General features: G+C 42.1%; 1 protein-coding gene across 3 annotated transcripts; it reads right to left on the reverse strand.

Moving 5' to 3' along the window:
• Positions 1 to 2600: 2600 nt before the first annotated feature.
• On the reverse strand, positions 2601 to 165445 carry ptprsa (protein tyrosine phosphatase receptor type Sa). 3 transcript variants are annotated; one of them, XM_084548606.1, is made up of 33 exons: positions 165075 to 165445; positions 124231 to 124453; positions 110479 to 110624; positions 107547 to 107688; positions 89518 to 89706; positions 75523 to 75633; positions 65254 to 65523; positions 64466 to 65047; positions 62643 to 62779; positions 62404 to 62548; positions 55742 to 56062; positions 52742 to 52935; positions 50342 to 50459; positions 43901 to 44494; positions 42813 to 42907; positions 42337 to 42587; positions 42075 to 42162; positions 41058 to 41270; positions 40630 to 40793; positions 38669 to 38784; positions 34417 to 34464; positions 30396 to 30493; positions 27699 to 27822; positions 24853 to 25028; positions 22926 to 23045; positions 20670 to 20824; positions 19554 to 19839; positions 15013 to 15191; positions 14591 to 14717; positions 14362 to 14487; positions 10745 to 10899; positions 7759 to 7894; positions 2601 to 7536 (listed from the first exon to the last, which is right to left on the reverse strand). In XM_084548606.1, the coding sequence occupies exons 2-33, from the start codon at positions 124325 to 124327 to the stop codon at positions 7468 to 7470; spliced, it is 5772 nt and encodes a 1923-aa protein (XP_084404732.1). In that variant the 5' UTR covers positions 124328 to 124453; positions 165075 to 165445; the 3' UTR covers positions 2601 to 7467. The 3 variants fall into 3 exon arrangements, with proteins under 3 accessions (XP_084404732.1, XP_084404730.1, XP_084404731.1); XM_084548604.1 differs by lacking the exon at positions 165075 to 165445 and having other exon boundaries at positions 124231 to 124928; XM_084548605.1 differs by lacking the exons at positions 34417 to 34464; positions 165075 to 165445 and having other exon boundaries at positions 124231 to 124928.
• Positions 165446 to 288358: the final 122913 nt, after the last annotated feature.

A 288358-nucleotide genomic window follows, 5' to 3' on the forward strand; every position in this document is an offset into this window, starting at 1 on the left:
CATTTTAGCCGCATGCGACCCATCTCTCATCTCATAATGGTCTATTTAGCATACAGAAAGGAAAAGCCCCAGGAGAAGACATGCATTTCAATACATCATCTGTGTTAATCTCTGATTTAATCGAATGGAAATTGCTCCTCAGTGTTATCACTCTGATGAAATACCACGTAATATGCTGCAGATGGCAGCAAAGTATTTTGACAAAGGTGCTCTCATATATTTATATATATTTTTTTTTCCATGGGGCTATTTTAAGTGTAATGTTTTCACATCTTTTCCCAAAATTCTTTACCAGCTGTACATCTATCTGATCATCTTTGTCCATCAATGTCATAACACTGTTTCTTCTTGCTGTTCTCCAGCCATGATGGTGACATTCAGTGATAATGATTTGACAGTTTGATAGATCAGATCTATCGCTGTGCCTCGAAATACAAGCGATGATACCGAGGTAAGAAAAGATCCCGCTGCTGTCTGTACACGTTATTTATTGGTTGCTCATTTGCATCATCAAACTCTCGCAGAGGGGCTGCTTTCTCCTTGGTGAATTAGTAGGCATGTGGCACGGCAGCCCTCTGACACCTTTACTATTCTGGCTGCAGTTCAAATGTCAGTAAATCTCTTCTTCCAAGGTGGTCATAAACACCTAATGGTCTGTCATGAATATTTTAGAGCTCCCGAATATCATACAGGAATGACCTCAGGACAACTACAACCTTAAACAAGACACAGCTCTCAGGCGGCTAACCCTCCGCGGCCGTTGCAATGCAAGAACTCTTTTTCTGATTCTTTGGCTTTTTTTTTTTTTGTGGCATGATTGGATTGATTTGTCATTTGCAACAGAAAGAGCTTGGCCACGGGGCTGTGGATAATCCAATTTATCGCTTTGCCATTTATTACAAATTTCTGTGGCTTTTGGGTCCACTGTCACATCGATTCGTTGATTGCTTGCTTAGCTGGGTCCTAATGAGCTGCTGTCTGAATCACTGCATAATCGCCACCCTAATTCACTTCTTCCCCTACCCTCACACTCGGTCTGCTGGCTCGCCGCTGTTAGGAGAGAACGGCGTGGGGTTCTTGTCATCCTTCGCACAGTACCCCCCTTTTAATAAATGTGACTGTTGGAGGTGGTGAAGCAGTTTGCAGAGACACATCATCATCCGATCTATGTGTGAATCACACTGGCATTAACAATGAGAGCTGGGATATCACGCCACTGCCTTTTGAATTCTATACCATGCACTGAATGGCTACATCATATCCTTTCAAAAGGGAAACTTTAGCTTACAACATATACGCTATAATAATTGTGAGAAAGCACATTCACGGTAAGCCAGAACAATTTATTATACACTTAGCTGTACATGGCAATAATATAGTGCTCAATGTTTTGTCCTCAACTTCTGCTTATCTAAATATGGGATGTATTCTGAACAACAGTTTAATTTAATGTTCTCTCTGAATTGGGTGTTTAGCATTAAACCTGTTGTTTATCTGAGGAAGTGCAAGATGTTTCAACTGTCATTACTCACCTCTGGCACTACCCATGTGAGGTGCTGTTATTGAAAACCTGAAAAAATTGCATTTTAATATGAACACAGAGGATATTCGATAGAAAGCGTGGGTATTTATTTACTTTTTCTGCAGTGGAGAGAGGCAGAGGCTGCAGCTGCATTAGCCTAGCAAGCAGATGCAGCCATCGGGGACTGTCCAGAAACGGAGCTGCCAAAGAGCCAGTAAGTTGCTCATTTGCTCAAATTGTTCTCAGATGCCAACAACAACAACAACAACAAAAAAATGTTTTTGTTAGATGCAGACGTTAGCCCCAAGGGAGCCTGTGTCTGTTTGCCTCGCTATGCACAAACCTTTTACTGCACAACCGAACAGAGGAACACTGGTTCATGGAACGATAATTTGCTTCAGCTTGGATTTTTAATCTCTGCGTTCATCTTCAGTGTCCCAAAGACAAATTGGAAGTGACAGCCAAGACAAGCAGGACCGATAGGGCAGATGACCATTGCATGAGTAATGCCATTTTTTGTCATGTAACGCTATGTTTGGTCAACAAAGTGATAGCTAAAGGCGAGGTTGGCATGCCTTGAGCAAGTGCTTTTCTCAAAACATCTGAATCATTCACATGGCTTTTTGTTACCCAGATGTAGTGTTATTCAAATTGCAGTATTGGTGTGTTTACTAGTCAACCAGTTGGGGTGATGCTATTCCAGATGCCTTTAATTTTTGTACACAGGGCGAGCAGGCACACGATATTTGAAAAGACAACCTCCACGGGCTGGATGGGTTGCTTGCACAGAACACATCCTGGTACATGTAGGCAGTGCAATCACTGCAGTGAGATTAGGACTACTCTCAGTTAAACACACAAAAGGAATCTAGTTCTTCAACAGCCTATATTTAGCAGTAACAGTGATTGGGAATCCACATGGAAATACTGCCTTTGTCTTCACTGTCTAGGCATATTTAATAGCATTTTTCTGGGACCCTTCATATACCAAATAATCACGATATGATATGCAGGGTGTAGTCTAAACCAATAACAAAGTTAATGCAAGGCAGCAAGGTTTGGCCCCAATACATCCCTTTCATTTGCAGACATTTTACTTAGAGGTTAGCGGATATCTGAAGAGCTCCACTTGTGTACAGATGAGAGAGCAAATACCACCAGGTGAGGGCTTGCCTCTGCGCCAATAACAGCCTGTCTGGGGTGGCATTTATCAGGCTTCAAGAGGGGCTTAAGAACACATCGGGATATGTTTGTGAAGAGGCCGGCGGATAAATATAGGAGGAAGCTAATCAAGCCCTCTATCAACAAAAGAAGTGCACCATCTGTGTACTTTACCGCTTCTCCCGTTGGACAGACTTTTCAGTGGTGCAGGTTCCACTTTAATGAAAGACGTACAAAGTAAATGCTGATGCAACTGAAGTTCATAGCTAAAAAAAAACAAAAAAACAAACAAAAAAAACTCTCTCACCGTTAACTCGCATATTGACAGATGGGGATACTGTAGGTAGACAGACGAACATATCAGCAGAAAAACAAATCACATGCCAAATGGTTTTCAGACAACATTTCTTTAATACAAAGTCAACATATCTACATACACAGTGGCTTTAAACCAATTATTGTTTCAGTTAGAAGTAACAGTTTGAAAGTGATAGCACTTGGCCCTCATACAAAGGAAAAACTATTTTGCTGTGTTTGGGTTCTTTTTTCATTTTGTCCGTTGGTACTGTATATGTTCTATTCTTTTCGTTTTTTTTGTTACTGTTGTTCTCTTGTTAATCCCTCCCCCTCCCCCGCTCCCCCAGGATATTCAGCAACACAAATTTGACGACTGTTTTCAAAAGTCTAGCATCTTTACATGATGTCAAAAGAGTTAACACATTTTCACAAGCTTCGAAAGACTTCCACGGTTTCAGTTTTGGCATGGGCCCCTTCAACAGTCTTTTTTTTATTTTTTTTTATTTTTTTTTAAATTCCAAAGTCCTTAATTTCAGGCTTTTGGTTCCTTACGAAACATCTCAAGGTTCCCAACGTTTGGAAACGACATGCTGGAAATGTGAATTTGCAGCAATTTGTTTTTGGTTGTCTTGATCTCTCCTTGGTTGCATCGCACTGCTATGTTTCACTGAGTCCTGATTTCTCGCTGCATCCCATAATGAAGCATGGTCGAACGGAAAACACAGTACAGAGTATGGTTCTATACAAGGCTTAAAAAATGAACTAGGGGAGAAAAGAAATGTCATGTTGCAGCCGAACCATGTATGGCCTTTAGCATAGCTGTTTCGTCCATCAGCTAATGATACATTTATAGATTAACACCTTGGCATTTTAGTAGACGGAGGTCTTTAGGGGGTTGGTTGGATACTGTTAAGGAATGAGGAACACCTCTAGGTTTTAGGGTTCCTTGCAGTAGTGGACACATTAAGAATATATAACTTTTAAATTCTTGTTGTACCTTAGAGGTCTTAATGAATTTAAGGGAATTTTAAAACACCGTAGAGTTGTTTTAGCCTTTCGGCTAAAACACTGCCAGGTCTTTGACTTAACGATTGATTAACAATTCAAATGGTTAGCTGGTAGAGAGGACTAACCTCCCACCATTGGCTGAATTGCACCAGCAGGTCAATGATGCTTATTTCGTGCCCCAATTGAGGTTATAGGCATGTGTCCCAGTTTAACTGCTAGCAAGGGAAATTGAAGGCAGAACGTGAGTGGTAATTAAAGACCAGGGAGCAGGGCTGGAGAAAAAAGGTTTCAGAAAACAAGCTTCACAAACACCAGGGAGTTGGACATGAGCAGAACCTTGATCTGTGTATTTCTGTCCCCCCACATAAAGTATGAGATCTCAAGGGTCAAATGATACAAATACATATAATCTATATATTTGTTTATTTACAGGTATACTCTAGATCATAGTGGATATCTAACAAAATGAATGGCCACATTATGTCAGAAAATAAAAAAAGTAAAAGTAAAAAAAAGAGAGCTTAGAGGATTTTCTTAAAACTGTGAGGGTCATAGTCTGTACATGATCATACAAGATACAGTACGTCAAGATGGTCTGGTGTTGTTAACAAAAAGAAAAGTCAGTTATGGAATTTGTGATTGATAATTTGTTGAACAAAAGAGAGATCTAATGCTTAAAAGTTAATGACGATTAAGAATCTCAACAAGATTTTTAAAAATGGCATCTCCTCATCGGCACAGGTTCTACCCAGGGGTAGAAGTTTTCAACATTGGTGAGCGGAGGCAGGGGACTCAGGCACAATGCTGACATCCCCGCGGATTTCCTTAAGAAACACACAAGGTCTCTAAGATTATATATATATATATTTAAAAAAAAAAATGCATGAACAAAAAAAATAAAAATAATAAAACACCCGTGCCATTTTCAAACATGAAAACTGATAGGTGTAAAAGAAAGATGACGAGGAAAAGATTTTAATTCATAGTAGGTGTCTGGATATATCTTCATATTCTGCATTTAAATATATATGCATGTGTGAGTGTGCAGTAATATATACGTACGTACATATATGCACACGTACACACAGACATGTTATACTTAATTTTTCTACAGTGAAAAAATAGAATGTCTTTTAACATAATATGAACAGATAAGCATTTCTCTTTTTCTGCTAAGTTTAAAAAATGCGATACAACGTCTCTGTTAAAAAACTAAACCGAAAAAAAAAGGAAAAGGAGAAAAAGAAAATAAAAAGTCAACTATGTAATGTAAAATAAGTCGTCATAATACAACATTAATGCTTTCATACAATAACAATAAGGCTTTTTTGGAAATAAGAAAAGATTACACACAGTTCTGTCCATCGCTCTGGTTTTTGTGCACACCCCCCACTGGAAACCTTTGCAGAATCCGTTACGCTCGTGTATACCAAAGCGCTGATCTTGAAATGAAAACCTGGTGATCTCAAAAGCTGGATTTTTCTCTTCATTTTTTTTTTCTTTTAAATCAGACACATATTTATGTATATAGTGTGTCAACCTGCAGTTGTGTCGGGGGGTATTCGTTTCAAGTTTATTCTCCATGTTGTCTTAGGGATGTGCAAGTAACTTGTATTAAAGAATTTCATTAACACATCATGGCGTTGAGATCCAACATGGCTGCTTGGTCTGGCTGTGTCGCCCACACAGACATCATCTAGAAAACGGAGGGCAAATACCAAAGCATCTACTTTGTTTTTCCACCAAAACACACATAAGAGTGGAACTGAAGTCCAATTTTTCAACCACATTAATGTACAGCCTCGTAACTGCAAAAGGCTTCTGCCACTCTTGAGCGTCTTAAACGATGATGATTACAGAGGATGCTGGAAAGAAAAAGAAAAAAAAGGGGGAGCTGATGACGTCGTGTGGATGCGCTTTCAGTCATGCCCGGCTGGGCGCGAGTAGTTAGCAGAGCTGGCATCTTTTGTTCAGTTTTTGTCTGTTTTTTTTTTTTTTTTCTCCCTCAGGAGTCCCACGTACAGCATACACAAGATAAGCAGCATGTTTGGTTTTGACAGAAAATTGAAGAAAAAAAAAGAAAAGAAAAAAAGTATAATTCCTCATAAGACAAAAAAGTTCTTAACGATGATGATGAGCGTTGGTCACTGTACACAAAGAAAGCCTCGGCAATCCTTGTTTGGTTGTTTCATTTGTTCCAAAGCGTCTTGCCCACCAGATTTTTTTTTTCTCTTGTTCAAAATGGTGGATGTTAACACCGCAGCCCCATGTTGCAATGGTTCCAAAGAGAGGGGTGATTGTAAAAAATCATGGAACACGCTTGCCTTCTCTCTCACTTTGTCCATCTGCAAGATGACCCAGCCGGAAGCTTCTCGCAAAGAGGCGATGTTTCCCTCCCTCCTGATTTCTCTGGTGACTGAGACGTGAGCCTCCATTTTGTGAGCATTTTCACTCTAAATACGCTGTGGTACTCTTCAAGATCATTGTGGTTATACCTGGCTTAGGATACAGATTTTTGCACAATTCATAGAACTAACAGATTTTAAGATATGTGTTGCCGTTTGTTTTTTTTTTTTGTTTTTTTCCTGACAACCGCCGATAGTGTGTCCTCTAAGCTCCTGGTGCTTGAGAACAGGCAGTTATGTGATGGATTCTTTAATAGCTGAGTGTACGTTCACACAAATTATGCATATTACTAGTGGAACAATGTAAAAACTCAAGTTTTAACTAATGCCAAATGGAATTACTCTCGTGCCGTTCTGTTTCTTTTTTTTTTGTTCGTTTGTTTCAATGACAATAGCTTGAAAAAAAACAACCCCAAAACATTTCTGTTTACACTTGCATCCACAGTTTGGTAATTCCTCTTGATATCCCGCACAGAATGTGTTGGTAGAAATACTTGAACCCTTTGACACCCACGCATATCAAAAAAAAAACAAAACAAAACAAGAAAGTCACCCAGTCTTGGCTACATCCATCTGCTTCTCATTGATTTCCGCTTTCCTTTTCCTTCACTGTCTGTCTCTTGTTACTGTTGTCTCACAAAGGTATTTTTGAGAAATGTCCACGAATGTTTACAATGTCCTCCATATTGAAACACTTGAGGTAAGGTAAGCAGTCTGACACTTTGATCGATACCCCGCCCCACAGCCCGAGCCACAGGTTCGGATTCCTCCCCTGCTGAGGATGTTCTTTTTCTCAAAATGATGGGCAATTTTCTTCTGATTCAGCCGCGACGCATTTCAAAGTCGAATTGGAATTATTAGAAACCGGTTGGTTAGGGCGCTGTATTCTTAAAAAAACAAACAAACAAACAAAAAAAAACTACAGGATCCTGGAACCCTGTTTGGTTTGTCTGAATTACGGTGGTTGTATCGTCGTCTGCTGTCGTCGCTTTTAAAATTTTCAAAGTTTCTATGGCTCAGGAGACTGTTGAGGTGGGAGGGGGGGCAGGATTGTGGAGGGGAAGAGATGGCTTTTTACGTTGCATAGTGATCAAAGCTTCCTAAGTACTCCAGAGCTGCGTGATAGCAGAATTGATACTCATCCTGCAGAGAAGAAAAAAAAGCATCAGCAAAAAAACTCACCATTATATTTTGCTCTGCTAAGACGTCAGATAACTTCAAATTAAAACAAATTGCAATAATTGCTTAGGCAGAGTATCATAGTCTATAAGAGTATAAGACTCTGCAGTCTACACACAGAGACCACAAAATATATACAGATCTTTAAGAATTCCCCAAATAAAGGAGCAATGTAAGTTTTCTGACCTCAGTCTGGACCATGGCTGGCCTCTGTGTCCGGAGCATCTTCACTGTCTGGAAGATGTCAACCACACCTTCATAACGCATTCTTTCCAGGACGATGCTGAGGGTGATGAAGACTCCAGTCCTGCCCACGCCAGCACTAGAAATACATGAGCGGAAATTGAATTAGTGAAGACGTAACACATGTATCAAACACACAAAGTGACTAAATGGTGAATCTTTATTTGGACCGAGACCATTTGTGCCTTTCTCTTGGATTTTCGTGTCACATTAGCCTAACCAAGATGTGACCAAGGCTGATGAATGCATACTTTATTTGAACACTGGCAGCTCTGAATAACACAAAATTCGATTCTGCCGCAGGGTAGCACAACAATGGCGACGGCAGGGATGCAATTTGCATGCGAGAACCTCATGAATCTTCTTACACGTGTGCCCCCGTTCTCGTCTAACGCAAAATGAGCCCTCGAGGACACGTGGACGCTCTCCAAATCGCACACGCAAACAACCGAGCAAACATTTTGTCTCGTTAAGCCCCTCCCCCACGTGTGTCGAGAAAACTCGGCCTACTGCCGCTCTCCAGAAATACAGTCTGAGCCTTAACTCGGATCCTGAAATACTTGAGAGCTGCCTCTCTAAGCTGCTTTGCTGTGAAATGACTTCCACTTCACCAATGGAACAATAATTGATATGACAACAGATTTATTTGGCCTTCTCCCAGCCCCTGATGCCATTTGGTTGAAGGAAGAGTGGAAGTGATGGCTGCTGGTCGACACTCGCCTGGCTTGTGTCTGTGTGTTTGTGTTGGGGGACAAAGACAGACTCAGCATTTAAGGTGGCTCGTATCAGTTGACAAAATTAAATGATAACAAACAGCGGTCTAATCATGCAGAACATACTACCCGTCACCCATGCTGAAATATCTCTCAGCCCACCCAAAGCCTCTTCCTGGGAGTCAGTCACAGCTTGTCACATGGTCTCTTAAACTCACTAAGAGCTCCTCTCTCTCTCTGTCTCTCTCTCCCCCTGTCTCTCAGTCTCTCCCTCTCTCGCTCGCTCTCCAGGAAGATCGACTCTCCAAATCTGAAAGCTCGCAGAGCCGCTGCAGACTGAGAGGATTTGGTGTCCCCATTCACGGGAAGTAATCAGGCAATTAATGACAAAAAGCATGTGGGTCTATTAGATAGAAGCTCGGCTAGGGAAAGGAGGAGGGGCAAGAAGAAAAAGAAGACGAAGAAGAAAAAAGGGTGGGAGTGAAAGAGAAGAGGTTCAGGAGAACGGATGGTTGGAGAGGAAAAAGGGAGTGCGAGGATTAGGAAATAGACGGGCGGATGACAGACGGAGAAGGACGGTGACAGAGGAAGAAAGTGTAAGAGAAAGGGAAGGCATAAGCTCCCCCTCTTCTGAGGAGGAAGGAGGTGGCGACGGATAAATCAAGCAGCATCACGACTCAAGAGAAATGTCTTCCCAACAATTGATATCTGCCTTTTTACACCTGCTAATAACACAGAATTCTAATGGTTTACAACACCCTGGCTGCTTCGCTGTGCTAATCCTCTTACGCTTCGACAAAATCAAACTTGAGGCAGCTGAACACACAGTGGCCACGTGAGTCTTGCGGTCCGTTTTAATAGGAGCGGGGCCTTCCGTCCATTACTCCAGTCCTGCAATAACTGAGCCTTTCGCTTTGAGACAGCTCTCGCCACCCTCGAGTGAGGGCTTCGTAGAGGGGTAGAATAACTCAGTCTTATTGGAGCTTCCCTGACACATATTACAGCTCCCAGAGGGCCACTTGGAGGCTGGTGACATCATTGCTTTTTAACACAACCAGGAGGTGATGTTATGTTTCATGATGTCATGGCGCCCGTGCGACAGAAACGCGGAGAAAATGTGACACCTGGTCTGTTCCTAAAGTAAAATATTTTCACGAGACAGCCAGGATATTATTCTCCGTGTTAACACCTTTGTTAACACTTTCTCAGCTGTCTCTGAATGCCAGTCTGTTACACCCCTGTGCATCTCCACTGGCCTTGCAGTGGTGAGTGCTTGCGCTTAATTGCCTTAACCAACCACGCCTGAGAAGATGTGAATACAGGGCTTCGTTGAAGAGGCCTAGGACAACCCATTTTTCAGCTGCAGAAGCTCTCACCTGTTGCCTTTGTGTTTTCCTTTTAGTTTAGTTAGTGTTTTTAGTTATTAAGTTATTTACATAACTCCGTCATGTATCTCCACTTTATGTCACGGCCCTCGAGTCGGGTCGTAACACAAACCGTGAAAACACGTCACACCCAGCTATATTTGTTGTATTTCTCTTTTTCTTTCCTAGTCTTGCAGCGCATAGAACGGCAGTACGGCAGAACCCTGAACGCTGTCCATTGTTTGGCAGCAGAAAGGAACAAGTCATTCATATGCATCCAGCTCAAGGTCTATCAGTGAATCAGAATAATCTGAGGTCTTGGCACTGACCACTACCAAATATCAGTTTCTGCCTGGGTCCAGCATGTCACGTTAATGATGAAAGTTACCTTGGAAGCTACACTCGAGGTGATAAAAACACATCACGGAGCGATCATAAAAAACAAAAAAGAATGGCCGTATCATTTCATATGTCTCCTCTTTGCAAATGCCAAGCCACATCTGAGCCTTATCAATTATGGAGGAGGAGGGCCTGTGGAGGTGCAGAGGCAGTGTACTGCGAGGAGGAAGAGGAGGAGGACGGATCATATCGGATGATGATGTTATAGCTGCACCTCAGGAGGAGCTGAGCTGCAAAACAATAACCACCTTGAAATGTGATTTAATCTTGCCTTGATACCTAAAGCTTCACATCTCTACCAAGAAGGAAAACTTGTCCTTAGAGTCCAGTTTGAGGCAAAATAGACTCCACGAAAACATCACACCACTCGCTTCTTTTCAGCAAAGCGTGACACATTTTGTCTCTTTAAGGCAGTGCAAAGAATATACATTAAGGTGCAAGATGACACCTTACCTGCAGTGAACAGAGATAGGTCCGTCCTGTCCAAACTGCTCCTTGGTTTTATGCACCTGGCCTATGAAATCAATGAATCCCTCCCCAGATTTGGGCACGCCTTGTTCTGGCCAGTCCGTAAACTGGAACTGTCTTACTGTCCTGGACTGACCATCCTGCAAAGGCAGAGAAAAAGATGTGATTAGCATGAATGAAAATCCAGTGGGACTCCAATTTTTACTCATCAAATATTACTTGTATTTTTCATGTACAATACAGAATCTGCGGATACAGTGACAAACTCGTCTCGCAGCAGAGGGACAGCGTGTCCTCTCCTTTCCCGCTTCGCTCCTCCACCTCCAACCGTTTCTTTTTTTCTCTCCCCTATTGTGTTTTTGCGTGCGTGTGTGTGTCACAAGAAAGTCCTAGTTAAAGCTAATCAATAGTGTATCTGCCATGACAAGCGTCTTCTCTCAGACACCATGTTGAATAGGATAATCCTGCGATGCGATCAATAAGGCGACCTGATGGATGAGCAGAGCGAGGATGGTAAGAAGCAAGAACGGAGCTGGAGATGGGGGTGGACAGTGAAAATTGCAAACACAAACCCTGACACGCGTGCTATAAAAAAACGTCCGATTCAACAACTTAATCTCATATTGATTCTTATAATCTTGGGGAGGCAATTGCAGTTTGCTTTCTATGCAAACAAACAAAAAAAAACAAAAAACATATAAATACAATTTTACAATGAGGCGGCATCGTGCTACGACAAGGGTAGCTTCATTTTGAGGGAGGTAATTATCCGGTCTGAGAATGCCCAGTCAATACTTTTGTCCTTGTAAAGAAAGTTCCCTTCAAGTTGTCTCCGAGAGAACAAATTTCTCAAGACAGTCAGCAGAGGCGAGCATTTACGTAGAGGCATGCTCTCCGCTTGATGCCACCAGTAATTAAGACAACCAGGTGTTCATTTCTCCAGTTAGTTCTCACTTCCCCGTGCAACAGACTTCGGTTTTGACACGATGTGTCATTCTCACGCGTTCTCTTCCCATTTATTCACACAGAGCACAGGCACAATTGCCTAAATACACAGCTGGCAAGTAAACTGGGTTGTGTTTTTGTCTCTTAAGAGATTCTGCTTGAAGCTGGGTGAGATTTTATAGATTCAAATATGTGGTATGTAATGATCAAGAACTTGAACCTACACTGAGAAAGACACATTTTCACGTCTGATCATTTGTTGGGAAACACATTACAACGTTTTTAGTTGTTTTTAGCCGCCCCCTCCCCCAGCAGATTGATTAAGCAGGAAAGTAACAGCATCTTGTGTACCTAAGTAGCTCCAATATTAGTTAGAAACAGTGCTGTTTGTTAAAATCATAACTGCATGCAACTTTAATGCTTGGCAGGTCAGAATAGCATGTGCTAAAATTACATGTAATTGTCATGGGTGATGGCTGTGGCTGCCCTACATTCTTATTCATTTATTCAGATTTTTGCCTCGAGCTACCAATCCTTCTCTACTGCTAGCAGGCACAATGCAGATGGTGAATTTTAAGCTACTGTATGTCAAAGGATGTACATAATCTGTCTATTGAAACCCAGTGCCTCTGCCAGTATTTGCATGCTGTGTTAGTACGTTAGCCGTTGATGTGTTTCTGCATCGCCACCGCCAAGATGTATACTTTTATTGTACTTGACAAATACAGTGATCTGGATTCTAATAAGTTAAGCTCCACATGCCGGCTCTTTTTGTACAGCATCTCGTTTCTCTTTCCCTGTTTTATGACACATCGCATGTTTCCTTTCTTTCGCTGCCTTTGTTTTCAACTCAAAAACATTTAGCCTCTGCAGGGGGATTAAAAATGAAAGAGGGGCAAAGACAACAACACAATAAACCGAGCACACCGAAGAAAGACAGGAGGGGGGGAAAAAAAGAGGAAAATTTAACACACAACCTGAGGGCCCACGCGGCGTGTCAAATTGTGTGATTAAATACGTGACTGGCTCGCTAGATGTGAGTGTTGAGGCGTGGAGCCATGCTATTACTGTGCAGAGACATGCAACGTACGCGCCAACACACACAAGAACACACTCTCGGCTGTACATATGCAAAAACATGTACATCTTCTCCGTCGTATGTGGTGTTAAGCCTAGGCTACATGCATACAAACCACACACTGTATACGCTGTTATCGTATCCATCTATCTGCTTTGTTGTCTTAAATGTGAAGATAAGCTTTGACTGTTGCGCTTTCATGAGTCAGTCCCCTTTGAAGATCTTCTGAGAGAAACCAGCACTGACCAACCCTCGGCACAATATATTTACATGTGTGCCACAGCAATCACATACATGCTTACATACAGTATGATTCTAATGTATGAGTCTTAGAGACACACACACATATGTATAAATGTGTGTGAATTTGTGCTGAGAATAGCAAATCGGTGTGGTGATGGTTATGTGGGAGAAAGTGTGCACTTTTGTATGTGTTTGTTATGAGAGGAATTTTAAACTCTGCATGGGGTTATGCATTTATAAAATAGTGTCTCTGTGTGTGTGCGTTTTAGAGGTCCTCTATAGGTGGAAATGGTTAGGGCTGCCTGTGCCCTGTTGGCTTTAAAAAAATAATTAAAATGAAAAAAATGTTAATTTTTAGTTATATTATGAAAATAGGGTTCAAATGAATATTGTCTGTGTACTTTATGTTTCTTCAAAATAACCAGAAATACCAGTCCACTTTTGGTGGATTTTAAACAATGGTCCACTCTTAGTCAAGTAAGTGTGTATGTGTGTGTGAGGAGATGGAATACCAGCTTAAACAGAATTTATGTCTGATGTCCTCACTTACTCCTTACTAAGTATGTGTGTGCATGTGAGGAGACTTAATGTCTTATTATTATTTTTTACGCTGAAAGGATGAATGCTAACTAGCTGCCACAACACCTGGGAAATCATTGGATATGTCAGCCGATTTGGCTTTTTCCTTTCTCTGCTACATTTTCTGCTGCTGCTGCTGCTTCAAACTGTCTGGCCTAATTGGACCAAAAAAATAAAAAATAAATAATAATTCTGAGGTTTGGAAATAACTAGGTTTCAAATAGTTCAGAGCAAGAAAAGTCAGTTTGGCCATGAACCTTCATTAATAAAACTAATCAAGTCATCATTATATATTGATTCCTGTGGAAAACTACCAGGGAAAATTACAATCACAAAGTCATTTTCGGTACTTCCGGGGAATAAAGTAATTTTTCCGTGTTTATGTGACCTAGTTTTCTTTAACCCGCTTAATCTTTGACATTTCTCACCCTTCAGAGAAGTGTTGTTGGTGCAGCTGTGAAAATCTGTTATTGCACTGCATTTTGGGCTTAATTGCTGCTGCAGGCAAATGGATGCCACATCACCACCAACAACAACAAAAAAATAATTCAACGATACATTGTGAAAAAAAAGGCTAAAATGCATCACTGATGAATGTTTCTCAATGTTGAGTTGCAGGGACCATGAACATGCAGTATAAAACGGGGAATTATAGTGTGTGATGAGCTTATCTCTTTTTATTTCCATAGTTTCACAGCTTATTTTTGTATCTTGCAACCTATTCAACCCCCCCAAAACCCCCCCAGGTAAGTCTTACCCTGGCATCTGTGACCTTGAACTCTCGGAGGATGTATTGAGGCATGTTATACTCTGCCATGGGATCCACCACAAAGTACTGATACCTGGCAGAGCGCTCTGCCGGCCAGTACTGGTGACACTTTTCCTGTAAGCAAAAAGATTTAACATTTTTAATTTTTGTTTTGTTTTTATTCTGTGGTAATAAAGGTTTACAAAAAATGCCAAAAAAAAAAACAAAGTCGTCCTACCCGTCCCATCTCTCTGAGTTTGGTCAACATTACTACAATAGTTGAGTTGTTCTCCCAGAGCATTCTCCAGAAGTCTTCTGTAGTCTCTGCCAGAGGACCTTGTGTGGCGATGTAGGCCTTCTGTTGCCTTTTTATAGAGTAAAACCATATATACATATGTTAAAAACAATTGTATTCAGCTTTTAAACACCACTGACTCAGATTCGTGATTCAAAAACTTCACAACTGAAACCTTTTTGGTGATATTTAGAAAAATCTTGAGTAAACTGCTGTTATTGTTCGCCAAGAGAAAACATTGCATGCAGGAATTAGCTAAATCTAATCTAATCTAATCTTCTTAATTATGTTTTGTTTTCTGCATTATGAAATATAATTCCTGGTCCTCCACATGCTGTCCTGTATTATCTTAGCCCTTTTACTACCTGTAGCCATCAATGAAGCTGGAATTGATGTAGTCAGATCCTTCCAGGCCTCTGATTGGCTGCAGGCAGACACGTGTGGTCTCGTAGGGCATGATGTTCACCAGCCGATTCTTGAACTTGTTGCAAGGAAGGTTGGCACTGATGAAACGCGACGTGTGGGCTTTGGAGTTGGCCAGACGCTGGTGGGGAGATATGGAGGGACAGTTTAATATATTGGAGGAAAAAAGGCATAGTAAGAGTAAAAAGTGCAACACTGAAATCCAGAGAGATATGAATGGAAAGAATGATACGGATGAGGAGAAAGAAGATGAAAAGAATTTATAGTGGTTAGAGAACGAGGGAAGGAACTGGCAAAAGCCATGATATTAACAAAGCGGAAAGATGAAATGTGAAACGAGACTAGAGGAAGGAACAGCAGGAGAGGATGATAAAAGGGCAGAGAGGTAAAGAGGGAGTGGAAGACAGGTGTGAGACAGATAAGAAGTGGAGAATATCAATGGCAGAATGTAATAAAGCGGACCCAATCACACCTGATCTGATCCATGCTTTACTGATGATCGCCTAAAAGGGACTTTTTTCATCAGGAACAAATTTATCGGTGAGTCATCCAAAAAACCTTATACCAGTTTGCAACAGCAGGTCTAGATGCAGCGATGGAAAATATGCCACACACCCAGACTAACAAGCTTCTGGATCAGGCCTGTATGAAAACCCAAAACTTGCCAAAAAGTGGGTCACTACCCCCTTTGATAACAGCAGCACGATATGTGTGCATAAAACACAGACTCACACAGCGATGTTCTGAGAAACAAACAAACACACACACACACACACACACACACACTGCATAATGACCAAAATGAAAAGCTGTAGCGCTACATCAACATCGTCCTAAGGACCTCGGTGGGAGTTTGTGCGTCCTATGATCGCCTCCCTTTTTGGCTTCAATGCCTCAAAGAACGTATGTGTGTGTGTTTGTGTGCATGCTTGTTAGCCTGCAAATAGAAGACACCCTTGTCAAAAAGCATAGTGCACTGAAGACGCTAGTTGCACTGCAAAAGCAAGAGAGAGAGATGACCAACTGACTACACTAAGAAAGTAGGCGGGATTGTAGATTCATTTCCTGGACTCCTTGTCTCTTAAGGGCTGTCAAAATACAAACATTAAAAACGTTCCGCCTTGAATGTGTGCATACTTTACCACTTTCTCTTGTCCCCAGAGTTTTCTACTCTATTTTCCCTCTTCAGTTTCCCTATAGTAACAGTACGTCTGTGTCAGTGGCCACTTGGAATCCGTCCAGCGTTTTCTCTACTTCATCTCTTGCTACTGTCCTCCTTTTGATCTGTTGTTCACAAAGGAACCTGGAAAGGCTTGAGGTGCTCTGGCAATGCTAACAAAGCCTCAGCTACACCACAGAACACCTCAGAGAGTGTAGGGAACTGCGCCAAATCTGGCAACATGTCAGCCAACAGGGAAGGGACGCGCATAGTGTACCTTTGGTCAGGGATGCCAGCTCCCTTCCATTTATAGTACAGCACATCTGGCCAGCTGCATTACTTACATTATGTATGTTACACCACAACAAGAATAATCCTATGTGGTTATACACCGATCAGGCCTAACATTAAAACCACTGACAGGTGAAGTAAATAATGTTGACCCACTTGTAACAATTCAATGTTCTGCTGGTGTTACTTAGACATGTAGCACCCACCTAAACCAGTCCCCTCAACCCATAGGACCCAAAGACCCCCACTAACAACAGTCTGTTGCTAGACACCACAGGACACCCTCAGAAGGCCCATGTCCATTCTCTGGTTTTGGAGGAGCAACACAATCTTAGGATAATCTTAGCATCTTGATCATAATGTTATGCTTGATCGGTGTATATCAGAAACCAGGGCTTACTGAGCAAACACAGTTCCCACCAGCTCTCCTCCCCTCCTCAATAAATAAACCTAATTGAAATGGGTAGGCATTTGGTCCCGGCATTTTGATTCTATACCTAAACTAAAACATCCTAAATCTCAATGTGTTACATTTATTATTTATTAAATCATGATTTTAAGTTGCGACTAACCCTTTATTATCTTTCAGTCTAGTACAATCAGTCTGTCTGGTAAATTGCCCCCTTCAACTTCCTTTGTTATCTAATTTAAAATGGACTTCCTGCAGGCGAGCTATGTGCACGAGGCTTTCCCTGAACGTGCTCTTTATTTATGCATATATGCACAAAAAAGTGCTTGTCTGACAACTTCATGACACCTTCTTCTGGAAATCACTCTCTCTGCCTTAACTCCTACAAATTGCAACAGCTCACGGCTTAACTCTGCATGGGGCCGTGTCCCACCTGAGAATAACAACGCCCTCTCACCCGTCCCTACAGTGCAGTATTCTGTCCAATCACTTCCTTAGTGCCAAGTTAGCATACAGTCGTCCCTTTGTTCATTAGCCAAACGTTCCTCCCTCCACTTGCCCTGCCATCCACCTCCATTTGTCATCATCAAGTATTAATTACTTAGCTCCCCTACCCCTCTTCACGCACACCTCCCTCCTCGGTCCTAAATGTAGTGTGGACGTTATTAATCCCAGTTCGACTCCCGATGCCAGCTCAGCATTATCCCTGTTACAGATGGCGATGGAGATTCCATCACCGTTGTGTGCCAGTGGAAGGAAAAAAAAAAAAAAAACGTTCAAACACACCGGCACTATTATTGTTTCCTGGCAATGGGCCTTGTTGATGAATGGCATTGGGAAGATGACAGATGATTTGAGAGCAAGTGCGATTCAAGGTCAGCAGATACTGCCTGGAGCACAGCAGCTGAGGTGTGTTTATGAGTTGATGATTATTAAGATATTTACTGGATGTCTGCGTAAACACGGTGCCAGGCTGTCTATCCTCACCTACTGGTTTGTCATGAATTTCTCTGTGAAAGCATATACTATTTCTTTCTGGGGTGGAAACTCAAATCTGTGCTGCTTTCAGCCAAAAATCCTTTGTCTTCCGCCTGCGAGATTAAACATAATTTCTTTTCTTAAGCATATTATTCCAAATCCTCCAAAATGAACACTGTGGCCAAACAGCGAAGGGCTTTGACATTTCCATTTTCCTAGCTTGAAACAAAGCCCAGTAATAATTCACATAGTGTGTATCGAAGTGATTAAATTATTGAAGTGCGGCTCAAGAAAGTAAAGGAGATTTGCTTTCTAGTCCATCTGTGATCATTTTACTTGGACAGCACAAATAGCTTTCATGTAAATAAGGCAGGTTTAATTTATATTCTATTTACCTGGAGCTGTATAACATCTTCAAGAGAAGCCTTTACATAAAACTCTTTAAGCTTACACTGTGTTCATTCAGTGTTGCCTTTACGTCTTTATGAGCAGCAAGTTAAAGGAGGGCATATTCAGCCTTTTTGAGACACTGAATGAGGTTGTTGTGAATAGCATCCTCTGTTCACTGAAAAATGTTCTCTCAGTTTCCCTAGTCAGCGACAGTGACCATTCATTGTGTGATATAGTTTCACAAGAAATACACTTTCTGGTTCCAAACCACTGACTTTTGCTAAATTATCAAAATGCAGAGACGTGCACTAAGCAAAGAGCAATGGCTGCAATCAGTAATTAAGCGCACCGCAAATAATGATGAAAAGCAGAAAATATGAAAGGCAAATAACGATTTGCATCCTAAATAACTTCCAGGAAGACAAAGCTGGCAGCGAGGCTCATTTAAAAGGCTTACAGTAGCTTAAAAACAAGGTGACAGAAAAACAAAGCAGGGCTGTCTTCATTATTTAGTTATGATGAAAACTAAAGAGTGGAAAGTTAATACATGCATTGATCTAACGAGCCTACATGTTGTTTGTCACTCTCTTAACTAAACTACTAGCAGGCTGTTTCGTAATTTCCATGCCAGACTCCAGATACAGCTTAAATGAGTACAAAATTGTTTGTGATATGCACTTTATTAGTGAAAATACACTGATCTGGCATAACATTATGACCTTCCTAATATTGTGTAGGTCTCTCTTGTGCCTCCAAAACAGTTGTGACTCATCAGAGAATGGACATGGGCCTTCTAAAGGTGTCCTGTGGTGTCTGGCAACAGAATATTGTTAGTGGGGGCCTTTGGGTCCTATGGATTGAGTGGAGGAGCCTCTGTGAATCATCCCACAGATACTTGATCAGTTTGGGATCTAGTGAATTTGGAGGCCAGGTCAACACCTTGTGCTGTTCTTCATGCTTTTTTGAGTTGTTCCAAAACCATTTTTGTGTGTGTGTCTGTGTCAGGCTGCATCCTGCTGGGGATGGCTGCTGACATCAAGGAGTGTCATTGCTATGGGGTGGGGGTGCCTGGTCTGGTCTAGGTGGGTGGTACATGTCTAAGTAACATCCACAATAATACCAGGTTCAACAGTTCCCCACAAGAACATTGAATTGTCAAAAGATGGTCAATATTATTTACTTCACTTGTTTTAATGTTTTAGCTCATTGGTGTAAGAGACAGGGGTCATTAATGTAATTTGGTCAATTTGCTGTACCTTAAACTCTAGCTCCATCCCAGTGACGTGCTCGCCACTCTCCACCTGGGCCAGCTTCTGGATGTAGGAATACAGGCTCCGGGCAGCCACCTCAGTGTTTCCACAGGCTACAGCCTCCAGCAGTGCATCGTGAATGAAGCTGTACTGGTCCTCTGTCTGCACCATGTAGTTCCGCTGTGAGCGCATCAGCGTCACATGGCCGTAAATGTCGACCGTCTTCTCGTGCTTAATGCGCTCAAGCATGGCGTCGATGACGATGAAGCAGCCTGTCCGGCCAACACCCGCACTAAAGGAATAAGAAGAAAGAGGGAGTGTGTAAAATAGAAATTAGCTTCTCACTCGTTGTTGTTTCTGTCTTTTACTTTGTGTGTGTCATGATATGTAACAGTAATTTACTTCTATTCACACCTGAAAAATTAAAATATTAAGTGATAATGTAAAATATGTAATGTTTGTTGTGGTGTAGTAGTTTAAATAACAGAGTCGGAGAGGAACACAAGAGAGCAACTGCAATTGATAGAGAGGCAATACAGAAATAATGGAAAATGACAAACAGAACAACAAGAGCAGAGTGTGATGGAGCCTCAGAAAAGCAAGCTGTCAAATTTCAGTTTTATTGTGTAGTGCTTTGGACTCACTGAAGTCTTCTTATCTTGACAAAAGGGAAGGTTTCAATTTGAATAAGCCTTTTGAGAAATATCGCTTGTAAAGGGAAGAGGAGCTAAGGAGCGAAAAGGGAGAAGCGGGAAAGATGGGAAGGGATTACTGCGAGGCTTTTGACAGAGAAAGGAAAAAAAAGGTGGAGAGAATGGCAGCAGGGAAAAAGGACGCTTTAAAGAGGACGATGATGTGACCAGCAGAGAAGAGAACAGAGGCCACACGAGAAAGAGTGCCCGTGTTTGTATAATGCACGTTATGTAACGTGCAATAGAAAAAGCGCAGGGAGGAGCTCCGCCATTCTGTTTGCTCACGGAGACATAATAATGTGTAATAGTGGCATGAGTGAAACAGGCGTCCATGTCTCCTTCCATATGTTGACTTCCCCTCCATCTCCCCCTTTGGAGATGACTTAAAAATGATGGATTATCATTGATAACCACGTCAACATAAACTAACCTGCAGTGGGCGATGATGGGACCGGCATCAGGCGGGTTGCAGGTCTTCACCCTACGGAGGAAGGCCAGGAAAGGGGTTGGGTACTCCGGTACACCGTGGTCTGGCCATGCCGTGAACTGGAACTGGCGAACCTCCCGCTTCTCACTAGAGCCATTCTGGAAAGAGCAGAGAGAGAGAGAGAGAGAAAGAGAGGCATGGTTATGGCGGTGGAAGAAGTTGTATTAAAACTGATGGACATGAGGATTTTACTGGTGAAAAGAAAAATAAAGGAAAAAGTGTCCGGATTTGTGATAGACACATGTTGTCCTGTTAAAATGTTGTACAAGCAGCGTTTCACTGATTGCCATTAGCCTTCAACTGACCTAATCTACCAGATGCCATCTTGGACTGGGGTAGTCTGAAGCAGCCCAAAGTTTCAGGCCAACAGAACAACTACTATGCCCCCAAAACAAATCCCTCTTTGAGCCTTAATACTTGCAAAGTAACCCTAGAGAGATTTTCCCAGCGGATGCATATGCTCTCTACAAAGGTTTACTGTGAAAAAGATCACTCAGTAATTTAGATTTAGATGAGTAAAAGCTGACCGGCTCACTGATGAAAAACAGCTACCTTAGAGGGATCTGTGTGTCGTATTTAAAATAGATATTTGGACCTAAACTGCTTATGATGTTATAATTTGCATTTGATAAACACTTTCCAGCCAATACAACTGATCGGGTGGGTGGACCCAGCTGTTTCTAAACTGAACAGCAACACCGATGCTGATAACTCACCATGTCCTCGTGATGCTGCTGAGAACACACATCAACAGACAGATGCGGCAACCGCATTACGCTTCAACTCGTCCATTGGGGCGTCTAAATTACAAGTTGGGATCCCAAGGAAGATTTTTGGGAAGAAATAAAAAACTCCTTTGCATCTGTCTGTCCTCTTCTCCCCTCTTTCCTCTCAGAAGTTCCTCTAATGGAGGTCCTGTTTGCATTTTTGCATTTCATCGCAGTGCTTTCTGCTACCCTGACATAGGGAGATTTTTCCTTGCTGAATAAATGAATAAATAAGTGGTGGTAATTAAAAGCAAACTGACCTAGTTCTTATTTTCCTTTCTTTTTGGACATTCCCCATTTCTTCAGTTGAGGCTGACTGCATTAATGTGTCTGGTGCTTGGCTGCAGGTCTTTTTTTTTTTTTTTTTTTAGAAAAAGGATTTATCAGCCGACACAATTCTGCCTCACTGCAGGACACGCATACATATAGATATGTTGCACAGCAGCTGCTTTGTTGTTGTGTGTGTGTATACCGTCGGCCTCTGCTACCTAATACTGCACACAAATCCAACGGGGTGAAAAACAGCTCAGGGAAAAATCACAGCAATGGCTCCGGTTATAAGGAGGAGGAAGAGGGCAGATAGAAGAAGAAGCGATGGAATCGATGGGTCTGATAGAGGCTGAGAGCGGCAGAATGTAAATGCCCCTTAATGTCAACCAGCCAGCTGCAGATATCTCGCTATCTTCACCGTCACTGGTTTGCCTCGTGAGTCACTGAGCCGCTTACGATCCAACTAGAAAGTAAACGGCTACTTTAGTCTTGTTAAGTAGAAAATTCCTTCCGGTGGCAGGTTTTTCTGCTAAGGCTTTCCATTTTTTTTTTCTCTGTCTATGCCACCCGAAGGCGTGCTGTTCATTTCTGTGGGTGTAGATCTCTGTGTGGCATCATAAGCGTGCAACTTTTTCTTTTCTTTTAGTACAAGCATAAATTTGAGCTTGCACGTGTAAAAACTTCATCTTGAGAATGGGCTCGTCTGAGCGGAGACGCTGCGTGCGCCGCGTTTGGGAGTGTGTGCGCGTACAGAGGAGCATGAGAGCAGTCTGCCAATTATGTATATTGAGTTTCTATTCTGCTCACTTTACCTAAGTGCTCCAATTTGGCAGATGCACATAAACAGATGATCTATTGAGGAGAGAGAGCGAGCGGGCTGAACAAGGTAAAAGGGGTGGACTTGAAGGACAATGGAGACAAAGGGTAATGCTGGTATATAATTTTGCATCAAATGGCAAAACAGCTCAGGGTTTAAGCTATTATTCTGTCCCCTTGTGTAAAATGTGTGTCAGATTTTTGCACAGACATTGCATAAAAACAGTGTCATCCGTGCATTTTATTGACTTACACACGCAATGTCTACTTTGACAATTATCTGTATATCCTGAAAATGTAAAGATGTGACGTGCGAGTGGGAATAGAAGGAGAGAAATCATCCTACCTTGTGCAAGGAGAAAGTGCGGACGCAGAAGGTCGCCAGCTCTATGGTGTCCAGCAGCGTCACTTGCGTCATACCGTAGGTTTCCGTGCCACGGCTGGGCCAGTACTGGTCACATTTAATCTGGGACAGAGGAAGTGAGAGAAGTTGAGACAGGTGAACGGGTAGAGCTATTAGCCCGCAAATGCCGCCTGCGCCAATAAACAACAACGCTGCAGCATGTGCACTCATACGGCGCTCATAAAGCAAGCCCTCCCGTGGACCGCAACACCAGGCAGTGTTGACGGAAACACCAGGGAGGCTTCCCTCGAACTCACATCTGAGAAACAACACTGTTCACGTGGAACAGATGTGACTGTCAGAGCAACTCCACTCTTACAACTTCACCAACCTCGCATGAATCCTGCCCGCGCCCTTCCTTAAATCCTTCCCTGGTAATATAAAGCATATGGTGTGTATTTGAAATGTAGGGAACATAATCGCTTGTGTCATCATGTCAGATCCTCATAAAGAGGACCCACTTTGAGTTTAATTAGCCTAAACTGCTCTTTAGCACAAATCCTGGGCTCATTTCTTATTGCGGCTGTTGGCGTACAGCATATCTGAAAACGCGACACCTGGTTCCCCCAGCCGCCCCTTCAGCCAACCTAATAGAGATTCATTCAATATGGGGTGTGATGTGCAAGTGGACAACTGATCAGATGTGACAGCCAGAGAGGCAGATGCGCCGCTCTCCGGCTTTCTTTCTCTCCCATTTCCGGCTCGAGCTGACACTCAAACTCTGCCGCCCGATAATCCTGATCACGTTTGACAGGAGTGGAATGCGCATGTCAGGATGGGGGAGAGGTAAACAATTGGAAAGGGATAGAAGGAGGGAAGATGAGCGGAGACACCTGGGGTGAGCGAGCCTGATGTTGACACAGGTTCGAGTTGACAGGATGAAACATCACGGTTGGCTTTTTGACATTTAGACAAGTCTGCGCATTGATAAACCACAATATTATCGCAGCCGATTCAGTCATGGATGAAGCATCAATCATAGCTGGTGAATACACTCCGCAAAGGTAGGGAAAATATCAGCAGCAAAATGTATTTGTAGAACAAAAATAAATGCATTTGTTATGCAGCAGGATTATTCTGACGGTGCTACACCAGCCATACTTTAACTACTTTGTAAACAGATGGATATTTTGATCTATGATACTTTACACAGTGATGTTCAACACCAAACTTTAATTTTAAAAACAACTATAGAGTTAGTTGAAAGTCTTCCAAAGAATACACCTTCCTTACATCCACTGAAATTTAAATATAAGTGAACTAGTGTGATCACACTCCGACTCTCTGGGCACTTTCCCTCCAACTCTCACTATCAACAGATGGCTGTGGGAGGCACTGATCACAGATACAACCAAGACCCTATAGCTTAAATTTTTAGTTCCCTGCACTGTGAAGTGTTGCTGCAGCAACTTGCTTTGTTCTCAACACTGTAGGGAACATGCTTGCAGTTTCCACTGCACATATGAAGACAAAACAGGGCTAAGTCTGTGAAGATGCTCCTGGTGGATATGCAGCCTAACTTATCAGATGTGCGCAGGTAGACAGTCTTTGAGTTAAGTCTGCTTTATCACCCCTCCCTTGTTGCGTTAAACACCCCACTCAAATTTCCCCAGTTCTGTGAAAGCCCTCCATCTCAAGAAAATGAAGTCTGATTGCCTACCAGTGGCGTTCAGGTGCACAACTGGGAAATCAATGTAAAGCTGTGCTATTTCCAGCAGCTGGTTGTTGTACTTAGAGTTGTGAATCAGCAGTGATTTGATTTTTTTTTTTAAACCAAACAAAACAACAACACAAAACACGTTTCGAAGTCAATTCAAATGCTCACGGCACTGCTCAGCACCAGTCCAGAAGGCAGGCTGCGCGGACTTACCCGTGACTTCTCTTCCAGCCTGGTCATCATGACAACAGTGGCTGCTCTCTGCTCCCACACCATCCTCCAGAAGTCCCCGAACGTCTCGGGTAATGGACCCTGAGTGGCGATGTAGGCATTCTGCTTCCTGTAGCCGTCGATGTAGTTGGCGTTTATGTAGTCGCTACCTGTTATACCTGGGGGCAGGCACAGGATAAAGAGATGAATAGTTGTAATATATTACTTTTAATGGCTTTTTTCCATTTTCTTTTATTTTAAATTCCCTTTATTGATTAAAATGTTTTGATTATTTTACTACACTCTGCTACACTGGCTCAGTTTATTTTATTTTTATTTATTGGTTTATTTGGTGAGGACTGCAAATTAATGAACAATTGGTGCAAATACATGACATTGTGTAAATATGCCAGACTTAGCTACAAGCTAATTTCCAACCGTAGTCCTCAGACATAACATAAACATACAGACAGAGCAGCATATACAACACTATATAAAAGCAACAAATAACATTTCAGTACAATAAATAAAAGACTGCTTAAAAGTGGGCTATAGAGTATAAAAGTGCTGATCAGATTTTACACGTTTTCAGGTTTGATTTGTTTTTAGTAATTTTTTGAGCTGTTTTTTAAAAGCAGTGAACGACAAACTTTCTCGAATAGTAGTTTGGAGACTATTCCAACTCAGACATCCTTTGACAGACATGGTACTTTGACCTGTGGAGTTTTTGAACCTGTCCATGAGGCCCACCCTGGCAGCAATTGTTTATTTTGTCAACAAGAATTTAAAGATGATGTCCGTCTTCACAGTCGCTCTGACACGCTTCTACCGTAGAGCTACAGGAAACCACCGCTATTTTTTCCATTTATTCTCTCATATTTCCTTTTTTTTTTCTGCACGGGGTCCCGCCTAGGTTTCTGCAGATATGGTGCAGCAGCATACATCTGATTTACCACCTCCGTGGATGGAGTGTGCTTGGAGATGGAGGATAGAGAAGAGTAAATCAGCCAACACAGCTGGGAGGTAGATCTAGCTACCATCACTCTCAGCCTGCCACCACGCTCTGTTAAACACCAGTCCCACTAAATCTAGCCATAAGGAGCCCCTCTGCATTGCAGTGTCAAAGGATGTGTAACCTTTTAAAGCTCAGGCTGGTGTGTATAGCACTTGTGTGCTCTACAAGCATAATCCTGCATCCATGGGGTTTAATTCAAACCTCTAGCTTTCCTAGCAAAATGGTTTGAGGCAAAAAAGTGCGTAGGACACCGAGCATCTGACAGTGACAAGACAGATCATCACAGATCTTCATTTAACCACCTTCTACACCCTTTGTGTTTGAAGAGAGACTCCACTGTGACAGCATCTGTTATGGAGAGTCACGTCTCTTTGACTGACGTCTCTTCGCTCAAGCGACAAACAACGAAACACTCGACTGAGCTAATTTAAGAGCGGGGGATCAGTGAGGACAACAACCAGTGTGGAGGGGAAGAATAAGATAAAGCAAGAGGGAGAGACAGCGTGAGAGAGAGAGAGAGAGAGAGAGAGAGAGAGAGAGAGAGAGAGAGAGAGAGAGAGAGAGAGAGAGAGAGAGAGAGAGAGAGAGAGAGAGAGAGAGAGAGAGAGAGAGAGGTGAAGGTAAATAGAAGAAAAGAGAATAAAGAATGGAAATAAGGGAGAAAAAAGAATGGCAAATGTCATTAAAACGGATGCCACGTCGCGCAATTTGACTCCGGTGCCTTGGCTTTAGTCATAGCTAAGTGAACAGAGAATGGCTGTGTGCATGAATTGTTCTACTGCTGCGACTAATAGCAAAATCACTGCAGTGTAAAATAGAAATTTCAAACTTGATTAATTTATGTATTTATGGACGAGGCGTTCTTTTTTTTTAATTTATTTATTTTTTTCTCCTCTCTTCCCTGGGATAATTTTGTTATGCACGTTGTGGCACTCTCAAATTGGCCTGACTATTGCGAGATGTCGAAATCAAGTCTGAGCAGTTAGCTCGCACAAAAGGAGAGCGCTCTGGAGCGGGGAGTTTGGCATCGCTGTGAGGAGTCGGAGGAGCTCTTCTGGTGGTGCAAATACAGAACAATGTCAGCGGTGAAGGGTGACTACCTCTGACAATGTCCCTTGAGATTTAGGAGTCAGAGGCAAGAGTTTTCCTGGCTCCGGGATTCTTAGTGCTGTGTCTATGGGCAGTTAGAGAGAAGTCAAAAGGCAAGAGGTGGATGCGATGAGACAAATGGGACGCAGAAAACACTGGTTAAAGTCCTGGTCTGAGTGTGAGATCTGAGAGTCCTCACATCATTCAGCTGCATAAAGTGCTTAGCTGCTCAGATCCAAGTCCTCATCTCACAAAATGGGACTTTTCTTCAATAAATTTACTGCTGAACTAAATCTGAACTTCACATACTATAAATTATTACCTTCATTTTTTTTTTATTCCTTTTTATTCTTTATTCTGTTTTATTCTCTTTCGCTGCCTGACGCACAACAACTCCTGTATAATGCAGATCAGCGGTGTAGTTCTTTCTTTTTGTTTTTTGCTATCCTTTGTTCTGTTCTTTCACGGTTATGTAAAATTCAGCAACAGCAGAGTTATCCATTTCAGTCCAACATCAGTCTCGGCGGTTTCTAATTTATTTTATTCAGCAGTACAACATTAGACAGGTTTGTGTTGTATTGAGCGGGTTTCAGGTATTCTGTTTTGAATTGCTCTAATTTGTCCTTCACTTCCCCCTGTCTAGTTATGTCTGCATGTTCAATACAAAGTTCGGGTTAGCTAAATGGATGCTGTATGAGGATTCACCAAATAATAAAACTAATCGGAGTGAGAGGACGAGCCTTACCCTCGATGGGAGCCAGGATGACGCGGGAGTGGTCGTAGGCGATGACGTTGGCGTAACGATTTTTGGGCTTGTTCACCTCCAGGTTGGAGTGTTCCCAGGTGAACTGCTGGCCTGGATCAATAGACTGACAAGGGGCAGAGACAGGCAGAACATGCACACACAGAGAAGCAATCAGAGGGAGCCGTGAGAGGAGCTGAGCAATAACAATACAACCTCAATGTTATCATAGAAAGAGGGCGGGATGGGGGGGGAGACAGAGAGAGATTGAGAGGGTGATTTCGCCGAAAGAACAAAAAGGCTGGCTGGTTTAAATACAGCAGCTGCACGCGGCGCTTTATCAAGATCATTAATGTAGTCGGTGCGTAATGACAAATCACAATATTGATGAAGAAGGCGGCTCTGCTCCCCTGACAGGAGGGGCGTGGAACAAAGTCTGACAGTGGAGCGGAAGACAAATTCAGCCGCCGCTTTAAAATACGAGAATTCTAGACAAATATTCGGTTCCCGGCCCTGTCAGGATAATTAAGTATTCCATTACGAGTCATTGTTTGCTCACAGGCGTCTGGCGCTCTGTTGGTGCAGGGTCGGAGGCTCGAGCGATATTTGCACTCGCGGCTGGAGAGGGAGTCTGAGTCCACTTGAAAACCTGATCTAACATGCAATCTGCATACGATCATTACAACGGTGAGAGATTCCCTCGCTTTCGGCCTCATTTTTTTCGTGCCTTCTACGTTCCCTATTCTTCTCTTTGTCCCCGTTTTCCTTATCAGCATCTCTCCATGTTCAAAGTCATTTTTCCCCACTCCTCTTTATCTTCTTCTTTATCCACCGCCTCCAATCTAATGTTTACTCCCCCTTTTTACTCAACAGTCCTCCACCTACTCCACTGCTGTTTTCCTCTTCTCCAACAACTGTGTGTTTGCATATAGAAATTGGGGTCGCTTTCCTCAAGTTTAAGGCCACATCTGTGTAGTCCAAACTGATAGTTTTTTTTTTTTTTTTTCACAAATTACATTCTAGGAAGCATGTATGGAAAGCTGGATAAAAATCCTTTTCCTCACCCTTTATGATCAGTGGCCCTGAAGATGAACGACAGCTCTGGTCAAGAGGACACAGCTCTTAACTGCCTGATGGTAGATTGATAAACCGCGCAGCTACGGCATCGTCAGGTGAAACCATGGCTGCCTTTCTGCCGCCGTTTGTAACTCAGATTATCTCCCCTTCATCTCCGCTCCCCAGCTGTGCTCTCTCTCCCTCCCTCTCTCTCTCTCCCTTCACTGAATCCTCATCATTAACCAAGCTTCTCCTCCTCATCCCTCTCTTCTCTCCCCTCTTCCCCTCCACCCCACCCCCCACTCACTCTCTCACATCCCGCCTGGCTAAAAACCAATCAGACAAAGCCCCGTAGAGCCGCGCTTGGCAAGCCGGGGCACCGGGACGAGCAGCCATTCATCAAGAAAATAACAAAATTAAAATTACACTTCTCTATTTAATTTGGTCATTCATTTTTCCTAGAGGGTGGTTGTGTGAAGGGGCGGGCGGACAGCGAGAGAAAGAGTAGAATAAAAAAAAAAAAAAAGAGACAGAGAAGAGCTGATGGTTTAAGGCTGTCTCAAAGCCAAGTAATTAGAAGTTGTAGTTGTAGCAAAGCATCAACTTTGGCCTCTCGTCTCTCTTCCCCAACGAACGGAACAAGCTTGTCCATTTGGTATACAGCCCGGATGTGGATTTATGAATAATAGATACCCAAGAAATACTGGATTGCTATGAGAAGTCATTATCCAGCAACATCCCCCAGCAGGCATGATGACGGCAATCTATGCTGGTGTACCCGCTTCCTACCTTAGCGTGCCGTGCAGCGAGGCGACAGGCGCGGTGATTTAGGGATGGCGAGAAGGGGATATTGCTTGTATGCAAACGAGAGCTGATTCAGCGCTCCTGATTTCTAATCAACTCTGGTGTCATTTATAACCGCCGCGGCCTCAGAGCTCAGACAGCTCAGTTACCCCCTTTACACACACACACACACACACTCACACACCCCTACACGTTCTATGTAAAAGCCTGGCTGCCAGCGTGCTTTCGCCTGAAAGCACATTAGTGGAGTTCTGCATCTATATTGCAAACGAAGGAAACGCTTTCATATAAGTTCACGTATTTATTGAGCTATTTATTAAATTTTCTTAAGTAGATGTTTAAGAAAAATAAGGTAGAAAACCGTCTTCAATCCCATATCTGCTTCAAGAGTATTTCTATTTTCCTCAGGTGAATGCTGTTACGCAAATTTGGAGGTAAGAGAAACATTTTTCATATCCTAGAAGGACATATTTCTTCTCTGAGAAGAATTATTCAACATCTCACAAGATGTTTTACGGCAGAGTGATTCCTTTATTTATTTAGCAAAGAACGCAAGGAAATTGCATTTGGGAGTTGAGGAGTTACAACAACCCACCAATGGGAAAATGACAATTCTTGTTTAGCCATGCTGAGGCTACAAATATATGTAAGGAAATGTGCAGCTGAGAGCTACTGATACGTCCACCAGATGCAGCACCGACAACAGGCAGAAGTAAAAGAAGAAACAGAGCGCTACAACACCGCAGAAGGGACTCCCTTGTCATTTTCCGGTGAAAACACAAGCTGACAGAAATCAATACTCTGAAGTAACTTTGACCTTTGAACCTCTGGCCCACTCACCTCATATTCCTGGGAGAGTTTCAGGTTGTCATTGGCCTTGAGAAGTTCTGTGTGTTCAGCCAGCTCCGAGATGGGAATGGGAGGATGATTCATCATACCTGCTCGCCAAAAAACACAGAGAGAGAAGCAAAATTCCACATGGGAGAGAAGGAGAAGGAAGCTCATTAGTGCAGTAGACGGGCTACGGGTTCAAAACATGAACATCACACAACACACCATTTATGGGTGAGGATTTCTTGCTTACAAAACAATGGAAGTTGGGGTTTAGTGATGAGGAAGCTTGAGCGGGACACGGTGAATATCACACACAGCGAAAAAGTAACGACTGGTGACGTTATTGACTCTTGATTTGACCAGGCCAGAGCTCAGAAACAGCCACGTTTGTAGAGCGGGGCTGATTGATGACTCGTGAAAGGAGCCAGCATCACGCACGCCGGAGAGACCAAATTGTACGAATTCCCACTATGATCCTGATGCCGATGGATAGATACGACAACAGAAGCGAAAGTTGCTGAGTGCAGCCAATTACGGCTCAAACTTTCAGAGGCATCAATAATTTGAACAGCTTGGGAAATTAGTTTATAATGCCACAAGATGAAAACTATAGGGTTTTGATGGCGAAATCAAAGGAGAGAACCACCACAGACCCGCACAATCAATTGGAATGCTCGTGCTGACAAAAATCCCCTGTACTCCTCTTTGAAGATAATCAAAAGTAACATTTGCTTTCAGAATGACTGCTATCAAAACAAAAAAGCAAGGGGAATTCAATACTGGGTCAGTAGCTGGGAGTAAAAACAATTTAATGATAGAAATAAGTCTTGGATCGTTTTTACTTAAAGAAGAGCTTACAAATTCAAGCTGATGTATCTTTATCTATACATAAATACTACTACAAACAGCACAGTGGTATTATTTTTGCTTTATAGAAGTGAAGAAACAGCATCCTGATTGTGATTAAATGCCACAGGCTCGCTCGCCTCTACCGAATCCTTAATCTGTAATGCTCTCGACGTGAGGCGTTTTTAGCATGGTGACCAGTTTGTAACGTTGCCTCCATAAAAAGCAGCTTATTCCAGAATCGAGCCCTGACCTGGGGGCTTATGGGAAGGGAGGTGAGTGGGTAGGTGAGTGGGTGGGTGGTGGTGGGGGAGGGATAAGGAGGTTTAGGGAGGGTGAGTGATGCTGAGTGACACGGTGAGCTGCTCCATTCCAGCCAGCTGGTGCAAAGCAAGCAAGATACCATTTCCATCATCTGCTGGTTCCCTCAACCCAGTGAGCACCAGCTAAAAGATAAACACCCTTTACCTTTTCAATATCACACATAGGAATTCTCTGCTGCATGTCCCATACACACTCCTCCCAAATCCTTCTGCCATTTATCCCGAGGTTTTCACTGAAAGAATGAGCTTTTCACTAGGGTTGGGAAATGCTAGGGTTCTTTTTTTTTTTTTTTTTGGCTCGCTTCAATATCCACTGAATATTGTGTTGCGGCTGCTATAATATTATCAGCACTGCTGTGCACTCCAGTCGCTAATCCATTTAGGCGCATAATGCTGAGGCCATGTAATGGAATATGGAGCAGCCATAGATTGTGGCTCTGTCCCTACATGCGGCCTTGTAAAACGCTTTCATATTTTTTTTTTTTTAGTAAGACCCTTCATTTCCTGTCGAGTTTGGAAGTCAAAAGTCGTCACAGTGTCTCTCGCTGACATCTCTTCACATATAAATAAAAGTTACCCGGACTTAATTGGGCATGCTAATCAGCGTAATCACATTAAGCACCCTTAATGTTTCCTTTCTGACAACGCTTAATATCCCCCCAGTGTCACGGGGGTCACCCATGTTTCGGCTGCTTTTGTTGCGCTTAAGAGAGGGCGGCCCAGCTCTCTGTGCTGACAGTCTTCATTAGTAATGGTAATTTATTTTACACAGAGGGAACAAAGCGGCAGGCTTAATTACATGAAGATTACAGAGCATATATGAGACAAATGGAGATGACACTGGATGACGTCCTCTGGACATGAATGGACATACTGCATTAACAGGCTGCTTGACAACAAACACCCATGCCTTCCTTCACGGATCATCAAAACGATGAATGCCCATGCGGATTATCTGTTTCAGTTAGATACCTTAATACAAACTCCTTGGAGGGTTATTTAAGATTTTAATTTACATTAACTTCTTCAGACAAAAGTGTGTGTGTGTGTTTTTTTTTCTCAGTGAGCTAGCAAAGCATGCAGATCATGGCGGAACTACTTGGGAATGAGTTATTAATCACTTCTGGTGTCGGAATTCGTTATGATGGGCATCATGAAGAAAAAAAAAAAAAAAAAAGAGGAAACATTTCAAATTTAATTTACTAGCCCAGAATTCAAAGGGAAAAGGTATCAGGCGCTATGAGTGAAATAAGTAAATGCAAATGAGGGGCCCCTCACTTCTCCTTGAGAGAACAAGCGCGGGTGGTTTGAGGCGAGATCAAAGAATGTTTGTGTTGAGTTTGTGCGCGTGCGGTCGTGCAGTTTACTCTGAGCGGGTGCGTGTGAGCTGCAGACATACTCAAACTCCATCCGTTTCTTTCGGGTTTGTGTTTGCTGCCCACGTTACTGTCTGCATGTATAAGAGCCTGCCGTGGTTGGAGAGATACATCAGGCCAAGTGTTTACATATTCAAATCAACCATGATGCACTGCCTGTTATAGGTTCTGCTGTTTGTTTATTCCCTTAAACTTTGGAAGAATGCTTTTGGAAACTAATACGAAAAAGCTATTATTTTTCCCTTAGCCTATTTGTTCATTTACAATAAAATGATATGACTATAAATTGTCATGTTTACACACAGCTAAATCTATTTCTCTCTCAGTGTACTTTTCTGAAATCACTCATTTGTTTTGTTCTCAAGACAAACGAGTCGGCCGGCACCTGATTTGTTCTATTATTCATTTTCTCGTTTATACTCTGAAGGCACATTGCAGTGTTTATGCAAGATTTAGTTTCTAAACTAGATTCGCTGTGACCCGTAGCCGAGCAAAGTCAACCAAGGACACATCGTTGTTATTCCCTACCCTAACTCTCTTCAACGCAACCCCCTCGCCTACAGCTTTTTGCTATCCATGCACAGACTAAAACATTTCTTTTTCTTCACCGCAATCGTGAGCTTGATCAGTGAACACAAGAAACCCCCCTAGAAAAATAGCATCTAATTACACATTTCCAATCTCCCAATCCGCATCCAATGCACCCAAGAAATGTAATGATACTTTTTGATAAGTCAAACCAGGCGCTTTCCAAAAGCTTATTTGTGATGTTGCATATTTCCATATAAAAGGGAAGATCTCTGTCTGTGGGAAGAAAAAAAAGGGGGAAACGGGGGAAAGAGGAAAGCCTGAACCTCTGCTTTTCTCTCGGATGATTCTTTTGCAGTGCGCGGGGAGGGGTGGGGGGGTGATCAAAATGTCGAGCCATTGTTTGCCACTGCTTTAATTAATTCTGCTCGTTATCTCCGAGCACAGAAAAGACCCTGTTGGTTCGGAATGGATATGGAGCAGTGGTGGTGGTGAAGGAAGAGGAGGTAGGAGATGGGAAGAACAACAACAGGGAGGAGGTGAATAAAGGGACAGAGAGAAAGAGGAATAACACAAGACTGTTCCTAAAAAATAATAATAATAAGAAAAACAATAAGAAAAACTCTCAACCATCTATACATCAGCAGAAGTGATCGCACAGGTTATTTATGCATGGTGGATTAATGCACAGCCAACAGCCCAAGTGAATATCACGACTGACATCCAATTAAAGAAAAAAAATAAAATAAATAAAAAATAGCCCAGTGTACCAATAGAAACAAACAGAAAATTAATTAGTGCTTAGATTTTGCTGCATCATGTCAAAAAACCAAATGCAAATTATGTGTTGTAAATTGAGGCAAGCAGTGCTAAAAAAAACAAGACAAAAAAAAAATATATATAAATAAATAAAAGAAAGCTTGGTACGCAAATTCTAAAAGCATAGAGACTAACTTTCATAGTCAAAATCTGCGTCACTCTGAGGACTGCTTAGACCAGAATCTGTAAAGAACAGTAGACAATAAGGGAAATGGTTTCAAAAAGGCTGCAATGCAACAGAAAAGGCAATGTAAAACAGAAAACAGAAAAATGTGCAAAAAAGATAAAAGGCCACGTGAAACATAAAGGCATTATCACTATTTTTTTTTGTTTTTACCAACAGTTTACCCTCAGTAAACTCAGGTCTTCCTCAGGTTGGCCTGAATGAAGTTGGCTTTCAGGCCTGACTGCCACACAGACATGGAAAAAGCATTTTCAGATCTGACCAGACCTTCCCTTCCACCACCAAATACCAAATCAATGCCACAGTCCTCCTCAGCAACAGACTGGCTGTTGGCCATGGGTGCCACAGTCCTCTGCTGCCCCTGCTGAGAAACACCTTCCACCAAAGCCCCTTTTCAACATCTGTAGAGTTCGGGGATGGGAAACTGATTTGCTATCTCTAGGCTTTCATAAACATCAGCTAGAAGGGTCCGCTGAGAGGACTGAGAAAAATGACAGAGAAGGGAAAAATCAGCTTAGGTTTACTGGTGAAAAGTAACTCTGAAAGGTCCCTTTGTCTGTAGTTTGATCCTGAGGCACTGGGAGCGAAAGGTGTGGAAAAGTGTCCGCATTCTTGGCTGACAGCTGTGGAGCCGGAGCTGATGGGAGCCAGAGCGCCGAGGAGTGTGATGATGGCTCAAAATCTTATCTGCTCCGGAAGAGAAGCCCTCTGAGGCCACAGCCAGCCGATGTTATGTCCGGGTAGAATCAGGTCTCCCCAACTGCTCAAGCAGAAAGCAGCCATCTGCGACAACATTAACTGGACATGTGGCATAGAGATGCGGCCTGATGAGATGTGGCCAACCTGCCCATCAAGTGGAGGCAAATAGATTTTGCAAAATGGTAAAAGCTGAAATTAGATCAACGGGGTTGCTTGGCGATAAGAAACGATTGCGTTATCCGAAGATGGCGAGTCTGAACCACTGAAATCAGATAATTTGTTCCAGTCAATGTGTAAAAAAGTGAGAGGAATAAAAAGGCGGAATGGAAAAATCATTTGAGAGCAAAATGCCATCTCCAAACATCCGGTTCCATCTTTGTGATAAACTTGAACAACTGATCGGTCATTACCCACAGTCAGATATAAACTGTTCTTTTTATTTAAAACAGCATGAAAACAGTGCTCAGAGCAATTCTGCAGAAGTTGCTGAAATTAATTTTTGGTGGGTATACCTTTCACCGACGTTTTTAGCGAGAGCACGTCACCCCGGCGGCGCCAGATGAGCGCAGAGACATAAAGACATTAAACCCCCCCACCCCAGCCCCCCCTTTTCTCTAATTGATTTGTGACAATGACTAATTAAACCTAGCGGGTGGTGCTCTGATCCACTGTCTCCAAACGTCATTCATCACAGCAGGAAGGAGGTGCAGGCATGTCTGATTATGTTTATGTGTAAGCTGGTGACGCTGGTGTGTGTGCGCGTGTTTCGACAGAACGGTAAGGAGGAGGAGGAGGAGGGGGGCACGGTTGTTACAGTCGTCGCTGTGATCCGGAGAAACCAGTAGGTTGCTGATACATGAGAGCGACCGGCAGATGTCCGTGGGATTTGTAAGTGCGCGATGCTTTTCTGTAGGAATATGTTTGATTTGTACATGCTGAGATGTGGAAGCACTTCTTATGACAGAAATGCGGGGAAGCGAAGTGCTATATGTCGGTGGGCGAAGATAAACTTAGATGGAGATAGACTAAACACTATTTTGTGTTGAAAAGTGATTATAGGCATTCATACTACAATAGGGAATATCAAACCGGACATTTATAATTATTTATTGCTGGATGGATTCCATCCTACTGTTAGATAGATTATATATAATGCATATAAAAAAATTAAGATAAAATTAAATGACAGAGGAAAACAAACTACTAATAAGCAATGATAAAGGGCTTGATTGGGGATAGACAGTAGATAGCCGTGAAGTTGTGCTGCCTCATTACTTTGGCCCCATTTGCCAATTAAACCCCGGACAAAACAAAGCTCTCCGAGCCCCAAGGAGTTATGGGATGTCATTGTGAGACTGTCACCTAGAGGCTGTAAAGCACAAACGCACATGATGTACACACACTCTCTCAGAAACACGCTGATTATTAGAAAAACATATTTTACGTTTCTCAGCACTAGGGGTCACTGAGCACGCATTGCCGATGCTGCATATGCTCCGTTGGATTGGGGAGGCCTCGGATAACTGCGCAGGGAGTATGCTCATTTGAACAATGGTCTCTATTAGCTGATGGGGATGTTCACAAATGCTCACCGGCCCACTTAATTGGGCTAAAATGTCTATTCAAATTAAATTTCCCCGGGCGCGGCGATAACGACAGCACCCCATTCTCTGGAACAAGGAATGAGAATGCTTGTCATATATAAAGAGATGTCTCAGCATGTATTGGTGAAAAAAAAAAGAGGGAGATATTGCAACAAGAGTTTCTATTATTTAAGAAAGGGAGAAGGACAACCGAGGGCATGGTGGAAAGCACTGGAAGTAAGAGAGACAAACCGTAGAATGACCATTAGAACATTGTCATTATAGAATCACTGATGGGGCTCTGAATACCATGCAGGATAAAGATGAGAACTTCCACATATCTGCGCAGAAGTGGGTTGTGAGCATCTTCTTTCCTTCCAGTGTCTCTTCTTTGATGTAAAAAAAAAAAAAGTCTGTCTTTTTCACGAAACTCAAGGCAGCATGCCTGGGCTCCCGAAGAAGCTGAAGAGAAATGCTCTATTTTGAAATCCGAGCCTTTTGATGGAGGAGAGCCTGGCCGTGGATGACAGATGGATGACTGAAAGACAACTCGGCTCGGAGACAGAAAGGCGGGAGGCGAAAAGATAGCAAAAGAAAAGAACAAAGACGTGGCTGGGTGTGTTTATTCCACCTCTGGAGAATTTCCTCAATTTCTGCAGTTTGCTTGGGCAGGGAAGAACAATGGCATTTGAACTAGAGCACAAGTACTTCAGAATACAGGTCTGTGTCCTGTGTCAAATGAGCTGCTGCAAGAGAGAGAATACAATCTCTACAATGAACCGCCTACAGGAAAACTGTAAGGTTCCTCATATGATTTATAGGGATGTTTTTAGTTGAATGCTACACCAGATAGTATACAATATATTCATGACATGAAGCTAGAGGTAACCACAGAGGCTGCCAATAGATCAGATCAGGATTACAAGTTTCCAAAAGCTGACCAAATGACACGCCACTTGCAAATATGTGTTTACACACCATGGCTTGTAACTGGGCAGTGCACACTTAGCTGAACCGAGGGCTGTACGAGAAACCCAAAAAGGCAAAATGGATTCCACTGTGGCTCAGAACAAAGACAACAAACTGTAGATGCCATCGCAGCCAAATCGCAGGACGTTTGAGAACAGAAAGACAGGCCGATAGGAAATCGGTCTGGAAGGGAGGCCGGAGGAAGATGTCAAACAAACTTTACCCAGAGGTCTTAGAGAATGAGTGTAGGATCAGATGCGCTCTGCTGCTACCGCCAGACTCTAGCTCAGACAAATATCAGAAGAAAAAAATAAGAAAGAAGTGGAAAGAAACCCAAGAAAACAAAAAAAAGTCCAACAACAGATGCTGTTTCTAACTATTTGTTATTCGTCAATGGTTAATTGTTACATGGGGACATGGTAAACACATAAATATGGCCTGCAGGAAGTTATGAAGGCGCATAATGTCAAACAAAATGATATGGGGGAACTTCATGAACATCACATGTGCTGCTGCACTAAAGTTCATCTCTGTAGCTGTGTGCATTTGTGTGGCATTGTATGAATTACACATACAAATTACATGAAAATACATGTTCTTTCTTACAGAACTGAAAGGTTTTAATCTGTAAAGTTTTGATTTGGTGTCAAGAAGGGAGGTCTTACGTTAGTGTGTGTAGCCAATAAGTCACATTAATGTTAATGTTAAATTTACATTTTTTTGCCACTTTTCTGAGTGGAATTTGCTCTTCAGTCCAGTAGCTTCCAAAAATCAAAAAGATTTTGAAGCTCCTGCAAAAGCTTTTGAAATATCATATAGTCTACAAAACACTGAAACAGCAACCTTCATTATAATAATAATATAACTTTTTAAAATACTTTCTTCCACAACTTTTTTCTCTTTCCCAATAAAACATTTGCAAGCGTATATAAAGTAGGCATCGCTTCTTTACCTGGAGTTTGGAAGTTGATGCGTCTCATCTCCACAGGGTCTGTGGGGTGGTGAGGTGTGATGTCTGCGTTGTTCAGCAGGCATTTCGTGCGTGGCTCTGACTCTTTTCTTTTGCGGCTGGAGAGCGAGACAAACAGAGAGTAGAAAGAGGGGAAGACATGCAACAAAGATGACAGAATAACTTTTAGTGAGCACTTGATCCAACCAAATAATAACTCTACAACTCCAAACAACTTGCAGCTCAGCGGGCCAAAACAGTTAAACAGTTAAAAGCGAATCCAAAGCCAGAACCGTGAAGCCGAGAACATGTACCAAGTATAAAATATTCCCCTCCACCCTTCAATAATTAAAGCCTTTTTTTATTTTTTTATTTTTGCTGAAGCAGGCAATTTTGTCGTCTTGAAATAGTCGATCTAAGTAAGACTAAGCCTTACCTGTCGGGTTTGCTGTTTCCAAGAAAGCAATGGGAGTCAAATAAATATATAAAGATGGCAAAAACACAACACACAAGGAGAAAGGGAGAGGGGGAGGCGAGAAGAGAGATAAATCAATAGAGAGCAGTTTAAAATTCACAGGGGTCGCTGCTGGGCTCGCAAAAAGCGAGATAAAGCTCATCAGCATTTGAAGGAGGTGTGTACATGTGTGCATGGGTGAGTATGACCGCGTATGCAATGAAATGTGAAAGTAAGTGCATGCATTTCTTACTCTGTATCTGCGTGTCTATGTGTGTGTGTGTGTGTGTGTGTGTGTGTGTGTGTGTGTGTGTGTGTGTGTGTGTGCATGTGCGTGTGCTTGTGTGTGTGCACAAGGGTGCAGGTACAGATGGGAAAGGGGAACGTCAGGGCCAAGGGCAGACCCGGGAAACACTATTCACCAGGGAGAGACAGGAGAGTGAGGTGGAGAGGAAGAGAAGAGAGAAAAAAGAAAGAGATCCAAGGAGAGATGTTACTCTCCCAAACCACCAAGATGGAGGTAGGGCAAGGTCAGACAGTCAGGGATCGCCTGACAATAGCAAGCTGTACACAACAGCCCTGGTTCCTTTTGTTCAGGGATCTTTTCTGGGATGTAGGGTGACCTCTGACACCAGTGTTCCACTTCGACTTGCAGTAACCAAGGCTACACCTGACTGTAAGGATGAACTTTGACTGTATTGAGCGTATCTGCACATACAGTATGTTCCATAATAAATAAATTCAGACTTGTGACAGAAAGACCTGCTCACGAGACAGACATGCTTGATGTCCACTACTATCGAATAGGTTTACCCACTACTGCAAAGTGATCAAACTAGTAATGATAAAAGTGATTAGCAATTCACTTGGACAATATCAAAATAATATCTTTAATTGATTTCCGTCTTATTTCAACCTCTGTTGTGTCTTAATTGGGCAGATTGTACCACTAGTCCAGTTACGGAGCGCCATCTCGAAGAATCTCCTCCTCTCTCTTCTTTCTCAGACCAATTCACTTCCCACAACCATCTTTTTTCCACGCACAAGAAAGCCTATTTTATATTCACATGCAACAATGTTGTTGTATTGTGCTGCTATGAACACAACCCCCCCCAACATGCTTCCTAACACGCAATTATTTCCCAATAGCCCATTTCCCCATTTACCCTACAAACAACTGGTTCAACATCAAATGACTAGACAATCACCACTGTGTGTTGCTTACATCAGAAAAAAATTGTTTTACAGCACATTTACCCTAACTCATAAAACACATGCAAAAATATGAGTTTAATTCTCTTTTTATCCTAATAAGGTATTGGTAAAATATCTGCTGTTGCAATATATCTTTGGAGAATAAAGCTTTTCACACTGGCCAATTATAGAAAATATCAGTGCTGTAAAATATCTACTGGTTCAAACTATTTTTCTATCACTTGAGGTTGAACTTTGTTCCTTTTACAGTTTAAAATCATTCGCCACAAAAACAGCAATTTCCAAGCCAACTCACTTTTTGTACAGGAGAATGGCGATGACGATGCAGATGATGAAGACCACAGCGAGGACCGGGCCCACCACCCATATGAGTCCATCGCCAGTCTCTACTGGCAAAGGGTCCATCACCAGCTCGGGAGTCATCACTGTGTCGGTGTAGGGGCTGGTTGCAAACATTTTCTGAACCGAGAAATCAGCAACAAGTTGAGACTGAGACACAGTCCGAATTATAGCAAGAGGCGAATATGGTTCAGTGAACTGGGTTTAGATACAGATGAACAATCTAAACTAACCAGCAACACTGGACACAAATGTACATTCTTACTGGATCTCATTAAAATAAAGTGGACCGCATTAGATTTAGTAAAAGGGAACCACATTTTTAACAAGTAATGAATCCAAGTCAGCCGAACTGTGCTAAACGGAGCTGAACAAGTTACTCACTCCGGCAGTGGCATTGAGTTCAGCCAGCAGGAAGAAGACATACTCCTGGCCTGGTTCAAGAGGCTTGTTCTCGCAGCTGCTCTGGCGGTGATCAGATCCCACCGTGAAGCTGGAGGGCAGCTGTCTGAAGCAGGCTGTGATGTAGGGCTTTCTCTGGTCCAGCTGAGCTAGCTGACGGCGCGAACGGCGCTTTGGGATCACCTCCCGCAGAAGCTGATTGATGGAAAAAAGGGTATTCATTTATTGGGTATTAGGTTTTTTATGTGTTCATTTTTGCATCCATGTTGGGTTTTTAGCAATTTCAAGGACATCGTTCTCAAATAAACTGACTGATGTTTTGTTACAACTCTAGAATAAAAAATTAAATGGGGCAGATGCACAACATAATTATTAAATGAGATGAAAGCAAAGTAACTCTCCAGTTTTCAGTATAAGAATATGGTGTGGTCAATAAAATGAGTGGATTGATAGAAATTGTCAATTCTAAGTGTTTAGATTTTCCAATGTGTAATGTTTTGGGGTCTACAGTAAATGCAGTAAGTACAAGGACTTGTACTCTTTTAGTGAACTGCATGAGACTTCGATTCTAAATGTAACCAGGCTCGAAATGCACTGAGTTCAAACTGCAGACAGAGGCGGGCACTAAGCACAGGAAATGTGTGTAATCCCAAATCCAATAGGGATGGCTGCTGTTGATCTGGCATACAAGGTGACCCCGAGCTATGGGAAGAGTGGGAGAAAGCTGTGCAGTTCTCTCGTCTGCATGCTTGTGGGGGGTGGGGGGCAAATTAGCATAACTGAGACGTACTTATGTGTGTAATCATTTCTAGTACGTGGTGCGTGCAATACTGCTACCACATGTAACCACAAGAATGTTTGTTTGTGCAATTCCTCCCTGTTTTACTACAAAGAAGAGCTTTGAATTGCTTTATTGTTACTACATTCGCTCCATTTGCTTCATTCTGTTTGATCCCGTTCTCTGGATAAACCTCATCACCTTGCTTTCAAAGATCTTACCTCTTCCATGTCCATCTCATCAGGATTTTTCAGATTTTTAACCGTTCCTGAGGTCCTCTTAAGTGGCACCACTACTACATAGAAGTTCCTGGAAACACAGCAGCATCGTTATTATAAACCCACCCCAAAAAAGTGAAAACGGCTGACAGTTAAGTAATTCAGCATGTGCAAATGGTCTAGTATTAATCAGAATGTCTCAATGGCACATAGATAAAAACCCATGTATCATCTCAAACTTCTCAACCCTTCTATTTGTACTCACTTGATATCCTTGCCATCGACTGGTGGGAAGGACATGGTGAGCATGTTGTCCGGCTCAGAGTAAATGTCCAACTTGGGTTTCTTGACCAGGATGAGTGGTGCAGTCCTGGCCACCACGTGGTGTCGTTGCCCACCGTCCATGCTTTCTTGGCAAGCAACCCTGAACTCATAGGTGGTGTTGTGCCTCAGCCCAGTGACAAGTACCCTTAGCTGCCTGGCATCCACGTCCAGCCTCTGACGGTTATACTCAATCTAGAGTTGTGAATAAAAAGTTTAGAAATTGGTAGTTAATCAGGAGTCTAGTGATTAAATAGACGGGGCAGGCAAGAATGATTTTGTATTCTGTGGATGATTGGGATGCGAATTAATTCAATGTCCGAAAATGTCAATTACGTTAGAAAAGGCACTAGCGTAGGATCAAGCCATTTTCTATTTCAAAATAAACAGAACTATTTTTTTTTTCAATACTGAACTCACCGTGCATTTGTACGGAGACCTGCTTTCAGAAAACTTCCATGCAATGACCACTGTGGTCTTGGTGGCCCACTTGACAGTAAAATTCTTTGGAACATCTGTGGAGTGGACAAATTCAAGAAAAGGAAAAAGGGCACTGTCAGTAAACGACAGAGAAAATAATGAAGAACCTTTGGTTTGGTTTAAGAAAAAAAGCTGTTCTTCCCCTGCAACGTTCCTCTGGGTTGGAAAGTGAGTGTAACTGTGAACTGTGATTGGCTGTGAGAAGGGCAACGCTATTGGTTAAGACATACAGCACATAAGACTCATGGATGACAAACCCATGAAGAACAAGGGTGTGCCCACTGGCCAGCTATCGTGGATAGTGCCAACCCATCTCACCACTGTCTTTGAACCATGACTACTTGATGATTAACTACTGACCCACGTAGTCCCAATGCCAAGTGTTCCTATACGTCTACAGAGTCTGGGTTGGCACTGCCTACGTGCTGCCATGAGGGCATAGAGACAGACCCAAAACACAGCATGCCAACAGTCTTCAGCAGTGCATCTGTGGGATGCCATGCCACAAGCTGTCCTGTTAAGGGACAGGGGAAGGGGGGAAGGAGGCTTTAGGAAAGGAAGGGAGTTAGCGGGAGGGGGAATCTCTCAAAACAAATCCCAAAACTAAAATAAAGAACCAAAATCGGATTTCTGTAATCTCATAATAATCTGAGTTCTGAGTGACTGAGGTCCTACCTTGTTTGAAAACTGGGAATGTGAGATGGCATTAGCTGCGTGAATGTGCTTGGCAAAGGGCTGCAACGATGACTGACAGCAGTGTCTGACCAAACAGCACTTACCTTGAAATTCTAGGCTGCTCTCCTCTTTTTCATAATGACTGACTATAACTTACTGACTTGGCTTTTACCTGGTTTGGGTTAGTGAAGTGAGTATCCCATGGCAAGCAATTTAAATATCAACCTTTCCTCTTTCTTGAGGAGAGGTAGAAGTGGTTGAAGGAGAGGGTGGGCAGTTTTCATTTTTGAGTGTTAATAGTCAATTTCCAACCCCCTGCCAAGTGGGTTGGAGAAGAAACAGAGAAGCCCTACCTGCTGCATCAAAGGCCACCGTCCGATACTGGATAGGCGGGCTGTAGGGCCCTGGACCTACACTGGTGTGTGCACGTATTTTCACATCATATGCCGAGTTTGGTTTGAGGCTGTTGAGCACATAGCTGGACTGGCTGGGGGGCAAGTGGAGTTCCTGTGGTGCTTCTCCGGTGCCGGCTTCTTTATAGGCCAATGTGTACTCTGTTATTACCCCATTCCTCTCTGCCAGCACTGGTGGGGACCAGGACAGCTGCACTGAGCAACATGTCACATTGGAGCCCTCGTTAATTTGAGGGTATCCCCCTGGCGTATTCTCAGGCACATTGAGTTCCACCACAGCCTCTTCCCCAAAGCCCCCCCTGCTCTTGGCTGAGATTTTAAAGAGATAAGTGGCTCCCCGGTGAATGTTCCCCACAGAGTACTGCCGTTCTTGGGGAGCAAATTCCAGTGTGGCCAAAGGTAAGACATCTTTTCGGCCAAACTGGAGCCTGTAACCCTGCAAGTCCATGCCTTTGGTCAGGTCTGGAGGATCCCACTGAGCCATAGCTGATGTCTCTGAGTCCTGAGCCACTGACAGATAGGGCTGACCAGGCACTGTGCAGATGAAGAAGAAGAAAAAAAACACATTAGTTTCTGTGCTTTTTCAATTACACTTGAATGTGATAAGCTTTAATATCACACACAACTTCTGCACAAACCGAAGAAACATACAGATAAAGTTATACATTTCAGGGTTTCTTGCTAACAATTTGCAATGTCACCAAAGTCATTCATGATTTATATCCATCGAAAGGCTAGGTTGTCATGAATTCTCATCCATTTTCATCCATGTGTTACTGGGAAACAAAGTTTGCATCACAATTAAGGTGATGCACATGTCAGTGATCATTAGTTGAGCTATTGAGCACCTTAACCCCATCGCTGCTGTAAATGGCATCAATATTACAGAAGATGTAGTATAGTTAATTGGCCAGTCAAACAAATACCTGCAGCAGATATTTCAGATTATACTACAAGATAATGTTGTATGGTACAATAAAAGAGTGGAATTTAGTTCAAGAATTCTCTGTTGCGATAACAAAACTACCCTCAGAAAACTACTCCATAAAACATAGTCAGGTTGTGTTAAATGGCGATGTGGAAGATCCTCAGAGCCTTCAAATTCTTGAGTGATCGCTGTACCCATTACCATTTCATGACACACGAGGGCTCTAGCCAAAATCATTTCAGTATCACAAAGCATCACTAAAACTTTAAGCAAAGAACAGTGCCTCTTTTTTCAGCTGGAGTCATCTCTTGTTGTAAAATGGATGATCTACACTTGGGGTCTAGACGCTATTCTTCAGAGCGGCCCAGTTTTGCTGCTCTTATGGATGACACATGTCTCATCTTAACCCTCCTTTTAAAGGCCCCATCACTAAGATTGAGGCAGCAGTAGTTATGGGAAGCCTTCTATTCTCTAGCTGCCGTCAAAGCTTCCTGAGAGATGAGTGTGGCTCTGATCTGTACTTGAGCCACATTTCTCTCGATTCAGTCATCTACGCCCCTGTGTTCTTAAAATGCAATGTAGTGCCGGGACAAATAATCGACAAATATTAGGGAAGTTGCGATTGCAAACATGCATATTGTTGGTAAAGGTCCTCACCAGCGAACATGTCATTTTTGTATAATGAGAGGCCGATACAACAAAAGAAAGCAGTTGAAGAAACACACTGTTGTTCATTTACAACTATGAATTTAATTTAGTGCATCTACGTGAGACTGGTGAGAATATTGACAATCTCTGTATTTGTGGTTCAAATAGCTTGCCAACTTTGTCTGCAAACTGGCTCTACAGCAAATTGGTTAAACTTAGCAGTGAGAGCTATCTCAGCATAAATGATGAATGCTGAATAAGCTGAATACAAACTGTGAACTCTAGTTGAATGTGGAACATGCATTTCATTGTTTTCTTAAGCAGCCACAATGATGGAAATATTTAACTTCTTCATCAGTGTAAGTACAAAGTTACAATCTATACATTGAAATTTTAGCGTCCATTTAACTTTTTTTTTTTTTTTTTTGAATTTGCATCTTAATTACATTTGCACATGCAGGGTACGTCTTCACGAATGTGCCAAGATATAGGCCCTGGTTTGCAGTCAGCTTCATCTCCTATATCACTATCCCAGCTGCACACCTAGCTATTTGGCTTTTCGCCCAGTATGGACTTAAAGTAATTTGGAGAAGCGAACATTCGTCTACAGGCAACAGTACTCGCTCTCAGTGGAATAGTATCCAGTATTGTACCAGTGTGTCTGTGTATATGTCTACAATATAGTATTTTGTGCCAAGATGTAAGTCCTAATGTGAATCTAGTGAAACAAAAAACACACAGCAATCCACTCTATACATACCTTTTCTCATATTCCTATATTTCTCTTTGCAAATGTCGTCATTTTGAAGACTGTTGCTAGAGGAAGGTGGGGGATGGTGGGTAGATGGTGGCTACTCAGCTGAGCTTTTGCCGGTAATGGAAAGGCGGGGGCGAGGTGTTAGGTGAGACGAATGCTCCTAATACTCCTTGGCTACATTCTATAGCTCAGCTTGCTGTCATTTGAAAGCCCTCTCTGCACTCATGCTCTCATGCCCACTGCTAATCAAGGACACCGAATTGGAGATAATCATCCTGCGATGACTCCCTGTCTTTGCTTTTCTTTCTATATATCTGTGCTTCACTCCTAAAGTCAACAGGTTGCCATATGTTTCCGTTACAGCCTTTGTGGCCCCAAAAGATTTGTAATTTGTACATCTAAAACTGTGGCTGATTGCATACTAGGGAAAGGGATCACGGATACTGGGCCAGCAGATTGGTGTTGGGAGAGGAGGGTGCACGGGGCGATTGTTCACGGTGTGTGACTGTGGTGTTACAGGGTGATGATAAAGAGGATGAGGGCATGGTAAGGGGGTGAAAAATGAGTGAATAAGTGATGATGAAGGTGACTGGGGACAAGGAGCAATCAGCAGCAAAGAGGGCCCAACAGGGATATGAGGATTCAGAGGTTTGTGTGTGTGGGTGTGTGTGTGTGTGGGTGTGTGTGTATACATGAGTGGTTCTGGGGTTTCTGGACACCGTGATTGTCCCTCTTCACCTCTTTTCTGTGCCCCCCTCCCTTATTCTTTCCTCATTTCTTCACTTCTCCTCTTGCACAGAGGCCAATTCTCACTTTTCATTTCCTGGCATCCTCCCATTCCTTTCTATACGTCCATTTCAGGGTCGACCTGGGTTCAATCCCCCCTCGTGGGCCTCCCGGCACGTTTCCCATCAGGCCACGGTATTAAAAGCAGGCCGTTGACACTCACGCAGCCTGACCGAGGAGGGGGCAATCAGGTTTCCCTCTCATTTCCTCCCTCTCTCATATCAGCATATACATAGCAACACACCATCTCTGTGCTTGCTCACTATTCACATAGACGCACTTTTAAACGCCCGTCACCGAGGTTCACTGCTTTATTTTGCTTTTTTTTTTTTTTTTTAAATGGAATAAAATCTCCCACTAATCAAGTTGTAATTACAGCATCCGCATGTTGACTTTAATATCTAAGAGCATAGGTGGGGGGGTAGGGGGATGTCTTTTGTAACCTCAAAGGTCATGACAAATCCTTCTGTCTCTCACACCTTCATTTTTCCTTTACTTCTGTTTGTGTAGTCTACTTACTGTAGGAGTAAATGTGTGTCTGTGTGCCAGGGGTTCACAGAGGGTAGTAATTGGTATGGAAGGGGAAATGTCATGGAGACAAATTTGCAATACAATTCACATGGCCCATTTGGAGAGCAAGAAGCAAGAACAAAGAGAGTGACAGGAAGAGAGAAAGGAAGAGGGCCATAACAATGATGTTTCCTCACCCGACCAAAATAACAATTAGGAAATTACTAATTATGCACTCATGGACTCAGGATGATATTTCATGCCAGTTGTCTGCAATCAGCACTGGAATACTTGTAACCTTTTGAACCTGCACATAAGCATCGAAGGACGCAGCAAGTACTACGAGTTTACACGTGAGAGCGTATCCAGTCAAAGTGTTAGCGCAGAATACCCAGCTAATGTCTTCACTACCTGTCTAACAATGTGAGTGCATTCAGTTGAATCTATTTCTAATATCACTCTACCTTGGAATGCAGTATCTGAATAATGCAGCTCACCAAGCATAATTACACACTGTTCAGTAATTACATTTATCCATTCATTATTTCTTTCTCCAGGCTCAGATGATTTTTTTTTACTTGACTTGACTCTGAAAGGAGCACAGACTATATATCAGTCAGATTTAAACAAGAAAAAAAAAAGGGAGGTCAATGGTTCCTGCTCTTTTCAACCAAATCTGGTGCTCGAATGGTTCTAGCAAAACACCTTTAGACGCAAACATGCAAAAAACACAGTTTCAGTTCACTCCTTAAAAGGAAGAGTTTGGCAAGCACAATGTTTTAAAAAAAAGCCACGTTTCAAACCTGGCTTTCATGCAGCAAACAAAGGCAGTTCCAACCACAGAATAAAAACATTTTTTATATTCTTTTGGATACTTTCCTATATACCAAAATACCAGAAACGCTTGATGGAATGTCTGGACGATGAAAAGGCTCGGCCATTGATGTGAATCGACTATTTAGTGGCACAAAAGCATACTCTCTTTGTCATGATGTGATGTATTGATGTCGTCTATCGGGCCTTTCAAGACCAAGGCTATGACGTCGAGACTTTCTAAGGCAATTGTTCTCCTTGAGTGCATGCTTGTCTGCTAAAATATTTTTTAAAAAAGTTTTAAAAGGGCATACATGATGGTGAACTGCTTGAAAGAGTGATATAATTATAGTGGATATAATTATAGTGGACCATTATAGATAACTCAGTTTATGATTTTACGTTTGTTGATCCAATTTTATTATATTAGATACAGTGTCAGATTTAAATTTTTGTACATACTTTCAAATTGACACTTTCTTTTTATGAATTCATCTACCAGATCTTAAGAGTGAATTAATACGAGCAAGCAAGAAGAAGGGCTTGTTGATTAGTGTCTAATAAGAAGCTGGCCTTTGTAATTAAATGGATTGATACTGTGGAACTGATGTATAATTTGATTTTGTCACAGTTGCTCATGTCGTTTGATCTCCTGTTTTTATCACTCGGTAAAAACTCAGTCCCCAGAGAACATTTGAAGTCTCTTGTGTTTACTGCGTGATACAGATCTCTAAGAAGCTTCCATGTTGTTTCAGAAATTTCATGAGGTCATCCCAACCTTCCTATAAAAAAAGGACAGCTACTTTACCTTCAAGAAAATCAGTTTCTCCCCCCCCACCCCCCTTCCATCTTGCACCTCTTCCACCTGTTCCATTTATCCCGGCCTCTGACATAAACCATCTTTAGAATTCAATAATAGCAATAAAGAAAGGGCTTTCCCTGTGAGGGACAAACAGAATGCTTTAGACCGGCATATCACTCAGCCGGCCCTGACAGAAGGATCGAGAGTGACAGCACTCACTTGGGACCCATTTGGCAGCATTTGGGCTCCTTGACACCTGTAACACATACACCTGCCAGAATCTGGGAAATTAGCCTATGTTTGTGTGTACGGGGTGTTGGGTTGTGAGAATGTACCATAGTATAGGTTCGCATATGATATGATTCACTAGGTGGGAGCGCAGGCATGTGTGCAGTTGTGTACATATAGGCTCTCTGAAGCCTCTAAAAGCCAGCTGGCACGGATTCTCACACAAAAGGGGCGCTCCTATCTTGGTATGATGCTTTATTTTCTTTCAAGGATGGCTTTAACACTCCGAGGCACCAGCCTTGCAGGTTTAGATCATGTTCATGGTACCTGAGCTCCTAGCTCCCGGAAAAGGGTGTTCTCACGAGGGAAAAAAATGGAAGACAAGGCTTTGTAGAGTGCAAGCACTGGCATCCAATATTTTATCCTTGCAGCTGAAACCAAAGGAGCAACAGGGGGTTTCATGTTGTCCTAATCCGTCTGAAAAATCTCCCAGCGACTTAAACCATGTCCTTGATCTCCCAAAAAATTCTACAGATAGTTTTCTGAACCTGACTCAAATGATAAGTACACCACTGCTAGAAGTAAAGACCAACTTAGTCTGAGTCTGAGATGTATCTCAAATACAATTTGGTCGTTAAATAGACTCTTATTTCAATGTCATGTATTTTAAAAGGAAAAGTCCTAACACGAGGACCCCTTACACACTCTACTTCTACTTATTTTAAGTTCAAATCAGTTCAGTTCAGTTCTCTAAATGAGGGTGCCCAGCATTGAAACCTGCATGGAAATAATGAGGAACCATTGAGCAAAGTACCCTTCACTAAGAAGAAAGAACATGCGACCTTTGTTGCTAAATCAACAAAGGTTCTATGACCCAACCAATGAATAAATGATTATCTTGCTACTGACCTGCCCCTTTGGTCACCACCAGTTTGGGTTTACTCCGAGCTCCGTCCCCTTTGGTGGTGTATGCTGCCACCGTGATGGAGTAAGTGGTGTCCGGCTTGAGTCCTCCAATGACCATTTCCTACGGGAGACATGGAAGAGACGGGAAAGGGAAAATGTCAAAATGCGTTCTGAATATTTCATGATTTGACCCCATTGTGAAGCTCAAACTGCCTTACGCAGAATGTTAATCTGAGTCAAGTGTCCTGATCCTCTTTATTAATTTCCACGGGGCACGCATTTAGCGCAACGTCTCCACCTGTTTAACATGAGGCTATTCCATTACGTAAATCCTAAGAGCTGTCAAGGTGGAGGAGGGACATTATATGTATGTAAATGGAAAGTAGCCCCATGGATTCCTTTAGCAACCTCACAATCAACAACCTAACTTTGATAAATGCATGCTGAATACATACTAGCCATTCACCAGCAGTTTTTACCTAAGCCATTAAGTTTCCTCTTCAAAGAGAGGCTTCCGATCAATTCTAATGAATCTTTCAAGGGAGCAGGTTTGAACGAATGCAGAATGAGGTTTTTAACAGGCTGCTTGGCAGAGGGATGGGAGAAGTCAATAAAGGTAAATGAGCTATAAGTACTGTCTTGCACTTGACATGGTAATCGTGTAACGCAGGTGGACTGGGGTTTCAAATCTGGGTTCAAAACAAGGGCTACAATTTAATTTAAAAGAGCTGATGAGGATTTTGATTTGGCTTCAAGGGTGACACAGAGACATTCTGTAAACTACTATATCAATAAATTCAACTTAAAGCAGGACAATAACTCCAATGCAACACGTTTAAAAAACAAAATTAGATTAAAAATCACAAACACACGCACAGAAAAAAGAATAAAACACACACGCCACCAGAGCACAAGACAAAACACACTACATCAGCACTCACAATGAAGTAGCATTAGCATTCCAAGCACAGAGGACAGTGGATAATGCATCTGCCGTCATTTTGTACAGGTTATCTGGAAACACAACTTTGCCCCTTCTTTTTCTTTCTTCGCATCAAATTAAGATAACAAAAGTGCGGAGAAGCCTCAGAGCCCCAAACTCAATTGGAGGGGTTCAAGTAAACTGTGAATCCGACCAGGTTGATGCAATACCCACTGTTTATAACCTGTCACAGACACAAAGCACTCAGGCGAAACTTCGTACTCACATATTCGGCTGTATCGTCCGTTTCCCACTAACCCCCCCGCCATAGAGGAGAGTGCAGGAGAGAGAGAAAGCAATTTTTTTTTTTTTTTTTAAAGAAAGGGAAAAAGAGAAATAGGATTGTGAGAGACGGGGGCATTAGGGGGTCGGGAGAAGAGGATGGGTATCAGAAACAGGTCACTAGTTTTGTGAGATCAGGAGAGAGACAAGATGTTTGAAGCACATGTTGTAAGGGACAAATGGAATAAGGTCTTTTATTACGTTACCTCAATGTTAAAAGAATTGCTTACTACAGCCAATAATGACTTTAAGATGTTACTTTCAGGGGTTGAATAATGACTGCTTAGTCTATGCATTGCTTCGGACTGTATTATTTGTACTCTTGAATTCAAGAGTGAACTAAATGCCAAAAAAAACACAGTGATGCTGGTGGAATTTGGCCTGAGTGGACCCTTAATTTATGTGCAATGAATAGTTTTTGATTCATTCATCCTCAAACTACGTACCATTGCAAACATGGCATTCAGCTATTTTTTCCTGTGTTGTTTACCTTTTTTAAGGCTATAATTTCCATTTGGATGATTGCTACTGTGCAGAAAAGGCTCACTTTGTAAGGATTTCCCAAGAATTGTCTGGACAGAAGTTTTGTAAAAAGAAAAACAAAAAAAATGGGGGAGGGGGATCACTACTATTCTGTCAAACAAGGCCGACTTTTGTCCAAATGTTTTCATGCCAATTTCAACCCTACCCCTCTACCCGGCACAAAATACCGTAATCAGCATTTTAGGTGAGTCTTTGCCTTTGATACAAGCACAAAGTCAGATATTCTTATGGAGGATGTTTCTATAAATAAGGGTCCAGACATTACTAATATAAGCCATGGAGGCAGAAGAGGGAGGACAAGATGAGTGAAGCTTTGATTATACTTCTTGTTGTGGGCTGAGGGGGAAAGAATTTTACAGCAATAAGAAATGAAATCCAAGAAGGAAGAGCACCCATACAGCGCCTCACTCTGCAGCAATATTTGCACAGCCACAACAGCATGATTTAACACACAACTTACAGTTTCTATCAGGAAAAAGTCCATACATTTGCAATTTTACTGCAAAGACTGTATTGATGCACAGTAGTATAAGCACGTCTATCTGGCTGAATTTATATTTGTCTGATTACGTAGGGAAGCTGAGAGATGGTCATACCTGGGCGTCAGCCAGCATGACATCTTTGATGAGGGGCTGCCCGCGTGATTCGCCATTTTCCACGCGCACATAGTGAACCTGGTAGCCACGGATCTGACCGTTCTGCTTGCCCGGGATCAGGGAACGCCACATCACCTTAAGTGCGGTGGAGTTGAGGACCTCCACCTCCACCCGCCTTGGAGGAGCCCCAGGAACTATGAGGAAAAAAAATTGTCAACTCAGAGTGTATTCCTAAAGAATCAGGATTCTGATCAACCATGTTTAGATGTTGGTGCTTAATTCAGTAAGTGCAATAAACATTAAAATAAAAGGCTTCATATACATTAAAATAAAAGGCAACATTATGACCACATTCCCAATATTGTGTAGGTCTCCCCTAGGTCTCCCTTGTGCCTCCAAAACAGTTGTGACTCATCAGAGAATGGACATGGGCCTTGGGCCTAACAGTTGTTAGTGGGGGCCTTTGGGTCCTATGGGTTGAGGAGAGGGGCCTCTGTGGATCATCCCACACATACTTGACCAGTTTGGGATCTAGTGAATTTGGAGGCCAGGTCAAAAACTTGTGTCGTTTTTCATGTTTTTTTGTTTTTTTTTATTTGTTCCTAAATCGTTTTTGTGTGTGTGTCTGTGTCAGGCTGCATCCTGCTGGGGATGGCTGCTGCCATCAAGGAGTGTCATTGCTATGGGGTGGGGGTGCCTGGTCTGGTTTAGGTGGGTGCTACATGTCTAAGTAACATCCACATGAATGCCAGGTCCAAAAGTTTCCCAGCAGAAGACCGAATTGCCATAAGATGATGTTATTTACGTCTCCTGACAGTGGTTTTAATGTTGTGGCTGTTTGGTGCATATTTCCACACTATTTATAAGAGAAATACAAGACAAGAGATGTACGTGACACTGATATCATCATGACATTAATAAATCCATGACGCACACACACATGCACACAATATCCTTGTAATGTACCGACAACAGGCAAGAATGATAGACAGACATTAAAAAGCAACACACACACTTCCAACAACACCATATCTTCCATCAAACAGACACACACCATTTCCACTTTCTCCTGTCCCTCCCACCTCTTTCAGAAAGTGCCTGCCTGTAGGAAGCCTTGTCTCTCAGTCATAATGAAAAACCTTTATGGCAAGCCTTGCGTCCAGACCTTACCGTGAGCCATGATCTGTCCCTTGCCGTGATGGATGTGCCATTAATATAATTCTTCACCTCAAACAGCTTCCATTTGCTCCTACACAAACACTTTGGGTCCCTTTCTTCCACCCCCTAAATCACAGCCCCCATTTGCCCCATCTTCTTCAGGAACGTGCACCGGCCTTGTTTATTACCCGAATCTTTTCTACCTTTTAGCCCTGGCTCTTATTTCTCTACCTGGCACTTCTCTGTCACACATTATTATAATCGTAACGACACCAGAAAATTTGTTGCAGCTATCGTCAGAGAATTGTGGCTTTCGCTTCTGCAATCTCTGACCGGTGTCTTTTTAAAACAGGCAAGGCTTTAAGCTCGTCCGTTCTGTCGGGCCTGCTGTACATCAGTGTCAGAAAAAAATGCTTGAAATGCTTTGGTAATGGATGTGAAATGGATCGTGGAGAATAGAAGCCAATGTCTGCCATCCGTCAATGATTCAGATGTGCTCTGACATGCTCAAATCTGCACTTCTCAGTACATGTATTTTACTGTTCTACTTCTCTCCGCCTTTGTCATTTAGCTTCTGCTATCCAACTCCGAGCTGTGTCATATTTATTTTTTGTTCTGTCTAGGTGGAGATGTTTTTGCAAGCATCACGTTTTTTTACAGGAACTGTATTTGCTGCGGAAATCTAGTACGGAATGTTTTTTTTATTTTTTTCTTCTTCCATCAAATGACCATAAGGGAATAGAATAAAAAATCTGTTCATGCGTTCAGCATTTCACTTTTCAACAGAGGTGGTCAATTGAGCATATTTTCAACAGTTTAACAACAGCTTGGTTTACTGTTTGAGTCAAGACTCCAGTGCAATGCTCAAGGGCACTGCAACAGTGGTTACCAAGCGCAGGGAGAGTTTTATTCATTCCGTTTCATGAGCCAGATTTCCATGAGAATTTCTGTTGCCACCTTAGATGTACACATGCCTTTAACATCTAACTGTCAGCCCCATAAATGCTCAGAGAGTCATAGCCTTACAGGGTACTTCACTCATAAGCGCTAATGGCTCACAGATGAGCAATAGAATAATGTTAAAAGCCCTGAGACATTAAAACCACCTTCCTAATATTGTGTAGGTCTCCCTTGTGCCTTTGAAACAATTGTGACTCATCAGAGAATGGACATGGACCTTCTGAGGGTGTCCTGTGGTGTCTGGCAACAGGACGTTAGCATTGGAAGTCTTTGGGTCATACAGATCGAGGGGGAGGGGCCTCTGTGGATCAGGGTTATTTAAACACATCCTGCAGATGCTCAATCCGTTTGGCAATGTCTCAACGTTGGACTTTTTATTTTTATATTGTTGTGCAAGCTGCATTGTCCTGCTGGATAAGGTTGTGGCCATCAGGAGTAGTTGTTGCCACGGGGTGGGTGTGTGACAACATTTAGGTGTGTCGTATGTGTCTAAATACATCGACATGAATGCCAGGATCAGAGGTTTCCCAGGAGAATGATCAATGTTATTCACTTCCCCTGTCAGTGGTTTTAAAGCTGTGGCTGATCTGTGTATTTTGTTTCAAGAGGAAAATGCTTGATTTCCCCAAGTGTGATATTTATTGTTAATGATTTCTTTCATGGGGTTTACACAACACTATATCATTCTGATATTTAAGGACTATTTGATATGTATTTGAAACCATGCAACTAAAACTGAACAGCTATGCAGAAAACCAGTCACTCACGCACATACAAAGACAAAAACAGCCATAACCAAAGACACATGCACCATCAAACTCACATACAACGCTTTAATCTCTTGATAAAGTCTGATCTCTACACAATAGGGATTCACTGTACCGTCTTCATCTGTCCGACAGATTAAAGGCTCGCTCTCAGGGCCCGACCCAATCACAGTGGAAGCGGACACAGTGATGCGGTACTGGGTCCACTTTTCCAGTCGCTGCAGCAACACCTGCTCTTCAGTGGCAGACACAGCCGCCTCCTCGACTGGTTCACCGTCGTCACTGGCCCCCTCTGACAGGCCCACCACCTGGTAGCGCACCCCATACCCCGCCAGGGCACCATTCTGACTCTTCAGAGGCGGGGGGCGCCAACTTACCAACAAGGTGGTGGAGCTGGCGCTTCTGCACTTAATGTCTTGAGGGGGAGCTGAGGGCTCTGGTGAGGTGGAAAGGACAGGAAGCAAGGAAGGGGGTCGAGGACGAGGAGGATGGGAAGGAGGGGGGAAGGGGGGAGTGAAAAACAAAAAAATAAAAAAGATGGGAGAGATAAAGAAAATGAAAAAAAAGGAAAATTCAAGAACTCAAATAAAAAGCAATACGAATAATTCAAACCAAATTGCAAAAGAAAGACGAAGGCAAAATGTTTAAAACAAAACTAAAAATCATCAAGCAAATGTCAAACAGAAGAGGCATAAATGGACAACGGCACAAGCTTGTAATAATGAATCAAGATGGCTGACCTGGAGAGACACCTGAGGATAAGATGCTAGATATGCTTTATGGTAGTTTTATTAGCAATAGGAGGTATTAAAGCTCCATACTGCCGTGTGTTACTGCTACTAAAGCACTGAGCAAAGGCTTTAATCCTTACCAACTCAATATCCGCATATAAGGCAGCCATGAGCACCAAATTTTTTAATTCTGGGTGTCTGCAGTTTTAGCTATCACTAAGCCCTTTGGCTGGCAAAACAAACTCCAATAGCTTAATATCATGTTTGGAAAGCCAGCAAGAAATTAAAGGATAAAATTAATATACAGTTCAAATATGCACCAGGACTTTATGGCTAATAAATATAACCAAGTAATTAAAATTTTAACAGCATTAAAACATTCTAACATGGCGGCTGTTATCTGTGTTGGAATTCTTTGAAAGCAAATTGAGACCTACACATCTGTGAACTTTCTAAATCAAACTCCTTTTGCGCCTTTTGTTTCTCATCTGTGCCGAGCTCTTAGACAGCCTTTGCTTGTCCTGCGAGTGTGCTGCGCAGGCTGCGATAAAATGTTTCCCTTCTCATCCAGAATTTGGTATTACGCAGATAGGAAGGCAAAAAAAATATTTCATATGATGCTTTTATGTGAGGATGTATTGCTTCCATCTTGGGGTGACAAACCCAGTTCATTATTACATTTGTTTTTTGTTTTTTTTTGTCTGATATGTAGGTAGATATGGCTCATAAATCAGAACCAAAATGAAATATCATCTGGAATAAAGGCATTCCACGGGCATCAAGTTAAGAAACAAAATGAAATAAAAACAAATGGAAACGAACAGCATGTTTTCATTCCAAAATAAAGGCTGAAGAAATAAATCATGAACTGAAGGAGGGTACTGGGAAATGAATTTCTCTGTAACCCAGGTGACTCGAAAGAAAGAACCACAACAACAGTTAAGGTTCAAAATGACAACTCATGAGAAAACATGAAAAAAACAACAACAACAGGATACTCAGCATAAAAGGAAAATAAGAACATTTAACTTTAAAGAAAAATATATAAAAAATTAAAATAAATCACAAACATTGCCTGTATCATACGTACCTGACTCCCAAATATACACAATTTTAAAGACTTTCTTACCGCCAGCACCTGACTACAGAGCGCGCTTACTCTAGAGTCAAGGACCGGCAACTCTTTCTCTCCCAGGAAGCTTCCCAGAAATTTGGAGATGGATTCACATGTTTGAATCTATAAAGGTCTTTAATTTGGATCCATTGAGAGTCAGCTTTGGACGCATTTTGGGGTAACTGGGAGGGAGAGTGTTGGCTCCGGTGCTGTAGCCAGGGCTGTTTAATACTGTATGGTTGGGCCAGAGGGTCCACAAGGCTGTGAGAGGGGAAGGCATCGGGGCAAAACTCACTCCCGAGATATTCTGTTCTCGTGCATTTGGCCAAGCAACGTCCTTCCTTGTTAACAATTTGTCCAAATAAATCCCATTTCATAGCCCCATGCCTGTGTATCTGCTTACTGACATTTTGAGAGAATGCCACGACACAAGAATAGAGGAAGTGAAAGAATTCATAAAGGTTTAATGATAGTGTTCTGACTATACTGTTACTTTGGTTAAAAAAGCTTTTTTTTTTAAAATGAATATAAAAATGGGAGTTTCGACTACAAGACAGACCGTCTCCCATTTAAAACAGAATGTTCCAGCACACAACAAATAAAACAGGACTCCCGCCACAGTTCCCAAACCCTTCCCTGTGTCCAATGGGCTTATTTACTTAAGGTCTTACTGGATTTTGAGCCTTTCAGCGTCTTCCCTTCGCTCATATTGTATTTGCAAACTCTCCACGTCAAGAATGATTGCTCAGTTCTCAATCTTTGCGGTACGGGAAAAGGCTGTGAATCTGACAGGGACCATGCTATCACAGTGCACAGGCATCCTCATGCCTGATAACAGTTTAAGACTGGCTGGGGCACAGCTTTAATAAAGTACATATCCCATGAAGGCCAGTGGCAGGATTATGGATACTAGAACTATACAACCACAAAAGAGGAAACTCAGCTAATGCTCCACTTGAGGTTCTTTTGAAGCTTTCCTGAAAGAGTTTCCTAAATGCTTTTTGACAAATAATTAGTCATGTCTGCATTCATATCCTTCTCTTTGACTTTTAAGTTTGCTGTGATGTGACCGCGAGCTCTGGGTATAAAGTTTGCAATGTGATCTAACAGTGGCATACCTAATCATTATGACTACCTTGCACACACTAATGCTAACAGTTTAGCAACAATGGCTATTACCCAAGTGTGTTGTCAGCTCCTAAAATGACAGACTTCCAGTCGTTTTGCTATTGCAGTTTAAGAACACGCCTGCATTTGAACTGTACTTTCATCAGAAGCCTTGAATGACAGGATGTTCGTATTTGTAGATCATTATGGAATTAATCCCCCCGATGCCAAATGGCCATGCTGTGGCTCGCACAAATATTCCAATATATCTAAAAACCCACAGCAATTACACTAAGTGGGGGGGCTAAACTGCTTGTTTGGTTAAATACAGAGGATTTAGAATCTGCCACTTTAATTTGAGAGATAGCACTTGACTGGCTACTGGCAGGTTCTAGGTATAATCTAAATGTGTAACAAAGCCTGACAATCCAGGACCTTGGCTCATAGCTCATCGCAAGGCATGAAATTAATTCTGACGCTATGAAATGGGATTCCTATCTGCCACTCTGGAGCCCTGCAGTCCCCTAACACCCACCCCCGTGGTCTATCTCAGGTCCTGTTACCATGCCTTGCAATTGGGTAACAGCTAGAGGAATGCTGGAAGCCCTCCCAACTCTCGGGTTGCGGGCCCCCCTCCGGCCACGTCTGAATGGTCTCACAAAAAATGGTCTCAACCTGGTCTGACTGAGGCAGAATACCCACTGAGGCCTTGTTTCTAAATGAGGGCCACTGTTGCCAGAAACATCTTCTGTATTTATTTCATCCTGCTATAATACAGGCCAAGAGAAAAGAATAACCCAATTAAACAAATTTTTGTGTTTTTTAGATAATTTGGAATCAATCCCAATGGAGCAAATAAAGAGAATTCCAATTCAGTTACAGTATTTCTTTTTTTGACTTTTCACAAGTCCTTGACAGAGTGGTCCCCATGACAAGAACCTCTGGTAATGCCACTTGAACTGAGCACAAACTTCAACAATCTGAATATTTTTTACCACACATAGTAATAATAAGACAACAAAGCATACTGGAAAAATCATGTTGTCTGTCTTTCTTTACACTTTGTGGCAAAGTGTTTCAGTCTGCCAGACATCAGGCAAGATGGATTCAAATGTGAATAAAAGTTGAGTTGCACAAATTCCACGCAGCCATTGCATTGTAATGTGTTTTGAATAGAATGGCCATAACTAAATAACTTTTTTTTTAATGCACTAAGATGTCTTTTCTTTTGTGAGTATGTGGCACTTCTTTGTAGTAATATAATGGTGGTATAGTACTTGGGAATCTGGCACTAATTGGATATTTTGTGTGTGAGACGACCCCAATCACTGCAATAGGTAGCTGTCCAATATGTTAAACTTTAAACTTGTGGCCATTGTTTTTGATTAATTAGATGAATGTGGATGTCCCTGACGAGTCTGAGAAATGTCATGGCAGACTGAATCCCCAAACCACACATTCACTTACCTCAGAGCATCCAAAAGGTCAAGTTATTTATTATGTTGTGTTGGAATATATTTTGCTTTGTCTGACTTGTCTGGGATTTTTCAGACCTCTGCAGTGAGAAATCAGTGGATGCACCTCACACCTGCGTGTGCAGGGACTTTTCAATGCATGAAGTAAATAAAAAATAATAATAAAAAAAAACTTGTCTGAGAAAGGCCGGAACCTATGGAGCCAGAAGGTGAAGATGGCTGTAAATATTTGATAATATTGTCGTGGAAAGTAGAACTTATGTGGGGCACAAAAGCTTTGCAAGATGATGGTATTAACCCTCTATTGTGTGCACACAGATAATGCTACCAATGAAAAGTAATCCTTTCTGTTCCTTATTTTCGTATATGATAATGCAAATGAAAGGAAGAGTACCAACCAAACAGAGTTAGACTTATTCTCTCCCGTATTTGCTCAAAATGCTATCACTATGTAAATTTGGTAGTATGTGCAGTTCAGTTTACTGTGTTGTAATTGCTTGTGTCTGTGGTTGATTTGAGTTCATACAAAAACCTGAAGGTACCGATAAATAAAATATCTAACTTTGACGAAAGGAGTCAACACAAAAGGAAGAGGACACAAAGTGAGCAAGGTGATGTTAAGCCATTCCAAGGAGAGCTTTTGTTCCAGCGCAAAGGGGGAACAAGTGGCGAAGAGAAACGGAGCTGGAATAGGGTGATGTAAGAGGAAGAGAGGGGAGTATCCGGTTCAATCAGCTTGCGGTATACCAGTCAATAACAAATGCAAAAACGGAGGCGAGGAAATCACAAACACACACTGAGAGGTGAAGATGTGCACAGACACTCGAGAGACGCCAAGACAAAAAAATGGGGCTGGATGAACATCAAGTATTTTCATGCCTGGACTGATCAAAGATCAATGGTGCAGTGATACGTTCTCAACAGCACCCAAGAGGACAGGAGTGAGTGTAGCATGCAACTGGCGAACTTCTCAGTGACTCTGCACTGTCTGTGTAGCTCGGCTGCCTTGCAGTAACAAAAAGGACAGTGAAGTGGTTGTTCCAAAGCCCCCACGCCCAGATGTGGGGGAACAGCCAACAAGTTGCACTAGCAGAAACAGAAAATGTGTTAAAAGAAGTCTACTCCCACCGCCATGGCTCTCCTATGTTCTCTGGTTTGAATCTTACAAAGCAGTCAGTTTATATAGGTAAAAGTAGCCACTCCAACAACACAGTGCACGTGTCTTTGATTTGATCTAGATTATGTTACATCAAGAGCCACTAGTGACGAGCTCGGATCCACTAGTAATCCCATAAATCCTGCTACATTGTAAAGGTTCGTTACCATTAATGTATGTCAATACACAAGCACCGTTGTTAATCTGTGAGTGCAGTGTAAACCCAAAAGAATCAAACATAATACATTGTCATCCCTGGATATTTGATTGTGTGGGCTTTTGTTTCTCTACAGCCAGAACCACTGTGCACTATGATCGCTGCAGTTATTTTTAGCCGGCTCGTTTAAATAATTCAGTTGTGCTCCTGCTATCTGTTAACTACAGTAATCAGTGCGGAACTGATTTACTGCAGCGTGAGTGTATAAGGACTTTCAGCGGCTGCTTGCCTTTGTTTTTCTTTGATGACAAAACTCAGTCCCATTCCACATCGCCAATATACATACAGTTCATATGAGAGCCTTGGCGGTCATAGAGGAGAACGGACATTTTTTGTGTCTTTTTCATGTGTAAGTGCACTTGCTGTTGACAAAGGAAAAGCAAATATGAACAAAAGTGAAAAGGGAAATAAGGAAACTGCCAAAATTGTCAGTCCACATAGACTTGATTTGTTTGACAGTGCTAAGTACGCCTATAACATAATTCTAAAATTTTAAAGAAAAGGTTGTATAACAGTCTAAAAAGGGCTTTTAGCGGTTTGTGGCTTACTTTCAACCATAATTCCCCACAAAACAAATGTCTTAGTCTAAATGCCACCATACATTAGGTAGATAATACCACAGTCGTAAGAATAAAAGGTCAAATACGAAAATGTTAAACCCCATGTTTAGGCAAAAACACAAAAAAAACACAAGGGTTAAATCTGTTTGTCACGTGGTCTCAGTCAGCCTTGAACTGTGATTTTGTCTGAGAAAATCCCAGCCATAATTCAAAGGTTATGATGCAGCTGATATCAGAGAGAAGTTTACAAGCTCTAGTCAAAAGGAGAAAACACATGACCTCATTAGAATTCGCTTAAGTAAAGGTCCACAGAGGCACAAGAATCATTATCTTTTAATGATTTACCAGAGAAAATATCCCTTCGTTTGCCCACCCGCAAAGAAAACAGGAGAGAAGATTGAAAAAAGGGCTACATACTGGCTTGTAAGGTCTTCTGCGAAATGTCATTTGTGAAGGCTCCGATGCCTTTGTTAGAGACGGCTGCCAGGGAGAAGTGATACTCAGTGTTTGGGGTTAGACCTTCCACAACATAGGAAGTTGTGGGTCCAAATGTCTTCTTCATCTGTTGATCGAGACATAGGTTACCGACCAGTCTGACTGACTGTGATGTTAGATCACGGAGAGGTTTTCTACACCAAAAGGCAGAAAGCTCTTACCTGGGTGCCAAAACTACCCTCCGAGAAGCGAAGTTCATAATTTATGATTCCTTCCTTCTCATAGGCAGGTTCCCAGGTCAGTTCAATGCTGGTGTCAGACACAGCCCCAACCTGGAATTTGGATGGCTGACCTGGAACTGAAGAACAGAGCAGAAGACACTGTAACGGGAAGGAAGTTATATTTCACATGCAAGGGGGTCCCATTCATTTGCCACTGGAAAAGTCATGAGCTTGCCCTAGCATGGATGGAGTGATCTCGCTCAGTTTTCCAGCTGAAACAGAAATTTTGAAGAACAGACATTGTCAACACATGCGTACGATGCATGCCTACAGTCTACAGTCCCTCAGTCAATGAGAAAAAGCAACACTAGTGGTTGTCTGTCTTTGTCCTTACCATTGATCATTTCCTTCTAGAGTGTCATCCTTTGATGTACACTATATTACCAAAAGTATTCGCTCACCTGCCTTTACTCATTCTATGAACTGAAGTGCCATCCCATTCCTAACTCATAGAATTCAATATGATGTCGGTCCACCTTTTGCAGCTATTACAGCTTCAACTCTTCTGGGAAGACTGTCCACAAGGTTGAGGAGAGTGTTTATAGGAATTTTTGACCATTCTTCCAAAAGCGCATTGGTGAGGTCACACACTGATGTTGGTCGAGAAGGCCTGGCTCTCAGTCTCTGCTCTAATTCATCCCAAAGGTGTTCTATCGGGTTCAGGTCAGGACTCTGTGCAGGCCAGTCAAGTTCATCCACACCAGACTCTGTCATCCACGTCTTTATGGACCTTGCTTTGTGCACTGGTGCACAGTCATGTTGGAAGAGGAAGGGGCCCGCTCCAAACTGTTCCCACAAGGTTGGGAGCATGGAATTGTCCAAAATGTTTTGGTATCCTGAAGCATTCAATGTTCCTTTCACTGGAACTAAGGGGCCAAGCCCAGCTCCTGAAAAACAACCCCATACCATAATTCCTCCTCCACCAAATTTCACAGTTGGCACAATGCAATCTGAAATGTACCGTTCTCCTGGCAACCTCCAAACCCAGACTCGTCCATCAGATTGCCAGATGGTAAAGCGTGATTCATCACTCCAGAGAACGCGTCTCCACTGCTCTAGAGGCCAGTGGCGGCGTGCTTTACACCATTGCATCCGACGCCTTGCATTGCACTTGGTGATGTGTGGCTTGGCTGCAGCTGCTCGGCCATGGAAACCCATTCCATGAAGCTCTCTGCGTACTGTACTTGGGCTAATCTGAAGGTCACATGAAGTTTGTAGCTCTGTAGCAATTGACTGTGCAGAAAGTCGGCGACCTCTTTGCACTATGCGCTTCAGCATCCGCTGACCCCTCTCCGTCACTTTACGTGGCCTACCACTTCGTGGCTGAGTTGCTGTTTTTCCCAAACGCTTCCATTTTGTTATAATAGAGCTGACAGTTGACTGTGGAATATTTAGGAGCGAGGAAATTTCACGACTGGATTTGTTGCACAAGTGGCATCCTATGACAGTTCCACGCTGGAATTCACTGAGCTCCTGAGAGCGGCCCATTCTTTCACAAATGTCTTGTTTCACAGTCTGCATGCCTGAGTGCTTGAATTTATACACCTAGGGCCAGGCCAAGTGATTAGAACACCTGATTCTGATCATTTGAATGGGTGAGCGAATACTTTTGGTAATATAGTGTATGTTCACTTTATGTCTAACATCAAAAATTGATGTAACATTCACAAACATTCACAGAATTTCTATCTAACATATTCTTTCAACACAGACATTGCACACGGTTTCAACACCAGAAACTGGACATGGTTTCATGTGCTCACCTCCTTGCAGTACTTTTACATGAATGGGCTCCGAAAAAGGTCCATCACCTACAGAGGTGAATGCCAGGACTTTGATTGTGTAGGTCTCTTGAGGAACTAGACCCTGGATAGTGGTGATGATGCTGTCCTGGACATTATGGATTTGCCAGTTGGTCATGGGCAGGGAGTCATCCATGGTGTAATAGACGCGGTAGCCCTTGATCTGCCCATTGGGCTCCTCTGGCTCTTCCCATTGCACCATCATGGTGTTTTGGCGAAGGATCTGGGCTTTGATGTTTCGTGGCGGACTGGCGGGGGCTTGTTCACCAGTCCGAGTTTCTACTGGCTCACTGGGAGGACCCTGGCCAATTGTGTTGACAGCCGAGACACGGATTTCATATTCTGTGTTGGGGTAGAGGCCACCGATGCTGTAGCGTGTAGTGGTGATGTCATCCACTGTCTCATACTTGCTGTCTGGTGACTTGGCCCTATACTGGATAATGTAGTACGTCACTGGATCTGGGTTTCCTGAGTCCCAGGTGATGGTCACGCTGGTAGCAGTGGTTTCAGTTACCACAGGGGTGCCTGGAGGCTTGGGTAGAGCTGTTGTGGTGACAAAACAGGAAGGAAAAAGGATGTAGTCATTTATCATGTTAAGGGAACTCTGTAGGAAAGACGCATAGCTTGGAAATTACTCCATAATGATCCAAGAATGTCACAAGGGTTAGACTGGGATTTTCTGTATATTTCAATCTAATCTGAAGTTAATCTTCTCCATTAAATATCCTTGACGCACGGTTATCTCTTACATTTGACAGTGATCTGTGCCACAGCTTCGATGATGCCAAGGCTGCTCATGGCCACACAGGTGTAGTTGGCTGACTCACGGACGCTGCTCAGTTCAAGAACGTTCCTGCCCACTGGCATCTCATCCTCCGGGGTCAAGTCCTCTGAATTCAGCATCCACTTGACATAAGGCATGGGCGACCCCACTGCCACACATGTAATGTTCACACTGCCACCTGGCATAATTTCCTGACTCGTCGGTGGAATGGAGAAGCGAGGAGGCACCCGCCGGACTGGGAGAAGGCATGAGTAAGGGGAGAGGATGACAAAAGAGGGCAAGGGAGTCAAAAAAAAAAGAGAAAGAGAAAGGTAACAAGAGAGGCCGATGAAAATAGACCCTTCTCAAGAAAATACTTAACACAGAAGGTTTCAACATGGTAAATGTGAACTGAAACACAAAATAAAACTAGACTTTTTCAAAAACATAAAAAATATACAAATAATGAGAAGGAACTAAACTAACAGAACTGCTTCAACAACAATATAGATTAACAATTAAGCAACGATTCATAGCAACAAGGTTCCATTGACCAATATTTGACCCATCACAGCACAATTAAAGACACAAAAATCTATTACGAGTTTCTCATCTTTGGGACTGAACTGCTGACATACGTACAACTACGGCATACACTGATCATAGAGTATGAAGGTGTGTAGTATAGGCCATGTGATAATGCTATCACATGAGGCCAGCATGGCAACCTGGAACTTCCTGTCCTATCAGGCACTCATGCCACACAGGAAGTAGGCCATAACAGGCTCCTCCCACAGCACAGGAAGTGTAGGGTTACTGGACAACTGACCATCTCTATGAGGTCTCTAAACACACTCTAGCATATGTTTGCACTTGACACCTGTCTCTACTTCCTAGTTATCTTAAAGATGAGAAACTTTAATCAGATTTTTGTGGTTTAGGGTAGATCCACTGGACAAAGCCTTATTAAGATCTGACACGGTTCCATTGATAGATGCAGCTATCAGTTTCACAGACAGCATGCATAAATAGATCGAGGTAAATTAAGAAGTAAATGATAACAAAATCAGATATAAAAATTGAGATAAAATGCATAGAGGAATATAACTGAAGGGTCGCTAGCATGCCCAGACAAAAGACGATTGGAGAGGAAAGTAGAAGTACAAGATAGAGGATATAACATCCGAGGATAGGAGAGAGAGAGAAAGGGAACAGAATTTAGCAAAGAGTGACAGAGGAAGAAAAAGAGAGGGGGAGGTTGGAGGAGGGTAAAGGGGGGGAAACCCGCTTCAGTGCTGAGTAAACTTTGTTTTTCTTCAGCTAATGTGACAAAATGTGATGGTGGCACATTGTCACATCGCAGTCCCAGTTAACACAAAATAAGTACTGAGGAACAAGGTGTGTGCCTAGAAATACACAGAAAAAGAATTATAGCAATTGTAGCTAGAGAGAGCCTAAAATCACAGAGTGTTGGAGTAAAGAAAACTGGATCAACAGGGAGTAGAAATCCAGAGAATAAGAAAGAGCGAGAGGAGGAAAGGGCAAGAGAGAAGCAGCTGAATTCGTGTAGAATGACAGCTAAGAGCGTGGGACAGGGAGAACCGCCAAAAACTCATGGATAGGACTGGAAAGCTGAATGGGAGGAGGTTGATAATGTGCCTGAGATGCGGAGGAAGGATATGAAAGGTACTGTGAATTTGCATGTGTGTGTGCATGTGTCTATCTATCTATCTGTATATATATAAATGTCTATATATATGGATAGATAGATAGATTAGTTATTTTCCTGTGTTGGAATACGGAAGAGTGTTCATGTGTGCCGTATGCAAGTGTTAGGATGTAAAAGAGTATGATTTAGCCAAAACACTGTGGACATGAGAGGCATCCCAGCAAGCACTTGACAGATAGCTAAATAGAATTTTGGAAAACTTTAATGCGCAAAGAGTTTTCATAAGATTATTTAATAAAGGTTTCGCTTGCCAGTGCTAATCTTAGATGTGGGACACTGGTATTTGTTTTGAAAAACGAAGCCAAGTTAAATTTCCTGAAAAAATACTCCTTATTACATTCCTGATGATCCGGGGCCACAATGTGTTGAATCAAGCAAAATCCAGTTTTGACAAAATCCAAAATGTTTTCAGTCCGCAAAAATCTATCTACGCAAGGTCTATGCGTCAGCAAACCACAGTAAGTGCATCTATTTAATGTCAAAATGTTCGTTGGGATGCAAAGATTAAAAGGAGAGAAGGAAAGTAGTAAAGATGTAGAAGTAAAAAAAATAAAAAATCATGAACTAAATGGAAGAGATGACTCTAGAGACAGACAAGACAGGAAAGACAGGGACGAGAGACAAGACACGAGGCAGAACAAAACAGACTCGAGCAGCAAGACAGCAGACAAGACAGACAGAGGGAGACGGGCAGACAGACAGTGACGGATGGGCACGCAGACGTACTATACGATACGCAAAGGGAAGGGGGAGGGTTGTCGGAGAAAGGGGTAGAGGAGGAGGAGGATATAAGTGGGGGATAGAATAGGGGAACTGTGATTCTAAATAAAAAATAAAATAAAATAAAATAAAGATCATGGCTCAAAGTGGGTTTGGAGTTCTCACACACTGGGGCTTAAAATCAAGAATAGACTACATGTCTCCCTCCTCCCCGCATTAAACATTGCACAATGATGCAAATGTAACTTGGGAAGTCCTGGGATGGGTGGATGTGTCTTGTGTGTGGAGGATAAGTCGGCACTGAGGGGAAGATTTAGGGGGAGACTGAGAGGGGCACAAAGGATAGGTAGCATTCCAAAATACACCGTGTCGATCCAAATGGGATTCATATGATCGTTGCGTGGGACAGCTGAACTTTTCCACAGAACTAAGGCACAAATATCACCTACACATACTCAGAGGGGATTTATCTATCTGAGAACTGACGTGAAATAAAAGCTGACATTATGTGGTATCTCCAAGCAGTGAAAATGCCTCTACTGTTATTGGCATTTAACAGCCAGTTCATATATTTACTCATGGAAAGCAGCGTGTTCCGCTTTACATGTAAAAAGGTTAAAAACACAAGGTTTTCTGCAGCCCTTGTTTGATCTACTCTTTATCATACTCTCAGCATAGTCACTGTTTATGTCAATTACTTTAGCCACCCTGGGCAAGACATGACCTGACCTTGAGGGCAAAAAAAATATATATATATCTTCAAAGCCGACCTTTGCGGGACACGAAGATACACACTGAGAGAGCGTGCCAAGAAAAATGGTCAACAGTAATGCTGAAGAGCATTCTGTCCTTAAAAAATGTGAAATCCCCAAAGATTATAATTTCTCAAAATCTCAATTAGAATAAACAGGGCTCTTTGAAAAAAACTAAAATTCTGTTGTAATTCATCTAAAAGAACAGTAACTCAATCTATCCTGAAATTAATGTAATAATAAATAATAATAATAATAAAAAACAAGACTTTTTGGATATAATTTGTCTCATTGTGACATAACTGTGGGAGATACTCTAAAAACATGTAAAATTGGAGAATAGGCAAAAAAAAAAAAAAAAATTGCCATCATATAGGGACAGAAAATATATCTCTGCATTTTTATTTTGTCAAAAAAATGCCCAACTAAACAACAAAGGTGAAAGGGCAGCCCATTCCTTACACGGACATGCATGGGTGTGGCTATGGTATGAGTGACATATACAGGTGCGCCCCCATCCACTTGGGCAGACACCGGAGAACCAGTAACAATCCAATCCAAAAAAAATGTCACCCAAGCCCATCCAAGCATGCCACTCATTCCCGAAAATATAGCATTGTTCCAGACACACACGCACAAAATCAAACGAAAGGAAACAAATGAAACGGAACAGATCCACAAAAAGAACTACGTCCGAACAGCATAGACAGTACCAGAGTGCAGCTGTGTTCAACAAAGAAGTATGCATCAATGCTATTAGATGTTTTTTTTTGTTGTTTTTTTCTCAGCTATGATTTGTCTCTTAAAATTTTGCCTGCAATCAAATAGAATTGAGAAAACTGAATAGGACAAAGAGGGTCTAATTTATTTATGTATTTTTTTTTTTTTAGGGGAAACATCTAATCAAAGTTAAAGGTGTCTAAGGGGTGCTCTTCTCTCCCTGGGGCTCAGGTCAGCCAATGGACCGGGAGCTGTAGTGGCTGAGTGAATGAGGTTTCCCCACAGGAAGGTGTCTTTAAGTAATAAGGAACTTAAGTTTCGAAATATACAATTCACTGAGCCAATACACAAAAACGTTCTTGTTTCAACATAGTCCTGGTACTGCGGGGCCTGGTAATTAAACTGCAACTTGGAAAACTGGCCAAAAAAAAACAACCGAACGCTCCGAAAGTATACCTGTCACCATCGTACACCAACACGTGTCTAACAACTAGTAATCTGATCTGTGGTTAGAAAAGAAGATCGATTGAGAAGACTGACACTTTGGGGAACAACGTTAACGGCGCATCTAAAACTCAGTGCTGCATGCAATTGTCTTCACTGACTAGATCATTGACTGGACAAGGGGCCTGCATGATATGACTGAATGCTCATGAATTGTCATGTCGGTGGTCTGGTAAGCATGGACGAACTGTAAATGCATGTGTGGCACCCTCCGCTATCCTACTAAGTGTATTGACAGTGAAACAAAGGAAACAAAAGAATCCCAATTGAATGGACAGGCTCCTCATTCACAGAGACCAGGAGCCCAGCCCGGCCCATTTGGAATTGAGCGAAAACAAAACAAATGTATACCTTTCATTTCATCGTATTATCTTGTTTCAAGCCCCAATGTGGAGAGAAAGACAAGAAAGCCTCACAACTGGACGGGGTGAAAAGCGGTCGAGAGAGAATGCCAGAGTACTGCGCTAGGTCTAGTCGTGGGGAGTGTTGTGGAGGGATTTGTGCCAAAAAACAGAGGTCAGAAGGTGGACATTATCGGCCATTTTGGTGAGGCAGGTTTTGATGCCCCAAAATGAAGGGGGAAGCCAAAATAATGTGCAGCCTTTAGTGTCACCTTGAAGCTGAGATTACACCCTCTTGCTGCCTGAGGACACAGGCGCAGTATGGAGATCCTTTAGTCACACTTGCCGGGTGAGGCCTACGGCATTTACATATAAGCCGCAGGGGTTGGCCTGTATTAACATACCTTGGCTGCGCCGATGCTAAACAGTCACTATGGGTGGCTCATCAAAATGGAAATTATTACCTAAAGGAAAGTGACAGGAATCATGGCCGGGGTATCTAATAATAGCAGGCAGTGGATTGAGGGGATTTCAGAGTGTATCACTTCTTTTCAATTGTCTTACAGGTAGATGACAAATAGCCAAATGATACTGCAAGTATGTCCCCTCTCTGTGGTTATCCCTTCAGTGAATATGATCAGTCAGATTGGGCAAGGGAGTATAGTCGTACATTTGCATTAGAATAGGAGCTGATGAAACATTTGTTTGGTGTGAAAAATAAAAACTCATTTCCGATCCCAACAGATTGGTTTGAAGGGTGGCTATTAACTTCAGGACTCCTTGAGACAAACATCTAATAGAGATGGCAGGATTTATTTATTTTTTGCTTTGGCCAGTGAGAACATAAGGTGTAATCTAGCTTTCTTTCCCAACATTACACACAAATGCATAGCAGGACATGCAAGCACATTCAAAAACAAGCAGATACCATTGTAGGAGGGTAAACATGCGCATGCCTTACGTAACAGCCCAGTCTTTCTGCATCAGAGTTGTTTCAATGACTCGGAACTAGATTTAGGGAGCCAATGCGGACATTGCCGGATTTTCATTTGGTTTCTTTCAGTAGGATTTGTGTCATGATTTGTGGACATTATATGGAGGGCAGCATTATATATGTATGTGGTAGTCTGAAGGCGAAGGCATATCAGGTAAAATCAGGTAAAATCATGTAAAATCAGGTATTTGAAATTTTAGTTCGTGGCTCTTCTGATATTCTGACAAGCAAATATGACCAGCAGTTAATTGTACATGTATAAAAACCTTAAGTAAAACATGCCTGGGCTCTAAGGTTGGGTTAAAATGGGTAGTTAGATCGATTTGCAGCCAGGTATTGAGATAAATTAGAAAAATGTATCCACTCCTATGCTACAAAAACAACAATTGCTGATTAGTTTGCTGCTGGAGCAGGAGTATTTTCCTGTATGACTTTCAGATACTTTACAGAGATCAGTTTAATCCCCCGGAGATCAGCACACTTTGACAGCCTCCCATACAAACACTGACACTCTCGGAGGAGAACGATAGCAAGGAAGTGTGTTATCTCTTCTTCCTGAAAGAATGATATGCCTGACCTACCCAGACTCGCTGAGCTACATGTAATACCCGTAGCCAAAAGCCGTGATTCCCTTTTGAAAATATGTATTTTGTGTATTCATGAGACTAGTGGAGCTGTAGAATTTACAAGCAAGCTCACTACAGCAGGTGACATGAGATCCAACGTGGATGTGCTTAAGCTGCAAAGCCAATTGCAACGTAAAGCAGTCCAGACTTGTTTGCTTCAATTTATTTAGCGTTTTCTTCTCATTATTGTTCCACGGCTACGAGATGAATGCTTACAAAACATTGCGTGCTTTCTTGCACTTTGAGAATCCTCATTATTTTAGTCACAATAAATCTGAAAATCAATTCTGCTCCATAAGTGTGTGTGTGTGCGTGTACAAAGAGCGGAGGGCTTTTTGAATAATAGATTATAATTTGATTGAGTGTCATGACTGCAAAGGAAAACAAACAGCAGTCATTCAAATAAACCAATCATATCTAGCTGCCGCCGTTTGAAAATAAAAGTATTTTCGAGCACCCGCTAAGCAACAGCAAATGTGCTGTCGAAGTCATTATATTCTTATTGATCCACACGACACTGTAAATGGCGTCCCTTAATGGCTGCCTGAAATCACCATGGAACCCAATCAGGCCCAATCAGGTCTAATTTCTTCAGTAATGGAACGCTACAAACAAGATGACAGGAACACTGGCTGCACACACACTTATTATTTCCTTCGGCACTTGCATTTTCACTTTCGAGACTCAAGAAGCAGAGCAGCACAAATTCGTAAAAGAAACACAAATCTCACGAACAAATGAACCCCGAAAAGACAAACATGTTCAACTGAAAGGTAAGGTAAGGAACAGAACTGAAGCTAAAAGGAAAACACACGAACACAATGCCGTAACCACAACACAAAGAACTAAGAAAGGAAAATAACCTAGGTAAAGGTAAGCCAAAAGAGGGGTGTATCAGGGGAAAATACTTGTAGGAAAACCAAAGAAAGAGAAGAAAAACAACTGAACAAAACACAGGGAATGCAGAAAGAAAAGAAAAAAGACCATCGCGGCCAAAGGGGTTTTGTACAGGCATGCAAGCACAGTTACATTCTCCCATCATGCAACAGGTCCTGTTGATTCCACGTGCGTGGGTTTCCATGACAACACGTGCAAGAAAGCCTTTAGGTGCAGAAGCAATACCAAAGGATGCAAAACGAGAAAAGGCCCCACAATGCAAACATAAAAGTAAATTAACAAGACCCGAGCTAATCGGGTTTGCTTTCATCATTTCTTCCTTGGAAATAAATAAAAAATTCCTTAATAATCATTTAGCAGTTTGGATTAACTGATTAGTATTTCTTCAAATTAGTAATTAATCGAGCTCTGCAATAGGCAAATACAGCTAAAATTTTCCAACATGTTGAATTTATTATTTGTTTATTTGTTTCTTTTTCTTTCAAATGTGGGTTAAAAAAAGTAAAAAAGAAAAAACACACCAACCTTCTCGAAGCTCTGAGGGATGTAAAGGGGTTGATGCAGAACACAATGACATGAGGAGAAGAGAAAAATAGGGGAAACACAGAGAGAGTAAAAAAAGCCACCTCAAGGTGTTTAGCTGCAGCTACATTTCCCTTTTCTTGAATCTTTTCTCTTTTTTTTTTCCCTCCTTTTCCCTCGTCCCTGCTATCAGTGACACCCGTCTTGAAAGTACACTTGCCTGCCCACCCCCTTAAATCAACTTTGAACCAAAACAATCAGATTCACCCCAGTGGTCGCACAGGTCGCCAGGTAAGAAAAAAAGAAAAAACAAAAAGAAGTATTAAGGCGCCACTGGGGTCAAATCAAGCGTACCATACTCATAATTCAAAATTTCACAAGCTCCTTTTTAGCCACAAGGAGAGGCTCCTGTGGTGGCTGTATTTGCTTTGTCAGAGAAGGAAACCAAATAAAGAGAAAATAAATAAAAAATAAATAAAAAAACTAATGAGAGATAGGAAATAAAAATAGACACAGTTTGGGATGAAATTAGCAGCTGCAGTTCAAGACTGTTAGAGTTAGAAGCCAATCAGCATCACTGTCACTATACGTTCTGTTTGGTGATCTCATTTGCCCCAGTGGAGTGTGTCCCACATACAATTTAAGTTTTTTTTTTCTCCCCTTAAAACTGATCCCTACCACAGCTGCTAATCTCAAGTGCATTTTGCTTTGTGAACAAAACATAGTCAACATCAAGTATCAGAATTGATCGACAAAAGTTAACTGAAAACAGACAAAGGTTGACACCATCAAAGCATAACAAACGTGTTACATAGTGTGAAAGTACTCGAGTTACGTATGACCCTGGTGCCCTCTTTTTTTTTTTTTTTTTTTTTAAATGCATGCTGATGGAGCCAGTGTTCATGGAGATTGCATGAATTGTTGGAAATGATATCAGGGTATAGCTTCTTTTTTTTTGCAACTGCTAAACATCCTACTGCTGTGTCAACAAAGTGTTCCCATCATTGCTATTTAATCATTTCTGCAGAGCTCTTGACTACAATATCTAATGAACCTTTGAACATCTACCGTGCCGTACGTGAGTAAGACAGATAGCTACTTGACATTGTCACTGCATCGTGGCGGAGACGGCATTGAACCCCCAGGATGAATGCTGGCAAGAAGAGACACTAATCTTGATGAACCCCCTTTTTTTTTTTTTTTACCTTCAGCTCCTCACAGTTGAATTTTTCTTCCCTGTGCTGCTACTTCACAGGGTATGATAATAGCAATAATAATGAAAAAGCGGCTCCCTGACCCATTTTATAATGTCAGACTAGTGAATTATTTATTGGGAACAAAGTTATTTGGTACACAGCAGAGGGAACAAACTGAGTAGATACCGAGGCATCTTTATTTAATATGCACAATATAAATAATACATGTCGAAAATGCATCTGCTTCAATTTATTAAAGCTCCCTCAACAGGGAATCATTGTCATTTAGCATTAGTGGTGGAGGGTAGGCTTTTGTCTTCATTGTCTGTTTCCTATGAAACTCTCCGTTCCCTATGACTGATTGTTTTTTATATCTTCGCTTTGCTAGAGCATGCCAGACGAAATTAGTACTGACTGTAAAAGGCTTTAAAGATAATACACCAAAGCAGAAACTGGGGAATACTATGGATTTATGCTCCAGATCAGCATGAAGAAGAAGAAGAAGAAGAAGAAGTAGAGGAAGTTTGCTATTTATAATTTAAGCGACACAGAATTATTTTTGTTTGTGTATAATACAGAGCAGCTGTCTGTGTCGTCACTGTGTCTCTCTGTTAGTTGTCCTCCCCCAAATCTGGAGTAGGCTAAAAGGGGTTCGGGATTTTGATCGGTGGCCAATAACACCCTGCCACTCAATCAAAATCTACACTTACCGTTGTGCTCCTTTACCTGTAAAAAAAACAACTAATCAAAAAAGAAGTCCCCCCAGACTCTTTTTGGGCTCCAACTTTGACAGAGGCAGGGGAGGGGGGACATTTGATCGGGCACACAGTTAGTGTCTTACAACCGAGAGAGTAAAGACATACGGCTTGTTGTGCTACACATTTCCTTCCGAGTGAGTAGGGGAGGGCATTGGAAGACAAAATGGAGCATAACATCATAACAGAGAAGAACATTAGTTGGTCAATTATAGTTTTACATCTGGAAGTTTCAGCGCATATGAAATTACATTTATGGGCAGGCAATGTTATCAATGCTAAAAGATTTATATTACCCGGGTAATACTATTTTGCAAAATACATTTTGTGCAAATACAGCTAGGCTAGAATGGAAGCAGTTATCATTTGTTAAGCTCAACAGTAATGCCACTTAAAGCTGAGCGGTTCAGTGAAACATTTTAGTTAGAATGGGTAGACGTTTTTATTTTTTATTTTATTTTATTTTTTGGCCTGGCTCTTGGGCCGGATTTCTCCCTACCTCGCACATAAAGGTTAGCAGGGGACGAGTAGCGCACGCCTTCCACGTTAGACGCCACGCACTCGTACTTCCCCTGGTCTGTCTCCTCGCTGTTCTCGATCTGCAAGGCACCTGGGAAATGACAACACCCGACAAAGACAAGAAGGGAGATGGGGGAAGAGAGAGAGAGAGAGAAAGAGGAAGAAAAAAAAAAGCAGGGAGGAAATGATTAGTCAATCTGTCTGTGACGGTACATGAAGCAGTCTGACAGTCTTCTTAATGGTGGGTATCTCGAATTTCTCAGGATCATTTCGTAAAAAAAAGAAAAGAAAAAAGAACGGTTTCTCTCTGCAGTGCTTATGCAGATTGGAATGCAAAACTGGGTTCCACTCCAGCCTCAGCCATCCGCAGATAAGAAGGCGGGTGGGGAAATTAAATAAATAAAAATCTGGACTGAATCAGTCACACTATATTTGGAGCTGTGCTGGTATATGCAACTCATGTGAGATAGCTCATGTAAAAAAGAAAACGCAACGAAGTAAGGATGTAAGGGCAGTGAAAGGTAATGGAGAAACGGTGCTGAGTTGGTCTTGTAAACTCAGTCGGATTAGCAAATCATACACAGACATGTCCAAACGAACACTGGCAAGGGGCATAATGCAGCAGTGCGGCCCCTCTGCAATTGTGTGATAACTACTCTTGAGAATAATGGCACTAATTCTGTAATTCATGCATCACAACTTGACTGTAAATAAAAATAAATCAGCGGCCACCACCGTCATTGGGTCGTTTTACTCCCCTTCACTTATTTGTGTGTTTTAATTTCTCTTTTGTGCTTAATCAAAAACACATCTGCTATTGACTTCCATTCTTCTGAGTCCGCGTTGTCATTATCGCACTTCATATGAACACTGTAGGTGTTATCCGTTTTGAGATTTTATTGCTTCTGTGCACAAATAAACTCATTCTCAGTTCTTAGCGGCAACACTGGAGAAAGGGTGTGGGGGTGCGGGGGGGACAAAGGAGGGAGGTGAAACAACGGGCGTCAGATCATTCCTCGTTAGTGCGCAGTTGACGGCACTTCCTGATGATATCATTAGGGCTTCTGGCTGGCTCAGCAGACAGATTGCAGCCCAGGCCTGCCTGACAAACACAGCACCATTGCTCGTTAACGTTTAGCCAGGAAGCATCAATATGCCAGCAGCTGCCCTGGATGCTTTGTAATATACCATAACCTACTCCATCACACGGGCAAGTAGAGTGAACACAATGTTGTACAAGGCCACTATTCTGGAACATTGGTCTAATAACGTGTTTCAGCTGTGCCACAAATGAGACCATCGATCCTGCCTAATTATAAAGATTAGTCACGCTTCCACCTTGTCCGTGGCCAGATAGTCTAAGAGCATTTTACTCCTCGGGGTCAGGACAAATACATCCAAAAAAAAAAAAGACCTGAAGCTATAACAATCTATAGTGCTCTATTTTTTTTACCTCCTCTGTCTCCTCATTTCCCACTACAGCTCAGATCATCCTCATCCCACAGCGGGGACCGCTTCCTGGCACACGGCTCATGAACCAAATGAATACGTCTACCTGCAGAGCGCAGGTGGTACAGTGTTCGCTGTGGGTTTTATGCAAGCATCTGATTTGGATCCTTTTGATGTGCGCTTGGAACAGCAAATGCCAGCCTGGTGGCAGGTGGGTTGGAATGTGCTCAGAAGCCTAGCGCCTCAACACTGGGGACACCACAATGTAAGGACTGTGTGAAGTTCAGCTCCAGGTGGACTGTTCCAGAAAGCTCTGCCAGCGGCTTGTCAAACTTGCTCCCTGTGCTGAATTATAAAATCATTTTTTTTGGTTAACAGCCCCTCAGCGGTGGAATCACAAGCAATCTATGTCTTACATGAAATGAAGTCATCCCACATCTGCTTCCAACCAATACAAATGTCTCTATCTAAAATTCTATTCAACAAATGTCACTTATGTACGAACATGCTGATCAGTGACACATTAAGATCCAACATTAATTATTTAAACGCCTATTATAATCAGCATTGGCTGTTGTGAAGGAGAGGAATCAAGATAAAACACATAAAAGTCTTCGAGGGGACAGAGGGAGTTCCATCCCTCCCTCGCCATCTTTGGTGGAGGCTCATCGGTAGGTGGTATTATCTATTGTTCCCAAGCCCCTACTGGCTTCATTGCATATTCTGGGTATTATTTGAAAGTGGGGCTGTGAAGCGCACATAAAGAGTCCTTCCCCTCGCAGAACATAGAGAGAGAGAGGAAGCAGTAAGTAAAAAAGGCACAAAGGAGAAGCGAGACATAGGAGGGAAGAGACAACAAATGCAAAGGAACAATGAGAAAGAAGAAAGAACGGAGAATTATTCTTATTCGTATATTATATTTTCTGCCACCAGCCGGTCTATTATTATTCTGTCTAAAAATTCCAGAAAAGAAGATTCTAAAATCGCGTTTGAAACATTTAACATCTTTGTGAAAATCTAGGCAAGTTATCAGGAAGTCCATTTTGGTAAGTTCGAGGAGTCCTAATATTTGCACTTCTAACAGATTCAAACATATCCCCTTTGAAATCCTATCTCCAGCAGCAGCATGCATGTGCGCACACAAAACAAACTCCACCCATGTGTCACTTTCCTACCATTTCCTTTTGTCTTTTTTTTTTTTTTTTAAATGACTGCACTCTCTGTGTTTTGCATAATTATGTTCCTTCTACTCTGCCAGCCCCAGGCTCACCAGAGCGCAAGTGGCCAGTGGCCATGCTCCCAGTCTGTTTTCACACTGGGTGTTTGCTGATAAAGGCTCGCCTGGTGACGAGCAGCAATTTCAGTCCTGTGAGGGCGGGGCGGGTGGGGGGGGGGGGGGGGGGGCCTAATGGCACATCTTCTTCCTCGTCTCCAGCTATTAAGCCTTATCACAACAACTGCAATAACTATCTCAGAGCAGCTTCTTCTGTTTGACTTCATTAGCGAACATGAAAAACCGTGCATGGCGGTTTTGCTTGCCAAGCGATGCTGATGAACGATACCAACGGCTAGCTTTACTTTATATGAACGCCAGCACAGTTTGACTGCATTGTCTGATTGTTACAGACAGCAAACAAACTAAATATTACCCTAGCTGCGAATATCGTATAACCTTGCAGACACAGAAGCAGAAGCAGTTAAGATAATTCTTTTAAATATTCTGTCATATGAATTATTTCACTTTACGACCAGATTTTACATTCCATGGTAAGTATTTAACTTCTGCTGTACTGCTGCGTGGCAATTTGTGAATATTAATCCACTTGCTACATTATCTCACTCAAGGACACTTTTAAAGGACACATAAATCTTGACTGTGAGCTGCTGTGGGAAATGATCGGGCAGTGTCTTGGACCAGGACCGACTCTCAACGCGCTAACCGACTACAATGACCATCAGTAAACTGCAGGACAGGAAGATGGCCCCTGCTGAGTTATAATTCATGTTTCACTGTGTCAGGGGAGAAAAGATTGCACCATCTTTTTTTTCTGCTTTTGCATGATGAATAAATTAAGAAAAAACACTGAAATCGCTGTTAATAATGACATTACTTCCGTCTCAGTCAGGGTAACCACCAACACTTATGATTTCCAGCCTCCACTGCGACCCAGTCCAGACTGTCTTGCAGCATGTTCACTGCCATCGTCTATTCAATAAAGATGGCTGTGATGTGCAAGCGGGTCTGGAACATTTGTCCCAGCCATGACAGCTGCCCTGGTTAACAGCGCTGCATGCCACAGGCTCATCTGATGAGGAGCGCGGAGGTGCCAAGGTGTAATAACAAAGAAGACTGCCTGGCCAAAGTTCAGCAAATACATGTTTTGGATTCTGGCAGACGTTCTTAAAAGCTCACTTAGTGGAAGTTTCAGCATTTCTATAAGAAATATTTGGACAGAGATGCTTGAAAACATGTAAAACATTTCCTTGAAAGATCCGAAGAAAATATCACACCAGACATTGCGAAATTCCAAAACTGAGATGTGAAAAAAAAGAAGAAGAAAGGCTGGTGGGAAGACAGTCTCATTTATAAGAGGTGCAGTGTACAAAAGAGAGACGGAGAGAAAGCGCACAACAATCAGACAGAAGTGGGAGGAAGGACTGAAGAGACAGACAAGCACAGAAAAACACAAGGACAGATGAGGGGATAAAAGAATAGCGAGGAGGGGCCGGCATGGATGATTAATTTCAGAAAGTGCCTGAAGCTGTGGTCGGCCCACCCCGGTCGCTGCTTTGTAGCAGCTTTGCCATGTGTACCCCCCTCAAGTCCCATTTGTGTAATTCAATTAGTGTGCTCCAGCGGGCCTTGATTGATTTGTTTAGGCGATCAACAAAATGGCTGGCCAAGTCTCACTCTTTCTTTCCCTCCCTCTTTGCTTCCTCTGTATCCCACTCAGGCCTGCGGTGGCACACTGCTCTTTTCATCATTTTATCACTCTTTTTCAGTTCACAGCTCTCATTAGTCCCTCATTTCTCTTCCCATCTCCTCTCCTGTCATTTCCCCCCTCAAAGCAACACGGCTCAGACTCTGCTATGGCGCAATTAAAGTCCCAGATTAGCACCTTACTAGTGGATACACACAAATAATAAACGCATTTAGGAGCACTTTAACGGATTTAAGAGTGCAGATTACAAAACCTTGAGGAGAACATAAAGCGACCTGCTTACAGTGAAAATAGTGTACCTGTTCTTTCATACATTACATGAATGTACCCTGCTGCACTGGTTGGTTCATTTCCAACTTTTGCAACAGCTGGTTAAAAAAAATCCCTGCAGAGTTGATGGATTATTCAACATCGTTCAAATACCTCAGAGACTAGGAAGTCTACGTCATGCTACAGATTTCAGCTGTGAGCCCACAGTTAGTGGACAAATGAAGACAGCCAGTGTCACTACATGGCAGCCAAGCCTGTCTCTCCCCTTCGTCTGCGTCCTGGCTGTCACTCGGGCACGCTCTGCCACCGCTCCAAGGTCATTACCCTGTGATCGCGCCAGCATGGGGCTCCACGTGTGATGCCATTGTTGTCAGAGCCCATCTGGTGGTTTGTAACGCTCCCATGAAATCAGTAATGAAGGAGGTAGGGAGCCGAGCTACCTTCGTACCTATTGTTTACCTCAAGGCCAGCACCTGCAATGACTGTGCATGGAAGGCAATTACATTCCATATTTAGGTTTTGAGAACCAGCTCTTACACGGAGTGCAGTAAAGTGACTCAGCAGTAGGACAATCTTCAAAAACTCTTCCTGGAGTAGAAGAGTCGGCCTTGAGCACATGATACATTTTCATCTACGTCCAACTCCCACGCAGCTAGTTTACTCCTTACATACGCGTCATGTATTTTCTGAAGGGAAGCCAGCGTCGACATTCAGTAAAACGTGGTGGAAAGAACCCATCTTTTTCAGGCCGCTTATCTCATTATGCAAATGCGGAGTTTATAAGTCACACTTGCTTTTGTTCACTGCAGTATGATTTATGATCCCTTTTTAATCCAAACAAAGGACACGTGGCTATGTTGGTCAAGGATTTTAAAAGGGTCTAAAAACTCGCAATATTCGTGAACATGTCTGACAACACGGTACCGTTTACAGATTTATGTCATGTATCGTTTGAATGAGCGGGTTCCGGATGAAAGACCTTAACTTCACTGCGGGAGCCTTATTGTCAAAAAAAGAATCACCTCCCTTTGCTGCTTTGTTTCAGTCCGGAAGAATATAAACCTAAGATAAATCACTTACCTGCTCAGTCTGAGGAACAAAAAGCATGTTACTACAAACACTGAATCAAAACGAATCAACTGATAAGTAATTACAAGCGAAAGTTAAACTGTCCAGGGAAATGAGAAAAAAAAAAAAACAGGAAAGAGGAATAATTATTTGAGCAAAGCTTTTGTATAATTTGCAGATGTCCTGCTTTGTGTCAGCGTCATTCCATTCCTACCTTGATATCCTTCTATTCATCCTCTTATTTAAAAAAAATAAATGTTTTTTTCTTTTTTTTTGTACGGCAGAAGGGCGTACGTGTTGCCATTTTTGAAGAGGCAGCCATTTCACCCAGCCAGCAGACTCCAGAGACTTGCCTGTATAAGTTAATGTGCTGCTGAGTAACAGGAAGGGAATTAAATCAAACGTAATTTATGCCGTCTATTCCCCCCCGACATACCATGAGTGTCTCCGGCTACGAGGGAGGTGCATTAACATACATAGTGCACGGGCGGTGAACGTAAAGAGGACGAGGATATCAAAGTGGGGATGGAAGAAGGTAGAAAGGGGTTTGGTTAAAACTGTGTTGAACATTTTAGAAAATTCAATATGCCTGGTCTTCCCAAGAGTTACAGCCCGTCATATCTGTGCTCAAAAACCTTAAATGTCAGAGGCAAAAGACAACCAAACAACGCTTAAAAAAAAAACAAAAAACAAAAAAACCTCACCATCCCTCCCTCTGCTTTTAACCTTTCCAAACCAGCTGGCGACAATTTGAATTCATCAGTAGTTTCGCTACACTCATGATGAGGAGGAGATAGTAGGAAGGAAGGCAACGAACACAGAATACAGGAACAGGAACAGTATGAGAACAAAGCAGAACGGACGCATGAATCACATATGACCACTCTCACAAACGGTGTACGCGTCACACAAAATACAAACACAGATGATGAATTAGTGGGGAAAAAAAAATATGTTTATGATATATATTTCTTTGTTTTTAACAGGAAAGCCCTCTTGTTTTTTTCCCATATTTAGTCACTTTGGTGGAATTAGGAGTGGTTATGTCTGGTTATGTTTCAGTTAGAGTCGTTTTTTCACGTATTTTTTTTAATTTATTTTTTTTACGATGATGGTTAAACTTCTTACCTCGAATCGGGGTACCCTCTGGAGGAGACACAGAAACGAAGACACAACATCAGTTTAGTTCAAGGTTAATGTTAGTAATAGTTAGGGGAGGTGTTTGGGTTGGAAGGTTCACTGGAATTAGGTCATCAAACCACTGTAACGTCTCACAGAGAGGTTTCATTTCCGTTGCTGGTATCACAAACATAATTGGAAGGTTTATGTGGTTGACATGCTCCATTAGCTTATCGTTCTGCTTTCCCCCCTCTTAGCCTTAAATATTGCGCGATGCTTCGTCGACAGAGCAGAAGAAGCCTGAGGTCTCGGCACGCATTTTATCACGGCTGCAACTTAAGAGTGATAAACAACAGCATGAGAGCGGTGGTTTTCTTACTGCTGACATGGAATGCTCCAGTGGCATAAGCCTTTTCCCAGCCAATTGACCTTGAATAAGAGGTAAGTAAAACAGTTAAAGGCACCACTGTTCTATACCGGGCATCCACACTGGCACTAAATAAACTTATTGAGGCAGGAACGGAATCTCCACCGAACTCAGACCTTCGGGCAACCTCAAGTTAAACAGGCTGGAGTTCTTATTTATCCTACAAGTCATAAACCTGTTTAACTGTGACAGATAGACTCTTTACCTCAAGCCTTATCCCTTCTCCCCAGTCATTCAATCTTCAGGCTCTTTTAATAGTTCCATTGCATCATGGCACTGTGTTTCTCTGTTCTTGTTTATTGTTGAGTCCGTATTGTGTTACATGGCTGACTGCAAGCCAAATGTCCCATTAGGGACAATAAAATATTGAGCTTATCCAGTCACTGCCTGGTGGGCTTTTTTAGTCCAAACTGTTGCAATGTAAATTTTGTTCCTTATAGGCATGGATGTGTGTAGGGGCTTATCTTCAACCCCCTTCAAATTCAAATTAAACTGTCCTTCCACTCTTGGCTCTTTTCCCATGATTCCTTTTTCCATTCTTACTCAAGCCATTCTTCCATCCATTTTCTCTGTTTTTTGTGGTTGAGTTTTTGTGTATATTCCATAGCTACTCCCTCTTGCATTCCTTTTACCCCGCATTTGTAAATCTGACAATGACTCAAGACAACCATGTGCACATGGTCATCTCTAGACAGTGAGACAGTGGAGTGGTGATGTGGCCACCCAGGAGAGGAGCCCTACTTGGCATGGGCCTGCACGTCTAGGGCCAAGGTTACACAATGTCAATTGAGCATAAGGCTTAAAGGCTATTTTTTTAAGCTTAATTTAGTCTTTTATTTATGTTGCAGTCCTTCTTTAGCTTTTACTGGTGAAGTGGCCTAATTTGCAAATGATTGTGAGGATTTAAATATCACAGGGATGATGATTTAAGGATAGGTTTGATAAATGAGTGGTGCGGACACTGGAAATAGCCATAGCCGGGTGTAAAATTTGTGCTTAAAGTTAGGTGTTCTGCTGTTGGAGATTATTCTCTTGCGACAGACAAACTGCACTTCTTTATTGTCATAATCACTGACAAGTCTAATGAGCAGTGGAACGGGCACACGTCTTGCATGCAAATGGACATCCACTTCTAAGTCTATATATAGGAGTGGAGTCGAGGCTCATGCCTCAGTGCATGACTGAGACTGATAAAACAGAACCAGCAGTATGCACGACTTTTTAGATCTGACCAAAAAGAAAGAAAAAAAAGTGCATTTCTGTGTGTGCACTTGTGATTCTGCACATTGTTTTATTCATCTGGCCCCTGGTGTTTAACGTGTGAAGTGGTGAATGTAATTTCCACATTCTATCTATACGGTGCATAAAGTGATGTGGGTGGCGAGGTAGTGGGGTGGAAATTTTCAGTACCTTCTGGTCTGATTGTTATTATATTTCTCCATACAGATTCGTCCTTTGTGATACCAGCAATCAGGATTCAGTCACTGAGTTCTGCCTGGTTTGCAATGTATGTAAGTGGATTAGTTCCCCCTTTTTTTTTAGACATGATGTAGTTGATTGTAGATATGGTATAATTACAAAAATAAGCCAAGAGGTCTGTGTTTATATCAATTGTAAGTGTAATACGTTTATGACATTTATTCTAGTTTGAAATCACAAGCATTTAATGTATTACTACAGTTTCTCCCATTGTGTGATTAAAGAGGAAAATCAGAGTTTGGATCATGTGTGCTAAACATGTTCTTAATTTTCTTTTCAAAATTTTATCATCATTTAATAACCACGAAGGCTGCTGTGTGTGTGTAGATAGATTTGACACAGCTGAAGCTTAGAGTCATTGTAAAACCAGGCAAAACCAAAGTGACATTTTAATAATTTGTGTAATGATTCTGGAGACCACATAATCATAGGTAATCACAAGACAAAGGACAACAGGGTTCTGGGAAGGTTACATCGTTACAGAGTTAGAGATTGATTAGAGGCTGCAGGAAGCTGGTTTACGTTGCTTTAGCTGCGATGAGTTTTAGTCGGGAGTTAAGAGGTTTCTAGTTAAAGGTTAGAGGTTAAGGTTAATGTTAGGTTAAGGTTAGAGTAAGGTTAATGTTAATAAAGCAGGTTTGTTATGGGGAGGGCTATCACAGAGACCGTATAAGGAAGTGAGTGGCGAAAGAGAAACTGAAAAGGAAAGGAACGCAACAGGAAGGATGAGGGACGGAAAAGGGAGTTCGCTTCAAAGGTTCAACAGAAATATGTAAAAAGGAGGAAGGAAATGGGCATTGTAGCTTCTAATTTTCGATAATGAATTTGAAATAATGAGGCAGCCTGAGAAGATAAAATTAAAAACTTAGCCAAGGATGACCAGGCGAGCCGGGTCTGCAGAGGCTAGCCAGTATTCAATTACAATGGCAAATCCACCTGTATTACGGGCATGCAACCTAATGGCCATAAGCTTCCCATCTAAGCTTTGGTCAGCCAGAGGTTTATCAGATTAGGGAGACAATGACCTAAATATATCTCAACATGCTGCTGTTCTCCCCATATTATCAAATGTGGCATTATTATTATTATAATTTTTTTTTTTTTTTTACCACAGAACACCCCAGCTGTTTTGTTAAACAGCCCTCTGAATATATTAAAATATCATTGAAGGCTATAGCTTGGCCGGAGGCAATCTGGCCAGAGATGTTGCCCATCTGTGTGTGTGAGGCGAAATGGGGTTGCATCACTGGCTGAGTGTCAAAAGACTGACCACCCTCCAGAGGACGTCTGGATGACCTTCTCGTCACCACGGACACCTGTCTGGGAGCCTGGTTTTGTCTCGGTGAAAACCAGATCTGCAGCTGACCTAGCTGCTACAACGGGAGCAGCCTTATTGCCACCAGTAAGTTTTCATGGCTCACACATGTGTATTAATCCGTGTGTGTAAAGGAGGCTTGTAATCCCAGGCAAGATTTTGAGGCCTTTCATTAGAAAAGACCTTGATCTTTTTGGACACTCCTCCCCAACATCTCACTGTCACTCTTAACCTATGCCTATGACAGAGGACCCACCAGTGTCAAAGTTGCACCCCGAAGCTTGAGAATCTGCCTAATCCTTAAGAGTCAACAGCTAGGCCCCAAAAACTGTCAACGGCAATCAGATCAACAGAATACCAATTCTGAGGCTGCCACAGGAACGTTGACCCTTTAGTGTTTTGGGGTTTTCTTAAGTGCATTTATCATTAAAAAGAGTAGGCATTAAATACTAAAATCTCGAACCCAAGATGGCTACTAGAAGTGCTGTGGAGATGAGGAAATGGCAGCCTCAGGGGCTTGCGCATGCAGGCCTTTTTCTCATCAGCATAAATCCTGCCTGGCTGCTGAGCTTTCCAGAATAAGGGCTAAAGAAAAAAAGGCGAGTCCGCAAAGCTAACATTACCTTTCGAGAGCCAGGGTATTAAAACAAGGGAAAGCAATTTCCTTTTTTTCCCCTCCTCCTGCATACATATTTAGTTTGAAATTTAAGTGAAATGTGCCCAGGTTAAAGTGGCTGGGTATATTTTTGAAAGTAGTTGAAAAAGTCAGGCGGAGTACGAAATGTTGCAACACGTCAGATGAGCCCTTGCCCTCGAGCGTCGACAATAAAGCCTCAGCACGGTGTTAGAAGTAGCGGGACAGAGGGCCAAACTGGCAAGAGCAGAAAATGCTCTCCTGAGAAAATATCCGGCCATGACCAGAGGGTTGACCCAGTCCAAGTGTGGGATTGGAAGGTTTGGTTCAGCTATGCAGCGGTCCTGCAGTGGCCTTGACCTGGAAAAACTCATGACTCTTTCAGCTCCTATCAGAACTGACTGCATTTTGCAATGATACTTTTGGACGGCAGATGTGTTATTGTGAAAACTGAGATTCAGCCGTTTGTTTCAGAGAATAAAAAAAAAAAAAAAAACAGCCAGGGTACTGCAGGAGAATTGTGTTTGCTACATACTGTATCTCACCAGGAAGCCTAAAAATACTGTAGGCTATGACTGCCTCCAATTATTTTATAAAACCTGCTGTTCTTCAACACAGCGGAGACCCACAAATCAAAACAACAGACTTGACTGGGGCATCAGAAGAGTAAAATCTGGATAATATGGTCAGGGGGAAAAGTAAACAAGGGAAAATAGGGAACAGCTACTTCCCAGGTAACCTTGGAACCATTTCAGTAAATCTGCAGAAATGTGTGAAATGTGAAAATGTGTCATCCTGATATAAATAAAGACAGCGCTGCTTAAGGCAGACCATGATACCTTCAAGACTTGCGTCATGTCTTTCTGCTTTAAGTCTCAGGGTAGCGACATTGTTGAAGAAGTGTGGGCAAAAGAAAAGTAAAAGTTGAGGATAGATAGAAACAAAACAAAGGGGAAAAGTGGAAGAAAGGAGGAGAAGAGGGGAGGAGTGAGGGGGAGAGCAAGGGGACTCATGCATTTTGGAAAGTAGTTTAAATGTGCCATCTGCTTCGAGGAGAGTGGGTTGGCTTGCTGAGCTTTATAAGACACTTACCAAAGGTTTCTGAAAATGACAAAGCAAAAAATAAATAGAGAAAAGGGGGAGAACAAGATTTTAGGTTGAGGTCAGAAGTGAGTGCTACCTAAGAATTAAAGGAACTCCAGTTTAGTTGGGTTAGGTTTAGCATTTTTTTTTTTTACAATAAGATATGAAGATAGAAGGAGCAGTTCATTTTTACAGTCACACAAGTAACTTTCGCTTACCATTAGTTTTATTTACAATTTATAATTCTAATTAGAGGATTTTTTTTCTGTTAACTTATACTGGTTAACACACAGATTTAGTCTTATAATTCAATTGCACGGATTGGCTAAATGTTTTTAGTTAATTTGGTCATTTTCTTTTTGGTTTCAACTTTATGCATGGTGGGTTACAACCAAATGAAACGTGTTGAAGACTCTGCGATGTGGACTAACGTGGCACATCTGAGTTTCAGACACAAATATAGACAAAAGACATTAAGAAAGAGAAGACAAAAAAACAACAGTCTGTTTCAGTTAAACAGGACATACAAAGACAATTGATTAAAGAAATCGTGAAACACATAAAGACGGTGGTCAATAGGTTACACAACAGACAAGAAGTTGAATTTAATTTGTCTGTGACCCGCAGAGGCTGAAGAACTCACAAAGCCATGCTTACAAAGTTCCCATGTAAACTGTTACAGCTCTCCACGTAATAATAACTACAATCTAGGAAATTACTGGTGGAGAGGAAAAGCTTACCAGCTGCCGAAAATACCTGAGAAACAAAATTGGAAATTTTCCCTGAAGCTCTAAAAATCTGAATTCCCAACATATTAAAGATTAAATGCTAGCACAATACAACTACATAATGACATTTTCTAAACAACAATATCACACTGAAACTGGGTAAAAGACAACCTAGACTAATCTGTATTTATACTTGTGAAAACAAGAATTTTGGCGAAATTTCGGCGAAAATGTCAGTCTGCATTGTTGCAATTAAAGCAGGAAGTAGAGAGTGAAGCAGGAAGTACAAAAAAGACACAGCGCAGACTAGCATTTGGGTCCTGTTGTTACAGAGTGAGCCAGACTGACGAGCGCACAAGTATAAATGCTTGCACCGGCGAGGGCTACGTGCGTAGGCTACGTGCGTCTAGTCCTGCAGAGGCTTAACTCCGCTTAACTCAAACGTACTGGCTGACAGCCTGTAATAAAAGCACCTCGGGATGACTTGACACAGATACTTGGGCCACTGTGACTCTACAACATCATCCCAGACAACAGTCTCACCTTTAAGGTTTTGTTTTGCAATCTGAAAACTCAAAGGCCCTCGAAACTAAGGGCATGAACCATATCTAGAAATGAAAAGAGTCATGCGGAGGTGCGGCCTTGCTGTATTCAGCAAGTCATGAATAATGAGATGACAAATTGATTCTTTTCAGCGTATAGCTCTTGAGGGCCACAACTAGGGCAGGAACTCGATGGCAACAGACTCTTTATTTAGTGGTGTCTACCCTGATTTACGTTTGCAGCAACAAATCAAATAAGAGTCATTGGATTTTTCAAATGGTGACAAATCATCGACCTAAAATATCTACCCCTTATTGCCCAGAGCCACTCCAGGGCCTGCACTTAATTAGCTATATAATTAGACTTTGCTTTACTGGGTCTCTCAGTGGGTTTTAATCAATGGGAACAAGACAACATATCCACCACTGACTTGTGTCAGTAGAATGTGGACCCTGTTCTCATTCATTGTCTGCTCTGACACACTTCTGGGATGTTGTGAATCACTTGACCTCATTCTGTTACGTTATACTCTTAAAATGTTCTCACTGTACCCTATCTTTTGGATAGGATACAATAAGAATAGGTCCACCTGATCTGCGGTCATAAAACCATGCACAATGGTTATAATGCTTGGCTTTATAGTACTGTACTTGCTTTCTTAGATTTAAATATTAAAACACATTATTCATATTCTTTAGTGTTGGAATCTGTGATTTTCATGTCATTAGAAAAGTTGATTATACAAAAATTCCACAAAAAAAAAAGAAATACTGGGCACAACTGCCAATAATATCTGAAAAAAACAAACAAACAAAGAAAATAACAGGAACCAGAAATCAACTTTGTTAACTATCGTCAAAAATGTCCTAGAAAATCAAGTTAGCGGAAGACGAAAAGGGATCAAAAATCTTTCCTTACCTGAGCGTAGCTGTTTGATCCGCCCATTACTTGCACTGGGGTCGATGGGCAGGAAGTCTTTGTACCATGTGATTTCTGGGTCTGGGTTACCACTGGCGGCACAGAGCATGGTGGCTGTTCGAGTGCGCTCCACTACTTTGAGTTGAGGGCCCATGTCAATGTTAGGGAAGCCCGGTGGAAGCAGGTCCTCTGTGAAAAGAACAGGTCAGTAGAGCATGTGAGTCCCCTGACTTGAAACTCCAGCGCACACAATATGACCTAAAAAGGTGAAAGCTTGAATTTGTGTGTTAGTTCATTCTGAGTCTTTTTTATATTTATAGTTGAATGTGCACCGTATTAATTTGTGAAATTTATATATATATATATCTAAGGTTCAAGAGATGTTGTCTAGTTAGACTTAAGCATATCTGACATTATTGTCATTATTCCCGTGCTAATTCGAGAACCATCACAGTAGTCAGCACTTGTTTAGTCAGAAACACAGACATGGCAGTATCCTTGCAGCTAATCATCGTGCACGATTGAGCCATTATCTCACTTTTAGGAGATGACAGGGTAGTGCACTCCATGGTCATTGTTCTCCTTATGTGGGCGCCACGCTCTCTTGGGGCAATTAGTCCCATGGGTCAAACAGGCTGACCTCTGGAGCGAGAAGTGACTCATTCTCAGATGATGAGAGCTGTGGGGGGAAGTACCCTGAGCTCTAAATATGCATCAGGACACATCACAAATTGGAGACAATGGACTGACTTAGATGCTGGCCAGTGGCACAGCACAGCAGCCTTTTCAGTGGCGAGCCAGTGACCTCATGTGCAATTTGTAGACGTCGTGGTGGCCTCATCGACACCCCACGAGCACTAAATTAAGGGAAATTAGGACAGTAAATTGTTGGGGCAGTTTTAGTCAGACTCTAAAAGCAGAGTCTGTCTGGCTAAATTCAATGGAAAGTTATTTAGTGCTACTCCGTATTATATTTTTTCATTTCACGCATATGATCTCATCCTGGATTAATAAAATTCTACTGTTGCCAGTCAAGCATTTTAAATAAAATGGTCGCAAAAACACAACTATTTAATTAATTGTGGCTTAATCAATCGATTTTTATTCTTTTATGTTTAAATTACCAAGACAGATAAAGACTGGCTTTATACAGTACATAAGCATGTAGAGAAGTAGTGGGGAATTCATCTGTGTTCACATTTTGATAGATTGAATCTTGGAAAATAAAAGAAGTATGGCAACAATAGAAGGGAGGAACCAGGGGGTCTCTAAAGTCCATACAGGTTACCTCTAACTAAGGCTGACATCAGCACGGCACAATGAATATTTCATTGGAGGTTAAAAAAAAATAAATATATATATATTTATACTGTTTTAGGTTTCCTGCTGTATCCTTTCCATCAATTTTTAATAGTCACCCCTGTATAATCTCTTTATACCAGGTTCACCTCAAGCTCAGAAAAGCAATAGCAATGAGTACACTTCACTTAAGAAACTCTGGGACAGGGTGGTGCAATATGTTCTCACAAACTCCCCATCTCTGTGTCATCAATGATCTATGTATAAGATACCATAAAAGATGCTGCACTCATGTACCCCTCTAGCCAGGTCTATCTGTCTGACTTGCACACTGAGAGCTGCATTTGATGTGGCTGAGGCCTATCTGTACTACACATCATGTTAACTCTGCCTTCATGGTATGAAGGCAGTTCGACTGCAGCCTACACAGACTACAGTAATGACACTGAAAACATCATTACTGAGTAAGTGGATTTGAAACTAATGGAATTAGGCAAGTGACGGAATGAATCTGCATGAAGGAGCAAGAGAAGGCAGAAAGGGTCGGAGAACACACCCACCCACCGAAACAGCAGTAAACAAGAAGCGGGGATTGTGGATTCATGGACAGATTATACCATCGTTACAGCTGCTCTGACCTGATACCACACTGGCAGCCTTTCTTGAATAAATCGCCTGTATGCCGGTTACTCGCTTCCCCGGGAATGGAGTCTGATACCATCTTTCCCCCCTGAAGCTTACAGGCTCCGTCGATAAAGGCAGCCATGCAAAAATAAATAGATCACTCATCGAGGGAGTGTTACTTTAGGGTTAGCCAGCATGGTTGAGAAGAGGAGAAGGCAACCAATGACATGTGCGGATAGCGTCCTAGGATTCCCAAAGGGCCAGTCTCTCTTAATGGCACAGCAATTGCATTCCGATGATGTGTACGCTATGATGACATATCTTGACAGGCCAAACAGAATCAACACATCGGCGCTATTGTTCAATGATAATGTCACTGTTTATTTTGCTAGGGGATACACTGAGGAGATAGTAGACTAGTGGTTAGAGAAGCCGACTTGGGGTTAAGGTTAGGGTGGAGATTGTCTGGAGAATGTCACTAATCTGATTTAAATGAAATCAATACAACCCTCAGTCATTATATAATAAGTTTCAAACAACTTCAGATTTTTTTCTTTCAGTGCACAAGGTGGGGGCACTTATCTTAGTCCTCCCAGCATGCAACCTGTCTCCTTTGGTTGGTTAATGACTGGCATATGGAGATGTTTGGCATCTGGACAGCTCAGCTTGGTCTTCTTCATCAACGTGATGTACAGCACTTACTGTAGATGGCAATTCCTTGCACAGACACCAGCGATGAAAGCCATACTTTGGAAACTATTCAACAGGATTTGGACCAACCAGCCTGTATATGGTAATAAGAGCAGGCTTTCAAGCCATGCAAAAGGGAAGAACAGTAACCTAGGATTACCTAGTAAGATCAGCGTCTCTTAGAGCCTCCAGCTGACCTTATCTGGCTTTAGATTTTTGCCATTCTGTTTGGCTTCTTGTGTTGGTTTGAGTGCCATCATTATCCATAATTGTCTTTAATTTCCATTCATTTAATATCATTACACAAGTGACAGGTGCAAAGCCTTTAATCAGCCTCCGGTTAGCTTAGCCACTGCCCGGCTGTTAATCTGCCGACTCATGCCTGCTGTTCCGTTCTGCTTTCTACCGCGCTAACCGGGGCCCTCTTATAAGGTCTGTCCTATCGACTCATTTAACTGTCTGGACTAATCCCTTTTCCAGCGATTCCGTTCTGCCAGAACCATGTTTTTTAAAAGAAAAACTGAGACTAATAACTGTGCAAGAGTCCTAGAGCTCTATACAAAGGGCTTTGCAATTAAATGTGGCATTTTGTACTCTCAGGGTAATTCATTATTTTCAGAGAAATAAGAACATACAGTATACTGAGTGGTCTCATGGAAAAAAACAAAGTATAAGCTTGGAACTATACCACCTCATAATTAACTGACATTCTCCATCAGATGCACATACTAGTGAATACATACAGCTGACTTATATTCAATGAGCACTTAACCCTGGCACCTGCAGTTCCAGTTCTTTTATCTTTTTTAATGAGCTACACCCAGACTTTTCATAATGCTCATAACTTGCTTTATCCAATTAGCTATATAGCATTGCACATGGCACTTGATCCCAGAGCGTACTAACGTGCATGCTGCGCTTGAAAAGGTACCACCAACCCTGGTAGGATATTACTTAGCATTGGTCAGATGTTGCATGCTCAGCTCGTATGTGGATACTGACGCTATAACACTGCATATGTCACCCACTTTCATCTGATGTCGACATCAGCGGATCCAGAGCCACTTGTTCTGAGACATCGGTTATCTCCCAGAGCAGAGATACAGAGCCACAGCAAGAGAAGTGTGTGTGGGGGGGGGGTGCGTAAATCCTGACTGGCTGGGTCTGCAGAAAATGCCATTGGGTGCTCCAACATACCGTGCACCTATTACTCATATTATTATTTTCACTTACTGCAATGATTTAATTTCATCAGCTGCATAATCAGGTTAACTGATTACCCAGCGCCACAGCATCGAGACACAGGCTTTAAGCAGGCCTGCGCATTAATGCCACTGAGGGACTGCTGTGAGAAAGGCAGAGTGAGAGCAAGGGATGAGAAGAGGGAGAGACCCTGAGAAAGAAAGAGAGAGGGAAATTAGAAGACGGGTTAAGACTAGAAGTTATGGAGGAAGAGGCTAATGAACGCACAGTGGGCTCCCTCTCATCCAAACACATAACAGGAGTTTGAATAGGCAGACCCAGCTGCTCAGATTCTAGACAGTGCAGCTTCATTTGCTCTGCAGTCCAGGGACCACAAACAAGTGTCTATGTTACGATGGAGGTTGTATAATACAGACAGAATACAACCAGAGTTTTATGGAAAGTCCATGTGCTATACAAATCGTGTGCATGAAGAATCGACAGTCAACACAATGCTTAATTAATTTATTTGATTCATAACCACTTGCTGGAAATGTTATGAAATGCCTCCACAGTTGCTCCTAGCATCTCATAATGAACATCTTCTAAAGTGTATCACGTATTTGAGTCTAACTGGGTGTAAGCTTCACAGCTAAAATCAAGCAAATGTGTCCTAACGCATAGCGCATTCAAGGCCACAGATTCTTTCAGTTGGAAAAAAGGTTCTTTTATTGGTTTCTCTTCAGCACCTGGTTGTGCTGTGAAGTAAAGCATCTAAAAGCCACTTGGTAACGAAAAAATAGATTAAATGTGTTGTTGTAGTCTGTTAGCAGCTCTCTCGTCTGTGGTTGACAATTTGTAATTTGTAACGATGGTAAACTCATCAATTTCGCACTCTGCCTCTCTTCAGCGCGTCTCTCTGTGACATTCCTTGAATTCTATGACCAGTAGGTAGGAATCCCGTTGAATTGCTTGAGTAATATTCAAAGGAAGACGGGGGAATGGTGGTACAGAAAGGCCCAGGGACAGAGAAGAATAGCAACAGGGGGGAAATCTAATCACAGTGTCTCTGGCCCGAGCAACGATAGCCCTCTCCGGATAGCCATCTCAGCTGAATAATGGTTATTATACAGCCGGCACTCAACCTCTACCTCCCCGCTCCGTTCCCAGAAAGACGTCTGATGTCCTATTGGTATTCTCCACACTTAGCAGATCTAGACACCAAGGGCAACATTTACATCCAAAATGTCCAAAAATATAACCCAGGGGAAGCGGTCCGAAAGACCAGATGAGAGTAAGGGAAAGGAGGCAGAGGAAAGGAGTGATAAAGGATGAGAGAAAGATTGAAAAAGTCACTTATACTGAAAGTAAGACAGAAGTATGCAGCAATTGCTGATTGCAGTGCAACAGACAATGCACTGCAATTAACTTATATGAAGCATCAACTTGCAACTTCATTTTTTTGTTGATGTTTTATATGCCGTCATGAGGCAAGCAGTTTATTTCAGAATTTAAGTGTTGGTTGACTTTGTACTTTACTTTGAATATAATAAAAAAACAGGCTTTATACAAGTTTTCTATGCATTCTGGATACAGTATGTATGTTGTCAGGTGCAGTGCCGTTGGGTCTTGGCCCCTAGATTATAAGTGAGTAAATTTGTAATGCCTACAATGTAGAAATTCAGTCTGGCATGGAGACTGATCATGGTGGCTTGCTCCACGGCATCTCCGGTCCTGAACACGACCGTGTTAATAAAGCCGTCATCACCGAGCTAAACAGCAGGTACACAACTTATTTGCCAAAGAAAGACGGTGACAGCAGCCAAGAAGGGGAACAACTGGCAGCAACCATCACATGTAGCAGCTATGGCTTCAGTTCTGTCAAATGTAGGAGATGTGGAAGAGAGGATTTGATGGCAAATACTAGGGACCAAACCAAGACGGTTCACAGATAACACAGGGCAGGAAACGATTTTTACCCTCAGGCTTAAGTGTAATAGTCTGTAGCATCAGGGCATGATTTGCAATTGCCTATTGCAAGTGAGGGTAGGAAGGTTTTGCCTTTATTTCCAGAAATCAAGACGTGGTAGCAGTAAGTTCAGAGAGCAGATCAACATACTGCTACTGCTTTCTAAAAAGATTACCTTGATTTCAATGAATGACTTTCAATATAACTCACAAACATATGGAAGCTGCAACAAAAGTAATGATTTTTATACTGCAACTTCATCTAAGCGCGCTTTTTTTAGCTTATTAAAAGGATTTTTGACATGTTTCTGACAGGGTCCAACAATGTGGGTAGCATGCCGTCTTTCCCCCTCCCTATAATTTTAATGCTGCACACAGGGGTTCAGCCTTTCGAAAGAAAAACGTACAATACAGGTTGTTTCCCTGGTGTGCTAAGCCACCGTGATGGACACAGCACAAACATGAGAGAGAGGTAATTGTCTAGGACGGCTCCAACAATCCCCTGCCAGTAAAGGAAAAGAGTTGGAGTGAAAAAAGGAAACATAAAAAGGGGGAAAAAATTTCTGTTTACCCGTCTCAGCAAGTGGCAATTTATCGAACACCCTCCCTCAGCACATACTCTCTCTCTCTCTCTTTCCAACTCTCTCCGGCTCTCGCTCCTCTGCTTTCCCTCTCTTTCTGTCTTGTCAGGCTCGTGAGGCGTCTGGGGTAAGACAGACGAACTCCAGGGGAGACAGGAGATGAGGCCGGGGCCATTAAAGGAAGTGCCTCTCCGTGGAGAAACGTCAACCAGTCACGTCTGGTTTAGCGGTGGGTAGCTCACAGTGTGTCTCCGTGTGTGTTCCCGTGCATATGTGGGAGGTGGGAATGCGTGTGCAGGCACCTTGAAACACGATGTCAGTTCACCGCATGTGTGCGCCGGTGCTGCCGTACAAGCTCTTCATAACGCAGACTTCTCCTGTTGTTTAATTGTTGTACACTAGGGGAAGTAGACCATCTCACTGAATCAGAGATTTATTCTGTAAAAAATATGGCTGAAAATATCCTGTTACATAAAATACAGGACAAGAAGCCATAAGGAGCCTTAAATTTCCTGCAGTCTATCGGGAGACGTTGGTATATGGGAAAACTAGATCCAAAACAGGAGCCAAAACTTGTTTCATACAACCTTTTTTTCTTCTTCAAATAACTCAAGTAGTTTGGATGCTGTCAGAGGATGCAGCTAGGCAGCATAATTTTATGTCATACCCAATTAATGATGACACTGATGAGAAAGCGGCACTGGCGGGGGCGCTTTGACAGCTTACTGGAGCACAGCATACTCCATAAGTTTGGTAATCATGTTGGAGTCATAAACAGTCCTTGCACAATAAGGTTTGAAGATGATTATCTAAACCGTCCCCGAGAATACTCATCTTCCCAAAGGTCAGTATTTTTCAGCAGTGCCTACTCTGTGGTAACTAGCAGATACGCATTTTCACGTGTGGAAAAAAAAAGGGAACATGGATTTTGCTTTCATAAGGAAGGTCTAAACTGCAAAACCCCTGCTTTAGGGAGAGATATTTGCAGAGTTACAGGTTACGGCTTGTGTGAATGAGGGAATCAAGGCTTGGTACTCACAACATGTGAAGCAAATGATTTTCTGGAAGCTGAGTGAGCAACTCGGGGTTAGAGCAACAATGGATTGCGAGGGTTGAGCTGCTGCGCTGTGCCATTCCTGCCAAAGCAACTCTAATCTCAATCAACCACCAAAACGTCAGACTAAAGACTGACACTAAGTGCATAAGGATTTGAAGAAGGCGGATGGGTGGGGTTGGCGTGAGATGGTTTTGTCGGTTATTTTTTTTTTTTTGCCATTCGCTTAGTGCAATCAAGCCACTAATGACAGGTTTGAAGGCACCTTTGGTGAGCAGAACAACAATTATGAATATGTAGCGGCTTGTAAATGAGCGGAGTGTCTGGTAATTGCTTAACGTCACTTTGAGGAGTAGAGAGAAAAAAGCAAAAGTGGCAATGAGGGTCACAGAGAATGTGAGCCATCACCACGGTGAGAACAGCTGGAGTGTTGGATAAATAGGTCGTTTAAAATATGACAAGATCGAAAGGTTGCGGGCGGAATGCTGATAAGCTGGATAACAACAAGGAGGAAAAGTGGACCGAAAACCTCGGCTGCAATTTCACCATCCTTTGGTGAGAACAAACACAGTACATAGCGTGCCCAATGAAGTTTCCCCTTCAATGTTACAACCAATCATCACCCCATTCACACAAGTGAAGCTTAAGGGAACTCTACAGCAATCAGCCACAACATTAAAACCACTGACAGGTGAGGTAAATAACATTGACCATCTTGTGACGATACAACGTTCTGCTGGGAAACGTTTGGACGTGGCACTCATGTGGATGTTACTTAGACATGTGCCACCTAGACCAGACCAGGCACTCTCACCCCATAGTAATGACACTCCTTGATGGCAGCAGTCATCCCCAGCAGGATGCAGCCTGACACAGGAACACACACAAAAATGCTTTAGGAACAACTAAAAAACATGAACAGCACAAGGTGTTGACCTGGCCTCCAAATTCACACCCTCAGAAGGCCCATGTCCGTTCTCTGATGAGTCAGAACTGTTTTGGGAGACCTATACAATATTAGAAAGATGGTCATAATGTTATGCCTGATGGGTGTGTATTTCAGTGGAAGGATGTAACAGAAAATGTGGGCTGAAGAGAAAGCCTTTAAGGGCCAATATGAACAGCTGCTACTGAAGCCAACAGGGTTTCTTTACCAAGATGTATCCTCATATCATAGAAGAAATACTAATACTCATGCTGTTAAGCTTTTCCATCCAACTTTCTCCACAAGAAGCATAGGAATAGCACTTGCAAGGCATGCAGGACTTCAAGTCTTATCAACTCTGCCAGTCCTGCAGGGCCAAAGGCTCGACCCCTGTGTTGTAAGAGTTCAGTCACCCGGGCTGGCGGCTGATGTATATGCATGAAGCAGGTGGTCCAGGCCACATCCCCTTGCTCTTCTTTATGCATGAACTGGGCCGCTCCAAAAGTCGTCACTCATACAGTTTCCACGGGAAGCGCCTCCTTTTCCCAAGTCTAATTCCATGCTCAGGTGTGGAGCAAAAAGTCCACTGATGTGATTTCTGTTTTCACTGGTATTCCACATCTTCGCTTTACACTTCACACTCGAACAAGCAGGTTCAGCGACAGTTTTTATCCACAGCTAAATAGTCACACACACGTGCACAATTTCACTTTATTCTGGTTCTATATATTTATCTTATATTGCCACATATTTTCTTTATTTTATTTCATTTTATTGATTGTATTTTGCTTCTGTGAAGTCGAGTGGGCTCCATGCACCAAGAACTTCATTACATTATGGGCACATGTCTTGCAGTGTTGACTGCACAACTGCATATTAATATGAATATGAGCATATGTCCATACTCTCAACATCAGTAATTGCAGAATTGCAAGATGGATTTACATTTTTTTAGTTATACAAGATAATCATATGGCACCAAAATACAGGAGAAAATTTGATGAAATATAACGAAAGACATTCCTGATACCAATATTGGGTAAAAAATTCTGTATTTCTTTCTTTAAGACAAGCCATAATGACAAAAGCTCTGCTAAGCTGCCAAGAGCAGTAAAATTAACCTATGCTAGCAATGGGATAAAGCAGCAACCAACATGCAAAACACGGGAGAAGCAACACTAAATACCAGGAGACAGCCCCCGGGCATGCATCAAGGAGTTGGTGAAAAGTTGCAGCTTATTGCAGGATGTTTTGGTTTTCAGTTTCATCAGTGACATCTGGACCAGCAGTCTGTCCGGTGCCTTCCATCACGCTTCACTGCAGAGTGGGCTGATGTGAATTTTACTCCCCAGTGAGTCATACTAATGTTACAAGCAAAGCAGTTTGCACACCTCACTCCCACACATGCCAAGCTATAGCTGGCGTAGCCTACAAAATTATATCACCATTATGGTCATTCTCATTTTTATGATAAAAAAAAAAAAAAATACTGCATCGTATAAATCCTTGTACCTGGTCTGAAGAAGAGATATCAATTCATCCCTATCACTGAGTGAATAAGGTATATATGTGCTATAATTATTTTATAGAACATTTTATAGAAAGAAAATCATTTCTGTATAGTTATTGGTTTTCTGAAGAAAGGGATAGTGAAAAATGCCATATATTGGAGGAAAAATGAGGAAATCTACAACCACATTCGATTAACCCGGACAATCATGTACTTGCTGTTGTGAAAAGGTCTCTGAGACGCGGATCTTTCACTTTAGTCTCCTAGCAAACTTAACAAAAGACCCATTTATCTGAACTTTCTAGTCCGTAATAAACCAATCAGGAAGACGACAACCACCCCTTCATGTGCTTACCCTCCTTCATCCCTTCCCTTTTTATTTTTTCCTCTCTGCCAGTGTCTTATATCGGCTGTGGCCAGGGTCGTTCCACTTGAGCAGGAATTATATGAAATAGATAGCAAAAGTTCAGGAGGCAGCCACCCCCGGACAGAGACAAGCTCCTACCATTTATCCCACTCCATCACCACCGTCTCTTCCCCTCCATCACCTTTATCTTTCTCGCTACCACTTAGCTTGCCTTCCGTTTCTTCATCCTCCAATCACACCTGATCACTACATTACGGGTTCAGGGGATCAAAGGATTCATTGACCATAAACTTTCATGTGAGTGAATTTCCTCTGGAGGGGCCTTGGAGAAAAAAAAAATAGAGCGACAGAGATAGAAGACGGATAACAGTCTGGCAGGCATAGAAATACCAATATGGAGGCCTAGAGAGCGGCATGAGGGGGGGAAAGGTGAAAGGTAAGCAGAGAAATATCCTCCAAGAGTGGAAAAAGAGTGCTGGAGTCACTGGAGGACAGAAAAGGGAGTATTTCATGAGGAAACAACACAAGACTTCCTAAGCCTCCAATAAGAGATCAGGGCCATGAGGGCCATCCACGTGGTCAACATCCACCTATTGATTTGTTGTTTGTGCCAGGTTTGCTGTCTACACCAATAATAGCTAAAGAATCCCGGCACACTGAGAAATAACACCACGAGTGCCATAACAGAAACAAACAAACAAGAGATTTGGTGTAATTCTCCTGGAAAAAATAAAAAATAAAAAAGGAGGGACAAAAGGAAAAGGAAGACTAAAATGAGACGAGATATTATAGTTATTATAAGAAGAGCAAATGGTTTACCATTTGCATGTAATTTGCATTTGGCTCGCCGATAATAGGAGCAACATCCAAAAATGGGTTGACTGTGAGGGGGTAATGCAGATCTTAACGGCACTAAACAAATGTATTATTTACTGGTGGAGGCGGTGAGCACCGCTCGGGAGAGGGAACTGACTGGAGATAATGCAGTTGGCAAAAACAAAGAGACGGGTTCAATTTGGACAAATGTCAGGGTCTGAGCTTTGTTAAGAGAGCAAGTCCTTGTTTCTTTTTTAGCCAGAACAGAGCATTCCTGATGTACATGTCATTTTTGTGACCACTCTCACCCTGTCTGAAAACTGAAACCAGCCAAAACATGCCCGCTGCAAATGGGTCATTCCCGAATTGGAGGACATTTTTAGAATAGAATAGAATAGAATAGAATAGAATGTCTTTATTTCTGTGCCACCCCAAAAAATCCATGAACAACACACTAACACATGCACTTGTCGCGTAAATTATTCTTGCCCTGAGTCAAAATGTAAATATAGTTGTAGGAAAATGCCTTGTATTCAAAATATCAAATAGTTCTCAAGCACAACCTAAAATGGCACTTTCTTCTCTTTTGTCTACTCTTCTTTGATAACTAACAAACGTCAAATATAACCATTGAAAAGTGGAAATACGTGTTTTTTTTGTATAATTTTGTTGACACGTGTCTTGCAATTGTTAAAACAATAAGTTCAATAACCAACATATTTTAAGTTATAGTGATGATGCACTGAAGTTGTGCGCCGCAACATGTGCGCAACCCCGTTACCAAAGCGTGGTTAGCATGGCAGAAGAAGAGGAAAAACAGGAAGTCAAGTGACAAAGAGGAAATTACATCATCAAGGCCTTTGCTAACACGATGGGTGGACCAAAGGTAAGTCTTCTCTTCTTCTTTTCATATTTTTCCCATCTTTTCAGCCTTGAATGATTGCGCCACTCCTGTTAGTCATATTACCAGAACAAGACAACTTAATAAAAGATATATCGCTGTTCTTCTGCAAACTGGGCTGAAAGTCTTGAGCTCACAATCACAACGACAGTACGATACATTTTTGTAAATTTCCCAGTGCATCAAATAATATACTATTTTTAATCTTTCCACCTTTACTTTTTACTTACTTTTCTACACATCTACCTGACTTTTTTTTTCCTCCACATTTTTTTCGTCCTATCTTGTTCTTTCTGTAGCCGTGGGAGACTAGTGAAGGAGTGCAAAGGTCAATTCAGAGGTAGCAAGACAGGAAGAGGAATAACAGACAGATCTGTTGCTGATACTGCCAAGCGTATTCTTCACTGTCTCATTACTGGGCAGCCACTGCCTGCCTGCCTGCCTGCCTGCCTGCCTGCCTGCCTGCCTCTCTCTTTCTTTGTCTCCCTCTCTTTCCTACATGCACACACACAGTCACTTTGTGTGTGTGTGTGTGTGTGTGTGCGTGTTTGTGTGTGACTCAAACGCACCACAAACCACACAGCCTATCAAACACCGACTGTCGACCGTGCATGCTTGCACACACTTCAGGAGACCATCCCTCTCCCGCTCTTGCGCGCATACACACCCCCATACCTCTCTCTTGTTTCACTATGTGTTTTATTAATTTTTCATCTACCCTGCCCAGTGGCCTGGACTCACCTCTTCTTTGAAAATAAACACAATCAAATAAACATTCAACCCTTCAAAACAGCACTGCATTTACACCACAAAGAGGGGGGGGGGGAAACTGACCACAAGCAAATCAATGCAAAGTAAAAACGGAAAAACAAAACAAGCACCCGCACAGAGTAAGTTTTAGGAAGAGTCAAAAGTGACTTTAAGAAGAGGTCTGTGTTTTCCTACTTTTAAAAAACTATTTATTTGTGAGTGTGTAGTTTCAGGAGGCTTCAAAAAAAGAAAGAAAAAAAAAACCCAAGGGGCCATGAGATAAAGCCAAGGAGAATATTTCACCAACCTAAATTTGTATCTGTGCTGGTGCTTGTTAGAAACGTACAGGGAATACTGATGAAATGAATAGCAAGGAAGAGAAATGTTCTATTCTTCTCTTATCAACTCTCTTTTCTCAGTCTGTCTCTTCCCCTCTGTTGTAGCCCGGGCTGAACTTTTTTCTTTTTTTTATAAAAATCCTAAACAATTTTAAGAATCCGATTGCATCACACACCTCAGATCATCAAGAGAAACTTTTTCGGTAACTTATTTTTGCACTGCACATACACTCACGCCATAAATCGTGAAAATGGGAACAATGCATAGCTCATGGCGACCACGTGTTCTCAATTAGACTCAACACCCATCAAAGCTACCATCCCAGTCTTCAGCACAGCTAGCATTTCCTAAAATTTTTGTAGTGTATTCAATAGGACGCTCTAAACTCCTGCACTTGGAAGGACAATTTATTGCATGTTTTCCAGCCCACCCCACATTAATGTATCCGAACTTGTACATCATTGCTTAAAATGTAGGCACACACATACACCCTCCACTTACTGCTGAGGGAGCCTACAACATAATGAGATAAGAGATATACTCCCTCCATCTAATCACAGCAAACCGCTCCACCAGCACCACACACACACACACACACACATTTTACAGTTTCTCAACCCTTCTCACCCTCTCGCAGAAAATAGTTATCTACAATTCAACTGGGCTTGATGGGAGCACCGAGCGTGTGTATATCAGGATGCGGCGCCCCATTAAAATTCACCATTTCCTGCTCCTTCACGAGAGTGGCCAATTTTACAGACAGCCCGATCAAACAGCAGGCCAGCTAAGGCCCATTTCTCTCTAGGTAATAGTGGGTGCGTCCTTGAACACGACCAGCGCGGCGCTGGGAGAAGTGTGGACTTTTCACTCTATTTACGGCGAGCATAAGGCATAGCTAAATCCATGTACAACAGGAAAACAAGACACCGCTTGTACAAACTAAACCATGGACACTGAAAGTTTAACATGGCGGAATCTAAGAGGAAATAGTTTGTGTTGTATTTTCAAACTAAAAAGGTGAGACAAAAAGTCTGTCCATGGTTACAGTTTTATAGGTAGACTGCGTTCATCGATGGATATACAATTTAACAACCTGATATTTACCTGAAAAAAAAAAAAAAAAGATCCTCAACAAGAAGCTTTGAAAATAAAAAGGAGATGAAGAGGAATCGGTAGGGAGAATGGCGTGGGATTTGGACGGGTTAGAGGCGAAACAAAAGTGGGAAAATGAAACATCTTAACAGATATACTATATATATTATCCATGTAGATGAAACCCAGGCCTGCAACTTGGCCTACACTGAGGTAATCAGGACGATTGGAAAGGTTGGGAAGAGAGTAGCAGCGTGATGAGAGACAGAGAAGGATAAGCTTGATTGGTTCCACCTGGCTGGGAGTAGCAAAAAGAGAATACTATGGCTCACACACGCAGACGCAAGGCTGCAAACAGGGGTCATGGCTGGGTCTGGTATGTTGCAGTAAGCATTACCATAAGTTATGAACTCGTGTATCAGAGGTTGCTGGCGCCCACTCGTTCTAACAGTTCAATGCAGAGTGGCTCACAGGCTATAACACTCTGGTTTTACTAGCAAACCTGATTATTTCTAACCAGAGAGGCCTTGCCTTCTTGTGATCTGTTAGAGACGCGTCATGTTAATTTCTTTTTATGGTAAAAAATTGATCAGATCAAATTTTATCAATGCTACTGTGGTGGCTCAGGTGAGAGTCTGTTTGCTACAGTACTCAAAGGGCACAAAGACTGGAGCAGACTGAAAAAGAAGCGCACAAAGAAGGAGAGCTCCTCATAATCGCCACAACAGCATGACCTGACAGCATCCCTGTGACAACTTAGCCTTCCCTCTGACACTCTAAAGCTATTCTGGAAAAAAACAACAACAACCATGCAAAACCTAAAACCAGAAAAAAAAAACAACAACAACAACAACAAAAAAAAAACTGTTCCCATGACATAAAACCCGTAGCAAGCTGCAAGTTGTGTCACATCTCAAGAGTGTGCTTCATACGCTTGACGGTCCCTTTCCAAGGACTCCCAGAGGACTGTGTGCAAGTCTTAGTGGAGCCAGATGGCCCCCATCTTATGAATTCAGCTGCAACAGGGGAGTAACAGCCAAGGAGGTGTCACAGTCGATGCTAAATGCACCTTTTGCCATTGCCACCAACATGGATATACACACAAACACTGTTTTGTCCCCACACAGTTTAAAAAAAAGGCTGTTGAGCTAGGGACTAAAAATAAACTGCATCTTTTTATGAGTTTCTATAAGTTAGTGCATGAACAGTATGAGTGGGGCACACTCGTGTACACATACATTTCTGGTATATTTGTGTGACTTTCTGCTGTATGTGCACATTTCTTTACCAGTGCAGACAAGCATTGAAGTGTGTGTGTGTGTGTCTGTGTATGTGTGTGTGGTGAACACTGCTGTTGTTAATTTCCTTTCAAACTCCAAACAAATCCCACATGCTGCCGTGGTTGATGAGTTCTCAGTACGACAGAAAAAGCTATACTGCGCTCCTCTGCACGCCTAGGAGTGTGCTGCTGAACAGTGGCTCCACATATTGTCTACACAGACAGGTTTCTGTGTCCAATATGTGCAGCGACTCTGAAGTCTGCTGCGAGTGATTCTTGTTCAGAGTTAATCATGTTCATCGAGTTTAAAGATCCTTCGTTAGAAAGCCTGACACTGACACACAAGCCATGTCTGGTTGCTCGAATTATTGTGAGTGTTTGTTCGTATTTGTTAACGTGCGTATATCGGTGCCTCTGTGCATGCAGCTGCACTTCCTTGCAAAATGTGTGTCATGGCTTTCCGGCCAAGTCACCCATCGTGGCGACCCATTTTCTGCCTCTCTAGATCCCAGACCACATCCCCTCTGTTTACTGCAAATGTGTCCCTTGTGCCTTGTCCCACATCCCATAATCCTTTGCCCTGTTCCAAGAACCCATGTTCGGCTATTGTCCTCCTCACCTGTTCTACATTGCCAATCGTCTGCAACACCTCCTGCTGTCTCCCTTCATCTTTGGCCAACTTCTCTCCATTTTTTTCTCTATTTGTTCCTTGGCTTTGCACCGCTTCCATCTCTACTTGCATTATCTTCCTACGTTCGCCGTCGTCTTTTTTTCCTCACTTTCCTCCCTTTCTATTTTCACTTCAGCCTACATCTTTCTCCATTCTCACGGTTCGGCATTTTCGCTGAATAAAATGATCTCTCCAATGTTCTCATTTTCTCTCTGTTTATGTTTTTGATGGGTTAATGCAAAGCCCCCAAACTTGTTAAAGATGGAAAACAAAGAGAACACTATGCTCTCCATCTCTAACGCTTGCATTGCACATTCATCTCCATCATTTCACTCCCATCCTTCCTTCAGTGCTTGGTCTTGCCTGGGCAGGAGATCCGCGATCCTCCTCTTGGGCTCTAGAGGAAACCTTGTCAAGCTGCTAACTTTTCATTTTCTGCCTGCCCCCGTGGACTGCCCTCGATTTGCCCTGTGTTCCTTTGCACGGCCACACATGCACACACAACTGCAAGGACTGACATGCACATGACTGGACTGGTAGTTTAAAATTCGGCATGCTTGTGCCTTGTTTTCAATTTCCTGTTCTCCCATTACTCTCCCATGTCCACTGTTTCTTTGTGAAAGACTTTCCAGACATGATTTTCACAGCACGCCATAAATAAATTGGGCTCCAACTATAACAAACACACAAACCAGGCCATATTTGGACCATTCTTTCTTTTTCTGGACTACCTTTGATTTTTTTGCACCTCACGGTTTTCTTCTTGATGAGCATCTCTATCATATTGTAAGAATGGTTATGACATGACATGTAAGCTCTGTGTTCATGAACTAGCATTGGGCTACATTTTACCATTTATTTGAATACATTTAAATAGTTGCAGAATCATTATATCGTATTTGACTAAAGCGATTAATCAAATATTTACTGCAGGGCTACACCTGAAGCCCTCACAGCGCCGTAGCACCCAATCAAATACCTCAGGGGGTTGTTTCTAACAATAACTAACCCCGAGATGCTGGGCCAGGCTTCCAGTCTCTGGTCCAACACCCCCACCACACACGCACAGACTCCCCACCCCCACTGCCTGTGGATCTGACAGCCAGGAAGGCCTTGCTTGTGTGCTGCCAGCCAGCCAGCCAGCAATAGCTCAGCTTCATCCAGCCCTGGAAACATGGCAGATGGCAGCAGGAGAGAACAGAGAAGAAGAGAAAAGACATGTATGCGTGTGTGTGTGTGTGTGTGTGTGGTATCTGTTGTGAGTGTTTGTTTGTGTGAGTGTGCGTGACAGAGACAGGTAGAATAAGAGAGAAAAAGGTGGGAGAGTGTGACCACATGCTTGCTTGCCTATGATGCCGTCCTCCATGACCTCTAAGACTAATTTAGGAAACTAATGTATGCACCTTTAGGAGCCAATCACTAAAGTGTGTGAATTTCAGCTATCGGTAGGATCATCCACACATTTCATATTATTTGTCTGATGCCTTCAGGCGCATCTGTCGGTCACCGTCACCCTGACTGACCAATCAATCAGATGAGAGGTTCGGCGCTTACATGAATGGCAGTTGATTAGTGCATCAAATTGATTTGTCCTTAATAAACAGCCATCATGCCATCAATTTGTAAGCGAGTATGAGTCTGTTGTAGGCCTTGATCAGCCCCTGAACAGACGCTTCAAGAAATAGTCCTCCGCATTTTCACCAGTATTAATATTCTCCATCTAACTTTCATTTAGCCAGGTGTGGTTTGTATGACAAAATCAAACCATAATCCATAGTCATGTGAGGTAAAATACAGTCATGTATAATACAAAATTAAAATTGTTCCGTCAAATTGACTTGAAAGACAATAGTAGAGCAATAGCTATCAAAATTCCAAGTAAGAGGGCTTCAAAGTGCAGCCCTGCCTCGAGGCAAGATGTCATCACTAAAAAAAAAAAAAAAAGTACTCCTCTGCACACTGTATCATAATGCAAGATTCACCTCGGATGATGGACAGCTTGGCATTGACGGTAATCTCGCCCTCGCTGTTCTCGGCCACACATTCGTAGATGTTCTCGTCACGTGGCGCTCGAAGAGGCTGGATTCTGAGCACAGCGCCGGCACCCTCGTCAAACTCGATGGTCTGTGGGGCGAAACAGAAGGCATGGCGTTAGGTCAGACAAACGCGGTATTTCTAGTGAAATGCTACCGCTCTTGAACCTGAAGCAGCCTTGAAGAATAGAACCATAGCAAACATTTTACTTGCAAATATGAGGGTGAGCGCGGTGTCAGCGTTCTCATTTATTTTACATTTAAGGTAACTAAGAAATCATTTTCAGTTCCAACAAGATATCCTCTGTTCTACTTTTCTTTTCTTTCATAGCCCGAGGTCTTCATGAATACAGAATTATAAGGAAACGTCTACACACGTTGTTTGTGTTTTCATGTCTTGTTTTTATCTGTAATTATGCCCTTTGTTCTCTGCAAAGCCTCTTTTTTGAACCTTGTTGAAAGAGCCTCTTAAAAACTATATCAAACTACAATCAGAAAGCAACATGAGCAGAGAATACTGAGTAGAAGAAAGCTATAGTTATACGTACACTGATCAGGCATAACATTATGACCACCTTCCTAATATTGTGTTGGTCTCCCTTGTTAATTTGGAGGCCAGGTCAACACCTTGTGCTGTTTTTTTTTTTTAGTTGTTCCTTAACCGTTTTTTTTTTTTTTTTTGTGTGTGTGTGTGTGTGTCTGTGTCAGGCTGCATCCTGCTGGGGATGGCTGCTGCCATCAAGGAGTGTCATTGCTATGGGGTGGGGGTGCCTGGTCTCGTCTAGGTGGGTGGTACATGTTTAAGTAACATTCACATGAATGCCAGATCCAGAAGTTTCCCAGCAGAATATTGAATTGTCACAAGATGGTCAATGTTATTTACTTTGCTTGTCAGTGGTTTTAATGTTGTGGCTGATCGGTATATAGCTCCACATAAAACTGTTACATTTTTTAGGAACTATACACACATACTAACAATAACATATTTTATGTTTAACCTACCAAATATTAGTAAATGTGACTGACAGTTGGGAAGTTTTGAAGTAGAACTGTCCACTGGGCTGCATCTTAAAGGCCATGTTTGATCTTCCTGAAAACCAATATATCAACTGCCATATATCCTGCAGCAATAAGCTCATCCTCAGGACTTAGGTAAAAGACTTGAATTTAAATGGTGGCATTTCTAAACTAATTACCACTTTCGTTAAACCTAGACAAGTCATCCCTGAAGCCTGGCTCTTTGGCTCTAATTTTGAATGGACGAAGTGTCAGAGGAGGCAGCCAGCCTGTCAGTCTCAAAGCAAACCCACTCATCCAGTATCTGTCCTTCCTCAGAGAAGCATGCAACATCTCAACGAAGGACACAGTGCTGAGATCTCTGAGCAAAGCGGAACTTTGAGATACGAGTACGTGTCTTCAGTAGCCCCCGCTGCTCCGCGTCTGCACATCTCAGGGCTGAGCTGCTAATTAGGCTAAAAACACTGCAGCGCATGGCATCATGATCAATATCAAAGCAGCTGTCTAGAGGGTAGAACTGAAAAAAAAAAAAAAAAAAAAAGTCATAACTACTTCAAAACCCCTTTACAAATTTTTTGTTTCATGCTAAACGGAGGAATTGAAGCGTCCGTTCTGGCGGGTTCCTTCACGCCCTTGGCTTTGTCTCCCACTTAGCATGCAGGGAAGAATGTACTAACACAACTTGTCTTTTTATTTTGTCCTCCGTGGAGATGCTGATCTTCCCCTGCTGATGTTGTCATTTTTATTTTATCTTTTGCCTTTTACCCCCTCCCCTATGGTTGTCATCATGCCGCAGTGTGAGTGCATGTGTTCACAATGTTGGTATGTCTGCGCACTGTCACTGCCATCATACTTAACGAAAGCAACTTTTTAATTAAGAGACACTGAGCATCAATCAAGACTTTTAGAGATGCCATCTGGGATGCCTGCCGAGAAGCGAACAACAGACATCATGAATAACGCACGGGCACATTTTCACACAGATGAGCATGTGTGCAGAAAAAAAAACAGCACTGGAAATATGTGAAAGCGGCAGAGTCAAGTGCAAAGAGGATGCATTTCATTATACTGTAGGACAGCTGTACAACAGCTAATGGTATACTTATACATTGGACATACACTGATGAGGCATAACATTATGACCACCTTCCTCACATAGTGTTTGTCTCCTTTGGGCCTCCAAAACAGTTGGGTCATCAGAGAATGGACATGTGGTGTCTGGCAACAGAATATTGTTAGTGGGGGCCTTTAGCTCCTATGGGTTGAGGGGAGGGGCCTCTGTGGATCAGACTTGTTCCAGTGCATCCCACAGATACTTGATCAGTTTGGGATCTAGGGAATTTGGAGGCCAGGTCAACACCTTGTGCTGTTTTTCATATTTTTTGAGTTGTTTCTAAACTGATTTTTGCTGGGGATGGCTGCTGCCATCAAGGAGTGTCATTGCTATGGGGTGGGGGTGCCTGGTCTGGTCTAGGTGTGTGGTTCATGTCTAAGTAACATCCACATGAATGCCAGGTGCAAAAGTTTCCCAGCAGAACATTGTATTGTCACAAGATGGTCAATGTTATTTACTTCTACTGTCAGTGGTTTTAATGTTGTGGCTAATCGGCGTAGCTTAGAGAAGCCAGTTGCATTTTTGATATAAATTTCTACCCAGCTGTGATACAAGACAATAAATGTTAACACTGTAAATGGGGACAAACATAATTTGAGATCATCCTTTGTCGGACATTCACTATTAAATTGAATCGTAAATGTCTATGTCGACTGAAGGTTACAAAATGCACAGGCTGCGCTTCTAACCATTAAGCCCGTCCCCACACCTATAGAGTGCAGCAGCGAGCAGCAAGTTTCACTGACTCACCTCAATGCGCTGGGAGTTCACCTTCTTCCCTTTCTTGTTCCAACTAACTCTTGGCTTGGGGTCGCCCGTTGCCTGGCAGACAAAGGAGACCACGCCCCCTGAGACGCCAATCTGGTCGACGGGAACTTTAGTGAATCGTGGTGGTGCTGAGGAGGCAGAGAGAGAGAGATGCATTAGCACAAGCAATACAGTAAGACAAATGTTGCAGCGCCGGGTCTAACTCGGTTGCTTTAATTACATTTCTGAAAGGACAGGCTTCCAAATGCCAGTGTAAGTGCATGTGCATGCATCTGCACACAGACAAACAACTCCATAACGTTACATAAAGCCACACTCGCCTCTTTTAACTCCTTCTGTATTTCATTCTGACACTGCGCCACACGGCTACAGCATATACATGCCTTCAGATGATCACGAGGCTGTGAATATATATGTTAATGTTGCGGCAAGGTGCTGATGAGCAGTGAGCTCTAAAGGGAAACAGACTGCGGTCTAGGTTACTGCCCGTACGGTGGCAAACCCCTCAGCAAAGATCATTAAAAAAGATTGAAAAGTGATGTTTGGTTTTAATTTGACACCGTCTAAAAGTGTTTAAAAGTACTTTCCTTGATTGATAGAATGCCATGCTATGGGTTGAGGGGAGGGGCCTCTGTGGATCATCCCACAGATACTTGATCAGTTTGGGATCTAGTGAATTTGGAGGCCAGGTCAACACCTTGTGCTGTTTTTCATGTTTTCTGAGTTGTTCCTAAACCATTTTTGTGTGTGTGCCTGTGTCAGGCTGCATCCTGCTGGGGATGGCTGCTGCCATCAAGGAGTGTCATTGCTATGGGGTGGGGGTGCCTGGTCTGGTCTAGGTGGGTTCGTCACTCATGGATGCGCTGCAGTAGGTTTAAAACAACAAGCCGGATAGAAATAGAGAAAGCGAGAGAAAACAGCGTCTCCTGGGGAACTCGTTAAATCTGAATCATACAGATATGTGGAGATGATCAAACGACCAGCGCATAACGTCAAATTAATAATTAAGGGACCATGGGCCGACACCAGTCTCCAGGCACTGCTAAACACATATGAAGGAGAGTTCCTGCATTCATTACCGGGTAAAGAGAGCTAAGGAGTGGGAGAACGAGGCAAAGAGAGGCAGCGTGAGACAAGGGAGAGGAATATAAGGATGAGTGTTGCCTCAGGAAAGCAGAGGCATTACGATCAAACTGGCCCCAAATAACAACCCAAATGTTTCTGACGCAAATATTACATCGAGATGCACAAAGTAACTTCACAAGTCACTGACGGCTGAATAATCTGAAAAACAGTTTCACAATTTCCCCAGCTGATTTTGTTCAAGTAAAAGGACGAGCAGTTACCCACATCACAACGAACACTAAAAACGTGTTTCATCCGCGCAAGAGTGTGCCAGTGCAAAAAAGACTTAACCTTGATGTTAAATGCTTAGATGTCTTTGAATGCTATGTTCCTGCTGCAACCAAGCATAGAAACTCATTAAATCATCACAGTCAAATGACCATAAAAAGGTTCCTATTGCTGCAGTAATATTATGTCCCTTTTATTAAAAATGTGTAGTCTGCAGTGGGAGTTGATCAGCTGGGGACGAGTAGTTGCTCTTTGATCGCTTTGTCCATCCACTGAAATAAATAAATCGGATGAATCTTGCACGTTTATAAGTCGTATCAAAGGGAAGTGTTGTTGGTGTAATGTTGGACTTAACCTCCTGACTACCAGGAAAAAAACATATTATCCAATCACATTTTTTTTAAATTCCCCAAGGTAATTTGTAAGGTAATTAGAATACTAAAAAAAAGGTTTTTATTTTTAAGATATCATATAACTGACAATTTCCTTAATGAGAAAGAGGAAGGTACGAAAGCCCCACCCCATTTGATATCACTGAAAAGCCCTAAATGTCCTCTGTCGATAGCAAAAGGAGTTCATTCAGTAGTTCAATAGGTGGAGACATTCAGGTTTACAAATGTCCTCCACAGAGGACAAATCTGAACTACTGGTAGTCAGGAGGATATGGATTTTTAGCCTCGTGATGGTGAAATTATTGTAAGTGTATTGATTGTTGAATCCTTCAAAACAATTCTCAGCCCTCTTTAAATGTCACCCTACATCCGTTAAATTAACCCCTGGATCGAAATATCTTTGAAACATTTCTGCAACCTGACAGTTAGTATCTCCAAATGACAATATGATCAGTTTCTTTATGATGAGGTGTAGTAGCCAACAATTGCTTGGCTGCTTTTAACACAGTAGTTTATTCTAAATACAAATATCAAACCCTACTATTTTCAAATTTGACCATATAAATTCTGCAAACAGCATTAGCTGAAGAGTTGTGACATTTAATCGGAAATCTTGAACAAAGAAGGGATAACGGCTTCCCCTGCAGCTCACCTGGTTGAGCAGGCATACACTGAGGCTATAATGCACAATTTGCCCCAAGCTGTCTCCCCATTACTACTACCCAATAAAGACCAAAAAAGATTACTTTCCACTTTATATTTTGCAGGTGTATACATACTGTAGAGGTTTTGGTATGATACAAGCACAGTCTTTCTGCAGGGAGTAGGTCTACTGTATTTGTCTGATGCATACAATGATCCCTTTTGGCATTTTACACTTTCAATTTCCATTCTGCAACTATACAATACAGCTTTACACAACACAGCTCCTCTGCATTTGACCTCCCTTTACAATGTGCCCTCTGTTGAGACAGAAGAGGGATTTACACAGATCAGGCTTGTGGCAGTGGTTCTGCTGAAGGCCAGCATTCTTTGATTAGTTTTTCCCCAGACCATTTGACATTTCCAACCAGTGCCCCCTCTCGCTCCCTCTCTCTCTCTCTCTCTCTCTCTCTCTTTCTTCATAGGAGGAGAGAGATGTACAATAAATGTGACTGTCAGCATGCCAGTTCACATTTAACTCCGGAGAAACTCAGGATTGTTCCTCATAATGTCCTGCATGCAGTTTTCTGTTTTACCTCAGCTCGGTTTCAATAAATAAAATGCAGCCGGGATAGCTCTGAGGACAAAATGGAAGGAATGTAAAAGAATACTTGAGATATGACAGGAGGACGAGTGCAGGATGAGGTGGATAGGTCAGTAGTAAAGAAAATGCTGGAAGAGGAGAGGAAAAGAGAGCCAAGCGACAAGAAGAGAACTTTGAGGACGGACAGTGCTGAATATTTCATCCAAAAAGAAAGTTTTCAACTAACTTCATCTTTTCTTTTTGTTACTTTCATCTTTTACAATATATGTTCTTCAAAAACAGTCCATCAAAAGACGCTATTATAGGAGGCATTTCATTTGCAGCCTGTAGATTCTAACCTATAGCTGCAACATTTCATTCATTATCCCAGACTGGATTTTGAAATTTGTGGCTCGAAGCCAACAGTGTCCACTGTTTGCTATGTGTCCTGCCCTGCACTTTTAAACCCGGTGACATCCCAGTATCTCTGTACAGTCTGTGCAGCCGGCATTTACGACTACATACTGATCACACACAGTACAAGCATTCAATTTTTAGGAACCAATTTTACACTGTCCCTAGAAGGGTAAAGTGCAGTTTATACCTCTGCGGGACATAGATGGCCACCGAAACGCTAGTCTGCGCCGTGTCATTACCTGTCACAATCGGAAAGTGAGGTTCTGGAGACATAAAGCAAAGCGCGGTTAGCAACAAAAGCTTTAGCTTCATCTCCTTCACACACTCTCGTCTAATTTTTAAAACTATTTTGAGTGTGGGTTTAATGTTCTTTGAAAGTCATCATAATTAACTTCCAAACAACCCAAGTTGGGTAAAGATGCCAGGTTTTATTCATCCAGGTGTACTGCCAGCATGCATTTAGATCTAAGTCTTTAAGGGTTAAGAAATACATTAGTTAGTAATTCAACAAATGGTGGGCAATATTGTGTTAAGTATGTATTTTTGTGCATGTGCCCCAGTGTGTGTGAGTGTGTGCTGAATGCGTCTGTATTTTTATACCATCAAACTCCCCCTATAATGTCTGTTATAGTGCAATTACTGCAGGTAAGAAGTGTGCGATTGTGTGAACTTTGATGAGCATAATTAACCTTTCCTTGTTTTCAATTTTCTTTAGCTCTGGGCCTCTGGGTCTTTTAAGCCTTTTTCTCTTTCTGAAATTTGAACCTTGCCACAACACCAGTAATTGCAGGGTAGAGAGGGCTGAGTGGTGTCTGGATTTAAAGTGCTTAAAATTTAGCAGTAATGAGTGATGGCACAGACCAGCCCGTAATTTCAACAGATAAGGTTGTTCACAATGCAAAGGGTAAAATAAAAAAAACTAAAAATCTAAAAGCTGCCAACCTTTTTCTTGTTCACCGATGCTACATTTAGCACCGAAACCACCAGGATCCAGCGGCTACAAAGTAGCAGCTCATTTTGGGACATTTGAGAGAGTATGAGGGTTTAATTCCCACTTGTGCCACCCTTTCTAAAAATGCATACACCTCTACTGCTGTAAGGTACCTTGCATAAAAGTCTCCACCGAATGGTTTGCATTATGTTACCAGAGATGACATTGAAAGGACATTGCACCCGCAGTGGCCATTTGTTCCTTCCATGAAAGTCTCATTCTATTCCCTAAGCTTTCCCTCAGACAGACTGAGGTACAGCACTGCCCAGATAAGCACACAAGACCAGTCTTTATCTGCCCGGCAGGGGGACATGGCCCAAGCTAAAATAGACAGCAATGGGGGCCCAGCTATCTCCACAAGGCCCCAAGAATAGAACAGAACCGCGCAAACGTGACTGTATAGGAGCAGGAGAAAAAACTCACACTGTGCACACAGACGCTTGTTTAGCTAATACGGCAACCACCTGCTACTGTCCGCGACCTCTGTTGTACCTGATAACACGGAATACACCAGCGCTGTGATTATAAAGTGCCGGAGAGTGGGAGAGGGGAATGTGAATACCAGACAGCTCCATTTACAGTACTTTAACGTTGTTGTTCGGTAAAGGGGGGAGTGGGGGTGTAAGAGGAAGGAGGGGACTAGCTTTATGACTAATAACGTAATTGACGGAGAAAAGCTTCTCGGGTCATAAATAGGAGCCATTATCTGCTGAATTAGCAAAGTGGAGACGAAATGATTCACAGCCATTCAGTGATTTGCAGAGAAAGGGAGAGACCTGGTAAAGGGCACTTGTTATCCATCTTGCTACAAATAGGCATCTTTCACTGCACAGAACATTTGGTACTATTAAAGGTATTACAACTAGCAAACTAATTCTCCTGACAATTATACAGGAGCAAAATGCTGTAAACAGGCCGAGGATGCAGATTACAGTGGTGGTAAGTTAAATGATTTATTTTTTTTTATAACTTTGTGCTCACAGCAACGTGTTAAAACTTATTCCACACATTTCCTTCCCACTCACTGCCACTTTATCTCAACAGACACTCTACTCTCTGCCGCACTGCGAGCTATTTAGTACGTCTATTTTAGTATGTTTACGAAGTGGATGAGAGCAACATGAACCACTGTGCGTTGCTAATTCAAAGAAGCTGATTTAGTGAAGTAAAACTGAGAATAAACTTAATTTTCATATTACCCAAACAGCAGACACATGACACTCGTGGGCACAATGCTGACTGCTTTGGAAAAACACAACAACAAATGAACAGAGCGGAGCGATTCAGTGTCTCTTTAAACGTGTGCACATTTTTGTGTAACTTCTTCATTTTGTGTTGTGCATCGAGATTTGGACAATTTCAAAATGTAGATTTAGTAGTTTGCAGCATCCAGACTCAGAAGGCTATCAGTCCAGGTCCTGACTAAAAACCCTAGCCGTTATCAGCACATACGCACAAGTCGGCACATGGATGCAGGGATAGAAGAACAGATAGATCGATTTAGCCAAATGTGCATTCAAGTGAATGCCTGAATAGACACACAGACACACACACTCACCCTCCAGGCCTAAACAACCAACCCCCCATCAATCAGGACCAATTCTAACAGGCTGCCTGGGCAAGCACCATCCCTATGGAAACCAAGCCTTTAAACTAAACCCCTCCTGCTTTGTCTTGTCTGGTTTTTTTATTTTTGTTCCACACGCAATCAAAACCAACAAAGCGGACCAAGGCAAAAAACTTGAACCGTGCGAGAAAGGCAGAAAGGGAAAAAGAAAAAGAGTTTCTGAAAGGACAACTGTTTGCAAGTAAAGACGGACAATTTGTTGGCATCAACATGAGCCACCACCGAAGACGACAAGGGGAAGATATAGCTGTTCAGCAACAGGAATAAAACATTTTCTGTGGCGTCTGCTCTGAGATCCGCTACCATATTTAACACTATATGCTCCTTTAAACATTAGCAGGGCCTGTTATTAACTAAAAATGTGGATTCGAGATTCAGAATATACCATTACCTTCCCGTTCATGTGTTCCCAAATACAGTTTATTTGACTTATAAATAAATATAGTAAATATTGTGATGTGAAGTGTGATTGTCTGAAATTGCCTGAATTTGTGCTTTAAATATCCATGCAAGCTCTTTAGGTGAATAAAAAAGCAGGTTTTTTTCCACAGGGCATGTTTGGATCGACTCCCGTTCCTATGTAACCCTTACGTCGACTGTGCAAGCATGAGTGTTAATGAAACGTCTGCTTTTCCAATTAAAATACAAGGGACTAAGGCTTATTGGGATTTGCTATCGGGGCAGCTAGGGTGCCAATTGAATTTTTGCTCCCTTGGTTTGTGCAACCAGTTCCCACAGGAACATATTATCCAACTTATAACCTCAAATGAAATTCTAAAATCTTATTCTCCTTCCAACAAACTAATAAGGCAGACTGAGAATAGTTCACCAGTTAAATAGAAGTTAGTGTTTATGAAGAAACTTAATGTAACAAATGACATTAACTTAGTATAACTGGAAACACAAGGCTTGGGAATTATTACAACTATCAAGATGGTTTTTAAAGCCCAAATGGAAACTGTACCTCTTTAGTACACATTTTTGACACTTTAATTAAGTGTTAATTGAGACATTTCATGTTTACATGCAGACTCTCCGCAATTGCTTCTTACATTATGCCATCTATCCTGACTGCACTGCAAACAAACTCTCAGAGCACAAGATTTGCAGTCCACGAGGGACTTGTGGCAGGATGTGGGAACCCTGTATAAAATAAGTTCCAGAGTGTTGGTACCCAGAGGTGAAAAACTTTGCCCAGCCATGGTGCTGTCACAGCGAAGCTGCAGTTCTGAAAAGAGTGGCACACTTGTAATATGCACAAATTGGTCCCAGTGAAACTATTGTTGAAGGCCAAAGGAAAAAACCAAAAGACACTGAGTATCCTTCAGCCCATTGGAAATAAATAGCCTCAATTCCTCAGAGGGAGGACGGAAATTAAGCTTAAGTGTGTGTCTGATTTCAAAATGGCCACAGAGCGCACACAGAGGAGGTGAAATGAGAACAATTTTGTGTCATTTAGAGACTCACTTGAGGCAATTGACACTTGTTGGCTCATTAAATGAAGAGGACACCTTAAATTGCCAAAGGTGTTGTAGGTCTGATCAAAATAAAGGACAAGAGAATAAAGGAAATGGAGACAAAAACACTGAAAAACGCATGCTGTATCTTTCTCCACTATCCCAAGCAACATTACACATAAGGAAAAGCCCCCACCTGGGCTGTCTGAGAGGGTTTTTAAAAATGATCAGACCAACAAGGCATAAAGGAATAGCTTTCTTTTGGGGGAGGGAATCAAAAACCTTTGAAGATTCAAACTTTCCCATCAAAGGACTGGAGATATTACAATTTTAAAAGCCACCTTGCTGATGTGTTGAACTCCTTTTCCGCTGGAAGAAAAAGCCATAGAGGAATAGCACCTTTCACACCCTTCAATCTCTTGTATTGTTCCATCAAACCAAGTTCATTTAACATCGCTCAAACCACTGGAGCGTGTTACTGAAAAGAGGCTAAGAAAGAGAGATGACGGCAGAAAAGAAAAGGTGGAAGTATCATCACAGAGGCTGCAAATTTGGAAGACAACTCTTTGTTCTATTGTGCTGACCAAAAGTAAAATAAATTATGCTAAGCAGATTATTATTATATATTTTTTTTACTATAGCCACAATGTTTTATCTTTCTGGAGCAGTTAAATAGCTGGTGGAAATCCACTGTATGCTATTATTACAGCAGTAGAAATGTCAGCCATGAGCTGCACTGTGGATTGTTTAGTTCTGTCAGCACTGTAAATTTTTGCAATGGAGTTTTCTCTCTTCCAGCAACCGAGCACTTTGAGAGCACATGTCCCCGAAACTAGGGCTTTTAGGTAAAGCAGAGTTTATGCCTTTGCCTCTGGACATAGATGGCGTAACCTACGCATGTAGCCGACACCGGTGCGAGACATTTATACTTGTACGTTCGTCAGTCTGGCTCGCTCTATAACAACGCCATCCAAATGCTAGTCAGCGCTGTGTTTTTAGCCAGTCGGGTTAATTTTTGTTTCTACTTCCTGCTTCACTTTCAACAATGGCGACTGAAACTTTCACCGAAATTTTGAGTCATACAAATGTTTGTATCCCCGAACCTCCTCAGTTAACTTTCCCTCGATGTGTTCCATCTTTATTGATCCAAAACAATCAATTCGAAAATTGCAGAGATGGAGTAGCAGCAGGACATACTAAAGCGGAAACACGCTACAACCAGCAGTTTCAGCTTTAGAAGCAATGCTTTTTACCCTCTTTTGTGGACACGGTCGCCTTGGACTCGACCGGATACTGGAAAATCCAACCGGGGGCAGACTGATGGTTCTTGCTGTGCAGGAAAGCTGATTAAAATGTGCACCGCGCAAGAAACACTGAGAATGGAAAAGATTAATTAATGAAATTGCACTCTGATATTCAAGGCTAACCCCGCTAGCAAGCAACAGCCGAGCGACTACAACCGGAAAATGTTTTGTGTGCAACCCGTGCTTTCAAATAGACAGACGTGAACCGTAATTGGATCCAAGTGAGTAGTGAAAAGAATTTTTGTATCCAACAAGACTTCTGACCTAAAACCCTCGTGTGCAACAAGATCACCAAAAAGAGAGTACTGAAAAAAACTGCTTGGGTTTTCGGCTGCTTTCTGGTAAATTCCTCAAATTGTCAAATACAAGCACACACGGAAAGTTTCTTGCATCACTAAATTAATTTGGTCCCTTCCACCACTTTTGAGCGTACAACTCAACCCACCAACTGGCAACTCGAGGCAAGAGATTCATGCCTGTAATTCAATTAAATATTAACTTGTTTTCTCCTCGTTTGAGAGAAAACCAAGCACATGAAGTACAACATGGGGCCCAGCATGCATGCAACAGCAGGGCGCACAGAAAATTGAGTTTGACAGACTTAACGTGACAGCGTCAGCTAATATGACTGGAAAAGATGAAGCAGAAGAAAAGACAAGGAGCAACAGAGATAAACAAGGGGAAAACAGAAGACGAAGATGTGGGGAACAAGTACCAGAAAATAATGGCTCCACTAAGGGGATTTCGTGTTTTGGGAGCTGCTAATGTTGTGAGTTTCAAAGGAATATAAATAATTGAACACACCCCATAAATGTGAATTTTGACCAATTACAAAGGATGCTTCTGTTGAGAACTTGAAAAGCCCAAAAAGAGGAATGAGGAAGAAGTGACAAGGAGGTGGTATGGTGGAACGGACAAATAACTATGCCTAGCTGTCCTAAAACCCAAATACAAACACATGTTGCAAGAGACTGCTGCTATTTACGGAAAAATGCTTGTAGCGCCTCTTTCAGCTGACCAAATTCAACAGCGAATCATAAAAAAAACTGAACATCCAATGATGAAACTAAAGGAGTCGTCACATTAGGAACTGCTCCCTGTGCACAGAGATGACATTCATTCAGACTTGAAATCAACAATTGGTACTAGGAGTGAGCAGTGTGCGCACTTCGATTCCACTCCTGCTTTGGCCTTCGTCTGCCGCCTTGGCCGACACAACCATCTGTCTGTCTGTCTGTCAGGAGCACGGGTGAGCTAGGAGGAGGGCGGACAAACAAAGCCTCTTCACAAACTGAAAACACCTGACAGCTAATGACCACAGAAACTAAGTTTGCAAGATGGCACTCACGCTGTCATCTTATAATCTTTTAATCAGTTTCTCTAAGGCTTTAATTCGATTTCAGTTAAACTATATTCATTTGTATATAGTCTCGAGACGCTTTGCAGAAACTCATTAGTGTACCCAGTACTGTCTGCTATCCTCATTTATATGTTTTTAATCTACAACTTTCAGCAGTATTTGTTTTGTTCCTTCTAATCATGAATAAATACCACCCTTCGCACACATTTGTAAATAGTTTAATTATTAATTATTAGTGTATAGTTGCTAGTGTGCTGGATGTATTGTCAATGCAAGACAATTAACTGCCTTGATTAAATATTCATATTCATTATTATCTTTATCTGTGTTTGCACTGACATTACATGGCTACGGAAAAAAGGATTTGAGCTAAAAGAGAAAATGGCATAACATTATGACCACCTTCCTAATAATGTGTAGGTCTCCCTTGTGCCTCCAAAACAGTTGTGACTCATCAGAGAATGGACATGGGCCTTCTGAGGGTGTCCTGTGGTGTCTGGCAACACAATGTTGTTAGTGGGGGCTCTGGGTTCTATGGGTTGAGGGGAGGGGTCTCTGTGGATCATCCCACAGATACTTGATGAGTTTGGGATCTAGTGAATTTGGAGGCCAGGTCAACACCTTGTGCTGTTTTTCATGTTTTTTTTTTTAGTTGTGCCCAAACCGTTTTTGGTGGGTGGTACATGTCTAAGAAACATCCACATGAATGCCAGGTCCAAACGTTGCCCAGCAGAACATTGAATTGTCACAAGATGGTCAATGTTATTCACTTCTCCTGTCGGTGGTTTTAATGTTGTGGCTGATCGGTGTATTTCATTACTGTACGTGTGTCCCTGAACACAAACGTATGCAAGTGCGCAGACAAATATAGGCATATACACAAGCCAAGCATTATTATGGTTGGGGTGGCAGGATTTATTGAGTCATATTTCTTTCTCTTTTGATTAAAAATGTCTCCTTCTCACCGTGATTTATGAGCGTAAATAAAAGGAAAGTGAGGGCAGAGAGGGACAGAGGGAGGGAGAAGGAGAGAGAGAAAGAGAGAGAGCGAGAGGGAGGGATGTGAGCGAAAGGGATGACATCATGCTTTCAGATGGGCTTTTCTGCAAAACGGTGGCATCCTTTCAGTCCACCAAGTGGGAGTGGAAATTTATTAGACAAACGCACTAGTGGGCTCTGTGTGTGCGGGTTTGCGGGTGGGGGTGGAAGACGGCAAGGTAGTCTGTGCGTGTGTGCATGAATTTCCAAACATAATGGTGGACAACACCCTCAAAAGGGATGAGAAGGGAGAGCGGTACAGTGTGTTTACGTCTCCATAGTGGTCATATCTAACTACAGGCGAGGTAGACAAAGACTGGGAGGTACGGACAGATGGGGAGAAGGCCATACTGTCAATAAAGAAGAAAGGGAGAGAGAGAGAGAGCATGAAAGAAGAAAGCTAATCTCTATTAAAAATGAAACAGACTGGATGTTATTTAAACCAATGTGAGCATGAAAGACCACGGAGGAGAGTCCTGGAATTCACCGGGCAAGTGAACTGAAAACGAGAGCATTCTTCTTTTCACACACGCTTTACTCTACTCTCCCCATGCATGAGTGTGTGGCCTAAACGTCGGTGATAGAGAGAAGGCAAAAAGGAAGAGAACAAAGACATCTGTTTGACATGTGCCGGAGAGCAATTTCAGATATTTTTTTTGATTTTTTTTTGCCAGCTGAGCTGAAAGACACTCCAATTACGCTCCCAGACACTCAAACCACCATGCAATCAAACGTAGACAGCTCTGTTGCAACATGAGAAAAAATCAAGTGGCCTTCATGTTATCACGAATGACTGAGGGAAAAAAAATGATAAAATCACTATGTGTCAAATTTAAGATGAAGGAACAGATAGACAAGCACGAAGAGGGTGGAAAATGAAATTTATCGTGCAAATTATGGAAGAAGGACAGAAAAATCAAGCATGACTCCTCGAACACTTCCTTGAAATTTCAGCTGGAGAACCTGCACTGTAAAAACAACATGCTACAAATGTCACACTGTCTGAATCAAATACATTTAAATGCAAATTTAGGGCATGATTTTAATTGATTTGCTCTAAATTGTGATGGATTCTGTAACTTTGATTCCTCACTTGGGTGGGGGTGGCTTGTGTAAGAGTAGATCTAATCGCAATATCGCAATACCATACCATATACCTGCTATTTCCAACACACATTATACATGGACAAAAAATAAATAAATAGAAGACGTAAATATACAGAAGGAAAAGTAATGCACGGTCTGCTGTCACACGTGCATTCAAGCAAGCAAGCAAGCTCAATCTCGTCACTGACACTGACTCGTCCATTCTAACACATAAATAATTACTCTATATGCTCACCAACCCACTGACAACGTATACACACTAGCGCGCGCACGCACTAGGTTTACTGACAGTGAAACCCAAGGGGGAGCCTCCCCACCTCGCCTTCACTCTTGTTCCATTTCTCTGCAGAGGCTCCTCTTTGTTTTGTCTCCTTAATGCTGCTCTAAGCCCATCTTAACGGGGAAATGGTGCAGAACAAATCCTAAGCAGGAGTTGACAGGGTGGGATAAGAGACTACTGAGGTTCCTGTTACTTACTCGGGATGTAATGGAGAGCAATGTATATTATACATGGACAGATGTGTCTCAATGGTAAATATCTTTTTAATGAAAAAAGGTGTATCACCACCTGCACGTCCTGGTCTCCTTAAGTAATATCAGGGAGGTTTTACAAGCGTACTCATTGTGAGAGTACCAAGTAAATATCTAAAATACAAATATAGATGTAAGAATGGCACTTGCAGCACTTCTGCACAATAAGTACTTCATTTTCAATCGTCGGTCTTGAACATTTAACTGAATAATTTAATCAATCCATTTGTCAACACAGACGTTATACATGTAGGGGCGCTGCTTCCAAAATGCCAGTGACTTACAGCTCAATACTGAATGCCTATTGTGAAAACACACATTGGTCACTGGAGCAGCTGCTGCACTGCTCACAGTCCCGGAGCCTCTATGCAGATGCAGTTGTGCACTCACAAGTAAAATCTAGCTCCCGGTGCTGCGGCGCTGTTCTCATTTTCTTTGACTGAGGCAGATGAAGAAACATTCAATAAACTGCCTTTCCAAGATGAGACATCAACAATTCTCAGCATGCACACTAAAAGCGTAATAGTGTGCTTTTATGCACAGTAAAAAATATACCTAGAGGCTCAAAGGAAAGGCTTTTGCATTTTTAACCTGAGCAACGCTACCTGGAAAGGAATATGTAGAACTGACAAATCAAATTTCTGCTACATATACAGGCTTAATTAAATGAAGCTAAAGTGAAAAAGATTCTGATTACTATTTTGTCTAAAGACAACTAAATCAAAATTAAGACTGCAGCTAAAGTATCTCTGTGAAAAGCTTGAATAAGAAAATGTTCAGCAAAGCTTTGTTAACTTCTCTTCTTCCACATTTCTGCAAATAACCCCTGTTTCTGATCACTCTGCCAGAAATGAAAGAGATGAACTCAGCCGTTACATAGGAGCTGAGGAGCCATCAGCAGTGGCATAGTTCGTCAACATCTCGATACTTACAAAAGGCGTGGGAGCCGGCGAGCAGCAATGATAGCAGCAGAGTTGTCACAGGCAGCAGGAGTGGCAAGGAGAGGCGAGGGGCACCACTGGCGGCCATCTTGGCTCCGGAATGGAAGGGGGACAAGGAGGGGCAGGGTGGGACTGATCGCCGACCTGGCCGGAGAGCCGAGGCCCAGACTGCGCAGGGGAAGCTTGGGGTCTTCACGCAGGTTAGCTCAGCACTCTGCGAAAAGACAGGAGATACAGAAAAATACAAATAAACGTTATTTATGAAAGCCCCTTGATCACATCCCAGATTCACTTTCATGATTACCTACAATCATACATATAGTCAGAACTTTTGTCACTATACATATCGTGCAGCTGGCACAATACCATAGCACAAATGGAAAAGAACTACCGAGCATTCATTCGCTGTACTGTGACAACAAAGAAACATAATTTGACCGCTAAAAAATTCTAGAGAGGAGAAGAATACCCAAAAATAATAGTGACAAACTGTATTTAGGAGTTTTGATCATGGCGGCTGTGGCCACAACGACAGGACATGAGACTATGATATTCGGTTGCAACCACTCACTGATGCCATAGACAATAGAAAAAAATGGACAACGTATCCCCACTTCCTCCTACTGGCCAAACTGATACGAATATCCCGGAGATACGGGCGACACCGTCTTTGACAAAGTGGAGTCACTTTATCAATGACCTGCCCACACTTCCACTTAGACCTTTTTTCCTACCCTCACACTTCACAGAAGCGGTTGTCAATAGCAACTGTCAATCATAATGATGTCACGTCCTGTTTTTATAGCATCAACTAACTAAAACGAAACTTCTCAGAAAAATTGACCATCCTTGAAAAAGTGTTTTAGTCCACTGACACTACACCCTATGTATGCTGCTGACACACACATGGAAGTACGGTAATAAGATGGTAGTGACACTAGGGGAAGGCACATCCCCCATTTCACAACTAGTGACTGCACGCATCCCTTAATTAGTCAATCAGTCACTGTTTTTCTTTCTTTTTCCCGCCTTCCTAATCGCCTAATCTTGTCGTTATTTGCTTATCTCATAGCCTTGTAATTACAAAGGGACCCAATGATATTCAAGGCATCGCCTCTTTGTTTTAGTCAAATTGCCATTAATCCCCCAAGCAACACAGAAAGACCAGGGATGGCGCTCACTACACACACACACACACACACACACACACACTCTAAGTCTCTCATTGATATGGCTGGTGCAGCACAGGGCCACTATCAAGTGGTTATACATACTCTTTAATTAAAAAGAAATGAATAAAGAGACAAAGAAAGTGTGAGCGATCCATGACATGAGTGTAACGAGTATGTTCTTTTTCTATATGAATTGTATTCAGCTGACGCACTTTTTACTTACAGTGTACAGAGGAATGCGTGCAGAGGCGTAAGCAGTCTTATATTCAAGGACACTTCAACAGAGAGCAACAGAAAGTCTGTCTCAGGTGCGACCATGAAAATACAAAACTGACCACTCTCGGAGGACCTAGATCACAGGACAAAGGGTCAAGGCCCTGTGTCAGCCAGCATCTGCCCTGCTTTAAGCGTCCTTGTGCAAGACAATGAGCTGTTCCAAGCTCCAGGGGATGCTACGGCTCTGCAGAGACTACACGAGGGGTGAGGGCGATACTCTAGAACGAAGATTAATTATCTGCACACTAGGCGGTTAACGGAATACAAACAGTACAAACTGTGTGGACAGCATTGGCGTTGACGTGTCTTTTTTCCTTGGTAACCTTGTGGTTAAAGGTGATATTTTGTCAAAACACGTTTATCGTTCTGAACCCTTAAACCAATCACTTTCTGTCCCTGATCCAAATCCAAATGCATGAATACATAACCAGAATATATAATTTTGTATTATATATAATGTTCTCAGTTATTTTAGAGTAAAAGTGGGGACAGCTTTGACTAACAAACTATCATGGTCTACAACATCTCACCTGAATCCGACACACTGAATAAATAAGCATCTAAAGCTGCCAGAAGTGTTAAAGGTCTCATGTTATGAGGTTGTTTTATACATTTTTGACAGTGGCACCGTCAGACGTGGAGAACCACTGCTAATAGCAGGGTAACAAAGCACCTCAGACAGCTACCATATAAAACTGCCTCAAGATCGTGTGACACACTTACACAAACAGAGAGGGAGAGATCAACAATAGATCTTTTTTTTTTTTGGGGGGGGGGGGGGCAACACCATGCCAAGAAGGAGTGGGTGTTTTTTCAGAAGCTCAACTCATCTTTCAGCGCGGCACTATACACACACACGACCGACATGTGTGTCCTTGTTTGTTTTCATTTTTCTTTCTTTTCTCCCAGCCTGGAGGGCATGTGATGTCAATGGTGAGAAGTGAGCGAAATACAGGAAACATGAATAGAGGAGTATCAAATTGTCTGGGGGACTTCTGAATCATGCCCCTATTGTTCTCACTGTAAACATTGGTGTAGGTAGAAGGAATCTTGCATGCCTGTAGGGAATTACTCTTTCTCTCTCCTCACAAGATGCCAAGGTTATGATTTATGGCCCTCCCCTCAGGGCATGGCTTGCTATCTCCACCTCTGGTTGCTATATAAACTTCACAACACAATTACAACAGCTATTGTTGTTCAACAGCCTCACCAAACATAACCTTAGGCCGCGAGTGTGTGTCTTACCGCTGACACTGTCTGCAACGCTTCATTCTACCTTCTTCTCTGAAATGTAAATGTAAGATGAAGAATAGACAGAGATCCATTCACACTTATAATACATTACTTATACATATTCTTTAGGGATTTGGGAAGCCAAACCTTTCCAAGGAAACGAAAACTTTACTTTTATCTGCTTATTATTGGATATAATAACTCTCGGGTTGTTCAGAGGCGAGTGAACAGAGAAGCAGGGTAGAGCAGAGCAGAGTAGATACTGTACGTTTGTCCGCAGTGTGAAAACGGTACGAAGCCCTCGGCTGATCAAAAGGCAGACGCAGTAGAGAAAGCGCAGCATGTTTCTCTCGCTATTAGCGCCTCCGTGGGAATACCTGTCAACTCTGGCTAAAAGCATTCATCGCTTTCGGCCCAGAAATGGGCAGAGGAACGAGAGTATTTAGCATTCTGGCAATGCTAGCCGAGAGGCCAATCGATTGATAAACCCGTCAGCCGCTTCCACATTATGGGCAGTGATCGAGAGGAAACTGCTAATGATGTAGTTTTACACATTTCAATGTGACTCGGATGACTGTAATAAGTGGGGCATTTCCGGGGGAAATCAAGGTGATGAGCAAGAAGGAAAATTAAAAGCATAGCCTATTCATGTTCTACTGCTTTGCAAAAAAAAAAAAAAAAAAATTTAAAAAGAAAGGAAAAGAAAATTGAACAAAAAAAAGACAAAAGATAACTGAATTCTAATAAATTATACGACAGTAACTTAACATTAAGCAGATTTCTACCAGATGTTGATCTAAAAAAAACAGTGAGTGAATAATGGACTAAAATTCATCATGAACAATCCCAATAATTTGACAATTTATGCTAATTTATGAATAAGTTATGAGACTTTATTACAAGATTGTTTGTTTCGTCAGCTTTAAAAAAAAAAAAGAAAAAAAGAAAAACGAAATGAAACAATGTAGCACCAACCACATTGACAAAGTCTTTTCATTAAACTCTAGGCTATACCCTCTGATGGCCAATGAATACATTTCATAGCTAGAACCTGTATCCCCCGTGAAAACTGTCCATGACTCTAGATATTAACCCCGGTGCCAGGCTTCAGTAATTACAGCCAAAATGGCAGCGCAATTTCCACTGAGTGGTGGCAGTCACTGGCTATCAGGGACTCTCGCTTTGACATGGTCAAGCTTTAAATTCAGTTCGTTTCCCCCATGCAATATTGATACTAATGCATTTGATTACCGAGATTGAGAAAGGCACTGAAGGGAAGGGGGGAGATGGGAATTTGCACCATAAGCATGAAATGAGAGCAGCACCGCTGGATAGGGAATGCGTGCACATCCGAAACGAACACGTGCCACAGTGGGCCACAGAAGATATTACAAAAGGAAGGGGTGAACCCTAAAATGTGAATGAAGGTACAGGCGTGTACACACACGTTTGTCAATAAAAGGCAGTGAAACCCAACTCTTCCCATGCACTGATGCATAGTCCGATGTGAAAACTACATCATATAATACAATAAAATGTAAAGATATATGGCTCATATATGGCTCATCATCAAGCACAACAGTTTGGTTGGCTGAGGGTTTCATTTCTAGAATAATTTGACTCACTCGTTTCTAGAGCATACCAAATTCTTTTCTTTGGCTCCACTACATAATAAATACAAAAGCATTAGCATTGCATTATTTAATATTTGCAAAATATGGTTACAGCAACAATATCTCTAATAAAAATTGTAGAGCATTTGAGTGAGTGATGCTGGCAGCTCACAGTCACCTAGGCTAAGACAAATGGCTGGCTGCCTCTGCACAAGTTAGAATCCCTTTCTAAGACCCTGAGCCTCCTAGGTCTTTAGCAGTTGACGTGAATGCAATGTCCAGCCAAGGACACCTATTATTTTTTTCTATAAAGGGCATACAGGGCGTGTAAAAGGAGCCGAGGTCTATATATAGGTTAATCTTTTCATCTGGAGACAGAACATCAGCCGTTCTTATCCAGTGCCTCGTATCTACGACAAAAGCCTGACCATGGCTTCTAAATTACTCTAAGACACAACTAACAACACTAATCCGAGGGTCACTTCAGCAATTTTAACTGGTGTATCTGTTGTAAGATAATGGGAAAATACAAATTTTCAAGCGAATCCTTTCCTTTTCACCGTCCTCTCTAAACTCCACTATCTGCTGTTTATGATCAGCCTTCAGCTGCGGTCTCTCCCTCTGCAGTCTTTCACCTTATATGAAGTTTTTATGCGTCAGCCCCGAGTTACAGGCCTTTCCCTCATCGAGTTTACTGCCTTTCATTGATTCATGCTTTACAGAGGACCAACAACACAAAGATGTAAGATGCAGGAGCGTTCAGTATATCAGTGCACTATACGTGTCGGTGAGTTACGACCAGGGCTGTATGCGTTGTATCGATACTGACCGTATGTGTTGATGAGCACATATTTATATGCGTTTATGTGTACATAAACAGTCTTTGCACGTCATATTTTACGGTTGTGCTAGGTTGGATTTGCATATGTATACTTACAGCATGTGAGCAGGTGATTTAATATTCCTCATTAATTTTTATGCGCGCATTTGAATGATCATTAGGTGTGAACTCATTTCTATGCGTCCGTATATTTCATTTGTTAGGGTATCAGGGAGTAATTGTGCATACGCCTATATTCTTGCAAACCAGACACATACTCCAACCCCAGCACTAAAACAAGTCTCTACCAACCATCTATTTTTACCATGCTGAAAAACTAATGGTGTTGATTCTGTGTATTATGGGTAAGCAGCAACACCAGCCAAACACAAACACCCTCCCTCCAACTTTTTAGTTTTCTGCATAGGGTATTATACATCTTAAGGCAAAATCTACTCTGAGATGCGTGTGTGTGTGTGTGCCTTCTAAATATAGCCCCCTGATCAGACTAGTCATCCTTCCTATGCTCAATCTCTGTCTTATTTTTCTCAAACGTACCCCTTCCCCTCCTCTCTCCCTTATACCGTCTCTCTCTCCTCCCTTCCCCCTTGAAACTCATGCATACTAAGCTATGCTTGCATTGCAGATGTTTGGTGGGGGAATCACATGAATTTGCATGGAACTGCAGGGGCTATTATGTAAATAGCCCACTGTGTATCTACCTCCCGGCTTCACTCTTTCATTCCCATCCGTTCTAGCCGTGGAGAACAGTGCCAAAGGAATTTGAAATAAGGAGCACCTGTCATTAACCATGTATAAAGACGTCCCGGTGGATAGCAATATGTTGGGAGGGGAATATGTAAGATAATGAAATGAGATATTGTCTATAATATTTGAGCATTAAACTTACATTACATGTAAGAGCAGTAAAAACTGCACAAACTGTTATCTGCAACAAGTAGCACTCCGAGCAGCAATGTGATAATAAATGTGAAAATTATTATCTGAGACCTTGCATGTCTGATAAATTAGGTGGGCTACAGTAATCAGAACCAGAAGAAATGCTAGAATACTTACAGAGAGACATTAACATTCCCAATTTTGGGCCAATCCCTGAGTCTCCATTGCTACTGGAACAACTGGTACTTTGAAATCCGGAAGACACCCGAAACTGCCACTGTGACCTTTCCCCACACGAACACATCGCATTTTGAAGAATACATTTTTCGTTGTAGTGATGCGTGAACACCGTTTTATTTGCCTACGTAAAAGCTGTTTGCACAGGCAGGGAGAACTGCACTACAGTGACCTCATTAAGAGATTGCAGAATGCCCTGCCCTGGCAACCTCTCCTTGGAGGAGCTTTCCCATGAGCCTTCGCCCTTAACTGTTCCCAACCTCCCAAGCCCAGAAATGGTACTTGACACCTCAGAGACACCTTGTGTCGACCATCTGCTATCCCTCTGGGAGCGACATAACCTTTCTTGGGATCTTGGGGTTTTGAGTTCCAGTTTACCTTATTACTGAGATTTTTCTGCAAAGCACTGCTAAAGGTAGTCTCAAGTATATTTCCAAAATAATGTTTTCTGTGAAATGATGGGCTGGCAGCAAAGAACTTTGTCACTTGTGCATCTGGCTGAGATATTTTTCTGATTATTGTTTAGGCACACTTCACAGAATTCAGGGGAACAACGATAAGACTGTTGTGTCTGCCTACTCCCCAAAAGAACTGGAGGTTTACCGAAAGACTTGACACCAAATTACCACAAGGCCATTAAATCTTCCAGCTTTTGTTTTTCTCCCAGTGTAGTCCTGAGTTCAATAGGCAGGAAATGGGTTTACTCTGAACATTATGAGGCAGGACTGTCCTTCCAGTAAACACCATGGACTGTGAGGCTTTTAGGTGAAATCCACCACTGCTGAGGTTGAATGCACAGCAGCAAGCTTTGGGGCTCTGCAGTCAGGACCAACAGATTGGCAGTTAGGAGGCTTGGGGGGCAGGCTGACCACCTAAATGTGCACTTTATTGCACAGCCATTTTGTTTACCACTGAGGGGTGGCACACTATCCGTCACCCGTGTAACCTCGCCACACTGTGCCGCTACAAATTGGCAGACGAAATTCACACACACCACACACAAGGTTTTCCACCTCTCCTGGTCTGTCGCCCTGGCTGCAAATGACAATAAGGGCCAAAGGTTACCGGTGGCGCTGTCTGTGACAGCCATCACCTTGGGTAATAACAATCTGGGGCACAGAGAGGGAGAGGGCACTACTATAACATGCATAAAGGTGCCATTTGATTATAGGATAAAGAAGACATCACAGTTGGAAGGTGGAGAAAAGAGGCAAGGTGGGGGCCGTGAGGCAGTTCTTGACATTAAGGGGCAGTTATCCAAAAGAGATTGTGGTGTTTAGAAGAAGTGGTGGAAGGGCGGATTGGAAGGGTGACATCAGCTTTTGGACCACTGCCGATAGAGTCAGGCGAGCATTGCACCGACTGACCAGCAACTTGAATGTCCTTTAAAAAAAAATTGCCACAGGAGGGAGAAAGTAGTTTTTGAAGGGCGTCTGGGACAGCATGGCTCATATTCATTCTGAAAGGGGGATGCAGACAGGGGGGAATGAGATTATTCTAAGTGTTTGAGTAGGAGGCAGAGGAAGCAAAGACTGGCAGACCAGGGTGTTTAGAAAATGTCTCCAAACCTCCTCTCTGCAATTGGCACAGCTCACTGTGTAACATTTGCTGTGTGGTTTGAGAAGTTTCCTTTCCAAAATGGGATATACACCATTTGAAAAACTGTGACACCTACACAACAAAATGACTACTGGCATGTTATTAAAATTCACAACTGAGTAAAACTGGAGTTATCTTTGGCTCAATGCTTGAAAAAGCAAGAATTTTAAAGATTTTCTTTTACTCTCCATAAGGGGAAGGTAGATATCGAGAAAAAATTGGAACTTGAAAGTTACGCCTTTGCTTCTTGTTAGTTTAGTTTTATTTTATGTTAAAAAAAACAGAGAGGGCTTTCTTTCTGCAATAAATTAGGTTCATTTTCTGCCTTTTCCAAATTCAGGTTTCAGAATGTAATTCTCACCTGCTTTCATAGCGATCATTCAGTTCAATACAATATGTGGCTGCATCATTTGCTGTTACTGTTATGAGGATGCTTTTTTTCCAGGGTTCATATCCAAGGTTCCTTTTGTCCTGGCACCTTTTTAATGAATTTTGAATGAGCGTGAACGAGACACAAACTTATACACAAACACACTGACTCGGAAACACACACTCGGATACAAAAGGGAGAGAACGCCACTGGCTCTGATTTAAAAAAAAACAAAAAAAACTCTCCTCATCAAGTGTGGTCATCTTTTTCAGGTTCTTTTTTTTTTTTTTCCAGGGTATTAATTGAAAATGGAGTTAATCCTGGTAATTTGCTTCTGAAACGGGGACAAAGCCCAGCAGCAGGCTAAACAGTATTATAATAACCTAAGTTTTGTAGGCTGAATTAAGATTTCCAAGTGGAATAGGGGAAGGTGTATTTTAATTTGCTCTTCTTTGTGCCATCATCTGATTATTGACTAAAAGAAAGAGTGAACATGACGCTTATCAACTCCCCCCCATCAGAAATGTACATTTTCACCACCATCCAGTCAATGAGAGCTGCAACAGACATAAACAAGACTCCCGACTGCACATCACTCAACACTCCACTCCTGCCTCTGCTGGGATTAGGTTGCGTACCTTTAATATTTTAGTTAGTATGTCTCAGCACTAATGCTGTATTTACATGTTGCTTGATTAGAGTGAGTTTGAATTTGATTATACGGTTCAACTTTCGAGAGAGAAGATAAACACGCTTCCACTGCAATTAGAGTTGTGCAACAGGCTGTGCGGATCCTGTTTGGACTCGAGGTTAGGGGAGTGTCTGCACCCCTGTCAGTCAAAGCACTGTAAAAAGCAGAGACAGATGGCGAGCTTGACCCACACTCTGTCTTTCTGCCTGTCAGTAAAGCCATCACAGTCCCACCGCCAGCACCACCGCTACGGCATGGGAAAGACAACTGTTTTTTATAGCCACGTTAAAAAGGATCGAGGAACGGACAGGGGCAAATGCGACACTTTGACTTTGGGCTTTCTACTAAAAATCTGGTTTTCAACATACTGCGGGCAACTCCAAAAAAAAAAAAAAGAAAAAGAAAAAAGAAAAAAATATGGAAAAACAGCAACAACAAACGCTGACTTACATGGACTCACAAGTCCAAGCACACAAGAACAACAATATGCCTTTTCATTTGCATTTAAATACATTAAAAAAAATTGGAATTCAACCTGTCTGTGAGCATAATTATACTTAATATTGTCAATTATAATAACTGAATATCACTATTCAGTCTTTGTTATACTGAAAAAGAAAAATGTTGCCAAGGGACAGTCACTGCACACTGTATGCATAAGAAGAACTAGATATAGTCGGACAATTACAGCTGCTATTTTTTGAAAAGGCCACAACTGAAAAATTTTCCCGTAAAAATCCCCCCGGTTCTTCCAGATAACCATCTGACAGCCCAGCGTGAAAAGTCCCGTGTCCTTTGACCGAACACTGTGGCTCAAGCCACCTCACATGACCTGCATTCAGCCAGTGGCTGGTAGACGCTGCACGAGTAGGAGAGGATTCAGTGGGATGTATTAATGTGGCATGATCCATATTAATGTATTCATCCACAATAACTTATTGAAACACAAGAGCCAGTCGTCGCGAATTGCCCTTACTTCCCTCCCACCCGCTGGAATAAAGACTTTGTTTGTGAGCCATACAGAGGGTTATTGTGGACGGCAGGCATGCACGTGGGCACAAGCCAGAAAAAGGCGGCGATGGTAACACAATAGCGCTTCTAAGAAACTCACTGCACACACACTGAATCTATATGCGGTGCACGAGTAGAGAGGCCCATACGGTGGCCACAAGTTACTCCTCAGACATGCATGTTTACACACTGGATATCTCACTCACTGTACATAACCACCCACCCACTATCACTCCTTTGGGCACCCATCCACCCTCTGACCCTCTCACTCCAACAGATGACTCTCCATCACATTTGAAAGTCCATTTGAATCCCCATCTCTTTGTGTGCTGTTGACTTCAGAATGAATTTCAGAGAGCCCAGGGAGGGATGGGAGTTGAGGAGTGTGGTGGGGTTTGCTGAGGTCAAAGGTGCAAGGTCAGCCAGCTGGCAAACCTCTTAAAATCCTCTTTTCTTTTTATAAACCACACATTCCTTCACAGCAGAGCACCGTGAGCCATCCATCCATCCATCCATCCATCCATCCCTGCCTGGTTTTACTGAATGAAGCATATGCAAGTTTTGTATATGCAGGTGTATGAGTCACACCTATACAGTATATGGCATGCATATGAAATAACATATTTTTAAGAGAATGTAGACAAGTAAATTTATTCTGCAGTGTTCAAAACAGCAGCACCCCAGTAGCGATGGGGCAGGTAGGGGTTGCCAGGTTTGTTTGTTTGTTTTCCTGCCTGCAGTACCCACGCTGATTTTAAGTGGTGGTAGAGTGGGTGGGGGGGCTTTTAAGTCCTGCAACTAATGCATAAACAAGACCCCTTTCTCTCTGCCTCGCTGTCTTTTATTTTCTCTGTGTGTTTCACCACTTTGCACGCCCATGCTGTGTATTGTTATGCTTTACGCCACCCTGCATGGAGCTAGGGAAGAGAGGTAGAGACTAAGAGAAAAAGTATGAGGGAGGGATAGCTCAACTCTCCATGCTCCATGATATGCATACCTAGCTAAGGCACAAGCCACACACACACACACACACACACACACACACACACACACACATATATATATACACATGCAAACATATTGCATGCACATAGGAAGCATGATAGAGGCTGGCAAAGAAACAGGAGAGGAGCTAAAGAGGTAAGAATGTCTGCATACACAATTACAACATAAGGGAGAAAACACACCCTGCTGCTTTAGAAACAATCTCTTTCTCACACGCACACACGGACTCCAGGGGAAACCGCATCCAAAGTAGATGAGTCCGCACAACGGATGACGAAGGGATTTGGGAGGTGGTCGTTTCTATGATGGGGGGTTTACTGGAGACAGATGGATACTGATACTGGCCTCGGACCAGACTGTGGAGAGAGGCCACTCCTATTGAGCTGGAGAACATTGTATACTCAGAGAGAGGGAGAGAGAGAGAGAGTGTGTGTGTCAGTAAGACTGAGACAGAAAAGTCTTGGTGGGCTTGGTGAGTCAATGCATCATGCAGCAGATCGAGCATTAAGCATTTAGCTCAAGAGCACTTTGGTAGTGATGGTGGGCAATGCAATTCCTTATGCCTTTGAAGCTCACAGCTCATGCAGGCCTTTCTGTCTCGGGATTAGACCAAAAACCTTTGAATTTCACTGGTTTACAACACACTGGCTAAAGACAACCAACAGAATCTTGGCCCGAGAATCTGAATGGGATGTATGAAGGCACTGTAGTGCATCAGACATGTTTACCATTCTAATCTGGTTAGGGATTACAGTGATTTTACATCCATAAACAGACTGAATTCTGTTCTTTGTCTCAAGTCAAGCCTCAAGACAGGTTTTCTTTTGTTTGGGACGTGTTTGACGGGGTTTTGTTCTGGTCTTATAGGTTTTGGGCCACTGGCAAAGCCCATGATGTTCTTAGGTCTCAACCAGACTGATTCTTTCTTGGCCAAGGTCTGCCCAGTGTACATTCTGATCTTGTGATCTCTCCAGAGGAACTGTCGGGAAGTAAACACAAAGACTGTGGAAGATGCCAAGTCACAGGCGGTTCTCAGGAGAAGACAAAAAATTACTTCTTCCAACGTTTTGACATCTAACAAACAAATGCAGCGGCTGTCTTTTATGGTGTGTCATGTTCACTGTCCAGGTAGACCTCTTTCAGGATGTCTTTTTTTATCTTTCTACTATCTGATCTTGAGAGGAGGCAACTCAAACATAAGTTTTGCCATGGACTACTATTTTCTGAATGGCTCTTAGGTTAGTTACAGTTAAAGCACCACATTGTCATGGACAAGAAAGCTAGTGAATAATAGATGGAATAAATGAAGTTGATTAAGTGTGGTGTGATCTCTTATCTACTTAACAGTCAATCATTTGTCCGGTTTATTACTGTAGGCATAATCTTGTTTGGAATTTAATTGATGGTTTCTAACAAGCTTGTTTTTTCTGCATCTTTCAAAACAAGCTTATAATGGAATGCTATGGTGATAAATGAGCTTAAACTTGTTCAACACACTCTCTACATCTTCATCCAGGTAAGGAACAAAGTGAAATCAGTTCATGCGGGGTTACGTGGAAGGTGGAATGAAAACACGCACCCTCCACAGCACACGATGGAAACTTTGCAACAAAGTGAAACATGCCTCTAAGGTATTATCAGCAGCCTAAAATCAAAACATCAGGGAGTGGGACGCGAAAGCATAATGGGCACATATAAAGGACATTCAACCACATAGACATCATGGCAATTATTTTTTCAAAAGAGTAATAGAGTTAACGACATTTGAGAAACAGCATAAAAATATGGCAGCCCTGCCAGGCTGCTGTACCACCAAGCTGCTCATCTTCTTGGCATCAGTCAGTGAGTGCTGGCTTGCACCCAACCATTGCCATTTTTCCTTGCTTTTCATATTGTCTTTTTGTTTTGGTTATTCACCATAAGAGTTGTGTACAACTCGTTTTCTTGCTCGCTTCACATATTTGGATCACCCTCACTCGCCTTTATTTATTGGAATCAAAAAGACGGCTGGTTTTTTCCAAAGCCTCCGGGCCTCGAAATGGATGCAGGCTAGAATCCAAAGCCTGTAATCACAGCTAAGGGAATGGGCTGACTGGAGAGTCACGATTCGTAGAAAGGGAGGAATGAGGGGAGAGAGGAGAGGGTGAGGGAGAAGGGGTGAGAATGAAAAGAGGGAAGAAAGGGAAGGAAATGGCTAGAGATGCAACGTTTAGACGCTGGACTAGACAGCGAGCCCTCCAATAAGCCATCGCTACCAGTGGCACTATAGCTCTTGATTATGCATAACTAAGGCGTGATTGTCTGATGGAATGTGTTATTGAGTGTGTATAGACTTCAGTATGAATCTGTTCTCTTTGTCTAAGTGAGTGCATGTGTGTTTGTGTGCACATGAAGGTCTATGGGTGTCACCCTGCGCTTGTGTGTGACAGGTCTACAGAAACGCGAGGTGTGAGGTAGTGAGTCCTCGTATTCGTAAGTACAGTATGTGTGTGTGTGTGTGTGTGTGTGTGGGTGTGTGTGTGTGTGTGTGCGATCTGTAACTGCGAGTGTGTTTGTGGCCTGCCACTCCGGTACACCTCAAGCTGTTCAGCTGTCGTCAAGCTCGCTCAGCAAGAAGCAGGCTGCTCCATCTGGTCGACTCGTCCCTCCTCTGTCTTCTCTGCCGACTCGGTGTGTTTAAGCGTGTAGGCTGTCTGTGTGCCTCTCTGTGCGTCTGCGTGTGCATGTGGCATGGCTTTTGCCATCACGTGAACTGATGCGAATACTGACTCAAATGTGTGTACATCCCTGCGCGCTCACACACACACACACACACACACACACAGAAAGCAGCTTAACTGGCACTATGAAGTTAATCAGTATTCTATTGCCCTTTCATCCCTCATTTCAGCCCCGTGTTTGCTGGCATCATAGCAGGAAAGCCTCTGAGGTAGATTAGAGACAATGAAACAAAATAAGAGCATGGAGAGTCAGCCAGAGAAACCAACCAAGGCCAGTAGCAAGCTCATAATGCCACGGCTCATTCGCAGCTTGTTAAAACATAATTTGCTTGCTGCATAAATTGGTTGATAAATATGAAAATAATTGGCCAGTATTTTATTATGTTTTATGATGAGTTATGCATAGAAATACATGCGTTTTTTTAAGAAAGTGGTCTTTTTCTCCTTTGCCATTTGTGACATGAGAGTTAAAAATTAGGAGGCAGACAAGTGAGGGCTCACAAAAAAATGGAAATCGTGTGGATCTAGTCTCTCTCCAGATTATAATAATTATGATGAAAATGTCCATAGTCTGGGAAGCTTATTTCATTTATCTAATGCTAATTAAAACTTTAAAAAGCACAGTTCATAACCTAATTAAAGCACTGACAGCACCTGACAGGGTCCTCCTTAATTCTGAGTTGTTTATAATTAATAAATATATTTTGTTTACAGTTTTGCAACTAAATGTGTCGTTCTGTGATAGCTCTGTGCCCTAGATATCAAATGCAAGCATAAGCTGAGTGTGGTGTGTGTGGCAAGTGTGTGTGTGTGTGTGTGTGTGTTTGTCACTAACAAGGTCCCATGAGGCCACCTCAGCCACCTGGGCATTGCAGCAGTGCTCGTAGCCAGGTCAACTCATGAATGGACCCAGAGCAACAACAGCAATATCCAGCATTTTCCACCACAGTGTTAGAGTGTGTGTGTGTGTGTGTGTGTGTGTGGAGGGGTGCAGGCTACATCAGAGCTGTAGCGCAGCTGGCTGCCATCTTCCTGCACCATGGAAATGTGAACCAGCTGCCCTTTCTTCCCTCATCATCTGCAGTAGATAACACAGGGTCTAGTGCGACCCCCTACACACATGCACACAAACTTTGGATTCTCTTTTTTTTGTTATTTATTTCTTCAATGTCATTATTTTAACAGTCACTGACACTTGGCTCTGTTTTAGCTGGTTAAAAACTAAACAGGGCCAACTACATGCTCTTAAAGAGTTCCTGTCATGCCGTGGCTATTTTTATGAGTGTGTTTTGTCTGTCCCATTCTTAGCAATCTGTCACACTAGTCCACTGATATATGGGTGGCCATAACCGGCTATGAAAGGCAGCTGCAAGGGAAAAAAATGCTTTTTTTAAACTTTGCTCGGTACTTTTCTTTTTCCTTAATGCACTCTCATAAACAAATATTAATTAGCTCAAAATCAAACCAAACAGCATGTGAATACTAGATGCTGATTTGGATGTAAACAACAGAGGCGCTTTCCCACAAAGCGGCTGGGAACACAAGCAATAATATGGTATTTTAAATAAATTATATTTTATTCATACTTTAATCAGGCACTGGCGGTAATGTGCCCGATTCTCCGCACAAACATGTTTTGTTTGATGCAGTAATGCTGCAAAGTACACCTCGGGCTTTTCCATTTAATGTTTACACTCCGCTTCCTTTTTCATATTTTCTATAAAACGTTGTCATTCAATCTCTGTTCCTGCTCCACATGCCCTCCCTTTAATTCCTTTGACGATCACTTGTTTTCTTTAGACTTTCCAAACTTCCCCCGTTGCTTTCCACCCTCATCCTTCCCTCGTCTCTCGCTCTCATCTTGACATCACTCATCTGCCTGCTCTTCGTCTTGTTTGTTTTAATTCTTTCCCTCGGCCCACCTCCTCCCCCCCGCCTGCCTGGCTTTCACTCCTCTGTGAGTAGAAGAAGAGAAGAAATAACAACATGGTGACTGGTCTTCACGCGATGATGCCAACAGCGTCAGGGTCGGAACTGACACACAGTCGCATCTGACGGGAGACGCATAAACACACAGCCGCAAAATTTAGTTAGAGCCGAACGCACACCACAAGAACAAAGACAGCCAGGGGTAGGTAGCAAACACTGTGAAGCAGACGGATCAGTGCTAAGACCAAACAGAGATTCCTTCAATAAACACGTTTCAGTGACAGGAATACAGCCTCCTCCTCATTAAAGGGAGGAAAGCCTGTTGTTTGGCCCCATGGAGTAATGAGAGGGGGCAGGGAGGGGGGCAGGTGAAGGAGAGGGTTGTGATCAAATGACACCCTGACATTTGAGCCCGAAACAAACGAATCGATCGTGATTAAATTATTCATCTGTCTGTTTACCATGGAAATGGAAGAGAGTGAAGGAAATGGGGGGAGGAGGGAGGGGGTAAGAGGAAAAAGGAGAAGCAAGAGAAAGTGGGAAGCTGGCGATAGCTCTGATGTGAAATTCCCGTACTAATCTTATAATATGATCGACTTTGCTAAGTAGAGTTTGCAGTAGCCGCGTTTGGTATTTCTTATCTGGTGTAGTTTCTTAATAGTATTTCAATTATATTCCTACAAGAGCCATTTGAATGGTATTTAATAATGAATCTGTAGCAGTCTTCTTCTATGGTGCAGTTTTTATCTACTAGTCTATACTCAATGGTATCTTAATCCTGTGTTATGACAAAACATTTATAGAATATTCTAGAGTCAGAGATGAGATTATATCATATGCAATTTAATGGAGGGGCTTAACACTATTTTGTAGTCATTAGCGTAGTTTTTGCTTCTTTTTTTTTTCCATTACCTATAACATAAGGCGAAATTTGCTATAGCTGTACTTTCATCCGCTGTGACTGAGAGATGCAATTGTGCAGAGCAGATGGCTTGGAGTGGAAATGACTTGCCAAATGCTGGTGACTCTCCTCAGCTTGCAAAACATCACCTTCCCTTTTGGTTAAATGGTATGAGAAACTTTAGAGTAACACAATCGCCCAAGATGACCTATAGCGGTTCTTGCAGTACGGAATCTGAATTTATACAGCCTTACCATGTAGGAGCACATTAGCTATAGAGTAATGAATGGACATGGGCCTTATGAGGGTGTCCTGTGGTGTCTGGCAACACAATGTTAGTAGGGGCCTTTGGGTCCTATGGGTTGAGGGGAGGGGCCTCTGTGGATCAGACTTGTTCCAATTCATCCCACAGATACTTGATCAGTTTGGGATCTAGTGAATTTGGAGGCCAGGTCAACACCTTGTGCTGTTCTTCATGTTTTTTTAGTTGTTCCTAAAGCATTTTTTGTGTGTGTGTCTGTGTCAGGCTGCATCCTGCTGGGGATGGCTGCTGCCATCAAGGAGTGTCATTGCTATGGGGTGGAGGTGCCTGGTCTGGTCTAGGTGGGTGCTACATGTCTAAGTAACATCCACATGAATGAAAGGTCCAAAAGTTTTCCAGCAGAACACTGAATTGTCACAAGATGGTCAATGTTATTCACGTCTCCTGTCAGTGGTTTTAATATTGTGGCAATGTAGTTGTGACGAGGTTACCACGGTCACGAGCATCCAAAACTATAGTGTGTACTAACTATATTAGTACACAGAACATGTCTTTAAAATATCCAGTCACTAAACGAAATAACAAACACACAAAAAAAATGTATATCATGCCTTTCACCCTCACAGCCCCTCTATTTTTTCCCCCAGAAATTCAACATGGCTGCCGCCCCAATCCCTCCCAGCTAACTGCATTCCACAGATAGAATAGATGGGCCTGCTTAGGGTGACATCCTAATGAGTGTCTGAGGGAGAAAGGCTCTAAGAGGGTGACGACAGAAGGGCACACACACGATGCACAGGTGCATGGATGGACAGAAAGGCTAATACACTCACAAGCGCACACACATGTATGTGCAAACACACAATAACACATGAATGCAAAGTGCGATTATGCTCGCACACACCAGCAAACACACCAACTTTGTCAAAGCACCTCACCATGCAAAGTGAATCCTCAGCACTTAGGAAAGGGCTTTATCCTCAATGTCACAGGTCTGGACCACCTATCATTCACTTAATAATCACTGCAGATGCTTACAAATATTCTCTACACTGAGCATTAGCAGTTAAATAGCAAAGTGAAGTCAAAGCTGGAAAAAGGACTGACTGCCGTATGTTCGCACCGTAGTACATTGTTGTCTCCGAGAAAGACAGGAATTCAATGTGTTTGCATAAATGAGATCAAGTATTCACTTCACATGGAGGTCAAGGCCAGCTACAGATCAGGTCTGCTACAGATCAGGTCTGCTGGATCTTACCTTACAGAGATTCAACTAAATGGCTTCCATGCTTAGAATTACTTAAGGAGAAAGTAGTAGCTTCAGTAGCAAAATAAAGAAATATGAGTTTCATCCAGATACAACTACTAAGAAAACAAAGGACTTTCAAATTAATTACGCAGATTTGATGTATACACAGTGAGCTGTTCTATAATTTATACTTGGTCAATGATCCTTTGGATAAACATGCATACTCTTTTCTTCTACTCCCCACCTCCTTCTTTTCATTGTCTATGCCCGCCTTACCACGAGCAGATGGGTCTCTCCATATGAGCTGGTTGCTGCTCAAGGTTTCCTCTTGTTAAAACTTTCCTTGCCACCACTACCTTAGTGCTGGCTCTTGAAGTGGTTCAGGCTCTGGGTTCTGTAAAGTTTCAGTTTTTTTTTTTTTTTTTTTGTGACTGATACCACATATATAAATAAGACTGAATTGGACTGACTTTGGTCCGGCTTCAATTACGTTCCAAGTTTATGATAACTTGCCAACTGAAAGCAAACAACCGCTCCTGTTTGTGGATCTTTCGTGCACTAGAGGACGTTTCAGGGATTTGTCAAGTCACTGTCAATGTTTTAAATACTAAGGAAGAACATTGTGTTGCATGCTGTTTATTCTGTATATATCTATATATAGACATATATAGAGAGAGAGGGAGAGAGAGAGAGGAAGAGAGAAAGAGATTAACAAATGCAGTTAGAGAAAACATAGGAGGAGAGAGATATGGCGACACATCATTTGTTAGAGTGTATCCACAGATCGTTAACCTCAGCAGTAACAGATTATATTAACCTTTTAGTGGGGGTCTTTGCATATGGAAAGAGGGGAAGTGAGAGAGAGCGAGAGAGAAAGAGAGAGAAAGAACTGCAGTATAGCCGATGGGTTGAATTAATGAGATCGTATGTATCTGCATGGCTGCACATTTTGACTGGGCTTCGGATGGAGAAGGAGAGACAGACAGAGAGAGAGAGAGACAGAGACAGAGACAGAGAGAGAGAGAGAGAGAGAGAAGTGAGGAGGTCAGGGCAAGCAAGGGGGGTGCAAAGCACACACGCACATGTTACTGCTGAAAGCCTCTCGTCTCCAGCTCCCCCGTTATAACCTTCAATTAACCTTCCTCCTGAATACAGGAGTGTATTCAGGAGAGTAGTCTGGGAGTGTCTGTGATTATGCATGTGCGCTGGCATATTCGTGCGGACGCTCGTGTGTGTGTGTGTGTGTGTGTGTGTGTTTGTGTGTGTGGGTCCGTGTGTGCGTCTGCTCCCTGACTCACGCGCATCTGTTTTTGCTCAGCCGAAAATCAATCTTACCTAGCCGCCCCGTCTTTTCCGATCAGTACGCATGCGAGGCTCATTGAAATTCAAAACACTAAAAAAAAAAAAACACATTTCTTTATTAGTTTAGCGCTGCTGAGGTCTGGACATCCACTAAATAACTGGACACACATTGAATTGCCATGCTGCTGGTGTTTTCGTATTTCAAAGGAACTAATACTGAGCATTTCTTTCTTTCTTTTGTTTGCTTTCTGAAAGTGCCAAATCTTGCTAACTCTGTTTCGAAAGGTTTCTGGGAAAGCTTTGCAGCATTACAGGAATTCTCTTCCCATTTAAATACAATTTAGTGCATTTTTTTTTCATTTTTTCTTTGTCATTACTATCCTCTGATTAGAGTGACTGACTAGAGTTTTTGTATCAACCCAAAATACATAATATATATTTCTATTTTAACTTGATTCATTAGTTGTATTTTATTTTAATGAAACCCTTCATATGCTAAATTCTCAGTCAAATCCTCTGATGGCCACAGCCAACTTATTTCAGACAAAGACAGAACAACTCCCAATGAGTGCTGAATAAGACTTCTGCCATGTGAAGTCAATGTCAGACATTTCTGAAGAGTGTGCGGTGCAAAAGAATGCTGATTGCAAGCTTTTCTCTGCCGCCTAAGTTATACAAACCAGGTGAGGTGAAATGCCCAGGCCTCATTTTCTGAATCCCCTCCCCTATCGGCTTACGGGGTAATGATCGTATGCTGTGGGGCAGGATGAAGTAAGGCGGGGCAGGTGTTGGGTGAATAGAAACAAAACTGCAAATGGGCTTTTCTTTTTTTCCCCCAAGAAATGACTATATTCTGCCTGTTGCTGCACTCTTAGCTTCCTCACCACCAAAGGCTGTGACTAAAAATAGCAAGTTCCAGCCTGTTAGTATGTGTGCACGCACTCGGCGCAGCTGCTCGGAGGGAAGGTTGAATCGAGGCTGATGAGGGCCACATAAACAGTGAACATCTGTGTGCGAGCCTATTCATACTGTAAAAATATAGTAGGCAGTAGAGCGCGCAAGTGTGTATGTGTGTGTCCATGAATTTGGACCACCGCACCCCCCTGCTCTCCGAGTCTCTCCAACTCTCCTCCTCTGTCGGCCCAAACCGCGATCACCCATCCCCCCCATTCTGCATTCCACCAGACTTGAGGGGCCCTCGATGACTTCCTGACTACCTCTCTCACTTTCTCCCTTCCACACACACTTCCACGTACTACAAACGCACATACGTCAAGTGCACAAATGAGTGTAATTTATAGAAAGGTCCGGTTGCCACTTGAGTATTTTACAACGGCTCACTAGACCGTGAATGTACAGAGCGTATCCATCCGTGTTCATGCAGAAATCATGTCTTATGTATGTTAATACAGTTGGCGACATTATGTTACATGTGTGCTGACATTCAGAGGTGCGGGTTTGCGTCTACTCAAATCGAAGGGGGGTTAAGAGGTGGCTGCATGTACACGGGACGCGAGTGACTTGAAGTCATGTATCTTGAAGTTGCTTACCATACCGTGCACATGTAAGAAAAGGTTTACAGTCATGTTTCCCAGTGCCGACTGAGACCGTGTTCATCAACCTGTAATAATATCCTGCCTCCGCTTAACACATGACATGCTGTGCTTTGTTTGCATATGTCGGTTTTCGTCTGCGCGCACAAATATTAGTGGTTATTATGAGTAGTTCAACGTGTGTCGTCCACTTGAACTGAAATATTTATATATTTTATTCAAGCGCAGTGTAATTTGGTCTAATTCTATGGTTACGGGGTAATGTCTGGAGCTCTCAAAATTGGTGCTCTGTTTTAAGTGCAGCACGATAGTAACCTGTGACAGCTGCGCATTGAGAACGGGTCAAATGTGGGCTGAACACACATTCAACAGACCGGCACCACGTATGAAAGGGGTTTTATGCACAGACAGGAGGGATATAATTTGCTGTTAACAGGGTGGGGATAATTGCCCTGGTGCATTTATGTGTGTGTGTGTGTGTGTGTGTGTGTGTGTGTGTGTGTGTGTGTGTGTGTAGGTTAATCCAGGCAGGAGGTCTTGAATAGCGGCCAGACGAGAATCCGAGGAGGCAGCGCCGCTCGCACACACATGCATGGTCAATAAATAAAAAAGGGAGAAGATGGTTTCAGGTGTTGCTTGTATAACCTCCTCAATGCAGCTGTTATTTTGCTCAGCTTTATATATTCAAATAATTCGGGAATACATAAATGGTTTTCCCGTCCTGACAAAAGGCCAATACCCCTTCACACCAATCAATGTCAAGCCGAGTTAAGAGAAGGCGGAAGAAGACGGCACAGAGAGAAAGAAGAGCCAAATACTGCACATCGTTTTACATAGTTGAGAATCTTTTTCGGATTTCGACATAAAAATTCTCAGTGGAGCAGGGAGAGAAGATGAAAATTGAGAAAATCTCCACAAGCGCAGGCACTATACGGAACCATTTCATATATCCGCCAGCATCACCCTCTTTGCCACAATCTTGCTCTGTGTGAATTAAAAATAAAATTCATGAGAAGCTAACAATTTAAACACAAAGAAAAACCACAGCCAATATTCAAGCATCACTTCACATCCAAAGGGTTAAGCGAATAAGGTGTACTATGTAAATCAGTTGGAAGGACATACACAGCACAGAGTAACCTTTGCCTCCAGCCCTGGAAATTGGATTGGACGAAGTCTCTTTTCAACACCAAATAATCTAAATAGAAAAGCAGAAACTACCCTGTGGTCCTCAGCCAAGACCAGCCGCAACAAAGGTTCACAGTGGTTCACTCTGCATGAGAGAAAATCACACTATTTCACATTTGGGGAATTATTCGTTTGCCAAAATACATTGAAACAACCAGGGGATTCCACAGGCAATAAAAAAATCTCTAACTAATAGGTTGGCTTCAACATTTAGTTTACTCCTCGCTGATATTAGCTGGTCTTTAAATTCATCAAAATAAAATGTATTCTCCATACTGTGATTATAGAAATGTGCAAAGTAAGAAGCCGTGAAATGCATTATTATTATTAGGTGAAAGAGAGTCCGAGGTGTGAGAGGATTCAAACCAAAGATGGAGAAAGGCTTGAGATAAGACAGGGACGGTAATGGACGCTGAGTCTCTGCACTTTGATCAGTGCAAAACTGGCCCGAGATGTTCTGGGCTCCAGCGCTGCTTGTTAATTAAAGAGTGGGGGAAGTTATCGGATTATTTAGGAATGATAAGACGGCGAGATAGCAGCCAGTGAGATGGGAGGGCGGGGGACACGGAGGAGCGGAGCCAATCTCGATGGTGGAGAAGGAACAAAGCAGACTGCACAGAGAGGATATACTTGAGCATTTAAGCCAAGGCATGTTCCTAACATTGATTTTTAAACAAATATATGTATTTTTACATTAATATACTGTGTAGCCTGTAAAATATAGTCTGGATTATTTCCATTGTGTTTCACTGACATAAAGAAAACATAATGCATACGCCGATCAGGCATAACATTATGACCGCTAATAGGAGAAGTGAGTAACATTGACCATCTTGTAACAATACAATGTTCTGCTAGGAAACTTTTGGACCTGGTATTTGTGTGGATGTTACTTAGACATGTAGCAAGGACCCACCTAGACCAGACCAGGTACCCCCACCCCATAGCAATGACACTCCTTGATGGCAGCAGCCATCCCCAGCAGGATGCAGTCTGACACAGGCACACACAAAAACGGTTTTGAAACAACTCAAAAAACAAGAAAAACAGCACAAGGTGTTGACCTGGCCTCCAAATTCCCTAGATCCCAAACTGATCAAGTATCTGCATCTGGATGCACTGGAACAAGCCTGATGTGCAAACTTGTGTGTATGTGCATCTGTGTGTCATGCACAGTGAAACTCAAACCAGCTCCATTCCAGTCATTTCCAATTTCAAATAGGAAACCATCTGCAGGATTCCTCTCACATGCTGCAAAGCTGCTCTTGTGCCCTTTAACAAATCAACACGGTAAAGCACAGTTGTTTTTTTTGTTTTGTTGGGTTTTTTTAAGGATGGTCTTCTTCTTGCCTTCTGAACTGAGAACAGTACCAGATTACTAACTGTGATTTCAACATAGGACTGAGAGAGATTGGCTGGTTGGCAACCAGGATTTCGGTGTCAATAAGGTGAGCACTATTTGGGATACTGTAATCGCAAATGCATTCTTGTTACTATTTTTCCCCTTGAGCGCCGTCCAGGGCAGGGGAGATGGGAAGAGCCTGAGCGAGAACACTCCAGTTGAGGAATGCAAAAGGGAAAATAAAGCTGAGGCGAAGAAAAACAAAGAGCAGAGCAGGAGAGAGACAGAGGGAGAGAGAGAAAATCAATACCTTGCCTTGAAGAGAGGCCTCCACCAAAGGTGCAATTATGCTAAATGTGTTTTGTTTACGCGGCAGCAGGCCACAGAAATTTCACAACCAGAGGGCCAGAGCCAAATTAAAACATTATGACTCCAGGGTATAATAACTCCCAACAAATTTATTCTGAATTTGCAATCCCATCTCACATATTTTGGTGTTTTTATAGGAACGCAAGATAGCATTAAGGGCAACAAAGGCTTCTCTACATTAAAGCTCTTTTCTCTTCCCCTTTAAGCTCTTACTGCTCCAAAAATATAACTTTATTTCTCCCTGGCTTCCTGATTTCACATGGCCCATTCGCTGCTGTTTCAACTCTGGAAAATTGGTAGGACTGTGATGGCTGGTGTTCCAATGCTATATTTTAGCATGCTATGTTGTGCAAGTTCACACAGGAAGTGCAACTTACGAGACATCTCTGGACTGGGAGGGAGTATATCTCGAATAAAGCCCTTTCTGGTAGGGATGCAATGACGCAGATAGATACCAGAATAAGTTCGATACTGTACTAATGTGCCAGAACTCATATTTTTAAAACTGCTCTGATTCAACCACACCGGATGCCATTTTTGGGCGTCACAGTGTTAACCTTGGGTTTTTGCTGTGAGAAAGAGAGAATAACTAAACCAAAACTTTGTTACTAACCAACCTAAAGGCTTTTAGTGTGTCACTTTTATCTGCTTATCTTACTTTACTAAAGACCATTGGAGGCAATACAACAACACAACAGGGTGATATCTGTGTAAGATCTGATCCGAAAATTCAACATGTTTAGAAAGTCTGCTTGTACTTGTCTGATATCAAGTGCTATTGGTGGATTCCAGCTTTCTGGTCAAATTCCTGGCAAGAGGCCACACTCTTCTGCCACTGCTACAGCCCGCATGCCTTCGAGCAAGAGAATGAATCTGAAATGGCACTGGTACAGAGGTCAGCAATTGTTGGTATCCAGAGGTACACTCTGGTTTTGTTCAAAATATTCCGTTGAAATTTTCCTTTCCCAGGAGAACCAGATAAATGTGAAGTCTCTGTGCTTAAAAAGAGTCTGAATCCTTTTGCAACTGTTCTGAGAAAGATAAATAAAAGAAACTAAGACAGAGGCCTTGTACATTGTTGGAACACCACCATAGTCCTTGGGGACTAAGTATAGCAATAGCTGCTGGACTAAATGCGGCTGTGAAAAAAATATATGTACTGAGTGCTTTACATTTTATGGAATATGAACGTGCCCACAGCACCCACAGCTCTAAATAGAGCAAAAATACTTCAGACTAACATCTCACTTCGGTCAGGCCTTTACCATTATCCAGTCTGGACACTGGCTCAAAAGAGTGCCAAAAACAAAATCTGCGTGTTTCACGACCTACATCTTAAGCTGACGGCAGTCTGAGCCTAAATGTAACAGCTGGGTTACTCAAACCAAACAACAACACGGCCACATCAAAGGTTGTAGTGGCAAAGGGGACTTTTTTTCTCAGATGCCACGCTACAGCCCTGCGGAGCACCACAAGCCTTTTGAGATGTGGTGAGTTGAAAGGGCCGAGGGTGTGATTATAGCAAGATTTGCCTCAGAAAATGCCGCCACACTCTAGCACAACAGTCGTGTCACAAGCAACCCAAAATTGTCAACAGCTGGCAGCAGCTTTCTTCTTGAAAGTGTTCCATGTTACTCCTGAAGATATCAAAGCATTGTCTCGATGCTGATCCAATCGCCAGTCTTCTCTGAGGGACTGACGTGCTCGACAGAGTAAAGTCCCCGTTTGTCAAAACTGCGGCCTGCTGTGAAATGTGAGCTGACGTGTGAAGGACAAGATGACAGCGCCAGGTGACAGTCCCTGCCAGTGCGCCATTATAGACAGCCAGCGCTGGGAGTGATATGAGCAGTGAGGGTCTGCAAACTACATTACCCATTAAGCTAAATTTGCTGATAAACCACCACAGGCAAATTAGAGAGAGGAGAGGAAGAGGGTGAGAAGCAGGTTGGTGGTGGCGCATCAGGTTGATCGAAAGCTGGGCTGATATCTGCTCGGAGGAATGCAGAAACCAAATTTAGCATCAAGAGGTGTCATTTGATTTCGTTTGGAGTGCCAGGTGATCGGTCGGGTGCTGCTAAAAGATGAAAGCAGAGGGGAACATAATTCCCCGTGTGTCAACAACACAACAACCCAGCATGACATCATCCCAGAAAGTGATAAAAAAATAAATAAAAAAGCATGTCCCGACAAGCCACATAGTACTGCACTACGTTTCCGTGTTTACTTGCAGGAAGAGTTCAAACAGAATTAAACAGGACCCTAATAGTCCAAAGGCAGCCTCTGCAGGCAAGAAGAAATCAAACCTTGCCTGAACTGCATATAGCACTCTAAATCACCTGCTGCCTTTATCAGCTGATACTATTTTCATCTGTGGCCTTTAGCACATTTTCACCCATCGCAGAGGTCATCCAAAGATGGCACAGTAAGCACTGAGAGGTGGGTAGAGACGTAAAAACAGGTGGATATTATACATTAGACCTGAAATTAAGGGGGTAGACTTTTGTCATTAAATAGGAGGTTGGTTATCACAGCAGTAAGACTTTTCATATCGACTTTATTAATACTTTAAGTCTGAGGGATGTTATAAAACAATACACTGACATGCTAATCTGAGAGTAGCAGCCTGCACAATTGCCCAACAGCAAAGTGATAATGGCTCATGTCAAGCAGTGAGGTAAAAATATTGAGATTGTCAAAAAAAATAAAAAATTCGCTAATTTTCGCTCTCACACTTCCTGATTTGTTTTCTCTCTGTCTCCTCACTCGCATTGTTCCCCCCCTTCTTGTTTTCATGCACTCTCTACCTTCCTCCCTCCCCAGTCGTCTCCTTGACAGAGCTGGCAGCCTTGGTCTCAGAGGAATCCTCGCATCTACCCCTCCTCCTCCCCTCCTCCTCCTCAGCTTCTTCTTCTTCTTCCTCCTACTCCCTGCCTCCCTCTCTCCTTCCTTCGTAGTAAAAGAAAAACAGACTCCGCTTATAAAGTGTACCAGCACACACGGCATTCTTTTCTCTCTCCCTTTGTCCCTCCCTCCTGTCTCAGCGCCAACAGGTCAAGTGCACACATTCGCCTCAGCTAACGACCTGCACTGACTCAGATCAAGCGAGATCACGGGCTCTGGGTAAAAATATCTTGAACATTTGGCCGCTATTCAAAGCCGAAGTGCAAATTGGCTTGGTATTGGTAAGGGTGGGGGGGGTTACTTTGGATGCTGGCGGGCATGGATTTCAACTCTTGAAAACATCTTAAGCGCATCAGATTCAATCTCCAGTGTCAAAAATGAACAAAAGAAGATTTTAAATTGCGTGGCGTCTTGTGAGGTGGTTGAAGGGCAAAGCGTCCTCCTGTTTGTTATTCGAGAGTCAATTACACTGTTGTTTGGCCAGCAGATAAATTGAAGCCAAGAGTACAAGAGGCCAAAGTCACCTTCAGATTAAGATGTGTGTGGGGGTGCAGTCGGGTGTGCTTGGTGTTGGAAGGTGAAAATAAGGGAAATCACATGTTAGACCGTGCATGAAGCTGACAGATAGCTTACCCCTAAACTGGTTCTCCACTTTTTGGAAATTTCCACGTGAACGGTAAACTATTCTCCTGTATTACGCTCGTGTTTGTCAAGGGAAGACACATGCAGAAGGTTGCAGCTGTGAACTGCACACACAACTTCACAAACACAGATGGCTGCGGTCACAAATGATGTGATGATCACAAACTAATACAGATACACGCAGACAGTTGAGTATGGGCGACGTGTCTGAGTATGCACACACGCAAACGCTACTGCGGTGAGTGGAGAGGACACCCTCATCTGTTTACAGGTTTGTATGCCGGTGCAGGCCTGAGCTATTAAAGTGGAAAGCATCAAGTAGAGGTATCAATTACGAGGACTGCAGGGGAAAAAAAATAAAAGGTGCTTGAACAGGCTAATAACCACTAAAACCTCTCTGCAAAAAAACATGATTTCACTCACTTATTTCCCATGGTATGCTAGCCATTCCACTCTGTGGATGCCTTTATCTCATTGACATAGAAGTCATTAGCACAAAGGAGGTACTGTTTGGTAATTGATGCAGATTTGGCTTCACAGACTTGGAATGTCAGTGTAGTTCACTTGTTTTAGCAATGCAGCTGACTTCAGCTAGTGAAGAGTCTTACTCACCAACCACATTTAAACCCCGCTTTTTAAACCATAAACCACAGGGGTCAAACCCGTCTAATCATGACTTCACTCAAGTGTCTGACGTTCCCTGGATCCCATCTCGTTAACAAAAAGCAAACCACCGCCGAGCATCTGCAGGACCCTTCGGATACCGACACAAGATCACTCGCACAATTCCGTAGGCCCCACAAGCAGTCGGTGGCACAAAAACACACTCATACACACAAGACGGAGTCATCTTAGGTTACAGACACCTTCTCACAAAGTCTCCCCTGACCCGTTTTATGTGGTGTAAATTCTACACAAAAGGAGAGGAGGGTGGTGGTGGGGAATCAGAACATTTTGTGTGAAATTCCCGCTTTGAAGTGAGTGACGCACCTCAAGTGAAGGAAAATAGCTGACTTCAAAGACCAGCCCAGGATCCTCAACGTTCCTCCATGCTTCTTTCTATACGCATACTACGTTCAACTCCAATATGCCCGAGAGGCTTATGGTTGGCTGTCAGTGTGCAAAGGGCACTTTAACAAAATTGTTACACTTTAAATTTCATCCAAATAGGTAAAAGTCACTGCTTACTGCATACAGAAAAAAAACAAAACTTTTCTGTCTAACCTCAGCATGCATCTCTTATCTTTGTACACCATTATAATACATCTTGATATGTGAAGGTTCAATACAACGTCAGACTGATGAAACTATGATCCTTCTACTTCCTACATTTTGAATATGCATATCGACTCATTCCTAGAAATGCCCTCTAAAACTAAAAATGGAACTACAGCCAACATGTCAGCTTTTACCAAATTCAAAAACTGTTGCAAGAGGCCAGAAATGCCACCTTCCGACTGACGCAGTGATGCAGGTTAAACCCAGCAGGGGGAGTGATGAGAAAGAGGGATGGTGCACACATCAACAGACAGGAAGTGTGCATGTGGACGGACGAAGAGAAATAACAACTTGCTGGAAATTATTCGACACGATTCAGTGTAATTCTGAGATGTGTTACTGAAGAGTATGGCACTGTGTTGTACACTGTTGTACAAGGACAGCTGTTTCACTGGCCCTGATGACTTGAACAGGCATTGAATAGATGTGCATCCAGCATGCGCCTGTTTGTAAAGTCTTCCGGCAAGGACCTTCTTTGGATTAAAAAAGCCAATAACATAATATACTGCCTTTGACTGAATATAAATATGACACACCATCTCATGTCTCATCTCTTCCCTTTTAATATTCAGATCTCATATGACTCAAACGGAGGCAAAGGCCACCATCCATCATGTTCAAAGCTGCCTTCTTTCCTCCTCTGATGGACTGCCTACACGTAAGCTAGGCATTAGCTTTCTTAACACATGCTACTTCCATGCAATGCTCCCAAAGGCGTCAGCCAAACAAGATCCCTCTGTGATTTACAATGGAGGGGCCCACTGCATTATTAACTGGCTAGGCTCACAGCCTGGGGGCCAGACCACTACCTCTATATGGGAGTAGATGCCACAGGCAGCAGTTGGTCTCCTCGTGTGGTAAAACCACATGTTGTAAAAATGATAGATAAGGTATGCAAGTGAGGACTACAGAGTCCTTGGTGTATCAAAAGCCTTGCTAAATGCCAGGACCAAGCCCAATGAAAAACTGATCATTAAAAGGTAGTTATTTGCAAGAACTGCATGCAAAAGCATAACAATAGCAGTCAGACACGTCTTAACAATAGCAGTCAGACACGTCTTCAGTCCGTGTGCCACATTCATTCAATATTCAACAAAAAGAAAACAAATCCTTCATCTACTTTTGCACCATCCAGTCACAGAGGTTTAGACTACTTTTTAGTACAATATACTGTTGTACTGCAATAAGTACATCTATCTACTCACAGTGCTCTGCAAATGAGGTAAATAACATTCAGTTAGATAGGTAGATTAATGATCTTGTTGGCCGAAAGAGTAGTTCTACCCTGGCCCGTTCGGCACATCTATTCTGGCATCAAATCCTCTCCAGGCCCTGGCACAGGCCTCGCCCGCAGCAGTTGGCAAGTGGGGCAACGGCCATCTTAGTGATTGCAGAATTGGGAGCACCCCTGTGTGTCTAAAAGACAGTTTGGCTGTAGTTTAAAAAGCCACTAAACCCCAATCTGCTCCTTCCTATTTTTGCCCTTACGGTATATCCCTGGAGGGCACTGGTTCAAATTCATTAGTGCTCCTTTATCTCCATGAAAATGGGAGACCCTCTGCTCTCCATCTACCTCCTGTTTCTAAGCTGCTGTCTCCACTTCCCTCCTGCTGCATTTGCTGTTGTTCTCTCTCCACCACTCTTTCTCTCTCACGCACACACTCCCGACTCTCGCCGTCATTGTTTCTGTCTCTCCCTCATTTTCCACTACACTAACCCAGGGGCAAATATGGCGAGGCTGTGAACAGCGACCCCCCCTTTCCATGCCAAACCTGCCTTTGCCTTCCCTTTCATGATTTTTTCAGTCCTACCTCCACCCTGTTGAGACTACAGATTGGGGTAAAATGACAAATGTCGTAGGGTCTGCCTTAAGGGGTGTTGACAGGGCTTGGATGTATCTCCAAATAGCTCCTAACCATCCTCTTGGCTAAAAGATAACAGTGGACACAGAGCATCGTTGCCAGGCTTCAAGTCTTTTTGTGCTCACAATTTACAAAGAGCATGCAAATGCTGCAGATGGCACTTTCTGTTCAAGGACTAGGTCACTGGGCATTGCTGTGATCAAACATTAAAGTATGTTCTTGTAAGTTTTACACCAGAATCACATTTTTTATTAGAATGATTAATTCTAATTTATTTAACTTGTGCGTTTTGCTACTGTTTGTTTGAAGATTAGATTGCGGCTTCCCAAAGACCATTCTTGATGTATTCACTGAGATTTTTGTATGTCTTCCTAGTTCTAAAATGCTTTTCTCTTCTTGTTCCCACTTGGTGGCATCAGGATGTAAGCTTAATCAGAGCAATTCTGTCTCTCTGCTTCCCTCTGTCTCAACACTATCTACCGATATCAATGGCAAACAGACAGAGTCTGATAACAGCTTTATTTATTTCTCTTTAAATAGATCCCTCTACCTTCCACCTACTCTGCTTGCCCAATTCTCTCTTTCATCAGATAAACTACAGGTGTCTGCTTACATTTAACTCTTCATACTGGAAGGATTTAAACAGCACTCTTAAAAAAGGCAGCAAGTTGTCCAGAATCCTGGAAATACTTGCTATTTCAGGGATAACTGAGATCTTACTCCGACTAAACAATCTCTCAAACCAATACAATAACTGCTGTTTTGTTGGACTTGTGTTAGGATCCATCTTACTGTAATATTAAAATTACACCAACTGGGATATTGCAGTTAGTTACATGAAACGTGTTTTAACTGGAGAACAGTGATCATTTCATAGCAGGGGGTTGATTAATCTCCACAATCACCCAGATTCCAGAAAACCGGCCTAAAATGCCAAATCAGCTTTCCCATTGTCTAATGACCACCTGGCCAAACATCTCTTCAGCCAAATCCAATGATTCAATAAGCCTTGCAATTATTCTGCAAGACCAGAAAACATAAATATATATATATATATATATATATATATATATATATATATATACATACACACACACACACACACACCCCGATCAGGCATAACATTATGACTACCTTCCTATTTAGTGAGGACTCCCTCGTGCCTCAAAAACAGTTCTGACTCAGAACTACTTGATCAGTTTGGGATCTAGTGAATTTGGAGGACAGGTCAATACCTTGTTCTGTTTTTCATGTTATTTTTTTAGTTGTGTCTGTGTTAGGCTGCATATGGCTGCTGCCATCAAGGAGTGTCATTGCTATGGGGTGGGGGCGCCTGGTCCGGTCTACGTGGGTGGTACATGTCCAAGTAACCACATGAATGCCAAGCCCAAAATTTTCCCAGCTAAACATTGTATTGTCACAAGATGATCAATGTTATTCACTTCTCCTGTCTGTGGTTTTAATGTTGTGGCTGATCGGTGTATATTTAAATATATCTTATGCGTCCAAGGCAATCTTCCCTCTACACAAAAACAGATGGATAAAATAAAATCTCAGAAACCAATATTCTCCATGGATTTGATCCACAATAAAAGGGTGACAGCAGCAAGGGGGGGAATCCCCCACCCGCTGATGGTGCTAATCCCCCAAACCATAGCTGGCGTTTTTGATTGCTATGTTACCATTCTTTCCCCAACCTCAATCACTTTTTAATCAGGATTATCTTCTCCAACACTGAGACTCAAGAGTTAATTAGGGCTCTAGCCACTGCAGGTGTCTGAGCCGTATTGGAATAGCATGGAATATTCATTTATATGTATTTTTTTTCCAAAATATCTTAACCTCAAAGTCTGTAAAATCTAGAGCAAACAAATTAGAGACCAGAACAAAAATAAACTCAATAAAATCATGGTAACAAGCCTTTGGATTGCTTGGTCAATACTTCTCAACCATACTTTTTAGACAACAAAAACCTTCTTGTGAGTGCAGACTGGGGTCAAAGCTCAATGCTGGGGGGTCAAGGTTGATTAGAGTCAATTACAAAGTTTGTATACATGCAACACACTACGGTTTACTTATCAAAGCGCACACATTTTGTCAAGCTGCATTTTTACATTTATCCAAGAGCCACAAAACAAATGTCACAGACAAAAACTGAATCTTCAACTTCTCAAAAGAGAAAAGAAAATGCCAGGTTACCCACTCTGTTTCTTGTCAGCTAGAATACAGTGGAGAGTGCCTGTCTCTATTTACATACAAATGTCACCTTCTATCTTCCCAGGGGCCGGGAAAGGTTTTACTCTCTCCACAGTGATGCGCTTGACAAACCTTTCTTCCCCATCTGGGAGACAAGCTTGTGTTGCACAGTGAGAAAGTGAGAGGAAACTCAATGCATTTTGCCTCTGGTGCCTTCTCTCAGCCTTCTCTCCCTTTTTACGCGCCACTGGTATGCTGTAATTTGTGTATCCAGACTGGAGTACATAGGCTTTTGTTTCCATTTCGCTGAAAGACGAGGCAGTGTGCCGTTTGAAAAGGCACCCAGGCTGCTGAGGTTGTAATTACTGAGGAAGCCTTATTAACGGGCTTTTCGACGGAGGGGTTTTGTTATGGTAGGGGAATTATTAATACACAATAAATGATTTCAGAGAGCCAGACTGCAAAAAGAGAGGGTAAAATGAGAACGTCTAATGAAGACAGCCGTGTAGTAAGGAACGGGATGCCGTCATCTGCATATATAGCAATCATCGTCCGCCCAGAAAGCCCGACCTGGCAGCACCGCTTATATTCCCAGAGATGCACAGGCAGCCATTTTCTGTGGTTAAGTGGCCCACATAGAGAATCTGCGCCATTTCTCATAAACCGGGACGTGTATCCCCTGATGCATAGGGATGAACAATCAGCCTGACAGGCAGGTAGTTACTCCTTCTTAACCCTGGCTAGCGCTGAGTGATGCAACAGAACAGCAGCACCCCTAACTCTCCTCCTCCTCTCCCTGCCCCTGCTTCCCTCTCCAAGTCTCCTTTCTCTACCTTCTTTCACTCTCGACATCTTTCTCCTTTTCTCTAGCCTCATAATTTTTTGCACACTCCCTCACTCTTCATTATTCTCCTTCCTCTCTTTATCCCCCTCCTCTCTCTACTACTATTCATTGGCTCCCTCTGTATCTCACTCTCCCTCTCTTTCCCAGAGGCCCATGTTTCCTTGCTTGCATTACACACAATTACTTCCATCCATCACTTATCTGCCTGCTCCTCTTTAGCTACCCCACTTCCCCTTTCTCTTCTCTATGACAACAACCCCCACTATCCTGATTACATGTGTTTCTCTGCAACCCCCCATTTCTTCTTACCCCCGACCCCTCAGGGCAGCTGAGTGTACCTCCTCCTCCTCACACTCGTATCCTCCCTCCCCTTCTCCTCTTTTTTCTTCCCTCAATGCCCCCCCCACACCCCTTTAAATACCAGATGTCCCTAAAGTTTGCGTGAGGGGTGTGCATGTGTAGCGAGGGCCGGGAACAAAAGGACAGGGTGGCGATGGTGGGGGGCACAGATGGGTGACGGTGGTGAGGGTGGGGCGTGTGGTCATCTTGCCCTGTGGTTTCTGTGTGTGCACAATAAGAAGCATAGGACTAGCAGCTTTTAGAACACACACACAGAAACGCGCACACGGACCCGCTCACCCAACAGTTTCGCACTGAAGCAACAACATGGGAAATAAAACACATTTGTTGTGAATTAGCTACAGCTGTGAGCCTTCTCGTGCATGAGGAATTTGTGAAGGTCACACGGTGGTGTGCTAATGTATGCAGATATTACCGCTCCTCCACTTTGCCATAACTTCTTCTTCCTGCAATAGCGTACACTTATGTAATGTGCAGCCTTTTAACATTTATATCAGTTTTTCTCATATAGGACAGATGTTGGAACAGGATTCTCAAGCTAAAGTTGCGTCAGTCTTTCATAAGAGTATTGGAATATAAATGTAGAAATACTGCGAATAAATTTGGCACATTTGGAGTGATCGCGAAAGTGGTTTTTATGTATAAGAGAGAATCAAACAGGACACAGTCCTGCTGGCAGATTGGCTGAACACAAGGGACCTTCATTACCAGTTTGCTGCCATGCTCCATAGTCTTAGCTTACCGTTCAAAAGTTTATCACTTCACAAGACTCCAACAGGCTCAAACTACAGCACCATATAGTGTACACACAACCAGAAGGGTTTTTGAAAATATTCTCCTCTAGCGTGCCATGCTTCACAAATATACTTTATGCGGATGGCTCAACAGTCTGGTGTGCACCATCTAAAGGCCTGCTAGAGCAGGGTTTAAATGAGCTAACTGCAACCTGTTTGAACCCTTCAGCCATATGAATGGGATCATTACCCCCCTCCATCCCCCCACCCACTACCATGTGTGTAAACCTCACAGGGGTCAAACCGCCAGGGCACATGGCAGTCCTTCCTGCCAGACCTACTTTGCTAAGAGGAGAAGGAGGCAGACACCCCAAGGGGTACCTCTGTGCATCAATCTGGAGCAAGCCAGCTGGTAATCACACATAACGCCAGAAACCGCCCAACAGCAAGCATCAGGAGACGCCCAGAGGGGACGCAGACAGGCAGACAGGACCGGGCACGCCCACTTGATGCCTGTCCCAATCTGGGTGTTAATTACTTCTCACCATGAAACACCAGTTCACATTAACTCCATAACCATAAAGGGGATGGGATCAGGGCCAGAGGGAAAGGAGAGTGCATTGGTGTTTGCTGGAACAACCCTACGTCTGGTACAGTTTCTTCTCTCGGGCTTTAACAAACTATGCGCTATGTTTGTTCAAGTGTGTTATATCTTGAGGGAGGCAGACTGGAGTGAATGGGGGAGTAGCAGGCATCAACAGAAGGTCTGTTCCTGTTCATCGTCAAAAGCAGATTACTGTCACTTCATCAGAAGGAGCTGAAGCGAATCATTTTTTGTAAAAACCTGGGGGTACCAAGGGAACAGGCAGGAGGCTGGTGAGGCGACAGTGTGTTGATGCACTCCCAAAAGCTTTACCAGATAGTCTGGGAGGGATTAGTATGCTTATGTATATGAGGGGCTACCTTCACCTCAGCGCACAATACATGACAGCACATTCTCTGATTAAGACTCCTTTTTCACCTACATCTGGGGTGATACAAGGACGAAATAAAGGAGCTTCGGGAGAAATAAAATTCAGGTAGAAATGATCAAAGAACACATGAAAGATTTGACTCAATACTTAAAAAACAAAAGTGTAATATCCATGCATAAATAAAGCGATAAATAAAGGATTATCTTATCTTATATGCATATGGATTCAAGCATTACAAATATACAAGAATGTTGGAGATGGAAGAATCTGTTCCCAGAATTGTATGTCTGAAGAGTTTTAAGTTACACAGAAAGGCAGAAGAAGACGAAGAGCGACAAAACGGAAAGACAAACTCAGTGAGCAAGATGGAGGGAAACCAAGTGCAGGAGAAACAACCCGACAGCCAGCCAAAATGCAAGGAGGATTTTCACTCAGCGAAAGCTGGATCAATCCTGCTGAGTTTACACACCTTATCACCACCGCATCTTATCCAACCCCTGCCTCCACTCTGCTCAGAACCGCTGTAGTCTTGTTTTGGAGCGCTAACCTTTACACTTCAGGAGAGTCAGTGGGTAAATGCGAGTTTTTGGGTGCTGCGCCCAGAGAGTCACGGCCGTTTCTGATGCAGCCAATTTCAGTCCCAGGACAACCAGCAGGGGTGTCCGAGTGAGTGGTCAGTAAATCCCCTGCCAGCCAACAGTCAGGGAGAAAATGTAAGCCTGTGGAGTGAAAATTACAGACCATTCTCCTGAAGTTGAACTTTGACGAGGTCTTAAATTATCACGACTGCAGTTTTATGTTTTTTTTTTCTCATTGAGTACGTGGCCATTTCTGTCTTCAGGTGTAAAAGTTCTCTTTTATCCCAAGTGTCTTATAGTAAATATTTGAAACGAGAAGCCCCCAGTGACTTAAAGCTAGAGAGCACATTCTGTACAGGAAGGTAACCATGGTGTTTCTGGGAAACCGTCGTTCAAAGGCCTTCACAAAGGTTTACAGCCGACCCGTTTCAAAATTCAAAAAACACAAACATAGTATGTACTACATCCGCAATCCCATGGACCAACTGTTAGAGATAAGGCGATGGAGACAAAGATATCCTGTGGAGTTGTCTGAAGCAAAACAACAAACTACATTCCAAACGCATGGAGAGCAGTTCCCCATTACAGTTTGAAATTGGTTACCATCTTCGTGTTTTGTTGCCCTACACTATATTCTGGTTCACAGACTCCGTATGCGTTTACTGACTTTTAGACACAAAACAGTGTTTCACGCTTAAATGGTTCAAAAATGACTTTTCATGATTGGAGAAACTCCACTTCTCATACAAGCTCAGTGCCAAAAGGTCACTCTCGATCTTACTGTTTCCAAAAGCTGTTCTTGAAAATGTCACAACCAAACAGCTGATCGCAAAACAGCTACTTTAATGCATGTGATATCATCAGTACTGCTATTAACAGTGTAGGAGTAGGTCACATCAGCTGTTTAATGAGTGGAGTAAATGTAAATAAATGGAGAGATTATAAATAACTAAGGCTACAACAGGTCACACAGTTTTCTCAGCAAGTGTTCTGTCTGAGAAACAGTTCTACTGCGGCGTTAACATATACACCGATCAGGCATAACATTATGACCACCTTCCTAATATTGTGTAGGTCTCCCTTGTGCCTTCAAAACAGTTGTGACTCATCAGAGAATGGACATGGGCCTTCTGAGGGTGTCCTGTGGTGTCTGGCAACACAATGTTGTTAGTGGGGGCCTTTGGTACTATGGGTTGAGGGGAGGGGCCTCTGTGGATCATCCCACAGATACTTGATCAGTTTAGGATCGAGTGAATTTGGAGGCCAGGTCAACACCTTGTGCTGTTCTTCATGTTTTTTTCAGTTGTTCCTAAACCGTTTTTGTGTGTGTGCCTGTGTCAGGCTGCATCCTGCTGGGGATGGCTGCTGTCATCAAGGAGTGTCATTGCTATGGGGTGGTGGTGCCTGGTCTGGTCTAGGTGGGTGGTACACCTCTAAGTTACAGCCACACAATGCCAGATCCAAAAGTTTCCCAGAACATTGAATTGCCAGAAGATGGTCAATGTTATTTACTTCTCCTGAAGTGAAACTCCTGGCTGATTGGTGTATACAGAGGCATAGTGACTACTTCCAGTACTTTTGTTTTTATACAGGCACGAAATCTTGTAATTTGCATGTACTTTTCCTTGTGTGCACACTGACGGAGCACACTGCGAAGCCGTTAGATGTCACTCTTACTGACTTGCTCTGCCTGTCTGCTTATGTGGGAAGAACATAAATGTGAATGACAAGGAATGGCTAATCCACAAACCAAAGAGGAGAGGAGGGGACACTTCACAAGGCACACTGCTCCTGTTTTCACAGCCAGACTAATTGCACCTCGTGTCACTGGAAGAGCACTGATTTAGCACTCGGAGCAAATTAAAATGAATAAACACAATTAGCTGAGAGTGCAACAGCGCCTCTGCGTAGCGCACATTTCTCCCTTTCTCTCCACCGCGACAGTCACTCCAGAGCAGCTGTTATTAACTGTGTTGTTGCGTCAAGTGCAATGTGACTAATTGCAAAGCACTTGATGCTACCAAAATACTGCTAATTTGGATTTGAATAAAATGAACAAGGCACAGGGTGGTAACAAAAAAAATGGGCCTAAAAGCATTGAACAAAGGGTAACTCACATGTATACAGTAAATGTGTCCTCTTTGTTATCATAACAACTGTTAAACATGTAAGAACCACGGGTTAGACTATGAAATTAATTCAAATTAAAAAACAGAGGAACATTAAACGAAGAGATAAAAGTTGCAAATTGTTTGAAGGGAGTTCTTTGTATATTGTTACTTCAATAAATCTGTTAACAGTCCGTGCTTTAATTTAGTGAGACTGTATGTGACATTTGCAAAGGGCAGATGTCTGATTTTGAAACTTGAAAGTGCTCTAATAATAAAAGCCTCTTAAAGCATCAGGAGCTTTGCTGGCGCTACAGAAAAATCCATTACCACACAACAGTCAGAGTTGGTACCCCATAGCTTTAAAACTCAGGAAGATGGCAACTTTTTTTTCCAACCGTCTTTCAAATACCTGAAGTAAAATACATGACTGAATGGCTCACAGTCAGTCTGTGAGGCCCTCTTGCTATCTCGAGTCTACTTCCCCACTTTGATCCCGTCAAAGAAATGGAGGGAATTCACCCCACTGTCGAGGAAGGGGAAATAAAAGAAAACAGTTTGGAAAGTAATAATTGCAAAGGAAATGAATTTCAAAACCCAGAGGAGGACACTTCTCCAAGACCCCCATACTTGGGGGAAAAAAAACATCATATCCGGGGCACAATTCAATTAGCTTTTCTTCCCAGTGTAGGGAAAGGAGCTCCGGGGAGAAATCAAAAGTTTCGTCCAATAAAAGAAGTTTTCAAGGATGTAATGTTCTTGTCGCCCCTTCCTCCTCCTCCTCCTCCTCCACTACTATGCATTACCGCTGCTTACCAGCCTGCCACTCACAAACGCATCGATTTGTAATTTCTAGAGACAAAAATAAATAAATGAGCTAAATTAAAGAAAACAGCACCTTGCTGATACAGCAGTGACAGCGGACGACAGTCGCGCTCAGCCAACCATGCCTGGCAGCTTATCCTTGGCGTTTTCATTGCCTTTTGTCTTTCTCGCCCAGTTATTTGACAGTGATCAGGGGTGATAAATTGTTCAATTAAAGCCACATTAAGAATCCAGAACACACACTTGACGCGCAGCCTCTTGGTTTACGTGTTGTCCAATTACTCCGAAGGACAAGGCTCCTTCGTGCTACCGACAATCAACATGTGACTCTCATTGTAAGACGAATGGGTTTATTTATATGAGGCAGCAGGCCGATTGAATGCTGGAATGCGAGACGGATGAGCTTGAGTTGCAAAGAAGGGTAAATTTCAAAATCTTAATGGAAATTTTCACCAAGTGGTAGAATTTGGGTTGTTTTCTGTAGAAAACACATATTTAACACCCATCAGGTTGGGTAAATGCTTCGATCTTCAAGATGTGAAATGGTAGGAGATAACCTTAGCCAGTAATCATAACTGAATTCTGTCCTCGGTGCAAAAAGTATCGACCAGCTTGATTCACTGCTGCTGCTGCTGCTGCTTCTCCGTGGATGACCTTGTCCTCCGAGCTCCCTATGTTTTAAAGATATTATCAAGTACAAAGACTACAACGTCTGAGCTCATGTTCGTGTTCTCCCCCAGTAAAAAAAAGTAACACACTATTAATCTTTTCTTGGCTTTCACTTGCTGTATGGGCGCTTTGTGGCCTGCGGAAGGTTTAGCCTTAAATGTTCCGATAAAATTAAGATGCATCGCAATTCAAATTGGACGCACTTGACTTACTAAAAAACTGTACCCAAAAAAAAAAAAAAAAAAAAAGAAGAACAAGGAGAAGTAGAAGAAGAAGCAGTGCCATAGCCCGGGGCTTTATCTAAACTTTCCAACACAAAACCGGACTAAAGTTACTAAAGTTGCTCGTGGCAGAAAAAAAAGCTAAAAATTACAGAAGACACTGTACAAACACCACATAAGAGGAAGAAACTGTTGTTCACTGATAACACAAAACTGAAATCACTTGCATTTAGTACACAAATAAGTGATCAGACACATATTGCAAGTAAAAAACAAACAATACTTCTAAGGCTCTATTATCTATAGTGGACTTATTTATGGAAACCTCCCAGTGATTTATTGAAGCAGTCAAGCAGCCCCCCCCCCCCCCCCTTTCATCTGTAATATTGAATGTTATAGAGGTATTTTTAGACCTTTGCTTAGCTCTAACATTACTGATGTGCACGCAGAACATACATAACGACTGAGTGAAAACGGTTTACTTAACGGATGCAAAGTAAAAATTCACCAGATAATCTAGCTGAGTGTTTGATCCTTGTGCTTGCAGGTCCTTAATACAATAAACCACCCCACTGGGGCGCACACAAAATTATCCAATGCAGACTGCAAACAGCACGTGCAAATAAACTGAAGCTGGCCAAAAAAACTCGATCAAAAGTGAGGGCCAATGGGTTTCTCCTAAAACTCATAAAACACATTCAGCAAAAGGCAGAGTAGCAGTCTTTTCTTTCTTTCTTTCTTTTTTTTTTTTTTCCACAGAGCGCACCATTGTAGCAGCGTTGAATCAGATTTAATGCTCCTCTCCAGTGTTAGGACTTCTATTTGCCGTATCTTCAACCTGCCATCTAAGCATTAAGGAGAATAGAAATGAGGAAGAAGAAGAAAAGTTGCGATCACTTACTCTAGTGGCGTGAGAAAAGTATTTTTGAGACTACCCCCTAGTTGGTTTATGGGGGTCCGCTTTTAGATCCGTATTCAGAGCGGTCAGTTCTCCCTGAAGAAAACAGTTACGTTGCATCCCCAACGGCAGAGGAGAAAACCGCAATATTCCACTTTCCCGAGCGGTGGAGTCACTTGTTAGCGGGGAGATTGAGTATAAAATGCTCCCTATTATTCCCCGTGCGTTTGTATTCCTTTTTCCTCCGGAGATCACACACTCCAAGCCGGAATCTCCCCGGTGAAAGAAAAATAAAATATCCTACAATAATCCGTGCGCGTCGCCGCCGCGCGCGGATCTCCAAGTGTATCTCTTTATTGGAGTCTCTCGTTATCTCCGCGTCCCAGGTTTTGGATTCCTTTCTTCCCTAAATCCACCTCATACGGACTGGGGGTGGGGAGACAGGAGTCAAATACCCCCCTTCTCCCTCCCCTCTAAAGCAGGGTAAAAAATACGGAGCCTTGTGCTGCGTTCAATGCCGCCTCATAAACTTCGTCTCTTGACTTCTGCCGAGTCGTAAATCCTAGCTCCTGGTGCGTTCAAGCGCGTTTAGTCGGAAATCACGGCACAGCGGCGCAAGTCACAAAGACGAGTAACTGAGGCTGATCTTTTATTCTATAAATCCCTGTGGTGGGATGGAGAGGAGACAGATACACAGAGCAACGGTGCAGCGACACGAAGCGCACATACAGTAGTCGCGTGGGGGCAGGGTGAGAATGTAATGCAAAGTTGGGAATAACTGTAAGGACATCCTACGGTCACTATTTTTATAGTCTGTGCATGTGCATTGTGCTAATGTTACAAGAGGGAGTTTGAATTTGCAGAGATACAAAAGAAATCAGCTGTGCAAAAACACCAATAGTCATTGTAAATTCTAATATATGGAACAACCCATGTCTTTAAGCATTTAAATAAGATGCACTGTGATGCTGCAATTAATCATCAAGCTGCATAATTAAACTTATCAACATACAGCCAGCACATGGTGTAAGCGATTGGTCTGGCCACTCTAATATGTCCGGTTTGTCCTTGTTTTTACTTAAAATGTCAAATTGAATCCAGTCAGAATAAGTAGTCACAAAATCTTCTGAGAGGAAACAATCCACAGAAAATATATATTAAAAAAAGAAGAAGTGTGACGAGACATTTCCTGAATTAGTTGTAAAGGAGAACAAATCTAAACACAGTTCTGCCCAGTCACTTTGGCTGTCAGCTGGAAAGGCAATTCTGATTGGCCAGCAGAATTTAAATTTGAATAGTAACAGCTGGTGTCCACTATGTCCTGCAGGGAGGCTTGTAGACACAGACTGGAGACACATCAATCAACTGACCTCAGCCAGCACACTACTTTTTGACTGAGGCCAGTCATACTATCTGTAGTCTGAGATTATTTTTTTTAACTCAAAATATACCGTTTCAGGAACTTAATGATTCTGGGAATTCGGCTGTGGCATCAGAACAGAAAAGTACAGCTGCATATGTACAAGTAGTTGCGTCAAACCGCCTTCCTGGAGCATAAAGGACCAAGGTGATGTATGATGAAGTGAAGAAAATGGAACAGAATTGGGCAGTCTTTGGAAGAGGGCAAAATCTCGGAAGCACGGCGCATCGAATGAAATTCCGGTTCTGCTCAATTGAAACAAGAGTAGCAATATAATTTGTGTGAACTCTTCAAGGTATGCAGGCAGTAATGGACGGGAACAAGCCCTTTAAAAAGACCCATCATTGCTGTTTGTTGGCAGAAAGCCACCCCAAGCCACACGCAATCCTCCACTGCCCCCTTTCTGCTCTTTGTTTAAAACCCAGTGTGACATGTAGCACACCATAAAGGAGTGTTGGTGTGTGTGCGTGTGTGTGTGTGTGTGTGTGTGTGAGAGAGAGAGAGAGAGAGAGAGAGAGAGAGAGAAAGAGAGAGAGAGGGTGGAGGTCTAATCAATTCACTAGTGAGTAAAAAACATGTGTTTATGCTACACAGATTTCTCCCCTGGCCTCTTATTCACACTCCAGCCCCTTATTTAATCAAGGCGGTAAATCTTAGCGGCAACCCAGAGCTCTCACCACCATTCCCCTGGTGGCGTGAGCCTTAACATGGTAAATTTCACCCGTGTAGGGAAATGCGCTCAGTGGCCGAGGCTAGTGCTTTGGAAGGATAAAAAGAGCACTTACTGCCTGACATGTGCAATCCATAACAGAATAATGAGACTCCTCCACGCTAGGAGCTCTCTCTCTCTCTCTCCCTCCCTCTCCACTGCTCTCCAGCTCAACATTTTGTTTTCCTTCGCGAGGGTTCATGAACGCCATGTAAATTCGGAAAGCAGAAGATGTGGCAAGTGTTCGGGGCGAAGCTTTTGATCGCTTGCGTCTTGCTGCGTAACACGCAAGAGTGTGTACTGGGTGAAAATGATCCAAACAACCACTTGCCTCCTTCTGGTAGCTGGTATGTGAAGGTGATCCTCGCCGCAATGTCTGCTCATCGCTGCTGTCTAACAGGACACAATCATATGCAAGGAAAAGCATGCCAAGTGAGAACCCTGAATTCTGATATCATGTTGTGTATAAAACACTTTTTAAGACCCTGGAGTCCTCCAACATACTTCATACGATAACAAATGCCATTGAATGTACATCAGGAAACTATAAATTTCAAATATGGCAGCAATCTCATATTAAAGCAAAGGAGGTACCCACACCAGTACAAGAGAAAAGCTATCCCATTTCCTCACAAAGCCTTAAAATACATATCATTTGCTTTTCTGAAATGACGTGACAAGTCAGCAAAAAGACGGCCCGCTACTTTAGGCTGGTTGGTCCTTCAGTATTATTCAATTTAAAGAAGCAGGAAGCTCTGACGCAATCAAACGGCACAAACTTGTCAACACTGGTGCAGCTAGTCCAGATTTATTTTTAATTCTTCCTCGCCGCTGTCCTGTGTTTAAGTCCATGTGACATTGCTAAAAAAAAAAAAAAGAAGCTAAAAGCTAAATAAAAAAAAAACAACGCTCCTCTCCTTATTGTGTCCCCACTCCCTTTCGTTCATCTATGTCACCCCTAGGGGTTGAGGCACAATCACCTCAGATAGCAGCGGGCCATCGCTCACTCTGTCCCTGGAGGCGACAACCCACTTACTGCCAGCTTGTGCTCAAATGGAGGACATTTCATCACCCTACAGAAAACACAATTAAAGACACGTGCGTGCTGCGGTCGGCCCTTGAGAGCCACCCCCTGCCACGGCTTTAGTTACCGTGAGTCCGCCTCGCCCCCTCAGATATTTACTTTCCCTGTGACGGAGTGTTTGACAGCCATCTTGATTTAGCTATGTGATTTAGTGCTGATAGGACAATGGAAGAAGGAGAGGAAGTGGATCAACGCTCAGTGTTTAATACTCTTCTCCCAGAGACACATCTGCAGCCCCGTAGCTTCAACAGTTAGCTGATAAGTGATTGTGCTTTGGGCTAGAATCTTTGTCTTCCTCACCGGAAGCCAAAATGGAGGACAGTGCGCCGGGGGTAGTGGTGATGGGAGGTTTACTCAACAGACACACACACATAGAGTACACACACAAAACACTCACACAGCAAGCAGGAACAGAGGCAGACTGACGGCTATTAGAGTGCAGTGATGCTCACTCTTATCTCCCACCACGATAGAGATCTACAAAGAGCTTGAGAGAGATTATGAATTCATTACCTTGATACACAAGTGAGCACTGCAACAGACAGGAGTTTGAGAATTGAGATAGGCGCTCGGTGGGGGCGCATGCTACTGTTAGTGAATAAATCTGTTTCCTTTCTCCGCATTATTAGGAAACGTTGAGCTCTTCAGATGCCATATTGCATGTGGTGCAGGTTTCTGCAAACTGCTGGCATGTTTACATTTTAATAGATACGTAAGCCCTCGTGTGTTGCCGACATTCGTTTCAACTCCAGACAATTATTGGATCCAAATCCTACACTCTAACATCTCTTTCGTTTGATTTACGCCGAGTGAAGCAATATCCAGAGACGAATCATTGCAGTTTATTGCTGACATTACAAGTACCGTAAAAAACAAACAGCAGTACGTGTGACCTCTGCTATCTTTTTTTGATCGGTGTTGTCGTTTGCAATTCACCGATAGTCCAGCAATGTGAAAAAATACAAAAGGAATTTGCTCTTTGGTGTGAACAACACCAAAGGATGTTCTTTGGGTTTCAGGGGTCAACTTCAAATGTGTTCTTCTTCCAGGAAACATGGAAACAGGGATGGCAATGGTTCTCAGAAGAACTACAAGTTGTTTCAGCTTGAATTTCTAGTCCATGTCTCTGGGAATTCACCTCAGCAAAAATGTCAACATTTAATATGAGTGAAGAGAATATTACGGAAGAGGATACTTTTATAGTGTATCGGCTGACTCCAGGTAGACATCCAGGATGTTTATTTTATTCACCTGAAGGAGGAAGAAACAATCCAGCGGAGAGAGAGAGAGAGACAGAGGCTGCAGCTGCATTAGCCTTGAAAAAGGGATATGACCAGTAGGGACCTGCACAGAAAGCTGCTGAGAGCAAACAGCGGCTAGTGATGCCTTTTGCTCATATCTCTCACCTACGCTGAAACTGAATCACACATTGCTGCCATGAATTTCAGCGTGGGCTGTCGTCACCCATGAGGGAGCCAGTGTGTGCGCTTGCCTTGCAGTGCGCAACAAAAGTTTTATGCCCCATTTGGAAAGAGGTGTGTTGGAGACCCTTCTGCAAGATCCCAAAGATAAATCCGTGTAATGCCATGTTTGGGCGACAAGATAATAGCTAGAATCTAGGATGGTTAATTTATGGCAAGCGTCTTTTTCAAAACCTCTGCACCATTAGCATAGTTTCTTCTTCTTCTTGGTCAATATGTCACGAACAGTGGAATTTATTGATTCAGCTAAATGCAAAAACCATCAACACTGTTATTTTTTTGTAATTATGACTGTCCCCCTTATAAATTGTTGTCTTTATTGGTATTTTGCACTTGAGTCCATATATTGCAACTATCTAGAAGGGCTTCTCCTTTACTAAACATGCTGACTTATTCCCGCCCCTCTCTCTCTTACTCTCTCTCTCTCTCTCTCCCTCGACTCCCATGTATTTCTTTTAACGGTCTCGCTCTCAATATGGCTCTCTCTCAGAGTGTTTTCCCTCCAGCTCTGTTGAACTCGGCTGACATTTAGAGGCAGGTGAAAGAGTGCAGCTAAATAAGCCACAGAATTTCAGGAAGATAGAGACGGACAGACAAAGGCTTAGACAGAGAGGGAGTTTTTCTGTGTTGCCACGCTGAACCGTGTGCCCTGTGAATCCTTTTAAACTGGCAGATGTTGTTTTATGTGGTGCCTGCCTTGCACTGTAGGTTTTATTTTCCAATTTCACATTACCGAGGCCGAGCAGACTGTTAATTTAACTGTGATGTTGTAAGGTAGTGAAGGTTCCATATGCCATCCACTGGTGAGTACCACATGGGGATTAGATCACTATTTGGGGTCATTATAGTCATGTCAGAGCTTGATGTTAACATTGCTTCAAGACTAAATTCTACTGTGTGTAGAAGAGAAAGAATTCGAACACTACCTTGAAATGGATTATATATAAAACTGCCTGAAGATAAATGCATCAGAAATCATCAGAACTGATCTCTGGTAACAGCCTAACAGCCATTTAAAGACCTTAAGGCCTTGTTCTGTTCATGTTTTTTTGTGCTAGCTTGTTTTAGCATGTAATAAGCACCTTTACTGACTGATAAGAACCCGTAATGGTACAGCACCATATCAATTTATCTTTCAGCAAAGTTAGAAACACATCTTTATTTGTTTAGAAGCCTTGCAAAAACCGCCTGGTGTATAATTTATGTTGTGTGCAAGGGTGTTTTTATGCCGCAATATATCATTACACCGTGTGCATCTTGTGTCTATGTGTAGCGCGTCGTGCATATGTCTTTTGTATCTGTGCAGAGGGGTGTATTTTATGTGCTGTGTGTGCATATGCACCTTTCAGTGACACACACGTGCCTTTCAGTGTGTATCATTGTATGCAGTACACTGTATTTGAGTGCCTTCAAGGCTTTCAGGTCACTGGGAGTGTGGTGCTGTGTGCATGTATGTATGTGCATACATGTGCAGCCTGTGTTATATATATGGTGTTGAGTGTGCGTGCTTTTCTACACTGCGGATAGGCGGCTCAAGCCAGAGAGGCAAGGAGCGATGAGTGATGCCAGGGGTGGTTTTCTACCAACATCTCCGCTGGCTCGCTGGCTCGCTAATGGCCTCCTCAGTGGGCTGGCTGACCGACTTGCTGGCTCTCAGTGGCTCCGTCTTCCTTATTTGGTAGCGGTAGGTGGGGGATGGTGGTGGCAGGGTTGTGGACGGAGGAGCGGCGGTGCTCTGTTTACGCGCAGGGTCAGGAGGTCTGAGCGCCAGAGTGCCATGGAGCAAACACAGATCACTTAAAGACAGTAAGAGAGCAAGCGAGTTGTTGCTTCACGGCTGTCAGCTGGATGGATCAGGGCAGATTCACCATGAAAGAGCGTGATGGGAGTGTGTGTGTGTTTGTGTGAGGGAGAGGGTGGATAACAGTACATGCTTTGGTGAAGCCCCAGGAAAAAAGATACTACCACAGGTAATTTCCACTCACATGCAAGCTCTGTTCTTTCTTTCCCCTCTCTTGCTCTCAGGCTGTGGACATTCGCGGGGAGTCCGTAGAAAGGAAATTAAAGGCAACCATCCTTATACTTTTGCTCTTGTCCGCTTGACTGCCTGCATGCCTGCCTGCTTGCTCGCCTGCCTGTGTTCCCTGGGCAATGTTTATGCTGTGCCCTGCCCAGGACAGAATAGATTCGCCCACACAGCACTGTGCTCTCAACCAGAACCTAAGTAAGTCTGGCAAGCCCGAGCCACAGTCCCATTCACTCTCACTCCTCTGGATTAGGCCCTATGGCCTGGGGCAACACAGGAACGACTGCATTAATAGACCCAAGATAGCATCTCTCCACCCCACCCTAAAATATATATCCATTTTAAATTTCTTTTTTTTATTAGACACATCAGCAGGTTGTTTATTTTCATCCGTCAGCTTCCCTCAAGTTTGGTGAGAGAGTTTTACAAAAACCACTGGAGAAACTTAAGTGCTGAAGTTTTGAGTGTCTGCAGGGTCAGCCACCCCCCCGCGGTTGTATGAAGTGCCGTGTAATGATGGACTGAAACTCACTCTCACAGGTGGCCAGAACTGATAATTCAGCAAGACTAAACAAATGCAGAAGGAAATAAAGCTTGGACGAGTTCCAGATTACTAAGAAAGCAAAATGTCTTGTCATTCTGATGAAACAAAAAGGAGGACTTTTAATATGCACCACACTGCGTAGCTTTGCTCCATCACAGGGAGGAAAGTTAAATAAGCAAAACATCTTTCATTCCCAAATACCATGAAATTAAATGTGCTGGCATAATCAAATTCATTACATCCAAAACTTGAGGTCAATTTGCATTTCTTTAAATGCCACTACAAATAGCTGGAGCGTACATAATTGAATAATGCTAATTCATTGCTGTGTTTTCGTCTCCTCTTTTTATGATGTATATTAGGGCTGTTGCTTGTACAGTGAGTGTGCAGCGAATACACTGCTGCGATGAGGGTGGTGGCAGCTTGCAGGGCACATTACCCACCCTGTCAGACTCCCCGTGCCATGCTACGGGTAACACTGCTCTGAGAGAACACAGTGCCTCTCGACGCCAGCTGTAAAGATTAGCGCTTTGTTTAATTGTGCTGTTAACATCCTAGAAGCCACTTAAGAGCTGCTGCTCTCTTTTCTTTAGAAACTGTCTTTAAAGCTCAGCCAGCGGTTGCTGCTTCCTCCTCATCCAGCTGCAAAGGCCTTAGGGATTTTCCAAGTCAGATACGTTCAAAGGAAACCCACCCTCCCTTCCCTCCCCTGCAGAAGAAAGCACCCAAATCAGCAATGAGGCAGCTGAGGCAGTACACCAACAGGTAAGTGTGTCAAACAGTAAAAATTCAAAACACAACATGCTGACCACTAACAAAGATGACTTAAGTTTTTTTCTTTTGTTTTTTTTTTTTTCAAAATACTGGCCAATTAAATTTAAGAACAAAAATAAGCCATTGGACCCATTAAAGATGCTTTTAGGCCATGTTTCCATTTGTAACTCAATCACTGATCTGTTGAAGATCAAGCAACTGTCAAACAAATGCCAATGACATTTTATCCAATTAGATGCATATTTTTGTCTTGATAGGGATATCTCATTTTTGGGCAAAAAAATGTCAAAACACGTTTTTTTTGTTTTTGTTTTTTTTTTATTTACTATAGACTGTATAAAGATGGAGCTGCAACAGCTCCTCAAAAGTGAAGCCAAAGCAAGTAGAGCTCCCACTGGTGACTGGCTGTAGTATAGGTCATAAGCTCCACCCCCTCCATGTTGAAAATAGCACAGATTGGCCAATGGGGACACATTGTCTATATTTATACAGTCTATGTTATTTACTGGCTGTTTTGCTACTTAAACATCACTTCTTTCAGACTGATGGAATAAAAAAGTCTAAAACACACAGTTAAAAGTTGAAGTACACCAAACTAGTTACTCCTATCTATATTCTGAATGTTTTTACAGAAGGGGTTGTTCACATATAATTCATAGCCTGGATTATGTAAAATTTTAATTCTACAAAACATGGCAGACGTATATATACATATATACACGAAATACCTTGAGTAAAGAGATTTGACTCTCATATATCAGCACATTTCTCTTATCCTCAGATTATCAAATATTAAACTACAGATTACATTATTCTGTGTTTAAACTTTTATTTCACAATTATACGGAAACAACTGCCCGAGTGTAAATAATCGACTGGGATAGTTTCACGTATTAGTTAAACGACCTGATCTTGACAAGGAAAGTCTTGAATTAGCTCAGGAAAACATCTTCAACTATGTGTTTTATGAAATCTATGTTTAATATATCCATTCAACTATTTTATGAACTATTTTCTAAATTAAAGTTTTATATATTCCCTGATGTTCTTTTGCTGATGTGTAACTAAAAGACAGTCAGGCACTTAAAGCCATTATAACTTCTCAATGTACACTGCAGTGCCCTCCCTCTTTCCACTCTGCTTCCAGCTTGTTGAGCCCATAGTGGGGGGTCCAGATGTGCTATCTTGCCTCTCCACCATTTCTGCAGCCAAATGAGGCAGGCCACTGAGGCCCCACTATCACGGCGCGCTCAATATACCAAACACAGCTGTTAATGCGAGACTGGTGGCCCCAGGCAGCAAGGTGACAAGAAGCAGGGGGCTCTCTAGGCACGTGGAGAGGGGGATGTCTGGGCTTGCATCTGCTCTGACACCCATTTGCTCACATTCATTTGCAGTTTTTGCATGTCTGCGCCTCTGCCAGCAGCAGTAATAATCAAGTGATGATATGGAAATGAGGATGTGGTGTGCAGCGTATGTAATGGCAGAGGAGTCAACTATAGTAGATACATTTCAGCGCGAAATTAAACTGTCCACTGGACTAGACCTGTAGAGATGAGGACGTTTCATAACTTTCATTTTGACCTAATGCTGTAATATCTTATGAACCTACCCAGACATAAGATAAGAGCCAGATATACACTAGATAACTCATGGTAAGATTACATTCCAAAAACAATAAGTAACCCAGTGGGTTCTGTAATGTAATGCTGTTGAGTCAGTTTTGATTGTAGTATTGGTTTTGTTGTATTATTTTTTATTATTATATGTACAATTAAAGTACTCTATAAGTTTTATAACCCCAAAGCATTCATTTTTGTGTGTTTCTCCATTCATCAAGCCAATTGACATTTTACCATAAATTTACAGCTTGTCTGAAAATCGCAGCTTAATCAGACAGAAAGTGGTAATGAGTGATTGAGATGAGTAACGGACTGACTTTTTAATTAGTCTCGCTAAGTGTTGTTTTAGCTGTCACATTATCCCAGCCTTTGTCTTAGATTTTAATCTCTAGAGGCTATTCTGGAAAAATTAAAAAATAAACATAAGGCAAGCAAATAAATTCAGATGGTGAGTCATACAATTAGAATTAAAGGCAGGAGTTGATTTTAATTAAATCAGACCTAGGATGTGATATCAGGAGGACTCTAATCTCAATAGGACCTCAAAAAACGGCGAGCGGCGCAGACATAATTAATCAGTTTCAAAGAGGGCACATGCGAAGATGTTTTAAAATTTATTCTGAACTTAGTGCTGTGCAAAAGAGCGAGGCGGAGAACACGAGCGAGCTTGAGAGAAGGGTACGTTACATGTCTAAACCCGAGCATGATCGCTTCCAGATCTGAAAATCCCCAGTGCTGTTTGCTCAATGAAAGAATTGCAGAAGTACAGGAGGAGCTGCTCAGTGCCGGGCTGCTGTGACAGGTAGATGATAGCTCTCTCTCAGCTTCAGCTCAGCTGTCAATACAGATGGATGGGCTTAGCACGGGGAGCAAGGAAATGCACGAAGGAAGATGACAGTTTACGGTGCGCCATGCTGCGGCAGTTGTTGTTACGGAAGGGAAAACAAGGACACTGGACCAGCTGTATCACGTTAGCTTCAACAAACTTGTGCACTGTTGTCCAAATCATTTACACAGGAGCAAATACACTGAACTGACAATAATCAATGCAGTAATTTGGACGACTATAGAGAGGAATCTGTTATAGATGTTCCTGTATTGATCCCTATGATGATGCACCGTGTGAGCACCCATTAATGACAGAAAAGAAAGCATTAATCAGACACATGGGATTCAATAACTTCTTAATTGGGGGTTTATCACAACAATACTTCGGCAATAATAACTGTTATTGCACAGCACAGGTGACAGTGCAGCTTCAGAAAACTATGTGCCATCTGAAGTGGCGCAAAATACCAGAAGGTCACTAGTGGTAAGTATCTTCTTCAAATGGGATTAGGATACTTTGTGACTATCATATATCTGTGAGCAGAAACAGAAGGATGGAAAGGTGGTGTGAGGGAGGAACGAATGTAGAGGAGGCACATAGCTGGACAGAAAACATCACACGGCTCTAAGGACTAAGAAAGCATGCATGGTAGATTAAAATCAGTTTTTGCGCAGGGTGCCAGACTGCTTCTGGAGAGCATGATTATTCATCTACAATGGCACTGTGCAAAAATTGGAGAGGCCAACTCACCACTGGGTTGTTTTCAAAACCTCTTTAGCCTCATATCTTCAGCTGCTCCAGTGGCTTCTTCTCCTTCTTGTTCTTCTTCTTCTTATTACTCACTCACTTGTACCTTTAAAGTCGATAGAAAAAGCGGGGAGGGGAGGGAGAAAAAGAGGGAAAATGAAAGAGAAACATTAATGAAAGGGACTACTAAATGAACTGCCTCCTCGAGTAGTAGGTGGGGGGAATTCACCAAATGCTGAGATGAGTTTCTCACTCTCTCGCCTCCTTGCCCTTTGTGACCACAGGACGACAGTTCTCGGGCGAGAAAGGAGGATTGCCGCTGATTGCCTGAGAGCTGTGGAGTGTGAATCTGCATGAAATCCCTCTTGGCTTTCTTCATCTTTTTCTCTTTTTTTTGATCATTTTCTTCTTCACATCTCTAATGAGGCTAGTCCGAATCTGTGGGTGCATGTACAGTATGTGTGTGAGTGGGTGAGTGCATGTGTGGGTGTGGGCGAACCATATTTTGACATGCATGTGTGTTTTGTTTTTAATTTTGCGACTTAAATAAGTGTGCTAGTTTTGTGTGTTTGCACATGTAACTCTACACATGCTTGCACGACTTTCTGTACATCTGGACAGCTAAAGCATCGCAGTTTCACTCAATATTCAGTCAATAGAGTCTCAGTCACGTCTGCAGCTATGGGCAGCGACGAGTCCACCCTAAGGAGCTTCGACCACGCGGCTGAGGAAGGTTATCTTGAGGGAAAGGTCAGAGGAGCTCATCATTACCCGGAGTGTTCTTCACGATAACGATATGAATATCATTGCTGGAACACACGACAGGGGCATAATCAATACAATATGGACGCAAAGGGTCCCATAGGAGAGATTCCCCACATGCACTTTGAGGCTTGTTGCGGTGGTGTTGACAAAATATGTTGAAAGAAGGAAGCTGCATGCCAAGTTCACGTTACCATCAGCGCCAATGAGATCACATACTTCTTACCAAGTGGAAATACAATTCCTTTGGAATGATATTACTGCTGCAATTAATAGTATCATAGATTATGTTTTAATTGATCACTTGGTCCATGAAACATCAGGAAACTGACAATTAGAACTTCCTGCACAATCATGTGATTAGTTTTATTACAAAAATTCAGTGAAGCAAGGAAATTTAGTGGATTCTTCCTTTTAAGAACATGGCAGCATCACATTTGTGGCATATTTTTGATACATTTCCTTCTCTCTGACTCATCGATAGATCGACTTATTGTTGTGGCACTCGTATGACATCATCACCCACAAGCGTCATGTTTGTTTTCATTCACGTGTTTCTTCAGTTTGATTTTTAAAATCTTAAACTCGACCAGCAACGAGCCACTCCGGCTGAAAAACTCTAATTAGTGCCATCAAAGTGTTCACTTGCAAATGAGATTTAGAAGTATAAAAAATGGATGAAATTTAGATGCTTCTTTCTCAAAAGGTCCAAGCAAAACTTAAAGACAACTTCATGCAGCTTTGTGAGAGGGGATAGGAAATGTTTGGAACCAGAAAGTATAATAAATGTCTATTGGCTTCTATCCGTCCTCAGACGGACGTTATTGACTTCTCTCCTCCTCCCCCGCTGTCTCGTGAACTGGGCGCTGCCTGTAGACTGTCTCCTGGCATCCTCTATGGGCATTATTACCTCAACGGCCGACCGTCAACATGATCCTTTATTCTGACAGGCCACCAGGGTCAGGCTGGCCCTCACTGGCCAATCAGTGTCAGCTAACAGTCTGGCTGCAGCATGATCCCCTGGTATACTGACTGCAGCATACAGGGGGTTGGTTAGGAGTGGATGTGTATCTGCGTTGAGGAAGAAGGTTTTGTGATGTTACAGTGTCCGTATGGGGACAAATGCAACAATTCGTGGAGCTCAATGAAACCAGTGTGCATGTTAGAGTGTGTGTAAAACATGTTCACAGAGTGGGCTCGGTTGGGGAGTTTATGGAAAAATAAAAGCAAATGTATGCATGGCTATAAATGCTCATGCATGCATGTGTGTCAGTTAGAGGTACATTAAAAAAATGTGAGGCCAAATTGTGCAATACTCCCACACGCCCGGCTGCCAAGATGAGCGCGGGGGAATTTGTTTAATGTACAGCATTTATTCACTGCTCACACGCTGTTGCACTACCGCTTCCTCCGTCGCATGAGACACTCCCTTGGCTGGGCAAGTCGCCATTAATCAGTCGCAATGAAGGGTTAGCTGAATAGCACGGGAGCTCAAACACGTCCTAAATCAGCATCTTAGATAGTGGAATTCACGACCAGGCATCCTCACAATAGGTGGAAGCACAATACTCCGTGTCGTAGGTTTTTTTTTTTTTCTTTAACCACAGATCGTGGCATAAGTTATGTTTCATCCACTCATGTGGAAAGCAGCTCCGGTTTGTTTTCTCATGACCCTGCAACATATTGGCATTGAGTTTAGTCACCGTGCTGAGACAGATGGCCGAGCATTATGGTGCATGGCAAATTGGGAAATGAAAACATGCATGCTCCGAAATGGTTCTATGTAGTTTCTCCACAGCAATGTGACCAGATTCAGAGTAGAAGAACATGGAAGCCCTGAGCGTGTACATGAAAATTAAAGGCAGCCCAAAAGTGAGAAAAAGCAAGGCTGACAAGTGTGTGCAAATGCCGACAGGTCTACTTCTTGAAAAAAAATGTCAACATTGTTTCAACATTGATGCGACAAAAATAAATGTTTTTCTCTGGGAATTAAAAAAAAAAATGTTGCCATGGTAGCACAACCCACCCACCTGCTCACTCTTCATGGTTCTCCAGGTATAAAATGCCTCATATGTCCTGAACCAGCTAAAAAAAAATAAAGAAAAAAAGAAAAAGAACACATGTTCATCACAGACTAAGAGAAGAAAATATAAGAAGAGAATGAGTGTGAAAGGAAATCACAGGTGTAGAGAGAAACTGTGTTTAGGAAATAGATGTGTCCAGTGAGAAATAAGAATGGAGGAATATTGGAGGAAGGCTGAGAATGAGTTCAGAGTTAGAAGAAAAGACAGAAAAGATGGGGAGGAGGAGGGGGAGTGAAGAAGGGACAAGCTGAGCAAGAGGGAGGTGGCGGAAGGTGAACACAAGGGGACAGACAAGAAGATGAGTAGAAAATAAGAGGAGAACAGCAGATGTGAAGAGACAGTGCGGAGTGGAGGAAATGACAAAGAATAAAGGAAAGGAAGAGAGAATGGAAGTCAAGGGAAATGACGAAACAGCAGGAGGTGAAAACGCTCAGTCAGATTCTACACACAGCACGCAAGTAACTGAACTGGATTCTCTACAGCACACACGCCATAGGTGATTGAACCCAGATTCAGTTCACTTGTTCTGATGAATGACACAAAATTAAATTAAATTGTATTTCACCAAAGATAGTCCAGGGCTCAATGTGTAAAATTTATATTTTTTCTAGTCCCTGTGCAACTAATGGTTTATTCAGTGTAAAATCTACAGTATTTTATAGCGAGAGCTGTTACCGTTGCAAACGTGGCTCTGTGACAATGTGAGAGTATTGAGATGCTTGTTTCTTTCGAAGTAAACTTCCTCATCAGTACTAGAAGTTTCTGTTTCACATCATGCAGCCAAAAGGAGATGAGTGTTTTAACTGGGATGTCACAAATCACAGAGAGATCATACAAAAACTGACCTAAACATTGTTACACATAGAGTGCACTAGAATATTATGTAGAATATTATACCAGATATCACTATGGGTCTCACAAAGAAGGCTATGTGGCATTAAATTGTACTATTGTACTACTATATAAAATGGCACAGGCAGGACTCACAGTAGTCTGTAGCGATAATGAACTTTCCACAGTCGTCACCTTCTTAAAATAATGGCCTATGTCGTTTTTTCACACACAAAAACCAAACCAAATATCAAATATATGACATTTAACCCATGATATTACGGATGTAGAATCGTAGGATCTGTTTGAATGAGGATGTAGGCAGTTTTAGCAGATGTGGCCATCGTGAGGAGACGATTTAGCAAAAAACACAAAAAACTAAACTAAAAATCATTAGAGCATGACCTCCTTTAGTCAGTGAAGTGTATCCAAAGAGTTATACCTTGAACACGACATGTTATACTGCCCTCTTACCACAACGTTGCATCAGCAAAGATGTGGAGGAATGGACAGTTTAAAAATACTATTTAATGGTTTTAACAAAGAACATCAAGCCTTACCAATGCTTGGTAAGTGCTTGATGAATACAACACCATCACTTACAGTAAAACGGTGGTAGTAGATTCAGTCAAGGTCTACACAGCTCGTTTAAATACCCAGGGTTGTGATTAATGAAATGAACGTTATCTATAAGATAGTTTGAGAGGACTTTTCGCTACTAGACGTCAGAGATGTATAGTACCTTCGAAACAAACAAAACACACTCAGCCACGAGGCCTTCATCCCGCAGCCTCATTACTCTCCACAGCTGCTAACTAATCCTGCACCTCTGTGCTCTGACAGAGAACCTCTGCACACTCAAGCAACACAGCTCTCAGATGAAACACTCCAGCAATGAGCCACTCCGGCTGAAGTTTCATTAGCGGAGCCTGTTTTCAGCAGATAAGTAAAGGAGAGTCCGTTATAATTATATTCTCTCAGCAGATCTGTAGTCATAATTACTGCCATGCAACTTTGGTTGAAAAAGACAAGGTAATGAGGGTAACCTGTCTGATGCACACATACATACCCCGTGTTTATTTGATTTGAGGTCATGCAAGTCTTTTTGGGCTTTTGTAGATCAGACTATTGAATGTGTGTGTGCTTGCTTGTTTGGTTGCAAGTGTGCGTCTATTGGCATGCTGTGACCGATATTCAATTAGTCCACCTGCCACCTCTACATGGCTCGGCATTCCAGCGCTCAGTAAATCAGCTCGCCTGACAGCACACAGGTCGATATTAATATTAACGCCTCCATAAATAATGTTATTGTAGGGCCCTCGTGTTAATGGTTCATGATACGACGGGCATGACAAAGTGGAGTGTGTGTCCTATTGTGGAGGTGCAGGGGTTTAACAGGGACAGAGAGATAGGCTAAATCCCCTTCGATGTCCTTCGATAGGAACATTGGTGACATTGGGCTGGAACGGCGCCGAGGTGGTCACAGCTGTGTTCCCAAGCCTGAATAGCTAGGGGGTGGGGAGTGTGTATCACATGTGCGTGTGATGAACTGGTAGAGGGTTAGAGTCGGATGCTGTTGGGACTGGACACAGCGGATTAATTATTATAAATCATCTCCCAGGCCACATGTTTATGGCCGCTACTCAAATTATTGTCTGACTATCCGATTTCCATCTTGTACACTGCAGCGCGTGCACTGCGCGCGTTTGTGACAGGAGAGGTCCGGGGTTGAACAGAAGAACGGCTTTGCTGTTTTGCGACAACAGCCCATATTTCATTCTGACAGCAAACATATCACTGTAACGTCTTTATGTGGTCGCAGCAAATCTCTGGATTAGCCATCGGCCCAAAAGAGACGGCCGTCGTCAAACTGAGGGGTGTCTGAAGCGTCGGCTTGTTAAGCTGACCTTGTAGGCAACACCGGGGAATCAGTCATTACGCATAGAGAAGCCAAAGCTGCAGCACATGTGTGAAAACAAACCTTCCCAAATAACAAGATTCCATTTTTCTATTCCAGTTTGTGGCTTTTACTTCACTCGTTCACTGACAAGAAATGCTGAGAGTGCTTCTTTTTTTTTTTTTTTTCATTGCTGCCTTGCAACATATACACACACCCACATTTCTTCAAAGTGACTTCTCAGTTCACACACTCATCTCTCTACCTGCTGCCTCTGAGAACCCTCACTAATTCAAACACTAAGTTCAAGGGCAGCTCATCAGCGGTTGCTACGGGAGTAAGGAACCCGTCCGTGCAGACGTGACCGGATTTCCAGCATGCAAATTCAAACTGGTTATGCCGTGGTCACAAGCCTCCCTGTGCTGCGGTGTAATTTGCTCCAGTAACACGCTCAAAAAATGTATGTCAGAAGAGTTTATCTGCAAAGTGTTCCAAAGAAACTGTGCAGCCAAAAAAATAAAAAATAAATGAATAAATAAAAATATTGTGTTTATTTTTTATTTTTGAGTGATGCTCATTCTCTATATACAGGGTCGGGAAATAAAAAAATATATATAATATAATAAAAAGATTAACGAACATTATCCCCTCGTAGGCAACAGCTCGCAAATAATTAAATGAATGACAAAAATCAGTGCAGAGAAATATTAATCAGCTCTTATGCTGATCTGTGATGGAGGAGGTGACTGCTGCTGCATGTTGATTGGAGGAGAGGAAAACACACACACACACACATGCATACACACACTTGGTCATGCACTGTATTGTACTCCTCTGCCATTGTCAAGAATTCTGGGAAATATTTCCAAGCCGACTTCTGTCGTGATGTCACCTCCAATCACAACACACACACACACACATATACACGCACAGATACGCACAACCCTCACCAGCCCTAGACCAGAGGTTTTGCAAAGCCGGGATCATCCCTGCTAATCCACACTCATTAAGGATGAACTCCATGATAGCGTGCCGCCACCACAACCAGCCCCTGCCCCTTTTACCCCACTTTTCACACACATACGGTACACACTCACCGCACTACCGTGGATAAGTGGGCAGCTTTGATGGTGATTTTAATAAATTACCGCACGCTGTTGCATGCATGTTGGTTACTGCTGCTTGAGTAAGCAGGGCACCTGCCACACCTGTCAGCGCTAATCAGCCCTAATTAGAAGTGGCAAAGCTTTTATTTCACAGCAGCGAAAGGTGAAGTGTGCTTGACCAAGGGACGCTGAGCACTCTTTTACTGAACTCTTCATGTGTCTTCAAACGGAATAGTAATTCAAGATTAGACAAACTGTAGGCTGACAGAGCTGGCAAATCACTTTACTCTGCTAAAATGTAAAATGATTTTTAGCAAAACTTCAAATCAATTATTCAAACACTTCCATTGTTCCTCAGGATGGAGCAGGCGTTTTTTTTATTTATTTTTTTCTGCACTCAACAGTTTTTACCCGAGGACTGGAACATAAATAGAATGTTCATCCTCAGTGTTCATGCACGCAGAGAAGGTCACTGCTGAGTGGAGTCTACCTACAACCCCCCTGGGCTGTACAAAAAAAAAAAAGAAAATGCCACCCGGATGCTTCCCTTCCAGCTCTCTGTCTCCAAAATAACTCTCCTTCTGTGGGGATCTTAAATAAATTACAGATATGCTATCCTCCCAAGATGTGATCTCTGTTCTCCAGCGCAAATTAAAAATTTAAGCCCATTTAGGTGCCCTGTGTAACTTGAAGCAGTGTGGTTGCAAGGGGCGATATACAACCAGAGTTGTGTCACAGTAGTACTTAGGAGTGATGCTTGTTGCTCTGGGCGCTGCATCTGAGAGAGGAAGCAGGGTGGCCTGATGTCAGAGAGAATATCATGTAACTCTAAGGTCACCGGCTTGATCTAACTGCACAACACTGTTTCTACCCGCAGCTATGCGTTGTGCCAAAGTGTCAAGACACCAAACTCTGACTTGCCCGATCTGTGTGAATCACTCCATGTGACAGTACCTGCCAAAAGACTAACATGTAGAGAACTTACAACTTCAAAGCTTCAAGGGCTCGACTTTGACTAGGAAGATTGAACCACGTGCCGGTTCTATTTAAAAAAAATCCTGCCCATTTATACTTTAAAGTAACATGTAATGAATGAATTATAAAAATTCTAATATATTACATCTTATAGTATATTAGTACTACATTCAGGTGGTTACCCCGGCCTGTACCAAAGTGTGCTTTTTTTTTTTTTATGACTAGTAAAATCAAATTTCACATGTGTTGGACAGCTGGATATTATTCGACTTCCACAACAACATGGTGAAACAGCGTGTCTCCACTTCCTTGCACTGACCAAGCTAACGCTATTTTCCCAGTGATACACTTCTGCCAGACTCAGTCACGTTTTTGTTCAATCAATACTACGCTCTGCTCTACCTTCACCAGTTACAAGAACATATTGGATTATACACTGTACTTGTTTTTAAATATTTTTTTTACAACTCTCACATCCCACAGGACCGCTTTACAGAGCGGGTTTTTATGTCACATCCTGTTTCTAGAGCATCAAATAACTAACTAAAGCGAAATTTATCCAAAAGATTGACACAATGACTGAAACATCCTTGAAGAATATTATTTTTAGTGTTTTAGTTCTGCCCAAGACCAATCCACTAACATGGAGGTGGAGCTTATGACCTATACTGCAGCCAGCCACCAGGGGGAGCTCTACTTGCTTTGGCTTCACTTTTGAGGAGCTGTTCTGTTGTTATACAGTCTATGGGTGTAACACTGAAATTACACAGCGGATGCAACTTTTTTTTATTTTATTTTATTTTTTTAAAAAAAGGGTCACAATAAAGGAGACAATATCACAGTGCAACCCACCAACAGCATTTCAAAGAGCCATTAAAAGACGGTGTCCATGATTAAAACCATAGCTTCACGCTTAACCCTGAAGTATTGCATAGAAATCTGAAATGTCCAATGTCAAACACACAAATCAATTATTAAACTAAGCAAATTCATTTGTCCTTCTGAAGACAAAGGCAGCATGCCAAGAGAAACAGGATTACCACCCATCTCTAATGCTTGATTATTAAAAATAAATAAGACCATTAAATACACCAGAGGATTGCCTGGGAGGCTTGCATATCAGCAAAGCATGTCCTATTTATTTAGTGTCTTCGAAATGAGTAGAGACCAATAAGACTAATTAAGTGGGAAGTCTGCAAAAAAACATTATCCAATAGAACAGAAGACCGTGTGAAGCAAATGTCCTCCGATCATTAAGCAGCCGTGCGCTACAGGAGGTTGTGCGCACGTGCGTGTGGTTGGGGGGCATTTAATAGACTCAACCTCACTATGAACCCGGAGAAAGCGTTTTGTCATTTGACCTTCATTAGCATCTTCTATTCATTGCTCCAACTCCGGTGATAAATCAGGAAATTGCTCCTATTGTATCCAGCAGTGGCACACAGTAAAGCATTATCCCCTACCTGACTTTCATTAGCTTTTGTCCCTTTAAACAATAACCAGAGCCTTGATCGAACACAGGCTTTTATAAGGTATTTGTCTTGATGAGACTTTACAAACAGAAATTAAACTGAAATCAAATCTGGACGCAATGCTGATCCACGGAGGAAACACAATCCTGGTGTACTTTAAAGACTTTGCACGTAAGGTGTGGCATATGATAAAGATCTGCACCTTTAACCTAGGACTAAAGATAACAACAAAAAGACTTACAGAGACCCTGAAGGTAAATGTAAAAAGAAAAAAAAAGAGAAAGAAATAGCTCTCGTTTGGAACAGGAGACTTTCCGGAGGGGATGGCTTCCCTCCATTGAAGCGTTGTTGGATTAACCTAATCAGAAGATTAATCAGACTTGAAACACTGGAGGCTGTGCCTGTGGCCTCTTTATCCGACTGTGCTGGGCAGCGGAATTAGGATCGAGAGCAGAGAGATGGCGTTCCCACAACCCCTTTCTCCAGGGCTCTCTGATTGCTAAAACATCTCAGAGGCAAAAGGGGTATTTGAAGTTCCCAGGTTGGACCAACTCTTGCAATTATCATTATTATTATTGTTGTCTTTATTCAGCTTTAATCATTTTACTGCATGAATTCATTATCTGCATATTGTCGGGTGTTTGCTAATTTTGACACATTCATCGAAGAACAATTTTCTTCAATTTATTTCAATAACTTCCAACATAAAAACTCTGGTGTCAACATAATTACACTGTATATTTCACAGTCAACTGATCTTAAATGTTAAAAGCAATCTAATTGAGGATCAGGCTCAACGTACCAGATACCTGCCCACAGTTCATGTGAACTCTTAAAGGGCAGCACTCAGCTGTGAACGGGCATCAGAGTAACTGGCCACTATTTAAGTGCAATCATCCTTCCCCTCGCGGGGATTTAAAGACATGATGAGCCGATTGCCCTCAAAACTGGTGGAAATTAGCTCTCGCAGTGCCATGTTTGTCTGACCCCATAATGAAGGATCAAATCTGAGAGGCCAGGCGTTTTATGTGCGCTTTATTCTTTTTTAAGCCCATGACCACATGGTTATGAGCAGCCCTGGAAGATTTGGCTAGCAGAAGAAAAAGAAAAGAAAAAGCATTGTCGTTGAATAAATAGATACAGTTTTGGGAGGTCTTATCCGTCTCCATCTGTTGGCCTTAAATCTCACTGCCTGGGTTCAGGAAAGAAAAAAAAAAAACAGTACTGTAGCACATGTCCATGAGAAAAAAACAAGAGAGGCCTGCAGTGTGAACAGGGAGGGCATCATTGATCCCAGCTATCTAGTAGCCAGGTCATCGATTGCAGCGTACAGCTGTGATACTTGGCACACCTTGCTGACTCCAACTACAACCTTGAGTCTGTAGCCAAGAGCGAGCATTTTCCCCCTTTAGTCCGTTGACCAAAAGATGCAGAGAAGCTTGTGTGTGTGTGTGCATGTGTGTGCATGTGTGGAATGGTCCTACACTGTCCTCACATAATTGTGTGGGAACATCATTTTTCAACTGCAGCTTTGCTTCGCCCATCCCCAGGAGGCAATTTTTCTCAAACAGGGATCATTATGGTATGGAAGCAGCTGCTGAGCAGGGTTGAAAATGCAACTGAAGCCAACGAGCAGAGGCATGGAGTCCATGCCATGTGAGAGCCATCAAGGGGACTGGGAATAAGAAGATAAAAGTAGAAGTAAATGAAGAGCCCAAATTTGACCTTTTTGTACTCCCTTGAGATTTATTGATCCTAGAATCTCATCAGGGCTTCTTTTGGACGGTTTGGTAAAACACAGACATCAAAGATCAACTTGTTTTTCTTTGCCCCCACCCCACCCCCACCCCTGCTACCCACAAGCCCTCCCTACACCCACTGTTCTATTTAAAGATGTGTATCTACCAACATTTAATATGAATACACTTAAAAGAGCATATGTGAGAGGAAGAGGGGAGCGAAGAACCACTTAAAACGACTAGTGGCTGGATGCAGCTAATAGCCGTCTGATCAGCCAGCGTTTCATCTCCGCTACATTATCTCCAAATTCAATATTGGCTCTTCAAACACACTGAAAAGAAAACAAGAAGGGGTTGTTGTGTCTAAACTCTCCTGCTATTTACGCATTAAGGCCACGCTTAGCTGTTAGTATTCCATCCCTTTCTCCGGTGTCCCTCGGTATCTTCTCAATCCCTACCGAAATGAACTATAATATAAAGAGCCCATGCACAGACAGATGTCCGCTGAAAAAAATTACAGTTTCGCTCTATGTCAGAGGCTTGCTTGTCGATGCACAGTCAGTCATGTTATTGACTCTGACAAATTCCAGGATACTCCTGATAATGGCTTGACAAATGGTCCTCCTCTAACAGTCAATACATCTCCCTACGTCGCCCTGTTGCCCACCTCTATAAGATTCTATTATATGATATGCTATCACACACTTTCTGGATAGAACTAGGAAGTGCCTGAGAAAACAGAAAGGCATTTTAGGTATGATATGAAAATCTAGTACTCTTGCAGAAGGCAGAGATAGATCCAAAATCTCTAGGCCTAATCTGAAGGATTTAGATGACATCACTATCCCTAATGAAATTTTGCCGATAAATGTGATGGCATTTCACTAAACTTTACAGTTTCATTTGGGGCATGATATGTGTGTGCCAGCATAATGGAATAAATCCCAGGTTTTATTCAGTCTCTAACTCTAAGTGAGAATAAAGGAGGATTCGTACAGCGCAATTGGTCAAAGATGCACCAGGAGGTACTTTATTGCTTCTGAAAACTATTTTTTAAAACTAGTGTTCTACGACTCAGAGAAGTGCTAAGCGACTCTCTACAGTTTATCTCATACATGACGGAGAAAAGGACTGAATGCTGATAAGTGATGAGCTTCCAGGCAAAAACATCACTTGTCTCACCATTCATGGAAAACCATTTTCTCATATTAGCTATGTTTTAAACATAACCGATCCCTCAGTAATGTGTTTCAGGGCTTACGAGAAAATAGCAAACCATTTGCCCTAAGTCTGACTATGAGCTACTGTTCTAGTGCCAATACCAATATACTTCATAATCCAACTGTGGGATGGGAATTCCCAATTCTCCGTCTGTGTATTCATCTGAACAGAATAACTCAGCACCTGTCAGAGGCCACTGGATTCAAAGTGATGAGAGGCCTATTTAGCAAGTTCTCATAGACACACATACGGTGGAAATACGGAACTGATGTCACCATATGGGTGAAAGCTTTTATCACACTGAAATGTTTTTACAGCTCATCTACACGGAAGGAAAATATGAATACAGGTTTGCATGCCACATGTGTGAACGTTGCCTGGCTGAGTAAGAGTAACTCAACACCTTTGATTAAACAGGAGAACGGCATGTGGTAATGTAGCCTCTACACTGAATGGCCACAGCAAGCTTTGAGTTGCCATGATAATTGCACGGCAAACAACAGTAATTGTAAACACTTAGCACAGTAAAAAACTGCTAGGTACAAGGGAAAACGTTTATGCAAACATCCAGTCATCCATTAGCTATTGCCTGTCTATCACAAGGACCATTAAGAGTGTGCACAGAGGCGGGGTACACCCTGGACTGCCAGTCAATTAAAGGCTGACTTACACCAATCAGCCACAACATTAAAACCACTCACATAAGAAGTAAATAACATGGCCTCCAAATTCACTAGATCCCAACCCATAGGACCCAAAGCCCCCCACTAACAACATCCTGTTGCCAGACACCACAGGACACCCTCAGAAGGCCCATGCCCATTCTCTGATGAGTCACAACTGTTTTGGAGGCACAAGGGAGACCTCTACAATATTAGGTCATAATGTTATGCTTGATCTGTATACATCAGCAAGGTAGGGCACATGCAAGCTCATTACTGATAGGGTCAGTTTTTACTTGGGTGACACTCGTTTGAGAATGAAGTTCATTATGACATAGTCAATTGTTGAAAACACTGTGAGCTTGATGAGCTTGGTACTTGGTTTTTAAGCCAGGCCATACCACAGCTAAAAAAGTCCACTTCACAGAGACAGATTGATGAGTCCTGCATATTCACCTTGCATTGATTACCAAAATTCAGCCAGTAACTTCACACTGAACCTTTGCTTCAAAGCGATACTGTTGGCAACATCAGTCAATGACTCCTCCAGTTCAACCAGCATTCCTGTCAACTGTGTCACTGCTAAACTATTTTCTCTTCGACTCTCCTGTGCCAGGCAGCCTGTCCGGGAAATACCGAAAAAACTGTGCGCACATTCCGCTGAGCTGAACCCTGACGATACCCTGCAGTCTGCTCTTGACATATTGTTCCCACTCTGAAAACCATCAAATAATGAGAATGCACAGCATTTATCATCTCACTGATGAGTGAACTACAACTGGCAGGTCTCTGATCCCACTTCAATTTTGCTAAAGAGTGAATAGTGATACCCTTCATTCAAATTGCGAAATAGGCTGAAAATACCAGCCAGGTAGTCTAGGAGGTCACGGTTTTGTCACAAAAGTATGCAGCTAGAGCAATTTTCTAAAGAAAAATCCTCATCTCTAAGCTTGGAAAATGACTGACAACTTCTGCTGTGAAGAGACACTAGTGGTAGCCATGAGTCCTTGTTATCTAGTATCTTTGTGGTATCGAGGTATCTGTTTCTCAAAAGTGATTGGTGAGCATGACTTAACACACAAATGGTTCCAGCATCTCCCCTATTCTCATCCATCACATGTATGGTGTTTCTTTTGCTTTAAAGGTGTTAACATTAACATGAGAGAAGATGATTACATGTCAGGAAATTACAGCGTTCCCCAGTATTTTAGTCAAATTTCTACCTTTCAGGTTTTTTATGGTTAAATTAATATAATACTGTTATTAATAATAACAATTATAATTTTTATTTTTTAATAATATAACATTTTAATTAAATGTCTCTACAAAAGACTTAAACTGAGACTTAAACTGCAGTAATTTGATATTTTACTGTCTTCGAAATGTGGCACATACTGTATTTAAAGGACTTCTTCCCTAAAAAAAGGACAAACCATTTGTCTGTATTAATATAGAGCAGCAATGAAATTAGAATCCTTTGCATCAGCAAAGACTTGCACATGTACGCTTGTGTATCAACTGACCTTTGAGTGGCTGCACACTGGTGGCCGAAAGGCATGACAGCTTTAGAAATGGCGCATGCTAATGTTAGGTGTGGTTTGTGCCCCTTGGTGCTATTTAGCACAGTGTGATGAGAGTTCATCTCTGCACATCCTGCTTGTCTCTCTGTCTGAGAGCAAGAACAGAAATAGTCTTTGTCACCAGCCCCACAGCAGGGCACCTTTCACACACCATGTCCAACAAGACTGGACGGGGTCACCAATATGTGTGCCAGTGTGTGTGGCTTTGCAGGGTACTGTAAGCTAACAAGGGCATGTCTATGTGGGACAATGAACTTCTGTTAGGATTTTAATAAAACAAGTATTTTTTTTTCCCACAATCCAGTGACAGTATTCCCTCTCTGTGTTTTGACAAGTTTAAATAGATTCAATGATTGATTAATTTTAAGAGGTTGCAGCTGATATGGCAGCAGACCATCTGATTTATCTCTGAAATGATTGATTAAGTTTTATTTTCACAGCATTTTCCCGCTGTAATCTGAACCGAGCCAAACTGTGCCCAAAAATCAAATGGGAAAACATTCAGCACTGTGCCAGCTTAGAATGGAATGATACACTACAGCAGAAGAAAAACGATCTGCGAAGGTGAGGGAAGCAGGAACTGATAAGAGGATTACTCTATTACTATCTACCCCAGGGGCTGTTACCCTGGAGCACAAGAACACGGTTAAAAAGGGCAAGACCTTGATATTTTTCCCCCCCTGACACGCTCATATCGTTTGAGTGAGGCAAAGTCGCTACATGACATACGATCCCACTTCGTACAGGGCATAGGCATGTTTTTAGCCCCAGCTCAAATGAAGCATCCTGAGGGGTGACCTTCCTGTCCTGTCCAGCCTTCCTCTAACCTTCTTCCAGTGACAAAAGATGGATGGATATGATATCTGGTGAGGAATTAGAGGTTTAAACCTTATTGTGATCTCTTTTGGGCAAAAGTTTCGTTATATCTATAAAAAAAAGTATCTGATAAAAGCATGAATGAAAAGCCCCAGAAGGATGTCCCTGCCAGTCTGAGAGTCCAGCATTATTACCTGAATACCAGAATATTTTTTTTAAATAGTTCAGAATGAAGAGAGGATGAGAATGTGGCTGCTTTGATCAACGGTTCTACACCCAGCAACCCAGGGTGCTTCGCCTTTGCATGGGTGCTACAAGCTCTTCTGGTTGAAGAACTTCTCCTTTTCATGCAACCCCCAATGGTGAGACTGCTGGCAACCAAGATGCAATATGACAGAAATTGTCACAAATACAGAAAAGCCGGTCGGACAATGGATGTTGCTGGTGATTGTTGTAATGTTCTCACGATACTATGGTCACAGAAACAAAAAGCCCACAGTGTGGCAGCACTTTTCGATTAAGTGCTGAGACGAAATGCTCCTCAGGGCCCTGCAAGCACTATCCTGCCAGAGAAAAATGCTACATGGACACACGGCCTGAACATTATTATGTTCCGTATTGTACGGTATATCAGGGCAGGCCAAAGATTTTCAAGATATGTGGCATTTTTCCTCAGGGGGGCACGGAGGAAACATTATGAGTCAAACACAGCATTGAGTTAAGGGCACTTACGATACATTAAAGGTACTTGTGTATACGTAATAATGATGACAAACATCAGATACCATTGTTTCTCTGTAAAAATGGAAGTGTTTCGACTTGTACCCGTACTTGCAAATGCACAAGTACAGAAATGCACAAAGATGAAGTATTCTCTATGAATGAATTGCAAAAAAATCCACAACATATTAAAACACACAAAAATGAATGTTTAGTGAGACCACTATGGTTTGCATTGCAGCTTGATTCCCGCTTGTGTGTGGGCGACTGAGGCAGGGCTATCACTTTGGTTTGAACAAAGACATCATGAGTGTTAGTGTCTCCACGTCAAGACTGAAGCAATAATTACTGTCATTCAAGCAGAAAGCTCATAGCTCAGGCGGGAATTAATGCGCGTTAGCTAGAATTCGTGTCTTTGTGAGATAAACTTACACCAGCTGTCTGGGGCCTCTTTTCAGAAGTGCAACTGTCTTTTCACTCCAATTCAACTGTATTCACCTCTTGGGTCGATATGGTGTCGCAGCCATGAGCTCCACATGTATCCTTGCTGCTTCTCTGAATTTTACTGTCTGGCCATGTGTTGCAGTTTGACTCGCGCGCTATACATTTACACTGAGTGAGCAGATTAGTGGACCTTAATGGCACTTTGGAATTACATACTGTGGAAGTGACATTAGCCGTTGTGGAGACATCATTTTTTAATTTTAGGAATCTACCTTCGGTGGCTTAAATGGAAATGATGACCACCTTCCTAATATTGTGTAGCTCTCCCTTGTGCCTCCAAAACAATTCTGACTCATTAGAGAATGGACATGGGCCTTCTGAGGGTGCTACATGTCTATGAATGCCAGGTCCAAAGTTTCCCAGCAGAACATTGCATTGTCACAAGATGGTCAATGATATTTACTTCTCCTGTCAGTGGTCATAATGTTGTGCCTGATGGGTGCTCACACACAAAACCTTATTCCATTCCCTAGAGTTATTTATGAAAGCCTCAAAATGTCTTCAAAATAAGTGAGACAACGCATGCATTTGTCATTGCCTGAAAATTCTGGGTTGGGCATACTGGTCTTATCAAAAAGGACATGTTGTTTTTTGTCAATATTGCTACCAATGTCTCAAATTAAATTTTCTGATCTGTCCCCATGGTTCTGGTTTAGATTTGGTGCAGTATCTGCAGATAAAACTATGTTTTTATGGTTAAAACTAGGGAAAATTGCACTCATGGCCAATGTTCACCGTGCCTTCGCTTCACAGAGACAACAGTGATAAGTGACACAGCCTCTGGGGGACTCTTGTCAGTTTAATACATCATATTAGGCATTTGAACAAATGGCTGCTTAAAGTCTCCAGAGTATCAAATTAATTTTAGTCCACGGCTTGCAGTAGCGTGCCGACTGAAAATGAACTGATGTACAAACCTTCCCTTAACATATTGTCTAGCCTGACTTTGACAGTATAGGGAGGGTATTCCTTGCTCTTTTTGCATTCATTGTCATTTGAAAACACAAACATGAACATGCTCATGACACAACTGAGGACAGTTCTTTAACACAGTTTTTGCTAAGAACATTAAACCTGTGAGTAAATAGGCAAAAGACAGAGCCACAGGGGCCAACAACTGTGCACCTTCAATGGTTGTGGAAAGTGAAGAAAGTGAAGCTTTAGGAAAGACAGTCAAAAGTTGCGATAAAAAACTCAGGAACATCATCTAAGTTGGAATAAAAAAAAGCAAGTAGTCTGGTCAATTTTACCCCTTCTCATGAAAGAAGTCATCTCAGTTCCACATCATAGAGGTCTGTTTAAAGGAAATGGAAAACCTGGTAGCTAAGAGAGAGCCTTGCTAAAAGATGTGAAAGCAGCAGGTGAGATGTAACTCTTAGAAAGCCCCTTACGTTCCTATTTGAAAGTGCAGACAATCAACAGTAAGGGAAAACACTGAGATGGGAGAGCGGGTGCGTTTGGGTGCAATATATTGTGGAAAATGGAATTTCCGTTATCCGTTTTACAAGGCGAGTGACCTTTGCACTCTGGTTTGCTCTCTCCTCCTATTTCTCCATTAGTACATGGAGACAGACAGGCGCAATACACACATGGACACACAAAAAGGCATCTGCTGTTTCTCTCTCCAGCAGCCCTGCAAATACACATGTACACGCGCGCACACACGCTGTCCAACAGTCAATATTTTCTGAAGGATGGCCCTCCCCCGAGAACTAGGAGACAATCCGAAAGGGGCCCCTGCAATGAAAGGGCCAGTGATTGCATTCGACCGTAGCCCTTACGAAGATGTCGTACATCAAATGCCAGCAGATAAAAAGCTATCCGCCGAAGAGTTAATCAGCAGAGTAGGTTTCATGGCCACACTGCAATTTGTCTCAATATCATGAAAAGTGGACAGGCTCTGATAAAGACACACCGATATAAATAAGCACAATGCCTAAACACATAGCCGCATTTGTGTTTCATGCAGCGCCGAATATGATATTACCTCAGGCTACACCATGGCTCCGGTCTTCTTTTATCGTACTATTTGCCAATATTGCCTAACCTTGATGGAGAGCCAGGTGTGTGAATGCTTTTGTAAGGCAGCTTTTGTGCACTCATCTGTTTGCTTTTTGTCTGTTTGTGTCAGTGCACCCCCCAACCCCCTCCCCGATTCAGCTGGGTTTGAGAGCCTGACCAATTTGCATTCTGAGTCACAGTGGAAATGCCTGCGTAAGAGGCTGTTAAACATTTTGCATACTTGCCACCTCATACCTGATAGGACACACTGGTGTGATTCTCGTGGAGTGGCACGCTGGGTGAGAAGAGGCTTAATCACAATAGCTGTTAACCCCCGTTTCTGACCCCCTTGTATGCCAGCAACCACATTTCAGTCAAATTAATACACTCGCCTTGGCAATACCAGTGAAACAAGCGAAAAGATCAATGGAGGAACAAGGTATTTAACCTGGGCAAGAAGCTAGCCAAGTGCTTCAAAATACACACTGAGCAACTTCTTCTGCTGGAATCACTTTTTTTGGGGGGGATTATCCTGTGGAAAGTGCTGCATTAAAATGTCATTCAAACTAACTGCTAGATTACCATAAATACTTCTTTCAGCACCATAAAAAAAATGCGGACATGTTCAGGAAGGAAACGGCTTTGACATCTTGGATCAAGTTAATTATTTTCTGCTCATGACTATACGTCAGGGAATCTACTGCGTAATGGCATTGGATTATGTTGACAATCTTGGCATCCGAGGACAATCATGTCTCTTGAGAAATCTGTCTTCCTCTGATTTGGAAATGGCATTAATCAATACTGAAGCTCAACTTAACAGCCAAGATACAATACCTCTGATTATCAGCACTGCAGCTGTTAAACTGTTGCAGGGTTAGTTAAAATGATCTCCTTTGTTTTTTACCATCTTAGAAACAAATTTCAGAATCAGTATTTACCGATGTGCCTTTAACAAACAAGATATCTAAGGGAAAGGCTATTATTCAGAATCTCAAACGTTTGAATATCCTCAAATATGCCAGAATATTATACATATCTAGAACTATAACACTAAATTAAACATTTAACACTGTACAAATTTCCAGCAACAGTCACAGCCGAGATGCTGTTAATATTTGAAGCAGCTCCTTTTCCTCGCGTACAGTTTTGTATGCTGCCCACATCCTAACCTTGTTTCGTGTCTCTTTGGAGCAGTCCATCCACCTTGGCAGTGGACCGGCTCGATTATGTTCGAGGCTGAAACATCCCTGGGGTAAAATTTTTCATCTGTACCTGGAAATCTAGACGCTCGTTCCTTAGCTCTCAGGACACGTCGACCCAGACCGCCAGCATCAGTTGTGTCAGTCTGCGTTGACACAAGCGTCTGCCACCGTCCATTTACCCATATAATGAAAGCCAGGCACAATTTCACTGTAAGTACTAGAGTTCCCTCATCATTCCCTACCTAACCATGTCTGACATTCTTTAGCATGCATCTTTCCAGATGTTTTCAAGTGGATTTGAAGCAAATCTTTGCATGCTCGTCGACTGGTTTGGAGCAAATAGACTAGTTAGGCATTGCCGTAATAAACAGAGAATAAAACTGTCTAAAACTGTCTAAAGAAGAAGAATAAACCAAACCAGTCACCTTGGCCATTTACAGCAGAAAAATATAAAACTTGCTTCAAGAATTTATTTCAATTTTCTGTTCAATTTTCCTTTCTCATCTCAGCCAGTAATGATCCTGCTTCATTCTATCTTCAGACAAAAGACATGCAATTATTCTAAAGCACAAAAAAAAGAACCATGCGACAAGTGCCAAGGTGTTGACCTGGCCTCCAAATTCACTAGATCCCAAACTGATCAAGTGTCCGTGGGATGCACTGGAACAAGCCTCACCGACAGAAGGCTCTTCAGTCTATTCACCATGGTGCAAGATGAATTGCTGTTGTGCGTTTTAAACGTCGTCCTTTAAAGGAATGTTACCGCGTGCACCAGATTTGTATCAGTTCTCCATTTTTTGCCTGCGCACCGGCCACTAAACCAAACACCCGAATACCTGTGAACATTGATTCTGATTTAAATCTGATTCCTTCTGCTCACACATGAGCACGCACATCCTGTCACATATCCCAAAGGTACCGTGTCCTTGGGAGATCGAAGTTTCGTCAAGCTGTACATCAGACATCTGCTAAGCGCCTCATCATGAAAGTGCCGAGGTTTATTCCCTCACGTTGCCGTGCCAAGAACAACTGGCAGGCGCCAAGAATCCTTCCACTCTGCCACGAAGGTTAGGTGAATGACAACGCTGAGATACCGAGTCACAAGACGAGGAAGGAGACAGCCATCGAGGGAATACAAACAGAGGAGGTAGGCTATAGTCTGTTTTTCCCGTCTGTGTTTTCTCTTCCGATTTCCTGTCATTTCTTACTTCCATCTTTTATTGAGTTGCTGACTGCTTCTCTTAAACTAAGAGCCCCTCTCTTCTGCCTGTTTTCTCACTATGAGAAGAACAAAAAGAAAGAAATACACCCTGCCTCAATTTTCTCTGTCTTACTTGTGCTCTTTCTTTCTCTTGCTTCAGATAAGAGTGGAGCTCATGCTGTCTGTGCATTACTAGGCATCAGACAGGGTGCAACAGGTGCTTCAAACAATCCAAAGGGAGACGATCCAGAAGCCCAACCCAACCGCACCCTATCCTCTCTTTAATTGAAATCAGGTTGAATGACAACCTTCTTTACAACACATTTTCATAAATTACTAGTAAGAGTTTCTTTACTAAAACAAACAAACAAACAAAAATATTCCAGAACCACAGAGTAAGTTCAGAATCTGCTCATAGTGTTGGTTAACCACTGTCCTGCCTCTACTGCAGTGACAAATACATCTCTAGGAATAAAAAGGCAACACTTCTTTTGCCACATGAGTTGGAACAGTGTCCCAAACCCAACGTACAGTTTTGACCCAGAGGTCCATCCATACATCCTGCAGTGGAGGAAATGTTTGGTGCAGAAGAAGTTCAGAGATACAGAAAGGTGCATTGCTATGTCCAGTAAGTGGTGTCCAAGTTGTATGTGCATCCAAATGATGAGCTGAGTTTTTTTTTTGTTTTTTTTTTTGCCTAGAACTGCTTATTCAAGAACTGCTTAACTATGATCTGGTAAAGTCACTGCAAATACTGGAGTAATTCTTGAGTACGTGTTCATTCAGAGCAAAATAATAGCAGGATTTTTAAGAGGATGCTCATATTTGTTACTGTTCTTTAGAAGACATACATCGGAGCGGACTCTTTTTTTTCCTATATCCAGTTGGATGTTGGAGTGAATACAGAGAATATTTACAAGAAATGCATTATTCAGAATTGGCCACCATTGAGTTTTACTTATTTGTAATTATCAATGGGAATATGACCCTATTGTCCCTACTATTCTTTCTTTACTTTCTGCTATCCCGACATTGTTGTATTGAGTCAGCTCTGGATATGTCTGTCTAATGCATAAAAGCTAGTGTAAGTTTATCTTGAGCCACAAGCTAAAGTGCTAACAGTAATGGAATGAACCATGCTTTTTTTCTAAACTCTCACTCCGACACATTCTCCTATAAAGTGCATCAATATGCAACTTAATTTTTTTTTATTATACTATTATAAAATCTTAATTTTTTAATTCAACTAAATTACTCAACAAATTTGCGCTACCCTTTACCATTAAGAATCAGAAAATGGCCTGTAGCTAATAATTTTATGTGTGTAAAATACATATTTCTCCTAAACAGTAGTCAACATTAGTTCACTGACACACGCTAATTATAAAAGCACAAAGTGAACCCAGAAAGCATGTAGCTGCTGCTCTCATCAGTTTGCCATAAACATTTTAAAGACAGAGACAGGGGATCCACATCCACCTGTGGAATAAATACATGTAAGGCCACACCGAGCGTCCAGAGATGTATGGGCTGCAGCGTAAGCTAGGGACTCCCCAAACGGCCTCTGGCCTGTCGATGGGCTACAGCCTCTCCCTCGGAATTCACGGTGAGAGACGAGCCATCCATCACGCCTCAACTCACACTACGCGAGGCAGAGGGTGAAAGAAGTGAGAAAAAAAAACCAGGATGATTAATGTGCCTCTTGTGGGGTGAGTCTTTTTTTTTTCTTCAGCGCACACATGAGCAGAAGCTCAGCTGTGACTGTACTCTCACATGATGAAAACCCATGGACATTTAAACACATACCTTCCTGCACAGGTGCTTGCACACAAGCAGGGACAGGCATACGGATACACAAATCACCAAAAGGCTACATTCCAGGAGATAGTAGATGAAAATTTACCGAGCTCAACTCAACCCGGCTAACCTCAGTGGTGAATGGAGAGGCATTGGCTAAAGAGCAGGACAGCTACCCCTTATTTCTAAATGCTACCACTGAGCCGACGGCAAGCGCCACCGCCCAATAAGCACACACACAAAAAAAGACTTCACAAAACAACAACAAAAAACTCAAAACAATACTGTATTTCACATCTCCGTAACAAAACCTCACCACCAGATGATGAACATATGTGATAGCTTCAGTCACTGATCTCACAGGAACATATGGATGAACATATTTGAGGCTTCATTAGTACCTGTTAATAAGTAGAGTAAGTGTTTGCGAAACAGGATTTAACGTTGAGAAGCTGCACCGCGATAATGATGCTTTCCACAGCCAAAAAAAAAGAAAAAAAGAAAAGAAATATCACACCCCAAGGTAATTTATATTGGAGCAAAATTTAAAAGATGGTATGAAAAAGAAATCTGCAAAAAACAAATCCTGTTATATCAAAAAAAAAAAAAAATGTGATGGAGGAATTTGGTTCGCGCATACCACTTAGTTCTTAAATACTTCCTTATTACGTTTGATGAGGGGCCGAGTGCCTGTAAAATGAAGAGCTTCTCTGATTCTTCCCTAATGGTTCCTGTCCAGGCATCCTGCTCTGTACAATTGAATGAACACAATGTGGATTGGTTCCATTGTGAAAGAATCAGGGTAGTCTGACCATTAAAAGCGCCACACTCAAGTGGATTCTTTTTTTTTTTGTCTGGCCACAAAGGATGCCGGCGAGCTCATAAGCCGCACATTAATACGACCGCAGATCAATGGGGCTGTGAGCGGTCTGAAGGTATTGTTGATGCATTGGCTGGATTTACGAGGGTGCGGAGACGGATGTGGCATCGGGTCGACTGGAAGGCTCACGTGCTTTTGGCGTGCAAGCGCAATAACTATAATTACTTGAATTCTTTTGCAAAAGTACATGCACATTATTTGAAGAAGAAGACCTATAAATAAATATATTAAGAAATAAAATTAGAATATATTGTATAAATAAGCCGTGTATATGCATAAATTGGGAGATGTATACAGAAGTGTTGCAATATGGTTGAAATAACCTGTTATCACAAGTCCTAATGCTACAGACGTCTTCTCTTGAATGTGGAAAGCCATTCAGCGACTTTCTTTTGTTTCCATATTTAGTACTTAAAAGTTTTTTTAGTTTTTCTAGATTATCAGTGTTACTTTACCTTTTTTTTTATCCAACTTTCCTCATCTTTACTTTACTGTTTACTGTTCGGCGACGATGGATTTTCTTTTTTTTTTTTACAAAGAGACAGGTGATGGTAGGAGTCTGTTTTGAGCCATTGCTGAGTTTGACATATCAGAACGAGTAATGGAAAAATATCGAGTGGTACACAGGCTGAAGTGGTTTTTTAGGGACGTTCTGTCTGTTACTCTGTCCCAGTCTGGGCGGGGCTCCGCTGGCCCCGGGCCCCGGACTATCAGTCAGGCTGATGTATAGGTCCACAGGGTACAAATGAAACCTGTCACAACAAGGGTAATGATGTCAGAGTCACTATAGCTCACCGCTGCAGGAGCAGAGGGAGGGAGACGAGGGGATAGGAAGATGTTGAGGAGGAAGAAGGGGAAGGAGAGAGCGAAGACTGAGCTGGAGGAACGAAAGGGAAGAGGAGAGGCAGGAAGTATGGGAGGCTTAGAATGTAACCGAGAGAGAGGAAAGAGAACAGAAAAGGGAGGAAACGAGGAAGACGAAAGGTAGAGAATGATGGTTAAAAGAATACCGCTGAGGACTACAGTCAGAAGGAATGTGAAAAGGACGATGGAGAGAGAGAAGAAAGATTTAAAAAAAATAAAGTCAGGTGTAAGGGCAGACAGATAAAAGAAAAGGAGTTGTGGACAAAACATGGAACAAAGTGATGTATAGAAAAGACTGGATGGAGTAGGATATTTGAATTGATGGACAGGAGCAGGGAGGGAGCAGAGAAGAGGGCAGAGGCGAGTGGGAGAGGAATGTATTTGAATTTGTATTTATAGAAACCGTTGAAAATAGGTATGGGAATGAAGACATCTTTACACTATAGATGTGAACATTAAGCCTTGACCTTTTTGATTTTGTAATTTAGTGTTCATTGATTTTGCTGTGGAGTGAGCTATCAACATAGCAAGTGTATTTTTTTTTTTTAATCTGAAACTACTCCCCTGATTTCAGGACTACAGAAGAAGAGCAGGCTGTGGGAGGAGGAGTACAGTAGTTGACATGGACAGGATTTTAAAAAGACCAGTGTCCTCTTTGTCTCAATTTTTTTCCTCTTTCTCTCGAGATCGCTGCATCTCTCTCTCTCTGATACTTCTGTGTCTCCTCAACCTCTCTGTCTCTCTGTCATTCTCTCTCTCTGTCCTCATCCTCCATTATCATTGACATCATCCTTTCCGTTGCACTCCCTCCACTGTCCCACTCCGTCTGCAGCACATCCATACACATACACACGGGCGCTGCCTGCATCCTCCCTTCCTTTGCCTTTCTAGCAATCTCCCCATCCCATCTCAAGACGCGGCCACTAATGGATTGAAAGTCTTGGGGAAGAAGCAACAGTCATTTAAAGATTAATGTCAGGCCTAGTATTCTGAAGGGCAGTCAGCCCAGAGTCTGAGTGCGTGTGCGTGTGTCCAGTAGAGGACGTGCACATGTCATCTCTGCAAAGATGCCCTCTTCATTATTAGCCATTAGGCAAAGAGAGGGAGAGGAAGTAAGAGAGGGTTAGCTGGCTGGCCCATACAAGCACACATCACGGCTTGTCACTTTCTTGTCAATACCCACTACTAGATAGCCATTAAAACCAAGGACTTTCATCAATTAACATACCGCCCTCATGCAGAAATATGAAAAGGCTCTTTGATATCTCTATCTTTGAAATATGCCTCTTTGCTGCAACCAATGTTGGCTTTAACCAGTGATCTAATCTTCTGTTGAGCATTAAAGCCGCGCTCAGTTTTATGCTCGTTTGTCCTTCATGGTCATTTATCTGCTTCTGCAGAATCCAAAGTATTTTTAATGTTTAAAAATACTGTTTTCATTTAGTATTTTACCCGAAGTGACACCACCAGTAAATACGCACTCTGAACCAGAGAAAGGCAGAGAAGCCAGGCAACAGTGTTCACCACAACAACCACTAAGTGTGGGTGGTGATGGTTCAGTTATGGTCATGACTTCTCTGGTGCCACTTGGATCAGTTGTGAAACATATCATAAGAGTCCGCAGCACATGCAGGGAGACACAGCTTCCACTGGTACAGGTTATTAAGAAATATACGTGTAAACAATCAGAGTTTTCTATTAATTGACCTGCATTTCATTTTAAATTGGAATTAAGAGGAAATCTAAAGGAAGCCTGGGGATATATGAGGGAAGCCCTTTCTAATGGATATTTCTGTCTTGACTGTTTCTATTAAACGACGCTCCAATGTAAAGACAGCTCCTTGAACATGGAGGTAACATGAGACCATTTCTGGCAAGGGCATACCTTTCTCACATCTCCTGCAGAAAAAAAGTATGATTCTACTCTACACTGGCAGGACGGACTAGGAAGTCTCATAACTGGCACGTCACATTTCATTTTTTAGCACAGCCAAAACACCCTTGAGCAAGACACTGAACCTCTGGCTGCTCAGTTCAAATCCTTCTGAATAAAAACAACTGAGACAACAAAGATCCGTTGCGCTGCAAGGACATGAATGCCTTTAAAGCCTTTCAACCTGTAAACATTCATCATATCTTCATCAACACCTAAGATTGTCCAAAATGTCCATATAACTCCAATATGAAATATTTAAGAGCTCTCATCAATGGTGTAAAAATATTCTGCCATGTGGGACGATACACTGCCGTGCAAGTGTGCAGTCACTTCGATTTGAACTTCATCCTTAAATGTAGCAGTCAAATGAGAGATAATTTGTGAAGCAATTTCCCCCCAGCGTTTTTAGATAAATCAATAGCAGAGGAGATTATTTATTGTTCTCTCAAGCAACTGATCATTCCCATTCTTCCTGCAGTGGAAATGGAGAGTGGACTTGCATATAAATTTTCTGGTATTGAACAGCAAGGTAATCTGAGGGGCAGCCACTGAAAAATACACGCGCATACACGGCAGACAAAGAAATGATGATAGCAGTAAATACACACCGCGGCAACAGAAATATCCCACATGGACTCACGAAACGCGCTGAAATTTGCACACCAGGACAGCACGTTTGAGCTGCACGTCACACGCATGCTCAACGCACATACCCTGCGTCAAATAGCAGCTTTTATTTAACTGAGCGGCTGCCCCACGAAATGTCGGTGCACGCTGTCCCCTCTGCAGAGAGAGAGACACTTTGAACATCTGTGGCGTGTGCTCCTGTGAAGCCAGTGAAACCAGCAGCCCGAGCTCTACTAAATATTTAATTGGCCTGTCTGGTGGTCATAATCGCTTTTAAGAACAATAGATAAAAACAAAGGGCGCCTGGCGAAAAAAAAGGAACTGCACCGGAGGTTAAAGCCACATCTCAGTGACAGGACAGGCTGGTTAAAGGGAGGGGAGAGGGGAGTGGGAGGTGGGAATTTAGTGTGGAAAAAAAAAAGAGGCACTCAGAGCCATGAAAAATAGATGACAGGTGACTATCAATGATAAGCGAAACTGGCGTTTGACCCGGGAGCAGTATATACAGTAGGGTCCCATGATAGGCTACACACTTAAGGGCTATTTTTGTAAGTGACGTACAGAATGAATCACCTATGAGCTGCAGTGAAAGGATAAAATAAGATGTAGGACTTCTTTGTATTGTTCAGACGGAAATTTGACCGATACAGGATGTTGAGCATCAGTGCAAATTGTCGACAAAACAACAAGTAAGTGATTTTTCCCCATAGTAAACTACAGGGAGTTTGAGTGAGTATCCTTTAAAGCACATTTACCACCTGTCCACTGCTTCCCACTGCGGCAAGCAGCGATGAGATTCACCTGCTCATGACCACACTGAAATGGATGAAAGAAAAAAAAAAGTATTGCGGTATGGAGCTGGTATGTCTCAGGTGGCTGTCTTAACAGATCTATGTATTTCTTTCCATTTCAGGGCTGAAGTGCCTGTTTGTGGGAAGGACATTCAGAAGTGTCAGTCAAGCAAAACTCTTCATGCCCTGCAAAGCAGAAGATGGGATGTGAAAGCTATCTACTGCCGGATTTATCTCGGGGATGTTGGGTGGATACGTATACAGATGGCCCTGTAGGAAGTAGGAAGAGTTGTTGGAACTTTCACTGCTGTTACTGGAGCTGCATGTAGTATGATCAAATGGAAGTAACGTATTACCTACACTGATCAGCCATAGCATTAAAACCACTGACAGGAGACGTAAATGACATTGACCATGTTGTGACAAACAATGGAAACTTTTGGACCTAGGATTCATGTGGATGTTACTCCAGACCAGCCCCCCCCCCCCCACCCCATAGCAATGACACTCCTTGATGGCAGCAGCCATCTCCAGCAGGGCGCAGCCTGACACAGACACACACACAAAAACGGTTTTGGAACAACTCAAAAAACATGAAAAACAGCACAAGGTGTTGACCTGAGCTCCAAATTCATGAGATCCCAAACTGATCGAGTATCTGTGGGATGTTCTGGAACAAGTTTGATCCACGGAGGACCCTCCCCTCAACCCATAGGACCCAAAGGCCCCAACTAACAACTTTCTGTTGGCACCAGAGGACTCAGAAGGCCCATGTCCATTCTCTGATGAGTCACAACTGTTTTGGAGGCACAAGGGAGAGCTCGATCATATTAGGAAGGTGGTCATAATGTTATGCCTGATTGGTGTCAGATATCTAATTTTATATTAAAATATGAATTAATTTTTCTGAACATGAAACCATTAGGCATCATTTGTAATTTACGTTAGGATACGTTTTAAAAAAATTATCTGTTGAAGGATTTAAGGAAAAAATCGTATTAAAAATCTTTACACAACTGCTCTGATACGTTGATACATAACACTCAAGTATTACCAATGTTCCTTTTATTTTTGACAAATGATTTTGAAAACAATCATCATATAAATTATTCAGCATGTCCCAGTATCTCCAAGTTTCACTTACATGTGGAAAAAACTTTGATTAACTTCCACTGTTTTGTTTTACAGACTGAATTGAGATCTTCATTTCCAAACTGAGGAAGCAAACAAAGTTTTCAAGTCAGAGCCGAGAACAGAGAAACACAGGGGAGACAAGTCAAGGTGAAGTGTGTGTGTGTGAGAGGGGGTGGGGGGTGTAAATAACTAGACCAGGGGGGAAAGAGGAAAGGAGAAACAACAGAGGCGATCGCTAGGGAATATGGCAGTGTTTAGCTGAAGGAGGGGCGAATCAGGGAGAAGCAGAAACACAGAGAAAAGGAGGGAAAGCCTAAGAGGCAAAGGCATGGAGAGGAAAGGAATAATGGACAAGGAACATGGAGGGAAAAAAATTAACTCATGACACGGAACAGGAGCAGGCAGGTGGATTACCTGGGAGCTTTTTTTTCTTCATGTCAATTAAAACAGCACCTTACAAAGGTATAAAGAAGGAATAGGAGAAGACAAGAGGACGTAACTGAGCTGAGGTGGCGGAGAGGTCGACGTTTCAGCTCACCCTGTCCTTCTCCTGTCTGTCATTCTGTGTGCTTTAAGGCCAGCAGGCGCTTGTGCTGCACTGAACTGCTTTCCCTCCAAACACTTAAGCCCAAATGCAGTGACCTAGCCTCTCTGATGGTAAATGTGTAAGTGTAGGGGGTTGTGGACAGAGGAAGAAAACATGCCTTCCACCGCTGGGAAGATGAATCACAGTGATGAACGGGACAGCTGTGAAAAATCGGCAGTCCTATTTGGGGGTTTGTCAAAGGTCTGACTGATTTATTTGGCAGGGAGTGATGGCACGGAGGCTTCTCCATTTCCATGTTTCATTTCCAGAGAAGCAGGGCAAGCTGGAGGCGGTTGGAGGGAGAATTTTGTGCGCGTTTCTTTTCTTATTACTGGGCTCAGAGTGGTAACAAAGAAAGGTGGGGTGTGGAAAGAGAAGGACGGAGTGGGGAGTAAAAGAGGTCAAAAGAGACAGAGGAAAGAAAAGTAAGAGGGACAGGGGCAGGAAGTGGGAGAAAGTGTGAAGCAAGCAGATGGAGAATAAGAAGCAGATAGGTTCACCTCTCATTAGCTCGCCTGCCACACACTATGCCACAGAGCAATGCACCTCCCAAGGACATGAATTAAACAGAGAGCCAGCTACCTCAGAGAAAAGCAGCCCTGCCAGCACTTAGCCAGGCCTCATAAACAACCAGTTCGCATTTGTCACTTCCTCTTCACCCAACAAAGCGACAGCAGAAATAAATTACTTTTAAGTAGACCTCGTTCCTCGTCTCCCTCAGCATCCCGCTCTTGCCTCAGCAGCTGGTTTTAGCTAACAGCGCAAACTGTCGGAGAGGAAAAAGGTGAAAGTCAAAGATACAGTCCAAGTAGCAGACTGCGGCGTTAAGTCAGTTCTCACAATGGTGGCTAGCGTAACAGTCCTCCTGTAACCAATTTTTGGGTACGCAGCTCTTAGCTAACCGACTTCCTAAGCATGCTAAAGCAGGATTAGCATGATTCCAACTTTAACAGACAACCAAGCAGCGCCCTAGAAGACAAAGTGATCACAAATAGATCAATAGATCTTGTAAATCAATGAATAGATCAACATGATATAACTGAATTTGTTCAGGTCTAGTTCTTCAAGCTCCCAGTTAAAAAAATAAATCAATGAGCAACCAAAAAGAGAGGTCAACTACACAATAAAAATCACAAGTGCAAAAGGTCTGCTTGCCAGGGGCATGCTGCTAAACATGCTAGGTTACTGCAAATTGAGCCACTTTAAACCTTTTGGCCAGACACATACATTTTATACTGAAACTCAACCATGACTGTACACAATTGAAGGCAGTGAATCTGTTCGTGCAATGAGGTTGCATGAGTGATGCAGACTCAGTGTTCACACCCTCCCAGGAACAAGGGCATGCTATGCAATGTGTGACAGCTACAGAGAGAAGTCTCTGGGTGTCTCTCTTGGGACAAGAGTCGGAGTTCAGTCAGGGTTGTGAATGAGGAGAGAATATCACGTTTTCCAAACTATATCTGTGAGGGGCAACAAATGGAATGTAAAGCTCTGACTTGTTTGAAAGGTGATATACAGAATCAGACTAATGCGCTTACAACCCCTCCAGATTCCCTCAAATCCTTCAAAGCAGAGCTGCAAAGGTTGACCTGAAACGCTTCAAAAGCTCTTCATCACTCATCCTCTTTCTTATTATTTATCTTTTCCTAAACAGCTGGGATACACTCTCCTTTTCACCTCATATATCTCTGGAACCTCCCTCAGAAACGAGAGAACAAAAAGATCAAGGAAAGAGACAGGTTATTTAAATTCCTGACATGCCAGTAATGCCACGGGTTTGCACAGCCATCCAGGCCAGGAATCATGAAACACAAAAGCAGCTAGATGCGTCAGCCAGAAGGACCACCTACACCCAAATGTTTGCATGTGGAACCCTTCTCTAAGCACCTTAGTTAATGAATTTAGCAATCCCACTGGTGTAAAACGATGGTCTCGACACTACACTGCTTCTTTCCGCGATTCTCCATTGTAATCGTGGTTAACACCCTGTTAGCATTCCAAGTTTGGCTGGTGTCCTGCCATTAAAGGCTGCTATTGAGCTAGCCTCTGGAGAAAACAGAGGTTTGTTAATCACGCGAAGGCAAAACAATTACTAGAATCCGATAATCAATGTCAATGGACAAACAATAAATCCTCGGTGGCAGCTTGGGGGGGCGTCGGGGGTGAGAAATGGGATCCTACTAATTAAAGACAAACCAGCTGGTATGTTATCGTTAGTTAATAGGCATGCCGCTACACCGTTTAGCCCATCTGATTAGACTGTTGGACATAGCCTATGTGATAGGCCCTAATTTTCTTACTACATGTTTGCTCAATCACTATGAATAATGGAAATCCATTGAGCACATGAAGAGTTGTTTTTTCCTTTATTAGTGAGACTTGTAATATAAGAAACGTCTGCAGGTTTAATGAAAGGGAGATAAAAGATGAATGCGGTGGGACTTTTAAAATAGCCACTATTGTATGCAGCAGCACTGTTGTACAAATACACCACAGTAAATGGACTGAAATTGTAGCACAAAAGAAAAAAAAAAATCATATCCAAATTGTGGAAATTTGATTAAAAAGTCTTTCAGCGAAAGCTTTGTAAAGGTTGCAAGAGTCAGAGTCATTGTGAAATTAGTATATACCCTCTCAGAATGTGCCAGACATAATCTCTCGACTGTACAGATAGAAATGTCAGTTCTAGTTGACTACTGCGTGATCAGAAATCCGGATTCGGCAGCATGCACTGAGCGGAAAAGCCTAATAGGGTGCTGGAAATTACACCATGGGAACCAGGTAAGACAAATCTGTCAGGATTTATGAGAGCTGTGTGAGCTGCTAATTGCAGGATGCAAACCAGGCCAACAGAGGGGAGTTTAGGATATGCAACGTTCAGTCCCTGAACAAAGTCTGCTGATGGGATGAAATGAAATGTTGTCCAAATCATATGGTTCCTTCTGAAAAACTAGATTTAGTTTGGTTTTATCCTGCAAATCATAAACCTGTATCCAAGACTACAGTAGATTTGACACCGCAAAAGGTGAGCACAGCAGAAATAATGATCGACTGTACGGGCAGTCATGCTGGCATATCTCCACTTAGCACAATGGCAACCATAACTCTGCCATGATCAATAGACGTTCATGACTTGCTTTAAAAAGGTCCCGTCCTCCACCCGTTTCCTATCCATCTATTCCTGCCTCATTTCCAGTCAACTCTTCTACCTTTTCTCATCTATAATTCTACCTCCGATGCTCATCTAGATAATCTGTCCCCCCTCTACCCCACATCCTTCTTGTATCTCTGTCTTCTGTCTCCTCCCATCTTCTCTACTTATTTCTATCCATTCTCTTTCATCCACTCCTCAGTAGCTTCGATTTCTGTCTAGCACTTTCTTTCTCTTGCATCCCTCTTCTAGCATTTCTCTTTGTACCTTCTCTCTACCCATCCTTCCTTCCCTGTTATCCGTTTCACCTGTCCCCTGTTCAGTGCTACCTCGTCTTCTTCCAGTACTCTCTTCATAACTGCAACCCTCCTTCTCAATTATTTCACTTTGTGTTTCTCTTCACCTCTGCACCTTGTCGTTGCTTCTTCTCTTTTCTTTCCCACTCTCGCCTCCTTCCATCGCTTTCCCCATCTCTCCATGTCTCCCTCTGTCCCTCATTTCTCTCTACAACCAGTCCTCTCCTTCCATCTGCCATTTCTCCCTTTTGCAAATGTACTATCTCCCTTGCTCCCCTGCAATCTGCAGTTCACAGGTTTCCCAGGGCACATTGTTGCATCCCAACGGAAGCTTGCACAGCATTCTCCCATAAATAATTGAAGAGGCCCCACATGGCCAGGCACGCTCAGTCTAAATGGATTATTCTGGGAGAGATCAATGCCGGCTTGTGAGGGTTTTATTAGGGCCTGCAGATGAAATGTACAAGGCCACCGCCAATACTCTCCTCTCTTTGTCTTAATTCTGCCCTGCTAGTGTGTGACATTCCCCCTGTCTCCCTTTTCCCCTTGCTTGCACCTTCGACCATCCACCCAGTCCCAGTGACGACCCTACTACACCTCAAGAGCGCTGAGGCTGGTGTCTTACACTGCCGTTCTGAATCAGACATAAATGCCTCTCCAGGACAGTTTATGAATCATTTATTCTCCATGATTCCTTTGACTATGATGCAGGCTAGTAGTAAACAGACGAGACAGTGTTCTGATATTCTTGCTGTTGTCACAGTGCATCAGCGTCACTGACCCCTGCCATCATCAGCCTGCACTCACCAGCTTGGCGGGAAACATCCGGCAATACCCACCGGAATTGTCACGGGCAAGAAGAGGGGGGAGGTGAAATGCTACTGTGACCTTCAAGAGTTACGAGCCCTGGGATGGTGGCTGCAATGGCAAATAACCCGCTGCAAAATTGTCTCCCCGAGGAGATTTACATCTGTCTCATCAAGTGAGAGCCTTCCTAATTGTCTGCTTTCCGGAAAACGTCCCGCCAAGCTGGCAACCACGGACAGCTTGTTAGCTGTTCAGATCTGCTGGGTTCTAACGGTAAATAAAGGGAAGTATATGGCATCAGTTCCCATCCAACTTTAACTGTTCAACTGCTGTAGGCTTTGATTCCTCAAAAAAAAAAAAAAAAACTTCTTATACTTACTGTACATCCCCATCATCTACTCTATCAGCAATCTAAATATTTTGCAATGCAAGGGCAACACGGTTAAGCTAAACTTGCATTATGTTTCAACACAAGAGGACAACGCCTCTGGACAATATAGTCACCAAACTCTTCTTATGTAAGAAAACAGAAATTTTACTTTTTGTATCACAACGTCTAATATGCAAGACTGAAAATGATTTTCTTTCTGCAGTGGGGCCAACTGCAAGTAGCGATCTAAACCGTAATTCATTAACATCCTTTATGACAGCTCAAGGCCTATACACAACAGTTGGCAAAAATGAATGAATGAATCTGCTTTTTATGAGTTTCATATGTATCATATACTGTTACGTACCGTTCGAATTACCCAAAGCTAAATACTCTAGGCACTAGATGCATGTGTTTGTGTGTCTTTAAAACTTCTAGCTACACTTTCTGGGAGTTTTCTATTGTTCAATGTAGGATGCAATGCATTATGCAACTATTGCGGTTCTTTGGATTTAGGGGAAATTGGGATTCATGCAAAACCATGTATATTGAAGCAAGCTGGATATTAACCTATTTTTTTTTTCCAAGTAAACATGGTTTTACGTGAATCACCTCAAATGTTTGTCTCTGATAAAAGTTAACACAGGAAGCAGCTTCCAGGAATGGCCATTATGTTAACTTCATTAGGGATCTACGGCTGGGTAAGACAGATGAAAACAGACGAGAAATATCCTTTGAAAAAAAAACTGATACAAGAAATGTCTTTCCAGTCAGTGGAATTGTAAGGACTGTAGTTTGCCCCAGTTTCCCTCCATATACAGTACATATGTCTGTGTACTTTACACTACACCTGAACACACCATTTGTTGTCATAATCTCAGGCTCTCTAAGCACAAACATTACAGCTGCAGTTATCCTTGAGTAAAGAGCCTTTGAATGCTTAACATGCTGCCTTAACCTGATCTAGGACTCCGAATGATTATGGTGTGTTATTCTAACCAGAAATTGAACCGTGACAAGGTTACAGTTTTCCTTCCACTTTACACGCTTTTGTGATTGCTGTGAAAAACAACGTAATCAAACCTTCCAAGCAGAAAATGAAGGGGTACAAGATACGTCCTCCCGCCACTTAAACCTGTACACATTGTTTTAAATTGGGATTGTGTCTGGCAGAGATGAATAGGCACGGCTCCATGGGAGAGTATTTTGAAATGAAGCTTAACACATTAGACAGGGAGGGGAGAGCCCAGAGGCTTTTACCCCCACCCTTCACAAACAATTCCTCTCCTTGCTGGGAATGGAGAAGGATATTTTTTTGCTCTATTCCAGGATAGCCAAGCTCCTCCCTTCCCTGACATCTTGACATGTACCAGGAAAATGTGTACATATCAAAGCCATTAAAGTGTCAGGCTCCACGGTGGGCTCAAACCAAGTCAGAATGTTCTTGAGAACTTGTGAACAGTGCATTTTGTCCCCATTCTGACAGTCAGGACTTTCTCTAAAGAGCTTATATCTGAGCTATTTCAAATGACAAACCAGAAAAAGGCACAAGGACAATTTCCTTCTTTTGCTATTTGAATATTCTCGAACTAATTTGCATATGAATTTGAGGACCATATGCCTCCTGACAAGATTTACTGTACATTATGGCGCAGTTGGACACAAGGCTGAGTACAAAAAGTGCTCTGTCACATTAAAAAAATCCCTCTTTAGCTTTTCTTTACTGATTAGCCCAATTTAAATTACCTCTAGAGTGGCAACTACCAGGGTTTTGGTTATACAAGGTAATATTTTGCCTTTTTTAAATTTACCCCGACCATTTACCATGTATTGGAAACAATTTACTTTAGTATTATTTGCATGTGGCTCAAGAGGTGGAGGTGAGAACGATATGAGACGGGATACTCTGAAACTGACATTTACCTACTTAGAATTTTAAATTCAGCCACAGGCAGGGGGGAAAAAATGAGAGGAAAAAAAAAAAAAACACAGCCCGCTGTTTATCTGGAGGTGACAACTAACAAGCGTTCTCCTGGTAATTAGACTGCCGCAGTGCACATGGGCGAAACTCTCCATAAAGTGTGCTTATGATTAAATATTTTCTGCTCTCTCTTTTTCCGTCTCCTCTTGCTTCCTTGCGTTTTGGGCTCCCTTAAACAGCTCTGCCAGCCATCCGCATCCATTTCCATTTCGCTTGCATTAATGACGTGGCCTGTAATGAGAGCGCGGAATGTGACTTGGCGCACATCTGTCTCTGTGTACCGGAGATTTGCACACGCGTGCTGGTGACCATTTCTAACAGCCACGGCCTTTCTTGTGCGCCTGAAACTATTTCAACTGCCCAGCTGGTGACAGGTAAAGATGATTGAAGAAGCTATACCGATGCAGGAGCAAACAAGGGATGCTTTAACATGCCGTCCAATCACACATCTCATACATACAGAGCGGCTGGTTGATTGATGTCAGGAAAAGAGGTGTGCACAAGGAAAAGCTAACATGTACATCTCCATTACCGAGGTCCATGTCTCCAAATGGTAGCCATGACGTACAGCACTCTAAAAATGATACAGGCTTCATAATGAGTGTTTCCAAGGGCTCGTGTGAGCTCGTGTGGGGAACAAATCCATTTCACCTTGAACCTGAATTGCCAAGATCCCTACCAGAGTAGTTTTAAAGGATCAAGATCCCTTTTCATCACAATGGAAACTTGGCAGTAATATGGATGCAAATTCACATTTTCTATGGATTACATGATGTTTTCTTGAAAAATTATTTATTTAAATTATAAAATCATCATGGACTCCTTCGAGACCTACCAAGAACCAACACTGTACCACCACATTTTAGAGTGTGTGGTCCCTATGCATGTCCAATATGGGTATTTGATTGCTCCATGGACAAACGCTGGGCACTGAGACGCTTCATAAAACGTGTCCAGCCCATTAACTATGAAGGAAGGACTCCGGTAATGGCTGTCCTTCCACAGGCAGGCAGTTGCAGTGATTATTGGGCGGCACCACATCTTAATCAAGAGGAAGACTGAAACATACAGATGCATCTATGCGGAAGTGGGCATCAGAATTCTAATTAAAACGGAGATATTGACATGTTACGAATGGCAGACTAAAATCCCGTGGGTGCTGTCAAACAGGAAAAAAAGATGTAACAGCAGCGAGTGGATGTTGATCTCTGCGTGCGTGCGTATGTGTATCTCTTTGTGTGCTGAGCTATAAAACCAACTCATGCATTACATCATTTGTTTCATCACAGTGGTCCTGCTCCACAATTCTGATGTCTTCCCCGCAGGAACCCAAACTTTCTGATGTTATTGAAAAAAGAAGAAAATAAAAAAAATTCCATGAAATACGGAAAAGGCAAAACTGGAGAAGCATGTGATTGGTTGCCAGAATAAATCTGTGGCAGCATAAGTCTGAATATAATTTAGAAAGGTTGTGTTATATTTCCAGAGAGGTTTGGTGCAGTCTCGGGGTTTGTGCTCCCTCTTCTCCTGCAACCCACTTGTGGATGTCACCTGCCTTGCTCTGATGTTCATTCATTGTGGAGGAGAAGGAGGAGAAGGAGGAGGTGTGGGAGGGAGGAGGGAGGGTGGGGAGCCGCTCCAAATTTCTCATGTGACGGAGCATATCAGGGAATTGTAATCCACAGCAACATCATAAATTTGATTACATTACATAGCACTGCAAGCCTGTAAGCCATTTCCAGGCACCATAAAAAAGCTATAACTAAGTTACCACGGGTACAGAGAAAAATGAATAAAGCCATTTTCTTTTAACAACCGGGGCGCGGGCGTGATATTCTTCTCTCCTCTGTCTTTTATGAGCTTTGCAGACCTGTGATGCGCTCATTGCGATCGAAGCAGAAAACGGAACAAGAGGGAAAATTCACAACTTCAGGAAAACCACAAAACAGATTGTTTTGTGGCAAAGCCGAGGACACGGACCTCCTAATAAACCGTGCTGTTCCATATTAGTCATAAGAAATCTCTTATGCTTAAAGACACTGAATCGGAATGAGAAGAGGAGAAGTGTTTGGTCTGGTTTTGTTGAAATAATGAGCAGGCGGAGGGATCTCTTTTTTGAAAACTTTATCATTATATTATTCCTAGTTATTCTTTCTAGACCGATGGGATGTCCAACAGGAAGCAGTGACGCTTAATTTAGGCGAATATTATTTTTAGATGGCATTTTAAAACTCGAAACGCTCGGGATGCGTTTAACTGGACTTAAAATAACATGAGCTGTATCACAAACTTTCACGGATACTGCAGGGAGTGATTATTTATTTATTTATTTATTTATTTTGGAGTCGGAGTTTCCAGCATTCAACAAGGGCATTAGCACTTAGAAAAACTCAGTGTCATTGCTGTGCTGACTCCACCTCGATGGGGCTTTGGAAAGCTCGAGTGGCGCACCTCGAAATAAGCCCCAACTCCTTTCCACGCGCCATTGACAACGTGATGCGCAAATAAATAAATTAATAAATAAATAAATCCTGCCCAGGGGTTGCAGACCAACACTAGTCTCAAAAGTCCTAAATGTATACACCAGTCTTTATAAACGCATACACATATCAAACGGCTGAGAGAGAGAGAGAGAGAGAGAGAGAGGGAGAAAGCGAGAGAAGCAACACAATTACTGAAAATGGCAAATGCGATCGATGCCTGCAAGAAGAAGAATGTGTCATGGTCTGCGGGCACGCTCATATCAGTGGCTTATAATGCATAGCATCTCACGATTGACTTGAAACACCCCCCCTGTGGAGATGCACTTGCTAGATGGAGACACCCCCTCACACACAGCCCCCCAACACACTCTCTCTCTCTCACACACACACACACACGCCCGAAAAAAAAAAAAAAAAAAGATGAATCAAAAATATGCATTACGATCCAAAGCTAAGAGGAAAATTTAATCACTGACAGGCTCCGTTCGCTTCTTCGCAATGTAACCACCCAGGTTTGTTTAATGCAGGAGATTACAATTGGAATTAACTCTCAGAGGGAAGAGTGAAAGATCCCAGCCGTGCTGGTTGCGACCATCATTCAGAATGATGGATATCTTTCGCGTTCCAGCAGCAGATCTTCTCCTTCTGCCACCAGCTTCAGCTTTGTGGTGGTGGTGGCGGCGGTGGAGTCGGATCTCCAGCTGAGTCCGGGACTATCGAGCATCTCGCTCCGATGCTGAGCTCCGCGGCAGCTCGACCGAGATTCTTTGCAGTATTCTGAAACCATGCCCCTCTCCGGGCTCTATAGCTTTCCTCTCAGTGCAGGTGTTAAGGCGGCAGCATAGCGCACGCCTTGTGCGCTCTTAACAAACTGCTCACATGTCTAATATTTGCTAAAGCTTTCGCACAATGATATAACACCGTGATTCAAATTCCAAGAAAAAAGTAGCTGAACACTGTGAGTTAAAAGAAAGAAAGAAAAAAAAAAAAAAAACAGTGAGAAGAGTCTGCATACCTTTCTGTCAGCGTCGGAGTTCCAGCTTCTTTCTTCCCCGCTTATAAACCCCTCACATCTTCATTTTGTTTAAAACAAGCAATAATCCCCGGGATTGAGTCAAACGCGTGGGTCCTTGCGGCAGGTCCAGTGAGGAGCGGTACGCGAGGTTCCTCTGCGGGGTTAAATAACGCTTTTTAAAATCCACCCCAAGAGCGCAGGTTGCTCAGGACGCGCCTGGGTACGGCAAGAGGAGTCGCTCCCTCAGCAGCAGCCGCCGTGCGCACTTGGAGAAACCAGAGCTCTGTCCGTGCAGAGAAGCTGAGGGAATGATGTCATGCGTCCGGCCCTCCCTCTCCAGCCACCCCTCAACTCACGGCTTCTCTCCATCTTTTCCCCACCTCCTATCATCGTGCCTATATGGCAAGCTGTTTTAACAATTTACTGATTTTATTTTATTTTATTCATTTAGTCAATTTGTTATTCCCTAAGCAACATATAAATAAAGTCCACTGAAAAAAAACACACACACATTTAATCTAGCACTGAACTGATTTGGGGAAATGTTACTTTAACTCGATGGAATGCAATAATCTCATCGAATGTTTCCAGAATCTAAATGAACCGTGCGATGCATTGTCACAACAATCTGTCACTGGGTTGTTGAGCAGCGAGAGACTTCCCACCCATTATTTAAATTTGGGGCTCTAGGCTGGAAACACGGGATATGGAAAGATGTGCTTTTGGCAGCGCTCCGCTTGACGCCTGAAGTCGCGGCGTTGCCCCCCTCTTCACTGTGGGGGTATCGTCCAGTAACATCGCCAGCCTGCTTTCACCCGGGATAAGAGAGGGAAGGGAAGGTAGCGCGAAACAGACCAATGCACTCTGCGCACCGTGCCAAGGCAGCCTCCCCCTCCACGGTGTAACCGGCGTGTCTTAAAGATAAAGTATCATATCTTCACATCAGAACTGGAGGTGAAGCTCCTGTGTTTTTCACATACTACACTGTGGATTAATCAAATCAATCAATGTTTTTTGTTTTAAGGTTGCCTTCTTTATATATATATAAACTGGACTATTTATATTTTTCCTATACACTAAATTTTTGTCATAATTAGTTCTAAATCATTCTTGTTTTCACATCTTCTTTCACAGGGAGGGTTTGAAAGTACAACACACAGCACACAGTTATTTAAAATGTGCATTATAATGGAGTAGCCTTTATATTGAGGTCAGTGAATAGCCTATTTTAATCAGGGTATTTAAATTATTTTCATATACATACATTTGTATTCCCCACAAGGTGTGAGAGAGTCATAAGGCATTTTCTGCATCCCGACTTTGCTGCTGGCTGCTTGGTGGACAAAAAATATATAAATAAAAGAAAGAAAAAGACTGTGGGGGCATTTAATCAATCAACTTCAGCTGCAGGTTTTACTTAATCAAATGTTTAAAGTGGCAGGGCCGCTTTCCTCAACTCCATACAATGGCGCACAGATGCTCTCGCAGGACAGGCTGAAATGTATAGCCTATACTGGAGCTTGGCCTGTCGTGCTTCCCCTAATGCACGGAGCTGTTCCTTGAGGGGGGCACTTAGACTCAAGTGGCAAAGAATTGGCTGTTGATGGACACGGGGAAACACAGGTGTTGTGTCCAATACATTGCTGTCATCCACCAGACAGTCCGTCCTTCCTTCCACTTCCGCTTTTCTATTTCACCTGTGGCCAAAGATTGTCCACCTGCACCTGAAGGGCAAAGGACACTCCTTTGAAGACAACGACGTCTGCATTTTAGCTGAAGAAGGCAGATGGTTTGAAAGAGGGGGAAAGGAAGCCATCCTTGTCAAATCAAAAATCTTTCTCTGAACAGGGGAAGTGGGCTAAGATATAATTTGCCATCAATCTACAATACAGTCCACAAAAAGTGTCCGTTCATTGGGGAAAGGGGACAGGGACAAGCAGTCCCGCCATCAACGACAGGTAAATATCTAGCCGTTAACAGACACTAGTCGTGCCAGCTACTGGTCGTTAACCGACACTAGTTAAGCAAGATGTTCCTATTTAAACCTCAACTCCCCACTCCCTTCAAGTAACTGCGGGATGCACTGGATCAGGCTTATTCCAGTGCATCCCACAGATACTTGATCAGTTTGGGATCTAGTGAATTTGGAGGCCAGGTCAACACCTTGTGCTGTTTTTCATGTTTTTGTTCCTAAGGAGTGTCATTGCTATGGGGTGGGGGTGCCTGGTCTGGTCTAGGTGGGTGGTACATGTCTAAGTAACATCCACATGAATGCCAGGTCCAAACGTTTCCCAGCAGAACACTGGATTGTCACAAGATGGTCAATGTTATTCACATCTCCTGTCAGAGCTTTTAATGTTGTGGCTTTGTGACACACAGTGACCTTGACCTTTGACCTACCACTGGATTTAAATGACCCTACTTTGAATTTACCCAACGGATTAATGTTAGAGGGAAAAAAATCCCAGAGGGCATGTGTACTAGAATATGCCAGTACAAATGAACAACCCAAAAACATAATGCCACGGCCGGGGCCGCAGCTGTCATGTATGGTCCTTGAAACAAAGATGGAAGACCGTAACCTATTTGTGCATCATGGGCTGATGAAACAAAGAGGCGAGAGGGTGGATATATTAATAACTAGAAAGCATCCCCCAGCAGGGATCAGACTCCCAACCTCGGAAGTGTTGAAGCCTTTTTTCTTCCCACTGAGCTAGACAGGACTATGAGTGACCTTTAAACCAAACTAAAGCGTTTAAGTTCCTTGGACTGATAATTTGATTGTCCTTTGCCTGTCTTTGCCTTCACTTCAGATAATTGGACATTCCTTTGATAATGTGCGCTTGCGTCAGTAAGGTTGGGACCAGACACTGTGAGCCAAAAGTCAACAGGGTAAGCAGAAGAAAGAGGATTTTGTAAGTGAGCTTGTTGTCATAATGTTGGTGGCTCTAGACACTTTAAAATCTATGTCAGTTTGTTGTGTTCTTACGAATTTCACCTCACTTTGCAGATCAATAAAACATATAAAACGGAGCATGTTTCGCAAGATCACAACCTTCCTTCACTGGTGGAGATGAAATTACTATTGCACAAAGTGCTATATTTGCCTATGTTCAATTTAGATCAATGAGACCGATCAATAAGACACAGCTCTGGGCCAAATGTCTGTTGTAACCCCGCCATGCCTTCGAGGTAGATGAATCAGAGAGAACCACCGTAATGAAAAAAGCCAGCTACTACAAAGTATTATTAGATGGCAGCTGCAGTGTCTTTTGATAGGGTTACAGCATTAGCCATGAAGAAAGAAAGGCTATGGTTGAAACCCACTGGTTTCTAATATGAATGTTTCTCAGTTAATCTCAGAGTGAGAGGAGCGGTTATTTCATTTGTAATGTGCTTTGAGTCAATTAACTTGTCAATCTCAATAGCGTAGTAAAGGGCTATCTCATACGCCACACTTGTACACCAGTCTCTGAAAGAGATCTAAATGTTACCTAAGCAACATAATGAGGGAAAAGAAAATCACATAGCAGACTATAATGAAATAAACTTAGCTCTCTGAGGCTGAGCGATTTGGCGAAAGGTTGCGGGTTACTATCTAGTTACACCGAATGACGACCTCAAATGAAGGGAAGTATAGTAAAACCAGACCGTAAAACACCTCCTTCGAACTCTTTCATAAATGAGATAACCAAAGCTGAATTCATTGTCATCATTGTCTGGACACCTGATAGAGTGTATTTTAGGGTACAAGTGATAGAAATCGTTGGGTTTATAATAAACCTTCCCGTTGGCTCATAAAATGACTTCTGTGCTTGGATGGTATGCACCGGACCTCTCCTTTGGTGTTAGTTCTTTTCTCTGTCCCCATCAACGCTCCTTCTGTCTAAATAAAGATAAAAGGAATGGTCCACTCTCCGTTAAAACAAGAGAGGCTGCACCTTGTCTTTGATTTTCCCTCGGGGTTTTCTCTGCCCCTCCCATTCCATTCCCTCTTCTTCTCATCACCTTCTTCCATTCCCGCCGTCACACTCTTTCCTTCTTCTCCGCACGCAGCCCCGCTCAGTTGACCTCGCCTCTCCCTAGCTCCGTCTTTCCCTTCCTTAATATGTTCGCCCGCATGTGGGAAATAGACGCCAATCAGAGTGGCTGGGTGACCGGTTTAATTAAAGGAGAGGTAGTATTCTGTACCTCGCACTGAGCACCGGCAATCAAGAGCCACTGACTGAAAAGTCAGACAAGGCTATTCATTGATTGGCAATTTCAGGAGGGTTTCTCAGTCTACATGATACGCTGAAAGAGCTTTGTCTCGGATTAGGGATAAAGACCATTCACTACAATGGAATACACTGTGCTGAACTCTCTGCATAACTATCTGCCACAGATTTACAATGAAATACTTTCAAAAAGTAGAGTAAATTTGTGGATTCACTTATTCAATATTGTCAGTGGAGGGACACAAGGTTTCAACATGAATTAAATGTTTTTCTTTCTCTCTCTCTGTGACTTCTAAAGCCTCAGTTGATCATGAAATGTTTAATTTATAAAAACAACATTAAGGATGTGGCTAAATAATGCAACAAGAGCTAAGACATTAGTAAGAAAAACTGATTAGATAATAAATGAATGACCTGTTTAGCTTCCATCAATGCCGTCTGGCAGCACCTAATGGAAATACGTGAAATGCATCATTGTAAACTGTCTTTTTCATTGGTCTTTTACTTAGAAATATACCATTCACACATTGTTTTGTATGTGTCTGCTGCTCTGCATGACTGAAAAGCATAAATCTGAAAAAATAGCCACATTTTGTGTTAATAAGAAGAGAGAAAAACATAAATACAGCACAGTTATTCACCACCAAGGCACTGCAAATGTGTGTGAGTTTAGAAATGTGATTAACCCATTTTCTATGCAGCTTAGTGATTACTTGCAATGCCAGAGATCAATTCCCAACAGGTTACCATGCTAAAGTGGCACTCCTATTACTGCGTGGTACTTTGGATGAAGTGTCCCCCAAATGGCAAACGCACTTTCGAGCTGGATGGCACTTGATTAGCCGCTCACATTAATTTAAAGCGAACAGTTGTTATAATATAAACAGAAAAGCATAATCCACAGGTATTTTATGAAATGAATGGTCCTCAATTAAGCACATTTCGTGCAGAGAAATGTGATTTTACATAACTTGGCTATTGACAGGGGTGGAAGAAATAATGTCTCTCCTGTGTAAAAATTTAACTCATCTGGTTTGCATTAATGCCAATGCCAAGTTTGTGTTGGACATACACAATCATGCGGCCATTGAGCTAATCAGAACTTCTTTGCATCGGGTAAAAATGCCATGCATGTCTTGTTTTAAAATGGCAACTTGATTTTCATATCATCTGCAAGTATAAGAGAGCAACAGTTGATGTGTTTACAGCATATCGTTTGAACGTTCTGATCGGTAACAAATGGTGTTATGGAGAGAAGAGACTGAAGCAACACAAATGAGCTTTACCCCGAAGCTCCTTGTTGTTGCGGCAATCCATTCTTAGTCGTTTTTCGCAATTTACATGATCTTCACACCGCATATTTTGTCAGACACGAGCTCACATAAAGACAACGAGAACTTGCATACGTGAAGTTGAAAGATTAAAATATGAAAATAAAGATATTTATCAAAAGCATGTATGCTGTAAAGCGATCCTCAGTAGTTCCTCAGCCATTTACCCATATCCAACAAACCAATCCAGTATGGTGGACACTATGAGAGTACAGATTATGTGCAATCATCTCTAATTTAGGTATTACAGGTCTGGTCTCCAAAATCTTTCAAATACAACAATCCAAAAAGTCCGCTAACCTTAATGAATTACTGCAATCCAAAACTGTCATAATTATTTTCCATACTTTCAATCACAACTTTCCATTGAATTCTTGTAGAATATGATGCCCAGACCTCATAAAAGACAATAATGAATGAATGAAAAGATTATATTTTTTGCATAAGAGCAAAGTATTTCTGAAAAGACAGCATTGTTCTGCATATAACTATGTTTTTCTAGTAAAGTATTCATTGAATCACCAAGCAGGTATAAAAAAACAACTGTGTGGTTTAATCACGTATAGTACATTTCATTTTTCTATACGTGATTAAACCACAAAGTTTTTTTTTTTTTAATACCTGCTATATACACAACACTAAACAGTAGAATGTTTACTCCATGCAAAGAATAAGGAGAGCAGGATTATAAGCGTGCTTGTGTGTAATGGGGGTGGCAGCACAGTGAGGCAATTGCTATTATGTTCATGTTATGATCAGAGATAAAAACAGAAATGCAGATATGGCTTATGAACAGAGATTTTTTTTTTGTTACCATGGCAATCAAAGTAAGCCCCATGCACACAGCAGCAAACAACGGTCTCAACAGAAAGAAGATCTTAGACCTTTGTAGTTCAGTGAGCAGAGCATGGCATGAATGCTGCCGGGGTTAGGGAGTTTTTGATGCTGTGACATTTAGCAGGAAAAGAATGGCTCTAACTCTCAATTCACACCAGAAGCAACACTTCGGCACCATGTAGGCGCAACACAAGCAACCGCTCCATCAACCCACGCTGACTTTGGTTTTTCCTTTCCAATTTAAACTCCTGATCAGTCCTTATCACCATAATTTTGAAGCGTGCCTTTGAATAGGAGAAACTCACTACATTTAGTGCCTCCAGGAACTTGCCATCCAAGCACTTCCTGCAATAAAAATGTCTCACGATTTTAAACCAAGAAACACCCGAACAGTTTTCATGAGGTAATGCTGAATGAATCAAATTTCTCAGCTCCACAGACTGCCTGGTTTGTCTCCTTATCTAGCAGAAATGTATCCAAAATTAGGTCCTCTCCAATCAAGCTTCGGAAACTGTGTGTCCTAAGTGTCCTAAATGGAATCATCTGTACTGCAGATATTTACATAGTGCTACTCGGCATCATGAGAGTATGACACATTTCAGGCAAGAAAGCAGTTACACATTGTTTGCATCTTTGCTGGCTATGCAAGACAATGCAGAAACTACCAAAAATACTTCAGTAATTTCAACATGAACAAAAGTGAACAAATATTCCAATCAGGAGTAACATTATGACCACTGACAAGTGAAGTAAATAACATTGACCATCTTGTCACAATGCTGGGAAACATTTGGACCTGGCATTCATGCGGATGTTACTTAGTCATGTACCATCCACCTAGACCAGACCAGGCGCCCCCACCCCGTAGCAATGACACTCAAAAACGGTTTAGAAACAACTAAAAAAAAAAACAAAACAAGGCGTTGACCCGCCCTCCGAATTCACTAGATCCCAAACTGATCAAATATTTGTGGGATGATCCACAGAGGCCCCTCCCCTCAACCCACAGGACCCAAAGACACCACAGGACACCCTCAGAAGGCCCATGTAAATTCTCTGATGAGTCAGATTTGGAAGCACAAAGGAGACCTACACAATATTAGAAGGGGTGGTCATAATGTTATGCCTGATCAGTTATAACATTGGGATAACAATATCTATGTTAATGCGATTTATATAACTCGTGTTAGTGTACGGGGCGGTAGATGTACACCAAACACCAAAAGGCATATGCCGTAGCATACATAAAGATTTTGCCCATGGAGAAAGTCAATGAACAGGTAACATGACAGCATAAGGGGTGCAGGTCATGATAACAGACAATGGAAATAGAAACTTGGCTGTACAGGGCGATAAATCGTCTATTACACAGACTTATAATGGCTGTGTGAGGGTGCTGGTGTATACAGGATCCTCTGAGCGGCACTTGGCTCATTAGGTTGAGGCATTGAGGGGATGAGTAGCTGCAGGAGCGAGTGAGTATATGCCACGACAAGGCTTTGATGCGCTGACAGGTAGAGAGCTCATTCTCCTGCTCTTCCCCTGTCATCATTCCATCTTCTCACTTCTCACACATTCTCTCGCTCTTGATAAACTCACTACCAGACGGATGATTGTTACCCATTCGGTGTCTTCACTGTTTCACTCTGCTTAAGCTCTCTCCGCTTCCTGACTCTGTTTCCTTTCCGCTGCTTCTCCTCATTTGCTCCTCCATGCTTTTTTCCCAGTCGTTGCCTTCTCCCCCTCACTGTGCTCTATGTGGATATCTATAGCAGCAGCCTGACAGGACATTCAGGTGGGCGAAGGTGTGAACATTCCTCAGAAAAAGAAAAAGAAAAAAAAGCACAGAAGATAACTGCATAAATACACAATCTACACAGGATGGCCTTGTCATCATATCAGTTTAGAGGATATATAGAGTATATCCTAGTTAAAATAGTTCTGGATGTGCTCGTTTGGATTCATGATATACCAGCAAGTGGAAAATACTGGGAACAAGCAATCAGCACCTACTGTGACTGGATGTATTTGGTCCTGTCAGCCAGTTATGATTTTGAAAATGCTGTATTGGTTATATTTTCAACTTTATGTTTGTGTAGTTTGCTCTTTCACAGTCATGCACAGAAATATACTGGAACTGATTTTACAATCGCAGACATTCAGTATGCACACAAGCACACTTTGCAACGCCTAGTTGAAGTTGATTCACTGACAAAAAAGGGGTCTGCGTGGAGTCTGTCCCTTTTTGTCAGTGGGAGCATTAAACACTTTTTTGGTTAATACTCCCTCAAGCCAAAGCTGTAAGGCCATGGTTCCCATTTCCCTGTAGGTTGGTGTACACCGATCAGACATAACATTATGACCACCTTCCTTGTATTGTGTAGGCCTCCCTTGTGCCTCCAAAACAGTTCTGACTCATCAGAGAATGGACATGGGCCTCCTGATGCACCTGGTCTGGTCTAGGTGGGTGGTACATGTCTAAGTAACATCCACATGAATGACAGGTCCACAAGTTTCCCAGCAGAACACTGAATTGTCACAAGATGGTCAGTGTTATTTACTTCCATGTTATTTATTTCCATATTTACTTCCTGCATTTACGTGCTCCTCACATTGCATGCATATGTTATTATTTATTTATTTGATAGGACTATTCATATGTGCTGTGTATAGACTGGCAGAATTTGACTAGCAGTCCCTCTTTTGAACTCAGGACAAACAGCTCACACACAAATGGATAAAAGTCAATCGAGATATATAGACTATAGTCTATAAGTCAAGATTATAAGAGCTAGTTTAGCAAATTGACAAATTACACTGGTGGGTGCTTTGATTCCAATTTCCGTTCCAGTTTTATGGCTGCAAACACTGAGAATGAAACCTTTAACCCTGATATTGTAGTGCCATGCTCCAGTGAACAATGCACGGGCCACCATGACCTAGTTTAACATTATGCACACAAGCTTTACAGATTCATAAAATAGAAACACAGAAAAAAAATGACAGTGAGTCAGCGGTTTGAACCCGGAGCTCAACAGTACATTATCACCCAACCTTTGTCTACACTCTTCACTCCACTACAACTGCCTGCGAAACAGCATCTCTCTCTCACAGTAGCTCTGTCATGAGACCTGACTTAACCTTGTTGAGGTGCATTACCTCCAACGATAACACAACTTTGTCACAACTGGAGAACATCACCTTGAGGGGATTAGGGTACCATTAGGAGAAGAAAAGAGGCTCAGTACATAAGGCCAGATACCAGTTTTTTGGCTTGCATGGAGCATGCAGTATTTAGTTCAGCTTCAGTTCTTCCTTTGCATGGTTTCTTATGAATTTTAAGTTCATTTTTTTAGTTTATCTTAAGTTAATTTTAAGTCAGAGGTCTTCAACAGGGGGAGGAACTGCAGGGGGGTCGCAAGAGTTTTGGTTGATTAGACATTTTTTTGGAAATCACCTCCTGATGCGCACTGACGTTTTGAGAGGCTTGCAGATCTGTTGAAACTGGCCAGTCTTCTCAGCAGCTACTAGTCTGGCTCCTGAGTAAAGTAGCAGACCAATTCTGTAGTAGAAAAGCAAGTGATCCACATCGTATCTTGGGGGCCCTATCATTCCCACTAGCTCACAGACCCTGGGGTCCCCAGACTTGAAGTCAGGACCCACCTCAGTGACTTTAATGATCACCTGACTTTTCCTCTAGTGCCACCATAACGCTCACATCTGTTGCTCTGACTGAAATAACCACTACTGGCCAGATGGCCCTGGAATTTGGTACAAAAACTAGTGCTATCATTAGATCAATAGGTAAAATCTTTAAATTGTATAATTCCTCAGACTGTGGTGAACTCCCAGGAAAATGAATGGTCATAGCGTTACTTTTTATTTTTTATTTTTACATTATAGTCATTTGCCTGTATCATGTTACAGATATCCTTTCACTGACTTGAACTGACCAACCTTGTAAAAGGTCTTTCCAGTCCAGCTACACCTCCATCCTTTCTATTCAGGCACTGCATTGCACGTTTTATGTTCATATACTTTACTAGCTGTAAATTAAAAGACAGATAAAAAACATTTTGAGGGTCATACAATTTGGGAATTAAAGCATAGCATTAGGTATTCATTCATTCATTCATCTTCTGTACCCGCTTATTCCTGTTAAGGGTCGCGGGGGTCTGCTGGAGCCTATCCCAGCTGTCATCGGGCGAGAGGCGGGGGTACACCCTGGACAGGTCGCCAGTCTATCACAGGGCCAACACAGAGAGACAGACAAAGCATTAGGCAAGTGGCAAAGTAACTAACATTGTTACGTATATTTATTCATAATTATTCATTTTTTTCTTTTGGAAGAATTCACACCTCTCCAATCTTCACTAACAATTCCTTGCATGCTTCTGATAGGCAATCATGAAAGGGGATTGGCTGTTATTCAAGGGCTTCATAACAGACGAATTCATGAGAAATTGAAAATTAAATGGATCCCCTTTAGCAGATATGGTAATTAAAAGTTAATGGAAAAATTGTGAGAGTATAGCTACAGCAGCAGTTGTCAGATGGAATGCATTACAAGATAATTATTCACTATGGAATGCCAGAGGTCACAGCAGAGCCCTGTGGAGGTGTTGGAGATCTAAATCAGTGAAACATCTGTAAGATAAGATCTGACGGCTTTGTGCTTGCTGCTCAATGTAAAAGATACACTGCCTGGCTAAAAAAAACCCAAAAACAAAATCGGCACCAAAACAAAAGGTTACACACTGTAATATTTCGTTGGACCACCTTCAGCTTTGATTACAGCACCCATTCGCTGTGGCATTGTTTCGATAAGCTTTTGCAGTGTCAGAAGATTTATTTCCATACAGTGTTGCATTAATTTTTCACCAAGATCTTGTATTGATGATGAGAAGGTCTGACCACTGCGCAAAGCCTTCTCCAGCACATCCCAAAGACTCTCAGTGGGGTTAAGGTCTGGATGTCTGGTGTCTTTAGACATGGTTGTTTAAGAAATGAGAAGCTACTCATTGCATCAGTTGGGGTTATATAACTTGTTGCCAGCTGAAAGATAATCGCCCATACAGTAATTATCCAAAAGGAGGCTCGTACCTGTTTGCTTAGTGAAATCCAGGTGGTGACTTTTTTTTTTTGGCCAGGCAGTGTATCTAGATGCCAAATATTCAGAAATAAATGCTTCTGTAGTGTTTATTTTACAGCAGTGATATCTGCTGTGTTTCTCCAAGCATTTCAGGAGGACTTGGTGACATGGAGAAGTGCAAAAGCCGCAACATTGTCAAATAATGTGGCCATAACAGCATTACCTCACTAGTGCTTCTCCTTGCCTTTCCATCTCATACAAATTGTACTCTTGCAACCCTTCAGGGATGTGGCTGTGGTGAAAAAGAAGTGCCCTGAGAGGCCTATTATCCACAGCGTCTGCGATGTGGATATGGATGTATTTAACTTGAGCTTCTCCCTCTGCCTCTATCAGGCTCATCTGTCTCACTCTGTCTGTGCTTTCCAGTGTTTGTGTTTGTGTCAACAATCATTAATCATCTCTAGACACTACGACAAATGCTTTGGGACACTTTCAGTTAAGCATAGCTTTGACAAGCACATACTGTATATTCCCACGCACAGCTCTACGTACAGCTCCATGTGCACCAGAGCGCCAATATAAAAAAAACTTCCAACCAAACCAAACTGCCTTTTCACTTTATCAATCCAAACTCACACATGTACATTTCTCACAATATGGGTTCTCTTTCCAAATTGTAGTTGTCATGTTACCATGTTTTGCGCCTTTACTGCGTTTTTTCTCACAAATGCTGCAAGAGCATTGACAGGAATTAGCATGAAATTTCTCCAATTTTAGCGTCTCCTCATTGACTTCTTGTAAAATTCGTGATATAAATCTATTATGGAATCTTTCTCCCTACAGTCAAGGCCCTCAAGGGCCAAGCTCTATCATATCTTCTCATAGTATGTTAACTCAATAGAACGCTTCACTCTCAAAGTGCAGGCTGTGGTTGCTAGAATTTCAGAAAGTGAAATGGGAGGCAGGACCTTCAGCTATCAAGGTCCTCTCCTGTTAAACCACGTTTCAGTTTGGGTTTGGGAGACAGACACACTGTCTATTTTTAAGTTTAAGCTTAATACTTCCTTTTTTTTTTATAAAACTCAAAGCACCTTAGCACCTATCCTGTTTCCCCTCACTCTTACAAACTACATATTCATGTGCTATGGCAAGTCATTAACTCACGTTTCCCTTTAAAAAACATTTTGCTTTTTTTCCACTTTATTAGAACTTTGTCTGGCTATAATACATATTTTAGGAGGGCATCCCTATTTTTATGTAAATTAAATCCAGAATGCCACATAAATAATGCGTTGCTGTTGCTAAGCAACAGTAGCTGGTTAGGCTCGCAAGATGAGAACACTTGAGAACAGCTTCATTGTGACAAGCAACTTTATCGTAACCTGTGGCACATGTGGCTTAGTGATGATCCGGAGTTGGCAGCTGGCTGGTGCAGATCTGAAGATTTGATTGAGACTAGTTCATGTTTTTGATTTGCTAATTAATCTGATGGTTTGTCATCCTATTGCTTCAGATTTTGTTTCATTACATCAAAGATGTTAGTGGACTTATCTTTTGTACATCTTAAGGTTGGCTAGCTGCTGATTGTCAGAGCAATATTACTTATCTTTCTGTCTTAATTTTTACACTGTATTATGAAAGAATTGGTTGAACGTGCGGCAGCAGACTAGACTGAGCGTCTCAACAGTGTGTCATTATCTGAGGAGATGTAATGTGTAGAGAAACAGATGAAGGAAAAAGGGAAAGACAGAGTTTTGACATAATATTTTTTTGAGAATCGCTTCCAGTTGAAAATATTTCTCTGGTTCAGACCAGACCAGAATGTGATGGCTGTTGTGCAATCATTTCTCAATAGATACATGTCAGACAGTGATACCTTTTAAGATGCGTACATATTTTGCCGCACCATGTTGTGGCACAAATAGGCCTTTAAGCCTCTGCAAACATTTTTGTCTTTATCCACTGATTTAAAGTTCAATTTAGATTTTAAGTGTCCGTTTTATAAATGTCACCATTGTCCTTTCTGTTACTGAGTGTATTTGTTGGACTTGGTTGGTCTGATAATTTTAACAATTTAATGAATTTGATTTATTTTATCTTCTCAATAACTAACTTTTGGTTTTGGATTTTTCTATCCTTCCCCTTTCAACCCTTTTATGTTTTCTTTGTATCTTGTGGAGTTATTCAATAATTGTTGTATGTTTTTGATAAGCTTACTGCCCTTCCATTGAAACCATTCTTGACAATGTCCTTCCTTAAAATGACCTATAGTTTTCTTTAGTTTTTTTCATTTGTTTGTTTGTTTCAAAGCAGCAAAAATACAATCATAATCATGATCATGGAGGTCGTGGTTTGATTCTTGGTGGAACATGCCCATTAAGTTATGCTTTTCTACATGCTTTTTACTTTACATGAGGATTTGCCACACTATTCTGCATCAAAACTTTCAATCCTGCTGACTCTGACTCCGTTGAAGCCAGCTGAACAGAGGTCTGAGGTCACAATTCCGACATCACATCAGATGGCTGATGTGACCCTCATGTCCCACCACTGATCCGGCAGACTGCCCTTATTACACAACTGCCGTGTTAGTGCCAAATGAAAGTGGCAGCAGGGCCTGTTGCCGAATCCTAATCACAATATGTAATTGGCGGCTAATTCAGAGTGTGTGTGTTATGCAATAGGTGTGTGTGGTACGGTGTTAACTTCTTTACTTCTAAGGCTAAAAGATCATTTTGATCAAGTGTGTGCAAGTATGCGTCTGTCATTTTCAGACAGAAAAGGAAACAGGGCTTTAATGCACTTCACAAAGAACTTTTTGATTGGGAAAAATAAAACAGAGGACAACATAACCACACTTCAAACTTATAATGTAGGATGTGTTATAGTTTGCGAGGGAAAACGGGTGCTTAGTCACAGCCCATATGTGCATGCAGTTGGGCTGATTAAATAAAATGCTGTATATGAAAAGCAGTCAAGGTGATGATGTAGAGCTTGTAGTCAGCAGTATACTGTAGCTGCAGCTGCACTGCAGAGTGAAAGACAGTTCAAATCACCCCAGATATCAGCAGAGAGCTGGGGATGTCATGCATGTGCCAAAGCAGTTTTGAGTTGACTGGCTTGCAGACCCATGCTCCGTTAATTAGCTTACCTGAATGGTTTAAGAAACATGTAAGAAGAGGCCTCCTTGATTTAGATAAATGTACATCCAAAGCAGTCTAAAACAGATCTGAATCATTAGCAAACCAATCCTGTGGTTGTCTGGCTCACATTCACACCTACGGCCAATCATTTCAAAATCAAATCAAATTTACCAGTTAACCTAATGTGCACGTTTTCAGACGGTGGAAGAGGCCAGAGGCAGGCACAGGGCTAACATGTGAACTCCACACAGAAAGACCTCAGCCGACCAACAGATATGAACCTACATTGCAGAACTGATTTACAGTGGGGCAGAGCTCTTTGCTTCTTGCTTTGCATCCCGACTACAAAAAGCGAAGAAATGACACATGCCATAACAAGCACAAAAATCAAAAGCTGAAATGACACAAATCCAATAGCTAAAGCTGGTTAGCTAGCTAAATAGCTAAACTACATCGGGATGAAACAGCTTAATTTTCCAGTTTTTATAAATAAGGTTCCATTTCTTCTTCCTCTCACACCTCATTGGCTCAGGGAGAAGGTGATAGGTATCTATGTGAGCAGCTACAATTGCTTGGTCGTACGGCTTTAAGTGCCATTTATGTGCCATTATCTCAGACATCCAGTGAATGAATCAACTTCACTGTAGTCTTGACCTCTGTGACAAAGGAGATATGGTAATGGATGATTGCATCCTGTAGTCACAATGAGTGGACGTTTACATATAAAACGTCCAATTTTAATCATAAATTTGTTTCTGTCACTGGGAGCGTTTACCACTTTCACGCCAAAAGTAATTTAGAAGGAAATAGTATTTCCTTACAAGCTATTTGCCCCCTTTTCTCATCATAATGTGTTTTAGATGATGGATGTTATTGGGAAGGGAAATAGATTTAAAATGAAAAACAAATCAAGATAAAGATTTGTAAATGCAACGCTTTACACCACATGCAATATTCATTCATTCATTCATCTTCTGTGCCCGCTTAGTCCTGTTAAGGGTCGCGGGGGTCTGCTGGAGCCTATCCCAGCTGTCATTGGGCGAGAGGCGGGGGAACACCCTGGACAGGTCGCCAGTCCATCGCAGGGCTAACATAGAGACAGACAACCATTCACACTCACACCTACGGCCAATTTAGAATCACCAATTAACCTAATGAGCATGTCTTTGGATGGTGGAGTACCCGGAGAGAACCCACGCAGACACAGGGAGAACATGCAAACTCCACACAGAAAGGCCCAGCCCAGAAAACACTTGGTGTCGTAAGAAGGATGAATTATATATATACTGAAAATAAAATTTTAGAGTGGCATTTTCATTCAAGTGTTTAAGCTGAAAGGAGTTGCATTTGGTAGCGTGCAAATATGTTGGTGAATAATTTATCCATGCCATGGTTACTCACAAACAAGAGAAGAGAACCACCATATAGACATTTTTCAGTTTTACGCATATTAGACAAAACAAAAAAAACAAAACAAGGTGTTTTTAAAAACACCTTACCTTAAAAAAAGAGTGAAAATCTCAGGAATCTATGTGGATGGGAAATATATCACATTGAAACAGAAATAAACTCATTACCATATGAATTCAAATGACATTAAATCTGTCGTTGTCAACAATATATATAGATATATATATAATGCACTGAACAAACAACAAGGCAGGCTTAGTCATCCATGGCACATGTACCCCAGCTATAAAAATAAATCTGCTTGGTTGGCCCTCTAAATGTCCTTGTAAGACACTTTTTTAGAGCATGAAATTTGAAGAAGGAATTGCTTTCCTTTTTTTTCTCGATGAAGTTAAGACTATTATCGTCATTGGATCATTGGGGAAACCCTCTTCTAAATGTCTTAGTGTCTTATAGGCGGTTAATGCTTCTGTGCCAATTTGACGCCATAGCTACGGCGACAGCCCAGACCCTACAAAGACCCTAACGCCATAGCCTGACTAGCACCTCCCTAGAAATGTAACTGCACCTTGTGGCAACACAGACCACAAGATCTGTGATCAGTCCGCTTGGTAGTAGCGTATTTCTGCTTTAGTATTTCCCGACTGCTTCTCCAGCTCCGCAGTTTTCGAATTGATTGTTTTGGATCAATAAAGATGGAACACATCGAAGAAATGTTAACTGAGAAGGTTCGGAGATACAAACATTTGTATGACTCGTCTTCAGCGAAATTTTGGCAAATTCCACAGAGCGAGCCAGACTGACGAGAGCACGAGTATAAATGGCTTGCCGTTGGCTACATGCGCAGGTTACGCCGTCTAGTCCCGCAGAGGCATAAACCGCACTCTGGTATCTTAGTTTGAAAGATAACAAACATTAGAGGCCACACGGAAGAAGGAACTGATGTCTAACATGAGATTATTATTATTATTATTAGAGCAACTAAAAGACGCCTCACATACACAAACCCAAAGCACTGTACGTACAGGAAGCACCCAACGTACCCACTTTCATGATGGTGGCACTAAGAGAACAGAAACGCAATCGTAAAATCCTCCAAAGTAAACAACTTGACTCTTTTCTTTGAGACTCTTTGAGACTCTTCTGACATGTCAGTGGATTTGCTACAGCTCTCCTTCAGATACTGGATGTCATTGATGAATCCTTTTTATCGTGAGCTCCAAGCTAAGCAGTATTATCATAGCACTGTATTTTAGCACAGTGGATCAGATAGGGGGAGGCTAATGTGAATGTTGCCTACCAGCTGGTGAACTTGTGCATCTGGTTTACTGAAGGAAGCAAAATATCATCAGCACAGTTTGAAAGGCTTTTGATGCCAAATCACTGCATGGCAAAGTATACTTTTGTGGGACAAGATATTACCACTCTGGACAGACATAATCTGATTCTTGTTTTACATATGCACCCTTCCATGTTTCTGATTTTCTAACTTTTGCCACATGATAATAGATGCTAAGGCGAGTGTTGAGCCAGAATCAGGCCGTATGTTTGACTGAAGGCAGGTAGGGATTTAGCTTTTTGTTGAAAGACATTTAAACTGACAAAAAGGCTGCTGCAGAAACACCTGCCAAGTGTCTGATGTGGTACTTCCTGCTTTCAGTTTTAATATGAAATGATTTATGAGTCCATGGTCAATGATTTTCAAATCCACTTTGCAGTAGTTGACAGTTTTTGTGCTTATGATGCAATCGGGAGAAATGCTAGCAAAAAAAGTTTTAAATGTATTACTTATTCCTTGATCAGATTTCATAGATTTTTGTCATGAAAAGCTTCTGAGAGAACTCTTCTTTTACATTTCTTTTACGATACGTATTAGAACTGAAAACGTACCATCACAGAGAATCTTTAGAAAATGGAGGTCACTAAAAACAAGAAAACACTGTGTTACTCAACTCGTGTTTAAATAATAATAATAATAATAAAACATTCTTATAGATTGTGCCCATCTAAGATGACAAAATTGGTTTATTTATTATATTGCTTTTAAAGTGTCCTCTGACTTCATGACAAATTATCATGCAAAGCAGACCATTTCTGACACACCTCGTATTTCAGGTTGCTATGACTCCTGCTCCACAACTCATTGTTATCGCTGAATATGATTTCAGAGCCTAGTGGAGACACAAGGGCTGCCATTGAGTGTGTTTGGGCTATCGCCACAGTCTATTTTACACCTCACTAGCTTTGGATGAACCCATAAAATTACTGTGTCAGGCGAGCCTCGGCCTGGTAAACCTGGCACTGGCAGTGCACTCCCGTTCTTTGCTGTTGAAACTCATATAAATTCATGACCTCTTCTCTTCTGTCTGTGTCATGAGAAAAACAGGAACGTGTCCGATGCCTTATCAACAGGATGCCCTGCGTATCTTAGTTCACCTATACTGAATTGCGGTCCAGTGGATTATACGTCCAAAAAGTGCACTTCCGAATCGAGATGGGGCGGCAAGAATGAAAGGCAGGACGATGGAAATATGTTGGAAAGAGGGTTCGCTAATGATGTTACTAATTTGATGGACATACACAAAATGAGTGGAAGAGGTAGTTATAAACATCACAAACACTTGATTTATGCATGCAGTGCTAATTAGCTGCTCTATTTTCTCTCATCATTTACTGGCCACCTGAGATGTCCTCAGGCGAAGAAAATAAACAATTACTTGCACATACACACCCATCCCCGATAATTCCAACTGCAGTTTTTGATTCCATAGGGAAGCAATGAGGAACCTGAATGCAGTTTTTTTAGCCGTCAATTGACCCATACCACTCTGATCCTGATACAGGAACTCTCCTGGTGGACCGAGAACCTTTTAACACTGTCTACACAAGAGGTGTATCGTGTCAGCATGTTAGCAGGGCAGCAACCTCAGTCCTTCATTTATGTCTACACAGGATGTGTTCATGCGCAATACGGACTGTACACGGATCAGGCATAACATTATGACCACCTTTCTAATATTGTGTAGGTCTCCAAAAAGGTTCTGACTCATCAGAGAATGGACATGGGCCTTCTGAGGGTGTCCTGTGGTGTCTGGCAACACAATGTTGTCAGTGGAGGGGGTTTTGGGTTCTATGGATTGAGCGGAGGGATCTGTGTCAGGCTGCATCCTGCTGGGGATGGCTGCTGTCATCAAGGAGTGTCATTGCTATGGGGTGGGGGTGCCTGGTCTGGTCTAGGTGGGTGGTACATGTCTTTCCCAGCAGAACATTGTATTGTCACAAGACGGTCAATGTTATTTACTTTGCCTGTGGTTTTAATGTTGTGGCTGATCGGTGTACCTCATCTGTGACGAGAACCCTGCACACAAAATAAGACTTGAAGTTAGAAATGCACTACTGATCGTGTTTACGTACAGATTTTCAATGTACAGACAGGTAGATTGATCAGTGGATCTTACCAGAGCTGTAACACTCTTTCTTGATTTGCTGTAAATAACTATTAAATAAAAAAACAATTTCTACTACTCGTGAATAAATATAAACCTCTGGAGTGTGTGGCCGCCTGCACTTACCCATTTCCATTCACAAAACAACAAAGAACGAGGTGTAACGATATGAGGAGGACTGTTTTGGAGCAACTACTTGTACATGTTTAATTAAGCTTGATTCAAATGTCAAATTGAGGAGCATTAGTTTCATTTATTTATTTATTTTTCTCCAAGATATCGCCAAAGAGGTGGCTCAGTCTGACACAAAAGAACGCACGATGCACCGGAGAGAGAGAACGAATAGCTGGTGGAACGCCAATTTGCACTATCACATGCACACAGTGGCAGTTAATAATCTCTCTTGATAAATTACCTGTGTCAAAATAGCTTAAAATGAACGGGGTGGGGGTGAAGGGGGTAATATTGTGGAAACAGAGATGGGGAGAAACATTTGGTGAGTTTATAGTTTAATTAACTAGCCCTGATGCTGATCTTGTTGAATGAAAATCCAATTATTGTCACCTTTATGTTCAAGATGAACAACCACGTACAGAACTGAATCAATGTTAGCTTAAATCACTGTGCATCTCACTCATTTTAGTACCTATCAGTTGACCTATCCAATCATTGGTTTGACAGAGGGATGTCAGGGATTTGGAAATGAAGACTACTCTCAATAATATATTATTGTGTTTATAACATCCAAATCAGTCCTGTTGGCCTTTTGGTCCCTTCAAGTGACTCGTGACTAAAAGCAATTTATGCACCATTCCTCACGACTTGGGTCAATGAAAATCCACTTAAGAGCAAAAAGAGACACAATAGAAAAATGTCCAACTGACTACGTAGCCTCCCTTTTGCATTTCCGTCTAGGGGCGCACGACTGAGGCTAAATCATTGTCTCTGCGTGAACACCTCGTAATTACGGGACCTTCACTTCTCCGCCGTCGTTCTCTGACAGCCCACAAATGGATTCTGCACCGGTGCTCCGGCAAACACCTGTCGGCCCCCGGATAGAGAGAGCGCGGCCTGCCTCGTCCTTTTATATTTCAGTCATTATTTCATTACTCATGCTGTGCTTACATTCTGTCTCGCCTCAGGCACCCCCTTAAACACCCCGCTACCCTCTCCATCCACGCACAAACACGCATACACTCTCATCCTCCCATCTTTCAAGTAGAGAGCAAGTACGATAGGAAAAATTAATAAATGACCAGCGGTTTGACTAAACCGGAGATTGTAAGTTATGCAAATACGGGAAGATTATGTTCGGGGATGGGGTGAATGGGGAATCCACACGGGGAGGAAGAAGGAGTGAGGGAAAGAGATGAGAACAGGGAGACATAAAGGAGGACGTGTGAGGCAGCATTTGTAGCCTTTCTGCTTTTTTCTTTTTTTGTTTTCTTTTTTAGCTTGGCTGATCTCTCCACAGAGGCCAGACAGGGCAGACCTAAACTTAATAGACTGGCTGTGTGTGAAACACACACAAACAGGCACATCGGGGCGTAAACTGGATGTGAGTGTGTAAATAAATGTATTTTATAAAAAGTCAAGCCTCTCTCAGAAAACTTCTGTGACTTCCGACCGCATACCCTACTGTTTCGCACGTTAACATGATGGCCCACCGAGTGTAGTAAAAGTCCTCCGTTTATTGTAGAAAAAGAAGAATAAAATAGAATGTCTTTATTTGTCATTGTGGTACAACGAAATTAAGGCGGCCAGAGGTCCCCTTTTAGGTGCAGTAAAAAATAAAAATAAAAATATAAATAAGGTAAGGAATGAAAAAAGAATATGTACAAAACTATAAGACTATAGACACTGGCATGACATAACAACTGTTATTACAACATGAAGTTATTGCACTTGTTGATATAACTTATTGCACATTACACATATGAAGTTAAAGGTTATTGCGCACATGTATTGGACATTATTATGGGAATTTTTCACTTTATTTCTTTATTGTTTGAGTTGTTTAGTGCAATTATGGCTCTCGCATAAAAGCCGTTCCTCAGTCTATTAGTACTGGCCTTCAGAGTTCTGTACTGTCTACCAGATGGTAGTAGTTCAAAGACTGAGTGTCCAGGGTGGGGATGGTGCAGCCGATGATCCTCTGGGCTGTGGTGACGACCCTCTGGAGCGCCTTCCTGTCTGCTGCAGTGCAGCTGGAAAACCACACGCAGATACAGTAAGTCAGGATGCTCTCTATGGAGCGTCGGTAAAAGGACGCTAGCAGTCTCTGGGACAGGTGGTTGTTCTTTAGCGTCCTCAGAAAATAGAGTCTCTGCTGTGCCTTTTTTATTATGGCTCCGGTGTTGGTGCTCCAGGTCAGGTCGTCCTCGATGTCCACGCCCAGGAACCGGAAGCTGGGGACCCTCTCCACACACTCCCCTCCAATGAACAGTGGCTGGGTGGCCACTTTCCTCCTCCTGAAATCTAGGACGATCTCCTTCGTCTTGGTGGTGTTCAGGATGAGGTTGTTCTCGGTGCACCACACTGTCAGCCGCTCTACTTCGTCCCAGTACGCAGACTCATCCACACCTGTGATGAGCCCCACCACGGTGGTGTCGTCAGCAAACTTTATAATGGTGTTGCTGGGCCGAGTGGAGGTGCAGTCATGTGTGTTAAGGGTGTAGAGAAGGGGGCTCAGCACACAGCCCTGAGGGGAGCCGGTGCTGAGGCTGATGGCTGAGGAGACATGGGGGCCCACTCTTACCCTCTGGGAGGAAGTCCCTGATCCAGAGGCAGATGGAGTCGGAGATTCCCAGTTCCGACAGCATGGACACCAGTCTACTGGGGAGGATGGTGTTAAATGCAGAGCTGAAGTCCACGAAGAGCAGCCGTGCGTAGCTCCCCTGCTGTTCCAGATGGGACGTAGCACCATGCAGGACTGTGGCTACGCCGTCCTCCGTGGACCTGTTAGCCCTGTAGGCAAAGGTGAAGGCTGGAGGTGATGTGGGTCCGGACTAGTTTCTCGAAGCACTTTGTGATGATAGGTGTAAGTGCCACCAGACAGTAGTCATTAAAACTGCTGATAGTGTTCTTCTTACGGAGTGGGACGATAATGGAGGACTTCAGGCGGGGGGGGGGGGGGGGGCAGCAGCCTGACTGAGGGACTGGTTGAAGATGCTGGTGAAGACCCCAGCCAGCTGGGCTGCACAGTCCTTCAGCCCACAGCTTTCCTTGGGTTAACAGTACATAGTGTGCGCCTCACCTGGTACTCCTCCACTCTGAAGGTGTTGCTGCTGTGGGCTGGTGGATGAGGCGAGGTTCTTTCTGGTGATGGAACCTCATCAAAGCGAGCAAAGAAGTTGTTTAGCTGCTCTGCCAGTTGGGCGCCACCATCGTCAGCTGAAAGGCTGCTGGGTCTGTAGTTGGTTATGTGCTGGACCCCTGGCCACACCTATTGTAGTAGGTAACTGGATTCCATTTTGATAACGCCTATTATATGCAAACCTAAAATTGATAGAGCAACAATAGAGTAAGATTTATTTCCATTTCCATGACTGATGGCTGACTGCACTCAGTATAAACACATGTATTGAAGCAGAGCTGCACTCAGTTTTGTGTGGTTTTTAGTCAGTCAGCACCACTTAATCATATAGAAATGGCCACTCTAGAGTGACCTTCAACAAAACAACGACAGAATGACGTTGGTTCTGTTTGCATTCAGTGACTGAGGATGACAAACCTTACCAAAGAGTTTCTATGCTGCCCTTAGGTTAAACCAATAGAAATTCCAATGTGGACTTTCTCAGCAGAATCTAAATGTGGTATCAAAGAAAGATATATATTTATATACTGATATTCTGACTTACTGCATATTTCCCTATTACACAGAGTTAGCTTTATTCTGAAGAAACACTGACGTTGGTATTTATATTTTACCTTTGGCTATTAAACATCAACATGGCTGAAGATGGCGTATTTCCGAAGCGCAGAGTGATGAATTACAAGAAACATTATTATTTTTTTCTGCATTTTATAATCAAAACATTTCAAATTCAGTGACTTGGCAATGAAATCATTTGCATTCCCGTCAGAGGTGCTGAGCATTTTGATGAAAATGCAGAAAAAGAGAGGCAACGTCATGTCAGTATAAATGAAAGTCATTACAGCATCTGGTGCAAACAATATTGTTTTGGTAAAGCAATATCAGCATGCGGGAGGTAATGGCTAATCACTGTGGTTACAATGGATGTCAAATCCAGATGAGTACTGTTTGAGATGTTTCTTCTAAACTAAAAAAGCTTTGCTCAGTGCGTGTTTCTGGCCAACACATTTGTATTCACATATTCATTTTCGGATTAGAACCTGCAGACCACTTGTCATGCTAGGTCAGAAAAAACACAACAATGAAAAAATGAATGAATAGACTTGAGCGACAGGGAGGGCCCATTCTAGCTACCCTTATTCATCAGAGGCAAAGAGCAACTGTTATGCCACAACTTGTCAGTATATATTGGCTCTTTATTCATTCAATAACTTCTTACTTGCTGCCTTACCCACTTTACTCATCTCCCATACTCATCATTTTTGCAACCTGTGAGATGAATAATACTCATGACCTCTGAGTTGACTGTATTAGCTGGTCCTCATTTTGTTTTGTTTTCTTGCACATGCATGATTTTAATATTGTTTTCATACTATTCTAGTAGGCGGCACAGTGGCGAGGTGGTTAGCACTGATGCCTCACAGCAAGAAGGTCACCGGTTCGAATCCATGGGCCGGCTGGCCTTTCTGTGTGGAGTTTGCATGTTCTCCCTGTGTCTGCGTCTCCGTGTACTCCGGCTTCCTCCCACCATCCAAAGACATGCTCATTAGGTTAATTGGTGATTCTAAATTGGCCGTAGGTGTGCATGTGAGTGTGAATGGGTGTCCGTCTCTGTGTTAGCCCTGCGATGGACTGGCGACCTGTCCAGGGTGTACCCCTGCCTCTCGCCCGATGACAGCTGGGATAGGCTCCAGCAGACCCCCGTGACCCTTAACAGGACTAAACGGGTATAGAAGATGAATGAATGAATGAATACTATTCTAGTAATCTACAAGTGCATTCCTGTCTAATGCACCAGCAAAGACAGGAAAGACCAGTTAGTAGTTAGTACGTAAACACTGACTTAAAACAATGCCGGCTTCAGATTATCGCTTTATGAAGGTTCTGCATGGTAAATGGCGTTGTTTTTATGTAGCGCTTTTCTACCTGTTGGTACTCAAAGCACTTTACAGTCACAGACGCATCTACCCATTCGCTCACACAAGCACACACACATTCACACACCAGTGCCACGCACTGGGGGTTCAGTGTCTTGTTCCAAATGACTTTTTTGACAGATGTTTTTCTGGTTCTCCTGCACCAAGTGCGCAGCATTTGCTTGAGCCGCTCTGGCCTACTGAGTAAACACGACGCCTCAGCATGGCGGGCTCTGATGAAGGAAAGTCTCGCTATCAGTACTATAGTCACGTATAGCCAATGGATCCTCCCTAACCTTACACGCTTACCCTTTAAATGTTCTTTAATTGTGGTGTTTAGTTCACAAATAGTAACAATGTCCGATTAGACACAATTTAACCATGTCAGTGGTTGTCAGGAATATGCTTCTTCGAAATTAATACATGCATGGTGCATATGTATGTCCGTATATGTATGCAAGTTGTGTAAATGTTCACACAACTTGCAGGCAAAGCTTTTTCATTGAGTCAGAGGATGTTTGTAGGATTCTTCATTATATCTGTGCATATGTACAAGCTACTCGAACACTGCCTAGTAAAGCTGCTATGTTTATGTTATTCACAGCATTATGTGAATTATCGTTAACATTCGTTTTAGTTCTGTGTATTATAATACCGTGTCCACATTGATTTTTGAATCAATACTGCGATGATTTACTGGCAAACAAGAATGTCACACAAGAGATTGGTAGCCTCTCTTTGCCTCTACGCAGCATTTTCACTGTCTGCCACTGGGTCAGATTGGCAGGAATTACGCCGTTTTTGATTTACGACTTGATTCTTCCGTGTGGCCTGGCGCAAAAAGAGCAAAGGCTTTCAGAATTTATCTCAATGGCAGACGGTGAGAGGAGTGAAAGGCTCGATGGAAAGTCACCTCTTACACATTTATCTTGTTTAGTGAAGGCAAAGACAGCAAGAGCATGATGCGATACACAAGGTTAAAGGGTAACGTAATCGCACTGTTTTGAGAGACACCGCCGCACTAACAGTATCACCAGGATGAGATACAGTAGAGGCTTGTTTTTACCATGGTGTTACCCCAGTCGTGTTTTTTTTAGGCCTGACAAAACAGGAAGGGTTTGAGATTCAGCTGTAGCTACAGTTTGTACGGCTTTCAGCTCATCAGTCAGTGCATTCCAGACAGTGTTTTCACAGAAACTGAAAGGACGTTTATAGCTTTACTGGATCAGATTCTGAGTAAAACCAGATATTATCAGTCATTATCAGAGGTCTGAGGTGGGTAATGTCAGTGAGCAAACACACAGAGGAACTAATCCATGCAGTGCCTCTTAAATTAACAGGAGTAAAGTAATTGCTGTGTTGAATAGGAAGCCGGTGAAGTGACTTTAATATTGAAGTAGTGTTATATGAGAAATTCTTAAAAGGAAGTCCTTCTGTGAAATGTTTTGATAATCCAGCAAGAGGGGCATTTCAGTAATCTAATCACTTTTAAATTACGATAAGAACCAGTTTCCTCGCACTCATTTTTTGTATTAATTATTCTATTTACATTTCTCATGTGATACTTTGGCATTTTCAAAATGGGAGCTATTAGCAGACTCTTCCTGCAGCTGTTTCTGTCAACAAGGACAATTAATTAATGCTTAGTAGTAAAAAAAAAATAAAAAGTGGGACAAGACTGACCCTTTTTTGGGAGCCCAGAGATATTCTGGACCAGTTGTGATTTAAAAATGTCATATAATACAAAACTGGTCTTTGAAGCAGGACACGAACCAGTTCAAACAGCCTGTTATCTGGCTATTAGTGCTCATTTTGTGGTTTTGCCGTGTCATTTAGTGCCATGTAATCATCACGAAAGACCGCCTACGCCTGTACTTAACCCTAACCCTCGCCACATTATGCAAAATGTGCCAGAAGTTGAATGCAGTTCATGATATCACACAGTTGTTTTTAAAACAGTCTGATAGTCCACTGGACAAACAATATTTTGCCAGGCTCAACGATACTGTTGAAATCTGGAAACGACTTTTTCAAGGATCTTACCTGAAACCTGATTTCACGTGCACTGTGTACTTCGCATGCTGGTGTTAGGTAGCGTCTGTGACAAGTTAGCAGCTGAGACTCAAGATCTAGGGCGAGTCTGTGTGCAGAGCCTCTCTGGAGGAACACGCCTGCCTTTTCAGCTTTACACAAGACAGGGAAAAGTTTATGCTGGGAGAGGAGAGGATTGTAAGCTTGTTTACCACCGGCTCAGTTTCTCATTTCCTTTACCAACACAGACACATGCGCGGGCGTTTACTTCACACGTGTATGCATGCAGATTTGCCACCAACTGTCCATGGTGAAACATAAACTTACACATGTATGCATTTACAATTGCACATACTGTATATGCAGAATATATGCATGAGGTATACTTACATTTGTAAATACACAACCAGGTATACAACCTTACAATATGCATTATGTATTAAAGTGCACCAGTCCCACCAAAATGCTTAAATAAAGCACGACTAGACGTAGAAACACACATACAAACTTGCAAATAAACACATCTAAAAATACCATAGACGTGCACACACTTATACACATGGAAAGCACATCCTAGCAATGCATGCACGCTCACATTCAAACAAACTCACTCTCGCTCGCTCCAGCTTTGCTTTTCTTCCACTTTGTTCTGCTCTCACCTCTGAGGCATAATCAGCCTCTCTAATCCATTCCCTTACATTAAGTGCTGCTTCCTCCTCCGTTTGGCCTCTAGCGCTCACTGCACTAGCTGTTGACAGCGCCGTTGTTTTCCTCAGAAAACCCCCTCCCGGTCATAGCAGGGAGATGGAAGGGAAAGAGAGACAGATCCCCCTGGCACCTCTTGGAAGATATCCTCATATTTTGTTTCCCCCCTTAAAGAAGACAAGGTTCTTTTTCTGCTTTTGTTTGGGGGATGTCATTGAACAAAACAAGCAAGTTCTGCCAGCATCCCTGCCTTTGGAGCTGAGCTATTTCTAGTAACGGATCAGATGAGAGAGCTTTGTGTAGGTTCTTAGAATTTCTGGTGGGGCTTCTTAACAGTCGCAGAACATGGCACAAGCGTAAGGCACAAGTAAAATATAATAAACTTATGGTACGTATATATATGTATAAAAAAGACATGCATGAAGACTAATTCAATTTTGTGTCTACGTTTGCAAATGTATCACTTGCACATGTCTCCATACGGAACACAACTGAGTGTATGCATATGCAGACACAATCAAACATTTGCAATAGCTAGAGGAACTTGTTTCATGAATACAGTAAATGAGAATAGGATGGGATATACACCGATAAGCCACAACATTATGATCATCATCAGGAGAAATAAATAACACTGCCCCTCTTGTGACAATACAATGTTCTGCTGGGAACCTTGCATTCGTATGGATGTTACTTAGACATGTACCACCCACCTAGACCAGAACAGGCACCCCAACCCCACAGCAACACTCCTTGATGGCAGCAGCCATCCCCAGCAGGATGCAGCCTGACACAGACACACACATAAAGAACAGCACAAGGTGTTGACCTGGCCTCCGTATTCACTAGATCCCAAAGTGATCAAGTATCTGTGGGATGCACTGGAACAAACCTGATCCACAGAGGCCCCCTCTCGTCAACCCACAGGACCCGAAGTTCCCACTAACAACATTCTGTTGTCCATTCTCTGGTGAATCACAACTGTAGGGAGACCTACACAATATGAGGTATGTGGTCATAATGTTATGCCTGATTGGTGTATATGTGCAGTGCATAGTGTATACATAACATGAAATGCACAGAACAGAATAAAAATAACTATAACCTTTGTTGGACATAAATACGCATGAATTGCACTGTCTTCTAGAGAGCAGTGCCTCCAGGTATTGTAGCAAGAAGGGTTAGAGTATCCTTGTAACCAGGGTGTGTGCATGAAAGACATTATTAGCATTAAATGAAACTGCCGTCCCTGATCCAAATCTGGTGTGTAAAACATAACACTCCCCGTGATGTACCTACATCTGATTAGTAACCATTGCTACTGCAATACAATGGAGCAGAAAGCAGAAAGACACATCCCTAGTGTATGTGGGGAATCGAATTGTGGTCTCAGGTGTTTGTCTGTTTATATGATTCAGTTGTTTTCAAGCTTCTGAAACAATAGAATTTCCAAGTGTAATATTTTAAGCTCTGCATATATAATACAAATTTTCCTGTCATCCTGCATCCCACCTTTGAGCCCGACAAATAATACATTAGTGTTAATATGCTGTTGAGGTGTTCCAGCCAAACATGCCGTAGGGACTAATATGTCCTGGGAATACATTTGCTTACTGTGTTTTTGCTGTGAGCTACTTACACAACAAATTTAAAAGATGTAGCCCATATGATTCACTTAAAATTTCATAATGCATAATAAAACAACAGTGAAGGATTATTTAAAGGTCAGGTTGAATAAATTATAACATACAATATGTGCAATTGTGTCTTTTAAAATCCATCTCAACTGGCTTTCAGTTTGTTTAATGTCACCGTGATAAGGGAGAACACTATAAATGACCAGACACTCTGGCAATTTCACCAAAATAAACATGTAACATTGACAAAGGTGAAATACAAAGAAGTAGAACTTGTTTACCATGCCACAAAGGCATACTCATCATAAGTGGTGAAACGGCGGTAGAAAATTGGTCTTTTGTTCGTTTGCCAGCTTCTCCGGGCTCTGCTTTGGTTAAAAAAAAAAAACTCTAGGAGACCTGCTCAACTGCTTTACCACAATCAGATCCAAGAACTACATCAGATTAGTCACAATTAATATAAATCACCTTGGCGACAGCTCCAGGTAAACTACTGCCCTGTGTATAAACACTGAAGATCCAATTTCAGAAAACTGCACCAAGATATGGCATCGGAGCTCTCACAACTTCACACTCTTAAAATAAATCTGGTATCGTTGTCTTCCACCCACTTAAATAGTGAGTATATCCAAAAGGCCCAAATATGGAAGTTTTGAGGCTGTGCCAAAGAGGTGGTGGGTGGTGATTAAAGCAACACTGACTATTATTACAGACGATAGTCACTATACTGTATATATGCTTGGAGAGTTTACCTGATAGCCAATACAACAATAGGCCTTTGTTCAGTTTCTTTGTATTTGAATTGGAAAGCTTTATGTTCTCACTTGCTAAGATGCCACGTTGTTTTTGTCTCATATAGTAGCTAGGGAATTAGGACCCAAATGCAGGTCACAGAGGGAGGCAGAATCCAAGGAACAAAAGGCAGGGTATCCAAAAAACAGCTGACGTCCAAAACAAGAACGTCACGACTTAACAAAGAACAACAGGGAAAAAGCAGGGTTATACACTGCCTGGCCAAAAGACCGAAAGAACAGGTCACACACTCTAATATTTCGTTGGAATGCCTTTATCTTTGATTACAGCACCCATTAGCTGTGGCATTGTTTTGACAAATTTCTGCAATGTCACAAGATTTATTTCTGTCCAGTGTTGCATTAATTTTTCACCAAGATCTTGTATTGATGATGGGAGAGTCTGACCACTGCACAAAGCCTTCTCCAACACATCCCAAAGACTCTCAATAGGGTTAAGGTCTGGACTCTGTGGTGGCCAATCCATGTGTGAAAATGATGTCTCATGCTCCCTGAACCACTCTTTCACAATTTGAGCCCCATGAATCCTGGCATTGTCATCTTGGAATATACCCGTGCCATCAGGGAAGAAAAAATCCATTGATGGAATAACCTGGTCATTCAGTACATTCAGGTAGTCAGCTGACCTCATTCTTTGGGCACATAATGTTGCTGAACCTAGACCTGAGCAACTGCAGCAACCCCAGATCATAGCACTGCCCCCACAGGCTTGTACAGTAGGCACTAGGCATGATGGGTGCATCACTTCATCTGCCTCTCTTCTTACCCTGATGCCCCCATCACTCTGGAACAGGGTAAATCTGGACTCATCAGACCATATGACCTTCTTGCATTGCTCCAGAGTCCAATCTCTATGCTCCCAAGCAGATTGAAGCCTTTTTTCCCAGTTAGCCTCACTGATTAGTGGTTTTCTTAAAGCTACACAGCTGTTCAGTCCCAATCCCTTGAGTTCTCTTCTCATTGTACGTGTGGAAATGCTCTTACTTTCACTATTAAACATAACCCTGAGTTCTGCTGTTGTTTTTCTTTGATCTGATTTCACCAAACGTTTAAGTGATTGCCGATCTCCGACCACATTTCTTCCTGGAAGACGATGGTTCCCTACTATCCTTTCAGTTTTTAATAATGCGTTGGACAACTCTTAACCCAGTTTTAGTAGTTTCTGCAATCTCCTTAGATGTTTTCTCTGCTTGATGCATGCCAATGATTTGACCCTTCTCAAACAGACTCTTTTCCACAACCATGGGATGTGTCTTTCGACATGGTTGTTTAAGAAATGAGAAGCTACTCATTGCATCAGTTGGGGTTAAATAACTTGTTGCCAGCTGAAAGATAATCACCCATACAGTAATTATCCAATAGGAGGCTCCTACCTATTTGCTTAGTTAAATCCAGGTGGCAACTTTTTTTTTGGCCAAGCAGTGTATATGAACTCACACACAAGAAGGGCTGATGGAATAACAAAAGTCAGGTGAGACTATTAAGGGCGGAGAACACGAGGACAAACCAATCCAAAAGAGTGGGGAAAACGCAGGAAGCAAAAGAAAACTGATTACAAAATAAGTGAGGAAACACCAGAAAAACCAAGCAAGGTTACACAAAACGTTCAAAATTCAACACCATGACAGTTTTACACTGTGTCATAAATTCTTTTTTTTTTCTTTGAAGCGAAGAAACACCTTTGGACACACTGCACTCTGGGGCCTAGAATACGCTTTTGAAATGGCACGTTTCAGGTGCAATGGTAGTGCCCCTCTCTTGGCAGAACTGAAACAAACTACTGGGGGAAATAAGGGCTTGATTAATATTCTTTATTCCCTTATTTCGTCCAAGATGAAACAAATTCCAACTGAATGAAGAAGAAAAGTATTGGTTCATAAATCAAAAGGAAGGCCAAGGCAAAAAGCCAAAAAAGTCAAAGAAAAAAAATAAAAACATCACCCACTTGCATTGACATGGCTTTAACAAATCCTCTGCTTTTCACTAATGTGTCAGTCCACAGGGAAACCTTCTGGGAAAGGAAAAAGCAGTCAAGAACAATTAGGACAGGTAAGACTTTATTCTGCTCTTGCTAATCTCATCTTTAATCTAGCTGCTCTCCTTGCTAAATTAAAGACAGGCTTCCAGTTAAGCCATGGACAAAAACAGCCCATTTTTGCTTCAGACCTTTTAGCACTGTTGGACCTCAAACTCGGCAGCAAACCATAGATGGATTAGCAGAGCATGAATTATTTATTGCAACTCAGCATGCACTGAGCGCAAAGTGTGACTCTGTAGTTTAAGAATTATTATACAATCACTTAAACACGTGCAAAATGTAGATTTGTTTCTTTGTTTGATCCAGGTAGGATGATAGTGTTGAGCATGCTTTCTGTGCCCCATCCCTCTACATACGCAGTATATATGTGCAGAACTGAGAGCGATTCCTCCAAAGCAACTATCAAATGGTCTTTCTGAGAATACACCAGACTACTGTTAATTGTTAATCCTGCTGAAGATGAAAGCAAGCTTCTCAAAATCTTATCAAACTGAGACAATTTGGTCGATTAGCACATTTTTCTTAGTGTCAACAGAGTTTTCAGGATCACAGATAGATCCAATTAAATCTACATATCTGGGAATCATCTGTTATTGTAAGTGGTCTTATTTTCTTTTGCCTCAGTACCTAAGACTACAAATAAAGCCAAAGGGTCGACCAGGGTTGAAGTTGTGTCATCTAAGAGAGATACGGGTCCCACAGAGATGGTGCAAACTGTTATGAATTTGTAGGCACTGTTGTTGGGGGTTTTTAAATCACATTTGTCCCCGCCGATGTGTCCGCGACTGCGTCCTGCTAAGTACAAGATTTGATGAATTAGTCTGTCTGGATAGAGCCGCGTAAGAGAAGTTTTCAAAGCCCATCTTTTTGTAGTTTTCTAATTCTTCAGTTTGCCAGTTTAATAACTTATTCATACTTTTCTAGAGAGGGCTATTGCTGACATTTAATTGAGAACAGGTAGCTCCCCATGTGTCTTAGTAATGTTTTAGTTAGCCTTCTCTTGTTGCACTTTGCTATATGGTGGTTTTACCGTGGTTCCTGGTGTCTGAAAGTCTGAAAGAGTTACACAGAGTAATTCACAAGAAAACTGCTCAAGTGAACTAAATCCAAATATGCTTATATTTGTCTGCCATCATTCAGCTTATCTAAGTTATCTAAGCAGGAGGATTGCATACCTTAAAGGGAAGAGTCCCAGCTCCACCTAACTTATATAAAAAGCCCAATTTCCTCATCTTTGTTTGCCCTTTGTTTTCCCACCTCCTCGCAATTATGTCCTATCACCACGCAGCTTTTGCACATGATGGATCACGTTATCCAGCGTTCCCAGACCTTTACATGTCACACGAACATGCCCACATTCATTGTGCACTGTGCACTCATGTCGTATGTCAGTATGTAGGCTGGCATATTAAAGAGCCACTAATCTTTAAGTTAAGCTTTGCAGAGCTAGATGCAACTTTTTATTTGCTGTCCAGTTTTATAGACACATAAAAGAGATGAGAAACATTAGAAAGAGGGATAATGTAATGAATATCACATGTAGCTATAGTGCTTTGTATGAAAAATATGCAATTATGGTGATACAGAGTAGAAGAAATAGGTTCCAATATATCATGAGATTGCTGAATAACTTCTACATCAGTCCAGTTCTGTTCTATTGACATTTGGGGGGGTGGAGGGTTCCAGACTGAGAGTTGAAATAATTGCCCTTGAAAGGAGGCGAATGTTCTTTATTTGAAGAGCGAGCGTGTTGTTCGCTGAACCATGTAAAGATCCCGCCACCATCGCAGAGCTACCACACTAATAATTACATTCTGCTTTCATCAAGATCTCTCACATTTGGGGACTGCTGCGACGACGTGAGGCAGACTCGACAAAAGAAAGCTGTGGCCTGCAGAGGGAGAAATAGCTGTGCTTAGACAGATTGCAGCTGTGGAAAGTTCATGCACCGCTAGACTCAATTATAAACTACCCCGGCAAATCCTGCTTGCTGAGAAAAAAAAAGAAGAACGATGTAAATTGTGTTTACGGTAGTCTTGTCGAATACACATTTAAAGGTATGCCATGTATGTTATTCATCATTGTCTCCAGACTATCACAGGAAAGCGGAGTAATTTCATAATTACCTCTGAATTATGTTTGCCAGCGTTTAATTGATTTGATCGGCTTTCTTGCTGTGAAAGAACACTGTTTATGTAATGAATAATTAGTAGTCATGCACCGCTCAAAACATTGCCTCACATCGTGTTTTTGTTTGCCTCTCAGAAAACCTTAGTGTATTTAACCGAGGCCTTTGGTGTGTACAAATCACTACTGATCCACCCTCAGATACACATTCATCACAGAAAATGATAAAAAAAAACATTATGCAGACATATGCTGTTATGGCCCAGCTTGGCTAGGGGATGAAGGAAGCAACATTAAACCAGATAATTGTTTTCAGTGATTAAGTTTATCGAACAGCTGTGGGACTAGATGGCGTAACCTACGCACGTAGCCTACACCGGTGCAAGCCATTCATACTTGTGCTCTCGTCAGTCTGGCTCGCTCTGTAAAAATGCCACCCAAATGCTAGTCGGTCAGTCGGATTAATTTTTGTTTTTACTTCCTGCCTCACTTTCTGCTTCCTGCTTCCCATTCAACAATTGCGACTGAAACTTTCACCTAAATTTGGCCGAAGACGAGTCATACATATTTTTGTATCTCCTAACCTCCTTAGTTAACCTTTCCTTAACGTGTTCCATCTTTATTGATCCAAAACTATCAATTTGAAAATTGCGGAGATGGAGAAGCATCCGGAAATACTAAAGCAGAAACACGCTACTACCAAGCGGACAAATCACAGCTATTGCGGTCTACGTTGCCATGACACGTAGTTACATTTCTGAGGAGATGCACGTCAGGCTACACCGTTAGGGTCTACGCAGGGTCTGGGCTGTCACTGTAGCTACGGCCTCAAAGTGACGCAAAAGCATAAACCGCCTAAAAGAAATTAGCAAAACTAAACTAAACTAAACTTACAGACCAAGTCCTTTTTAAAATTAAAATCTCAAAAGAAAATCTCAATTCATTATCCAAACACACCAAGAAATAACACCCCAAACCTAATGCGTCTATACAAATAACGGTCCACCAGAGTTGGGTAAACTGTCGGAGTTCTATTCAAGTTAGATTAGATTCAGATTAGATTCAACTTTATTGTCATTACACATGTACAGGTACAGAGCAACAAAATGCAGTTTAGCATGTAACAAGAAGTGCAATAGGCAGTAAGTGCACGTGGCATAAATATTATAGTATATAAGTAGTATGGTACAGGTTGTTTTTACAGCATATGGACAATATTTACAGATCAAAACCTATGTACAGGTGAGACTGTATATACAGGTGAATGAGCAGGATATACATAATGATTAAATGAGGTACTATGAACATATTATGCAGATGGACTTGTTCGTTAAAAGTAGACTATAAACAGGAACTATAAAGTAACATCATTTTTGTTTATATGGACCAACGGTCCTTCGAAGGGGCGTGGCAATGAGTCTCTAATGGCAGACAAGGGACAGCATTGGAAAATTTGCAGACCTAACAACTGACAGAACATGTCAGTAAATGTACGCTGAACTGTTGTTCACTTTTTAGGTTTGACAATATGAGTATGAGTTCCCTTTAAATACAAAAATTCACCATGTCTTATCATCAAATGATCCTTGGTCATCTTGCCATTATCTTTCATGAGGATGAAAGATGGGAATGATGGATTAAACAAGCATTCTCCCCCCAGTTTGCAATATCTACTGGTTGGGTCTCGGTTTTAGGAAACGCATCAACATGACACTCGCTGTTCCTGGGCAGATATTGCAGAGATTGAACATTTCTCTTCGCTCGGCCATCCTGCAGCCAAGGAGCTTGCAGCAAATGACCCGCTGGAAAATGACTTCTAGAGATGGGGGTAATGCGTACCTGAAAAACAGATGAAAGGAGGGTTAATAGCAGTGTAAGGGGAAAGAGGCATAAAAGAAATGTAGAAGAGAGTCTGGTAAATAAGGGCAGTGGAGGGGGTGAATATGTGAATATGTGGGAGCATCAGGATTAAACCTGAAAACAAGACAGTATGGGTCGGGAGAGGTACAGGCTTAAAGATTATAGCTAATGCTGGTTTCAAGGACAGAATCACAATAACCTAAGGTACGGCCAATGCTGATGGTCACTGTCTCTGAACATCTTTTTTTTATTGCAGCTCACTTAGAGGCAGCAAGGTGGTGTGGTGGTTAGCACTGATGCCTCACAGCAAGACGGTTCCAGGTTCCTCTGTGTGTAGTTTGCATGTTCTCCCTGTGTCTGTGTGCCCCCCCCCCCCCGTGACCCTTCACAGGCCAAGCGGTTATAGAAGATGAATGAATGAATGAATGAAGCTCATTTAGCATCATTTGCAGTATTGCTCAACCTTCAGCTGCCAGTCTTGACACCTATATATCAGCTAATTGTTGTCCACAGTAATATTAGCCCAGCTGCTATCGAACCATAGCATTACAATTGAATTGTCAGCATCTCCTCCATGGACTCCTCATATCTTAAGAGTTTAAGGTGCTGACAGGTACGTTGCGATCAATAAATCATGTGTGTTTTTCAAACCAACTAAAAAAAAAATAGGGTAGAAAAAGAACTTAAGCTCGGACAGGTAGTAATGGAAAATGTTAGGTGAGAAGAAATCCCCTCTGCATGACCCAGATTTAAGTGAACACCTGCTAAAAGCTAAAAGCAGATTAAAGGGAGGAAAGTGCAGCTGGATTAACCCAGCTGTTTCTTTTCATTCTGCTTATGCAAATCTGTTTTCTTAGTATAATCTCTTAATTTGTCCAATGCCATTATCAATCAGTACATAAGCCTTTACAGGGATATAAAGCATTTTACCACATATTATATATTATTATGCGACAATCAACAGGTGAACATATGTGAACAGATGCTGTGGTAATTGAATCTGCCTGTTTGGAATAATGTGTCATTTCTAAAGATGGTCCACCCGATGTCTTTCATTTGTTCTTTTTAGTTTGGAGGTGACCTTCAAGACTAGGAACATTAAATATTAAAATGAAAACACAGACTGGGATTTTTCTGTTGGGCTGATCTGGGTCGTAAGAGTATCCTTGCATTTTTCAGCCTTCTTTCTCTGTGACCTCTTGTGTTTTGTATAAAATAATTCACTATTCAAAGTGACGGTATAGACAGCACACCAGTGTCTGCCTCATCTACTCAGTGACAGGAGTTAAGGTTTATCCAACAAGGACCCAAAAATATGAAGCCACACATAAATACACCAATCAGGCATAACATTATGACCTAATATTGTGTAGGTCTCCCTTGTGCCTCCAAAACAGTTACTGCTAGTTTTTTGCAACATGGCTGAATATTTTTCCAATTCTGAGGTTGTGGACGAACCATAGCAGTAGCAAATTGCAGGTAAACAAGCCGACCGTAGTGGGCGCGCGCCCCGCTCAGAGTTGACATCATCCAGGTCAGAAGACATCATGTGTTATCATCATCCGGGGTCTGTAGATTGACCTACAGACCCCGGATGGTGATAACACGTAACTTCGGACTCGATGGGGAATAGCATTAGCGTATCATAACAAAATATTGGCGAAATAAACGAGTTTCGCGGCAGATAATGCGTTATTTAGAAGCTGCGTCTCGATGCCCTGAGCACTCCCGGTATATGGATATACGCTGATCTAATTATCTCCTGAACAAGTGCAAATGAAACAAAAGTGATATTGGTGAGTAAACAATGGTACTTTATGCTAGAAATAAGGTCCAGGTTGTAAAAAACAGTAGTTTCCCTTTAAGGGGAGGGGCCTCTGTGGATCATCCCACAGATACTTGATCAGTTTGGGATCTAGTGAATTTGGAGGTCAGGTCAACACCTTGTGGTGTTCTTCATGTTTTTCATGTTGTTCCTAAACTGTTTGTGTGTGTGTCTGTGTCAGGCTGCATCCTGCTGGGGATGGCTGCTGCCATCAAGGAGTGTCATTGCTATGGGGTGGGGGTGCCTGGTCTGGTCTAGGTGGGTGCTACATGTCTAAGTAACATCCACACGAATGCCAGGTCCAAAAGTTTCCCAGCAGAACATTGAACTGTCAACAAGATGGTCAATGTTATTTACTTCTTATGTCAGTGGTTTTAATGCTGTGGCTGATCGGTGTATAATAATAAATGGCTGACACGTTCTATCAAAACTGATGTGAGGTGAAGTGAAGGCAGTTTCATATCACCATACAGCAAAAAACACTTTAAAAATCCCAATCAGTCTCACAGCAGTAATGTCCAGCTGCCATTAATTCTAGCATTGCTGCCTTTACTATTATCCATATTTCCTCCTACAGTAAGTGATCTGCAGTCTGCCTACTGCTTCATTCTGAGGCAGCTACTAGCATGGCAGCTAAAGATGTGTTAATGGGCTGCAATTTCAGCAGAAAAAAATAAAAAAGTCAGAGTGTGACAATCCAAAACAAGTAATTATCTCTCACTAAAGACTAAACTGTGTTGTGAGTAGACATACATTCTTTCAGGATATTACTCATTAAAACAAACGAGAATAAACAATGGAATGGGAGGATATTACAGTTTAGCATTTGACGATTAAAATGGTGGCTATTTATTTTTTGCCAGTGAAGTGTCTAACGTGATTGAATTCTGCTGACAGTCATCTTCATTTACTTGTTTAACCACAACCATATCAGTTCTTCACTGCAGCATTTTAAAGACCATTACCTTGTCAAATGCTAATAAGCCTTTGTATTTAACCATAGAACTATGAATAACAGGATTGATGCTTCTCAAGTTAATTTGACATTTATAAAATCTAATTATAGGGTACATTTATAGAATCCTTTACTATTCAAACTCCTCCAGAAGTATTTGGCAATGCAGATGGCCCTCGCCAACAGAAATTTAATCCTCTCTGCCACCCAGCAGCTGTTCATCCTTACATGCATGCCCACTTTCTTACACATCACTTAAAAAGCTCAGTTTGCTGGAGCTGCTGAGAATGTTTTGAAATGATACAGCGAAGCCGAGGATCCCCACAGAGGCACTAAACGATGGATCCACCCATGTTACCCAAAACATACCGAGATTTAGTTTTGGTAAAAACGTTTTTTTGTAACATAACACCGACACTTTTAGACAAAATGCTTGAAAGAGCCGTAAATGATAAATTTATTATATATTAACATTATAGCAGTGAACGTAGGTTTAAATGTTATGCTGTGTTAGATTTAGCAGTAAAACTCCATAATAAGCAAAAAATGAAATAAAACTGATTTCTTTGTTTTAACAGGGAGTTTTAGTACACCAAAAGCAATGTACTTGCTAGGATTGAAAGCTAAATTCTCATATTTCACATCATCAGACAACTGACAATGCACTTTGAAAGCATAAATTCACATTGTGTTAAAAAGCAATATGATAATGAAATGAAACTATGGATTAGGTGCATAATGATTTGTGGGTGCATCATGCCATCTGAGAAAAATGATGCATGTTTTGACCAATCGAGGGACATTAGCAGTCTAAGCAATGCCCAACACAATGGGAATGTGAGGGCCTCCACAAAGTAGCTGATTGCATTATGGGTTTGCTATGCAGCTGGCAGCTGCTTCCTGACAATATGATGATGGAAAACTCTTGTCGCGCCACTTCAAAATAGTCAATTAACGGAAGTGAAATTGTGTGATGTCTGTTGCGACACAGATGCAGAAGGCGAAGATGATAAACTGGGACTGCAGAAGAATTTCACTTCCTAGATAAAATTTACCATCGTTCTCTGGTTACATCTGTTATAACCCCTCTTAAGGCTTTACATGTGTATTGAGCTTTTCGTATGAGTATAACCCATGAATGTACTTTGGAGGTATGTGTAATGAATGAAAACAGGCACTCATGATAACCACATTTGCTTGTTTACAGTAGTTATTTGCAACAATGTTAGTGTTTCTCACTGCGATTGTGTACCCTTCTTTTCTATTGTGGTTTCGCATAAAGAAAACGTTATCATCCCTTTATTTCAATACTTGGTGCTTCATGCAAAACCTTAATCAGGTTTGTTTCATTTTGTTAGGGATGTACTGTATCTAGGCTACATATAATAAAAGCATGAATTGGCAGGCAGTATATTGCTATTGATCTGACTTGTCATGGCTGCTTCTCATATATCAGTGGCTGTTCAAAGTTTAACACATGACTGATCAAAACTAATATGTTTATTTTCCACAAGGATAACCATGCCAAGTCTTGGATCAGTTTTCAATAACATTCCCTCTGAGTGTTGACCTTTATATACAGTATATTTGGATGTAAGTAGCCACTATGCAAATTTGCACTTATGACTTTATTTTTGTCCCCCAGTCAAGCTTTGTCAGTTGAAAGTTGGACCTTAAAGAACTCCAAATCCTCCACATGTGCACCCTCTTAAATTTAACATGTAGAAACAGAATACAAGACACTGGTTCAACAAGCAGTCAGCCCTAGTGTGCCCTAGAGACCTAAAGTCCTAACATCAGCGGCTCCTGAATGAATGTGTATGTATGGCTAATATTGGCGATCTAAAACTAAAAATCCACAAATTGTTTGTCAACTGAAGTAAGTTTTAGCCCGACATCCGTCCTGCCTTTTGCGTGGTATGCTGGTATGGTATGATAGTGAACAAGCTAATCAAGTTTGCTTAAGTCATTGTGACTGTATTTCAAAATGTTATCCTCTGCACTGCTCAGTAGCTAAGGAAAAATGAAACACATTACTGCAATCCGTCGCTGAGTAATGCATTACTGTCTGACACTGTTTGCTATAGAACATTTGCTAGATCTGCTATCCATATCTAAATCAAGTCTATAATGAAATAAATGGATATGTATGCTCCTACCACCACATTTACTTACGCACATACATAAATTATGTATCACAGTATTTTTCTTCCTGTTTGCATGTTTAGTATTTATGTAGTTCATCTGTTCATGTGTTTTGTGTATTGCACATACAGTAAGCACTCCATAAATAAATCTGACTACTTCATTTTGTGTCGTGTGGAGCATATCAGACACAAGTACCCCAGTGCCTTGCGTGTACATGCTCTCACGCCCATACATGCACTCTTGGACCTTATCTGCAGCCTTTCTCTGTAGAAAGATGTGAAGGAGGCCTAATGGCCCGCATTACTCGGTTTTCACGGTCATTGAAGCAATCCTGTTCCATACAGCAACAGATGTACAGAGAGACACATGTCCGTTCCAAGCAGCCACAACCTAAATGCTGGTGCCAAAAATATCTGTAGTGGGTCCTTAGAGATTCGAAAGGGTCTTGAATCTCTGCCTTTGTGTTCATGTAAACAGCTTAACCTGAATTACTCTAAAACCTGAGTAATGACCAAAAGCCGTTCCCCCTGCCATTTCTTTTCATAGTTGCGTTGGTCTGAAGTGATTTTAGATTTTGCTCCATTAAACTAATTGCTGACTAACACAGCGAGTGCTTGTGTCTGCCAAAGGCCTCATGGATCCCAGGGGCTCTCTTGAGCAGTGCAGCTGACATCGAGTGCTGCTCGGTGGATCTGGGGCTCCATCTGTGCCAGCTTCTCCCACTGGGTGCCTCGTACCCAACCAACCCTCACCGTCAGACCATTCCCAACCCATAACCCTAGTGCTGGAGTTCCATACATCTGCTTCCCCTCCGACAGCTTGTCAAACTGAGGAAACATGTGACGGTGTGTTTAGAAATGCTAACACAGAAACATACAATACAGGCCTTTTATAAACTAATCTGTTAGGTGAGTTATGATGTGTACTTCGTAATGATGCTGCCTTTACCGCAGCTACACGGGAAACAGTGAACAATGTTTTCCTGGCTGTAGCAATACAAATATGGATTTATAGCCTCACAATGTTGAAATTAATTTTTTTTAGGCTTCAGTACAATAATACTAATTTGCACAATCTGCCTGAGAGCCCTACCCAGCATGTGACATTAACTGAAAATTGTAATTTTATGTAAAAATTAAAAATGCAATCAATTAAAAAAAAAAAAGACAACCTATTTAGAGTATGATTTAGACACATAATAAGAATTCCACGGAAATGTCCACATAGACTTTAGGACTTCATAACCAAATTATGTGTGAAAGCAGTTAAAAAAAACATCTCTGACCTACACAAGGTCTCTGAGGTTGTCCTGTGGTGTGTGCCACCAGGACACTGGCAGTCGTTCGTTCCTTTATCGTGAGGATTATGCTTGCTCCGATGCATCCCACCATGCTTTATCGAATTGGGATCTGGCAAGTTTCATCTAAGTAAACACTTCTTGGGCTCTTCATTTTCTTTGGGAGTTTCCTGAGTGTTGGGGTTGGTTTTTTTTGTCCTGTTGAGGGAATCTACTGATTTAAGCGAGTGGCATTACCGCCTGTAACAACGCCTAGGTTGGTGAGAGAAAATAACAGGAAGTCTAGTATTAGAACCCAGGTAGGGGGTGGAATCTAGAAAAAGGGGCAGGAAGCACTGTCTTCCTGCAAACACACCCATACTTCATGTCGATTTTATTGTGTTATTTATGTGTAATCGATAGGATGATCCATTTTGTGTTATTCCTTCGATACTTTTGGCTGTGTTATATGCGGGCGTTGCATTGTTGAATAGTCATCTTGCATGGGTCTTCTAATGTGTCGTTCACATTGTTACAAACAGGTAGATTTGAGTGCACTATTTTATTTGGTTTGATTTGTGTGGTGTTTTAATTGTCACTTGCTTACATATTTAGTGATAACTTTTTTTTTTTTTTTTTTTTTACATGAAATTCCACACTAACCAATCAGTCTATATATGAAAGTGAATATTCACATGCTGATAATCTGTCTTCATTCACTAGTTTTCACAAGGCAATTAAAGCCTTGGATTCACTCATGCTGTATTCAGCTCTACTTTATATCTACACTGCACATTCATAGTTGCTGCAATGTAAGTGAAGATACAACACATGCACATTTGTATGGCTATCTTTCTGAGGACAGTCCTTCACATAAGGCATTCCCTAGCCCCTTACCCTAACCATCTCAACTCAAGTGCCTAACCTTAACCCTTACCCTAGTCTTGATCCTCAAACAACCTTGTAAATAAGTGAGGCCCGGCCAACATGTCCTGACTTTGCAGAAATGTCCTGACTCCATGTTCCTCACAAAGATAGCTGTACACACACACACACACACACACACACGCTTGTGTTTCTACTCCTTCCAAGGAAGTTATATTTGTGACCTAAACATATACTTAAACTTACATGAAGCTTAAAGAAAGTCTTCATGCTATGATTTAATGATTTACATTATGGGGGATTGTTTAAGTCCCTAATAGGAAGTTGAGTCCCCGCAGTGTAATTGCATAAAGAAATGTATGTCCTCCCACACTGCACATCGTGCACAAGTGCAAACACTCACATATGCTGCCTGTAAGATTTGGCAAATATGCCACTAGAGCCTCTGATTAAATTTGGCATAAATGTGCTGACTCCTTGGGAGTTAATTTGTATTTCCCAATCTCATTATGTCGGCCTCCAATCTGCTTCCCATACTTTATCATACTTTTTAAGTGAAACCTGGGTTGATTTTATAAATGCATATTTTAAATGTGCAGCTCTGTGACAGTTCCAGACAGTTCCCTTTTTTAAAATCAATGAGTCAACTCCAACAGAGATGAAACAATGGTGTTTGCCAATTGAGCCAGATGTTCGTGTTTAAACAAGGATTTACATAAGAGGCCCCCCTCAAAGGGAGCGATTAGAGAGAGCGAGAGACACAAATAGAGAGTGATCAAGGCAAAGAGAGAAAACACACTGTGTAACAGAGAAGGCATTCCTGTTGTTTCAAACGGTGTAATGTCACGATTCTGGCAGTGTTCATTCTGTCTCTCGGTCCCTCCCTGCTGCCGTGTTCCCAGTTAATGCATTTCTTTATCATTGCACCAGATGCTCTGAGTTTTCCCACCTGATTAACCACACCCACCCCTTCACCTGTTCACCATTTTCATCATCCTTTCCTCATCCGTATTTATACTGGTTCTTTACACATGAACTTTGCCAAGCAGTTATCTTTTCTTGCTGTTCATTCTGTAGTTCTGTTGAGTTAGTTTTCGGTGTCCTTTTTGGCTGTAGAGGTTGTAAAGGTTTATGCGGGCTTTTTTACGTATGTGGGACATTAACTTTCACATCCTTTTTAGCTAAATAGTAGAGTAGTGGCTGTGGTGTATGGTGTATGGAGTCTATACCAATATGACAACTCCACTGTTTCCATACAGTGAAATATTAGGGCAATATGAGACAAGGCAGTCATTATAAACCATTTAAATTCTTTCCAGACCTGAGGAGCAGCAAAGTCATTCCCATGGTCCACCCATTGGCACAGTGAAGGTTGGTTGAGCAGCTGGGAAACTCTGACAGCTGGGAACCTCCTCGGTCTCCAGCAGACCCCAGATGGCCCTTCCTAATCCTCTCCATCTTTTCCTGCTTCTTTTTTCTCTCACCGTTTCTATCTCTGTCCCAAGTGTAAAAAAAAAAAAAAAAAAAAAATACTGGCAAAGCTGCGTTCCAGTTGTGGAATGGTTGTTTTCGCCAATTACAATTCTCCCCTTCACCCCCTTATCCCAGATGTAGCCAATCTAGTATGAAGATGTCAAAATTATTAAATTAGCAAATCTGGAGAGCGTAAGAGTGGGGATTTATTTTTATTTGTCATTTTTCAGAAATGTTATGACTGGATGCGTGATAACGCAAGATTCATAATTTTATGCTGTTAAATTACCCTGCTATGAAAACACAATCTGGATTTACAACACAACCCCCGTGTATTGTACAAGTGCCCAGTGAAAAGTCTTTAACACAGTGTGATTCAAAATAGACCTGTGTTCTTTTGTAATTATCGTTTTAAGTGCTTGACAGCTTATTTGCACATTCAAAGAATAAAATGAAAGCTAGTGGAAAGTACTAGCCTGGAAGCCAGCCCAAACTCCCCTTGCACACAAAATTTTTGTTGGGGAAAGTTGGTGTGGAGTTGCTCTGTTGGGAATCAACGGTGTTTTTTGTGCTGGTGAAAACATGCCTTTTAATGGAATGTAAATGGTCTGTTAGCAGACATCAGTGCTATTGCATTGTTTGATGCAAAAACAAGCCCAGTTCTGAACAGGGACATGACTGTGACTGCATTTGTCCCATATACTATTTGTCATTCTCGCTACTCTGCTCTTGGATTTTTTTCTGAACACTTCCCAAGCTTAGACGGCAGTTGTCGAGGGGCTTCTAGAGTGCAGTGCAGTGCATATAGGAGATGGGTACCATCTGGCTGTCAAGTTGTGAGTGAGTGAGTGGGTTTACATGAAGGCCTTGGGCACCGTGGTCCACACGGCATTTTGTTGGCGATGCTGGGCCACCTTTTCAGCGACACAATGTTGTCAAACTCCTGTGAATTTGGATCAGCTTCTTTTGTTTTTTAGTTTTATGACTAAGACGATAACAAAATAGTTAAGAGTGAAAAAACAATGATGTTCCCGCACCATTCCCAAGATCCAACTTGATGTCTCTTGTTGTGCATTGCAGAATCTTGATGTTTTTTCAGTCAGGCTTTTTGACACCTTTCACTAAGGCTGACACAGAGTAAAACAAGCTTGAATAAAATTGTATGTATTGAACTATTGAACTACTGAGCTACAGAAAGTTTTCATCAGTTGATCCAAGTCTGGTCACACTAGTCTGGGAACCACAAATTATTTGCAGCAAAAAGTTAGTCAGGAGTCACTCCATTGTGAACTGATTATTCTCTGGAAAAGATCTGCTGCATCATTTGGGCGGTCTTTATGTGGTGATGGACTGAAGAGTAACAGTAATGTAGTCATTCATTAATCTTAGCACCTTCGATTTGAATTTGTTTACAACAAAATGGCTCTGATTGGTTGGAGGACTGTCCAACTGCATACAGAGTGAGTTTTACTCTTTAAAACACACCCTATATGAAACCCAAATGGTGAGTTACCAGACTCATGTTTTGTTAATAACTGAGTCTGGTTACACCAGGCTGTGGTAATACTGGAAGTGTTTTTGAAAGGAAGACATCTGTTGTATTTCCACCTGTTAAATACAACTTCTTTATGACAGTGTGGTTGCATCTGCAATCTTCTATGCTAAGTTGCAGAGAGGGACAAAAAAAAGAGTGGGCAAACCGATCAAGAGGGCCAGCTCCATCCTGGGCTGTCATCTGGATTCAGTGGAGCAGGTGGGGGAGTATCTGTATATACCAACTCATCCCTGTCATTACCTCATGTCATTTTGGTGAAATACTTGGTGCAGTTCCTATTGGAGTTTGTCTTTATTCATGATATTCATGAATGTCATTATGTATAGTCAACCTCCTTTAACACCTCAACCCTGAATGATCACTAGTTGGTTTTTATTAACATATTTTACAATATTTACTTTTATATAGTTTCTCTTGTCTTACCTTATTCTATTTTTTGTATTTTGCACTGTTGTTCCCTGTTGCTTTAACACCTTCATTTTCCCACGGGGATAAATAAAGTCCTATCTTATCTTATCTTAAAATTGCTGCTAACATGAAACAGAACAGCGATCTCTGAGTGTTATTTTGTTGTTTCAGAGTTCACCTTAAAACACCAAGGGAGACATTTTTGCTTGATTAGTTCAGCTTTAGGAGTCCCCTTTTGGAAACGAGCCCTATCAAGTAACATTTAAATATCTTCGTTTTATTGATCTGACCTTGATGCTTTCACAGAAATTACCTCTTTGGGACTCAACACAATAAAGATAATTAATCATAGAGTGTACGGCTATGCCTGTTTGGTGAGCTACTGATAGTATCTTACTCCACTTTTTTTTTCTAAAACCTTGCAGTACACTACAGTAACTGACAATAGCCTCAAGTCATGCATGTGCAACACGACACCATACTGTGCTGTACATCACATAATTAGTTAACACCCTTCTCCATAATAATAAAGAGAAACACAATGAATCTTATTACTGTAGCGCAGTCATACAATATGTTTACATTGTAAAAATTCAGCAAAATCCACAAACATATATTCTAATATATATGTATGCAGTTAATCATCATTGCAAAACTTATCTTGCCACACACATGTCCTTTGTTATGTGCACACTTTGCAGAATGATCATCTTCTACATTTCTTTCGTTGTAGGCTTTGATTTTAACTGTATATCTGTCCTTCTTTCTTTTAGTTTACAGCTATTGCAGTAACTAAATATAGAATATCTGGATAATACTGCACAGAGGGAAAAGTCAGATGTGACATGATTGCATTTGAAAGGTAATCTATGAAAGGGCCTGGTGTTAGACAGGCGAAGGTGGGGAGCCGTCTGGCCATGTAGGCAGTGGGAGGCAAATCCAAGTGGAAAATAATGACATCATGTTTATAAAGTCACAAAACCTAGTTTTCTACTATCTTCCTTACACTTTACTTCTTACCTAGAGGTGCAGGGCTATTTCATTTGAACATTATGAATCGGTGATGGCTCTATCACATTGGTCTCTGGTAATGTTACTTCGAATACTTGAGTAATTATTTTGTGGAACTTAACTGTTTGTCTTTTTCAAATGAGAAGCCGTGGTGTTGCATCATGAAATGTGTGCAGACCAACCATGAGATGAGGAAAGAGAAAGGCAAATGTGTCACACAGTAACCAACATTTCAAGTGCTTTTAATGGAGTAATACTTAGGAACTGGGAATTTTAAAATTGGAGAGTAAACAGTGGTTTTAAAAGTAGACACGCAGGTGTAGATACACAGCAGTTCCTCAACAGCTACTTTATACACCAACCAGGCATAACATTATGACCACCTTCCCAATATTGTGTAGGTCTCCCTTGTCCCTCCAAAACAGTTTTGACTCATCATAGAATGGACATGGACCTTCTGAGGGTGTCTGTTGTGTCTGGCAACAGAATGTTGTTAGTGGGGGCCTTTGGGTCCTATGGGTTGAGGGGAGCGGCCTCTGTGGATCAGGCTTGTTGCATGATCGGTTTGGGATCTAGAGAATCTGGAGGCCAGGTCAACACCTTGTATAGTTTTCTGTGTTTTTTGAATTGTGTCAGGCTGCATCCTGCTGGGGATGGCTGCTGCCATCAAGGAGTGTCATTGCTATGAGGTGGGGGTGCCTGTACAGTCAATAACTTGCTCTATTGTCTGGTGCTGCATGGATAGAACTATTTTTGTTAACGAAATATGAATATTTCATCAAGGCAGCTATATTTAAGGGACTGGAAATATATATAAAAATGTATGTGGTAACTTTAAGCTAAACACCTTGCTACTTAAGGATCATTAACAGCAGTTGCAGTGAAAAGTAATCATTGAAAGCATTTGCATTTCTGACCTGGTGGTACCGTGTTGGAATGACTTAACATTATAAACTACCAGCTGTGAATGTCTGACTTCTGCATCAAAAGGTCTTCTTCAGTGGCCAGGCCAGTTGTGTGGAGATCTATATGAAGGAGGGGTTGGACAACCATAAAAAGAAAAAAAAAAACAAGAAAAAGAGAGAGGAAGCTGTGAATGTGTCATGGCAGTTAATCATGCTAAAGCTATACACTCCCTCAATCTGTCCATCCATCTGCTGCACTTGTTTGCCTCATCCCTCCCTCTCTGTCTGCCTGTCCGTGTCTTAACTGTCCATTTTTCTCCTCTCGGCTCCTCTTTCTTTCCCACACTTACTGTACGTCTCACTCCTCCTCACACTTTTTGTTGATCTCTCACCTCTAACCTGCTGTGGAATAGAAGTGTGTTATTTGTCTGTACGGCCTCAGACTGCTGCAGGCTGTCACCTCACACATTAAGAAAACATCTGCCCGATCCATTTACATTTTCTGTTTCCATACCCGGCCTTACACAGCTTAAGTTATTTCGGGTACCCCTTCTTTCCTGTCGAGTTGTCCTTGTCTAACCTTTGATAACTGTCTGTCCACTCCCACAACAATACTCTGAGCACACACTGAGAATTTATCTGCCCATCTCCTCTTCCCAGCTTTATCCTTCCAGTGCTTGCTTGATGTTCACAGTGGGAGGTTGTCAGGGCCAGTAAGCTCCTGGTGGGTGGTGGTGATGTCAGTGATGGGGTAGGTAGACTGAGTGACCCTGCAGGTCCAGGTGAGTCTTGCCTTGCCACAATACAGAGGGAGATGAGGTAGAACACACAGACAGCCAATGACCCACCTACTGACCAACTAAAAGGAATAGGGGAAAGGCTGAAGACGACTGCTATACATCGATGGATTTGGTTTTATTTGAGAGGAATGTGTGTTTGCATGTATAGGATGATGAATAATGCATTTCTGTATGTGTGTGTGTGAGTACAAACAACTATATAACCTATTTATGCCAGCATTCAAAGGCGTTAAGAACAATACCCACCACTCCATTGAAAGGCAGTTTCCCATAGCAACCAAACTCATTTGCTTTATAGTTTTAGTGGGTTCCATATTTATTTATATCACTGCGCTTTTATTGGACCCACATGTGTATTTGCGGTGTATCTCTATTTGTTCAATCTTTGTTATCTTTTATGTGTTCTGTTTTAATATTGGATGCCAGTGACTCACAGTAAGTGAGCGGTTAGGTCTTCTGACAAACTCATCGTCCCTCAATTTGCAACTGAATAACAGGTCTCATTTTTTTCCTTTGATGGTTTTTAACTCAAATTACTCAAAGCCATTATTTTGTATTTTATAGCAATCAGATATGTGATCCATGTCTTCTAGCACTTTGAGGATTATTCTTCCTCCGCCAAAGAAAAAACATTTTTTTGTTCTATCCTGAACGTGTCCTGGAACCCAACGAATAACACCCAGATATCTTCATTCCAACACATCCAAGCCTCACTGAGTACAAAAAAAAAATAAAAATTAAGTAGAAAACAAAGCTTTGCTTTTAGAAAACTTGCTGGAAAAATAACAGTTGAAGCCATAAATTGGCATTTCTAAGGTCTTTCAAGTTTCCAGTGTAAAGCAGTGGAGCCCTGTGGTGTCCCCTCATAAGTGAAACCACGTAACATTCAAGACATGTTGCATTAATACACTATATTAACAAAAGTATTCACTCAACCATCCAAATAATTGAATTCACGTGTTCCAGTCACTTCCATGGCCACATGTTTATAAAATCAAGCATCTAGGCATGCAGACTGCTTCTACAATCATTTGTGAAAGTCCAGTTGTGAAATTTCATCACTACTAAATATTCCACAGTCAACTGTCAGTGGTATTATAACAAAGTGGAAGCAACTCCTCATGAAATGGCCAAGCGGGGTCAACGGATGCTGAGGTGCAACGGATGCTGGAAGCGATTTAGAACGACGGCAACTATACTAATAGTGCGCAGAGGTCGCCAACTTTCTGCAGAGTCAATCGCTACAGACCTCCAAACTTCATGTGGCCTTCAGATTAGCTAAAGAACAGTGCATAGAGAGCTTCATGGAATGGGTTTCCATGGCTGAGCAGCTGCATCCAAGCCATACATCACCAAGTGCAATGCAAAGCGTCGGATGCAATGGTGTAAAGCACGCTGCCGCTGGACTCTAGACCAGTGGAGATGCATTCTATGGAGTGATGAATCACGCTTCATACAGTTGTTTTGTGAAACGTGAATAAAACAGAGCTTTGTGATTACTTTTAATTGCACACAAATATAGCATACGATCAGTTAAAAATTCAAAATTAACACATAACTGCGACAAAATCAAGTATGCTCTTTTATGCATCTAAGCTTAAGGCAGGTCCACTGCCCTCATTCCTAACTCTAACTGTGGTAGTAGATCTAAAAAGTGACAGGGACATCTATATCTCAAACTGTACTTTACACCAAATTTTGCAGTTGGCAACTCCAAATGAAATCGTGAGGTAGTGGCTGAGATATTATGAGCAGCAGTCGAATGAAAAATAACAAGTCCTTAACTTGAAAGGAGTGGTGCATATGTAGATGAAATCCCAGGGGGGCTGTGTTTTGAGGTTTTATAGCAGCTACAGTTAAATTAAGGAATTATGCATTCATAGCTGCACCACAAACATTTTAAATCACCCACAACGTGGGAAGACAAAATAGGTGGCGTGCAGGAGAACGGCGGCGGAGAGGTGTCATGGAAGAGGCTGCTGAGTGTGAATGTGCATAGAGTGAACAGACGCAAATAGGCCGGCACACAAAATGGGAGAGTGGTGTGTCTGGGTTGTGAGGGAGAGCAACAAATGGGCAGACTTCAAGTGTGTGAGGGAGGTGTAGGTTGTCACAGATGGATGACTAAGCGGAAGGAACAGAAAAAGGAGGATGGGAGGCGGGTGAGAAGTGGAATGGAAGAGGAGGCATGAATGGATGGCTGGACAGAATAAGGAAGGCAGACAGGAAAAGACAGATGTCCAGGTGGCTAATTTTCTGAAGGGTGGGGAGCAGATTTTGAAGGAGTTAACCCCAAATGTGCAAACAAGAGCAATGTCACGTAAACAATGTGCATCTCAATGTGAAAAAATTACGCTCACCAAATAATTTAGCACCACTGACTGTCTTGCAGCTGCACCGATCAAGGTGAGGCTGAAGAAGACAAGGACTTTATCCTCTAAATAACAAAACGACACCACACAGATGAGACCATTGTTTTTCCATATGAATTTCAGGTGTTACGTACACTTCTCTCCCACTAAGGAACAACAATATGTGGACAAGACATACTTTCTGCTGATGACGCCAATGTATAGCAGACGCAAGTGCATGAGATGACTTTACTCTCGCTCGGATGAAATAACAGCTCATCACTCCTGGCACACCGCTACATATGGTCTATGCAGATGTTGACATACGACACATCTGGCACGTAAAATTGTGTTAGGAATTATAGGGTCATAAGAAAAGTGGTAAAAACACTGAGCCATGTAAAGTCAACTTTTATGACCTACGGTATGAAAAGGAAAGAACTCAACTCGTCCTCATTGAACATGAACAGCAGAACAGGTAGAATGTCAAAAACTCTCATAATATGGTCTGTAGAGGCAATACCTCAGCTTGGCATGATTTTGAAAAATGAACATGGTTTGGGATAAAAGAGAACCTTTCACGATTTCATGATTAAACACATCACAAGGCAAACTTCTTCAATCTGAAAATAGCTTTTCCACCATTTTCTTGCCTGCAGATACATTGGCAATAAGTTCCACTCTAGATTTTTTTTAATGTACTTAGCAACATTAACACTGGTTATTTCAGTCATCATCAAAATTACACCACTACTCTTTCATAGCTAGTGGGAATGGGCAGATAAAAATGGTCCCAAATCTGATAAAAGTACATTTTAAAAGGACAGCAGGTATTTGACTTGTGTGTGGAAGAGGCATTTTGTTCCTTCCAGTGAATGTGCCAGACTTGTAAGATGTCTTAAAAGCACAAATACCCCAGTGAATATTCATCAGTTGCACATCAACATACAGTATCAATCATTACAAATTTGTACACCATCCACATCTAATCCATTATAGTACCCAAACTGTGTAATCGGATTAAATTTGACATCTGTGAATCATGAAAACAAACAATAGTCACTGGATTTGGATGTAAAGCTCGCTGTGCTGTAGTACTTGCTGTCTATTTCACTCTCCCTCCGCTGTCACAACAGTGAGTGAACGAGCTTGTACTCAAGCTACCTTGATGAAAACTGAATTTGACTGGGAGGAGCAGCTTGTACCTCTTTTCTATTCAGTGTCTTATCCAATCAGACCTTTTGTTTTTGCCACCCTTCCTTTAATAACACACACACACAGGTTCAACATAATTTCTTTTCATGTCCAGTATGTTAAGCGAGTCCACTGAAATCAAAATGTAACAAATGTCAATTTGCAACCATTAACAATGGCACAAACACATGCCCCAGACATATTAATTTGTTTAGTTTCCTTTTTTTTCTGAATGGCTGTTGCACAAGGACGTGCAACTATGGGATGCATTACACTTATCACCACTAAGGCTGTATATAGCCCACTTTAATCAAATAAAACTGCTTGGTTAAAGAAACCTCATTGTTCATCTTCATGGTGAAAAGAAAAAGGTTTTAGACGTCTGGTAGGAAACAGTTTGTAAGGTATGAGACATGAGCTTCTTCATGAATTACAGCATCCGGCTTTGGTACATAGCTTGCACGTACACCGATCAGGCATAACATTATGACCACCTTCCCAATATTGTGCAGGTCTCCCTTGTGCCTCCAAAACAGTTGTGACTCATCAGAGAATGGACATGGGCCTTCTGAGGGTGTCCTGTGGTGTCTGGCAACAGAATGTTGTTAGTGGGGGCCTTTGAGTCTAATGGGTTGAGGGGAGGGGCCTGTTCCAATGCATCCCACAGATACTTGATCTTTTTGAGATCTAGTGAATTTGGAGGCCAGGTCAACACCTTGAGTTGTTTTCCATGTTTTTTTAGTTGTTCCTTAAGTGTTTTTGTGTGTGTCTGTGTCAGGCTGCATGCTGCTGGGGATGGCTGCAGCCATCAAGGAGTGTCATTGCTATGGGTGCCTGGTCTGGTCTAGGTGGGTGCTACATGTCTAAGTAACATCCACATGAATGCCAGGTCCAAAAGTTTCCCAGCAGAACATTGAATTGTCACAAGATGGTCAATGTTATTCACGTCACCTGTCAGTGGTCATAATGTTATGCCTGATCAGTGTAGATGAATACTTAAAAGATAATAGAGGGACAAACAAATATTGCATCCATGCCATAGATTCTGTACAGAGGTTATATATATATAATAATAATACATGTCTGCTATGGACTTCCTCTCTGTTCTTACATTTTGTGCAAATCTTAGATTATGACATACAAATACTCAGGCAGCAGGGTTTAAGGAAAGTAAAACTGAGTATTTATAGTCCCAAGGAAGTGAGGAGCTTTTCGCTGAGCGCCTTGTCTGCTGTGATATCTGTCAGCATGCTGAAGGGCTGCTATAAGGCGTCCTCTGGGATCCCTCAGGTGGAGAATGCCAAATTCTCCCTGTCAGGCTAGTATAAATATTTCCTTTGTGTTTATTGTCCATTATGCAAGGGCTGTAACATGTGTTGGACTGTGTTCTTTGCTGGCTTTTGTTTTGCCGTTTCAGTCCGTTTGGTTGAGGCGATGCTGTGTAGTTACTCAACCTGTCCGGCCTGGTTGTGCTCCACTGAAAAGATGAAAAGCTGCTTTGCATATAGCCCAGTTTCTTCTTATTCTCTTTCTCCACATGGGTCCCTCTGCAAAATGGATTTTGGCAGTTGTTTTTGTTTACTAGATTGTACAGAAATACGTATGACCACTTTTTCTACATTGTTTGGATTCAAAATCACATCACACAAGCATAAAATGAAACATAAAATTGAAAATCCTGTATCCCAGGCTTGTTCCAGTGCATCCCACAGATACTCAATCAGTTTGGGATCTAGTGAATTTGGAGGCCAGGTCAACACCTTATGCTGTTCTTCATGTTTTTTTAGTTGTTCCTAAAGCATTTTTGTGTGTGTGTCTGTGTCAGGCTGCATCCTGCTGGGGATGGCTGCTGCCATCAAGGAGTGTCATTGCTATGGGGTGGGGGTGCCTGGTCTGGTCTAGGTGGGTGGTACATGTCTAAGTAACATCCACATGAATGCCAGGTCCAAATTTTTCCCAGCTGAACACTGAATTGTTACAAGACGGTCAATGTTACTCACTTTTCCTGTCAGTAGTCAGAATGTTATGCCTGATTGATATAAGTGCCATCTCTTTGTTTGTTGGCATGTAGCCTTTTCCTTGGGAGTCTGAACTGTGCAGCATGGATCTAATTTTCAAGAAATGCAGTGACTTGCTTTAATGTTTGGAATCACACACACACATCACATTCTAATTTGCTGCAGCGGTCTCCCCTGATGTGTTCAGGTGTGTTTCTGTTTAATTTCCTGTTGGCTGATGGCCTGTGATGACACATTTTAGAGAAATAAGATACTGTGGCCTAATCTTATATTAAGAAAAAAGAAAAAAAGAAAAAAGAAAACCAACTATAATGGTCACAGCTTGAGTCATTATATTCCTTATTCTGCATCATCCGGGGGCTCAGACAACAACAGCAGCATTTATTTGAGATATTCATATGAAATTCATGTGTCATGATTTCTGCTACACAGTGCTATGAAGAGCAGTCACTATTATAATGTCCTGCATGGACAAACAAACACGCTTGGCTGCACAGAGTGTTGGGATTCCTGTCTCATGGTATGAGTACGCGTGATATGACCTGGCATTTGTATCTGCCAGTGCCCTTTGGCCTGGCTATCTGCTGTGCCCTCTAAGCCACCTCTTGCTGGGAACAAGATGGATTGGGGTAGAGGAGAAGGCAGTAACCATAGCGATATCATTTGGCCACCAGCCATGTTGAAACAGAAGCTGTCAGCTGGACCTGCAGGCTTGACGTCAGGAAGAGCCGGGCATCACAGCATTACCTCATCTTCCAACAATACCTGGCGAACAATGAGTCAAGCTGGAGAGAGAAAGTCTGTTGTTTGTTAAAGAGATAACACGCGTTCTTTGTTGAACGAAGGACTTCACTTAAAGGAAGGAAGGATCCAGCGCCTCGTGTCAAGGCTGCCCCTGTATTTGCAAGCAAATATGGTGAAGTGTGTTATACAAAGAACATCCAAATTATTCAGTTCAGATGTGCTATTAAACTTTGACCCTTGTTTCTTTAAGCAATCTGTGCCTGGAACCATGTGTACCCTGTAGGTTAGCAGTAAAATGGTATTCATCTTGTATGTCTGAACTGAAAAAACAAAATGAGATAAGATAACAGAGGTCACACCAACATGAAATGATTTGCAGACAAAGTTGAATGAACCTTTATTCTACAGAAATCTCAAGAACAGCGGGCAGAGAGAAACATACAACCAACGTGTACAGGATGCATTGACTTAGTTACTTAAAGTAAATCAGTTATTATAAAATAGATAAATAACATGTAATGCATCTGTGCGAAAGAGGTTCTGCCTCCACTTTATTTATTGTTGTCTAGGCCAGACTAGTTCACACTTAAATGTATTCTTAATCAGCTTCATTGTGCTAATGTGTTTACACCTGATTGAAGGACCATAGTATTTACAGCCCATACTATACACCGACAATGATATTATAGCAGGTGGTTCAGTCTTTTTATTTGTATTTTGGTACCCACACAGTCTGGTTGTGATTAAAATGTCTTTTCCAAGAGAGACCTAAGAACCGAAGAAAAAAAAAATAAAATAAAATTAACACAATCAATACAAACTATTCTAAAGTCAGCTTTGTTTTTTAAAAAGCTCCAAGCAGTGAGACATAGGAAGGACTGAAGTTTTAGGGCGGTCTGTAGTTCAGTTCACACTTAAAAAGGTATCTACAACCAGTTCTTCCAGTGTTTTTGGATAGGCAAGGGGGATTGAAAGCTGAGTAGCTTCTGGATAACTGTTTAAAGCTGTGTGCCTTTATGACTCAATCACTCCATTGTCCATTGTCATGACCAATGACAAGGGAACAGTCATCGATGATTATTAGGAGCTAGCCTGATCTCTGGATGGAGACAAAATAACATGTAATGTTAGACAATACCATTGGAGGAGAAAGTATTTAAATTCAGAAAGCAGCAACACTGCCATACACCAGTCAGGCATAGCATTATGACCACTGACAGGATAAATGAATGACATTGTCCATCTTGTGTCAAAACAATGTTCTGCTGAGAAACTTTTGGACCTGGCATTCATGTGGATGTTACTTGTACCGCCATCCTAGACCAGGCACCCCCACCCCATAGCAATGACACTCCTTGATGGCAGCAGCCATCCCCAGCAGGATGCAGCCTGACACAGACACACACAAAAACAGTTTAGGAACAACTAAAAAAGAAACATGAAGAACAGCACAAGGTGTTGACCTGGCCTCCAAATTCACTAGATCCCAAACTGATCAAGTATCTATGGGATGCACTGGAACAACAGGTCCACAGATGCACCTCCCCTCAACCCACAGGACCCAAAGGCCTCCTCTAACAACATTCTGTAGCCAGACACCACAGGACACCCTCAGAAGGCCCATGTCTGATGAGTCAGAACTGTTTTGAAGGCACAAGGGAGACGTACACAATATTAGGAAGGTGATCATAATGTTACGACTGATCAGTGTATAAAGGAACTCTCTTTGAAGTAAAGCATGTGCATTAATAAGGTTCGTCATTTTTTTTTAATGTGTATTCAACTGAAACAATACTCCTGTGAGTAAAATATTGAATTATTACTAGTTGACGCTGAAGCCAGAGTACACCCACAAGATACCTCTTGTCTCACACATTTTGTTTCCGCCTATTCATACACTTTTCACTTCACTGTCATGACAGTGAAAGTGCTGAATCACATCACCAAAACTACAGTAACCTTGATGCTAATCTCCCTTGGAATCCATGTATCCACCCTACAGAAGTCTCGGTACAAATGCTAACACTATCAGGAAGTCTGTTTTTAGTAGGAAACAGACATTTCTTAATACTGATGGAGAAGGTTTGTCCCGGGTGAGTTGAAAAATGGTGTGGGGGAAATGGTAGATTTAGCTGACGTTACAGTCCATCTGGTAGGCAGAGCCATTCACCCTTACCCCATTATATACAGAATAAGATGATTTATGCTTAAAACCTGTACGGGTGACAGTTTGTCAAGGAGACAGAAATTTTTATTTTCAGCTCCTCAGCATCTGCATTGAAGGATCCCTGTAGAGCTCCATGTTTGCCATGTCACATACTGAGGTTGTTTTTTTTTCTTCATGTGTATATATATATATATTCTTCCCTTCTGGATATGACACCGCTGCTTTTCTTTTAACACCTTTGTTGGATTTGATATAGTGGTTTTTCAATTTTGACAGTAGCAGAAGAACATGTTGAGTACGAGTGTATCTGATCAATTCTTCATGAGAACCACTGGTCTGTATTGATAGTGTGAGGGTTATAAATGGCATCTTTAGTTGAGATTTTATCTATGCACATGATTACTAATAATACCGTATATATGTGTGCACAATGTAGCCCTCTAAAATGCCTTAAGGGATTTATCAGGAATCAACAATGCAGCCAACAAAACTTTTATGTAGAGACTGGTAACCTTGGGTATGTGTAAAGGTGTTATCTCCTGAGCTTAAGACAGCTCCATCACTCATTCTTCTTCTTCTGTAACCGCTTGTCCTGTGAAGGTTCGTGGGGGGGCTGGAGCCTATCCCAGCTGTATCGGGCAAGAGGCGGGGTACACCCTGGACAGGTCTCCAGTCTATCACAGGGCTGACACAGAGAGACAGACAACCATTCACACTCACATGCACACCTACGGCCAATCTTTCCAAATATATTCTGTCTGAATAGCTATGTACCCTGCTGTTAACTTAGTCTATGCAGATATTGACATTGACATATACATTGATCAGACATAACATTATGACCACCTTCCTAATATTGTGTAGGTCTCCCTTGTGCCTCCAAAACAGTTTTGACTCATCAGAGAATGGACATGGGCCTTCTGAGGGTGTCCTGTGGTGTCTGGCTGCAGAATGTTGTTAGTGGGGGCCTTTGGGTCCTATGGGTTGAGGGAAGAAGCGTCTGTGGATCATCCCACAGATACTTGATCAGTTTGGGATCCAGTGAATTTAGAGGCCAGGTCAACACCTTGTGCTGTTTTTCATGTTTTTTGAGTTGTTCCTAAACCATTTTTGTGTGTGTGTCTGTGTCAGGCTGCATCCTGCTGGGGATGGCTGCTGCCATCAAGGAGTGTCATTGCTATGGGGTGTGGGTGCCTGGTCTGGTCTAGGTGGGTGGTACAAGTCTAAGAAACATCCACACAAATGCCAGGTCCAAAAGTTTCCTAGCAGAACATTGCATTATCACAAGAAGGCCAGTCTTATTTACTGCTCCTGTCAGTTGTCATAACGTTATGCCTGATCGGTGTATGTGAGTGTGTAGAAAGGTAGTATTTTTGAACACATAACCCAGGGTGTTTACAGTTAAGTACATTCGGGTTAAGCTGTCAGAGAGCATCATAAGGCCACTCATCCTATGATGATTAACCTAGTTCTTACTCTACTAACTATTATAATAATCTTAGCGAGGTGCTGTTGGCTGTTTTCCTTAAAAACGACTGCAAAAGTTACAAAGACAAGTGAAGTCAGCTCAGAAGGAACACCTTGACTGCACCAAAACCCAGTAGATTCAACCATGTGGTTGTGAGTACAATTAATGAAAACAGACAACATGAATTAATACGAAACATCACATGATATGGTCTTAAAAACAACCGATACTGTTGCCATTACTTCAATGACAGTTTTTTGCTCTTTATAGGACACAGTATATTCAGTTTAATGGCATTTATTTATTGCACTGCAAAGTCAGGCATGTGATATACTGTTAGGTGATTTTTTTTTATTACATTTTTAAGTAAGCTTATGCAATAATAAACATTTTGCAAATCAGAGTGAATAATGCTGCAATAATGATGCAGAATTAGTTGCTGTAAAATTCCACAAGCAAGAAACAGTCAAGGCAGTTTATTCAAGAACAACACCTGTTTTGGCACTGAGACAACAGAAATGTATGAGTCAGACCGTCCAGATAATAGACTTGTTTGTAATTAGTAAACAAGTTTTAGTCTTGTATCTCCACTTAACTTATCTCTTCTTGTTGTAGTGGGTAACAGATTAAATAGAGAATGTCTTGACAGAGCTGAAAGAAGTAAATCAATGATCCTCTCAGATAAATAGCTTTCCTGGTGCTACTGACTCCTCTTTGAAATGAGTGTTTTGTGTGTGTTTTAATGCAGTGTCTACCTATTTATTGGAGATGGCCAAAAAAATCTTATGAGTATATGAGCAAAGCTATGACTACATGCCAGACGTCTTCACATGTACATTAAGACCTTACACATTACCCCAATAGTTGCCAGTAGTATAGTCAAATCCCGCACTGGGTCCGAAAGGACCTGCAAATGCATGGTGGCAGTTTTATTTTTGGTGTAGGAGGAGGAAATGTCTTTGAAACATATAATCAAAAAATATTGCGTGGCATCTGTTACGCTGCTGCCAGTGTTTGTGTTCACCCTCCGTTCAGGTCAGATGCATTTTGAATTGTGGATCCTATCTATTTGGGTCAGATCTGGTGTTGCTTGAGCCCCTCTGGCCTTTTTGGAAAATTACCATTTGAATGTTGTTTTCCCTTGCTGTGCAATTTCATGGATATTTAAGGCACTGCATGTGCCTTTGAGCTGGAAAGCTGTGGTCCTCTAGGTATACAGAACTATATCAGGAGTGTGGTGGTGACCTTTCTTTGCTGAAATGGTGACTGGATTTAGCCAGAAGCCCTGTCCTCACCTTGCCCCTTGTGTTTGCTTTCACACCGAAGGATCTGAGAGAGAGAAAAAACCCTTAACCACAATGCTCATCTCCTATTGACTGATTTATTTCTGACCTAGAACTTATTTCACAAATATTCTACTATTATTCTGCCAAAATCTGAATTCTGACTTTCATATGGTAAACAGCAAATTCCATTTGGATTTTCTGAACTGGGCCTTACGTGTTGGATATGCTGAGACTAGAAAAGTTTTTCATGTATACAGTAGTGATGATGTGTCATGCGCAAAAGAGCCGATGCTTGGAAGTGAATCAGAAGAGCCAATTCCCAATCGAGCGAGATGGGAATCGGCTCTCCACTATATTTTTTTCCCCTTTTGCTTGTTCATCTCTGCTCACGTGAGGATGGGGGCAGAACTTTGTTTTGATGGGCATGCCATGTGGCCTATGTGAAAGCAGAGAGAGGGACAGACGCTGTGGCTGACTGAGCAAGACAGCAGACAGCGGTGAGGAAGAGAGTACGAGCGCACAAACGAAGCAGCATCTGGCTGAAATTTAAAGACACTGGGAATGACAGAGCAGAGTGTCTTCACTGCAAAATGAAAATAATATAAAGAGCCGGTTCCACCACAAACCTGCACAGACACATGAGAACTGTACATCCCACGGTGCAGTTGGAACAGAGAGGACAAGCTAGTTCTGTGTCTAGTATTCACCTTGGTGTGTATCTTTTTTATATGACAGAGAACGTGCACTATGGGAGGAAAGGGTGAAAAGGCCACATCAGTTTGCCTGGCAGCCTGGACTGCTGGAGTTTTATTGAAATGTTAAACAAAAGTAAGAATAGTTGCACAAAATGAGACAATTATTAGGCTTCTCATAAAAACATTTAATGCAAAAGGGCTTATCAACACACAAACCATATGTATTTGCTGTGCTGGACTAAAATATTAGGCTATAAACGATAAAGAGCTGTTCGGGAGTCGAAAGAGCCATGGCAAAGGAGCCACTTCTCAGAGAAGAGCTGAACTTCCCATCACTAGTATACAGGTCATATGGAGAATGAATCCACATTTTGCCAGCCTTTACGATTAGCTGTGCAGTTTACCTACCGGGCAACCCTTTGCAATGCTTGGGAAGAGATACTTGTCCAAGACCATGTTTCTGGTCAGAAGAATAAAATACATTTCTATTAAACATTATAGACTACTTGGATATATTGCAACATGATTCTTTTCCCCGAATGTGGTTTATTGAATGAAAGAGAGGCTGTGTTCCGTATGGAAACAAAATCTCATGCAAAGTACTATAGCATTTAAATGGGAGTATTCACATAATATTAATTTTCATTAGTCATGTAAACATTCCTACAGGAATACCTGAATATTTTGTGCATGCAAAAGTAGAAAGCCTATGCTCACTATTTTGCTACACTAAAGGTTGGTGCATTCAATCAGTGTTGATTAATTTCCTAACATAATTTAAAAAAAGGTATACACTGCCAGCTTTTGATGCAGATGTAACCTTACTTTATCAAAACTGGCTGCCTCCCAAAGTACCTATAGTCCCAGATGTTACAGTATAACTTGTGAAGGTACTTTTGATGTGCTCCTGAATGAAATTCAGGACAGCAGCTAGAAACCCTGATTTTTACTTACACCACACAAAAGTGCCTGCCTTGAAAAAATGACAAGCGCGCTCATATATTATCTTCCTTGCGAGCACACCCATGACGTTCCAGCTGTGCTATTCTCCCTTTACCTAAATCAATGGGAGATTCCCTGTGAATATTTTAAGGATTGTAATTTAACAGAGCTGCAGCACCACATTAAAATTAATGTCATGTTTGTGTCTGGTGCATATTTTCACCCAAATGATTGTAATGGAAATGATCATGTGCCTGAGCCTGCATATAAAGAGAGAAGCTGCTCCACTGCTAAGTGTCTGGGATGCTAATAGGAAGATGTTTTATGGCCCGAGACACACACAGCAGAGCAAGGGAAGTGTAATGGCATGTTAGCTGAGATGAGTAAGTGTGAAAATGGTTTTAGCCTGCACACCAGCACTTAGTTGTGGTATGTTTTGAAAAAACCTGGCTGTCAGTCTCTTTAGAGGAAGCCTAAGTGGCTATTCACATCCATCATGTAGAAGTCACTTTTCATTATCAGCTTTTCGCCCTTGGCCAGGTGTAGAGCCTTTTTGTTGGGTAGTTGTGTTTTTTGTTTTTTTTTTAACCCAAAGAACCACCTGGTATGTTGTACAGCACCATATGGAAAGTCGCCCTTGGAAACTGTTTGGAAAGGGTAGACCCTTTTAGCTATACTTTGATTGGATAAACCATCTGTCTGTCAACATCTATCACCGGCTACCTTCAACCAATCATACCAGCGAATCACAGGTCATGGTAGGAGTGTGCCACAGTCTAATCAGATTGGTCCACACTTCTGTACACCTAGCTTGAAGCCTTCTAAAACTGATTGTCAGAATGTTTTATCACAAATCTTACAAGAATCCAGCTGTCTCACAAGGTAAGGTAAGGTAAGATATTTGTGTAATTTATGGTTTAGGTTGTGCAGGACCCATATCTAAGTTGTTCAGTTTGTTGGTTTGCACTATAGCCCACAGTAACCCACTGAGAACTAGCACATTCTCATTGAGAGCTAAGTGCTAGCCCATTGCTAAATGTGCCACTAAAGGAGCAGCTAACAAACTGTTCATTAACAAATGAATGTTAGAAAACTACCTTAAGAACAAGTAACATTTGATCATCATTTTAATGCTACATTACAAATAAAGCATAAAAAAACAACAAGTAATTAAAGATTATCTACAGTTAGCTGGTCAAATAATGCTACTTTGATAGTAAAGGTGAGAGCTAATAAGGTGACCTAGCAGATAATGGGTATGTTATTTTGGGAGAAGCCTTCCCCAACTCCTTGATGTCAGCTTCAAAACCTGTCATATCTCTTAACACAATAAAAGCACAAGAACACAAGAAAGCAGTCCCCATCCACTCCAATGCACTGCACATCACCATGCTAATTGTCTTCCCTCGGAGACACTGCCGAACTTTGTAGCAAAGTGGCGAGGCATGTTCAGTGATGACAACCATATGGCTGTTATTATTGAATGAATACACAGTAGCGCCTCATTAAACACAAACCCAACTGAGTCTTTTGTCACTGCGGCTAACGGGGCTGCCTGTCTGCATCACGGGTCGGGCCGGGCGGGTCTACGCTGCAGCAGGCCCCTCCTGGCACGACGCTCCATCATGAAGTCAGAAAGCAGATGGGTAGCAGTGGAGTGATGACAAAGGCCACTCAAGGGCCTGATGAGGACACATACATGTGGCACACATCTCATGGCATGCAAACACGCCATGTTACGTTGCTCAATACAGCAGTAAACAAATTGCGAGCAGCAGATGATTTAGATGCCACGTTACACAAAGTGCCATCAGAAACACATTTTTTGTTTTTTCTCTCCCTGTCCAGATGTCCCTTTATGTAAAAGGTTCAGTGTCCTTTCAGTGGTCGTTTAGAAAAAACACATGTGCCTGCAGGAAACATCCTTGAGCAAGAGAATACTCAGTTTCTAGTTCTATTTTGTCTGCTCATTTGTAAAAATATCAGAACTTGACAGTTGTGGCAATAAGTCCGGCCAAAGAAGTTGGACTCATGTCCTTGTCATTTGCTGCTAGTGTATTTTTTTTTTTAGCTTCACAACTATTCAAAGCTTCCTGAATCTTCTAAATTCCTGGAATAAACTGACAAACAAATTCACCCATAAAACAAATAAGCCCATAAAACCTGTCCACATTATTCACTGCAGCTTGACTTAGCTTTATGGTGTCTACGGTGGAGTGTTTGGAGATAATTGTTCAAAGAACTAAATTTTCTTAAAGATCTTGAGGCTATACAGCAGCTATTGCAAGGCTGGCACTCTGGCACTTGTGAATTCAATCAATAAACTATTCAAGTATTTTGCACTTATGGCCAAACAACCAAACAAATGTAAAAGCAATTCTTTATTACAGGCACAAGCAAAATAAAAAATAATTATAATAATAAAATAAAAACTGCTTTGACATCACTAATTGTGTTGTGGGAAAGGCAGCAACTTCTTGCAAAACTGGATTTCTGTTCCAATGTTTTTGTGAAACTGGCCCCAAGATTTTCACATGGTAAAATTATGAAGAAAGAAGTAAAAATCTACAACAACCCTTCACATAAAATAAGGTATTAGGAATTTAGTGTTTTTTTCTTCCAGAAGAACTGATGCTCTGTGTTTTAGACCTTGTTAGCCGAAAGGCACGTAATTAGAGCCCTGCACAGTCTAACACTTCAGCCGGAGAGTGTGTTGCCGAGAGGACAGCCCTCACAATTGATCGCTTCTTCAAAGTCTAGGAATCTGTTTTGTGTTTGTGTCCTCTTCCCTCTATCTGTTTTGCAGGAAAAAAAAAAAAAAAAAAAAGAATTTCCATTAGTTAATTACTTTATAGTTGGCGGTTTAAGCTACTTAGGTTTAAGATGCAGCAGTCCACTACTGACTCATTTGCAAATCTTAGAGGCCTTTAATTAAATTAAAAATTAGACTAATTCAGCGTGAAAAATACACCTGCAGTGGCACAAACTCAAAATCAATGAGTGAGTGGTGACAATTATCAAGTCTCTGTGTCCATCATGGGTGACCTTAAAAGCAGCAACTGTATAGATCTACAAAGGTTTATGTGTATATGAACTATTTAGTGCAATGGTAGGGTAGAAACACCAGTTTGTGTGTGTGTGATGGGAAATTATAGTGTTGCTTTTACTCATACTGTGTTTTAGTTAAGGCATGGGGCTTTTACTTCTACCTGTACCTTAAATGCCGTTTATAGTTTAAGATGTCTTTTTCTGTTTTGCCTTGAAGTCAATTGCATATCCAGCTGTGTTCTTAGAAGCTGTGGTTTAAATGGCATCCATGGCTTATGGTATTGCTGTGCTCATTGTTGCCTGATACAGCAGATGGTTTCCAGCAGTAAATCAAAACCAAAATGCTTGCCAAACCACCCAAAACACATCGATCAGGCATAACATTATGACTAATTGGTAAAAAACATTAACCATCTTATGACAATACAATGTTCTGCTGAGAAACATTTGGACCTGGCATTTGTGTGGCTGTTACTTAAGGCTCATTTAAGGTACTGCAGGACATAGACGCCATAACCTACGCACGTAGCCTATGCCGAGCCATTTATACTTGTGTGCATCGTCAGTGTGTCATTAGCTGGCTCTGACTACTGTGGGTTTACCTATACATCGGGAAAGAGCCTTCATGGGAAAGAGGCAAAGTGATTAATTAAATGTCAGAAACCTCAAGGAAGGGAGGCGGGTGGAATGGAAGATGAGAGAATTTCTTTAAACCCCTGCAATTGTCTGTGTAGCATTAAACCGTAAATAAACTGCTCATGGCACAGAGCAACAGTACTGCTGGTACAGTTGGTACAGTTGCTGGTACAGTTGTCCAACAATATGGTCCATCTAAAAAACTGTAGATATGTTTCAGATAGACTTTAGTTAATATACTAGAATACAGTTTTCTGTTTTGTCTTTGTAAAGGCCTTTCTCAGTTTGACTTAGGGTTAGCAAAAGCAGTGGTGGACCATATGAAATTGGCAGTGGCTCAATTATTCAGACCAGGGAACAGCATACAGTACATAGCAAGGTCTGAGTAGTGGTCACCTCTTAAATCGGATGCAGCTGTTAATGTTAATGGTCACACCTGCCCTTTCCCTGCTGTGATGCGGGACATCACCGTTGCAAAGTCTTGACTGTGGCATTCATTATCACCAGAATCTGGACAAACTATTCAGAGATATAACAGAAAAACGTCTGTTTCATTATGTTAAATCCTGCACCCTTTTTAAGAGAAGGCAGAATTGTAATCTTGCCTTTGTACGCCACACAGCTGTCAGAAGTATATGACTCAGATTCCCTTCTTGACTTTCAAGTTCAGCCTAAAATATGGCCACAGTTACCCATACTCTTTATAACTTTACACCAGAGAACCATAATCTCTTTTTCAGTGGAAAGGAAAACAAATTTTCTCTATTCATGTTGCAATCAGATTTTAAACTGAATCTTATCTTGGCCCATTAGAGCCTCCCAGCACTGGCTTCCAACATTTAGTCTATTTTCTAATTCACTGAAAGTCCTCTAACTGTTAAAAAAAAAACAACATCAAATGGGGCCCTGCACTAAAGAAACTCATTTCTAGCGTATGGGCTTGAACATGACCGGGAATCTTTAAACAGTGTCCTTCTAACTGTCCTTGCTGTAATGGTTCAGTAAAGCAGGCAAAACCAAAACTATGATAAACAGCTAAGTCGACCTTCAAGTTTACTCAAAGTCGGTTTCAGACAATTGTTAGCGAGCACGAGATGGGAAAACAACTAAAGGGTTAAGTTTAGGATAAAGATTGTGGTGAAACATGCTGAGATCATTCAGGCCATGTCAAATGCACGTACGATAATCCAGCAAATGGGGACTTAAAGGTGGCGGGTATACTGTATGTAGTAGGGATTTAATGAGTGAAATGGGGACAGCAAAGTGAGGAGGCAAGTAAGATCAGGTGATGGGAATGACAGGAACACCGGGGTTACTGCAGGACAGGCAGTAGTGGATGGACATGCAATGACAGATGTGTTTAAATTTGGAGAGAGTGCAGTTATGAAAAGAATGAAGTTGTTGGACAGCAATATCGGAAAAGCAGACAAGATTCTCAAAAGCAACATTTGACAGCATTTATAGCGTCTAAGAAATACTTTCAGCAGTCACCCAAGTCACCTTCATTCAATGTCCTTGATAGACCTCTAGTGCATTTCAATAAGGAGTGATCATTTGAAGGTAAAGAGCAAGAGATTAAATCTTTTGGTAGTTACTAAGCAGAGTCCAAAATGAAGGTGCTAGGTAGGGACATGAACTCCAGGAATTTAGATGCTGCTGGTCGGCTCTTCAAGACTTGGACTTAGGTGTCCTGGGCTTTAAGTGAGAGGTCAAGAAGGGGATGAAGAAGGAGGGCTGCATGGCAGACAGTCAGAAAGGAAGAGTAGAAACGTAGAAGTAAATTTAAGAATGGGCACTTGGATTGATTGACTTGGGATACACTGGCAAACACATCACTGGACAAGAGTAGTGAGATAAAGTAAAACTGAGGTTGAGCTTAGGGCTACCCTTCATCACAGTATGTAAAACAGCTGATTAATTATCATACCGACTTATTCTGAGTCAGCCACCGAGGATGGTTTATGTATTCCATGTGTACCTGACCCATTAAAATCGCAGCTCAACAATAATTACGGATGTGATTCAAATTTGAAATGCATCTGGGTTAACTGACCAGGCGACGTGGCGCGGCAATCAAGCGCCTCTGTTCAGGAGCTATGAGCTTAGTTGGCAGAAGTCATTTTAAGCAGTTTAGTCTTTATAGGCAGTTTCACGTTTAAGGCTTAAGAAAAAAAAAAGGTTTGCTTCACAAGGTGCAATTTCAAGGCCGTCGAGTTTAATCTGCAGCTACGCAACTTAATCTAAGGTATTTTCCGAGTTAGAAATAAAACAGATTAAAGTGTCAGCCTTTTTGGCCACAGAGTACTATAAACAGATGGCTGGAAGTGTGCTGTCCACGTTAAGAGGGCTCTGCACTTTTTTGTGTGTGTGTGTCTCGGTACCACACCTCCCTCATTCTTCGTCCAGTGAATCCAAGAGAGTATAAAGGCTCTGGAGGAAGCACAGTTGGTGCTTGAGTAGGGCAGCCGGGCAACGTCCAGTGCTGTTGTGTGCTGCTAACACATGATGCAGGTCGTTAGTTGTTCTTGTTGAGTTGTTATTGTTATCTATTGTTAGCCACCTCATCCTTTTCCTTGGGGAGTGTAACACTGAGCATTAAATGTATCTTTATTGAACATAATATAAAAACAATCAGCTGTTATCCATATCCGGTGTGAGACCTGGTTTGCCAGCAGGTAATGACTGACAAATGGGAATGCAGAGAATTTTACTTTAAATTACTTTTAAACTACTTACTTTTGAGAACATATTAAAGTTGTTTTTATAGTTTATTTGCGCTCTTTTTTTTACACTCAGAGGGACGAACATCATTTGTTATCAGTAACTAGCACATCTGTGAACACACCGCTGATGCAGAACAATGTATACAGGTTATGGAGCAAGATACGCTGCCATCCAGGCCTCGTTTATTTCAGCGAGACCATGTCAAACAATATTCTGCCACAACCACATGGCTCTGACTACTATGAAAAGAAAAAAAAAAAAAAAAAAAAGCTACCACAAAGGAACTCCAGACTGAAGAGCTGTTGAAATTCCATATCGAGCAAGAAAGGAAAACTATTTTACTTGTAGCAATTGGTCGCCTTAGATTGTGTGTTGTGTTGTTGAAAGAGGTGATGCAACACAGTGGTAAACAAGCTCTGTCTGGTATGAAATTCAAAATGAAAAACTAAATAAAAAACATTTGATATTTTGTCTTTGTTCTATTTTCGATTGGACATAGAATTTAAATTACATCATTGAATTCTGTTCTATTTGGAAACAGTTGTACACTGCACACAGGCCCTGTGCTTTAATCTTCTGCTGAATTCACTACTACAAGGCTAAGTGGTTTTCCAAAATTAGTGATCAAGTAGATTGTTTTTTTAATTAGAGTTTGCGCTACTAGGCGTTGAACGACTTCGGATTTTTTAAAATCAATGTCGACTAGTCGATGACGTCATACATAAAAACACAGTAGAAAGTAATGCTTTGCAACAATGAAATCTATGTTCTTGACCTGAATACATATTGTCACGGGAAAAAGGCTTTTCTGCAAGGTGACTGAAGCTTGAACACAGGCTGCTGTCGGCCTTAGCCCACGCCAACAAACACCGTCAGTCTGACACTTCTAATATACGGCTCTCGCTTGGCCAAAAAATAAAAATAAAAAAACACGCTTTACAACCACAGCAACAAAGTCAACTAATAGAACACAACAGAACTGACAAATTGTTGATTTGCAGCCTCCTTCTCTCCTTTTTCCACAGGTGAAGTTGCTGATTGACTGCCGTTGAGAGGATTTGGATTGTTCCTCTGTTAGTGGATGTCTTCAGATGAGTGTGCATTGCTTTATGCAAGTCAGTCCTGAAATACAACTTTTGCTGTATGAAGTATATCCACACACTTGATGAACCCCTGCTAGTTTGATCAGTAACTAGTCGACTTCCTGCTTAAAGTGTCATGGCACAGCAGTAAAGTCATCAGTACAACCCCTATCTATATGCTCCTAAAAAAAAATAAAAATAAAAAATCTTTTGTCTTATGATACAGCCAGATAAATGTAAGCATATACAACCTTAAATACTGTTTTAAAAACTCATTTGAGTAGTGTGTGTGAAAAGTGTAGCTTGTTTTAAGTAGTGCAGTTAGCTTCTGCATCATGCTCGGCCTTCCAGCACTAATAGGGACTATATTGAAGGAAACAACTATTAGGTTATTTGAATGTAAGTAAAAGAAGGTTAAAAACCAATTCCAGTCTTTGGTTAGTTTAGCCAAAGACTTGTCAGCCCTTTTCCCCATGAGAACACCACGAAGAAATCGCTGAAAAATCCAATCTACTTTTTAATCACTGCAGTCTGTGCTTGTTGACTCTACGTCGTTCTATCAGTGTTGCCGGATACAGCTGATGCTCTCTAACTCAAGAGCTGTTCAGAAACCACCAAAACGCTGACAAATTTGGCCAAAATAACAGATCTGTATTTTATTTAGTATTTAATTAGACACTTGCTTCCCCTGTTTTGTCAGGGATTTGTTGTTGCAGTAGAACAAATGTAGGACACAGGGTTAAGGAAGGAGTAGGAAACAAAACAAATTTAATGAAAACTTATGAAAGATAACAAAAGGCACTGCAGAGATGGCAGGATAATCCAAAAACATTTAAGGACCAAAACCAAGATGGAAGCGCAAGTGTAGGATAGGGTTACCATCACAGAACAGAAGTAACATACCAAACGACTCGACAGAGAACAAAAGTAAAGGCAGCAATATATATACACATGGGCAGAGGGGTGGCGACACAGGTGAAACGAATGAGGGCGAAAGCACACAAGGAGAAACCAATCCAACAATCAAAGGGGGAAAAAACACAGGAAGTAAAACAAGACAAGAAACACCAAGAAAGAACTTTACAAAACAATAACAGGGAACACGAGGAAAACCAAACAAGGTCACAGAAAACAGTCAAAACTCAAAAAAATGACAAACCATAGTAGCCAAGCATCAAATCTACACACATATAGCTTCTGGAGAAGTAAATAACATTGACCAACTTGTGACAGTTCAATGTTCTGCTGGGAAACTTTTGGACCTGACATTCATGTGGATGTTACTTAGGCCCTGTCCACACGCAAACGGCAAAAGGAAAACGATCTTTTTTTTCTCCGTTTTTGACGTCATCGTTTCAAGAAATATCCTGTCCACACGTATCCGTTTTAGCTCGACCTGAAACGCTACTTCATATTCCAGGCCTATAGGTGTCGCTGTTTCAGTTTCAGAAATTCACCCAAAACGGAGAAGAAGAGACGGAGCATGCGCACAAATCTTGAGCGCTGTTTACAAATCTCCTTTTTTTGCTCAGCGTGGTGGCACAGGAGCATGATATTTAGCCCTAGTAGCCCTAATAGGCTCAATATCTTCTCCAGCAGGTAAACTAGCATGTAGTCCACCATTGTTGTTGATGTTGTTATGAGACGTCTCGCGGGAGGTGGAAGGCTGCTGGGGGGGCGAATACGATGACGTCATCGTATTCGTTTTAGGCGTCTACACAGAAACGCTAGAGGTGCGTTTTCAAATTTATCCACCCTGGGACCCGTTTTCAGAAAAGTGCGTTTTAGGGCTATGCGTTTACGGGATACGTGTGGACGCTCAGCCAAAACGATGAAAAAAACCTCAGTTTTTGCGTTTTTGCGTTTTTGTGTTTGCGTGTGGACAGGGCCTTAGACATGTAGCACCCACCTAGACCAGACCTGGCACCCCCATAGCAATGACACTCCTTGATGGCAGCAGCCATCCCCAGCAGGATGCAGCCTGACACAGACACACACACAAAAACGCTTTAAGAACAACTAAAAAAAACACGAAAAACAGCACAAGGTGTTGACCTGGCCTCCAAATTCACTAGATCCCAAACTGATCAAGTATCTGTGGTATGAACTGGAACAAGTCTGATCCAAATAATGTTTGCCTGCCCAACTCACTTACCCGTAAATTTTGGTGTCAACTGGGTGGGAAGTCTGATTTCCTAAGAAGACTGTCACTGTCATGTGTTGTGTGGACATTATATTTTCATCATAGTCGGTTCTACTTTCTAACAAACCTTACTGCAGCTCTCTTGTGAAAGGATAATGAACACCTTTTTTTACTTCTTTTTTTTTCCCCCTTGGTGTGAATTTTGAAATGGGGCAGCACAGTGGTGTGGTGGTTAGCATTCCGGCTTCCTCCCACTGTCCAAAGACATGCTTGTTAGATTCACTGGTGATTCTAAATTGGCCGTAGGTGTACATGTGAGTGTGAATGGCCGTCTGTCTCTGTGTGTTAACCCTATGATAGACTGGCGACCCGTCCAGGCTGCCTGTCTCGCCCAATGACAGCTGGGATAGGGTCCAGACCCCCCGCGACCCTTCACAGGACAAGCGATTACAGAAGATGAATGAATGAATGAATGAATGAATGAATTTGACATGAAGAGTGCATGCAGGGATATTAATGGCTTGACTTTGCATTTTACCACTGATTTGCCCTTTGAGTCACTCATCCTCAAATACCACTTAATGTGCTGAGTAGCATTTGGTATTCATTGTTTGCATTCTCTAGCTTTTGACAGTGATGTTTGACTTTACATTTTATTTTTTGAAAATGTACATGAAAACCAAAACCACAAACCCACAAAAACTCACAAAAAAAACAAAAAACAAAAGTGAAATAAGTTACACCAGGATTTTTGAATTAGCCATAACACACTTTAGCATTTCTTCAGGAATGGAATCCAACGGGACAATATGAAAACAGTCTTCTGCCTCCTTACTGCTAATGCATAATTGGCAGCTGCATTTACATATTTTTTTTTTTATGAGTCATCTGGTGCCC

This window comes from Chelon labrosus (assembly GCF_963514085.1).
Source record: "Chelon labrosus genome assembly, chromosome: 7".
Taxonomy (NCBI): domain Eukaryota; kingdom Metazoa; phylum Chordata; class Actinopteri; order Mugiliformes; family Mugilidae; genus Chelon; species Chelon labrosus.

Coding starts and splice junctions, on each gene's coding strand:
- ptprsa (XM_084548604.1), bottom strand. CDS start 124,537: ATGAAAGTGAATCTGGGATGTGATCAAGGGGCTTTCATAAATAACGTT. Junction 110,625..124,230: donor CGCCGGCTCCCACGCCTTTT/GTAAGTATCGAG, acceptor CTGCCTCCTCAG/CACCACCACGATTCACTAAA. Junction 14,488..14,590: donor AACTCAGAGAGATGGGACGG/GTAGGACGACTT, acceptor TTTTGCTTACAG/GAAAAGTGTCACCAGTACTG.